The sequence below is a fragment of the Glycine soja genome, chromosome 2 (genome assembly GCF_004193775.1).
Source record: "Glycine soja cultivar W05 chromosome 2, ASM419377v2, whole genome shotgun sequence".
NCBI lineage: Eukaryota > Viridiplantae > Streptophyta > Magnoliopsida > Fabales > Fabaceae > Glycine > Glycine soja.
Genome location: NC_041003.1, coordinates 972,183 through 1,178,324, shown reverse-complemented (window position 1 = coordinate 1,178,324; position 206,142 = coordinate 972,183). Strand labels below are relative to the sequence as shown.

Genomic DNA, 206,142 nt, shown 5'->3' with positions numbered 1-206,142 from the left:
GTTAAAAAAGAGAAAGAAAATATCAAATGCTACATTTATAAATTTCCACAATTACAAAGCACTATTTAGCATTATAGCCAAAAAAAATTCAGAGAGAAATTTAAATCAAGTTCTTTATATATCATATAGAATCAAATTTTCAAATCAAATAACAATATGTGAATATTTTTTATAACATATTAAAGAAGCATCAACGGGTTTGTGTGTTTAACTTGCAGTGCATTTTTTTTTTTTACAGTGGTGATAGAGAGGTTAGAACTTATGTCTGTGAATACTACAATAGTTTTCCACTTAGTTTTACATTTAACAATGACTTTGTAAAACAGTTATTTCTGTTAGCGGTTATTTTCTATATAACAGTTTTCGGTTATAACTGTTACAGGGGTAAGTTGTCAGAAGCTTAGGCTATAAATAGCTTTTAGTTAGAGTGTTCAGTTTATGTTTTCATTGTAATTTTCTTTCTCTTGTAATTGTGAGAAAGTTTGAAACTGTTTGAAAGAAACTTTGTATTTTCACAAACACAAAAGGGGAGAAATTAATAAATGAGAAGTGACTTGTTCGAATATATTGATTGTGTTTATACTTTCTTTGTTCAATTTGGTTGTTGAAGTTTATAGTTTACTCTGAATTACTCATTCTTGGCACAACACAGTATTTACTCACAGGTTATTATTTGATTCAAAATCTTAATAATAAAAATAATAAATAAATGTTATCTAAGAAGCATCAGCGTTTATAATATGCTACTTAGGATGGATGCAGCTGTAATTCTGCTCTATGAGTGGGTCCCATTTTAATCATGTAGTAAGGTTTTTTCCTCCGCAAATACAAGTTTGTGCCGTCCACTTGATAATTTGCTTACAGAAAAGCTCAAGAAAGGTCTAAGTTTTCGAAATTGCGAAGCTTCCTTATGGCAAGTATTGCTTGTAATTGTTGATAAATCCACCCAGAGAAAGAGAGACGATAAGACCGAGAAAGAATAAACACATTCGTCAGTTTTCTCTCATATAATATGAAATAAATAACGTGTGGAACTAGTATTGTATTCTTTTACATATTCTTCAATTTAAGAACATGTATTCTTTTACATAGCAAACAAATCAAGTTTATTGGGTGAGCAAATCGATAGATGATAGGAATATTTGTACCTATATAAGTGAAGAGATAAAATCATAAAACCTTCAATTATTTATAACTCTATATACACACGTATGCCTTTCATTTATTTTTATAATAAACAAAATGATATTAATAAATTACGTTGCAATGCAGTTTTTCCTTAAAAAATAAAAAACTAAACATAAGTAATTGCATCTTATACAGTACAATTATTTTCCTATCAAAGAGCGGATGGATAATTGTTGACAAAATTAATTTTTCATTTGACAAAATTGATTTTTCATTTTTCAAATGTATACATAATACATTAATTTATGAGTTATATTATTTATATAATGTTTTTTATAACATTATTTTTCCTTTCTACTTCTCTTTATCACATCCCCTGTGATCTCACTTTGAATTGTACAACTTTTTTTTATTACACATAAATTATAAATATGGATTATCTTTGTTTATTATAGTATCATTTATTTATCTATAACTATAGATAGAGAATATTTTTTGCTTGGTCTTTACTTTTTTTGGATATCTTTACTCTCAAATGTCTAAATTTATAACTTTCAATTTGTTGAAATGATACTTGAAAACTGAATAACTACACATTTCTAATCTTGTGATACTTAGTCGTCGTACACTCTTTCATCTTTTAGTAGCCATTATTATGTCATTACATTTAAAAAATTATTTGGTTTTCCTTATCTCACCATTCCTAACGTAACTCCTATCTCTCCCATAAAATTTAACTGCTACCTCTGTCATACTTATGTGAAATCTCCTTCTAACTACTACTTTATTTTGTCTTTCTCTAACCGTAAACTTCTTGGTTTCTTTTTTTCCTGAGTCGTAACAATAAGTGATGGTTTTATTTTTGCTTTTAACCTTTTGTCTTTTTCTTTGTTAATTTTTTCAAATTCAATTCATTCCCATTTCATGATTTTTTTTCATATTCAGTTGATATTCTGTGGTTTCAGGTTTAGGAGATTTAAGAGTAGTTGATGAATCATCCAATCCAAAGAGGTTCGTGAGATTTTGGGATAATTTTATTTTTTAATTTCAGAAATTTGATTTTTCTTTTTTAATTCCAGGTTGCTATAAAGGAAGGATTGCATGTTTTAGTGTAATAACTAATTCTCTTTTGCTCTTTTTTTTTTTTGAATTCTCCTTATTGTCTAATAACAATTGTTTAATGTCGGGTGGATTCATCTAAAGATATTTGAAGGTTTTCAAGAAGAAAAAGGTATGTGCATTGTACAATACTTATTTGTCTCTAATCCTTCATTTTTTCTTTTCATACAAATGAAAAGGGGAAGAATTAAATGTTAGCCTTCTATATTTCATTTTTATATTGACAAAAACTACCATTGTTGAGATAATATGTTGTATGTTAGACTTTAGAATGGAGAACCTTGAAGGAATCTAATAAAACTAAAGAAGATAAAAAACCTTAAAATACTGGAATGTGTTTTAACCTTCAAAATAGAATCTTTCTTTTCTTTCATTCGTCGACTCCGATCGAACCCTATCTTTCTCTTGTCCTAATTTAGTTACATTTGATTCTTCTATTTTGTCGAATGCATGTAAAACTGATCAAATTTCAAACTAAAGTGAAATTTGAGGGTCTTATTCTTTCTCGATTTGTTGGTGAAAATATGCTAAAATTTTAATTGATTGATTATAATTATTTTTAGTGGCACACACGTAGAGTTAGTTATCAGTTATGGGAGACACGATTGCAACATATAAAATATGGGGTGAATGAAGTTGTGAAGTTTGAAAATCCATTGAGAGGTATGTGCAACTCTTTTTTCTATTCTTTTAAAAAATGAATTTTTTGCTCATTGTGACTTAGACTAAAGTGTGCATTTATGAGAGGATCATGATCGATGCAACTGAAAAAAAGATAAGAGTTGAATGTCCCCTAGAGAATCCTTCACCTGAGGCAAAGAACATGCATATCATGGTCATTACTTACTCAAAAAAGATAAGAGTTGAATGGTTAACGGAAAGATAATGATTTTTTTGTACTCTTTTATTATTAATTTTTTTATCTTTATGCATATGTTTAGGTTTGAAGCGAATCTGCTCTCCATCCTTAAATTTTATTCATTAACCGGCCTACTAATGGTATTCCTAGGTCAGACAATTTCAAGTAACCAAGTTACTATCACACAACATACTTAATAAATATCAAGTAACCAAATTACTATTCCTTCTAATCTATCAACACACAAGATACAGTATAAATCCCAAAAGAAAAGAAAAAAGTGTTTATCTAATAGTAACCTTTTTTTTCAAAGAAAAAAGAAAGACACAATATTTAAAGTCTTTGCAAGAAACATATTTCCATTGAGTGCACCTCCTATTTAGGAATTCTTCCCATGTCTTTGTTCCCCCTCCACCTAGCACGATAGTTGACCTCCCACCATTTACTTACCAACACCTCATAGATCTATATAGTGTTATGCAACAACAGTTCTATCATGTGGATTTTTCTTAGTTTATACCTTGAAGTTTGAGAATATGAGTTTCAATTTTTTTTTCTAGTTATAAATATAAAACATAAACAAAAGCTTATTATGACTGACACAAGCACTACCATATGTTCCTTCATCACGAATTCAAAGTAGTAGAATTTCCTCATGGGACATATATATAAAGCTTAAATATTATAGAAATAAAGTTGTAAAATATACACAATTATTTGACAATTTGGTATACAATCCATTGCTGAAAAGGATTATAAGTTATATATAAATACTCCAAGATTGATGTTAATTTTAGGTTAATATGTTTTATAATGTATACATGATTTTATTTTTTATGTCTCTTTGTTTGTTATGATAACATGATAAATTAATATATTGTGTTTGTAAATACATCTCTATCTATACATATTTAATTAAATCATCTGTAGTAAATATTTGAATATCATTCTATTCTATTTGATATTTGTAAAATATTGAAATGATAACATTATTATATCACATGTTAATTTTTTTTATTTTAATCTTTAATTATCTTTGTTCTTAGGTATATATACTTTAATTTTAAATATTTTTATATATTTTAAAGTAAGATATGTAATGAAGAGAAAAATAAATAAATATATAAAATAAAAAAATATTTATTATAAAGCATATTAAACTAAAATTAATATTCACATCAATTTAAATATAATAAAAAAATATCATTTTTATATAATAAAATATAATAAAACAATAAAAATTTCTGCTGGTAAAAATAAAGAAAGAAAGGAATAAGACATGAGACATGGAAAGGAGGGCCCGCCGAATCACGGTTAATGATGCATTTCGGTGAACGCGTTTGGATTAATGTAATGGAATAGCGGGGCCCATGATTTCAAATTTCAGTTTGTCTTTGATTGTTTGTTACCGTTGTTGAAGAATCGGAGGTCCCAGATTTAAATCTTGAAAGGCCAATTTCGAGGGACACACAACAACGTATTTTATTGCATGTTTTTACAAAAGTAGCTTTTTTTTCTTCTTTTTTACTTTTTACCCTCCCAAAATGCACTCATAGCCTATTGCAACCAATTAATCATCAATGTAACAAGGTCCCCCCTTCTTATTGAAATTCGTGTAACAAGTTCAACCAAAAGATTTATTTATAATATGAACATTGTATGTGTTGTTTTTGTCTTGTTCAGTTATTAATTGTTAAAATGTTTATATTTATTCCTTATTTAATTTTATTTACATATTATTTTTATGATGAAATGATGACTACATAATAAAAATGTACATCTAGGTTGTGTAATATAAAAAAAATTGTAATGAAAATTATTCTTATAAAATAAAAATATACAACCTTACTTTTAATTAAAACAAATATACATTAGTCACAGTTTTTTAAGCTTTATATATAAATAGTTTTATATTAAAATCTCAAAATTTTAAAGATTATCTGAAATTGTTGTATTATGTATATTTTATCCATAAAAATCTGATATTACACACGGATATTAAGATATACAATGTTATGAATTATTTTCCAATAAATTTTTATTTAAAATTTAATAATTTACAATGTTAGTTTTGGTTACATTATATAAGACGTAGTAAATAATTTCAGTTATTGATGAGAATATATATATATATATATATATATATATATATATATATATATATATATATATATGAATGTGTGCAACAAATTATAGATGTCTTTAAATATTAATTTCTTATTAGAGATTGAATTACTTATTTTATTCTTGCTCATTTTAGATGAGTCAAATTCAAATAAATAGTAATTGTTTTGATAAATAAATAACTAGTGAATTTGACTCCTCTAAAGTAAATATTAATAAAAAAAGTAATCTCGCTCAATCGTTGATCGTAAAATCAATGATAACATTACTAACATATCCATAATTTGTTATGTATATACACATAATAAATTACACCGAGTTGTTCATTTTAAAAGAGTCAAATGCTTGTTTAGCACTAAATTTGACATTGATTAGATTTATAATTTATCAAGAATGTATTTTACGTCATCTTATAACATATTTCTATTAATTCTTTTATTAAGTGAAGAAATTATTATATGTCTTTTATGTTTTTATCATATCAAATTTATTTATTTAATAGTTATTTTATAAGGTATTAAGAAGATCAATAGAAATATATTGCTAGAGGATGTACCATTATCTGCGTGCTTAGCATAACATCGAACTATTTTTTGTTTAAAGTGAATATTTATCTTTATTCATTTATTTTTTTATAGCATTTATTCCACTTCATCTAAAACAAATTAATGTATTGATAAATTTCTTTACTTTAAAATCTAACAATACTAACAATTAACATTTATCAATAAAAAAATCTATTGATAAATTTCTTGACTTTGAATTTCACAACTAGAAAAATGAGATACTATTTATAAAATGAATAACATTTATGAATAGGGAATAACCGAATAGGTAGTTGATGAACACTTAAAATCCAAATGTATAGTCAACAAGAAAATTTAAGAATTGATTATTTAACCGTAGAAAGACAAACTGAAAAAATAATCTCAAAGGAAAAATATCCTTAAAATGGTAGGAGATAGTGAATAGAAAAATAATGGATAAAAAAAAACCTGTACTTGACCGAAATTTTGAATGCAAATGTTTTTCTTACCAAAAGGATAGATTAAATGCATTTTTTTTCCTTTATAGCTGCTATATGTTACCAAAAAGCTTGAGTACGAAGTTAGTATGAATCAATGGATTATTATTATTCCTTTCGTCCAATTATAATTGTCTTTTTAGTTTATATTAAGAAAAAATAATAAACAAACAAGAGAATAATAATTTTTCTGTATTAGTTAAATAATATGTTAAAAAAATGTAAAAATATTTGGTTGAAGTCAGCAGACACGACTATAAGTTACACTTTTCTTCTTTCCCGTTGTATCTGCTTTGTCCCATTTGGCATAGACCATGACTTGTTCTCCTTATATAAGCAAGGAATTCTAGAACACATTAATGTTCTCATATGGTCTTCTCTCTTAATTTTGACTATCTTAAATAAATGCTTCATGCCTTGGGAGGAAGCCAAAAGGAGGTTTTGTTTGACCCTGCATTGCAACTTTGCAAGTTCTCTTTGTCCAATTTTTGGAGTCAAAGCTAGCCTTCGTTTATTATGTTTATGATCTTGTTCCACTGAATACAACACGAACAGTTCTTCCATATATATATAAAAGAGATGAAAATATAAGAAAGAAAAGGTCATATCAAATAATATTGACAGATTTATTTAGTTTAACAATCATACAGGGGCAGTATTGGAAATTCGGTGTTTTTTATTTTATATATAAAGTTGAGATTCTGGAGAGATAGGAAAACAGAGTACTAAACGGAATTTGAAAACCAAGGCTGAAGAAGTTTTAAGAGACATGGAGCTCTCCGTGGTTGCAAGAGACATGGAAGAAGTTGTATTGCTGGTTGATGATTTGAGATCACTTTCTGGGATTTCTCGCTGTAGAATATGTCATGAAGAAGAATTTGAGAGCTCCAAAACCTTGGAAGCTCCTTGTGCTTGTTCTGGGACAGTTAAGGTAAATAAATCCACAATCTCTTAACAACTTTTATGTTTACTTTACTTTAGAGAATCTTGTCATGATCATCTTAGTTTTATTCTTCAGTTTGCTCACAGAGATTGCATTCAGACATGGTGCGATGAGAAAGGAAATACAACTTGTGAAATATGTCTCCAGGTACTAAGCTTTGGTTAAAGTTTCTTCATTTTGTTTTCTTGATAAGTTTCTATCGATTATGATTTCTTGATGCTATTAATCCTCATTTCTTAAAAATAAGAAAGGAGTTGTCTGTGTCTCTGCGATCCCTTTTTCTTTTCGTTTTTGGGCCTTTGAATTTATTTATTTTTAATTTGATGAGCTCAAAGCGTTCTCTTTTATTTTTTGTTCCTTGTTTTTGCAGCAATATGAACCTGGATATACAGCAGCCCCAAAGAAATCGCAAATAACTGATGCAGCAATGACCATTAGGTATTCCCGCATTATATGCTTATTTTTTCGTATAGTTGAATAAATCTCACGTGCTTATGTTAAATTTAAGTATTAAACACAATTTTAATTTTCTTGGTTACAACGTGTCTCAAAGTAACTCAACTTTTCCCCGTGCGATTCAATCCAAGTGAAATTATGTGCCTTGCAACTAATTGTTTAGCTTTAATCGAATCACATTTCGAAAATGTGGCACCTTGACTAAGCAAGTTGGCAAAGTTTTTCTCCCCAAGCCCAAATTTTAAATCTTTTAGGTGCAGAAACGTTTTTTTCTTGATTATTTCTAGAAAAATTGAGAAATACTAATCCAAAAGCTGATTTTTGTTGTTGGTGTATTACATAACAGGGATAGCCTGCAAATTTCAAGGAATGAACAAGAACCGTTAAACACAAGAATAGTGGGTATCGTTGAAGGAAACAATTACTCTGAATGCACGTATGCTGCAGATAGGACCGCGGCTTGTTGTCGATCCCTGGCTTTAGCTGTAAGCATTATCTATATTTACTCCTTTTATTTTATACATAAACTAATGTTATTGAGTTCACCAAAAAAAGAAAAAAAAAACTAATGTTATTGACCTTATTCATACTACTTGTTAAAGATTTATAAATAAAAATATTAAATGATTTTTAAAAAAATTTACTTATAATGTAATAAGTGTTTTAAGTACATTTCTCTCTCTCTCTCTCTCTTTGGAATTTATTAAGAGAGTGCCGTTGGGAAGTCATACTATTTTTCTTTTTTAGATTGCTTGTTCCGTAGTGGGTGATGGGTAAATCTTAACTTGATTCAGATTTTTTAAATGCCGGTGAACAGTGTTCGAGGCAACTGGCATTGCGGTACTTACATTACATGTCTATTTTTGTTGAACTTGGTGTTGTTAAGTTATTGGTTAAGAAATTAGATGGAGAAAATTTATTTAAAATGTATAAAGTTATGTTGTTTATAATTTTTTTAAGCTCTTATGATTATTATAATAAATATTTTTTTTTCTTTTACGATAGTTTTTTAATTAATGCCCTAAAGATGCATTTAATGTATAACCGTTGCATCAAAATTGGACGATTCAGATTTTGAAAGTATGTTTTAAATTTGATTGTGTCTCCAAATGAGTGAATGTATGTAAAGACTGTCTGGACTCAATCTGATTCTGTTGTTAATGGGGATGCCACTAGGCCCACTACCAACACGCGGCTTTGTTGAGAGCTACATTTGAATTGACCTTTACAATATTTGATTATTTTCTCTTCAAGGAAACAAAGGATTTGTTGAGCCTTGTTGGGAGTATTAGTATTTAGTAGTGCTCCTCTATTTTTTTTTTTTTTATAATGTCTTCTAATTAACTCTCTTATTACTTTATAAAAAATACTATTAGATAAAAATAGATATATTTAAAATTTTAAAAATTTAGAAAACATTTGTTACTTTTTTTTATTTGATAAGAAAAAAGATAGAAGACAATATAAAATTACTTGAATTAAAATTAAGAATGTAGAGTTTATTATATTTTTGAGTCATGTTTCTTCCGGAGGGTTGTAGATGATTTACAGAGATTGATACTATTAACATGACCAAACTTAAAATAACTAACTAGTTGCCATTTGTTATTGCAGTTTACACTCATCTTGCTTGTAAGACATCTTTTTGCACTCCTTACAGATGGAATGGAAGATTATCCATTTACAATTCTTACGGTAAGTATTTGATTCCCAGTTTTCTACTAAAAGGATATACTATCTACTTTGTGAATCATTAAATTAAATTTTTCTTTATTTTTTGTAGGTCTTTTTACTAAGGGCCAGTGGAATTATTATACCCATGTACATAATTATTAAGGCGATCGGAGCTATTCATGACAATATTAAGCGTCACCATCATGAGGTTTTAAAATTTTCCATGCATTATTTTTTTGTACTGGCTGATTCATCGATTATGGGTGACATGCAACCACAACTAAAAAATGATTGTTCCTCTATTTATCAGGATTCTGACGATGACTCATCGATATCTGATGGAGATGATGAAGAAAATGAGACACCAAATGATGAAATTTTAAGACATTCACAATCATAGGTCATTATTTGATTTAATTTGTATCAGAGCATTATGCTGATGCTCTGTCAAGTTTTACCATTTTGGAGGCATAATTTTTTATTGTAAAAAAAAAGAAGAACGAAATTCACATTGAAATACATATAGCTTTGCAGTATTTATACTGTTTCCTACCAACCCAAGTATATAAAACAACCAAATTTCACCTATATGTATGTATTCACTTGTAAAACAAGTGCATCAGGCAATGATCCAAACATGTACAATGGGCCAGCCTTCAATTTGTTAGCTGAAACTTGAAATTACATCGACACACTCACTACCAACGAAACTGGTATGTTGAATAACTAACGTAACATTGAGAAAAAAAGGGTGTGTTTAGTTTGTATTTTTATTTTTTGTTTTTATTTTCTGTTTTCACTTTTTGAAAATTGTTTTCATTTTTAAAAGATTAAAATTCTGAAAACATATTTGGTTTGATTTCTTGTTTTCTGTTTTCATAGAATAAAAATACTTAAAATTTATGATATATTGATTTCTTATCTTTTTATATTTTTAGATTTGTTTAAAATTACATTCATTGTCACCGCAATTTCATTTTAACCGAGATGAGGTTTTTGTTTTCAACTAAAAATACTGAAAACGAGAATTTATTATTTTCATTTTTCGGTTGTTTCCTATTTTCATTTTCACTGAAAATGTTTTCAGAAATCCAACCAAACACATTTTCATCACCGTTTTCTGTTTTTAGTGAAAATGCAAACAGAAAACAACCAAACCAAACACCTCCTAAGATAACTATCAGAAATGAATCAACATACATTGCCTTTAAAAGTTAAAACTATTGCTTTTCAAAAGAATGAACTACCATGTCTATGTTAAATCCAATGAGGGGTTGGCATTGAGGTAAAACTCCAATTCTTAATGCTGGATTGCAGTTTTTGTCCTGAAATAATTTCACATTGTTGTGTGCTTTACTCTGAAGTAAATGCACAAATTAAAGAAGAAACTGAGATGAAAGATCAGAAGTGAGAAAATCAATCACTAATAATGAAAACATTAGAGACAATAACATATCCACCTAATCCCACAACACAACAAACACGTGTGTAATGGTTTGTCTATCAGAAATTGAGATCTCAGCACAAGCTTATGCATGCAGAGCCACCAATGAAATTGTAATGACTGCATTTGCCATTAAACAGATATTCAGAAAGACAGAATGTTTAAATCAGATTCATGTACATCGACAAATGCATAGTTAATATGCCATATATAAATAGGCTTAAGAAAGTGTATACAAACACAGAACATAAGATGCAACTAACTAGCACATAACAATTGGAACATTATACAACTAAGTAAACTTTGCTACTAAAAGGGGCATCTCATTCTCACTAGTCACGGATAATTATAAATCTTCCAACAACATTTTTCTGCTGGTCATCCTAATAACTAAATGGCAAAACTTAATTGAAGTAACTTAGGTGTTTTCTTATGTTGTTTTTCCATTAGAGTTTTTAACTTAACAAGTATTAATCTTTATTGTGTAGGTTAAGGTGGCGAATCTCAAATCTTAATTAAAAAATAATAGTAAAAAATTATAAAATAATACACCGTTAATAAATTAATTCATTAGGCATAACATTCAACCAACTAGAAACACAAGAATTAATGATTAAGTACTATAAAATTAAGTATGAGGCATGGAATCTAAAATTTTCAATCTAACCATTACATTAAACATTCTTATTAGAACCAATAAGTTAATAAATTATTAATCTAAGAGGTATTAAACTTTGTCTTCTTAAGTAAAATTCCGATGGAAAAAATAAAATTCTCATTAACTATAAAAAATTTTAAACAATTATAAAAACTAATTGATATTTCGTTATATTTTATTTTAACGCATAATACATCAATGTATGCAACAGGATAGGATTAACGGATGCGACTTGTCAAATTTAATAAATTCATTCTTTTTATATTTTTTATAATTAGTAAAAATTATCAATTCAATTATTTAGTTATGTGATATTGTTTTAATGAGTTTGTATACCAACTTTCAAATTATTTAAACATTCATAGAATCATAATCTAATAATAATTATTTATTTATATATTTAAATATAAGCATTACACCGTCCTCCCGTGTCTCGAGCTAAAATATATACTTTTTTGTTGAGTAATGCAAATAAATTATATTTTGTTATATTTTTAAATTATTTATTATAAATAATTTTATAACTAAATATCCTTCACACTATCCTAACTTGGCAGAAATTATTAAATGTTATGGGACTACCACAATCTTGAGCAATTTACCTGTAACACATAATCAAATTTTATTAACTCTTCTGGTAAATTTAGAAACTCAATTACGTCTCACATGGAATTTAGTTGAGACTATAGACATGTAGTAGTTCATTATGTAATAATTTCTTTCTATCTTAAAAGATTTTAATATTATTTTTTTCTTATTTTAAATTATACAATTTTTTAAAGTAAATTATACTGATACTCTGAGATTTAGGTTTGAAAAATCAGCGGATGACCATAGTGAAAAAAAAATGAAATGAATAACAAATATTACATAATAAATTTTATCAACATCATAATCATTCATTAAAATTATAATATATCTAAGAACAAATAACACTTCTATATTTTAATAAAGATGTGAGAACTACACTACTCTCACCCCTCTTATGTTAAATTACACACTTTCCTTCTTTAGTAGATTAGAGCATATATATGATACTTTTTTTAAAATTTTCTGTTAAAATTTTGTTAGCTTTCTTTAAGTAAAAAAATTATTATCAAAGTATTTTTTACACTAATCCATGATTGTACTTGAATCCTATATTACACAACAACAAAAGTTTGCCTATTAATCTCTTTAGCGGGATGGGAAGTAGATGGAACAAGTTGGGGAAGCATTTCCATGTCTACTTGCTCTAGTCGCACACAATGTGTTTTATAGCCATTGGTAGAGGTCCACAATGCAATTTTACAAAAATTAATCTATAATAAAAAAATTAAATTAATAGAATATTATAATCTTTCGGCCACCTATAACCCGGCCAAAAGTGCCTTTATTTTAAAATAATCACTACCTTTTAAATTATTATGATTTATTTTGAATTATTTATCATCTGAAAAATTAAAATATTATTTTTAATTCTAAATATATTTATTAATAAGATGATATTATAAAATACCTTTCATATATGTGTGTTTCTTATGATAAAAAGCTACTTATGAGTTGCTTTTCTTTACTATTCTGCAAATAAAACTCACCCAACTTTGTATTTGTCAATGATGATGTTTTTTAATCTTTTAAGATTTTACTTAAACTTAAAATTACATGTAAAATATTCTGATAACTTGCTAGTGTGTGCATGCTTTTAAAGTGCGTACAAAGTACTAAAAATTATAAGCAAAAATTATTTTAAATTATTTTTTTGCATATTTATTATTTAAAAACTGATACAAAGTTTGACTAGATTACACACAAATAATATAACCTCAAGGTTTAATTGAGTGGAGCAAGATGTGTCTTGTATATGACAATTAAGTCACAAGTTCAAATCCGTTATTTATCACTTTGGAATGAAATAAATATAAATACTTTGGAAAATTAACCAATGGGATTTGGGTCTAGCTGGAAGGGTTTAATTTCTTATAATGTAATGAAGTAAAGTTCAAATTTTAGTCAAAAGAAATATCCATATTTAATTTTTAATCGTTTATCGGGATTGTCTCCGAAAGAGGACATGTAAAAAACCAAAAAGATTTGAAAAATGAATTAATGAAATAATGTGCGGGTTCTCCAGTATTAGAAATAAGGGGAATTACCAATATTTCCATAAATGTCCATGTATAAAATTGTAATGCTGATATTTACAAAACTTATAAGTTATGTCATTTAATTTCTTTAAAAACGCATATGTCATTACCTATTCTTTTCATTTGTCATCATCAAAATATTAAAAAATTACTAAATCTGCATAGATTGTAGTATATAAAAATAACAAACCATAATTATGTAAAAAACTGATAAATTAAGGCAATAAAATTTAAGTCACTTGAATTTAGCTTTTGTTAAAGAGTTTGGTAAAGTGGAAGAGAACATTAGTTTAAACTATACTGTTTGTCATTAAAAAAAAAGTAACAAAAAACATTTTAAAAGTATATATACCAGCAAGTATGACTGGAGGAATTTAGATACACTCCTCTTTCACTTTCAGGTTAATGCATGTTCCTCTAATGCATAGTTTTGTTTTATTAGTTTTTGTTGTTTTTCAAGAGATTTTCTTCTCCTAATCCTGGGAACGGAGACGATCAATATTATATCAGTAGATCATCTGTAATAATACAAGGAAAAATCAAGAAAGTAAAAATTCTTTCATGGAAGCCTTTTCATATTTCTTCATATCTAAATCAATAGAGATCTGATGTTGGCACTTTGTACGTCTTAGTTAATTGTTTGATTCTACGTTTAAATATTGTTCAGGCTAAAGGCTATAGGCATGCCCAATTCTACACTTTTGATCATGAGTATAAATGAAATTAAATTGTATTATTTTTTGGTAGATGCAATAATGAAAAAGATTAAGTTTGGATTATTGAGAATATATTATATTGTGCAGAGAATATCAGATATTCTGGAGAGATATTTTCTCCTTATTGCCAAAATTTTACCATTTTACTAAAAGCGTGGAGTATTTTCACATGTTCAGAATATCAAATCTCGATCAATATGATTTTATTGAATTTCCACTGCAGACATCCACTGAGCAGCTTGGTCACATCCAGAAGACTCTTAAGAATCTTCATTTATCAATGGCCTTGAGGCTTTCATCTTTGGTGATCCTACTGGTATTTTTGTTAGTTCATATCATTTTTTTTATTTTTTTTATGTTCTGTTCTTATCGTTTTCATGGCGTAAACCTCGTGGCTAATGAAGGAGAGGTTCCCCTTCTATAATTCCTAATCTCTCCTTTTTCTTCACTTCCTTTGGAACAAATTGCAACGCGATTCATAACGGAGCTTGACCACGTAATTTTTATGAAAATTGGTTCATAGACACCTTGCACTAATTTACATTTAGAGATATATAAAATAAGATAAAAGTGGGAGGATTGTAGAAGTGATAAGTGATATGATGTAAAAATGAAGAATGTCAATTAAATGTATACAAGGGTTTTTTTATATCATTACTGAATTTTTATAGTTAAATTAGATGATTTGTGTTTTTGTAAAATAAATTGGTTGATTTGATCCGATTAGAGAAGTGTAAGCACAACCCAATTACAACAAATATCTGTTTTTTTTTTAAAAAAAATGTGTATATTCCCACACTGTTAATTAAACAAACATTGTTGTAGGCATATGGTGCATTGATAATTCTTATCTTTTTGACTCCATGTTGGTATGTCATGGTCTTACGTATGGAGAAACGTGTGAATTTGAACTCAAAAAACATGGCTTCCCAATTGCAATCAGAAATTGATCACACAGCCGAACTGTTACACCTTATGAAATCATCATCAACCAATTTATCAAGGTTAGTTCAATGAGATTACTTTGTTAAAATAACTGAAAAATATAAAATGATAAAAAATAATAAAATTATTATTTATTTAAAATAAAAAAAATTAAATAAATATATTAAGAATAAAATTGAAAAAAATATAAAAAATCAGAAATTAAGATTTTAAAAAATGTTATTTTAATGTTGTTTTTAAGACATTTTAATTATCTTTTAACTTTTTTTTAGTTGAAAAATTTATTTGATTGTTTCAATAAACAAACTTTTAGTAACATTTAGCATTTTCTTGAAATGCGACTTGAATTAATATTTTTTAAAATATCATCTTCTAACTTTTAATATTTTGTTTCATTTTTTTCTCAATATATTAATCCAATTTTCTAGTTAACCTTTTTTAATAAATTATAATTTTATTATTTTTGTCATTTTACACTTTTCATTTATTTCAACAATTAATTTTATCAAATATTTATAATTCAACTAGCTAGTTTTTTTTTAACTTTAAGATTTTAGTTACCACTTATTTTTCTAGCTTCCAACTAGTTTTACCAAATAGAGTCCAAGTAACATTTGAAAGAAATATTAAAAACTATTAAGAAACTATTAAAAAAAATTATTTACCAAACAATCAAACCAACTAATAAAAAAAACTAAAAAGTATTTGAAATTAAAAAAAATTATTTACCCAACAATCAAACCAGCTAATAAAAAAACTAAAAAGTATTTGAAATGTCTTGTGGAATTATTCTTGTGTGTGATTCATGATGTAGTTAATTTGCACCAAACTACTGAGAGTTATTCTTACTTGAGAATAAAATTCCGCATTAAAAAAAATAAAATTCCTAAAAGAAATTAATTATTTATAATCAATTACGAAAGTAGTTAAAAAAATTATAATTATCCTGATTTATTCTCAATTATGAATGTGGAAAATTCGTATTATTAAAATTTAATATTTTAAAAATATTTCAAACTCATTTTTTTCATTAATCATAAATTTATTCACATGTCATCCTACTACAAAGGCAACAATATTTCTTATATTAAATGAAATTTAAAAATTGGTTAATTGATAAATATACCTGTATTTGATTTCCTGTTCAAGAAAGAGACCCAACCCTAGGAGCCATGTTATAGATTCTACATCTTTGAAACCAAACTAATAATGGAGTAGCTCTGTGATAGTGAAACCAACAAGCTAAAAGGCATTAAAGCTGCAAAGACGAATACATCAATTGCAGTTCAATTAGTTGTAATTTCAATGGTTATTATAGATACTCAATCTAAACAATCATAAATAAAAGATGCTCAATCTAAAAAAATTGGAGGTTATTATATTCTTCGGAACCCTCCCCCTACATCTGCATTCAATATTTTTTGACCCATTATTATTGGCCAAACCACCAGAACCAATGCCACATGTAAGTAAATTCCCTATATTCACACAATAAATCAGCACCATTTGGATAACGATCAGACAATTCACATCTCAAACATATATAATCTCATCTTCATCCAACTGTTTCAATTATCTGAATGCGTAAGTAAATGCAAGAACTCCCTAGCAGCAGGGGAATCCCGTTCCTACTGTAGCTTTCTAGGAAACGATATTGAGATATCGTAATTGCTGTGCAAGGGCAGCTTCTACTTTTGGTTGCTCATCCACGTGAGTCATTGTATGGTTCTTTGCGCAGATTAAGCCAATTCATGTAGAATGATGCACTTTATCCTATTTGAATTGCTCCTGTGTCCAATTAAAGTTGCAATATGAAAGTTCTCGAATACAAATTCTTTTCTGACAATAAACCTGAATACACTGACAACTGACAGGTAGGGAATGGAAGATTTTATTGCTTTCTAGGAAACGATACACTACTTTCTATTGAAACTTAAACTCAGCTTTAGTGGAGGCCAAGGCAAAACCAACAAAATATTCAAATATAAAGAAGCTGAAGATGCCTCATAACGACAATTGAATTAACAAGGATGAGTTTGTATATATACACATGTGACAGCTGATATTTACCACCACAACCACCTATGACCACCTTCATTTTATAAAACCAAATTACCCACCAACTAATTCTCCAAAATTGGATTAAAGAATGAAAAACAATGTTAAAAGAAACCTATAAAATCCAATTTGAGCTTTCTATATCCTTTCAAGTTTCCTTCTAAACCATTCTGATATTCTCCTGATCTTGCCCACCAGCTGAACATTCTTTGTAATTTTAAAATATTCTTCCGCATTTGATAACATTATCATTATATCATGGTTGACACCTTCCACACTCCGATAGTAGTCATTCTTCAACCTTGATTGAATTAGTTCAGGATAGAATGGGGCAGGAAACCTGTAATACAAATCCAAAGATATTAAAGTCACACATTTAACTAGTCGCTGTCTCTGACATTTTTACATTTTGTTTACTTAGTTTCAAGGACTGGAAATTTCTAGAACAGGTCTGTATAAAAAATCACAGGCATATCAGTCCTCTCTGCTTTTCATTTTAGTACCTGTTTGCAAACTCTAATTTCTCAGCTACTTGGTTCAGTGCTTGGATATCAAACCTCTCCTGGATTGAGGGAAATAAAAACAATGAGAAACGTTCCATCTCTCCCCCTTTAAATCAAATCAGAATATTGCAACTTGCAAGTATAAGCCTAATTAAGTGACAGAACAAACTAGGTTAATGAAACTTCATATCTACTTACCCTGCGGTCTAATTTGGTGAAATAGGAAAGCAGCTTATCTCTGATCTCATGATCAATGTGGGGATGCTCCCATAGCATCTCAGAATCATATAGTTCCCACGGACTATGCAGATGATTCTCGGTGGGATCAGTCTTGTACTGGACCCGATACCTTTCCCAAGGACTCTCTGGGAAGTCATCAGATTTGGCCTGCACTTGAATAATTCGACCATCCCACCAACTTCCACCTTTCCCATCTTCATTTCTCCACCAGACCATGCATTTATCTCTTGAAGACCAATTTCTCTTCATGGCAGTATCATACCATGTTTTCTCAATAACAAAATCAGTGAAGTTAATCAATTCAGGTAGAGTTAATTTAAACGATTTGCCATGCACACACGAAGAAGGATCTAGAAATCTAAGTTTAAGTTTACAACAGCTATCCCCAGAGCCTGGTAGCTCTGCATACTCAAGTTCTTCAACCTTGCAAATTTCAGAAGCACCTAGCCCTGTAAATGATCTCCATGGACCTGATTCAGATAATGAATATGACTTTATGTACTCTTGATGGCCCTGCCAATCAAATAAGCTCAAGAAGATGAATTTAGAAACGGATTAAACAAACAATCAAATAAGGATAAGAACATAAACTAGGATACAGATTAGGGAAACTTGACTTCCAAAACAAACTATGAAGTATTACAAACCATAAAGAAAAAAATTCATAAAATATACTACCTGTCTTAAGTACACAACTTCATCACCAAGTTGAGGAATATATCGGTAACCCTCTTCAGGCTCTGACAACATCAGCCATGACAATTTTTTGACATGGTGATTTGACACCCTTCGAGTTAAAGTACCAGAATCATTGGCAATATATTCACCATTCCTGTGTCTGGCTGTCCTTATTCTTCGATGAAGTTGATCTGACATTCTGGTAGAAGAGTCTTCCCGATCAGATTTTCCCCTGGAACTTTGACCCTGTCGAATTTTAATTCTTCTGTTTGAAGTGCTTGGCTCCTCAGAAGTTGTCTTCATCCTTATAAACCGTGTTTGACGCATAGGATCACTTGTAACATCAGACAAACCAATTCCTAAACCATGTTGGTTGCTGAAAACAGAAGTATGTTCTCCCATATCACAATCAAAAGATTCAAAACCATCTTGATTGACTTTCCCTTTATATGACTTGTCCCTTTTATGGAAGTGATCATAACTTCTCTTGTCAGAATATGAATGCAGTAGCTGTGGAGAACTAAATTTTCTGTCATCTTCACCTTCTGGTACTTCTGTGACTAGATTAGGCCCCATAGAGGAGGAATTTTCAGATATCCCAATACCTCTAGCACAGCTTGAATCTGCCTTAGAACTAACAATTTTCAGTTTGCAAGGACCTTCAGTGTCTGCTGAAATTTGTTTCTTTTTAATAACTAACTTGGTTGATTTCACAGGTGCTTTCATTTTGAGGTCATGGCAATGGCTTGAGTGAACAACTTCATTGTTTTCTAGTGTGTCCTCTGCACATTTGTCAGATCCAGACTGGCCTTTATCACCTTCATTGAACTTATCATAACCAGATGTCAAGGAGCCATCAGCATTTGGCTGAGGATTGCCAAACAATGAAGGTTCAAGCGATGAAAATTTAGGTGCATCTTCAAAATCAGTCAGCTCTGTATTAACCATACTCCCGACAGTCTCTAACTTGCCAATCACATGTTCTGATCTCCTGCAAAACATAGTAGGAAAAAGCATTGGATTCTGAAGAGATTACCAGATAAATAAAAGGAAGCGGTATCATAAACCTTTTTCTGAGATTCATCTCAGGCTTTACATACCCATTAGCATTGTGTTCAAGAAGGTCATCAATTTCAGCATCAGTCAGCAAAGCATCCCCTGATCTTGAAAGTTCATGTGTGTGTGTCTTCATCTTTCTGCACTGATCTGTGTTTGCCTCAACATATCTGAATGCATACAGATTATTTGTAGCATTTTCAGTTTGTTCTTTATCATCATTTTCATTTCCGTTGAGGCTTTGGGGAAGTTCAGCATTAGTTGCAACCATAGAAGATAATGCAGGGTCCAACGATTTTGTGTCTGGAAAAGTTTTTTGATCACTTTCTTCAGGTTGAGGTCTAGAAGACTGGGATACCATATTATCCTGAGTCTCACAAGCTAGTCTTGTGTCCTCAGTGGGCACATTCTTCTTAGAATCACGAAGTGAAAACTTAACAACCAGTCTCGGTCTAGTTTCAACATTTACCAGGGACTCAGAGAATGCAGGAGGCTTGGACACAGTTGCAAACTTTTCTAAAAGGGGCTTTTTAATTTCAAGATGTTTATTATCCATTTCCCTCTCAGATTCACTAAGATCATCAGGATCTTGGAAACTGTCTGATGCTTCTTCATCAGAATCATTATCTTCCCCATCAGTAGATGTTTCATCAATTTGAGAGAACATACTACGAGCATTATGTGCAGCAATTCGCTGGGGTCTCAATGTCTTAGCTATGGAAGATTTCCTTTTTGAGGCTTTTGAGCTGCCCTTGGATTTCTTGCGGAGTCTGTTACTTCCAGAAGTATTACCATTACACTCATCCAAATTCCTTTTCCTTACACGCCTTCCAGAGGAAGTCATTACCTCAACCTGAGACACATTATGGTTAGATAACAACTTGTAATTAACGATTGTTCAACAAAAAAGAAGACACTTACTCCAACATTATGTTTTTTCCTTCTTGATCTTCGAAGGCCGTCCCTATTACTAGAGTCATCACTATATTCTAGATCACTAGAAGAGATAACACTCCCTTGCCCGGCTGCACTAGAACTATCCTCATTTGCATTGTATTCAGAGTCAGCATCATCGCTTACAATAATGTCATATTCTGGCTCCCAGAACATGGCATCTAAGAACTCTGGTTGTGGCTCAACCATTACTTCCAAATCTACCAAAGGTACCACTGGGTAGTCCTGACCAACAGTAAAATCTGGACCAACAGCATATTTTATCAATGAAGGACGCCATTCAATGCCAAGAGCACCAAGTCGACGTTGCTGAAATTGACTCTGATAAGGTTCTGGATATGGCAGCATACCTGGTAATGAAATAATTATTGTAAGAGAAATTTGCATCCTATTAATACAAGAATTTCAGAATAAGAGCCATAACATACTAGAATCACATAGAGGTTCCTGAATGTTTCTTCGGTGTGGTGGAAGTTGAGTCTCCTGCATCAGATGTCACATAGGTTAGCTAACACATTGAAAATTCAACAATCTTGTCAAGTCAATCAAGATGACAATCAACAAAGTACAGGGGCACAATGACTACTCACAACCTGATCAAGAACATATCCCTGAGTATCCTGAATAAGGGGTCGATAATCACCAAGAAAAAACTGCCAGAAAAATCAACAAGATAGACATATAAATTTACTTGCTATGAAGTTAATATCAATATCAATATTGAAATATTTGACCACCTGATCATATTTTGCATCTTTCTGGGACTCGCCTTGACCTGTGTTCAGAAAATATATTTGGCCAACATCATCTGAAAGCACAATTGATGTTCCGTCCCTAAAATGAACACACAATATTTTAACAAATTACACACCGTCAGAGATCCTGATTCATCTAAGATGGATAAAAGATGACATAGTTCATATGTGACATGGAACCCTCATGATCACCAAGGTAGGCATATGTGACATGGAGCACTCATGATCAGCAAGGTAGGTATACAGCCTACAGATGTTCCACATCAAGACACAAAGCAACAGGCATAAACTCATAGCTTAAAATGAATAATGTACAAACTTGACAATGGTATCTTAGTGTTGACATGGATTCAGACAATTACATTACTAACAAAGTAAAAATATGTCAGTCAGATTGAATATAGAACAGAGAACTATTGTCCATATGACAAGATTCAGAATTATCCAAATGGAAGGAGGCAATTACAGGCCTTTTAAAAAAAGTTAGATATAATGTCATTCCTAAGTCCTTACCATTGGGTTTCGCTTTAAAGCAAATGCCACTGTGACATAGTGGTGGACAATAAATTAAGTTTAATACTTGGGTACCTTAGGTACTGTTTCTTGGGGCCTTCACTTCACCTACATCCTGCAAAATCCAACACTCCTTGATGCTAGCCTATACAAGTTTGTTGTGGGTGCCATACCAAAAGGCCTTATCAGTAGTTTCTCTGTCAATAGCCAATCCATTACTAGGCCTGAGATCAGTTTCTCTGTCAACAAAAATGTCAACTCATGTCTCAACCTCTGGAACAGCACTGGACGGTAGTGAAAAGGATACTTAGGTATCTTTAAGGTACTGTTTCTTGGGACCTGGGACCTTCACCTACATCTTGCAAAATCTAACACTCCTTTGGCTCTTCAAGCCTACTGTGGTGCAGGTTGGGCTTCTTACTTTGATGATAGGAGATCTACTTCTAGTGCCTCTATTTTTCTTGGGTCTAATCTAGTCTCTTGATGGTCTAAGAGACAGAATGTGGCTGCTCGCTCAGAATTCAGAAGGTTATTTCTTGCAACAGCATTCAAACATTAATATCTAAACTGCAAGTTCCCCATACTGTTCCTAAGATTCTATGCGACAGTATGAGCATGTAGCTCTTGCTCACAACCCAATTCTACATGCTAGGAAGGACCAAGCACATGGAACTGGATCTCTTAGGTGATAAGCAAGCAACTGCAGGTTGCGCATGTTCCTGCCTCTGATCAGTGTGCAGATATTTTAACAAAGGCTCTCTCCCACTAGGTTTACTGCTCCAAGGGCAAAGCACAGACTGGTTGGCTCTTCTCTGGTTTCTAACCCCTCATGAGCTCGTGGGGGTATTAGAGTATAGTTTACTCTGTAACCAACTTGGGTGTCATTTTGTTGTTGTAGTTATCAGTTAGTTATTTGACAGCAGTACTCAGTAACGACCTCTCAGTTATTACAAGTAGTTAGCTTTGAGGTTCTTTGTCTGTACAGCTATAAATAGTTGATCCCATACTCATTGTAACTCAATTCATTTTTCAGAATCCAATACACATTCTCTAAATGTTCGCTCAAGTCTATTATCGGTTAAAAGGGATTACATAGCTCTAAAGTTGGTAGCTACCTAATCTCTTTATGTCTAATAAGTTTCTTTGCCAAACACAAGTATTACCAAAGACATTCACAAAGTATTACCAAAGTGTGGAACAAAACAAAACCTATAAAGAAGGAAAAACAATAAATGTAACAATGGGAAAAATTAAATGAAAAACTACGCAAAAACAAACAAAACAAAAAAAAAATCCTTTCAAGACGATTATTCTATGAGACACTTACGGAGAAAACTTCCCATCAACCAACTTAAAACGTCCAATTTCATATGTCCGAATAGGTATGCCCTCCCATATCTGGAAAAAGAATATACCAGAAAGACATAAATTAATCTGTTTTGAGAAGAACATTTAAACATTAAGATTTAAGGACCCAAAAGAAAAGAAGCTTACATCCCACACAATGGTTCGTCCGTCATACCCAGCACTCATAGCTATTCGAGGGTTGAAAGGGTGAACATCCAAAACATAAGACTGCCAACCATTGAAAACTCAGCATTTAGTCATGAAAGAACTGTAAAAATCCAAATCAAGATAGAAAAATAATAAGAGGCTAGAACTGAACCCAGTAAAAGACAGATGATAGGTCTTACAGATTCAGTATGACCAGTCAAAGAGTGCACTAAGCTGCCATCAACTGCATTCCAAACACATATTCTGCAATCTTCAAGATGAAAAGACAAGTACTCAGTTAAAATTGATTACCTATAGAAGAGTAGGGAATGGATCACAAAGTGGTGAATGAATGCAAAGTCAAATGAATAAAGATGTATTATCATGACAATATAATATTCATGAGATAATATTGGAAAATACGAAGTCCCGCATTGGTTGTATATGAGACAAGTACGGGGGATATCATATAAGCAAGAGGTGCACAAGTTCAAATTGCCTTAGGCATTTTAGATAATGTTCTCAAGCCCAATCCCATAACAAAAAACTAACCACTCTCCCTAAATTGCAAGACTAGGAACAGATTCGCTCATAAGTTTCAACAGACACCTAACATATTCTCTACTCCATATGGGGATAATAAAATATCAATTGTGTCCTAAACCAGGATCCATGTTGAGGCAATATAACACTTAGTGATATATGAAACAGCAAAAATCATAGTCTCTACTCCATATGGGGATAATAAAAAATCAATTGCATGCTAAACCAATATTCTTTACTCCATATGGAGAATAATGAAATATAAATTGCATACTAAACCAGGACCCATGTTGAGCCAATAGTGATGTATGTAACAGCAGCAGGTGGTAGTACCAAGTAGAAATTATGCATTCTCCCCGACAAATTTAGTTATAGGAAAATCGATTTTCAAACAATGGATTATACACATAGGATCCTTTGAACATTCTATTATTGCTCCAACCTCAGGTGTATTGCATCATTAGGATCACCATATTCAAGATATTATCCGATTTGGTTCTTGTGTAGGCCTCAGGTTTCTTGTGGTTGTGGGTTTGAGCCCCATGGTGGGCATCAAAGACGCCTTTTAAGGATAAAATAGTGAGGCCAATGTGAGCAAAAGCTGACAATATCTCAGATGCAATGAGTCTAACAATGTAGCAAACTTGAGGTCGAAACAATTATACTATGTCATTCTAGTAAGTTATCATATCAAAGAGTTAGAAATTAATACAACAGATCTGGAACATAATGAGTGATTGTGATTTACTTTAAGAAAGGTCAGTAAAGGATAAGGAACAAATAACGTCAGAGAAAAGAGATAATCAAATTGTAATAATAATAAATAAATAAAACTTTTATACCACCTTGACTGATTTGGATACCATCAATTTAATATACTAAGTATGCAAAAATCTGTATAATATGTTGGTATAAATTTCCCTGCTCCATTATTTCTTTAGGGTCCGTTTGGTATAGCGGAAAGAAATAGAGTGAATGGAAATAGAAAAGGTTAATGGAAATAGATGAGGAATAAAATGTAATTTAAAGGTGTTTGGTAGAAGAGAAATAGAGAAGAAATAACAAGATAGAAGATGAATGGAAATAAGTGAGCAATAGAGTGGAAAAGTACTAGTGGGCCCCACCCTATTTCCACTCTATTTCCGTTCAACCAAACTACCAACATTATTTCCTCTCCCCCTATTTTCATACAACAAAGGGTTAGCAAGTAGATTACCCATAATAGCTGCAAGCACAAAGCGATTGTCCAGGCTCCATATAATCATATTGACACCACGAGGTGTAGGTAGAAATCTCTGCCTTGGACCACCTCGTGGAGGTTGGGGAGGCAGAGGCGGTGGTGGCACTTTTAAATGATATGCACGAGTCCAGCGTCCTACTTTTCCCTGGAATAGAAGAGGAAAACTTCAACATATTTCATATGGTAAGCATGGGGAAAAAATGAAACTGAACATGCCACAAAGATGCCCAAAATAATTATGGAAAAGAAAATGTCTTCAAGAATAAAAATAGACCAAAGTTCAATGGCAATCTTATTTAAAGGAGCTCACATGAGATTTACGTGATCTGGGAACCCATATAATTGCACTACCATCACGAGAGCAGGTAACTATGTTATCATGACAATACCTGAAATACACAAATTATATGACATCAGTATGCAACACATTTAGTAATGAGTGCAGGGTACACTTGTTACATTAATAAAACTAAACAAGAGTAGGAAAAAATTACAGAAAAGAAACATTAGGATATACCAGAAATTTCGGAACTTCAAAGTATTTTCTTCTTTCCAGGGGTCAGATGTCAAAATTTTTGAAGCCACAGAGCAACCGCTGCATGCAGAGTAGAAAAGACAATAAGGATCCTTACAAAATAAAATTAAATAAGTGTAGATCTAACCAGGATGGCTAACCTAAACTGCACATAATTAACATCATTCTCGTGGCCAGATAATAAATCCATCTCGTGTATTGGTTGTTCTGCGTCATCAGTGTTGGGCTTCAAAGCACTCCACACCTGCAAATAGCAGTAATTTTCTCAACATATATGAATAGATGCGATATTTAAATAAGAAAAGACTAATTGTATTAATGGAAGAAAATAGAAAATATGCAAAGAGTACATCAGAAAACCTACCCTGGCATAAGTATCAGAGCTACCAGTAACAAAAACAGTTCCATTTGCATTATATGCACAACAAAGTACTTGATAGCTTTGTTGAACATTACTTGAGGATGGCAAACTAGCTGGTGGAGCATTGCCCTTCCCTGAAAAAGTTTATAATTCCTCAATCAAGAACAACCTAATAACAAAAAAAGTAATTATGGCAGTCAACAAGTCAAAGACTTCTGATTTGGAATGTTTAAGTAACAAGTCATCAATTTGTATGTCCAAACTTGCATAGTTTTGGTTTGAACTAGATTTGATAACTCCATTCATTGTTCTAAGTGTAGTATTCATTTAAAAAACATGTTGAAATGTAAAAAGATTTTTTCATTTTTATATTGGATTTAGATTTTAATAGAATCTAATTGATCCAACACAAAAATTGAATATAGATTGTACCACCATATCAAATTTATTATGGTAAAACTGCCAAACTCAAACCACTACCAGTTCCAGGACTGATCTGTTAACAGAAATAGAAGCAATTATCTGACCATTTATAGCATCTGGAGGTCGAGGTACATATATTCGTGGATTGTGTGAATTTCTCGCATCCCATATTCTACAAGTTCCATCATCTGATGACCTACATATTTCATAAGTCATAAAAGTTAGATTAAGAACACTAGAATGATGTATACGTGTGTAATAGAATGAAGAAATTAATATTTTTCTGGTCTGGGGCATAGATTACACTCAACTGACTAGAATACCCCCCCCCCCCCTTCAAAAAAAAAAACAGAGGTCTGGAGTTGCAGGTGTGAGCACAGATCTAGACAAAGGCCAAAACAGAGCAGCAGCAGTAATGACGAGAAAGGGAGATCTAAACTTGCCGGAATGAGGATACAGCACAATAGATGATTAGTTGGTAAGAGAATACATGGAAATAAAGTATAGCTCCTGATTTTACAGAACTTGACAGCAAAGCAATACAAGATAGGTCACAGAGGATGGTACCACTTTGATACCATGTTGAAATGATTTAGTTTTAGATATTGAGGAAATGAATTGAGAAGAAAGACAGAACAATATTTTCTTCATATGTTATGGGTTTAAATTTGATAATGAACATCCCTTATTTATAGTAATACTAGACTCTTAATCCTAAAGAACAAATAACTCTCAAAAAATAAGATAAATTACCTAAGAATAAGGATCCTAGAAGATAAGAAGATTTAAATGTGATAAGCTATTGAATATTTTCCATATATTCTAAAAAAAGGACTAAGAATATTTGAATTTATATTAAAATAAATAATTAATTTGCAAAAGAATATAATTATAAAATATGCTTGTCACATAGCTGGTGCTTTGTAGGCCATTGGAATGGTGCAAGGTGATCCAATGGCATGCAACGGAGTATATTAAATTCATAATATAAGTTTTATTACAATATTAAAGTTTAGTTTTACAGATATAGTATGTATACCCAAATAAAAAAACTTGGTTTTACAAATAAAAAATACTTGAGATTTTTATATGACACAGGTCATGAGCAAAGCAAATTTTTTACAATTCAATTATTATGAATGAAATAAATAGATTAGCGTCAAGACTTATCCCTTGTGAGTCACAAGAATCACTAGGAAAGCATATACAGAGGCAACAATAGGACACAACAACTCTTAAACTTACGATAGTAGCTGGTATATGACACTGGGACTAAATGTAATAGTATTAACTGCTCCAGTATGTCCCCGCAAAACTGATATCGGCATCCCATCTGGTAAGCGCCACTGTTGTGAAGCAAATGTCAACTTAGTTGCACAAGGTTTGCAGGACAGAACAAAAAATTAAGCTCTACTACTTACAACTCGAATGACAAAATCATTTGAAGCAGATGCCACCAAAGCATTGTTTGAGCTTACAGCCAAATCAGTAATATCACCCTTCAGTTTAATAATGACAACATAAGATTAAATAATATTAAAAGGAAAACAAACTTATCAAAGTTACTTCCATAGACTATATTCTTGACTCACTTCATGTCCACGGCAACTAGCTAAGCAAAATGCAGTTTCCATAGACCAAATCTTGACAAGACGATCATCTGAACCACTAATAACATATCTCCCGGATCCATCAAATATGGCTGCAAGATAAAATCATTTTTTTTTAAATCTATCAACCATAAGTACAACTATTATAGTAATTATTTATATGCATCTAAGTGGGAATTATTAATTGTTAATAAATCAACATTTCACTTCATAAGGAAACTCTAAGAAGAGAGAGCAACACTTAAAATGAAAAGGCATTGGATTCAGCTTTTATTGGTGTAATGTGACTCACATCTAATTAATGACTTTTGTGAGAATAACTGAACATGAACTCAGAGAATGGCATAAAGCCACCATATTAATAGCAAGTTTAGAAGATGAGTAATTCATACCACAATAGACAGCCACACGGTGCCCCCTTAGCTTTTTAATATTTTGCATCTTTTGCACCATAGTAGATGGTTTGGCGATTGCATAACATGCACTGCGAATGGATGGAGAACGATGGTGCTTAGTAAAACCACCTCCAATCTCCCTTAAACTTAGCCCCTGAACCTGATTAGCCTTCATATGTGGCCAACGCATGTAAAGTGGAGGGGGCTTCACCAGTTTGTCAGCTGTTTTTCTATCAACTGTGCATTCACAGGAATGAAAATAGAGTAAATATCCCATTCTTTTGTGGTTAATGTTGGGGGCATGGTCAACTATATCAACTTCCAGACATATTTAAATGCAAATTTGCCAGTAGAAGCTTCAGACAAGTACTACATTTGTCAAAAGGGAAGACTAGGAAAATTTTTAAACCAAAGACAACAACCTAATCAAGTGTTTAAACATTTAGAATCTTGGACCCCTTTTTACACATGCTCATTACTACCTTCCACACAATGATGGCATTGTATATGCCAGTACCAGTCTTGGAACAGACCAATGATAACAACTGTAAACTGTGTACTTATAGAAGAAAATATAATTTTGGGAGGTTCATATATCCAATTACCAATTCTAACAAAGCATAAACTAAAACAAGGTTTTATATATAACCGTTCTAAACCTAGTAACTTAAAGCAAGCCCTGACATGTTAATCATCCCTTTGAGAATATACCACAAAACTAAGAAAAGAAAATCTTTAATAGATATTTACAGATTGCTAATTCATTAAATTCATATAATAGCCTAAGATTATAAACATTTTTTCAGTTTGAGTTAATAACTTGTGATCTTAGCTTGAATGATCATCAAGAAAAAAAGATTATTATAGCTTATCACGTACCATTAAGAAGCGAAAATGAACCATATCCAAGTAAAGTAGGAACATCAGCTGCATTAGGACTACTTCCTTCAAGTTTTCCATGCAAAGGATTGACCGTACTCAGCATCAATTGCTTCAGAAGCTTCACCAAATGATCCTTAGTTATGTGAGGATACCTTGTAGTTACACAAAATGAACAATAATTAAGCCTTTACAGATAATATCAAAAAAACAGTTATTACTAACTTAAGAGAGAAGTGTTTCAAACCAGATAACAATAAATATTTGGATTAAAATATGAAGCATCAGCTATTTGCAAGTAATCTTTAAATGAAGATAGTCAAGATATCTCTACCAAAGTTAATCATACACTTCCATCATAAATTATTTTCCTTTTTTATTTTTTATTTAAAAAAAGCATTCCCTACACTAAACTCCAAATAAATATTAATAACAATAAATATTTAAGTATATTAGCATTGAGCATGGAGTACAGCTACCCTTTTTTAAATGTTAAGTCAGTTACATGCACTTAAAGGCCAAGGGCGTTGATAGCCCATCTGATTGAGAGTAGTCGTCAACTGTCAACCACTCAGATATAATAAATGCTGATTGAAAAGTTAAGCATAAAACTCCAACCTTACATATAGTAATAATTAGTACAAAACCAAATCAGAGGGCATATATAAAGCAAAAATACCTGCCCACTAGATTGCTGTAATCTAAAGGTAAAGAGATGCCATCATCATCTTCATCCGCATCATCCCCACTGGGTTCACCACTTCTTGAAAACCAAGCATGATATCTTCTAGGTAGAAGCTGATGCTCTAAAAGTTCCTCCTTGAAATTTAGAAAAGTCCTATGGCATGGCCCGACAGACAAAAAGTGCATGATTAAAAAGTAAATTTCCCTAAGGTCTATATCCACATCAGTCTCAACAGCTCTCACATCCCTAGGGGGCGACACCATCTGATCCACCTTATTTGAAACACTCAAAGGTGCAGCACTCAGTGAAGATGCAGAAACAGAAGCTTTGCCCTTCCTCGAATCCATGTTCTGAAAACACCCTGCAACAAAGAAACAAACTACAGTGCATAAATTGTCCTAATTATTATTATGCCAAAATTTTCAAAATCAATCCTTGAAAATCAGCAACAAACATATAGTGTGCATTATGACAGCACCACAGCATACAACAAGCTTTAGATTAACAACATGACATCATCACATCATAAAACACAAACCTTCGATTAACAATAAATATGGTCCATTACCAATCTAAATCTAAATTGAATGAAAATCAAAACCTAAACAAGTGCATGGCAATAGAGAGAGTTATTAATTAATTGAATGAGGGAAAACCTAAACGAGGATAGGTCAGTTCCGAATTGAACAATCAGTGGAAGCTAAGATTAAAATGTTACTGGCAATTTGCAAGTTGCAAGACGACGACGCTTTGGAGGAATAATAATCATAAAACAAAGCGAGCAACAGTTAAGTGAATAAAACAAAGAAAAGTAAGTGAAAAAACGAAAGAAGGACCTCGAAAACGGTTGAGGTTGCAGCAGCTGAAAGGAGGGGGGTTGCACTTCAAAGGCGCATGAAGAATGAGGACAGAATCTGAAACCGAAAGGCGTTATATTTATTTACGCTGTGAAATTCAGCACTGTTCTCGAGAAAAGGGGTTTAGGGGGTAAGGAATGAATGAATCCAAAAACGGCGAGAAATTTAATCACTGACCTTTTGTGTTGCCATGGATCTGGTGCAAGTGGATTTATTAGGTCTTGCACTTCTTTTGCGGTATATCTCCGCCACGGAGCCGGGGAGGGAGGGGAGGGAGCTGGATCAATTTCAAGGGACTTATATTTTAAGGATTTTATAAATATTATTTTGTCAAAATACGTTTAACTATGCTAGAAAAGTAAAAATTGCCAAAGACTGCAAAGGTTACAAAAATCTGGCGTTTGGGGCAGCTAATAAGATTTCGAGATTTCGGATTGGGTGCTCCTCTGGGATCTTATACTCGAAATGACCAATACACTCCTAAGTCTTGTTTGTTTTGATTTGTTTTCAAAGAATAATTATTTTTTAAAAAAAATAACAAATTATCGTGAAAAAGTAATATTTTTCAAAGTTGCGTACTTATATTTTAGAGTAATTTTTTTGGGACCACTTTTTATAATTCCGTGTACTTAATTGATGTAATCTATATTATATTTATAATCATTCACAAAAAAAAAATATTGATATAATTTAGTATTTTACTTTATTTCAGTTGTTCTTTCCATGATTATTAACATATAATAAAAAAAATGAAAATGATATTTAATTTCTTTCAACGATAAGTCCATACAAAATTCTAAATTTTTTTGTTATATGACATATCTATTTTTTTCTATTTTATTATTTATTTTTTAATGTCATTTGATATGATTTTTTTTCAATTTTTTTATCTATTTCTTTCTTTATTCGCGTAAAAAATAGGGTATATATTATCTTCAATATTTTCCGTTATATTTTACTCTCGTATTTTGATAGGTTAAATTTGTTTGTTTCCAAAAAACAAAAAAAGATAGGTTAAATTGTCTTTCCGGGCAGCCGGGCGAATCTGTATTTAGTTCCATGTCATCTCAACGTTGTTCCTGTTTCGCTTGTGTGGCATGTGACTTACTAACATAGTAACATCACCCAAGATCAAGAGGAAGAGAAAAAATACAGCCGTGTTTTTTTTACTCTTTTTTCTTTCGTAAATCACATGATTATTCAACAACTAATGCACTAACACAATAAAAAGGTGATTTGTATCTTAAAATTTGAATAAATGTGATATATACCATAATACACTATTATGTTATACATTTGACCAAATTGTTCTAATTTAATGTTAATTAATTTTGTATTATTGAAGTTAGTTTAAATTTAAACTTGATTGGAAATAGTAAATACTATTTTTTTTGTTTTTCAAAATGAATTGTTATTTTTATTTTATTGCTGACTTTTAATTTTATTTACATAAAATTGTAATTTGAGCATGATGTTTTCACCTTTGAGTATAAATTCATATGGTTTGACTTTAAATTTATTTTGATCAAAATATTATTTATTATTTGTTATCATTAATTAAATTGATAGAAAGTAAAAAGAATATTTTTCAAATTTAAAATATTAGAATATTACTACTTTGTTTGAATATATTTAAAATATTGAGAAACGAATATTTCAAATTTAAAATATTTGGTAGTCTTGGAGTCACACTTAGTGAATTTTGTAGAGTCGTAGTATTGAAAAGAAAGTTGCTTAAATTATATAAAATAAATAAACGTGCCATGGTATGCCTCAAAAAATTATAAAATAAAAACTTATGCAACTTAGGTTATTTTCACCAATATAGATGTTCCTAAGCATCTCTAGTGAAATTTTTTTTTTAAAAAAACGAGCAACTTTTGCTCAATATTAAAGATCTGACTTTCACTAATATCGGCTTACCCTTTTGAACAGTTATGTACCGCGTGAGCTGGTCCTGGAATTATCACATATTCACATGGATATAACTCAGCTCTCGAGTCAAAAATGGATATAACTTTCTCATGTTTCAATGTTTCCACAAATAACAGCATTGCAATATGACAAATGCTACTATAACTTACGAGATTTACAAAATGAACAGAAAATGAACCAAGTTACTTTTCAACGGCCAAAACCATAACAAATTCTACGAGATGGGAAACACGTTTTATATATATCCTTTGCTTCCAAAAAGAATGTTTATGAAGAAATTGTGTTTAGCTCCTCGGTTTTAGCCAACTTTGCTCGTATAAGTTTGTCCAATATGGGAGGCTCCAATGGAATCGGATCTAGACACCGTTCTGCAGTAGCAACAATCACCTATGCCCAAAACATACAAAAAATAAAATATGCACGATAGATACATAAGATTTAAGAAGCTATAACCCACGCATGAGTTTAGAACAGGAAAAAAATAACAGCAAAACTAAAGGTAATTCTCATTGGAAAAAATGCATGGCATCTCTATGAAGAATTATATACTTAGGAGAATTTTTCCAACCTCATCTAGCAAGAAGTCGATTGCAGCTTCATCTTCAACTATTTCCCTTAAAGGGATTCTTAGGAACTGGATATCCAATTGAATTTGCTGGAATCCACTTCGGTTAAAAGTCTGGAGTCGGACAAATTCTTGTAAACTTTTAAGGCCCAATTTAACTATAGTTGTAACAACAGACTCCTGCGATTTGTAAGGAAACGATATCATGGCTCCCAACGAATTATTTAAATTCAAATCACCAATATAATAATCACACAATACCTGTGTATATTCTACTTTTGTGAAAATTTCAACTTTCTGCTTAAACAATTTTGCTAGATGCGTTTCGAAAAGCTGGCTCCTTGCCCTTTGAGTATTTGACCTACCCAGTTTCTCCTCCCGCAAGGGATTACTCCTTGATGAAACACTACTTCCATTACTATCAGTCCTGTGGTGCTTACGTCTACCTTGAGGCAAAGTCTGCTTCACTTCGTTAACTATAACTTCAAGCTGGAAAAAAAATAAAGGAAATTAAAATTATCCTCCAGTTTGCTTCATTTAAAATTTGGCTTTTAACAGATCTAAATGGTGTCAGGTGATTCATATAGTCAACACAACCCCACTTAGTGGGATAAGGTTTTTATTGTTGTTGTTGCTTTAATCAATTAACATATATTTTCATCAAATATGAATAATTATATTCTAGGTAAGCAAAATTTAGTAAGACTAATATTCAATCACAATGCTTAAACCATTCATGCAACTGAAAAGACACAGAAAAGAATGATTGAATACACCAACCTCTTGAAGAAATAGATCAACAAACATATGAACATCTCTTGGCTCCTTATGCTGTGTAAAGCAAAGGAAAAACTTCAGATTCAAGCTCTTTCAAAGATAACCAACCACCAGTCTTATACGTTTGAAAAAATGGTATATAACAGACTGACCTTAACCCAATTAGGGGTGGTAAACCTCTTCTTCAGGAGAAGTGATACCCTCTGAGTTCTCATATTAACGTACTGAAAAGAATCAAACAGTATATATGTAAATGCTGCTTAACCAGAAGATATTTCTTAAATAATGAAAACAAAAATAGAGGACTAAGGACAGAACAGGTATGGATAAATGGAGATTAAATATCCTCCAAAACCAAAGCACTCAAGAAAGGGCACTACAATGCAAAGTAAAGCTTGCTAGTTCGTTTGCGAATCAGACAAGAGTCCCTCAAAAGAAACCATCCCAGAACATCAAAGCAAAGCCATATGAACTATCCATCCCAAATAAACTCAAACGACTACATAATATTCTCAAAAAACCCATAGGAACATAAAGTCTTCCACCACTTGTTCCCATAAAAGCAAGCCATTGAAGAAATCAACAAGAACTGCTCAAAACTCACAGTATGCCAACATTCTCCAAAATCTCAACAAATTGCTCCAGGTAAAATCAACCAGACAGTGTAAAACTAAACAGGCATACAAACTAGTCAGTTCATGAGAGAAAACCGACAATCCATAGTGTAACAACTACACCATTCAATGACTGAAATTTTGTCCAACATCATTCACATGTTTTAAATGGGATTGTACTTCACACACAAACAGGCACTGTCTAAAGGTCAAAATGGCCAATCAAATTGAAACCCCTCTTTTCCTTGGAAGCACAAATATTCTCTGGGAAAATATTAAAATCAAGCTAAAACACCAAGCAGGCTTTAGGCATTAACTAAGGAATAGATGAATAAGAATGAGGGAGCGACATACAGACAAGGACAACAATATACAGAGTGTCATACGAGTTGCAGTTCCATTGAAAAGAAAATATGAACTTAAAAATATACCAGGTGCAAGAATTTTTCACCAGCTGACCGAAATTTTCGACATATTTCTCCAGGAACAAAGGCAGGCCCAGATTCATAGCCTCTAACACTACCACCAGAAAAGGAAGCAGCTATTTCCTGAAGATTCCAAGGAAAAGTTTAAGGTATTCCCATTGGATATGGAAGAGAAATTAACAACAGAAATTGAAATTTCAGGAGTCAAACTCTATCAAATGAACCCTTGCCTCAGTGACTTTTGGGATGACAGTTTGTTCAATGAAAACAGACAATTGTGCCAGCACTAGGACAAGGCCAGCAAAAGCTTTATAACCTTGAGCTCCCTCTGCCAAAGCGTGTACTTGAATAGATGAATTATTTCTTCCCGAAAACAGAAGGAACTGATCCTCAAGTTGCCTAAAAAAGTCTTGAAGTCCTTCTTGAACCCAATCAGTAATTAACTCTCTTAATCTAACTAGGATCCCAGAGTCATCATCTAAAACTTTGCGGAAGTCCTGAAGGAGAGAGATTAAATGTAAATGAAATGACAAAAAACACAAATAACAGAAAATCTTAACAATAGCAATACATGCACACATAATTGCATATAACCTTGTATAGATGAATCTAAGCATACAAACATGCTTACCAGCAACACATTCAGTCCTCCTTGGAGAACTGCTTTTGTACTTGCATCAAGAACAACATCAAGAGTGCACTGTTCTGCTCCATCCTTTTTCAGGATTTGTAAGAGGGAATCTACCAAACAGATGCTAACTCAGCACAGTTATGCAAACAACTTTCTAAAAATTTTCCCGTAGCTAAAACCATGTAAATATATAATAGAGCTATTTTGAAAAGTGATAATCGGAAACAACATAATTTATAGCATTCTACGCTTCTGATCATTTTTATAAAAAAAAACAACCAGCCACATTGGTGCAAATCAACAAAGATTTTTAATTTTTTGATTCTCCTATTTTGTGGTAGCATAAATATTTGAATATTAAGCTGAAACCTAATATCAGAAGCCTTCTGAATACAAGTCAAACTGTGAAAGAACTAACCTGAGATGTCTTGCAGAAGATGAGAAAATGTACTTCTAACAAACGACGTGACAGCAACCTTTGCAGCCTGGAAATATTTAGGGTTAGTTGATTGAAATTAATTCTTAAAACATTAACTTCGTAATTATTACATTCTGAAAATAGGGGAAAGGGAGCATTGAATAGCTACAGTTTAGGTCAATCACATTTGAGCCAACAAGATTAATGGATAACCTCAAGAGAATGGTTAGAGAGAGCTGCTTCCTGTAAGACTTCATCTATCAGGAGCACGTCATTCCAGATAGCTCCTGTGATTACAACATTAAAGAAATGTAAGGTTAGGAAGAGGGAATACTGGTTTAACAATTAAAATAATATACTTATGGAAAAGTGACAAGTTTAAGAGAAGAAAAAATGGCTTGGACACACAGATATATTGAAAATTTCCACATGGATAAATGGTAAAAGAAAAATAGATAAAATTATTGACTCTCGAGATATAGTAATATGGAGAAGACAAAATTGTTTCAAGCACCGACAGAACCGGAAGCGCCCTTGTTTCAAAGTTTCAAAGAGGGGAGGATGGGTTATTTATAGACCATTTCAATATATTTAGGATGGGTTTGGATAAACAACTTAATTAAATGCTTATCAAGTAAGCATTAATGTATAAGTTGTTTCTAGAATTGAAGAAGAAATATCGTAAATTGTTTTCATATAATTTTATTTTCATAAGTTATCCTGGAAAGCTTATTGAAATAAGCTGAAAACAACTTATGGACATATCACAAACTATTTTCATAAGTTCTCCCAAACACTTATACAAGTGCTTATGTCACATCATATTGATAAGCTCTTCTAAACACATCCTCATGCCTATGAGAAATAGAATTGGATTGCCCAGAGAGAGAAAAAAAATCCATGCATATAAAAAATGAAATTGGACCAAAAAACATGCTATTTTGTTCAAAAAAATTAAATATCGTATAACAGGCATATGAGTCAAAAGGTCATTAGCTCTTATGTCTAATGTGGACTCAAAGTAAAAAGCCATCTAGCTTTAGAAATCAAGCATATGCCCAGAAATTACAAATATAACACAAAAAAAAAATACTAAATTACTAGTGGTCATACAACTTACGAAGAACACCAAGTAGTTCTTCTGGGGAAATCCGTGTCTTTACATATTCCTCGGTAATTACAAAGTTCCTAGCAAACATTAAAAAGTGTGCATGTTATACGAATTTAATTTACTGTAAATAAAAATGTTTCCTACGGTAAATAATGATACAAACTTGGTAACCAAATCTTGAGCAAGTTTAACCAACTGTTCTTCAGAATCAGGAAATATTACTCGAAATGCACGAACTGCCTCCACAAATTCATGTATAGCTGCCTACATTAGGAAATGAGAGCAACAATAGACTCTAATTCATCAGTCTTGTAACTGCAGTTACAGGAGAAAACATACATACTAATGGAAGTAAATTAGGCTAAATAGAAGAAAATAAAATTGAATTGGATCGGAACAGTAGTAATATTCCATTCATCAATTCTCTTGGCAGATTATTTGATACAATAATTCATGGACATTGAAGCAATCATCAGTTTAAGCACTACTTTCTTTTTCATTTCCTGTTATTGGCCAGCTCATCAACATCCTTTTCCAGCACATGAATATCAACATTTTAGAACTACTTATATAAATTCATTTCCTCAAATGTTGTCCATCTTCTGCAACATTTTTAGGCATATTGATAGGACCCAGCCAGCTGCAGGAATGCCACATGAGCAGTTGATTCATCATGAGTCAAATGGGCCCAAGGTTTGGAAGGTGTATGTCAGAAAGGGCAAAAAGGGAAATAGTGGCTAGTTTGTTACTAGTGGATGACGTGTCCAGGAATGAAAGAGAGAGGATCTGATTTTTCTTCGTTTTAAGGATGAAGTGGGAGGGGAAAAAGGGGGCAGCTGGGAAATTGGAGGAATATTCTAGAATGTATAGGAGGCTCTAGCTTCCTATTAGGAGCCTAGCTCTGTGTCAGATCTGAGGATTGTTATTCCCTCTTTTGTATTTGCTTTCAACTTATTAGAATTAATAAAGCTTTCATTCCTTATTACTACCCATTTTTCTGTGTTTCCTGTTTTCTGCATTTCTGGTACGTAACAAATTTCCCATTCCGGTTATCGAGGAGCTATTAGATGAGTTGAATGGAGCTAAGTTTTATTCCAAACTGGATTTAAAGTCTGGTTACCACCAAGTTAGAGTAAAGGAATCTGATGTCCATAAGACAGCATTTAGGACGCATGAGGGACATTATGAGTTTCTTGTGATGCCCTTTGGACTCATGAATGCCCCTTCAACTTTCCAAAGTCTGATGAACCATGTTTTTCGGCCCCTATTGAGAAAACATGTTTTGGTTTTTTTTGATGATATACTCGTCTACAGTAAGGATTGGAAAACTCATTTGTTGCACTTGGAAGAGGTGTTGAGTCTACTGTCCTCCCACAGTCTAGTCGCCAATAGAAAGAAGTGTCACTTTGCTCAAAGGGCAGTAGAGTATTTGGGGCATTTAATAACAGAAGAGGGAGTTGCTGTAGACCCTAGTAAAGTGGCCAGTGTGATTAAGTGGCCACAGCCTAAGAATGTCAAGGGGGTTAGAGGATTCTTGGGCCTCACAGGATACTATAGAAGATTCATAAAAGATTATGGGAAAGTTGCGAGACCGCTAACTGAGCTTACCAAGAAGGACAATTTTAAATGGGGAGAGGAAGCTCAACAATCTTTTGAAGCTTTGAAGGAAAAACTCACTACAGCACCTGTTCTTGCTCTGCCTGATTTTTCTAAAAATTTTGTGATTGAATGTGATGCGTCGGGAGGAGGTGTAGGAGCGATACTGATGCAAAGAGACCCATAGCCTATTTTAGCAAGGCCCTGGGAACACGGAATTTGGTTAAATCTACTTATGAAAAGGAGTTGATGGCGGTTGTGCTAGCCATACAACACTGGAGACCCTATCTTTTGGGGAGGAAGTTTGTAGTATCCACTGACCAAAAGAGTCTGAAACAACTGTTGCAACAGAGGGTGGTTAATGCTGATCAGCAAAACTGGGCTTCCAAGTTGTTGGGGTATGATTTTGAGATTGTGTATAAACAAGGGAGATTGAACAGGGGGGCAGACGCGCTGTCCAGAATTAACAAGGGGCTGGAGTTAAACACTATTAATTCTTATGTGAAATGGATGCAAGAAGAACAAGTGCGGGCAGAAAATAAGCAAGATGAGAAGTTACAGAGAATAACGAAGGAAGTGCAGGAAGATCCCACTCTGTGGCCTGGATATGAGTATAGACAGGGTGTATTACTATATGAAGGCAGGTTGGTAATTTCAAACAAGTCTGAATTAATTCCTACACTGTTAGAAGAATTTCATTCTTCCCCACATGGAGGACACTCTGGGTTTTACAAAACCTACAGAAGGCTTGCCGCGAATGTATACTGGGTGGGCATGAAAAGGACCATTCAAGAGTTTGTGAAGGGCTGTGACACCTGTCAGAGGCAGAAATATATGGCATCATCCCCAGGGGGTCTACTCCAGCCTTTACCAATTCCTGCACAAGTATGGGAGGATATCTCTATAGACTTCATTACAGGCTTGCCCAAATCAAAGGGGTATGAAGCTATCCTGGTAGTGGTAGACAGGTTATCTAAATATTCCCATTTTATACCACTTAGGCATCCTTATACTGCAAGGAGCGTTGCTGATGTGTTTTGTAAAGAGATAATTAGGCTTCATGGAGTACCACTGTCTATAGTGAGTGATCGAGACCCCATATTTATGAGTAGTTTTTGGAAGGAATTGTTCAAAATGCAGGGGACAAAGCTCAAAATGAGTACTGCATATCACCCTGAATCTGATGGGCAGACAGAGGTAGTAAATAGGTGCCTAGAAACCTATTTAAGGTGTTTCATTTCAGACCAGCCTAAGACTTGGATGTCATGGGTACATTGGGCTGAGTATTGGTTTAACACCACATTCCACGCCGCCACAGAGAAGACACCTTTCGAGATAGTATATGGGAGGCCCCCACCGGTGTTGACCAGATGGCTGCAGGGTGAAACTAGAGTGGAAGCTGTGCAGAGGGATTTGCTGGACAGGGACGAGGCTCTGAGACAGTTGAAGAGTCAACTGTTAAGAGCGCAAGACAGAATGAGGAATCAAGCTGATAAAAGGCGTGTGGATAGGAGTTTTGTGTGTGGAGAATGGGTGTTTGTCAAGCTTAGAGCACATAGACAAAAGTCTGTGGTGTCCAGAATTAATGCCAAGTTAGCTGCTAGATATTATGGCCCATACCCTATTATAGAGAAGATAGGAGCAGTTGCATACAGGCTAAAATTACCAGAGGGGTCCAGAGTGCACCCTGTTTTCCATGTGTCTTTGTTGAAGAAGGCTGTTGGGAGATATGAGGAGAAAGAAGAACTACCGGACCTGTTGGAAGAACACATTGAGATGTATGAACCGGAGGCAGTGTTGGCAGCCAGGAAAGTGAAACAGCAAGGGGAAGAAGTCAAACAGGTTCTAATTCATTGGAAGGGCAAAACTGTGGAGGAAGCAACATGGGAAGATGAGATTATGATCAGAAGCCAATTTCCAAAGTTTGGCCTTGAGGACAAGGCCACAACAGAAGAAGGGGGTATTGATAGGACCCAGCCAGCTGCAGGAATGCCACATGAGCAGTTGATTCATCATGAGTCAAATGGGCCCAAGGTTTGGAAGGTGTATGTCAGAAAGGGCAAAAAGGGAAATAGTGGCTAGTTTGTTACTAGTGGATGACGTGTCCAGGAATGAAAGAGAGAGGATCTGATTTTTCTTCGTTTTAAGGATGTAGTGGGAGGGGAAAAAGGGGGCAGCTGGGAAATTGGAGGAATATTCTAGAATGTATAGGAGACTCTAGCTTCCTATTAGGAGCCTAGCTCTGTGTCAGATCTGGGGATTGTTATTCCCTCTTCTGTATTTGCTTTCAACTGATTAGAATTAATAAAGCTTTCATCCCTTATTACTACCCATTTTTCTGTGTTTCCTGTTTTCTGCATTTCTGGTACGTAACACATATCATACAGTCCTGATCAGTGTTATACATTGCTTCACAGAAACATCTACATCTACATCTCGCTTAAATTGGTGCTCTAGGATACACGCATAACTTCAATGTTGTTCATCATTAACATATTAAGTAACCAAGATACGATAGTAAAATGTTAAGCCAGATATCAAGGGGTGAAAGAGGAGGACATTAAACAAAATGATACTACTCTAGCACTAGTTACCTCATGAGCAGAATGTTCCCCTGAAGCTTTATTTATTTCTTCAGGGTTCAGTTGAATGTCTGAAATAGATTGTTCTAACTTTTCGAATAACTTTGCCTTCAAATTGTTCACCTGCCAATAAATAGAAAACCTAGCATCATATAACATTTATTAATAACAGCCAAGAAAATATAATGTTATTTCTCTCTAAAGGGAGGGAAAGAGGACAAGGTGGATGCCAAAAGCTCTCCATGCAATGCCAAAAAAAAATCATCATAAGGCCGGTTCTTCAATATTAAACATTCAGAAAATAATTACTAGCTGATAAAATCCCATCATATCTCAACAAGTACGCAAAATGCCACTCTTCTATTTAAAAAAAAGAATTACAAACCGGAAAATCCAACTGCTTAAGAAGCACTGCTGCATCAGCTCTCACTTGTATTGATTCAGAATCTGAAAATAGCTTCCCCTGGTTAGACAGAAAAATGTCAAATCATGATAACAAGCTTCTGTTAAAAACAATTGAGCATCAGCTATTATTCAGCAAAATATTAGAGATGTATGTTAACAGTGATCTATTAACTTTTTAAAGTTTTACCCATGTTTGAAAGAATAGAAATGCTGGACAGGGTGAGCTAATCCTATCCAATTTTACTATGAATTCAGTAACTAAAAAAGATAGCATCTAGATATCTGCCAACAGCCTCATACCATGTAAGCTGATATTGCTGTTTTACAGGGGAGGTAGGATACAGCAAAATAACAACTTAAAAAATTAAATAAGCCGTAGTTTATTTTACATGCCCAAAATAATTTCAAAAAAGGATTAGATAAAGAAATCCACAGTGTCCCCTTACTTGCATTTTGGCTTATGGTTCATGTCCAAAAAATCTGACGCAGGTAAAAGAACTATACCTGCAAGTTTTTTACTACAATAGCTATCGCTTCTTCAGAAGCTTGCTTACACTCCCGGAATGATGAATCTCCATATGCCTAGTAAAGAGAGGGGAAAACAAGATATTTCATCTGAGACCTGGATTAGTATGTTGTGTTTAAAAGTAATCAAGGGATGGAATCAGAAACCATATAAGCCAACCACAACCTTAAAAATTGGCATTGCTCCAATGTAAAACCTGACTGCATCTGCATAGGCCTCCGACTTGATGCACTTGCCTAGTCTATCGGGGAGATCATATATGAACTACTCTTCGACAAAGGTAAAAAGTATGTCAGTCATATACCACTTCCACAGAAGACTCACAACTCATATCACCAATGCGGGAACACAATATTGAAATGATGATGGGCCAGAATAAAGAAACATGCATGATTGCTCTAATACCTGAACTTTACGAAGAAGATTACAAGTCCGATGCAGTTTCTCAATATGCTCCCTTTTGTCAAATAGAGAAGTGTTGACACTGTCACTTCTCGACTGCACAGACATTATCTGCATTGGAGAAAAATGTGAATTCCTATCAAAGTCCCTTTCATCCTATTTTCATTTTGATTCTAATCATTTCAATATAGTCAGTACGCTACGGTTACCTTCTCAAGAAGCTGCTCCATATTCGTCTCCATCCCCGAAATGTTACTTTTCATCCTGTTTGAGAAGCAAATATTAGATGCAAACAATGTAGACACGATAGAGCAAGAGAAGAGAGAAATGGCTATAACTTATAAGCATACGCACCTCTTTATAGTGTCTGTGGCACTGATGAACTTGTTGTAATTCTCGTAAACTAGCATTTGCAAGTCGGTGTCGAGATTCTTGATTTCAGCAGCCATTGCAACGTGGCGTTGTAGAAGGCCTTCCAAATTGGACTTGTGTGCCTGCATAATTCATTCATTCATTCATGCTCCAAATTGAAGTTCATCTTCGACGACGACGACGACGACGAAAACGACGAGAGTGATTAATTGAGAGAGGAGGGGAAGAAGAATTCACCAGAATGTTCATGTACTGATCGGGATCGAAGGAGGTGGAATTGATGTCGTCGAGAGAAGCGTGTTTGGAGGTGGTGTTGGAGATGGAAGGGTCTAGGGAGTAGAAACTGGATAGCAGATCTCGCATCCTCTTCGCTTTGTCGTCCATTGGTACTACTATTTCATTACCCACCATTTTTTCTCTTCTCCTTTGTTCTTCCTCTGCTCAACTCGCTCCTCCCTCTCTGATCTGTGAAATGAAAAAGAAACCGTGTCTGTGATGTTTGTTCGTTGCAACTTGCAACTTACTTACCAGTCTGATATGAAAACGGGCCTACCAGGCCCCTAGCCCACAGCTCTAGTTGTTGGGCTGACTAAAAAATAAGCCCAAATTCCAACGACTGGCCTGGCCTAATTTACTTATCCTTATAAACGGACTAAAGCTAATGAACATAACCCATCTCCCACCCTTACCTTTTAGTACTACTTGAATAAAGTTATCAAAGTAACTTTTCAAATTCATGTAAATTATTTTAAGCTTATTTATTTATTAAGCTATAAATGGAGGCTTAGGAAAAAACATATTTGTGACAGTTAAAATCAGCTTAGAATATAGTTGTTATTATAATATGTTTGACCGAATCAACTATAACAAATTAGTAAAATCTTACTTTTATTTATGCAATGTTTGTTGACGTATATATACCTCTACACATAAGATTGACACAATAATATTAAACTTTGTTACGTCAGCCACAATGGGAGGAAATACAATTAATTTGTGCATAAATTATTTGAAGGAAATAATATTAATTTATTTTTTATTCTAAATATTTAATTTAAAGACTAAATGCTTTATTTTTATTTTCTTAATTAGACACTTTCCATGCTATCTTTTTGACGAGTTTCTATACTCTCTTTCTTTGTTTAGATGTGTATTTTGTACACTTTTTTATAATTAATAAAAATTAAAATTCACTTTCTATCCTATCAAATTACTATTTTATCTTTATTTATGTATTTAATTTGAATCATTGGTAATATTTTTTAAACTATAATTAAATTTAAACTCATATAATAAAATAAAAGAAAGTAAATTGATAGAGATTACCAAGATTAAGAAAATATAAAATTTTGGGTTATCATGACATTAATCACCAACTTTATTAATAACTAATATCTATCAATGAATCCGACTAAATACCTTTGATAGTGTTTTTTTTTTTCATATAAAAGATACGAACTTCCGATTTTATTTAAGAAATTTAAATACACTGCCACTCGAACCAATTATAAGTTTGACAAAAAAATATATACTATAGTTTGATACTTCCTCAGTCTTTAAATATACGTCGATTAAGGTTTGTTTGTGCAAATTAAGAAAACTATTTTTTTTTTTTATTTAGATGACATCCTTTTCTTATTATATCCCTTCCGAATTCACTTTTCGAATACACTTGTTTCTCTCTTCACTTATAGTTTTATTTATATTTCTATCCATCAAATTACTGACCAATAAGTAACTATTTTATCTTTGAAAGATTCAATTATTTACTTAAATTGTGTAAAATAATTAATGGGTAAGAGTATAATTAACAAAAAAACAATTAATGACTTTAAACTTTAAAAATGACATACAAATAGAAATGCAATAACTGAAAGAGTAATTTCTTGGCTAATTCTGAGAGTTTTTCCAACAAACACATGAAAAAAAAAATATTGAGAATAAGGAGTGTTTCGTATCTAATTTGTTTATAATAGAAAAGTAATTCGTGTTAAAAAATTGATAAAATACAACAATAATATTAAAAATCACACTTTTAATATTTTTTAATTTTTATTTGTGAGAATCAAAATAATGTGAAAAAAATTATAATAATTAACGGATCTTATTTAATTAATTGAATTAAATTTTATTGAGTAATGCATAACTGTTTGCTAATAAAAAAAACGTTTTATAATCTAAAAATACACCATATATTTGAAATGAAATTTACGTGTCGTAATTAATCAAGAGTATACAAGATGACGAAGACTAGGGTGTGAAGGTGAAACTCCTTTCGCATCCAATATAAGTTCCGAAAAAAAGTTAGAATCAATCGTATCCGTCTGATTTAACAATAAAAAAATTAAATGGACGAGATTTCTTCAAGACAACCGGATGAATATGTAACAGGAGAGAAGGGTTCTCTCTTATTTCCATTGCTCTCTCTCTTTCTCTCAAATTCCCTTCTCCCTCACGCACCGGCGTGGTTTTCGCCGGCGGCCACTCCCTATCCGCCACGCATTCATCCCGCTTCCCTCTCCTCGCTTTTTTCTAAAAAAATTAAAATTTTCTCTAAAGACCGTGTTATCATTATCGTTCTAAGTTAGGTTTTCTGTTCTTCCTAGAGTGTTTTTATTGTGTCCAATAACAAGAGGAGGGGGAAGAGAAACAAACAAAAAGAAGAAAAAACACAAGGAAAAATTAGGGATATTTTTTTAGGAAAAAAATAGAAATTTAAGTTGTTGTTGTAGTTGTTTTGGTTGAGATGGCCCAGGTTCACGTTCCGCCTCATAATGCGATTCTCGTTCGCAACGGTGGTGGTACTGTTAGAAATCAGTTCGTGACGACGTCGCTATACGTTGGAGATCTCGACCCGAACGTCACGGACGCCCAACTGTATGATTTGTTCAACCAATTGGGGCAAGTCGTATCCGTTAGGATTTGTAGGGACTTGACAGTAGGAGATCGCTCAGTTATGATTATGTCAACTTTAACAACCTGCAAGATTTTGTTGTCCTTCTCTCCTGTTACATATTCATTCGATTGCCATAAAAAAATCTCATCCATTTAATTTTTTTATTGGTAAATCAGACGGATATAATTGATTCTAACTTTTTTTTAAATTTATATTAGATGCGAAAAAAGTTTCATCTTCATAGTCTAGTCTTCGTCATACAAGATATGTAATTTAAGAAGCTACCTTTTAATTACTTGGGATAAAGAAGAAGAAGAAAAAAAAGAAATGATGAGTAGAAAGGGTAGAGTTGCGTGAGGAAAACAGCTGTCTCGGTGTCGTCACGTTGCCGCCAGCTACGACGAGGTGTAATTAATTATTCCCAGTCCAATGCACCCAAGCACGTTTTCCATCCCCCACTAACCTCACTTTTTTTTTTCTCTATAAAATCCAACCTAAACACTCTAAGAGAACCTTCTCCCGATAAACCTTTTTTCACCTTCCCCTTTGTTTCTCAACATCATTCCCCAATTTCCCCTTCTGTATTGTTTTTCTTCATTTCTCTTTTTCAATCCCCGATTTCCCCCTTCTTCGTTTTGTGTCTTCATAATTCAGATCCTCTCTTCAATCTAGGGTTCCTGGCTTAACGAAATCAAATGTTTAAGGAAGAATTTCTATGACGATTCGCAACCCCATGCGACGAATCCGTCTCCTCCACTCCTTTTCCGTCGTCTTCCTCTACTGGTTCTACGTCTTCTCATGAACTAACCCCCTCTCAATCCCCTAATTTCTCCAACATTTCCCCCTTTTTCTAATTAATCAGATCTGCAAAACCCTAATTTCCCTAACCCTAACGAAACCCCCAAATCCAATGGCTTCGATTCAACGCCCGGCGAGTTCGGGATCGTCGGAGGGAGGAGATCCGGTGATGTACGAGAGGAAGAGGAAGCGTATGGAGTCGAACCGCGAGTCCGCCCGGCGATCGCGGATGAAGAAGCAGAAGCAGCTCGAAGACCTAACCGACGAAGTGAGCCGATTGGAAGGCGAGAACGCGCGTTTGGCGCCGAGCATAAAAGTGAAGGAGGAAGCGTACGTTGAGATGGAGGCCGCCAACGACATCCTCAGAGCACAGACCATGGAACTCGCCGACCGGTTAAGGTTTCTGAACTCCATTATTGAGATCGCCGATGAGGTCGGCGGCGAATCCTTCGAGATTCCGCAGATTCCGGACCCTCTCTTCATGCCCTGGCAGATCCCCCACCCTATGATGGCAACGCCGCCTGACATGTTCTTCCATGGAAATGAAGGCCTGTTTGCTTGATAGTACTTCTAATTAGGTTTATTGTTGATGTTCGTTCCCTAGTGTTGTTGGTGAATAAAGAAAGGGAATGGTGGTGTATGGTGTTAATTAATGAGTCATATCGCGTGTTGGTGTGCTTTTTGTGTGTGTGTGTTTTAGATCCGTGACTATGTTTTGTGTATGCAGTATCGTTACATGGTTGAACGTATCTGCTTTGTTACAGTGACTGGTATTGTGGTGTTGCAAGTTGCGGTTGTTTGTATGAAAGTCTAAAATTGATTTTGAAGGGAAGGGAATTATGCTTAGATATTTTATTATAAAATCAAAGAAACTTTTCAAATTTCAATCCGAAATCAATATCAATTTTAGATTAATAGTCAATTGTGAATGCATCTGTGACAGTAAAAATGTATCAAAAATTTCCCAATCAAATCAAATCAAATAAGCACTTTGTCTTGTGAATCGATATAAATTGTGTTTCCGGTTAAAATTACAAATTGGAGTAAGCCGAATCCAGGTCTTTTTGAGTTTTGTGGTAGACGACGATATATAGTTTGTTTGGAATTTGGACGAAGTATATGCGATGGATCGGGGTTGTCGCAAATTCGTTTAGCAATATGGCCTCCCTCTGTGACTTTTTGGTCTGAAAAGAGATGTTTTAATTTTAATTTTTGGAAAATAATTACTTCGTCTTGAACTTAATAAATAGAAGTGTTTTTTTTTTGTTTCTTTCGGAAAAGCATATTCCTCTTATAAGAATCCGTAAAAGAGTTGCAGAAGCACTAAGGGGAAAAGTTAATTTTACATTTAGACAATGCTTCCACAACTATTCATTCAGAATAGTAAAGTCGTGTTGTATTATTAGTTCTTTTAGACGATGGCAAGTTTTTTAAAAATTTATTGAATTTATAATGTGAATATTGGTATTGCATCAAGCGGATTCACTTTTTTTCGAATGCATTATGGCCTCTGCGTCGTTTTTTTAAGACAAGGCTGCGTACGGTAAATCAAACACACTGGGAATTGTTAATAATAATTAGGATTAGGTCTTGCACGTGCGTGAGAAATAAAGATAGTTAGATGTTGAAGGTGTATATCTGACGGATATGAAGTTGATCAATATAATATAATGATTTCGTATGCGTCTGAACATGGCTAAATTTAAAACAAAATAATATAGGTTGGTTGGTTCACACAACATCACTTTAACCTCTTAACCTCAGTGAACATCTCAAACACAGCCTCTGTCCAACTATGAGATCATATAATGTCAACAAGGATTTGCACAAATTTACCAAATGTAAACAATCACACCAACCAAAATTACCAGAATGCTAAAATATCAGTTGTGCACACGAATGAACGATAACAATTTTGGTTGAACACAAACTCACGATTCTGATTCAGCAGACACTCCATCATAAACTCATTTTCCGGTAGAAGCATCTTATAATTAAAGTGATTAAAAAAAATACTATTACATCAAACATCAAACATAGTAAACAACCGTGGCCTGGTTGGTTAAAATATCCTTAAAGATATTTTGTGTTAATAAAAAACTCTAAAACTCACATCAGACTTTCCAAAACCATTCACAAAACTAAAATAAAATTGAAAAAAAAAAGTGGCATCTTAATTTTTTTATACATTTTTTTCCTAATTCACGACGGATAAGTCTAACATTTTAGTAAAAAGTCGTGGAATATTCGTGATTTCTTGCTTTATTTATTGGCGGCTGGGGCATCTTCTGAGTTGTCTCCGATTATTCCCTTGCTCATGTTAGCTTGGTAATAACCTGGAAGATTCTCGTGTGATTTATCAAGTGGTCCGAGATGTCGTAATTCGAAGATATTGCCTAAGTGAGGTGTCGTTTTAATTTTAAAAACATGCCACCACTACCAACCACTTTCCATTTCCTAATTGATATTTTCACTTTCCATGGTTGGCGAAATTGACCTGTCAAATTTTTCCTTTGTTGGCTTGCGAAGAAGAATATCGCCCTCGGTGCGTCTGGGTTAACAAATATATGATTAAATATCATACTTATGGCATACTTTAGTTTTAAAGTAAGGCAACGCTTTCATTTTTTTTTTTAACTTTATGTGACAAAAAACATAACAAGGTGAGAATGATTGGGCATCTTCATATCATCAACTCTGTAAAGAGTGTTTCTACAGTGGCTTTGATAATTTAAGGGATTTTGATATTGTTAGTTTTTTAATCAATTTGAATTATATGTCATTTTTTAAAAAATTAATTCTTGGTTATTATTTTTTAAATTAAGAAATATGATTAAAGATAATTTTAGAAATTTGAATACTAAAATATTTTTAGTTATTTTAACATTTTAAAAAAATATAATACCGGAATATTCAGATGAGTACTCTTCTTTGTTCTTTTCTTTAATTTTAAAGATGTTTATATTAAAAAGATTTTAGGATTTAGACTTTAAGCTATCTTCATATTTTTTAATTTTAAAAAATTAAAATTTTAAAAATTTAAAAATAATAGTGAAGGATTAATTTGAAAAAAATAGTTGATAAAAAATGACATATAATTGATTAAAAAAGTAACGTATCAAAACTTTCAAAATTATTGTGGCAGCATGTAAAGTCTCTTTTGTAAATGGACTAAAAGTATTGTGCGTTTAGTTGTCGTGATTAAATATTGGAATATTCATAAAGATGTCAAAATGAATTTACCAAATAATTTATCGAAAAAGGGGATATGCCGGTTCAGATAGGCTAACCCGCATGTATGGGTAAATTGACATCAGGATTTTATTTAGAAATTTATTATCTAATAGGGTCTGTTTTAAAAGTTATTTTTGGGGGATTGGTTTCTACACGCATTTCGTCTTTGCCAGGATTGAAATATCAATAGGATGACATGTGCTACGGATTTCGCCATCCGTACTGGCGAAACAGGAATGTTTCGCTTGCCAAATTGGCGAAACATTGTGAAACAGAAACATTTCACCGTCCAAACTCCAAACTGGCAAAACAATGTGCAGCGTAGGGTCTAGGTTGCAGGCGTAGCATGCAATGGATAGGGGCCAACTTTTGCACCATTGTTCCAGAGCTGAAGAAGAATCTACTCTCTATAGGTATTACGGATGGAAAAGGGGTTCAAATGCAATACTAAAAATGGGGTCATGAAAATTCAGAAAGGCTCTACAATGGTGATGAAGGGTATAAAGAGGGGTAATCTCTATATACTTCAAGGTACAACATATATTGATGATGGTCTAGTAGTTGTTGCATCAAAATTCAATAAGAGCATACCTGACTTAACTCAATTGTGGCACATGAGGCTTGGTCATATGAGTGAAAAACGTATGATGATACTTCAAAAACAACATCTATTGAGAAATCAAAAATTGGATGAACTTAAATTCTGTGAACATTGTATTTTTGGCAAGCAACATAGGATTAAATTTCCTAAAGCAATTCACACCACCAAAGGAACTCTTGATTACATTCATGCTGACTGTTAGGACCTGCAACAGTACCTTCACTAGGTGGTGGAAGGTATTTCTTTTCCATAATTGATGACTACTCAAGAATGACATGGATCTACATCATGAGTCAGAAGAGTCAAGCTTTCAAATGCTTCAAAGAATGGAAGACACTGATTGAAAAACAAACTGAAAGGAAAGTTAAAAGACTTGGGATTGATAATGACCTAGAGTTTTGCTCAACGAAATTTAATAAATTCTGCAAGGATGAAGGAATTGCTAGACAATTTACTGTTAGGAACACTCTTCAACAAAATGAAGTTGTTGAACGAATGAACAAAAAACTTCTAGAAAGAACAAGATGCCTATTATCTAATGTTGGTCTCAATAGAAGTTTTTGGGGAGAAGCTATCAATACAACTTATTTTCTGATCAATAGAACACCCTCTACTCCTATAGGACTTAAAAACTCCTATTGAAATCAGGAATGACAAAACAACAAACTACTCAAACCTAAGAGTATTTGGCTGTAATGCAAATTATCATGTCAATGAAGGAAAGTTGGTACCTAAATCAAGAAAGGGTCTGTTAATGGCTTATGGTGATGGGGTGAAAGGTTATAGGATCTGGTCACCTTTTGAAAGGAAAGTTCTTCTTAGCAGAGATGTAATTTTTGATGAATCACATATGTTTCATCCAAAACTTGAGGTTCCAATTACTAAAACACAGAGTTGTCACTCTCCCCAAGAAGAAAATGTAGAATCTATAACCAAAGACTCATAAAAAGGAAGTCATACAGATACATCTCCCGTGCTTCTTCAAGAAGGTGAGCAATCAGAAGATTCCAGTGTAAATGAGTTTTATCAAAATGTTGAACCTGATTCTACTCAAATCAATCCTGGAATCAGTCAGAGACCTAAGAGGGTCATCAAGCCTCCTCAGAGATATGGTTTTGAAGACATGGCTACCTATGCATTACATGCAGCTAAAGAAATAGATTCAAATGAACCTGCCACCTACAAGGAAGCTATTAATCATCCTGAAGTTGAAAATTGGTTGTTAGCTACGAAAGAGGAAATGGAATCTCTATATAAGAATCAAACTTGGAAACTTGTTGAATTACCTAAAGGAATACATGTGGTAGGTTGCAAGTGGATATTCAAAAGGAAACCTGGTCTTTCAGAAAAGGAACGGATAAGATACAAGGCTAGGTTAGTTGCCAAAGGATTCAGCCAGAAATAAGGAGTAGATTTCAACGAAATCTTTTCACCTATTGTTAGACATACATCCATCAGGGTTTTGCTTGCTATAATGGAAAACCAAGTTTTGGAACTTGAACAACTTGATGTCAAGACTGCTTTTCTCCATGGAAGATTAGAAGAAAATATTCTAATGAAACAACCTGAAGGATTTGAAGTTCAAAGAAAAGAAATGTATGTTTGTCAACTACAGAGGTCATTGTATGGATTAAAACAATCTCCAAGGCAATGGTACATGAGGTTTGACAGCTTTATCACCAGCTAAGGATTCAAGAGAAGTCCCTATGATTGTTGTGTTTATCATAACAAGGTGGAGGATGGATCAATTATCTATCTTTTACTCTATGTAGATGACATGCTTATTACAACTAAAAGCATGTGTGATATACAACTTGAGTGGTGAGTTTTATATGAAAGATCTAGGGTCTGTAAAGAAAATCTTAGGAATGGAAATCTTTAGGTACAAAACTCAGAAAAGGTTATTTTTGTCTCAAAAGGATTACATTCAGAAGATACTTGTGAGGTTTGGAATGGCTAATTCTAAACCTATCAGTACTCCCCTTTTGGAAAGAGAGAAGTTGTATGCTATAATAAATGTTCAAACTCAGGCTGATCAAGACTATATGTCAAAGGTTCCATACTCAAGTGTTGTTGGCAGTCTCATGTATGCCATGGTGTGCACCAAACCTGACCTTGATTATGCTGTTAGCATGGTTAGTAGGTTCTTAAACCAACCTCAGAAGGAACATTGGAAGGCTGTAAAGAGGATTTTCAGATATCTTAAAGGGACTACAAATGTAGGTTTGATCTATGGATCTAACTCGGATTGATGTCTCATTGGCTATTCTAATATTGACTTTGCTGCTAATCTTATCAAGAGAAGGTCCCTAATTAGGTATGCTTACACTCTTGGTGGCTGTTTGGTGAGTTGGAAGACAACACTTCAACATTTTGTTGCCCTCTTAACTACTCAGGCTGAATATATGGCTCTTACTGAAGCAACAAAGGAAGAGATTTGGCTGAGAGGTCTTATAAATGATCTAAGAATTAATCAAGAATATGCTAACATCTACTATGATAGCCTTAGTGTTATATGTTTGGCCAAGGATTCAGGTTCATCATGATAGAACCAAGCATATAGATGTTAAATATCACTTCATCCGGTCAGAAAAAAGAATTAAAGTTCATAAGATCAGTACTTTGCACAATCCTGCTGATATGTTCACAAAGTCAGTTCCAAAGAGCAAGTTTGATCACTATTTAAGCTTGCTCAATGTTGATTGTTGGAGTTAAGTTCAATGTGTATTTGGAGGGTGCAGTTTGTGTTTTATAAGATGTTAGTTCAAGGTGGTGAATTGTTGGGTTATAACTAAAATTCATATGGCAGTTAATTCTGTTATTTTTTTTTCTAATCCTTTCTTATATAAGGAAAGGTTGTTTTGTATTGGATAGTACTTTCCTTTGAATTGCATCAGTAATAAAATCTCTCTACCCCTCTCAGGGATGTAGCCTACACAAGGGTGAACCACGTAAAATTTTGTGTGTTCTTTCTTTTCTTTCTCTCTTTCATTTTACTGCTAATTCTACGTATGACATATTATTCATCTGTTGCTGCTGTTCTTGTTTGCTCTGCGTTACTTTCATAACAGTAACAACTAGTAAAGTCATTGGTTTCACATTTCAGATATGATTTTCTAAAATTAATAATTGTTATTTATAACTTTCTAGAATCTAATTATTCTATTCAGACTAAATTAGTATAAGTATTTTTTTAATCAATAAATATTAATTAATAATTTATTAGTAGGAGTGATTGAATTTATAATATATTTTTTTTAATCATTTAAAGAATCTTATATCTTTAAATTGACAAGAGTTTTAAATGGGGAGAGTGTTATCATATGACAAGTAGGATTAATGTGTTATAGTTTCACATGCATTACGATAAGTTGTGAAAGATAACATTATTATATATAACAATGACAATCACTAGCGATCGAGTAGTGAGAGTCGTCTTATTACACTTTCTTCCTTCGATCTGTCACATTTAGATGGCCTCATGCAACACAAAGCTTGTAAGATCCAAAGGATCAATGTTACTGCTAGCGTGTGGCAAATTGGAAGCAAAAGACCAAGAAAGCACGTCATGCGATTCCCCAGGTATGTCGAGTCCCGTGGCAGCAGAGAACCCTATCCTCACCCACTCGGGAAGAGAAGTCTTCAAATCGACCACATCGGAGAGGATATTGCTGGTTCTCTGTGAAGGGTAGACCAAAGAAGCAACCAAGAGGCTGGTGGAGGCATCATAGGTAATGAGAACCTTGGCTACTTTATTGTTGGCCAAATCCCAAGACGTCGTTTTGATGGATCTGATAGAATTGACGTTAATTCCGATGTGTGGATTTGGTGGATCCCAAGAGTTCCGGAAAGTGTCAAACTCAACAGCGACGACTTGATCACCAGACTCGTTTTCGTTGAAAAGACCAAGATAACCTGCATGTGTTTGTGGCTTAGTGTCAATTGGTGCGAGAAAGAAGGCAAGCCCATCTGCAAGCCTTTTTGTGTCAGGGGCATAGAAGGTGAAGTTGAAGGAAGCGGCGAAGCTGGCAACGCTACCGGTTTCTTTGTCCCAAATGTGGATGGGGGTGGAGTAGAGGGCGCGACCAAGAGACGAGGGTTTTGGGGTGCCGTTTTCGTCAACCTTATTGAGTTGTAACTTTCCCGAGGAGGTCACAATAGCGTCTCCTTGGAGGATCATGTTTGGTTGCTTCGGCACGAACTTGTTCCAGCTGAAAGAAACAGTTTCCGCTGAGTTTGCCTTGCTGGTCAGTAGCACCAGTACCAAGGTTAAGGTTAGGGAGAGAGATACAACCACATTCTGGGTTTTCAACTTTGAAGTAGCCATTGCTTTGCTTCAGCTAAATTGCACTGTGATGCATGGGGAGTCATGCCCCTATTTATACTAGCATTATTGGGTACTTTTCAAAAGTTGTTTATCAAAATTAATATTTCTTTTATAATTTTTAAAGGTTGACAATTTATTATACATCACAATATATAATTAGACGTAAATTTAAAATTTAATGTTGTTAGCATATATATTTTAATTAATTAAATTCAAAAACTAAACAAAAAAGGAAATACGTACGTACTAACAATAATAGAGTGTGTTATCAGCCTTCTTCACTATATACTTACGGTGCTGACTGGTTTAAATCCATCCTCTCTTATGTGTGGTTTGACTAACAAGGGTTAGGTTTTGTGAAAAGGTACCCATATTTAATATCGTATCTCAATGATATACAATTGATCCCAAAAAAGATTACTTATAGGAAAAAAAATAGTTAGTATGCAATTAACCTTTTCAAACATTTCATTTTTACTCTTACAGTCGATATTTGTTAAAAAAACGTTAAAATGCGACGTTATATTAGTAAAATATGATGTTATCACATGTTAACATAATTTTATGTTAATAGTTTTATGTCAACAATGTTTTCTTGATCAAGAGTGACTTAAAAATAAAAATAAAAAGTTAAATTGAAAAAATAGAAGAATACATGGACTAAAAGAAAAAGTGACACATTTATAATCACAAATAAATATATCTGTCTTAAATATAATATATATAAATTTAATTAAAATTTAAAAAATTAATATAAAACGAAATATTTAATAATAAGACAATTTCAATTAATAGACCCTGTGTCTAATTGTATATAGCACTCAGGTCTGCTGCCGCTGCATTCACTTTTCTCAAGAGGATAAGCATTTGTAGCACTCTAGTCTGCTGCTGCTGCTGCATTCACTTTTCTCAAGAGGATAGCATTTGTTCATTGCTGTATTCCACTTTGTGACACGCATACGATGGCATTCGAATCATTCAGGGATGAGACAAGTTTGTTTTGTTGGCCTTTATGTTTTGCCAAAGATCACGTGTTTATCTTCAGTGACAAAAAACAAGATGTATCAGTTCTTAATTTTGTTGGTAAAGGAGCAATTTTTTTTTCCAGCACCGTAATTTGGTAAACGATCAATTTAGGCCACATTATTCGTATCAGTATGTTAGGGTATTTTTTCGTAGGTTACAACACAAATGCTTTGTTCATGTTTGATTTGCAACTTAACTTGTTTTTGATAGTATAAGACTAATTAATAACTTGTGGACATATAGATACAAGACTAATAATTTACTTAGACATGCCATTAGTGTAGACAAAGAAATGCTTTGTTCACCTTTGAATTGCAATTAACTTTGCCTGTTTTTCATACCATTCTTTATCAAACATAGGATTTTGCATTTAAATACCAACCTATTTAATTTGCCCTTGTCACCTATATATACTTATGACATATATTCGTATCTCATTTCCTTCTCTTTTTGCCTTTTGTAGTCTTTATGGATGCATGTATCCGAGTCAAATTAAAGTGGTGTTTATATTTCTATTTTATTTAATTAAATATTGTAATTGACCATAGATTTATGTTACATTTATATATATATATATATATATATATATATAAATTTACTTTTATCTAATTTAAATATCTTTCTAAGAATGTGCTGAGATCAATAACGATATAGAAAAACAATATTAAAAAATGGTGTTAATGTCAGTATCATCTTCGAAGGGTTAACTTTTCTAGAAACGATCAATCACTATCATTATTTCTGTTTATCCACCGTTGTTGAAACTCCTTTTTCTACGGGTAAAGGTAATAAGGCTGATAATTTTTAGTTAATTATTTTCTTTATAATGTGTTTTCAAAACAAAACCCTTTTTTGTGACAATATGTATAGGATGCATTAATTATTATTTGAACCCGACAGGCAATTAGGGAATACACGCAATCATTAGTACGTATTTGATTTAAATTAGTGCTGATTTGTCATCAATTCTAAAAACTAACATTTATCAATATTTTTTTTTAAAAAAATAGTCAAATTTTTATATTTTCAAGAATTAAATTTTATATTTTTATCTTTTTGATATTTTGAATGAATTACACGAATAAAACAGCGTCATCGTACGAGTGATTCAGTTTTTGAATTATATATTCTTACTATGAATAAGAATTAATTAATAATAATAATACATGGTGTCTCTGATGTAACAGAAGGTAGAATAATAGATATACATTGAAACGTTGAAATGCATGAGTTCAGTTATCATAGGTGCGGCACTCATCGGTCTCCGGGTTGTCCTTGCAGTAGTTCTCGAGCGGGTCAGATTGCTTCTGCTTCTCCCTGGCGTGGCTCGCCGCCGCGCTCAGCTCCTCCACCTCGTCCCACGCCGCCGCGCACTCTGCGTCGCCGCCAGCTCCCGAGCACGCCTCCTCCGCGCTCTTGATGCTCTCCTCCACCTTCTCCGATATCTTCTCCGGCGTGGCCCAAACGGGCCGGGCCTTCACCAAACCGGGCCACTTTTGAATGGGCCTGAACAGAGCTGGGAAGCTCATGGCCTGGGCCTTTTGTGCTGAGTCTGATTTCATAGCAAGTACTGTGCTAGGGCTTGAAAGACTCACACCACTAGTAGCTATTGTTGCCATTCTTTATTAACTCTTTCAGTATTAGAATAGAGAGGTTTAATTTGTGGGAGGGATATATAAGCAATGCCGGTGAATATTTGTGTACGCATATTACTTATCTTGTCACAACCACTTGACGAGTTTTTTGTTTTTTAGTACTAGAGATATTACATTTTGTTAGAGAACACACACTGTTTTTATAGGTTCATGGAACTTGGGTTTGGTTTCATCGTCCCTTCATATATAAGGAGGTTCTACAATTTTGGAATAATCGTTAAAATCTTGATATTTTCGAGCTCTTAGAATTGAAGTCAGAGGATTGTTTGGAGGCGAAAATATCAGTCGTTCATTGACACGGTCTCGTATTTTAGCCAACCAGATGTTCTCATGTTTGCCGTAAAATATTACACACAAAATAGTTAGAAAACGTACTCTATAATCTATATCTGTTGCGTGTTTGTTTAAAATGTAAACTCTTTTTTTTTTTGGACACTTACAGCAAAAATACGAACCATAATCCCCGAAAATGTCCTAGCAGGAAATCCAAGATTGATTAAAGAACCCAGATACTAAATTACTGTGCCAATAACTTTTGGTGCAAGAGATGATCATCATTTGATTTCATGTCCAATCGGGAGATCTAATCTCAAATCTTCATTAATGATTTCAAGCAGTACTATAAATTACTTGTGTCAACGACTTTTTATTCAGATAATAATCATTGAAATTGTCTTCAGGGATAGAGATAAATAACTTTCAAGTTATTTTTGAGTTGGAAAACTATACTCTAAAGTATTTAAACTAATTAACTTAAAAATTGAGCTTAATTTATTTCTTAAACTAACCGAAATGTCTAATAATCACGTCACTCGTCGACATGGAAGAAAATTCGTCACAAACCTTGTACACTACACACCACCCGTCACGAGAGAGTTTTCATCATGTCGGAAGTTGTTACCTGTGCCGTAACAAGGTAAACTAACCTAACTCAATTAATGACGCTGATGAACACCTTGTCAAAGCTTAAGGAGTAGTAAACTAATTCAGCAATCTCTGACACTTTTAAACATTTTTCTTATGCATAAAATTTCTTTACAGTTACAAAAAATAATGAGTCTCACATTTTATTAAATAACTAATAATTTTATAATTTTTAATAAATTTTTAATCAATAATAACATAAGAGTAACATGTTTAAAAAAGTGTTAGAATGTATTGGATCTTGCTGACCAAGTCATTGCAATTTCTTTTATTAACATTATGTTGAAAATAAACGAAAACTTACAACAAAAACATGTTAATACTTTCTTCAAACTCATATATAAACAAAATGAACTAATTTTATATTAATTAAAAAAATTAATTTACATCATTTAATTTTACTAATCTCAAATAAAAAATAAAAATAATTCCTATAATATCTTTCCTTGAACTTAATACTATGAATAAAAAAATCTTTAAATAATGAATTGTAACTAAATGAATAATGTTTTAAGGAAACAAATCATTAATTAGAATTAAATTTACTTATATTTAAGTCCAACTTATAAGATAACTTTTTTGTTAATATTTAAATCCAAAGGGAGTAATATATTTTAATAAAAAAACTCATGTTTAATTACTTAACTAAATTTTACATTTATATTTGTCATGGTGATCATTTTCCAATTCCAATAATGGAAGACAGATCTCCTGGCTCATTGGACATTGGTTGTGCAGGGCAGACAAATCTTTTAACAACTTTCAAACACATTCAAAGAAAAAAACGATTAAAATTTGAAAACATTCATAATGCAATAGTGCTCGTTCCTCTTCAGAAATCACATCAAAGACTACAAAATATCTAAGGCTCCAAGAGCCAAGAACTTTTTATGCAATTTTATGTCCTAATCCCTTTGAAGCCTAGTTTTGGTAAAATTTATGTTCTTATTAACGACCGACTCCTTAAAGTTTTGGTAAACTTTATGTTCTCATTAACAACCAACTCATTAAAGTATTTGGTAAAATTTATTAACAAAATTATTATATTCCCAATACAAGCCCTTACACAATACAAGATCCCTTGGGCTGGAAACATGAACAATGCACAAACCCACTCTACGTCGTGTTGAAATTCAACTATATATTAAGAATGGTGATACCAAGGAAGAACATTTGATCACTCAATCATGGAAACTCCAGTACCATGTCAGATTCCAACTCTCATTGAAAGCCTAAGCTGTTAGGTGAAGGCTTTCTGAATAAAATTACATGTCTAATATCACTAGATAACAAAATTGGAACATCGAAATGTTTTCCCAAAAGTAGCTGAACGAACATTGAATTGTTTTCCCGAAAGAAGCTGAACGAACACCACAGCAATTTAGGTAGTAGCTTCTATCTCAATTCCCTAACAGCTAATGCTACACGCCTATTACCTTCCATTTTGCGCAAACAAGATAAACTTGAAGCCATATATTAAAAAGGGCAGCCTAGTGTATGAGGCTCCCACCGAGAGTTGTGATTTGGTGAGGGTCAATAAATATACAGTCTTACTCCAGCAAGGAGAGAGGTTGTTACCAAGATTTAAACCCACAACCTCCAAGTCATAAGGCAACAGAGCCTTACTGTTGCACCAGGGCTCACCCCTTGAAGCCATACATTATACAGAAAAATTTACAGCTTATAGTCCTGCATTGGAATATACCACATATGGGAAGGAATTTATATCCAGGATGAAGTTATGCCTATATACATAATGGCACTATGGTGTTGATATTTAGGGATTAGATGGAAAGGAAAACAGAGAAAACACTGACCTAATACTGTTATTTATACTAATGTTCTATGTTGAGCCAAAGTGCAATCCAACTAGCACAAGCACAACCCAATAACAAAATAAAATATTACATCTAGCAACTTCCAAAAGGAATTGATTTAGCTATTAAAACAAGTGAAAAAATCTGCAGATTAAAAAAAAAACATATACACCTGTGCAACAAGAAGAAAATAAGCCAAGCACAAAATAAAAACATAACTGCATGAAACTTTTCCAAGCCAACATAGTACTCAATCAGTGTAAGAAACTTATTCTTTTCAATCTAATAGTAAGTTGGCTCATTTACAGTTGAAGAGCCAATTGAATATAGCATGGGAAAAAAAGCCTATAAATGGAGAGCATAGGCAACAAAACAAGAACATTTTCACTGTTCCTCTGCAACAACACTGATCTCACCCTTTTCCAGTAAATCGTAGAAGGTCCTGGTTTTCCTCTGTTCATTCCAGTGGTGCATCTTCCACACGCTACCAGCAGCTAAGCCAAGTGTTATTCCAATTATTATCTCCTTAACCACACTCGGACCTTTCAAGGTAGCATGGGCAATCCTTGGACCAGCCATTTAAGACTTTGTCTTTAAGCTTGTCAATTCTACAGAAGTTACAAAACATTGTGTTATAAATATATAACTATTAAACTTGGATACAGTTCAAAACAGGCCAATTAATCTTAACCAATACGATCGTATGTTTTTATTCAAGAGAATGGAGGAAAAACAAAGCAAAGAGAAGTAGAATAGAAGAGACACCAAGACATGTCATTGACTTCTTGGAGCTTTCTCTTTAATCATAAGAGGAACCCAGGAGTCATTGCCCCTCATATATTATATCCCCAAGATAGTTTGGTGCACCATTAAATTTAAAACTGGGGGTGAAAAATTATGGGAATGACCCCTAAATTTTCACTCTTGTTTTATCAGGATGTACCAAACTGTAGCCCACAAAACAAATCACAAATCCTGACAGTTGTATTCTCAACGAAAGCAAACAATTCTCTACAATGACTACATCGACCATTAGAACGAAAAAGAAAGCACTATTTAAACCTAATACACTTGTTCATATACACCAAAGTATCAACTCGGTACAACTTTGTTTGGTTCAGAAACCTTCCTGTGAAATCAATTCACGTGTCACAGAAAATCCCATAAGGCGCAACCCACACAACCCAAACATCGGTATATAAATAATTTCACTAAAAACTAGAAAGAAAAAAAAAATATTTCTATAACTTCTCTCTCACCAGATTCGATCCCGATAAACACCAATACTTTTATCTGATAAAATGTTTCGATGTTTCACAACTAAAATTTCAATCTGAACCGAATTACTGTCTTTTCCCCCAATTTTTTTTTCTTGTAAATATAAAAAAGTCAACAGAATAGACAAGCATATTTTCTCGGAGCTCATCGCAGTGAGTGGGGTAAATGATTACCGTTAAAAAGATGAAGAATCAAAAGATATGAAGCTAGGATTTGAAGATCTATAATAAGAAGAACAGAGAAAGGAGAGAACTCACCAGAGAGAGACGCAGGCGATTGGGGAAGACGGTCGTCGAAGGAGTTCGGGCAAAAGCATTCATCGATGAGGGCATCCTTTAGTATCTACTTCGTGGGCCCTTTAGGCCCAACACGAATTGCGTTTGGGCTCTCACATTTTACCCAAATGTTATTTTTCTTATATATGACTAATTAGGGAAAAATGTGTCTCTCTAAATTTTTTTAATAATAAAAAATAAAATTTAAATATAGTTAATAAAAAAGACTATAAATTATATAAAAATAATGAAAATTTAAAATTTATTAAGTGATTAAGGGGTAAATTATCTATTGAAATATGTACATCAATGAAATAATTTTGATTATTAATAGTTATAGATAATTAGTAAAATATCTTAAAAAATAAATAATTGGTAAATTTTATGAGATGCAAATTTTTAGATATTTATAGGGGATAAAATTAGGTAGTGTTTGTATTTTCTTAAGAGGAAAATGATATACTTTTGGGTGAACTTAGGAAATTCTCTACTGAGAATTACACACTAATATCTCAAAATTAAAGTTCATTTTTTCTAAATCTTGTATTATTAATTTAAAAGAGAGTGCGGAAATTATATTATACACTAATATCTCAATATAAGTTTAGAATTCACTTAATAAGTGAATTTTTCTTTTCTTTCACTTTTTTTTTCAATTCAGCTTTTAATCTTTTTTTCTATTTCTTTTCCTTTCTAGCTCACCAACCATACTCTAATCATAGAAGAGAGAACACACCCAAAGTCGTACCTATAGATTTTAAAATGTTTTATAATTATAGAATATAATTTTGATATAAAGGATAAAAAATAAACAAGAAAAATAATTATATGGATTTTGTTTAAATACACTCACAATGCAATTTTTTTACATTAGAATCATAAATTTACTGTATATTTGATAAAATTATTAACTTATGTATTAACTAATTTAAAATTAATTAATAGAATAAATATCTTTACATATACAGTGTATGAAAACGCATATTATATATGATACTAATTTTATTTTTTTGACTGGATGATATTAATTATTTAATATTCAAAATAATAAAATTGGTATAAATCCTATAACGTTCCACCCCCTCTTGGAAGAGAAATCTCGTACCTATAGTAGTTAGTATACTTAGTAGTATTTGTGTTTTTTAAGAGAGTTAGTAGTACTTGTTTAGTGAATAATAATAGTAAATTTGCATTTTTGATTTATCACCAACCCATACCTAATTGCTATCAAACTTTCGTAGTTGCACTTTGGCTCGGTTCCGTTGTCGTGTTGTGCTACTGTTCCTGTTCAAATCTCAGGAGTGCGAATTTGGTTTCACCATGTAGAATTGATTTTCTTTCAAAATTAATTTTAAATTAAAATAATTTTGAATAATTTTTTATGTTGAATTAATTTTTTTATTAAGTTGTTTCCTAATTTAATTCTACAATAAAAACATCTAAATATAAATCATATTAATTTAAAATTAAACTCAATTTTAAAAAATCAATTGCATTTAAAATTAATTTTTCCGCATATACTATACAATACCGCTCCCAACGAGAAAACACCAAACGAAACTCTTTCTCACTGACATGGCTTTCTGTTCTCCAAAATTCCTCAGCCTCCTCCTCCTACTCTCTGCCATACCCATCGGAATCATCGTCACTCTAGAGCGAGCCAAACCCGCCACCCACGTCTACCACTACCACAGTAACGGCTGGTTCCGAGAATGCGCCAAGTGGGATTCTCATAACCGCCGCTTCATTGTTTCCTTCTTCGAAGGTGGTCTTGGTCAGGTTTTGCTGCCGGAGAAGGATTATGAGTCATCGCCGCCGTTGGAGGAAGTCACGGTGGTCAAAGAGACCCACTTGGCCGGAAATGCCTCCTTGGGCATCGCCATTGACGCACCTAGAAATCGAGTCCTCGTCGTTAACGCTGACGTGATCGGTAATCGATACGGCGCGCTTGCAGCATATGATCTCTCCACCTGGAATCGCCTCTTTTTAACCCAACTTAGCGCTCCCAGTAAGCTTCTATCTCTTTACCTTTAACTAAATATTTTCATAGTTTTTTTTTTCTTCATATAAAGTTTAATTTACATGTCCTATGTTATAGAAAAATCAATGGCTTATTAGATATAAAAGTCTAACGAATAACCACCTGAATGTTAGAAATGATTAATGTATTAAAGTTGAAGGTTGAATAATTGAGTATTAAAAGGATTTGATCTTGAAAAAAATAATTTTAGATCAGTTTTTATTTATTTTTTCTGTTAAATTAGTTAAAATTTCTTTTCTCTTATAAACCCGAAGAAGGATTATAAAAAAAAAAGTTATTGAAGATGGATAGATTGTGATTAAAATGATATCGCTAATAATCATTGACATCATGAGCAGTGATCTCCATCAGGGTAATGAGGGCAATTACCCCACACAAGTAATTAAACTCTTTAATTTGCGACAGATATTATGCCCAAAACGAGTAATTATTAGTTTTCTTGGATCAAAAAAATAAATGCATGTTTGCATTATTTTCTTAAAATAAATAATTGCTTTTTGTTTATACTTTTTTTCAAAAAGGTTGATAAAATATAAATAAGCAATTGTTTTTCTATAACAAAAGCACAAAGCACGCTCTTGCCCACAAGTAGTTTCTGCTTCATACTATTTTTTAATGTCGTTTGGAATTTAATAAAAAATATATGGTTTGGATTGTTGCATGATGAAACTGAACGGTATCAGATTCTCGTTTGTAAGGGCCAATTCCATGAGAATTCGTGTTATGTCTTTATTTACTTTTTTTATTCAATCATATATATCTGCACTTCACGCACATGTAGATTTTTTTTAAGTTAGACACGCAACATGTACTATCAACATCTTTTACAGTTACCTTTTCATGTGAATAGATCTTAATCTGTTAAAGTATTTATGGCTGCATACCGTGCATTTAATTTTGAACTGCACGGAATCCTCTATCTAGATTCTAGATGTGGATGATTGAAATAAATGCTAACCTTTTGAGTTTTTATAAAAAAAATTTCTTCCAAATATTTTAATATCAGGAAACTATTTGTAGAATAAGTTGTTTTTGAACCTAGATAAAAGGTAAAAGTTTTACTCTTCTACTATTATATAAGAGAGAAAAACTAAAATTCTATTGATCGAGTATGATTTTTTCTTCTATCATAAAGCTGTTAAAAATCTGTGTATGAGCATACCTAAACAAAGTAATTGGGAATCCCCGTGGAAAATAATGTGTCATAGTTGGTACTTGGTAGGTACGACAGTTAAACGATATTAAAATAATCCATGGAGGATTGGGTGTTACGTGACACCTAAAGTGAGAAAAAGAAAGAAACATAAGTATAATAGCTGATATAATAGAGTTGGGTGTTAAAAAGACATAATAAGTATTAATGAAGTGTTTATATATCATTACTACTAATGGACGGTAAGACGGATATAATTATGAATTTGTGATAATAAATTTGAGTTTTTTTACCCAAATCTTTCAACATTCGATCTATACCACCAAATTAGTTTGTTCGTTCAGTTCACTATCTGATATTCATATCAACGCCACAAAACTTGTCTGCACATGCACGTGTTATTCATGTGTGCAAGAAGGATGTAAGAAAGAAAAAAACATATGAATGGTTGTCAATTGCACCGTGACCCCAAATCCCAATGTATTAGTTATGAACTATGCATGTCAATAATAAACAAAGGGAAATGGCCTACCTACGTCAGTAACTCTATTAATTGCATGTCCTATTATCTCGTTGGCTCATAACATGGGGTATAGCTTTTCAAATTGTGTTAGCTTAGACATACAACTGGTGGGCCTTTTGTGACAATATCAATTTTCCATTGGATGCAGGTGATGAGAAATCATTCGCAGATGATGTTGCAGTTGATGCAGAAGGCAATGCCTATGTTACAGATGCAAAAGGCAATAAAATCTGGAAAGTTGGGGTGGAAGGGAAGCTTATATCAATCATTAGAAACCCACTGTTTACTTCAAAAGAGTGGTATAAGAACTTGGTTGGGCTAAATGGAATAGTTTATCACCCAGATGGGTTCCTGATTGTGATTCACACTTTCAGCGGCAATTTGTTTAAGATTGATTTAACAAAAGGAGAGGAAGTGAAGATAATAAAGTTAAAGGAAGGGACCCTTTCTTTTGGAGATGGTTTAGAACTGTTGTCTCCCACTAAGCTTGTAGTTGCTGGAAATCCTTCTGGAAGATTAGTGGAGAGCACTGATGGGTGGAACACAGCTTCTGTTGTGGGAACATTCTCAGGGCCTAAGCATCGCTTGGCCACAGCAGCAACTGTGAAGGACGGGAAGGTGTATCTGAACCATATGGTTGGAATTGGATACCCAAAAAAGAAGCATGCAATTGTTGAGGCAGTTTTTTAACGCATACTTTCTAGAAATCTAAACATTGGGGAACTGGGAATGTGGGGATCATACATTTACAGGACGTTTAGTTGAAATTTGGTGTACCTTTGCTTATTTATGTTTGGTTTTGTTGCATTACTTGGCCTCAGACCTCAATGCTTTTCCCTTGAATCTCAACCTAACATAAGATGCTCGATCGAGTAAGTTAATTACCCTTTTGTCTTGGAAAAATTATAGGTAATTCCGAATTATGAAGTATCTAGAGTTTCGAGATTAATCTCTATTTGATATACATTTAAGTTTTTCAATTTAAGAAAGATAGTTAATAACACTTTTTACATATCATATGAAGTATGAAGATTGATTGTAGTCCTAAACTATTTAATAATTCCTCGTTGTGTTGGATACATCCAAAGATTTTCTTTTGTTCGGTGATCGCATGATGCTGGATCAGTTGATACAAGGCATGAGAAGCACATCATATATATAACAAGTTTATTTTAAATTATTAATTTTTATTTTATTTTGATATACAACTATTTAATCGCTATTTCTGATAGTGATTCACACTTCAAGTGGCGGTTTGTTCAAGATTGATTTAACAAAAGGAGAGGAATTAAAAACTATTAGAGACTTTTTTTTTAGTTTATTAACACTGAGAGACTAACTTACACTGATAAGGACCAATTGATTATATTCTATTTTATTTTAATATACAAATATTTAATACACTACCAAGTGCATAAATAAATTGCTGTGAAATTGTTATAACTTAATCAATGATTTTACATATTTAATCTATGTCATATTCATTTAGAAATCTTATAATCAAAGTGTTATAAAGAGACCAGTAATGCTTTCTTTTAAAAAAGTGAGTTGATTTAAATATACTTTTGATTTTATGAAGTATAATATAAAGATTAAATACATGAATTATCATTTTGTAACCAATTGGTAATTGGTTTGAGTAGAATTGTTCTCAATTTTCTTAAACAATCTCTTGAGTTTAAACCCATTAAAAATGATTCAAAAATACAATAACCCAAAAATAATAGTAGCCATTTAGTCCTACAACCTTGTATTTGAGGTTCTTTGGAAGATGCATAATAATATATCCTCCTCGTATCCGAATATGACATTTTATAGAAAAAAAATGGTTTCAAAATAAACGACAGTTTTACAAAATTAATATTAAATTAAATATTTTTTTTCAAAGATACCCTTAATAAATACTTAGTGGGAGTAATAAGAAGAATAATTCACCAAATATTTTCTTTGAAATTTACCAAGTGTTTTATATTATAAAACGAATGGAGTAAATAAGTAGAGACTCATTACCTTGAAGTTAACAAATTATACCGTTATATTATAGTACATTCCTCCCTAAATATAAAATTCATCTTTTAAATTGCCTTTTTTGTTAATTTTTATATACCAAAATACCCTTATTTACTTTACAATAAATGTTATAAATTAATTAAAAAAATTCATTCTCTTCTGTGAGGATCGAAAAAGATAACTAACATACAATTAGATAAAAAATAATCAAGTGAAAAAAGTAAAATGAAGATTCTCAATAATTTTAAAAAATAATATAAATTAATAATAAATTTAATGCTACTTACTAAATTAACTAACTTTCTTGAAGTTGTAAATTATTTAAAAATATTATATCTAGGAACATTATTTAAGTAAATTATATATCCTCTTAGAAGTAATATTTATTCATATTTAAAAAGTAAACGTTAACATGAAACTAAATAAATTTTAAATTATATAAAATTTATATGATTGACAACGACGATAGTAACCTTCTATCATATGACTAAAGTATATTCCACATCTAATACAGCTTAAAATCTTAATAAATTTCTTTTTCATTTCACAAATCATAACATTTTATTCTATTTAATAAGACGTAATACTCAATTTGATTTCTTAATTTATTTTAAGCTTCAATTAAGGTCTTTAATTTTTAAATATGCAAATGGTTTCTTTTGTTTTTTAATTTTAGTCAATTGAATCTTTTTCCTCAATTAGGATTTGTCACCGTTTCAAATCCACATTATATTTATTATTATTTTTAAATTGAGAAAATAACAATCCAGGAGAAGATCATCTTCCCTTATTTTGGAATCACATAGGAATTCAAATCACCCCAGCATTCAACTTCGTGGTTATCCATTCTCACGCCGCAGAAAGGGTTAGCCCCTGCGGATAGAGAGACTAATCGAACCGAATCTAACGGAGGATCCGAAAATGAATTCGGGTCGAAAAAGTTGAAAACGCCGCAAACGACGCTCAGACCCGTCACCATAGCCCCCGAAAGTGTCGGAAACATTGGAAATGTTTCCCAAATTTTCAGTAGTGGGTCCCCAGCAGATTAGTCCACCGTGGACGTCATTTACCTCGCCGCAGGTGAACCCTTCACCAAAAACAACCCTCTTCACCTCTAAATTCGACACAAATTGGTTGCTGAACAAGTCACTCTCTTTTGCTGTCAACGTATTGTTGGTGGTTTTTGTGATTTCCCTGCAATCAACGGTGTTGGAATCGCAGATCCCTTGACGGCGCACACGCGACTCTTGCCGGCGGCGATGTGGGAATAAGCGGTGTTCCGGTCTGTTGGAGGCACGGGAATTAGATCTGCGCTCGGTTTGGTTACAGCGTTCTAGCAAAAGGCTTGCGAGGCGTTCGTTAAAATGCAACAGAGAAAGCCTTCCCCGCCGGAGAGTAGTGTTGTTCTTGTTGCTGCTTGGGATCATTATGATGATGAATGAAAGAAGAGTGAGAGAGAGTAGAGAGAATTTCGTTCACTGCTTTTAAAATTATATTTATTTGATTTTGTTAATTTTAAAATAATAATAAATATAGTGATAGTCCGAAACCATTATTATTCGTAATTAATGACCACCAAATTTATCACCTCACAGATATTCACTAAATTTGACGAAAATGATCTAATTGGATAAAATTAGAAAACAAAATAACCTAATTGCATATTCAAAAACCAAGGAACTTAATTAAGTATTTAAATTAAACTAAGAAACCAAATTGAATACCAAGCCATTTAATAATAACTTGGATGTCTCACAATCACATAATGAAGAGCAAAACCAAGTTTGAACAGAACAAGTTCGCCGAAATGTCACGCCTAGCATCCGAAACGAACTGCTAGGTTTGTTTCTACTAGCTTGTTGCCGCTAACATTAATTTGCTTCATGCCTGCTTCTCTTGCCTATTTAAAGGCACATTAGCATCAGCAAACCACTAATTATCTCCTTTTGTGACCGTTGATCTTGAATCTATCCCATGGGATATCACAAATTTGTTTATGCATAGGATATATAATGTAGAAGCCAAAAATTTGTATGCGCTAGACTTTGGCCCAGGCTCATCAATGAGACTGGTGTTTCTTAGCCCTGCCTTGAGGAGCTGTTGATTCGTCTCTCTTAGAACCCTCAGGTTTACGTGCCCATGGTGGTGCTTGATCGGGACCATAACGATAATCATAGAAGAGCTCCTCACTAGCATCGATGTGTTCCTTGGCAAATATGCCTACTCGGTGATCTCCAGCAACCAGCATCACCTATGCCACAAGTACAAGTGGCCAATAATTGTAGCAATTCAAAGATCAAGTTCAAGAAACTGAGCCAAAAGGTTATAACTTTAAAGCTCCCCAAAACTTGAGTTTTTGGACTTACCTTTGCATAGCAATTGGGGTTTGATGAGTGGTTTGCAAATTTCAACTTGTCTCCTTTGCGATAAGCATCAAGAACGTACTGTTAAAATATACAGCAGTTTTAAGGTCTAAAATAATCACTTTGCAGTCTCATATTGTTATAGCTTGCGATGAAAGAAATGTGACGAAAAATACTTGGTTGCCAAAAGCTAACCAAATATAATAAAAATAATATATGACTGGACCTCTTACAAAATAAAGGAAACTCTCAAATCAATGAGAAAAGAGCTAGAGCTAGAGCAGCACAAGACACGAGAAAATGTAGATGATGTGAGACACTTGCCTGATCATTCAAGTCAAAAAGAAAAGATGAGTTGGCGCGATCGTATATTTTCCCACGCTTATCGGCTTCTCGGTGGGAGATCAGTTCTCCTGTGTACTCTCCTAAGTAATCATTTTTGTTAACCGGGTTCTGAAATATCATCGTCAATTAGTGAGAAGAAGCTAATGTTGTAAGAATTTTTAAAACAAAACAAATCTATTAATTTATAACCTTCAAGAAGGCTCCCCATCCTGCAACATCAGACTTTGCCAAGAGAATCTGACAGACACAAATAAGAAGCAATGTGAGACCCAAATGCATGTTATATGCATCCATGATTAAGATTCACGTGAATGAAATGCAGATAATTTTAAACACCTAAGCTCAGAATTACTAACCCTTTGTTGTTGTCTCAATAGAAGCCTCATATTTCCACATTGCCCTTCTCCACGCCGAGGTGGCTCCCCTAACGAACCATCCCCACAACTGTATAAAGAACATAAGAAGTTAAGAACATAACTTATAAAAAAGTATTCACAATGATTTGATGTGGAAGGGGCATTCCAGAGTCCAAAGAACACATAAAAGGGAAACAGGTGAGAAGATTTTAACTGATACAGCATTAAAGGGAATTACAGTGGTGTCAAACTAGAAGATCTAGGTGAAGTAAAGAGTTATCAATTCATGGTTTCTAAAGTTTCTCCCCTTTTTTTTGGAGGGGGTAGGGTGTGGGTTGTGGAGGACGTGAAATTCGGGGATGAATAATTTACTAGCAAAATTATCTGTTTAGGATTTACATGTTTGAAGAAGGATCAATTCTACATAAAGTTCTAAGAAGTCAATGATTACAATCAATATAGTTCAATAAAAATTTAAAGGAATTTAGGCAGTTTCAAGAACAGTTGAAAGGAAGCTTTTAGCTTTATAACATTTATTAGACATTGAAGGAGGAAATAGAGAGAAAAAGAAACTTTGAATGATATTTAGTTACTCGAGAAATGTGATTGTATTACAATAAGATGTAATGTAATGTGATGATAAAACCTAGAGTACTCGCCCTTATTTTTGGTAATAATCCTAACTAAATAAGGAAATAAATTATAGAACATAAAATGAATATTTCAGCACAACTATATTAACTCGTTGATGTAAAAGACACATTGCATCTTCCCAGGTCTGACGCCAGAGAAGTGGAAGTAGCGGAAGGTAACATTTTCTCAAGTCAGTCGAAATATATGACTTTACAAAGGTTTGCATCGTACCACTGAAATACTGGATTATTGGGGTACAAAATATTACTGTGGTTTTGTGAATCAATGACTTTCTTGATCAGGTGAAGCAATAGATTCGAGACATGTTCATTCAAAAGCCTAGAAGTCATAAAATCAAGTTCACAGCAAAAAAATATTTGGCATATTACCTAACCCAGCAATTCCGACAGACATCTGGATCACATTCCCGTCCTGCAGCAAAACATGGGCATTGTCGACTTCTACACTGACTCTTGGCACAATGGCATCCTCTGAACCGATTTTTGCAGCTTTTTGAACAACTGAAGGTAGAAGAGCCAATTTATTACATTAAATTATAATTTTGCTAACAATTACATTTGTCAGGTCTGATAGTTCACAAATTAAGTTGAAAATGCATTTTATAGGAACCTAGCAAAACAGTGAAAAGATGAGTTTCGAAGAAATAGCTTCATATGGACAGTTTTACATCTCTTGCTCCTCTTAAGTAAATGACCGGCTCTTGTTTTGTGTTCAAAAGCTTGCTAACCAAGTGAAACCATATTTGACCATCAATCTAGATTACCCTCGTTATGTTATGATCATAACCCCGTGATTGCTAACAGAATAATTCAAATAGTCCAAGTCCAACACATAACACATGGCCACAAGAAATATAAGTTATCCTGCAATTTTCTCTTCCATTATATTCAGCTACATAATTAAATGAAAAGTGACATACCCGCAATATTTCTCACAGCAAGTTCCACCATTAATACAAGTACATTCCTTTCCACACATTGACTGACATCCACATGGTGTATACTGCTTGCAAGATTGGTTTTTCCCATCAGCAATTCTTTTCCATATTGATGGGTGGCCAGCAGATTTCCAAGAATATTTAAACTTCCTTGTTTTGCCCCTTTTCCTCAGCAACCGTGACCTAGATGGCATCTCCTGGTCCTAAAATGAAAACCCAGATGGAAAGGAATTTTTTTTGCTTCTAAAGTAGGGGGTACTCATAAAGGTTGGTAGAAGTTGTCGGAACAAAGATTTGATAATAAATTTGAGTGCAGCTAGCTTAAAATTCAAAATGATGTTTTCTTGTTAAAATAAAATGAAGAACTCATACAAAACAGAGTATCATGACGGAGGTAATAAAGAAGAAAAGAACATTTATCAACTCAAGAGTAACTCAATCTCTTTACATGTTCAACCCAGAAACGTCCTATTTATTAGGCAGCCAAATAAAAAAGCTAGAAAATTTCCTATAATTAAAGATTATTAATATTTTAATTAAGTTTGATGCCCAACTAGACTATAGAAATATCAATTCTTCAGAATATAATGATGTTGGTTATATAATTTCTTAAAAATAAAAAATTGGTCATAACCTATTGAGATAATACAAAATCACAACTTATCCAAACAGGTGGGGCCATCTGGTATATTACATATGGAAAATTTTATTTTAGCTTTACCAATCCTCCCCTCACCTCCAAAAAGAAAATAACAGAAAGACGTCAAGACACAAGAATGTAGGATAAAGAAGATGGAAACAGAAGAGGTTGTAATTCTCACTGTGCAGTCAGCATCAAATTTTCCCTTTTCTTCCATGATTGAACTAGGAGCAACAATAGATCCGTGGGGCATTGACACTCCTCCAGAATGCATGTAACTAGCTATTTCCATACAAGTCTTCAGACCAGGAAGTAAGTTCCTTGCTATGAGGCAACTGCAGAGTATAAGTTACACTTGACATGAGCACAGAATAAAATTAGACCACTACATGAAGTAGATATTTATGACATGCACTATGCATTAGTTTCATTTACTAATTACTTATGAACCATTAGCCACAATTGGGGAAGTTGCCTACAGAGGTTTCAAATTCATGCATTTTATTAGTTGCAGTTTAGAGAAAATCAATTGCTAAATGTGCATTCAAACTTCAATAGTTATTAATTATTATTAATTGCATAATATAATGAAAAGGGCTGCAGCAATGGAGCTCAACATTGACACAAGAAATAAGAATATTTCACAAAAGAACTAACAAAAACATGTATGAAACAATAATAACAAAGCCTTATCCCACTTGGTGAGGAAAAATATGATATGATATATGGATATAACATATGCACTAGACATGAGAAAGCTTAATGGATAATTTGTGAGGTGAAATGCACAATTAAATTTGGTGCCATCCTTGTATTTCTCAACATAATGATGTGAGGTGAAACACAGAAAGCTCCGTACCTGTTTCTGCCAAACAGTTCTACTCCCTTTAAGTATAGTTCTTTCTCCAGAGGTTTCCAATCTGAGAGACTTAGCATCCCATCAACTATCCCCTCCATTGAATTGGACATCTTAAATTCTGTCTCATTTGTAGGATCTTTTGGTCCATCACCAATACTTTTGTCCTGCTCATCACTAGGGCAAGTGCTAGAAGAATCTATTAATTTAATTGAGTTATCTTTAACAGATTTGTCCAAAATTGCACTAGTAATTGTATGTATACTTTCACCACATGCACCCAAACTTATTTTCTTGCTAGAATCACTATTTACAGTAACTACAGCATCAGAGATTGCCTTCAGCTTTTTATAAGAATTCTGACAATCATTGGGATGGAGTGTTGAGTCACGGGGTGACATGTCTGACTGATTTAGGACTTTCCGTTTTTCCACACTCACTGAGATAGGAACATTTAAATTGAGAGATCCATGACAATCAACTTCTGTTTGAAAAGGTATTATACTCTGATTACTAGGTTCCTCTATAATGGAGGGAGCCAATATCACATCTGCCTCTTCTGTAATTGTAGTTCTCTTATTCTGATCAGACCCAGAAGTTGAATCTTCTGTCACATTTTTTACTACCTTTAACTGCAGGCAATTGAAATGGCAATCAAATACAAAAAACACTGATGAGTTGACATTGTAACAGGGAGCAAAAGCTGGCACAGATAGATACACAGACACACACATAGAATTATTCACCTTATACTAATGACAATTGAAATGGCAATCAAATACAAAAAACACAGATGAGTTGACATTTTAGCAGGGTGCAAAAGCTGGCACACATAGATATACTGACACACACATAGAATCATTCACCATATACTAAGTGCAAAGCAAGCCTTAATAAGAATTTATTTGAATTAAAATAGTTATGATATATATTAAATTTAATTGAAGCAATTGAATTATTTAAAATGGAAAAGATAAAATAATAAATAGTTAGATAAATTTAGATAATAAAGTAGTTGGGGATCTACGTTTAAAAAAGAAAAGATAACAAAGGATTTAACAAGCAAATATGATAAAACAAATCTTATGCAATCCAATCTTAAATCACATACAACTGCACTTATATAAGGATAGTCAGATTCCTTGTCCTAGAATTCTATAGACAATCTCTCTCTTAGTAAATGGGAAATTAGTAGTAGACTACTCAGGATTGAGGAGAAGGAAGAAACAAATAGAATCCTGTTGACACAGTCAATATGAAGAGGAAAAAGTAAATGAAAAGCGTGAATTACTCTACTTTAAGAGGTGAGTAAAACATAATTTCAAGACCTCCATGGTATAATTGTTGAAAGATGTGTTTTTGTGTTCTTGGTATAAAGAATTTGAGATTAGCAGTGTTATAGGTATTATGGTTGAATATTGTTTTTATGTTTGTGTGTACTGGATATAAATTTTAAATATTGAATTACCTTATTTATATATAATATATGCCATGCTGTCACAATATTAAATTTCCAGTATACTGTGTGTATTGTCGTGAATGTGCTAGCTAATTCTTGCACTCCAAATTAAAAACCCGGAGTAGAACTGGCATTAAGCTTTTCCTTTATTTATATAGGTATATACTATATAATAGAAATAAAGAATAAATAAACAAGGAGGAAGGAGGTGTGTGTTGGCCATGGCCGCAATCAAATTGAAATTGGCACAAAAGAAGTTTGCAATTGGAAATCCAAATACTTATAATTAATTCCACCTTTATGTTTTCCCTGGCTCATGGTTGCGTGAGATTGCATTTTTCTTGTTAAGGCTGCATGCCTCATACAAATTTTTTTGACTAAAATTACTTCCAAAATCCAATATAAATCAACAGAACATAGACATGCCACCATATTTATTGTATAATGATTTGACAGACAATGAAAACATGCTAAACAAAATACCAACAGAGGAAAAAGATTGACTAATTTCATCTCTTTGAGAATTGAAAACAATTAAAATTTCTGTTTACTTATCTGCATGAAAATTTCACAAACACTTAAATCTCATAGAAAGAAGAATACCTGAAGGTAACACTGATCACTGCAAGGTTTCCTGTCTCCTTCAGGATCAGACCAAACTGTCTGCTTTTCACTCTGAAGTAAACCACCAAATTAGCTTTATGGATGAAGTAACTATGGATTAAGTTGAAAACAACATAGGGCATTGTTACTTACATGATATATTAAAGGTTGAGAACAGCCATGCAGACGACAGTCAAAAATCTGCAGTATGAAAGCAGAAAAGTATAGATGCACTTACTGTGACCACAATAAGAATGCTGAAAAGATTATGCTTTAGTACGTACCAGGCAACGGCGACAAAAAAGATTATCAAAAGAATCTAATGCAGCACTCAGGCTTTTCTCTAGACATATGCCAATAGTAGATTCATATTCTCCTGAGTTTTGAGAAGGCTGGTCCAACCTTCCAATGTTCTTTTCCTTGATAGTTTTGTACCTCTCCTACATATTTCCAAAAAAAAAAAAAAAACTCCCAGAAATAAAAGTGGCTTCTCACTATAAATCCACTCAGTGCAATATATATTTTTTTCTATAATTAAGATTAACAATCATGAAGCATATACTCATGCCCACAGGTTATTCAAGATTACCTGAATTTCTAAACTGGTGCCCCCAACAAATTCACTAACAATATTTGGTACCTCCTTGTTTAACCCATATTCCTCAAATGCCATCCTAGTAAATTCAGTAATCAAGACATTAATTCTAGAAAGGAAAAACTTTGAACATTTGAATAAATATGGAAATTATAGGCTATGAGTTTAAAAGTGGTATTAAAGTTCTTTCGGGATTACAATAAAAGCATTATTTTCTGAACATTTAAAACAACCATTTGAGCTCCAACAAAGCATGAACCTTACATGTTAATTAAATTTTATTCATATAGCTAATGATAAATGTTACAATCAAGATTGTTATTGTTTCATTGAATCTTCACAAATATATGGACCTTCTTAAAAAACATCTCTATCTTATTCATTTTAACTTACCATATGACACGATCTTCAGCCTCAGAAAATTCATGTTTTTCTTCCTCAGGTTCTGTTAACTCCTCCTCACTGTCGCTACATATCAGTGCTTCACTTCCATGTTGATCATAGTATATGCGTCTTCTTCCAACCACTGACTGATCTTCCGCCATCCTCTGATTTCTGATGTGTGTGAAAGATAAAAAATAATAATATAATCTAAAAACTAACTGATCAATAAGTTTCAAAATATCAGTATCTATTTTAAAATGGAAAGAAAAAGGTAGTTTCAATTTTGAAAAAAAAAATTGCACAACAGGTCAGGACAGAAAGTTAAATCTTTGCAAGTAAAACACCTGTCCAGAAATATCCAAGAGGTATATGGTGGTAGTGTTTCAATATAAGGCATTTTGATACTTGTAGCAGATAATACATCTTGATTGTTGTGGTCCTTGTCTCCCCAGACTGGAGAGAAACCACTGAATTTACATAAAGGATGGTCAATTCTTGAAGAAAGAATTGGATTTTTCCTATTTTCCTCTGTCTGTGAAGAACCCCTTGTTGATGTTTCTGACAGGACTCCTGACATATGACACTGTAGCTTCTTCTCATTGCTCCGAATTTTTTCCTGCAGAAATATAACTAAGGTTGATTGCAAGCTGACTTGCAAGGAGTACAAAAAGAAGCCATCTTAACATTGAAATTTTCAATTAAATGAACTCAAGTTCAAATTAGCAATCATAACATAAAGTTGTACCCAGAAACATGCAAAGAAAAACTGCTGGAAACTCAAACAAAGGTTTGCCACCAGTTTAGCCAAACAAAATTAGAAAAAATTACCTCTCCGTAGAAATGTTACCAGTAAGAGGTTAATGCCATTTTTCTCAATTAATAGGAAGAAAGAAGTTATCAGGTCAGCTAAAAAACTACAAAAATCAGGACCCTTTCCAAGAAGAATGAAGCTACGGGAGCGAAAAGAAACCCGATATCAATCTTACTTTAATGCACACAATTCTCTCCGCCTGGATTTGCTTTTTTAACTGATTTAACTCGAGGGACAAGCTTCCAATACCATCATTTGCTGGCTCTCCAAGTTGTTTCTATCAACATTACAGAACAAATTATTAGCATGTTCAAAATACAAAAAACAGGAAGTCCAAAAACAAAATCCTGTGTATGCAGCACTGGTAAAATTTCAATTCTCACGCTATACAGAACAGGGACCATTTAATAAGCATAGTTTTTCGATGAAAGCGCCAACAGCAAAACAGAAACCATAATTCAGATTAAGCGCAATCCTAAATCCCTACTCGCGAACTCAATTGCTGTAGCATTCAATTACAGGGAGACAGAGGAACAGAGAGCTCTTAAATGATGTCCGCTCGTGATTATCAGATCAAATTCAAAATTCTAGGTATGAATAATCAAATTCTGAAACATAGTTACGAAACCGATTCCGATGAATCAGAAAAGGAAAAGAGGAATTGAAGCATCTAAACAACGAGTCATTCATAGTTATTGTTGAATTGAAGAAAGAGAGAGAAACTGACTCGAGGTTTGGAAGCCGAGTCGGTAGGTTTGGACACCATCGTTGTTGGGCCGTGCGGTGTGGGGAGTTGATCAAAGGAGGAAGAAGAAGAAGAAGAGCGAGAGAGAAAGAAAGAAACGCACACACACTCACTCACTCACTCTGGCGTGTGTAAGAACGAAGAGAAAGAAAGTAACTGCTTCCGGGTTTTGATACGTTTGGTGACATGGCCTACCCCGGATACAAACGCAACGTTATTTTTGGTGTTGCCATCTAATAAAGTAGTATTTGTACGCACTATCCACCGCCACTATTTTCTTGTGGGAGTTAATTAGTAATTTTACCTCTATTTTGGACTTGTCCTCACACCTTTTTTTACAAAACGTTTTATTCGTCTAGTTCTTTTAACTGTACGGGTAAAAAATAGAAAACAAAAGATTTGGTAAGGCCATTTGTGTTGATACAAATTCGACTATGTATCATTGCAAGTATTCACTGAGCCTTAACCTGACGAAACAAACAAGAGGGTGTGTGTGGACACTTTGAAAAGGGGTGCACTAATTCTAATGCTCCTTTTTGTGACTAACAACAATTTGTTGCTTCTACTCTAACGATAATGTACGTGTTGTGGTTTGAACTGAAAAATAAACATAAAGGTGGAAGGGTGCAAGGGGAAGGCAAATTTATCAGAGGGGGTTAGTTTTACAAACTAATTTCGTATCTGAATCTGTTTGCAAAGTATTTTCATGGGAGGGGGGGGGGGGTCATTTTTTAAATGCATATCACCATGCATGCTGGCGAAACATGCATGGGAACGACGCGTGACATCCATTTCACCATTGGTATTTGCGGAATGACTTTGGATTTCACCAGTCAACTTGGTGACACACAGGGGCACTAGGCTAGGCCTCAGGTGGCAGGGGGTAGGCGCGCTTTTCAAGTGGCAGGTGCAAGTATGTATCGCCAGCCTGGTCAGCGAAACAGGTTGCATGTAGGTGTTGTCATTCCCACTGGCGAAACACCCTGTGTTGGGGTTATTTAGCGCCTTGTTTTGATGTTGTTGGGTGCTGAAAATTCTTGTGAGCTCCCTCCCCCGCTTTGCCTCTTGTTGCTTGTTGCTTGTTTTGCCAAAGCTGATTGTGAAATCTTTAAAAATATTTTTCAGCTTCCTCCTTAGGCTGCTGGAGGTCATTCTTGTGCTGGTTAAATACTTGTACGAGTTATTTAAATTTTTTTATTATAGACATGTATATATATTTATTATGCATGATAGCTGATTCATATTTGTCGTGCAAGTTGTATATGTACATAAAATAATGAAAGTGCTAATGGTTGATAATATAATTATAGAGAAAGTGTTGGTGCTGCTCTCACGCGTTTTATAGTGCTGGTGTTGCTCTTACCCATTCAAAATTATTACTTCAAATAAATAATATCATGCGAAAGATTGACAAACGTAGTGGAAAGGCTCAGAAATTTTATAGACTGTACTCAAAAAATTTTAAGAGCTCAAGAATTTCCAAATGCACACGAAAGGATGGCTGTTGTTTAAACACAGTAGTTGGAAAATTTTGAAAGGAAATAAACCCTAAATTGAAAGCTTAGAAATTCCAAATGGATCATGAAATGAATGGGTATTTAAAGGAAGGCTATTTTGCTAATGGAATTTGCGAAATATGCACAACCTATTTCGTCAAAGGCTCCTGCGAAATGCATGCAAAGCCTATTCGGCCAGCCCTTTCTGCGAAAAAACTCTAGCCTGCTTTGACCCTCTACACCTTTTACTCTGACCAGCCCTATGCACCTAAATCGCTGGTCAAAATAGCGAAACCATTGTACCAGCTATTTCACCATTCGTCCTGGCCGGACAAGCACCCTAGGCGTATATCGCTATTCAGCCTGGCGATATACGTTCATGTTACGTCAAAAAGTGACCCCTAAGAAAATATTTTGCAAATAGACCCAGATGGGGAATTAGTTTGTAAAACTAACCCCCTTTGGTAAATTTTGCGGCAAGGAGAATGGTTTAGTGCTGTATGACAATGTAATTAATTTACCCTACCCTGTCCTACATTTATTATGTCGCGGTTAATATTAACCGTTAAAATATTAATTTAGAAACTAGTATCCGTGGGATTTAAACCGTACGCCGCGCAGTGTTTTTTTAATTACACGATCCGAAAGCGTCGATCTCATTAATAAGCATTAAGTTTGTTAGATTATTAATAAGATTTGCATTTGTTCTTATTAAACAGACTTAATTTCATTTGTTATCTCAACTTTTTAATTTGACATATTTTAACTTTTAGGATGTGCTTGATTTAAAAGATAAAAATATAAGAATTTTTTTTTAATTAAAGTAGAGTGTAAAATGTGAGTCGCAAAAAAAAAATACAAATTTCTCAACAATGTTAATTATTTTCTCTTTATCAAACACACACGAATTTTATCCCAAGTCATTTATCTATTAATAAGCATAAAAATTGGGAGTTAAGTTTGCCAAAAAATTAATAAAAAATTAGGGGTAAAATTTACCAAAAAAAAGTTAGGGATAAAATTTATCAAAAAAAATATAAAAATTGGGGTAAAAATTATAATTATGTTGGAAGTAAAATTATAAGGGATAAAATCCTTTAAGTTTGTTAAAAGTTGAAAATAAATACGTTAAATTAATTTGTTTGAGATAAAATTCGCCAAAATTTCTTACTAATGTTTTGTGGTTGTTTGTGTGTTGAAAATGATGAAATCCATTTGGGATTATTTGAGAGATGACTTGGTTTCCAAAGTTTTTAAAACTTTGAAACTTTGGGAAGGAGAGGAACCTGTTTGCATACTGGTTTTACAAATAACACTGAGTGAATATGGAAATCGTTGAGCAGATTTGCAACAGAAAGTTAAGTGCTTTTTGTCACAAATTCACTGGTCGAAATTGTGTCCGTTGGGAATAATTGCAACAAAGAGTAAGCATTTTTTTAATCATAAATTCGTTGGGCTAAAATTTGGATGTGTTGGGTGAACTTCAGTTTTGCCAAGCGAATTTACCCCATAGATATTTCAAATTTATTGGGTGAACTTCAATTTAGCTGGGCGGATTTACCCTTGAGAATTGGTGTGTTTACAGCCTCAATTTTGTCGAGCAAACCTAGGATTCATTGGGCAAATTTTTTCTAACACCACCTTCTCATTTTGATATTCTAAGTGTTTTTCAAATGTTTATTATTGTATAATGAGAATGTATTGATGAGTTGTTGTGATATATGTAAATATGTACAATGGAGTTTGTGATTGAGATTCCTAGTTGTTAAAGGTCGTATGACGGGCCTAAATTCTGAGATATTTATTGATAGGTTTAATATGTTGTAACTAAAAATTATTATAAGGTGATGATTGGATGAGCATACTTGTTTAGTTTCATAAGAATAGGGATATAAGTTGGGGTTGTCTAGTGGGATCTCAACAGTGTCGAAGAGTCATCATAATGTTTTTTAGACCTAGGGAATATTCTGAGCGGGTGAATCTCACTAAAAATTAGGATTAATGCATGCCTTACCATGATAAGCTATAAGCTAATACCCACGACCATTTTATTCCAATAAAATCATTCATCTGGAGGATCAATCATAGTCTCCCCAAATGGATGGATATTATTTTATGTTAAGGAACATGCTTAGTTGATCGTTCAAAGTTAAAAATTTCCTTGAGTAAGAGTCTGCATAGTATTATGCATTATATATATAAATGTATGTGTGTGTAAATATATATATATATATATATATATATATATATATATATATATATATATATATATATATATATATATATATATATATATATATGCATGGTGATATGTGCTTTGACTTTAGTTAGCAATTATTTTGAAAAATGTTTCAATCTCTAATGTGTTTTGATTTGTTTTATCTTGTCAACTTTTAATTCACAATCTTGTAATTATATGCTTTGTTCTATTTAAATGAACTTACTCGTGTTTTTGTGTGATTGTGATGATTATGTTGTTACGCATAGGGGCAAGCGACAGAAATGTTCCTGAGGAGCATGTAACTCTTAGATGATACGAGCCTTACTTCAATGATGACCCAATAGTGAGAGATCTTTAGTGGACTTGGGTCGAGACCTAACCCTTGTCTTTTTTATTTTATTTTATATGTTTAGTTGTGGTCAACTTAGAAAGTAATTGTCTCACACTTTGGAATATTTATTTTATATGATGACACACTTAAACTTGTTTAACTTTGGTGGTGATTATGGGTTGTAGTGCTATAAGGAACAAAACTTGTTTATGGCACACTTAAACTTGTTTAACTTTTGTGGTGATTATGTGATTGTAGTGATATAAGGCACAAAACTTGTAAAAAAGTTATTCACTGGTTTCTTTTTTAAACCAAACACACTTTTTTGTAAAAGAATTTTCTCCATTCTAATTTTGAAGGACCAAACAAAAAGTCAAGGCAGGCCAAAAGACTACAAAAGCAAAGAAAGAGCAGCTGTGTCAGAGACTAACAATGCCTATTAAGAACTGTTACTCTGCAACTGCATTCAAATCGTGCAATTAATTTTAATCTCATTATTAATTTTTTTTTTAAGATGAACATGAAACTATAAATTTCAATCCAACTAACTCAAGCTATATCAATTTCCTTGATATTCAGAATACATAAACAAGCCATGAAGGGGAATTTTAAGGGAATAAATCACAACTGAATATGGTTTTCTCTCATCAAAGAAACTTCCAAACTGAAATTGAATGAATTGGGGTCCCCTTCCATCCAACTATTAGACACTTCCCGTTTCTATCCACAGTACAGAAATTCCCACACGCAAACTTTTTGGCAACCAAGTTAGCTTGGTACAAAGATGACTCGCTAAATGTAGTCTCCACCATTCTATACCTTGCAAAGAACCTTCTCCAAACATCTATCTTCACATTCCTAACCTTCCTTTCTCCATCTTCCATTGCAACAATGTTTCGTATCCCTTCAGATAATATTCCCTCAATTCTGATTCTGCATTCATGATCCTGCTTCATGCAGGTCCCAATGCAGTCAAAAAATGCTGCGTAGAAGAACAATGCCTCAATGAAGCGATTCACACAGGAGGGTGAATTATGCATTGCTTCCACCTCAAGAACTACCATTATACTTGGTCTGATTTTTCTCATCACCCGCATCAAGTGTTCCAAGGAATCAGAATCCGACACCATAGTCCTCAGCATATAAGGAGAATATACAGCTACAGCTTCATTATCTTCAATGCCAAATTGCTCTACCTTGATCTCTATGATGCTTGTGACAAAAACTACCTTATATTAAAAGGGAAAGTTTAAGGATTCAGCAAAATTTACTAACCCTTTCCCTGTCTCTTCTAGCTCGGTCTTGCCTTGAAGTCCAATGGCAGTTACCTTCAGAAGTTCAACTTGCTTTTCCTGTCTCTCAGCCAGTGCTTGCATCAAAGCCGTGCATTGCACCCCACATCCAATATCAAAGTTTATGAGATGAACTTTGGTTTTTGATGTTACATTTTCCACTATAGCTTGTACCCCAGAAAACTGCATCTCTTGATTGAAAGGAATTTTTTGATGGCATGTAACAGCCATGTTAGTATCCGATCTTAACTTCTCAAACATTTCCCTTTCACAATTTTTCTCACACTTGTTCAGTGTCACCTTTCCTCCAGTTTCTCTTCTGATTCTCTCTAGTAATGCTTGAGCGAAATGAAAGACAACTCTCTGAACGGCACCATCACCTGAAGAGTTCCACTGAAAATGGGAGGAGAGTAAAATGCTGGCACGTTCAAATTGTTGGCACCCTACCCTCTCAGCAGCTGCTAGAAGAAACTGAGCGAGTTCTATGTCTCTATTTTCTTCCTGGGATAAAACTCCAAGACCAAATCCATAAGGGTGCACGGGGATGCAAACATCATCACACAATTGTGTAGAGTGCTGAATGTACCTTGCTCCAGCCAATCTCATTATTTCTTCAGTTGACAACTTCTGAGGACCCACACAAGTTTGAACAGAACTATCGCTGATGTTTTGCTTCCCTAGCCTCTTGAACCTGCTTCCATAATTGCTCAAGAGCTCCAGTGATGCTAAAGAAGATGGCAGAACCTGTTTATTCTTCTTTGGTTCCTTAGTTTCTTGAAGAGGCTGCTTTGGTTGTTGAATAGGTTCAAAGTTGAACTCCTCGATCATCAAGGGATCAAAATTGAGATCATGTTGCTGCTTCTGGTTTTGCTCTGAAGTTGTAGGTAAATTATTTCTCCCTCTTAGTGACTCCATTGTTGAAGAGAAACCGTGTTCCCCTTGGAGTACAACATCCTCTCTTTGTATAGAGCCATAACCGCCCTGGAATTCGTTGAAATTGAAAGGCGTGGAGGAAAAAGGATCACTTCCCATGTCGTGTTGCAGCAGAAATCTAGGAGGGTATCAACAATTTTACCCTCGAGGCAATGAGCTTCTTTAGATAAATATCGACATTGGTGTGTTTGCATTGTCCTTATTCATGGTCCAAAAGGGATATTTAAACGTATAAATGCTTAAAGAAATTAACTACGTTATCTAGAACATGAAAGGAATCATGCAACTTTGATGGTGATATTTCGATGTTTTCATCAAGTGCAGCCGTCAGCCACAATTGGTTTGTCATTATTGAAACAAATATAAGGATCAATACAAACTATGCAGTATTAGCTCAAGTTTTTAATCCCATGCGTGTTCCTATGGAATAATAGCTCAAGTTTTTAATCCATTAATGTTCCGAAGAAGTTCAGCCAACGTGACGAAAGAGTTGAGGGAAAATGATGGATGGAGTTTTTTTAATAAGGGATTGGCGGTTTCCTGGAGAAGTCCCACGGTGCCAAACTGACTTTATCTTGCAGAAAATATGAGGAATATGCTATTGCCAATATATTTAACCTGCTAGCCTACTTAGAAAAGATGTTTAAATTAGGTGTAAATAGAAAGTGGGTAAGTGAATGAATACTTTACAAATTTGATTGTATTCTACCCAAACAACATTTAAATTGAAGGCAAATTAGAAAAGAAAAAAAATAACAAGGAAATTTACCTCTCCGCAATATAGAATTATGTCTAGGAGAGCCAATGACAATGACAAAAAATTAAACAAAACGGTGACAATAAATATGAAAAATAGTTACATTAGACGTGTGATTGTTTTGTATGAATCCAATAGTGTTGGCACCTTTTTGAAGGATGGAATTCATCTATTCCTTTTATGTGTCTCCTTTGCTGTCTTTATATGAAAACAACAGTATTTGTTCCACTTTTTTTTTTTTTTTACTCTAATAGAAAAATTACACTTCATAAAAAAGTTAACAAATAAAAGAGAAAATGACACTTTTTAAAAGAGAAGATTTTTCTATTGGAATGACAAAGAACAAAACAAGAACTAACATGGAATGTAATGGGGCTGCTATTCTCGCACTTTTTTTTCTCTTTTCACCCATTATTTTTATAAAAATTATACCAAATTACTATTTCATCCTCACCTTGATTTTCTCTTTCTCGTCAATATACAACATAAACATATTTCTGTTCTAAATCTTAGAACAATACACAACAAAAATATGTTTTTATTTTGTTTTAAATATCTTTTTAGTCATTGCAATATAATTTTTTTTATTTTTGTCGTTGTAAAATTATTATTATTTATTTATAATCCTTGCAAATTATGTTTATTTTGTTTTTCATCTTTAAAACACATTAGATAAAGTTTTTTCATTGTTCAAAGTGTTATTCAAAGTATTTTAAGAACGAAAAATAAAACAAACATAATTTACAAAGATTAAAAACAAAAAAAAAAGTAATTTTACGAGATGAAAAACAAAAAAAAAATATTCCAAAGACTAAAAAAGTATTTAAACTTTTATTTTAATGAATTTCAATACTTAACATAAACATGTTTTCATTATATTAGGAGTTGCGTCCTCTAGATATAACAAAAACATTTTTTCATTGTACATAATACATAATGGAAATATATTTCTATTGACTACATTGTACAATGCAAACACAGTTCAGCTAGGAGTTTTTTGGGAAAGAAAAATAAAAAAAATATATGGGTGAAAAAAGTAAAAGAATTGAGTGGGAATAGCATAGTGCACATATAATATCTGTTTTTCCATCTTTAGAAAAAAAACACCCATCACTAAATTTGTTGAATCTCGGTCCCACCTTTGTACCGAGCCCATCAATTAATATATCCCCTCCAAAAAAACTACAATATATTTCGTGAAGCTAACTGCGCTCAAATTAAAATTTCTCTCCAAAATATATAATAAAATAAAATCTCTTGTATTTCCGGTTAACGGCCTTTTAGTAATTTTAGTCTTATTTAATATTTGATGTGCATCAGATAAAGAAGAACTTGAAAAACATAAAAATAGGATAAATTTTAATTTTATTTAATATTTGTTACTCACCGGATAATATATTATATTATCATGTCTTATATTTGATACAAATTAAGTAACGATGACCAATAATGTTAATGGTGATGTTGACATCGATGTTAACGATAATAATGATAGTAATAACATAACTATAAATCAAATTATGAAAAAAATATTAGGACTAAAACATCAAGTGACAAGTAAAATCAACAACGGTTAACTTCTGCATATTTAGATAAAAATTTGTAAAAACAATACAAGTTTTACTTTTACACAATTAGCTTTTAGGCCAAACGTTAATGCATAAATATATTTTTAAGATAACTAAATATATCACCGAAACTGAATTACTCGTATGAAACACCTTAAACGGAAATAAACATAGCCTAAACGTATAGAGAGAGTAATAATCCGGAGTTTTGTAAATATGTCCAATTCTAATTATGGAGAGTTTGTACTTTACCCTTACCACTAGGAAATGGCAACATTTTGGACTTCTGAAAATAATTTTTATTAGCCGGTTTGGATGCATAATTCGGCGCGCTTATAACTTAATTAACAATATCATATTGATCTGTCGGAAGTCATGCCATCCAATAACACGCATTGGAATTAAAGAAGTAATTATAGACATGTTGAGCAATAATACCATCAATACAATATTGTAATAATGTCTCTGACCAAAGAAAATCGAAATAACAAAATGAGGGGAGAAAGGGAGCTGAATTAGAAAACCAAAAAAAAGAAGGAAAGTAGAGAATGGGTGAACTCTAATTACACCTTGTCATCGTTCTGACTCGATTCAACCTCTATTGTTGGCCTTGTTCTACATAGAGAAATCATGAAAATCCACATGAGACCCTTCACGATCCTGACCATCCCAATAGTGACAATGAGGTAATACAACCACCATCCAACAAAGTCACCAAGGCCCACATCCATTAGTTGCTCACTCTTCACTTGGGCCACAACCACCAAAGTCTCCACCTCCTCCCTCAGCCTCCACCACCACAGCGTGCCCAGGCCCGCAGCCTGGCCCACTCTCTCGACCCACCTCTCCCTTCGGGCACCACCGAACACCGTGTCATCCACCACGGGCCTCACCACCATCCTACACCAAACGTGGGTCGTCTCGTGCAGGCCCAACAGAAATATCATCCTGCTCAACAGGCTTCTCTCGGCCCCAAAACTTGACACGTCATCATCGTCGTAAAGCCCGGCCGCAATGCTTCCCTCAATGCCCAAACCAACGCAAACTTGAAAGGCGCATAGCAAAATCCACGCTGTGGAGATACGCGAGGACTTGGAGGGTAACTCGCTCAAGAGTGTGATTTTACCCATCAGCCCCTGGATCAGGGTCCCCACGCTCACAATGGACACGAGAAAATAAAGAATACATGGGTTGATATTGAGGGCAAGGTGGAAAAGATAGGGAAAGGGTTGTGAGGAATAATAAGTGAGGGCTTGAAGGTAGTATTGGGCACCGGAGAGAGTGGCTAAGAGTAAGAAAGACAAAGGGAGGAGGAGGCTGAGGATTGTGATGGTGAGGAGGTACAAGACCTCTCTTGGCCTCAACAACTCTCTGCATTTTTTCTTCCAATTACCCATTTCTTTACAACCACCAATCATCATCATCATAACAAACACTACTACACACTCTTAGCCTCTTTATTTGCAAGCCACGGGAAGTCCAACGTTAAGGTTCTCTTATGTTTGTGACTTAACAACCATTTTCTGGACGTGAAATTTATAAGTGGTTGCCACGTCCATATTCTTTACTTACTTGACATTTTATATATATAGGACATGGTCTACATATATATTTGGCCTAATTAATTAAATGTATAACTACATGAATTATATCTTTTGTGCATTGGTTTGGTGCAAATGGAATTATACTGCTTTGAATAATCGTGTTGTGTTTGGCTGCAAGTTTGACGCATCCAGTTGAGCCACTTTGAATTTTGGAGGACTCCTCTTGGCCAATTCCGTGGCTTTTCTTTCCTCTTCCTTGATGATCAAGCATAATTAAACTCCTTTCTCTGTATTTGGAATTGCTAAGATCACATGTAATGCCAAGATAAACATTGATTAGCAAAAATCATGCAAATCGGACAAATTATAAAACTGCCATCTGGCATGTAAGGTTCGATTGGCATTTATATATCCTTTTACTTAAAAACACACACATGAATGAGCCATCGATTTATCCAAATCTTATAAGCATCCCCTGCGATGGGAGCACTCATCCGCAAAAGTTATTATCCTTATCGTAGTTGGGTTGAATGATTCATCAATTTTGTTACATAAATAACCATTTGGCATTGCACATGTTTTTTTGTGTGTGTGTGTGTGAATGAAGTGTCTTTATAGGAATTGTATTATTGAGCATGTTTTTGTAATACTAAATAGTTATTAGATTCACTCAGATTTACTAATAGAATAATATAGCTATAATGTTATTAATTATAGGTCTTTTTTCCGGCATTCAATATGTACATTTGCATGACAAATTGTATCCTGTCTATTTATGTTGTCATACCATAAATTTTAATATTGGCTTTATTAGTATTGAAGATAGTAATGCGGTATCTTGTAGTCTCGAGTTTATCTGAAAATGATGGCTGTCGTCATATTGAACCGTACCTGAAGTTACCATAAACATTAATTAAGAACCAAATTCTATTTCTTTTGGCTTGAATTAGATAGTTGTAGTTGAAGTTGCTAAGTCTAATGGGATTCGGAATAGTATCTCATTTACATATTTAGTTGGAAGTAGGGATCTATACTCAGTGACACAGTTTAGGCCGTTCGGTAAACAGAGTCAAATATTTAAGTACTGAGCTACGCCAAATCCAACTCAACTCCTTTCTCCTTTACATTTCACCAAACAAAAAAGGTTACCTATAAATCAAACTTTATGTAAATAAATACCAATCTTTTTATGTTAATAGTTTATTATAATAATTGCAGTTGGTTATATTCCATTTAATATTTCGTAAAGGAAAAAGATTTACAATACTTCAAAATAATACTCAGATTGTATAAATTAGGAATCGATATAGATCAACTGATTTTGATCGCCATTAATTTTTTAAAAGGAAAAATCCTGTAATAAAATAAGGATCTCACCCATCCGAATAAAATACGCAAATCTGGCGAATTAAAAAAATATTGTAAATATGTACTTGTACCAACTTGATGGATTATGAAAGTTAGAACATAAAGATAAAAAAAAAAATCAATAATACAATTTGACTCAATCTAAATATAACCTTTTCAAACTACCGTCAAATTGAATTAGTGATTTTTTAAAACAAATTTTTATTTTTATTTTTGAGAATTAGAAATAATATTAAAAAATTTATAATAACATACGCATCCTAACTCGACCAAACTAAGCTATTTCTTGACGTTTTAAAACTTAAAACAAAAATTTCTTTTTATCATTAAAGATCAAAATAATATAAGGAGGTTTATAACAACTCACACATCTTTATTTAACCAACTGAACTATACGTTCTTCTGCTGTTAAAGTGAAACTAAACCAGCTAATGTAGTCTGATCAATTCATCAACGCTGCTGAGGGCGTTATATTTTCACCCGCTTTGCTAAGTTGAAAAGGGCTTTGTCTCCACAATAATGGTTGTCGCAATCCAGAGAGTTTAAAATTTATAAGTAAACTAACAATAAGGAGATTCGTATGGATTTTTTATTTTCCTCTGCTGCTTATAGTTGGTTTGACATTTTCTGGCAATTAACATTTGATAAGTAAGTTAAATGAAATATCTTTGAATAACAAAACAAACAACAAAATGGTCCACTAATAACTACAAATCTTAATTTCGGTGAAACTCTAATTCCACAAGACTCCCTATGAAAAGTGATATTTGCTCAAACTTTGTTATCACAATACAGATTTAACATAAGAGTATATAGACTATTTTTCTTAAAAAAATTATGACAACTCCAATCAATGTGTGAACAACTTATTTGTATAAAAATATGAGAAGGGTTTACACATGAAAGCAAAACTCAAGAAAGTGCTTATTATTGTTTAATAAAAATATAAAAGGAAATCAAATAAGGCTATCCTGTTAGTGTTAGGTTGGGTGATCTGGGCCACAGTAGATAAGAAACACATTCTCTCATCTCATCTGAACTGACTTAGATTCTATGCTATGCGTCCCAACATCCCTGTAATGCCAAATAATAACTCGAAAGATTTATTACCTAATTCACGAAACTTGTTGGACAATTGGTGGTATCATCAGAAAAGTGTCTTTTTTTTTTCCTTCAATTTTCCATAGTTAAATAAAATTATGAAAAAAATATCAATTAATGTATTTATGTACTACTTCTATTTTCCTATAAAAAGATAGGGGTTCATCAAATAATGGACAAGGTTGATAAACTAATCAAGAAAGAAAATGCGTTTGAGAATATGTGGGCGTCAGTGCGGATCCAGACCTCCTAAAAGCACGATGAGATAAAAAGGTAATGAAGGGGTGACTTTTACAAGCATACTTTTTCAAGCTTCATCCACCACAACCAAACATGCACTTTATAGGTCAACTACATTACACTAAGTTTGTTAAAGTGTTGCGATGCTTGTTAGCAATTTGCAAACAAGCTTCATGCTCCACCTAAGGCAGTACACACAGCACATCACCATTGGGTTCTATAGATAAAGATGCTTACAAGAACTCACTTCTCTAATGTAGACGATTGACTATTATCCTTGAAAAGTATTAAACAAAAAATACTAAGTCTTAGTATATAAGAGTGTCGATTGATTAAAAAAAATAATCAGCATAAAGAATCGTGTATACCTTAGACACGATTAGGGTTCTCCTTATATATAAAATTATAGATATACCTCAGTGACTCAACTTACAATAAATGTCTACTATCTTGCCGTTGACTTTCTTCCTTTGGTAATTTCTTTGTTGTTTTAATTCAATAATATTTTGAAATCATAAAAAATAGACTTACAAAGATGGTTCGTGCTACTTAAAAGAAAGAAATATATATTACAAGTACTGGCTTGAAAAAATTTCCTATAATTCGATAAGGGGAATTATTACATGTGGTAGCTGGTAGGTGCGCGTAACATACGTGCATAAACGATTCGTGAATCATTATTCAACAATGAGGAGATATATATATATATATATATACACACACACACACATTGATGCTTGATTGTTCTAGACGAAGGGCAGGCCCTGATAAATTTGCATAAGCTCGTGTATGGTTCCAGAATAATTAGTGAAAAATGATTTCAGAATAAACTCATTCTTAATTTTATGAAGAATGATAGTGTCGCACAAAAATATTTAAAAAGTATCATAATATCAAAGAAAAAAAGATCAAATTAAATTATAATTAAGCCAGCCCAGACCATTCGGACCGATAAGTTATTGGTAAACAAATAAAATGAAAGGAAATTTAGTTTTAAAGTACTTAAGCACAACTAAGAAAATAAAAAAAAAAGATCATAAGTTGTATAGCTAAATAAAAAAATAAGTACAAATATTTTTATTCTAAAATTAAAAAATATTTAGAATCTTAAGACTTTAAAAGATATTAATAATGGTATTGATGTGATTAAGATCAATAATAAATGTTATTTTTAACGCTTATCGTGCATGCAATTGTAACTGATGAAACTTGACGATGGAGAGTGTCTGTCAGCAGTAGGTGACTTTTTTTGAAGTCTCAACTACCAATGATTAATACAGATTTCAAAGAAGAATGTTGATAGTGAGAAAGAAGCAAAGGTGGAAAGTTCTTCTCGATATCTTGGGGTGGACACCGCGTTTCTTTTCGGTCACAAATATTTCTTAGTTCAATGATTTTGCTAAAACTCCAATTGTCACGTGCAGTGGATATGTCCAATTTATGTGAAACCCGGTATTAAGATTTCTTTTTCGGCTCAAAATGAATCAACACAATACAAGCACTTGGAATTGAGAAAATTCTGCACTTCGATAAAATCAAAAGTTCAAAAAGTGTACAAAATTTGATTCACACTATTTGACACGATATATTCCTAGTTCCAACAAATAATATATCAATAAATCACTACTAGCTAAAATTCAAAGTCAATGCTAACACTATCTGATATTAGTATCGTAAAGTTAACAAGAAATGCGGCCTATAGTTTCGTTATTTAAACAAAACAGTGAGTACATGTAACTAATCATTGTTGGTTCGTACCATTTTCACTACCTTGTGTAAAGCAAACATTTCTTTTTCAACAGTTAACACTATTGTCCCATTTGTAAAAAGAATGCTAGAAGGAAAAAGCAAATGCAGGATCCATTAAAGAACCTTCTGTCAGTATAAACTCTAAAGCAGTAAATAAATAGTATCAATTTCGCCTCATTTTTGGTACATGGACACAGATATCAACATCCGTAAAAAAAAATCAGTTGGACTCAGCAACCAAAAACATTTTACAGTCTAATACTGACTTTTTATACCTTGGAAATTCAAGTGCAACAATCTTATGCTCAAACACTAGCCCGATCTTTACCTTCTGCTGCAGCCTCTAATGGCTGGAGAGCTTTGAGAGGATTCATAATGACTCCATCTATGAGTCCATATTCCTTGGCTTCTTTTGCACTCATGAAAAAGTCACGGTCTGTATCCTGGTTGATCTTATCTAAACTTTGGCCGGTATGATAGGCGAGATATCCATTCAGATTTGCCTTGTGATGCAGCATTTCATTAGCCTGAGAATTTTGAAGTGCAATCAGTTTTCTTGAACAAGGACTATTATAACAGAATTATGAATTTATGATACTTGTACAAAAAAGTGATAAACCAATCCTTCGGTCTCCCTTGGTAAGGTCATGGACGGTGTCACTTATTGTAATGCTGTTCGTAATCAAAACTTTTGGACTGTCTGACTCGATCCAATCTAACCAAATGCTGGCTAAATCCAAATGTATAGTAGTAGGGAATGGAATATAATAGCAGGATAATATAGGAAATAAATCATAGGAATATTAAGAGTATGGAATAATATAATGTTTGGAATTTTGGATAGCAAATTCACTACGGGTATTTTTATACATAAATTTAGGTTATTAGGAAATTCACTAGATGATTAGGGCATTCATCTTGGTTTAAATTAACTAGTGAACATGAGGTTTAAATTAAGTGCTACCCTAAGATAGGCTTTAATTTTCTATGATACAAGTAAATAAAATTATAAATTTTATGAAGGGAACATGAGATTTATCCAATAAAAAATAAAAGGAGGAAACTGAGGCCCATGCCTGAATATCTATGTCAGTTTGCCCTCCTTGAGCACCACCAAGCGGTTGATGAATCATTATCCTTGAATTTGGCAAGCTGTATCTCTTTCCTTCAGAAGTGAAAGAGGAAGGGATATAAAGTTAGAAAGAAGCATTTTTCTTATTTTCGAGAGGTGAAAATGACATTCATCAACAAAGAAAGAGAGAGGGGATAGGGGGATGGATACACTGATTGCATGTTAAAAGAATACCTTTTGTCCCTGCACTCAGCAGAAAAGCTCCCATACTGCAGATTAAAAGGTCTACATAAGTACAAATGGAAAATAAAATTTCTTCAAACAGGAAAAAAAAATAACACCTGTAGTATACAATCAACTATAATAACTTTTCATTGACAAATTATCAATATAGATGAATATTTTTAATTCATGGAAGGTTAAGGATATTTTTCAAAGGCAAAACCTAATATTTTTAGTTCAAAAGTTAGTCAATACTTAATATTATCTTCAGCATTCATGCCAGTCCCATATTTCTCGATATGAAGGTAAAAGGAAAAAAAAAGGGGCAAATCACACAACTCCACTCCCCCTTTACTTTCTCAAATGGAAAAAGGCTATAACTCACCACATGATAATTACAAATGGAGTAGATTTTCTAAAATGAAATGCAGTAGACTTTAAATACATGGGAAGAAAGGTAAACTATTTGTTCTCAAGATTGACATTTGGCTACTCCTGAAGCTTGAGTGAACTCAATCAAAATATATCATTCACAGATGCAAGATGTTATCACAATGAAAAAAAGGTTAAGGGGTCAACCATCCAAAATAAAGAAATACCAATAAAAATGTTATCACATGTTATTAAACAACTAAAGTTTTATCCTGCTAGGTGAGGTTGGCTACATAGATTGCATGATGTCATTGGGCTTGGTTAAAGACTAAATTCTAAAGAATATTATTCATCATTAGATTCCTTTTAAGTTTTAACAATTTCCTCCAATCGCCTTTTTGGTTTTCCTCTCCCCCTTCTCACATGGCTAAAAAACATGTAATCTACTCTCCTCATTGGTGCTTCCAGTGACCTTCTTGGCACGTGTTCAATCCACTTCAATTGATATTTTGTCATCTTTTCCTTAATCAGTACCAAAGTATATAATCATTTGTATCTTATCCTTTCTTGTGTAGTCATATGTTCATCTTAACATTCAGTTACTCCATCCTTTTTTTTTTGTTGTCCTTTTAAACCACACCATTTACTACTACCACCATAGAATCACATAGTTATTAAAGAAATAACTATTTTTTAAAAAACAGAAAATAGATATGATACAGTGTGGAAGGGAAAATTTTAAGATAATTGATAATTAATCATCATAATTCTCCCAGTATTCAGCATAAATAAATAAATCAACATGTTCTGCTGGCTTACATCAAGAATCAAGATCAAGTTAGGATAAAACTTTTAGCTTTCTACTGGTGGTAACTTGTCAGCATTAAGGTAATATTGCCCAGAGAAAGAATAAAAAGGTTACCTAGCCGCTAATCCAACACAAACAGTAGACACATCAGGTCGGATATGCCTCATTGTATCAAATATTGCCATTCCTAAGGGGAAAAGAATAACAAAGAAAGCATTTTAATATTTGAGATACAATATATTTTCAGCCCATGTAGATGAATATAATATAATAATAAAAGACAATGCAAGATAGTTTTAACTAAAAAATTATTACCAGCTGTAACTGACCCTCCTGGAGAATTTACATACATGACAATATCCTGCCCAACATAATCAGAAAATTGGTAGTTGACTAAGTGCATGCACAAGAAAATTTTGAATTCATCACATGATACAAAAGATAAAAACAAAAAAACAAAAACCTCAATACTAATCATATCAAAATACAGAAATACTGAAATAAAAACATTTGGCATCATCTCTAGAAAAGCATAAGATCACTTTATATAGATAACGATATAAGAAGATAAATGGAACCATGAGTTTTCCATGACTAAAATCTAAGAACAAACCTTGTTAGGATCAACAGCATCAAGGTACAGGAGCTGAGCAACTATGATGTTTGCCATATCGTCATCAACTGCTCCACCACACCGAATTATTCTCTAAATACCAAAATGCATTATTAATACTAGAAAGATTAAACAGAAGCAGAATAATCAACATTAAGTAACAGCAAGAGGAAAATATTGCCTACATATTGAAAAAGCTGACTTATAACACTCTGGAAACGCTCGGCAACCATGGGGGGTGGCCCTTGCCCTTGTGCATAGGTAGGGAAATAAGGGGAAGATGGGACTTGCAAATCACTCCTTCAAGAACACTATCCAAGTCAATAAACAAGACTAAGCTACAAGATAAACAAATAACAAAATAAAATCTACCTTATAGACCAAATACCCGGACGTGAACTCCTCTCAGGTGTCCAAAATTCATCACCATACACTGCTTTCACAGCAGATTTTTTGTTAATCTTTCTATCTTCTACCGATTTCCTTAGGTTCCTGCAAATCAAAGCAAGGCTACATCCCCTTTATAGACATAAATATATCCAGCATAACAGAGAATATACTAGTCTCTTCCATGTTCAATTGCCATTTTTTTTTTAAAAAAAAGGAGAAATTTAAGTACTAATAAAAGGTGGATAATAGCATACCCTAGAATCTAGATTAATCATTTGGGCCAGGCTTAAGAATTAACAACTTCGAAATTATCATAACATTTTTATGAATCTATTTTTTTTTTCAATTCGAAGCATAACCTAAAAGTGACGCAAAAATCTCACTTTCACCCCTATCCATTAGCATAAAAAACTTAGGGTCATCTTCCACGAATCTGGCGACTTGAATTCTCTAAAATAAAATAAAAAAATCCAACACCAACAAGTCGAAAAGCCACAAACTCATGGATAATTCATCAAAATGTAAACTTTAAGGCAAATTCTAATTCAAATTCAGCTAAAATAAACACCGCAGTTGATGGGGTGCTATAAACAAATTAATAAAAAAAAGAAAATACCTGGAGAGAGCGGGGAAAGAAAGGTTGTTGGAGCGAGAAGAAGAAGAAGAAGAGGGGGTGGAGGTAAGAAGAAGAGGGTTGAACCTAAGAGAGGAAGAGGGAGTGAAAAGGGATGTGTGCGCCATTGTTAGTTAATTGGTGGATGAAAATGAAGCTGCAATGATATGATATCTATACTTCGTTTGATAATGGAGAAGAAGAACAAGAGCGAGCTGAGTTGAGTGTTGGGGCGAAACTTGTCGACAGTGAACTTAATTCAGTGCTTTTTGTTTGTGGGAAAGTCTCGAGCGATACGGCTAATAACCTTGTACCTATCAAGCAATCAAGCTCACATTTAAAAAAAAAAAAAAACATAAATCTCATTATACAAAAATATCTTATTCTTTTTTTTTCGTTTTCTTAAGATCTTTATTCTATTTGACAATATAATTTAGTAAGAAATAAATTAGGAATTTAAATTATTAAATAAAATACGTGTAAAATTATTTAGTAAAACTAGTTGAAAGTATTTAGTAAAATTAGTTAATGTGTAAAATTACATAGAAAGATATCTTTAATTATCTGGCCATAACATAAAATTTGGTAAATTTACGTTTCTTGAAATAATTATCACCTTTTTATATTTTTATTGATTTCAAATAATTTTCCATCTTGAAAATTAGAATAATATTTTTTATGCTTATTTTAAAACATTTTTGCTAAATGGAATGAGATAGTTTGAACGGATTAGTATCTTGAAAACTATATTGTATAGTTTTGATGATTTATATTATAAAGAGATGAAATTTGATGAGAGTACAAGTAAGGAGAAATGTTAAGATTTTTTTAACATAAGAAGGATAAAAGAATAACTATAATAAATAGAAAATGTAAAATTAAAAAGGAATCATAACTTATAAACTAGCGAAAAATACTTCTTCATCGTAAAGCTTTATACTATTTTACATTTAAAAAAATATAATATTCAAATGTGCACGAGTTAACCACAGCTATTAACAACTAATACATTGACCAAGAAATGGTAGGCATAATTGGTGGCAACTTGTGTGCCTAAATCAAGTTATTTAAAGTTTGAATTTTGATTGATCTTTGGATATAAAATAAATCATATTGATAGAAAAATACTTACTTTTTGTGTGCTTACAGAGTCCTCGATGGAGATTTGTCATCCGCTTTTGACATGAGATAACTTCGTACCAACATTGTGGTAAGGAAAAAATAATTAACATGCTATTGGTCTGAGTGATACTAATCTTGTTCAAACTTTGTAGATAGAAAAAATATGATTGAAAGTAAATACCTATTAATATTAAAGGTGACTCAAAACAAGTTTCTAGATTGTCAAAGACGGTGGACGTATCATTTGATAAAAGATAATTGCCCTTTAATTAACAATCTCATGCTAATTATAACACTCTCCCCCAAGTTGGGAGATAAATGTCCGTAACTCCCAACTTAAGAATGAGATCATAGAAATGTGAATGTGGCATAGCCTTCGTGAGGATATCGACTAACTGTTGTTGTGATGGAAACTATACAAGTAGGTTGAGAAAGTCAAAATTGACATATTGGCTAATGAAACAACAATTAATGTCAATATATTTGGTCCTTTCATTGGGTGTAGGATTAATGACTAGTTGTATAACAAACTTGTTGTCACAAAAGAACCAGGATAATTGGTAGTTGAAATTCAAATGACCTGAGCAATTATTGTAGTAAAGGGAGTACTTCACTGACTAGTAAGACATGCCAATGATATGTGCTCTACTTCTGCAGATGATTAAGCCATAGTAATTTTTTTTACTTAAAAGAAACTATGAAAGCACCAAGGAAAATGCAAAATCAATACTAGATTTTCCAATTACTTAACAGTTACCCCAATTAGCATCTACATAAATAGTGATTTGGTAGAGGAGTGAGTAGGATATAGGTTTCTTTGGCTAGGAGAAACCTTAAGGGGTGCTATAAAACACATTGAACAACTTGCAAGTGAAAAGTCCTTGAATTGCACATGAATTAACTTAGTTGCTGATAACATATGTGATGTCAGACCTTGAAATGGTGAGATACATCAATCTGCCAAGTAACTACAATACTAAGAAGGGTAAGATAGAACATTTCCATCAATGTCATTAAGTTTTGTATTACGATCCATTAGCAGAAGCAAAACATGTCTTTTAACAACTCAATATTGTATTTCCAATTTGGCAAAGGTGATTTCCTTTGTTGGACTCAATTATTTTTAGGCCAAGGAAAATTTGAGATCACCAAGAATCTTTAGTTTGAAAGTATTTTTCAATAGTTTTGTGATTGTAATACTTATTATTGATGGATCTAGACATGTTAGTTTTTTTTGGCATTGATCTGGACATGTTATTATAATATCATCAATTTACACAAGCAGAAATGTGGGACTAGAACCTTGGGTAAATAAATAATCAGTAGTAGAGCGAGTCCACAAAGGGACTTGTTCAATTTGCTAATTGGGTTCTCCCTTTTAACATTTGAGAGGTAGTCCATGTAAATCTCCTAAAAATGGTTTCCATTTAAGGTCTTGTGGATATCAGGTTTAAATGTTTAATAACAGACCATTTTTTCAGCTGATAAAAAAAAGATCATTTTTTCTATTCAACAAGTGACAAGTGACAAGAGAACTCTCACAGTTGTAAGCTTTGTCATACACTACTACAAAAATCACCTTCAAAGAAACTAATTCAAAGACGTTTGTTGTCACCATAAACATGATGATATTTTTTTAAATAATTAAAATTATTTAACGACAGTCCTATAAAAATCATCTTTAAAAGCAACTGTTCAAAGACCATTTTTAAAAAACCGTCTTTCAAATCAAGTGCTGCCTTCCCATTTTTGCTATCATTGCCTTTGGCTCATCCTCTCTCAGTCTCTCATGCATCTCTCTCTTTCTCACACTGACCCAACTCCACCACAAGTTAGAGAAGCCGCAAATCTAGCCAAAGAAGTTTGTAGATCTACCATTCAAAGTTGCAGATTTGTCGTCCCCTCCCACCTCCATGGTCATCGTCATTGGAGTTCAGCGCTAACTTTTGGAACATCGCGCCAGAGTACGTCGTCGTCGATTCAAATTCACAGTGCAAAAAAGCTGTCACAAAAGTTAGAAGTTCCACCATCAATTCTCCCCTCACTAAATCAGCCTTCACAATCGACAATCTCTTTCTTTTATTTTCTTTTCTTTTCGTGTTTAGGGATTCAATATGATTCCTCTGTGCTTCTTGTTATTGTGCAGGTGTTACTCACATTTTCTTTGGATCCAATTTCGTTACCGTTACCAAATGCAAAGAGGTTGAACGGGAATTCTTCAAGGTTGAAACCCTTGTAGCTGTTATGTATTGGTGGCCTTTATGTTTTATGTGATGCATAGACCTTTTACAAGTTCTTAGGAATATCACAAGTTTCCTCCGTGCTCGATGGTTTTCTAGTCGATGCATATCTTGGACACTATTGGACCATAGCCATCTTCACTACAATCTATCTTGCGATATGATAATGGTTCCTCTTTCATGATTAGACCCATGGAACAACACATGTAGTAATAAAGTTCATTAGAAAACAGAGTACAATAGAATAATACTAATATCAAGTTCTATATTACTTTTAGAAATATCTCTCTTTTTTCTTTCACTTTTTGATGAATCCAAACTTATCTTAGGTTTTATTGTGAGTTATTTAAAAAAAATGAAATTTATCTAATTTTATATAAAATATCTAGCATGGTCTTCTTCATAGGCACTCCATTGTACAGGCACAGGTTGTTAGGAGGTAGCTCTCTTACTCGTGTTGCTCAAGTCTTGGTTGCTACATTTAGAAAGAGAAAGGCCTCTTTTGGTAGCAATGAGTTCATAGGCTTGTATGAGGTTCCTGTTAGGCAGTCTGTTATCAAGGGAAGTCAAAAGATTGCTCACACGAATGATTTCTGGGGAGAAACATAACATTAATTTCTCTCTCTCTCACACACACACACAATTTCCTATAGTTTAACTACTTAGATTTTAAATTTTAATTTTGAATTGCTAAAGGATACTACATCAAAATATGTACCATAATGGAAACAATTGATTCTAGTAAGTAACCAAAGTGGCACTTGGAACCAATACCTTGGAACATGTCCAATGAGAGTTTTTTTTTATGAAATTCTTAATCTTTAAGAATAAGTTGTTATGTAGTTTTACCATTAAAGCAATTGAGATGAGAATTCTTATATAAGAATCATTGCTTAGACGAGTAATATTCCAAATAGAATTCTTAAGAATTGTAGGACTTATTTTAAATTCATAAATATCATTAAAAAAAATCCTGGTCAAAAGTTAATTTAAGTAATTCTACCACTGTTATACTATTAGAGATACTCTTAGTTAGGTGTGAGAAATTTGTCTTTATATGTTCATATCAATTACTTTATATTTGATTATAAAACAGTTGAATCCATTCCCATTCATTTTATATATCAGGTTTCTTGACAAGGCAGCTCTACAATTGAAAGAAGGTAGTTTTCCAATTGACTGATACTAATGAACTGTCGCTTTTGGAGTGTACAGTGTCCCTTCTTACTGACTATGAAATTGCTAAACATTAACTTGATTGGGAGGTACGTGCTGATTTACTTGTTTTAGTATCTGGGATATTGCTGGGAAAATGTAAGTGTATAGATGTTATTTAACATGTGGTCACATTTTGTAGTGTTAATTTGTGTCTTGCAAGTATGTTTCTGGACCTATTTTGAGATGAATAAGCCATTCATATGAGATCTTAATGTACTTTTTGTTATGGATTTCCCCTCGGTATTGGTGGGTGATATTGGTTTGGGTATTACTGTTAATATGTATTCGACTTCTAACATTTAGGAATCAAGTAATGAGAATAGATAGGAAATTGGTATTTTTTTGAATTTATAATAGAAAAATCCCCTTACTGCCGCTATTAGGTAGATCAATAACAAGGAATTGATAACAAGATAGAAAAATAATGGAAATACTATACAAACAACACTTAAAGGGACTGAAACCTCCATTCCAAATCAATACCTCTGCTCCCTTTTTCTTAGCTTTCCCCTTTAGATTAATTAACTCACCAATAACAAACTCCCTTATCTTTTTTAATTATTCTATTATAATCCCTAGTTCTACTCATTCAACTTAAACATTAAGTTATAAGAAGATAAATCCAATTCTCTTTTATTCTTGCTCATCATTGTCCTGTCGTGGCTCTTGTGATTCTTCTTTCTAGTGCATACATAGGTAACTGGAGGTCTAACATAACACTTTTGTGTTTTAAGAACTATGTATTTGGATTATAAATATGGTTGTATGTAAAATTTGTAAAGAGTTCTTTGTTATGTTAAGAATTTGTGTAATTATTTCCTAGTTAGGTTGCCTTGTTTAGTGTAACCAAATATTGGATGTTGTAATTGTGGAAATAGTTATGATGCTAGATTGCTAGATGTAAAGGATGTGGATGTATGGGTTTTAAAGGGAAGATGGATTTTTCTATTCTACATGCAGTTTTTAAGGTTGGACGGTTTTGTTTTCACTCATGGAGGATGTAGGTTGTTAATTATTTTATGCTTTCAATGCCATTGGTGGCTTCAATGTTTCTTTTGGAAGCTTTTTGCATTTTAAGTCTTTCTCATAAGGTGATTAAAACTAAGCATGAAAGAAAGGAGAAGAAGTTCTTGATTAGGAGGACAAAATATACTCTAGAATATAAAAGTAACTCATCAGAACATAATTATAACAGCAGAAGCTACCACGAATTGTATTCTTTTGATGTCTTTGGTCAGATCCATCCCTATTTCCCTCCATGACCATATTTTTGTGGGTTTTTTTAGCACATGGTGAGGATAATTCCTTTGTTTTCCTTCTATAGTGAATTCTAGGGTCAACCATCAACTAAATAATAGGTGGTGCACCAATGTATCACCATCATAGTGTTCTTTTATAAAACTATTACCTCTAAATTAGATTGTTGTGATTGTTTTAAAATGATGTGACATACTTGTTTGCTTTTAGCTGAGGCATGATAGTCACTTTTTTTTCTTCATCACATTGAAACTTTTATATTCATGATATAGTTCCTCATCTTTCTTATTTATTAATTGTAAAACTTGAAATATTATGATAACATTTAAATTTCTTGTTTTGCAGGGAAATGGTTACTTTGTTCGGTTTGGTAATTGCTCAGGCAAGATTGTGGTTATAGCTCCCTAAGGCTAATATCATTCCATAGTTGAATTAAATATACTTTGTCAAGTATAAAAAAGTTGTGTAGGAATCTAGATGATTTACTTAGAGCACCAATTAAATTACATAAACTCTGGTGTAATGAAACTTTGATGCGAAGATACCCAATGAAGATATTTAACCATTGGAGAGAATATTGTATTTGGATTGGTGTAATGAAACATATATGTATTTGATTCTAATATATTTTTTGTCACTCTAATCTTAATAATTATGGTTTTGGTCCCTATACTCTTAAAGTTTAGTTTTTAGTGCCATAGGTTTATTTATTTTAAACAATTATACACTACTAAATTAGAATTATACAGGTTTAAAACATGGTCTAATCTACCTTCAGGCCTATATGTAAAAAAAATAAATAATTATTTAAAAAAAATAAAACATAAAAAAACATCCTTTCTAAAAAAAAATTATCTTCGAATCTTCAATTTTTTACATTTTTAAAGCAAAAAGACATTCTAAGACGGTGGTCGTCAAAACCGATGTAGAAACCTACTTTTTAAGATGGCTTAAAAACCTATTTCAGGTGACAAATTCAAAATATTCAAAATTATCTCAAAAAATGTCAAAAAATCAACTTAATTTTTTTTTTTTTTTAGCCGTGATAGATGAAAAAGTCTCAACAAAGTTTATCCCAACTTGCTCGTTGTAGCCAAGGCTATAGTAATTGGACCTTGTGTTTGTTTAAGCTTCCATTCAATTGTATTTTGTATTGTAGGTCCATATCTTCAACCAGTTTTTTTGCTTATTAGGTAGAAGGGGAAACAATGGTCCATTTATTAATTGTTGGCCTCAAGCGCTGCAATTTCTTCACTAATTACTTAACTCCATTTCGGGAACCTCACAACTAAGGTGAAAGTATATATACCAAGGTTCCAACAAAATAATAAAACATAATTAAATTAAAAGAACTATTAATTGTTTATGATTTTTGGATTTTAGTGAAAAGCTAGAAAATAGATGATGGAAATGGTTAAAGGTTCGAATCCCTCTCTATATAATTTCACCCAATCCAATAAAATCATGAATATTTTGCACGGTATTGCTTCCAGCATTCATGCTGAACTCTTGGCCATTTTGCTTGACTTAGGACCAAGGAGCAGGGACACAAGAAATTGACGTTCTACACAGATTATTTAGGTAGCTATTTAAAAAATCAATAATACTTAACCTACAAAAACGTCTATCATTTGATGAGAATGTAAAAATCATTTTTACTTAGGCATATGTAACATGCAAGGAAGAGAGAGAGAGAGAGATTGGCGTCAAAATTTGTTAGAGAGAATGGACACCGTGTCAAGTGATGCGGAAATTAAGGGAAAACCTATTATCTTTTCACTACTGTTGCAGCGTATTTAAATAAAATCCTTAAATATACTTAAATTTGTTAATGAACTGATGTTTATAGCCTGTTGGAGGGATTAATAATTTATATGTTATCCAAAGTTGCAAAACAGATAGGTGGTACGTATTGACGAAGATAACAGTACTGTCTCATCAGAAACAAGAAACAATGTTGCATGCATGCACACACAGAGTTGTTAATCAACGCGTGTGGTTAATAATAGTAATAATAAGGACCTATTGTTCTCTAGATCTCACCCACTGTCTCTCTCACACGACAATTTACATCTTGTGATTGTTAACAATGCCGTCCATGACGGCGAGGCAATTGCCGCTCAACTGGAACAGCTTGGTGTTATCTTCAGGGAAGGGCATGTCGACCCCGGGAGACTCTTTGAAAGCATCCTCGCATGCTTCTTTGTACGAAAGGACAGAGCTGAACCTGTACCAAGCATCCACCACGTTCTGGTTCCCCACCAACTCCACAGTCTCCTTTATGTTATCTAGAATGTTATCGTACTGCGACTGGCAGATGCCCAACGCGTCCATGGCGTTCTTCGTCGTGGTCGGGTCGTCTAGCATCTTCTTGATGTTGCCGGCGATCTCCTCCGCCTTCTCCAGGGTCGCGTTGATCTCGGTCTCTAGCGCCTGGATCGGGTCGAATGTGCCGGTTAGGTATGGTGCAATGGTTTCGGCGCAGAGGGTGGGGTTCTCGGTGCCGGTGCAGAATTTCAGAATCATGGGGCTTGATTCCTTGGCAAGAAGATTGTCGAAGAGGCTGATGCCGGAGGCTATAGGCTCCGCGGTGGGGGCTTCGCTGGGAGCGAGTTCCAAGACGCGAGTTGAGGGGACGGCAGTGATGGACAGGAGGAGGCAAGAGAGGGTTCCGATGAGGACAAGGGTGGTTTTGTTGAATCTCAAGTGATCCATTGTCTCTTCTCTTTAGAAGCGCGCGTTCTAAGAGTAGAGACAATGGACAAACTCGGACTGCGTTTGTGTTCCAAGTATGGGATGGGGTTTTATAATTTTATTCTTGGGATTTTGCGCGCAAATTTTGGCATGGTAGCCGTTGTTTCTATTCCGCTTGAAAGATGTTGATTGAATGTCACCCACACGTTCTTGCATAATATAGAAAGGGACAAGTTGACCTGGTAAAAATTAGTGAATTGGGTTCTAGACCACATGCTTCATGTTTCCTTCCATGCCCGAATAGAATGCCAACTAAAAAAGAAAGGAACCAAAATGAAGGATTTGAAATATCTTAATTTGCCTATGGTCTATAGCTTCACTATTTTTAATTATGTTCTTATAGTTTAAAACTTTTAAATTAAAATTTACAATTCAATCTTTAATGATTAACACCCTCAAAATTTCATTAAATACTACTAATATGACATTTCTGACATGGAAAGTGGAAAGCCCTTATTTTTTTCCCCCGACTCTCTATCTTATAGTTAAATACTTCCAGAACTACAAAGACCTACGTATTAATATAACCAAAACAAAACTGCTGCAAGCCAAATTTATAATGGCGAAGATATACATCTAGTTATGGATGAATGAAGAAACCGACCCATGATGTGTCCCTTGTTTTATACTCGGTGGAAAGTAAACAAACAACAGACACAAATCGCAGCTAACGCAGAAAGGCAACCCCAATGATGCCATCACTCAAAATCCGCGGATCCTCCCAAGCTTTCATGGGATCAATATTATGCACTTCTTTTTAAGCCAAAAAAATCAACAGGGGCGTTGGCTTTTCGCGGAATCATAGTGAAACCCGACTTGCCATTGGCTGTTAACAATACTGTCCGTCCTTGAATATGATGATGATAGTGAAGCTATGCAGATATATATTAAATTAAAAAGGCTTTTGAAGCCAATCTGGAAAAACAAACTAGAATACATATATATACAAAATTTCATCCACACGTGGAAACACTGTCTCCTAGGGGGGGAAAGGATGGTGGTTTACCGAGGAGGATGGCAAAAGCGATCACAGAAGAATACCCACTGTAACCAAGAAAACACCTTCAGTTATGGTTCCACCTTCAGCTATGTGAAGGAAAATTTCTCTAAATTATGGTGGGAAAAACCTTTGGGTGCATACTTTCCAAGTACTTTCATCGTCCTTCATGAAGATCTTCAGAGAAAACAGCCGTTCTCGAAATGTTGTGATAGTCAAAGGTACTTAGACCAGAGTAAGGACCTGAAGAAAACATTGAAGATGTCCCATCAGAATCGTAAGTGGTAGAGGACTGTCTCAGGTTGGGCCGTGTATTGGATGACGCTAACACAGGATCATGAGATTCTGTGACCCGCTGCACCATTTTAAGTGATTGTACCACTTCACCCATTGCAGGTCGTTGGCTTGCTTCAGGAGCAACACAGGCTGCAGCAATAGTGCAAACACGTACAAAATCTTCCTTTGGGTACCTTCCCCCAAGCCTTGGATCAGCAAGTTCTTCCAAGCTGTCCTTATCTCTAAGAATTGGCCTTGCCTGAAAAGAATAACCCCGTAAATTATTGTATATCCCATGTAAAACTCCAAATGGAAATTTTGAACTTAATGAGAATGTGTAAGTGTCTAGGTATGAATCTAACCCAAGTAACAAGGTTTTCTTGTCCAGATGGCTGTGACATATCCACTGGTTTCCTTCCGATCAACAGTTCCAGCAAGACAACGCCGTAGCTATAAACATCGCTTTTAACTAGCAGGTGTCCAGTCATAGCATATTCAGGCGCTACATACCTATATAACAGTTTCATTTCATCTTAAATTTAAATTAAATGAAAATAACAAGTATAAGAAAGAAAAGAATGAAACTAACCCAAATGTGCCCATGACTCTAGTAGATAGATAATTAGCTCTGCCTTCAGGTGCCTGTTTAGCTAGACCAAAATCTGCAACTTTAGCATGAAAGTTGTTTTCAAGCAATATGTTAGATGCCTTGAAATCTCTGTGTATTACACAGGGCTGTGAATCTTCATGCATGTATGCAAGTCCTCTTGCAGCATCAAGGGCGATCTTCATTCTAGTGTCCCAATCCAAAGGGCAATTTATTCCCAGCGGACCTAGGACAAATCAAGGCCAATTTTAATTAAGCACAGTAAAATACTTTCTTAAACGTTATTGTAAATTTGGAAGAAGCAAAACATGTCATTTCAAGATTACAGAGCTGATGCCATGATTTGAGAAATTATATTACCATGAAGCCAGGCCTCCAAGCTTCCATTTGGGACAAGCTCGTAGCAAAGTAGATTTTGTGATGAGTCACGGTTGCTATAGTATCCCACTAGTTTTACAAGGTTACGATGATGCAACCGGCTAAGCATCTCAACCTCAACTAAAAATTCTTTATCACCTTGTTGCCCTCCACTAGTAAGTCTCTTAATTGCAACAGCAGTTCCATCATTTAAGACACCTTTATAAACTCTACCAAAACCTCCTTCTCCAAGTACACTTGCTGGTTCAAAATTATTTGTTGCTTCTTTAAGTTCTTCATAAGCAATAAAGCGGGTACTGGTTGGGTGGGGAAGAGACCCAACAGCAGAAACTGCACTTTCAATCCTTGGCTTTTCTGTAGAAAGGAGAGCAAACCTTAGTAGCAGGCCTAGAAGACAATATACCAAAGCAACAGTCAACAGATAAGAGCAATCATCCTTTTAATATGGGTTCATCAATGGACAGCATCTCATTTCTCCATAAATATTAAATGTACATTTTGAGTCACATGTATTTCTACCTTTCAATAGCTGAAAAAGTCAAGTTAGGTTGAAATCCTGAAAAGTTTCTCAATAAGTTAAAAAGGGCCTTTGCTATTTTCCTCCAAACAGATTTATAACTACTTGAAAACTGGCAGCCATTATTTTACAACAATAGCATAACTACTCTTGATTCAGTTGATAAAATTGTATACAGTATCAAGTTTCACAATCAATGATCACAATTCACAATATATTAGTAGACATCCATATTGAATTCCAGTAAATATTTTTTCGAGCATTTTATAATCCACTCCGAAAATGCTCATCCTAAACAATTGCAATTAATTTAGTCAGAGAACTTCTCTCCTTGTTTCTGTGTCATGAGAAAAATTTCGTTTAAGGGAACCCAAGTTGACCTCCTTTAATGGCTACACTCATTGCCTTTACAATATCTAAATATAAAAAGGTGACCAAACATAATACACAGCAGCTTTCACCTTTACTAGGTGGTTATAGAGAATGCAAAAAAGAAAAATAAAAGGTAATATGGAGTTTGAAATAGAAATATTTACCAGTTTCTGTGGGAGGTGTTTTTGTTTTTGGCCTCATTGTGCATAAGCAAAGTATAAGTACACATACAATGGAAATGAAGAGTATGCCAGTGACAATTCCAAGAATAAGAAGCAAGTTTGAACGCCTTCCCCTGTCTGAAGTACTCGACAATGTAGCTGTAGGTGCTCGTCTCTGGGGAGCTTTCATAGGTGATGTAGAAATTGTAGGAGCTGCATTAGAATTCAAAGACGTTATTATATATAAATGCATAGATATTCATTGTTAACACCACCATCAAGCCCCATGAAGATTGAAGAGGCAGTTGTTAGTAATTCCTCTTCCACCGGACCGAATGCAGTAACCATAAAAAAATATCTGATACTATGTTACATTACAACTAACAAGTTCAAGAAAACTAGATGTAGTTATGTACATCTTCTAAAGCCTTGAGAGACCAAAGAAACTAGGAGTATTGGACAATGTTGCTATAAAATGGGATATCACATTAAATGTTCAGCAAAAATGTGGCAACAAGCCAACAAGACTAACATACAGGCAATAAAGCGTTTGTAATTGTATAACCTATAGAAAAGGTTTACTGTAATTGTGTGTTGTATCTCACATGTATACTCTTATTTATAATTGAATAACAGTACAATTTAGGGAAACATAATCAAGACTATTAATGACAATAATCCCTAATTATCAGCTAATGATAATTCCCTAATTATAGTAATCAAATCATATCTTCAACACTCCCCCTCAAGCTGGAGCATGTATGTTATATGAACCAAACTTGTTACACATGTTGTCAACATGAGAACCTTTGAGGGATTCAGTAAGCATGTCTACAAGTTGGTCGCCTGAGCTGACAAAGTCAGTGATGATTTCTCCTAAGAGCACCTTCTCTCTCACAAAGTGACAGTCAATTTCTATGTGTTTAGTCCGCTCATGGAAGACCAGATTTGATGAAATGTGGAGAGCAGTTTGATTGTCGCATAGCAGTCTAGTATCCTGAGTGTCTCCAAATTTTAGTTGTTGGAGAAGTTGCCTAAGCCATGTAATCTCAGATGCAGTTGCTGCCATAGCACGGTACTCAACTTCAGCACTGGATCTAGCAACTGTATTCGGCTTTTTGCTCCTCCAAGTCAAGTTCCCTCCAATGGGAACACAATATCCAGAAGTGGACCTCCTATCTGATGGTGATCTTGCCCGATCAGCATCAGAGTAGCAAACAATTTTGGCATTGCCTTTATCTCCATATATTAATCCGCGACCCGGTGCATTTTTGAGGTATCGAAGGATAAGTATCACAACATTCCAATGACTATCACATGGTTCCTTCATGAATTGGCTAACCACACTGACTGCAAATGTGATATTTGGTGTAGTGACAGTGGGATAATTAAGCCTGCCTACTAGACGATGATATCTTCCAGGGTCTTTCAATGGCTCCCCCTAACTCGGAAGAAGCTTCATATGAGGATCCATGGGAGTATCGCTCGGGCAACAATCAATCATACCAGTCTCGATCAAAATGTCTAAGGCATACTTCCGCTAGGAAATGACAATGGCAGATGAGGATTGGGCAAGTTCGATGCTAAGGAAGTACCTGAGGGGGCCCAAGTCCTTAGTCTGAAACTGACTATGAAGGTGAGACTTGAGGCCAAGGATCCCCATAGAGTCATTGCCAGAGATGACGATGTCATCAACATATACAACAAGATAGAGGCACAATCCAGACTTAGAATGAAGGGCAAATGCTGAGTGATCAGCTTCACAGCGAGTCACACCAAACTCAAGCAAAGCGGAGTTAAACGACCAACCTAAGCACGAGGAGATTGCTTCAAGCCATAGAGTGAGCGGCGAAGCTTACAGATAAGGTAGGAGTCATCGGAGACTGTAAAACTAGGTGGCTGATCCATGTACATCTCTTCTTGCAACTGACCATGCAAGAAGGCATTTTTGATGTCCAACTAGTGAAGAGGCCAATGTCGGATTGTGGCCATAGCAAGAAAAATTCAAACAGAGGTCATTTTGGTCACAAGTGAAAAAGTGTCACCATAATCAAGACCAAAAATCTGAGTATATCCCTTAGCCACCAAGCGAGCTTTGTAGCGATCAATAGTGTCATCTGGTGCGATCTTCACCGATAGACCCAACAACACCCAACAGTGGATTTGTTGGGAGGCAAGGGAGCAAGCTCCCACGTGTTGCTGGCATCCAACGCAGCCATTTTTGCCATCATCGCCTGTTACCAATTGTGGTCAGCCATGACTTCACCTGTAGACTTTGGAATAGACACAAAATGCAAAGAAGAGATAGAAGAATAATAAGAGGGTGATAAAAGGTCACATTTAAGATTAAAAGCATATAAAGGATTGGGATTACGAGTGGACCGAACACCAATGGAAAATTCAGGTGCAGGCGACGATGGTGGACAGATGTTTGGAGCAGAAGATGATGTTGGAGGATCAGTAGGTGGCACTACTGGTAGTGCCTGTGTTCGTCAATGGTATGTGAGTAGTGGAGGTGGACTTGGAGCAGGAGCAATGAGTGGTGTTGGAACAACAGGTGGAACCTGCAGAGGGGCATATTCAACAGTGGAAGGAGAAAAGTACTCTCAAAGAATGTCACATCAGCAGAGACTAGATACCGTTGAAGTTGAGGAGAGAAATGGCGGCTCGGTGGTGGCACAGCAGAGCTCGCAGTGGTCGCGGTTACTGTTCATGAGACAAAAAAGGGGGGCTGCGGCTGAAGGAAAGAAAAAAAAGAGAAAAGAAAGAGAAAGGGATCGAAAAACCTAGAAATCTAAACATAATCAAGACTATTAATGACAATAATCCCTAATTATCAGCTAATGAGAATATTCCCTAATTATAGTAATCAAATCATGTCTTCAACATAACCATATATGCAAACTCTTGAATTTGGGTTCAACTTAATCCAACTTAAAAAACTAGTTCATAAAATAAGGATTGTCCAAGCCTTTATAAGCTCTACTTTAGTCATATCTATAGTTGATGTGGGATCTCAACACACCCTCTTCATGCCTAGGATTGGACTATTTGAAATGTGGATATTTTAAGACTTTTTTTTTTATATTGCACTAGGAAAGTTGCAGGACCAGGTAGATTGCACTGGGAAAGCCGCAGAGTTAGGTAGATTTTTGGATTTATGATAAGCTCTAATACCATCTTAAATTTGGGCTGGGTCTAACTCAACCTAAAAAACTAGCTTATGAGGTGAAGAATGTCCAAATCTTATAAGCTCTACTTTGGCCATATTTACAATCAATACACAAACACAGATAGCTAAACAGTACAATGTCGCATATTAGCAATATACAAACAACTATCCAAATTTGCACTGCACAATTGACAATGTAGCTGAACACTTTCCTAGGCATCAAAGTTATATGATTTTCGTTTGTAGGTTCAATACAAAATGAATCAAGAAACATCAAAACATAACAGCTATCAGAAGGAATGAGCAATCAATAGATTAGTCCCTTTAGCATCAGCATATCGCTCTCTTCCTTTTCTCACCAGTCACCACTAGGCAGCAACAATGGAAAAACGAAAAACAAATGGACATGAAATCTATATACATTAAAACAATAGCATGGAAGTAGTTAAAACAGTAAGATTTTAGATTTACATACATTACAAAGGTTTCAGTACCTTGTGCAAATAAACATTAGATGTGTGTTTTTTTGCACAATAATCATTTCACAGTCACTGTTAGTTTCAATTATTAAGAACACCAAAGCATCACGATTTGTAATGTCATATTTCAGAATTTTAAAGTTCTGAACTTACCTGGAGAATGAGGTGGAGGTTTAAACCAGGTTATATTGATTACTTTGTAGTCGCCCACAAATCTGCGGTCTAGTTGAACCTTATGCAGTAAAAGCAATGAGTTTATTTTAGCTGCTTCCTCGGCCGAGAAACTGATCCCTTTATGTGGAGTGATATCCATTGATATATTCAACGTCGATAAGCTGAGTAGATAAAATTTAATAATTTCAATTTGGGTAGTCTGCAGCTCAAGTTGGGTGGCCAAACCATTGAGAAAAGCATTCTGGTCGGGGTTTTCAGAGACATTCAAAAGAAGTAGGTCTAGCTTTATGGGATAAGCACAGTGGCAAACCTCACTGCCACGTTTCCACACCATGTCTTGTTTGCAACAATCTGGCACAACAAAGAGAGATAATGTTTTACTTTGAAACTAATTCAGCAATTAAAATTTAAAAAAAGCACATTCCAAGTCAAGTAACACACAGTAGCATTAGAAATGAGCAAACTCCCATTTTAGGAGTCACTCGCATAGTAGTTCCTCAAATTAGAAAAATATCAAACAAATCCCTGAAACTGACATTAGTCCCTGAAATGTATAATTTATTATCATTATAGTCCCTAAATTTTATAACTTATGAGATGAACGTCCGTTTGGGTTGTCTGAACGGAAATCCAAATACACCCTTAGTAGTTAGCATCACTATAGTTCTTAACAAAGCTAACGGCATAGACTAATGTGACTGATGAATTTTAATTTCAGGATTTTTTTCAGAAGATGTGTAACACGAGGACATCCTTCCCAAGAGTTTACCTATCCTAATACTATTATTGTCTAAGCACGCTTGTTCTGATGGGATCCGATGCATAGGTGCTTTAGTGATGGTATGATTACACCTATATAATGAATTCATTTAACATTTTTTCTAATTTCATAGACTACTATAACAAATCAGGGACTAAAATGGGGTTTCCTTCATTAGAAATGTAATTTTTTTTCTCTTCTTACCGGAAACATAAGGGGACAATGGTGGCTGAGCGAGAGCAGAAGGAATAGCATCAGCAATGGGATGCATAGGGGCAATATTCTTAAACCCGGAAACCGGGGGCTGTAATTCTCCTCTCCCTTTGGTGAAATTGGCGCGTGACGGAATCGGTGCAGGCAAATGCTTTAACCCATGAGCATTCGTCGGCAGTGGCAGATCATCAACAGCAACAACAGGTGCTGCAGCTGGAGACAAAGAAGGTGCTTCCAGCTGCAGTGCTCTGCCACACGCACCATAATCAACCACAAACCACACCATGCAAGATAGCAACACAAGCAACCATTTCAACGCACCTGCATTATTTGCAAAAATGTCAAACAAACCCAACCTAACCAAAAAAAAACTTAAGATTGGTCCACACACGAAAACCTATCATTACCGGTTAAAGCGGTGGAAACGACGAGCAGCAACATCAGCGACGCCGGGAAGGGTCCAGATCAGATCTACAGGGGTGGGATAAAATGAACGGCGGGGAGTGAGTTGAGGGAGTGACTTGGACTCGGAGTGGAGGAAGTGGGCATAACTGAGTTGAATCGAAGGTGTTACTGTTAGCGGTTACTTAGTAGTTACTTGCATAAGCTATAAGAAGCCTCATCACGTTTCTTCTCTATTTTTTCCACGCCTCGTCACCACACCGGGATTATTTTTTTTTTTCAACGCAGAAATATTACTTTAAAACGTTTCAAGAATATTAGTAGTAGTTGATAAATTTCTTTTCTGCACTTTACAAAAAATAAAAATATTAGACTAGTTTGCAACTATTTGTTATATTTTGTTAGTAGTTAAAAACAATATTTTTTTTGTTTTGCCGTCATTTTAAAAGTTTTTTTCCAAAGAAATTTGATAAAAGAAAACTTTAGAACACTGTTTTAATGAATTAAAAACAATTGTTTTTTTATGAAAAAATAATTGCTAAATTAAACGAAATATTTAATATGTTAAAGTTCAAAAATATTAATGTAATACTAATACTCCCTGAGTAACATTTTCAAAGTAGTAGTATTTGTTTACTAAATTTTTAAATAGCTCACGATATTTTTAAACAGGAGTATACTTTTTATACAAGCATTAATTAGTAATTATGAAACAAAGTAAAGTAGTAATTATGAAAAAATATTTATTGTTTTGGAAAATAAATATAATTACATTATTACTTTTTAAAATAAAAAATATTTATTATGGTGTATTAAAAAATATTACTAATGTCTTTATAACATTTATTAGTATGGTTTTATTTTTAATTTAAGAGTTTTTTCTTGAAATTGTGGGATAATTTGAAGTATTAAACTAATCCTTGGACATGTCTAATCTTTTGATCACACACAACAAGATAATGTAGATTTTAGGTCACATAATGCTCAAGTCAATATGAATAAAGTGTTTAAGTTAGAAGAAAAACATAATTAGAATACGATTAAAATTATAGTTAATTTTTTAGTTATTTTGTTAGTAATAGAACCAAAAGATATATTTTATTTTTTAACCATTTGATTTATTAGGAAAATAGATTTTTCTTAATTTAGAGTTCGATTAAAGGGTAAGTAAAGTTTGATAAAAAATAATTTTTGTCAAATATTAAAATCAAATATTATTTAAATGTTCAATCACATAATTAAAAAAAAAAAGATATCTTTTGTATCTTGTAATGTATACTTTCTTAATTTTGAATTATTTTTAATGACATAACATCACAAATATCAAATATCTATTTTAATCTAAAAGATTAGTGCAAGGAGTATTTTTACAATATTTATTAAGAATTCTAAAATAAAAATTAAATAGAAATATTAATAATATATATTTTTTTAAAATATTTTATTTTCAAATTATTTAACTTGTAGGAATTAGAAAATATAACGATATTCACTTGAATATATTTTAGTCTTAAAAACATTGTCATTATTTATTTATTTTGCTTAAAACAAGTTTGTAGTAAAAAAAATATCTTATCAAACGATCACAGATCATCCATTAGTTCTTTATTTTTTATTTAGACCATTAGAATTAATTTTATTCGAGCCGAATAAAATATAATGATTGTAAGTGGCAATTTTTTTTATTTAAATATTTAACAAAAATATATGTTTCAGAATACAATAACTTTATTAGTTCTTCATTTTATATCACCATTCAATATTCATCATACATTATGTAGCATCCTACGTGAAGATCATCATCATTCACGTATCTTTTTCGGTTGATGACGTGACGTGACTTCGATTATCCTATGTGGCAAGAATCTAAATAAACTTCTCATGCAGAAGTTTGGACCCCATGTACTCACGCACTCATAGCAACACATGTGGGAGCTGTCGCTAATGCAAAAGGAGTTTTTCATGGACTTGGTCTAATTGTTAATATTGTAAACAAATGGAATGCTCAAATACTCCTTTTTCAGCTCAAATAACAGTTCTTTTTTTTCCCCTAAATATCACTTTTAGTCTACTATATATCACAATTATTTCACTTTCATATATTAAATTTTAAACATTTCATTTTTATTTTTTTATGTTTTTAAAATATATCATTTTGATATTTTTTTAATATTACATTAAAAAATATTAGTGTTCTTTTAATTTTTAAAAAATAATAAAAAATAATACATTTTTAAAATATAAAATATCAAAATAAAATTTAATGTAGCAAAATAAATAATTATGAAACATAATAGACTAAAAGTGACATTAGGCCTTTTAAAATAATTAATTTTATATAGTTATGACCAAAAATCGTCACTATTTTTATTTTATTTTAAAAAAATAAACAACTAAAAAAATTATCATCTCTTTCAACTTCTTTTAGATCTGAAAAGATAAAAAATACAATACTACACAAATTAAACAGCATCAATACATAATCTTATTAGAACCATGGAAAATTCTTATACACTGAAAAACTTCCATACAACTTTTTCTTTATTATGAAATGATTAAATTGAATGAAAAAAATACTAATAATAACATGAGAGTGAAGATGGTTGATGTTCATATTCATCTTTTTTTCATTTACTTAATAATTTTTATTTTTTAAAATAAAAAAGATAGTTGCAACTTTTAGCTACCATTATGTTAAAACACGTACAAACACTAAGTTTCTAACGAAATAGTGATAAAAGAATCAAACGATACATTTCAAAAATATAAAAGGATCATAATCAAACTTTTAAAACATAATATATCAAAGCAAAACATTTGTAAAATATAATGGACCAAAAGTAATATTAAGCCATTTTAAAATTTAAAAGTTAACAAAACACTAGGGTTTTTGATGAAAAATTAAAAAAAATCAAAATAATACATTTTGAAAACATAAAGGACCAAAATGAAATTTTTAAAATTTAATGTATCAAAATAAAATAACGGAAAAACATAATAAATCAAAAGTAACATTAAACTTTTCATTTTCAATTCGAAAAGTGAATGTTTTAGGATTCAAAATTGAGGACTCAACATCGCGATCCTTGAAAAAATTGATGACATAGATTGTGAGGTAGATTAGGCCAAGAGAGGCAACAATGGTGGGATAAAGTTCGGGTAATCATACTACTTGAGGAGGATTTTGGAGAAATTTGGAAATATAAAAAAAAAAAGGTTATGTTTGACATAGGTTGAGGTTCCTCCTCCTTGTTTTGATAAACAGTTCTGATTAATTTATCTTCAACCATAAAATGAAAAAATATTTTATATTTAACATAATCTTAAAATATCTGAACTAAGATGATTAAATATCAATGTATACAAGTAAAAAATAGGTAAAATTAATTTTTTGTCCTTTAATTTATTATTTTGAATTGATTTAATCTTTTATTTATTTTTATTCAATTTAATTTTCTAATTTTTAGAAGAGATTCAATGTTATTCTCGTCATCCATTGCATCGCAATTATTAACGGTAGAATCTACTTAATAAAAGATGTGTCATTTTTTTAGGTGAACATATGAACACAGACTTGACCTCGTTAGATGAGAACAAATGATGAACACTTTTTAATAATTAAAGGATTAAATTGAACCCGAAAAAAATTAATGGATCAAATTAAACCAAAATAATAAATTAGGGTACCAAAACACTAATTTAATCTAAAAAATATTAACAAATAATAATCTAATTAGAAAAGGATGAATTGTATTAATAATAAATTCATCTGAGCTCGGTCAAAGATGAGTTATCGCTATGGAGTTCCATCTTCAAGTACAGGTTGGGACCAAAATTTTCAAGAGGCTTTGCAAACTTGAAAGTCTACAAAAATACTGTTAAAACCCCAAGCCCAAGAAAAATATATTCATGTCTTTGGGCACGCAGTTATATCAATATTTCTGGCAACCGTTCGTCGTTGGGAAGCATTTGGACATGCTTCCAAGCAAGGCTCCTTCACGATCGTATCATCCAGTGGCGGAAGAACTCCAAATTTGAACTGCAATTTTAAAAGATAAGAAAGTAATGACTAATGACAAGGAGGTAATCATACAAAGGTGGTCTCCAAAAAAGATTACTTAATATTACCTGACAGCTGTAATCGCCAAAGTTCGGCTCCATAAGTAGTGGAACCCCCATATGATCCTTAAAGAAGCTCTAGATAGAAAATAGAGTCAGATCACATGCAATCACCCAGTGAATGCAAAAACTTCACTTCGAAGCATGCACAACATGCTTAGCTCTCATTGCAACATGAGAAAAAAGAGCAAGTATTTTGAAGAATCACTAACCTGTGTCGGAAATTTACAGGTGTTGGTGCAAATACCAACACACTTGCTTTCCTCCAGATACTTGCATCTTTCCACATACACCTACAAGATTTTATAAAACCACTTTGAAAATTACAGGATCATTTGGTATGAGTTTTATAACTCTAAAAAAAATGATCAAACACATGGAAAAGTACAAGTGATCACCCCACTACTGCATGAGATTCCATCTGGTAGGTCTACAGAATTGAGTTTGCAGGGGCCCATGAGCCATTGACAAGTCAGTACAGTAACCCTTGCTTCAAAGTCAAAACCAAAACATTTTAGGATATCTAAACAAGTTTATTAGCCTGTTACGTTCAGGGGAACATCAGGCATGAACAAAGATTTGGTATTCATCTAGAAGAATAGAAAAATGAAATGCATCTGATCAGACTCACCAACCATCATAGCTGCAATTTTGCCTCCTCCTATGGGAACTATGAGCATTTTATAGAGCTCCAAAAGATATGGAGGGAATAGAGATCTCAATATTCGTACCTGACACAAGTCACAACAGCTAGTGAACTTACTTTCGGACAACATGACCATTCAAAATTGATGAAAAACCTTATAGAGTCAATATGACCTCAATTTCTGATCCTTATAAAGATAAAACTAGCTCAAACAAAATCACATACAAAACAAGTTTTCATTTTTACCTAATAAGCTTTTTTACGTTTTATTTGAGCCAAAAAGTTTTACTGTCTACTTTATTTGAAATGATTTTATCAATCAATATATGTTAGAGCAACTCCAACAGTGCAATCATAATGGAATTGCTTAACTCACTTTTGATAGATCCTACAATCCCACATGAAATTTAAGAAATTCAACAAGTTTCCTCCTCCTCAATGATACAATTCATAAAAACTTAAAATGGGTTCTGTAATTATCTCGATTCTTAAAAACTCTGTTAAGAACGTTGCTTAAATAAGCAACAAACAATTCTTAATTTCTTATATAAGAATTGCCACGTCGATTGCTTGAATGGTAAAAGTAAAACTGCATAAGAATTGATTCTTAAGTTTAAGAACTCCATAAACAGCTCCTACTGAAGATGCTTAAACTAATTAACTAGGTTTTTTCATGTTATACATTTTCTTATCTTAAAGGAGTTTTATACAGATATAATACTAGTTTTAAGGTTCACAATTTGGGGAAAATGCTATTGCATATAAGAAAGATTTTGAAAAGGGGTAATTGAGTAACGAGTTAATGAAAGCTTAAGAGAGAGAGAGAGAGAGAAACAAATGGAAATACCGCTGCTTCCACGGTAGCAGTATTGGTAGTGCCCTTCATCATTAGACGATTGGCAACTTCAATTAGTCCATCATATCCAGGTTTCTCCGAGTCCCAACCCACCTCCTGTTATACTAATCACATTTCACACTCAGCTACTACAATAACCATCATGTATTATAACAAGAAGAGTCTAAAAGGTTTTCTACTTTTCTTTACCTGTACCAATTTGTTGCGGAACAAATTAAGAAACAAGTCATCAAACACACCGGGCTTGTATTCAGATTTCGGAGCAGCAATTCCCACTTGTTCCACCTGATTCAATTCGGGATATCGGGAAAAATCGTGCATTGCCCGAAGCGAATTTTGTAGCATGAATATGAAAAACAAAAGTGGAAGATACGCACCGTTTTGGGTCCCGATGACGGAGAAGAAGAGAAGGAAACGCGAAACCGGTGGTTCCTAACACTAGAACATACCACTGGCACTGGGGCACCACTACCACCAACAACGCCTAGCGCCTTCATTTCTCTCCAACCGTAACGAGAGAAACTACCCATTCACTATTCAGTTAAAAACACACACACACACACAAAAAGGTTACCGGTTAATTCAGGTGAAACTCAAAACGACGCCACGTTGTGCGTTTTGGTAAACCCTAACAAAACCCCTCCAAGAAGAGACAAAGAGCACCCGTGCCGGCTGTGTCACAATCTCATATCAACAGAGATGAATTACTCCCGTCTGACTTCCGGCGGAGGATGGCTTCTCCGGCGACTGTGCACTGCGGCTGAGACTCCCGCGAAAAAGCCAAACCTATATCGAATGTTATCGGCGCTGGACATCACCGGAGGTACCGTGTCGCAAACGTTGGACCAATATATAATGGAAGGCGAAGTCATCAAAAAACAAGAACTCGAACGATGCGTGGAGCAGCTCCGAAAGTATCGCCGATTCCAGCGCGCACTCGAGGTATCAAATATCAATTTCACTTTTTTGTAAACTTTCACATTTTTTTTTAATAAAAAATGTTGAAATCTATCATTAATCATTTATAATGAATGCAGATAATAGAATGGATGCAGATGAGGAAAGTTAATTTTTCCTGGAATAACTATGCAGTGCAGTTAGATCTTGTGTCCAAAACCAAAGGGGTGGTTGCAGCTGAGAATTTCTTCAGCGGTCTTCCTCCTGCAGCCAAGAACATGTATACCTACGGTGCTCTTCTGAACTGTTACTGTAAGGAACTAATGAAAGACAAGGCATTGAGTCATTTTGACAGAATGAATGAACTGGGTTATGTCACTAATCTGGCTTTCAACAATGTCATGACTCTGTTTATGAAACTGGGTGAACCCGAGAAAGTGGCTCAGCTGGTGGAGCTTATGAAGCAGAGGCGCATTCCCATGTCTGCATTCACATATTATATCTGGATGAACAGCTGCGCCTCTTTGAACGATCTTGATGGGGTGGAGAGAATCTACGAGGAGATGAAAACTGAAGATGAAGACCAAATTGGTTGGCAGACTTACAGCAACCTTGCTTCTATTTATGTTAAGTTTAAGGACTTTGAGAAAGCTGAGATGATGCTTAAGATGCTGGAAAAACAAGTGAAGCCGAAACAGCGTGATGCTTACCATTGCTTGCTTGGCCTTTATGCAGGGACCGGTAATCTTGGGGAGGTTCATAGAGTGTGGAATTCCCTCAAGTCTGTCTCCCCTGTCACCAACTTCAGCTATCTTGTTATGCTTAGTACCCTCCGAAGGCTTAATGATATAGAGGGGTTAACAAAATGCTTTAAGGAGTGGGAGGCTAGTTGTGTTAGCTATGATGTGAGGTTGGTTAGTGTCTGTGTTAGTGCTCACTTGAATCAGAACAAGCTGGAAGAAGCTGAATCGGTATTTGAGGAGGCTAGCAGGAGGAGCAAAGGGCCTTTCTTTAGGGTTCGGGAAGAGTTCATGAAGTTTTTCTTGAAGAAGCATCAGTTGGATGCTGCTGTGAGGTACTTGGAGGCAGCGCTTTCAGAAGTCAAGGGTGGTAAATGGCGTCCTTCACCACAAGTTCTTGGGGCTTTTCTGAAGTACTATGAAGAAGAGACGGATGTGGATGGTGTTGATGAGTTGTCCAAGATTCTCAAGGCTAACAATTTCGATGATTCCTGGATTAAAAATCACATTACTGCGTCCGAATTGTCTCCTGAAATTGATCCAGGATTCAAGGAAGATTCTCGAGTCTACCATGCACAGGAGAACTAGATATCATGGAAAAACAATTATGTGCAGCATGTAGGTGCAATCTGTTAACTTGGTTTCCCTAAGATAAGAAACAGATTCTGCATAATCGTTTACAATTTAATACTTCACGAAGGAAATGGTTTTATTTTTATTTTCACTAGTTATTATTTCAGTCTAGTTTTTTTTAAAAAAAAATAATTTTTATCTAGGAGCACTAGCATCTGTTAGCAAAGCTCTTCCAAATTTTTTAACACGACTCCATTATGATTAACTTAAATATGAAACCCTTGAAGTCTATAGTTGATATACCTGTTAGGTGATTGTCCATGTTACTGGAAACCTCCAGATGATGATCTAGAGATAAGACTAGAGCATTTAATAGTGAGTTCTATATGTTTCTAGATTTGAGGGGATTTTAAATTAAAGTTAGTTGGTGATCATCCAATTAGGGGATATTTTGCTATCGTCGATCCCAAAAGGCATTAGAAAATAGACCTATTTCTGTGATGTCAGTTTAGGACTGCATTCCGACCACTGATCTAAGATGTATGTGTCTCCGTCTAAAATTGAGAGGGTAGAGTCATTCAACCTTGAGCTAAAGGGCAAATTAGGCTTAAAATGTCAATTAAGAACACAAATGACATATATCTCGGCCTAAAAGGTCAATTAAGAAGAACATAAATGACATATATCTTGACCTAAAATCAGGAGGGTTGTGTACCCTCTTACCTTGAGCCAAATAGGCAAATGAGACTTATAAGGTCGAATATAAACATAAATGACATATAGCTAGGCGTTAAACTAGGAGGGTAAATATTCTTTCAACTTCGAGCCAATGAGGTGAATAAAGTTTAAAAGTCAAAATTTATGTTAAAGTTGTTAGGCTAAACCAAAGGACATCACAATGACAACCATTTCAATTAGTGTTTTAAAATTCAAAACAAACCGATCGGACTAGTCTAATTGAGATCCAATGAATAGATTGGTTTGGGTTAGGCATTCAGATCAGACACAATCTAACGTGATCCGATTGGGTTAGGCAAAGGATCATCACCAAGAAGAAAATAAATGAAAAAAGTAGAAAAAAATGTGAAGTGGAAATTGTCGACAACATGATCATAACAGAAATAATTATCCTAACAACCTTGAGTTGAAGTTTTTACCAAGTGTAATTGTTTAAGTATTTTAATACAATATAATATTTTTCTATAAATAAATTGTTAAACAAAAAGTGTTGTTAAATAAAAAGTTTTCTCACTTTTAATTAAATCTAATGACATAAATAAATTAATTATATTTAGTAATATAATTATATTAAAAATAATTATATTAGAAAATTCAGATTTTAAATAATCAGGGTTATTTAAAATTCAGAAAATTCAGATTTTAGAAAACCAATGAAGCTGCCACATCAGTTTTTTAATTTCCCTAAGGGTTTTCCTAATGGGGCGTTTAGGGAAAAAGGTTTTCTATTCTCAGAAATCACAGTGTGTTTTGTGAAAAACAAATAAAAATTATTTGGTTAATCATTGAAAATCTTTAGATAAATTTTCTAACAATTAAATAATTAATAAAGAATAATATGATATTTTTATTCTAGTAGAAAAATTCAGAAAAGTAAATAAAAAATTGATTAAAAAACTTTCCAAAAAACATCATTTTTCTTGAATATTATTTTTTTAAAATATATGAAACATAAAAAAATTAAGTTTTTCTACTTATAATTTCCGGTAAACAAAAAATTTCTCTCCTATTAAACAATCAATGATATTCAAATAACTTTACAAATATATGGTATTTTTGTTTTTTGTCATGGAGTCACTTACGCTAAAGAGTCTATAGTTGATACTGTATGCTTTTAGGTGATATTTTAGGTATTTTTGTTTCTTGTCATCATTTTTTCAGGTGGGATTAGTTGTTAGAGGACTCGTTTATTAACAAAATCTATGTACATGCACTATCCTGTACTCTGCGCAAGTTGTAATTTTTCAGATGACATTGAAACCTACATTCTCCAATGTCACAATTTCTGCAAGGTCTTTACACTAAGCACTTTTTTTTCACAGATAGAGGTAGGCTAATCTGATAGGGAGGCAGAAATTCATCACATTTTAATTTTTTTCTTTCCTTCATAATTTTGAAAGAGACTAACTTATGAGTGCCCATTGAAGTGGCTTGCCACATTTTAAAAGGATCTATAACTATTCGATCACAGGCCCAATATCATAATATTATCCTTGTTCTCATCGTGTTCTTTTGACAGTAACTCTTTTTGTGTTTTTTATTGGTTCAATTAAAACCATTATAATTATGCAAAAAAAACAATGCAAGCATTGCTAATATAACTTTTACAAAAATATAGAAATAAAAGACCGAGCCCGTTAATTAAAAAAAAACAGCACGGCTATACTAGTAGTAATCGATAAGTATTTTTATGTTTATATCGCTATTATTCTTGCTAGTTTCTTCGATAAATTGACATAGTTTTTAACCATTTACAGTGGCAACATTGATACAATTATACACAAGGATTGTTAAATTTAATTATATCACCTATCCCTCGTCAAGGATGTCATTTCAATTTGGCTGCCCCTGTGTGTATTTTGTATCGAACAATTTATCACTTAAATTAGTTGAAGAGAAAATAGACTACAACTCCAGGTAAACTTTGTCTGAAATGTTAGAAATTAAACTCTTACGCTGTTACCTAAAGAAAATTTTACCTAACCGTCACTTTCAGCAAGAGTCAATCTCACAGTTATGTTATGCCTATCAAGATATCTGATTGTGAACCAAAAGGAAGGAGCCATGCTATCAATTTGTCTCAATTTATTTATATTAATACTCAAAATCTTCCTCTCTTTCGCCGGATTGCAACTCAAGTTCCATTTTGAAATGAATGAAAGCAAACGGTACTGCAATTGCAATAACTAAGCCAAAGAGGATGGAACTCCATAATGTTGATAATGAATTAATACTTTTCTGACACTGCTTAAAATAACTAAAGTAATGCTTTAGTTATAATAAAAAAATAGAGCAAAGAGAAAGCACTAAACAGTACAAACCTATCTAGTACAAGCGAAATGAATAGTACAATCCCAAACTCAAGCTCTTGGTTCAATATTTAAAGGTTGTTGTTCTCTATCGGTGTAAAAGAGACACTCTTGGGGCTGAACACCCTATAGCTCACAAAAACAGACACACAAAGTGCTGCTACTGATAGTATAACAGAAAAGGCACTAGCAACATTCCACGAGCTATTTGATGCTGCATCTACTGACTTGCCATTCAAAGATTTACCAACAGATATGTCAATGGGAACCCAATCACAGTAAACAGAGTAGTGCCCAGAACCATGCCAAGGTTGACCATCTACTGGATACCAGAATGCAACAGACATCTTACTGGATCCACCAATGTTAAATTGCACGTCCTGCAAGGTATTATTTTACATCATTTTACTTGCTTGTTATCTTATAAATGATATTCAGGAATATATTTACTATTTGGTACAATGCTACTAAAACAAAAATATATTTAGTTTCAAGCTACAAGATGAGTCCCTGGATAGGAAGAAACTCAAAGATAAACACAATAACCACATGTTAAAACAAAAACCACGTGATTCAGAAGATCCCTACAATCACATTTATTATATTTGAAAAGATCTTTTTCATCCATGCCCCCACCCCAAACAAAATACAAGAAAAAAGAGTTAGTGATCTCAATCTTGTTTGTTTTAAGCTTTTGGCCATGGTTAAGAAATATACATTCAGAAGGCAAGTTTGCATTGGGAAACAAGGTAATACAAACAATCCAGTACAAGTTCAAAAGTCAAACTTGTTTCAACAACAAACAACACAGAGACCTAGTTAAAAAGGAATGTTTATCACATGACTTGGGGTACTCTACGCCAACATTGATTAAAATTGATAAATAATTTCATATGTTTTTTCATCCACAATCCATTAGATTTACAAATGATCCCAAAAATTAATCGAAAAAGAACTTGTGAACAAAAAATTCAGCTAATTGGGAAAAAAATCTGAAAAAATCAATGCAAACTCTTAGCCTATAAAACTTATGAATATCAAATTACTTTCTAAGTTCCAACCTGTTGAAGATGATCCATAGTCCTCAAAGACCTCGAGAATTCAAAAAAGTATGTGCCCTTTTTTCCATTATCTGCATATGGACTCTCATCCTCTACGAATCCTGTTACAGAGAAGCATGTGAGTACCAATATGAGAAAATAAAAATGCAAACTAACTAAATGACAGTGCAAAACAAAGCAGAGAGATCAAATTTAAGGTACTGTATTTGAGGCAGATGTTCATATTGCATACACAAGGTTGCAAGTTGCAACCAGTATGAACTAGTATGAAGTTAATGATTTTTACTGGTTTTGTAAAACATTTAGTGTAAAGTTCCAGACAAAATTTGAATCTATGAGCTAATAATTTTAACCTACAACCTAATAATTAACAGCTCAATTAACATAAACCATTTCACCAGAACTCCATGTTAGTTATAATGTTCCTATTATCAGATTAATTACACATACATATGGTTCAACCAGTAAATCAATTACTTTTTGAAACGGTGACTCCGCACCTAATTGAGTCAATGACTCAGTATTTGACAACACTCATGCACTAGAAATATAGAATCCAAAATATGCTTTAACATAAAAAAATAGAGTAAATCCCTACTTTTGTCCTCCAAGCAAATAAGTGTCGTCAATTTGATCCTCAAGATTTTTATCATCAAATTAATCCCTCAACAGTGCTAAGAGTCATCACTTTGACACTCCAAATATTTCAAACATCAATTAGTCCCTAAACAATACAAAATATCATCAATTTAGTCTCTTGATCAAGCAAAATATCATCAAAGAAGGATCGATTTGATGATACCTTGAATAATTGAGAGACTAAAGTGACAAGGCTTGAAACTATGGAGGATGAAAAATGAATTACTCTTAAAAAAAAATTGTAAGGCAAGAAGCCATAAGAAACAAAGCGGGTTGTCCTTTAATGGATCACTGAACTTTTGGCACTTAGTGGGGGATTAACCCTCCAAGATGGCACCATTTATATATAATTGAAAGCAACTGGCACTAACATATATGAAAAATTTTGAAGTCATGTTGACATATCTTAAAACAAAATTTATAAATGAAGCTTAGTACAAGGCATGCTTTGATCTCATATACGAACCATTCACTTCATAAGTAGTATATAGATATATAAGGAAACACATTTTAACTACTGCTCAGAAAATATTGTTTTGAGATTCCTGTCACTACCAACCAAAATTTCAGTCTGGATTCAGCCTCCAACTACAGTTAATTGATATGACATATTATTTTTTGATCTATAAATAAATGAATCAGACACCTGAGTGAACTGTGAAGCTGCTATGCCACCAAGCACCTTTCCAGTCATTCTGCGCACTTGAATCATTAGCTGACAACAGAAAAAGGGTCAGTCTATAATATAACTTAGAAGTGATCAAGTATCAACAAAATGAAGGGGTTGAAAACAATATTATATATAACCCACAACACGGCAAGTCATAATACATAAAAGAAAAAATTAATTGCCTTGGGGAAAATGTCTTTCCTTACAGATTTCTAACTCTTTAAAAAAGAGATGCATTGTCATTCTATTCAAAACTTATGAAGCAATGGAAATTTTGTTGTTTGGTAGTTAGAATATGGTATAATAGGATAGGATAACTATCTTAGGCTGTTGTAATAAATTGTTTGGTGCACTAGTAGGATATGATTTCCTTACCCTATTTCCTACTCTATCTTAATGATGCAGTGTATTTCTTATCCTGAGGGGGTGAATTGGTTAGAGAGCAACAGAATAGGATAGTTGCCCTCACCAACCCCATCACTATCACTGTCATCATCGCCACCACCATCATCACCATCTTCACCACCATCATCGCTTCTCCACCATGACAACCATCACACCACCATCACTGGCGTTGTCACTCCTACCATTGTCGCCACCATCGTCGCCGCCACCACCACCGTCATTGTTGTTGCCTTCATTGTCGCCGCTATCGCCATTGCCACCATTATCACCACCATCAATACCATCATCGCCACCACCATCGTTATTATTATTGTCACCGCTATTATCACGGTTATCGTTGCCGACACAACCACCACCTATCGTTATCTAGTCTATATGATGGTGTAACATTGAATAGTATTAAAGCTTATCCTACTTTTATCTTTTAAAGTTCTTATACTGCTCTTATATTTTATCTTATCATATCACATTTGACCACAAAACGAGCTTTAATTGACCAACAAAGTGTCTTAACAATTCCTTGTACAGAATTTACCAACATAAACTTAATTCATGATTCTCATAAGAGATTAAATTCAAAAGTTACTCGATTAAGTAAGGCATTGTATGGCTTGAATACAAAGTCAAATGATTTAGAGTCAGGACATAAAGTGCTCGGATATAGTGTTAAATGGTCAAGAGTCCTCACAATTTCTTGAATGGATGTGGATAAAGAAGTTCAAAGCTTTTTGCTACTTAGAATACTGGGACTTTGACAGGTAAGTTCATGAAGGTGGCAGATCCATAATTCAAAGGAGGAGTAACATTATGTGCCTACAAGAGACCAAGGAGTTAGGTACTATAGGATTTAAATTAGAGAAAAGAATGGTGTGGTATTATTGCAGACAAGTATTAGAAATAGTCTAGGGGATGCAAGATGAATTGGACACAATGTTAGCCTTAAAATTACTGGTTGCATAGGAGACCACCAACATCATCAGTACTTAAGCATCACAAGTAGGATTACAAGCACTTATAAAGAAAAGTATTGGGAAAATTTGGTGGGATTGGTTCAAGGAACTCCCCAAGAAGAAAAGATTTTCTCAGGAAGGGATCTAAAAGAACATATTCGTAGTGAGACAAGGCAATTTATAGAAGCCCATGGTGGTTCTAGTTTTAGAGAAGTAAATAAGGAATGACAGTTTATTCTTGATTTCTCTATTACTTACGATTTTAGGATTATGAACACTTGTTTCAAGAAGGAGGAGGAACATTAAATCACTTAAGAAGGGAGTTCAAGGTCACAAATAGAAAGACTTTGGAAAAGAAAGGTGTTTCTGTGACTTACATCTGAACTATATAAGTCAGGCATGATAGGGAAACTACTAGTGTGATAACTCCAGGAGACGAGACTAAGAACTTCTCGACAGGGGTAGGCGTACACCAAGGCTCAACCTTAAGTCCTTATTTCTTTAATTTAGTCTTGGGTGTGCTTACTAGGGACATACAAAAGATTATCCCTGATTGCATGTTTTTTGTGGATGATATAGTTTTGAATTAAGGAAAGTTGTTAACTTTAAACTTGAGCTTTGAAGAAAACTTTAAAAACAAAGGATTCTCGCTTAAGTAGGAGTAAAACAAAGTATATTATTGCAATTTTTGTAAGAGGCAAGAGGAATATGACTTGAAGTAAAATTGGGAGATGTCATGCCACCAGTTTCTTAGTTTAAATATTTGGGATCAATACTACAAAATGACGAGGAAATTAATAAAGATGTCACACAGAAGATATAAACAGGATAACAAAAATGGAGAAAAGTATTTGAGGTTATTTGTGGTTGCATAGTACCTATCAAAGCTCAAGAGCAAGTTTTATCATATAATATTGATATTGCACTAATTTAAGGGGGGGAAAGCAGAAAATCAAGGTAAAGTAGTCTGGACACGTACAAAGGCGACGAGAAACACACGAGTAGATTTCATGGTTTTTATTTCTATGTAAAAGGGGAGAGGGAAATTAAGAAGGACATTAAAAAAGTTGTTAAGAAGAATCTCATTATAAATAATATCTTTAGTTTTGGTTTGTAGCCGAATTGGAAATGATGCTTATCGGCTCTGATACCAGTTGTTGGGGAGATTTGAGGGGAGTAAACACCAGGGAGATTCACACCGGTGGACCACGAGTCATCACATAAGGGAACTCAGGTTTATGGGTCTTCTTCTCATTTATATGGTACTCAACTTTTCTACTTCTACCCAATGTGGGACTTCACCTCACACTTGTACTCCAACAATGTTAGCATAAAAAGCACTTATCTCTCTACTTGTCCTGTAGTATACTAATAACAGATGTCTTAATTAATTTTGACACATCCCTTTCTTCCAATGTGAATGAAGCCATCTTAAAGTAATTTAAAACGCATCATACACATGCCAAAATCCAATCACTACTTAATCATTTTGGGATCCACTTTCATATGTAAAGTTACATCAATTTTAAATTGGGATTTGTAGGACAAAGATAAATTATTTTACAAAAACTGATAAAAAAATTAAGGAGCAAAGTCAGAAGAGATTAATATCAAACGTGAACCTTGATTTTTCATGGCTAAGCTAAAGGAATAAAATAACGGACCACCTTGTGTACGGTTCAAAACAAGATATTATTATTATTTATATGGCCAAAGTGAGTAAACTATGAAGGATATTAATAAGTAAGCAAACTAAATAATGTTCAATAGGAAAAGACAAGCAATATGACAATAAAAAATGTATATAGAAGAATACAAATGTTCCACATAAGCAATTCTCTTTATGTACAAAACACCTAAAAGAATTGCATGAACATCTGAATAAAAGGTATAAGTATCAAGGAAGATGTGCTTAGTGAACAAGAGTGAAGTCATGCAAGCAATGGTCCTATTTAGTGCAACTACAAAACAGTAGTTTTTAAAATTTTAGGAACCATTTGTGATACTTCCACTTGGTGTTTTAATAATTTAATCCATTTGTTCTGCTTTTTTTTTTCAGTCATAGAAGCATATAATTCTTATCAATGGTGTTGCATTTGTACATACCAGAACCTGGAGGACCAATTCCATCCAAGTATCTACAATGTGGATTCCAAGCATATAGATCAACCAAGTGACCAAACCTGTACCAATAACAAATATAGGAAGCTGAATGAACACAACCAACAAATAAGATAGCCCACGACTATCATAATTGAAAGTCAAGGAATTTTTCAGCTCATAACCTATCGCCACCATTCCCATCTCTATTGTCTAGGGGATTGCCACCGTAAAGTCGTCCTGGAATAGCACTTCCTATCGAAAAGTGCATAATGTCAACTTCATGACCTTTGCAGGTCTTGTCAGTGCATGAGGTCGAATGTTCTTTACAGCCACCCATCTTATAACAGTTAACATAATATTTATCAAATACAGTTTTACAAAATCTTCTAGCAAGGTTGGGATTGTAATTGAAAGCAAGAAAAGACTGCAAAACTTACATCATGATAAGAGGCACTATCTCCAATTTGAAACATGAGAGCAACAGATGGACATTTATTGCTTTCACTGCGTTGCAAAACCAATGCAACAACCAGACAAAAGTTCATCATAGATTAACACACCAAAAACGATAATATTTATAAAGAATTTAATTAATATGTGGTATTGGTGTAAGACTTTTCTTACACACATTAAATGGGAATTCACCTTATTGACACATAATGTTTATAATTAGTATGATATGATAAAATGATCAGACATAAAATGCAAAATAGTTTTACAATGTGAGTATATTTAAATTAAATTCATATTTCTAATCTATCTTATCTTCTTTCCAAACATGTTGGACACTCTGTAACATATAAAACACCATCAATAGAAACAAGTCAATAACATAAGCACAATAATAAATCGTAGCAAGGGAGAGTAGATGAAATTTTATCTGCTTGGCACGACATATTTACCCTTTAGAGTAGGCATAGTCACCATCTACTTGCAGCAGAAAGAAGATATCGCGGCCATCATGGACACTCTGCAATAAATTCATGATCATCAAATGAGAAAATAAATAATAAAACTGGCCAGAGATAACGGAACAGAATGTGTGGTGTATACTTTAACGCTCATCTTTCCCCCTTTGAATTCATTTTCAGCATCTGGGTCAAGGGCGGGAAGGAGGGGAAAGTAGGACCCATCAATGTCCTTCCAATCATCAGCGTGACCATCCAGTGTGATTACACCGGGTTTGAACTCAGTCTCGACTCGGATCTCCGACTCGGACTCGCAGCTCCAATGACCCGATTCCTCGTGTGACTCCACCCGGGTTCCCAAGCCCAATAAGAAGAACACCAACAGGTAACGAAGCATTCTGGAATGGAGTGGTAGAAACGAAACGAAGGTTGAAGAATGAAGACAAGTGTTCGTGGTAGAAGATTTTTTAGTTTTAATGGATTCGGTGGGCATTTGTACAAGTTGACTCTGCGGCTTGGCGGCTGGTAGGATTGTGAAGGAACGAAAGAAAGAAAGAAGGAAAGATCGCGATTCGTGCCGCGCTTGACTTTTCTTCTGTTTGCGAGAAAATTTAGATTAGATCAGACAAACTAAGATATTAGACGTGACGCACAGCACTAGCCAATTTGTTTTCCCCCTTTTCGCCTGCACTTTCATTCTGCCTTTACCCAACCGTGAAATGAAATATACACGTTAAACACCCCACCTGCCCTTGTCATCTATCCAGAGCATCTTCTCCAAAGAATTAAGTGCCTGATGTTCTCTTACTTTAATAAATAAATATAGAGTGAAGACTCAAGACTATGTACTTGTTCAAATTACCTATATATTCATGGAATTTTTCACCCTAATGATATAAAAAAATTTAAAAATTATTCAAATAATACTACTAAAAAAATATTTACAATATAAATTATTATTTAAAGTGAGAAATTGATTTTTTCAAAATCGATTTCTTATCATTTTTTTTTATTTTTATGTCATGGGAGTAATTGATACCACAAGGTGTTATCTTTTTTCTTGTATCATAGAGTTTAACATCGATTTACAAAATATCAATATTAGATTATAAAAAATAAAAAAATACTTATTTTATTTAAAAAATACTTTTAAAAACATAAATGTACTTCATTAATCTTTATTTCAATTTTTTGTTAAGATTACAAAATATAAATACAAAAATGAAGAGTATATAGTGAAAGGTTAAACATTAATTGAAACACTTTAAAGGTCATATGTAATTTTCTTGTATTTTGCGTCAACATTAAATTGAGTAAAAATATATTTGTGAATCTAATCATTAAAAATATATTTAGCGTCAGTTTGACTGATACTAAATAAAAAAATAACATGTGAAATTGATTCCTCAAAAATTGATTTCATGATGTAAAAATGAAAAAAAAAAATAAAGGTGAGAAATCGTTAGTAATTTATATCATTTGTGTAAATAATTTTTGGGGTATATAATTTGAATAATTTTTTAATTTTTTTGTATTATTAAAGTGAAAAATTCTACATCTATGTGTACAAAATTGGATAAATCACAATTTTTTTCCAAAAATATAAAACAATGACAATTAAATATCTAAAAGAACAAAAATTATAATAATTTGATCAATAAATGTGTCAAAATTATGTTTTACCATATAATTTAATGACAAATTAGTTATTAAATATTATAGTTTAATTACAATATATTCCACTTAATGAAAAAAATATAATTATTATATTTTTTTACATATTTAAGGATTAAATCAAATCCTCCCTTTTATGAATTAAATTATCACCGAAAATAATTAGTTATCATAAAAAAAAATTCGCGTGCTTATCGCAAAAAACTATCACATTAGTGGTGGTTTAACCCTTGAAAAAAATTAGTAGTTTAACAACTGTCAGACAATTTGTAACAATGCTAAATTTAATTTAATGTTTTTTTTTGGGCTCTAATGGTTTTCTTAATTGATAGAATTTACTTTTTTACAGGAATCTTAGTTAATGGAATTAAATACAAGCAACTGGGCAAAACAGAATTAAAAGTGTATACATAAAGATTAAAACGTCCAAATATAAGAATTTACTTGTAAAAATTGTGGAAGTATACAAGTCAAACGAATAATTAAACCGGTGTGGAAGTATTTTTATCACTTCACCTTAGAATGCACCCCTAGAGGAACAATCTTGATACTCCTAATCCCAAAGGGTTGGGAAAGAGAACAATCTTGACACACGAATCAGCCACACTATTTGTCTTCCAAAAAATGAATTACCTGGGCTTTTGGAATCAAATCTTTATCATGTTACTGCATGGATGATTCGTGTTGGACCTCTTCGCTCAAGTTGAACAACTTTTGGAATCACACCGCTGGGAGATGCTTGGTACCATTCTCAGACCACTTCAAGGCAAGAGACTAGTAGACTTTTTTACAATAAAGGTAATAAAAAATTATTTATGAAAGGAGAGTAATGTGAAAATTATTTGCTGTAGAGTTATTTTTGCTGCATCACATTTAGGAAATATCATCTTGAATGACATTTTGTTTTTACCTTTTGCCCTTTTGCAGAAAGCGTCATCCTAGTATCGTTGCAATGCTGGCACATGTGGTATTTGTATATGATGCCTCTCATTCTAGATGTAGTATCCGGAGGCATCATCCTGTGTGGTGTCTTTTGTTGTTTACAAAGCTTTGGCTAGTCGTTGTTGCTTTCCAAGAGTGAACAGGAGGTGTAATCCAAAATGGCATATTAAGTGAAAATTTTCGAAGTGACTTGACTCTAAAAGATGTGACCCTATTGTTGTTCCTAATCCATCAAAATTACATGTCAAAGGTCGACCAAAATCTACACGCATAAGAAATGAAATGCACATCATCGAATTACAACGTAGGCAGACATATAGCCATTACAGGTGTGAAGGACACAATAGGAATAATTGTTCGCAATTTTGAGTTAACTATGGCCTACATCAGAAATGAAAACCAAAACAATCCTTCCTTGTAATTTCAATGCAAATTGTTCTTGTTGGTGGCTTTCATTTAATAATAATGCTTGTTGCTTTTCCTTTAATATTAGTGTTTCTTTCTTAATTTTTCAGCTTTGTTTGCATTTGTTTTGCAATTTTAACACAAAATTTGAGTTGATGCATTCATAGACAAGTCAAATCAAATCGCTTCATCTCTATTTCATTTATTATATGTGTAGAGTTTGGTTAACCTTTGATATGTAATTTTGACGGATGAAGAACGACAAAAGGACCTTGTCTTTTAGAGTCAAATTGTTTTTATTTTCGAAAAAATGCACTGGATTTGACATCTAGGATGATGCCTCTTGTATAAACAATTGAAGATGCCACACATGATGGCGCCTCCTGATATTACATCTAGGATGTATCATCCTATACAAATAGACTTGCCAGCATTGTAAGGAGATACTATACATAGGATGATGCTTCTTGTAAAATGACAAAAGGTAAAAATAAGACGCCACTTAGGATGACGTTTCCTGAATCAACGTGACAAAAACAACCCTTACACCGTAAATAACTTTTATAGTACTCTACTTTCATAAATAAATTTTTTTTATTGTTATTATTGTAAAAAAAAAAAAAGAAGTCAGATTAGTCTCTACAGTTCAACCATCAAGGCATTTGTGGCTCTAAACATTTGACCAAACTAAAAAAAAAAAAATAACAAGGAAGGTTCAAAAATTATATTTAAAAATACAAAATTAAATCTATTTAAAAAATTTAAAATAAACCTTGATCTATTTCTATATCTATTCTCAATTTAACCTCAAAAAAGCTCGTTCAAAAAAATATATTTTTCATTCAAGTTTTTTCCTTAGTCTCTTTTTATCTTTTATGTTTAAATCGAATGCTCTTTTCATATTGTTTCTTATTCCCCTTCTAATTCTATACTATTAGACTATATTTTTATTTTTTGAAAAACGATAATTTAATGTGAACAATTACTGCTTTGCGAAAAAATATTAACAATTACTCATTGTTTCAAAAGAAGAGATAAAACAAACTCTAAAATCCAGTTTTCTATGAAAAAAATACCAAATGTGGGAATGCACTACAATTAATTAATTATTGGTATAAAGGAAAAAGAAAAAGCAGAGAAGACTCGATACCAATTCCACCTTAGAGCCATTTCTAGCAGTCTTTTTATCAACAAAAAATTCATGTATTATATTCGGTACCATAGTCACTTACAGAGCATCAAATAAAAGCCCCCCAAAACTTCCTATGGTTAGGCCCTATATAAACCGAAAATAGGAATAAATAGAATCTAACCAACAAAAATTCCACACGTAAAAAACCAATGGCTAACTGATTCTTCCACTTAGGAGCAAAAAATGGAAGACACAATCAATCGGATTCTCAATAATGCTTATGATCTTGAGGTTATCCATCATTGGCATTCTATTCAGTGCCATTCTCCAGATCAAATAACCTGCCTTTGGTTGTGCTTTCACTTTCTAGAGCCTATGGAAGAACCTGTTGTGACTCAACAATATCTTGTAATAGAGCTGACTAAGCTGAACTCACTCACGGTAAAAATCCCCAAGACCTCTTCGCCCCAGACCCAGTAGTAGTCCCTTACACCACCGTGAATAACAAAATTAGACAACAGTTGTTGTAACTCAAGAAACTGTAATCTCTCCCACTCAAACATGCCACGTCACCATTCCCCAAACATTGTCCCTCCAAACACCCATTTCTCTAACACACCAATTTTCTTGTAAAGATATGAGATATAATCTTGGAAATCTGTGTATCAAAGGAGTCTCCCATCCAATTATCAAGCCAAAACCGAACTCTATCTCCTTCACCTAACTTCCAACTAATTTCATTATCAAACCACTCCACAACACCATCCCCACCACATGTCCTACTCAAATCCCTCCACCAAATAAAGTTTTTTTTAGGTTTACTTTCCTCACACAAAAGATCCTTCCACCCTAATACTTAAGACTCTAAAACATCAACCCAAAGAGATTGACTTTGGTTAAACAAGACCCACCTCCATTTAGCTAACAACGCATCATTAAAAGTAGAGATGTTTTTAACACCCAAGCTCCCATTACTCATACTTGGCCATTTCTAGCGGTGTTGTTGAGCAAAAGGTATTCCAGAACAGGGTAACGAGATAGTAAATATACCGAGTAACGGAATCTTGTGAACTGATTTGTAAGCCACTATTGAATGTTGATTTCGCCTTAATTATATAACTTACGCAAAATTTGTTGTATAATTATCAAAACGATGAAGTAGTATAATTTCGGCGTCAAATCAACATGTCAATCACCAAATTGCATACAAAAGCTACTCAACCTCGAATAAAATTTGAACAATTACAGATAGCATGATTAAGTTTTTGATAAACTTCTCCATATATTTAGAGGCTTTTAACACACTAAAATCTATCTAACTTAACTTTTTGAAGAAATTAAACGAAAAGAATTTATATTAAAATCAAAATACATAAATTTTTATATAATAAGTTCAATTAATTTTATCTTTTCTTTTTTTACAAATATGTGTAGGATAATTTATTGAAACAGAACCTAAATGCATATGAAATTACACAAATCAAGTACCAACAAAATCATGCAATCAACTCCTCACCGAATATCATGTAAAGAGTTTTGTTTGTCACTCTTAGTAATCTAACTCAAACAAATTACCTCCAACAGAGAAACAGAGAATAAGGCTGTCCTTAAATAAAAATAAGTAAAAATTTTCCTTACCGAATTACACATATCAATATGGAAAATTTAGGGAAAAGAAACAAAAATGGGTGCAATAGGGAAGAGGCCATACAGTAGCCGCGGCGTCATCGTTGTAAGGAGCGTTAAACAGAGAAATCTGAATCTGAATTCGAAGTCGAATGCAACAAACAAAGATTTGACGGAAAAAGAAAAAAGTCAAGAAAAGAGAAATGACAAGTTTGTGCGTGAATCTAACGCAGAAGTGGAATGGAGAGAACGAGAAACTTTCGTTAGATTCACGCACGAACCTGCAATTTGGCTCTGCAGTGTGCACCCTCTGTCTGCCCTATCAAGGTAGTATGTGAATGTAATAGGAAGGAACGTTACGTTACACCTCAAAGCTTCTCGTGGGTCTCACGCCACTCCCTAACCATTTTTCACTTAATTTTACCTTTAAACTATTTCTTAAATTTTAAAATTTTCTTTTAACTTACATTAACTTTATACTACTTTTATATTATTAATTTTTTTATTCTATATTTTTTATTAACTGTATTTAAATTTTATTTTTTATTATTTAAAAAATTTAGAGAGACACTCCGTGCCTCTCTTCCCCTAATATATATAAAATGTGAAAAAAGTAAATAGTTTATAAAATTCATTTAATATACTTTAAAAATATATCATTTACTAAAGTGGTATAACATGATAATAATCTTGAAAAAGTATTTTCTGAGAAGAATTAACTATTTAAATGAATCTAATCTTTAACTTTTAGTCCGAAATATACCTTAATTAAAAAAAAAAAGTCATTCAAAAAAATGATTTGTTTAAAATGTAAGTGTAATTATATCTGTAATCCCTTAAATTAAAGAGTCTATTTTTTAATTCTCCAAAATAAATTTTTTATTTTTAATATCTTAACTTATAAAAAAAAATTTATTCCTTTTTCCAAAATTTGAGAAACTAAAAAATACAAATTTTTATTTAAAAAACTAAAAGAACACTTTTTGAATTAAAAAAATATATATAACTTTTATTTGAAATTTTAAAAATATTTTTTAATTTATACTACTAAAAATATAATTAAACTTCAAAAAATTAAAAATTAAAATAACAATGAAAAGAAAGAAAGAAAATATAGTCATACTACTGTCCACGTGTTAAACAATCTTAACTCAATAAGTGGCGAAGTTAAAGCTGCACTTGGGGTCAAACTTTTTCTGTGCTGTTAAGTGTTAACGGTAAGTTAAAGCTGTACTAGTACTCTATAGTGTCAGGACAGGTCACTGATGCCATGCAGCGACCATTTCCAATTATGAATAAATAATTATAATTTTTTTATTAAATATCTGAAAAAATACTCAAATAAATATTTCCTAAAATAGTAAAATCTAGACCACATATATTTTTTCTTTTAAAAGAGAAAAACATATCAGCATAGAGAATATATGCAACGGTTTATGATTATTGGATCTCATTTTCCTGGCATTTAAATATTGTGCTTAGCAGTGCAGTTGTTTTGTGGGTCTACTTCGGTAATTACTTACTGCACCTTATTTTTTGATTTCTATACTCAATGTTTTAAAATTCCATATTACCCTCCATTTAAGTAAGTTTTTGGATTCATGAAAATCATATTCCAACATAAACTATTTCAAAATAGGTTTTTGAATTATTTATCCTTATTGAGGAATAGTTATTCTGAAATATGAAAGTCATATTTTAAAACAATAATAACTATTTCAAAATAGTTATTCTTGGTTCGTTTTTGCTTGTGGGTAGTTATTCCGGAAGCACGATCAACAATATGATCACCTAATAATCGTGCAACAATAATAGACTTCATATTCTTTGAATGTTTTCTTGCACAATGTTGTGAAAATGGACCCAATTAAGATAATGAGTTAACGAGTCAAAGATCAAATCAATGAATTATTAATTAATCCGGTTTAACTCAATATATATATATATATATATATATAACATAATTTGATTAATCAATAATCCATACCGCAATTAAATCTCTTTAAACCAATAACATAGTTCACAACAATGAACAATCTTTTGCAACATAATCCAATTACAGTAACAACTAACAAGTTTGATTAAACTCCAATTCCAAATAACTTCACGTGTTCCTCAAAAGCAAAGTGTTCGAGTCCACCGTGCAAGTGTAACACTCAAACTAGCACAAACCAAATTCGAAAGAAATGAGAGTGCTCAAATAAATTTATATACCTTGAGTCTGAAAGACAAGGAGAACAAAAGAACAAAAAAGGACCCACCCCATTTCTTATATAGTGAACAACTTTCTTAGAATGTGTAATATGAGAGGCCTACTCAATCCCAAAAGCTAACTCATAGGATCAGGGTTGCCCTTACCTTATCAACTCTATCTTGAGACTATCTCTAGTCAATGTGGAACTTGAGTATTTTTCAATAAACTTGAAAAACTTGATATTGGCTCGAAAAATTTAAGTTATTAAGTTGCTTTGTACTCATAGTTGGTCTTAAGGATTAAGAAATGTGATTTGCTTGTTGCCTATTATTTTTTTGGTTTTTTTTATACTAATCACTCCTGAGATTTTAAGAAATTACACATTCTCTCTTATTTTTTAACATTTATTGTAACCTCCTTATGGGGAACACGGTATAATGTTTTTTAAAAAATTAGGGGGATTCCTATAATGTATAAGAGGATGTAAGTGCATGCTTTTCAAACAATTAAGGGAACTAAACTAATATAGGAGTAAAAAAAAGCAGGGAATAGTTGTACTATATCACAAAACTTTAGAAGTAATTAATGTAATTTAATCTTTTATTTTCTTCCATAAACCAAACATACATTAAGACAATGTAGAATACTTGTGAGACTTACCTAAACTCTACAACTCACGAAAACGTGATAAATAAATGCTTCGAAGCTTAAATAACATTTGGGCTTAGGCGCCGCATCATATGACTCTCTGAGCATCGAGTCGGGCTGGTTATTTGGTGGGCCTTATACAAAAGAAATCCAAAATTAATCTGAATTTAATTTACCTTTTTTGAGGTGATTTACTAAGTCTTGTTCCGCGTAAGATTTTCCTCTTGGGTGATTTGGTAGATGGAAAAAAAATAGAGAAAAAATATTTGAATTAAAGTAGAATGGTAGAGGTGTAAAAGTCATATTAATTCTTCTCTTCCAAACTCACCCGTTTTGGGTCTCAATTTTGTCAAGGATAAGGCTTTGAGTTCGTTTTGTAAGATTTTGGTCAGATAAAAAACTTTTAAACGAGCCTTTTTCAATGTATAATTAAAAAATCGAATTGTTCGATCGAATCAATCCAAAATTTGGATGACCAGCCCTGGCAGCCTTCCCTTGTTGGGCCTCACAAAACCTTCATTAAAAACGAAAAGCCTATGGACAAAAAATAGAAACACCGAAAAGCCATGATGTTATAGACTCAAAAGAAAAAACATTATTGCTTGTTAATCAACGACAGAAAATTATGTTCAAACCGAGAGCCAGAGACAGGGTGAAATAGTGGTGGAGCAAAAAATATTCATTTAGCAGCTACGAGCTAATATATTATAGCTTCTAGTCGTGGTTTTTGATCGAGATTAGATTATCTATGTTAAGATTTGGATTTTCAAAGCAGCGGGCATTTGTGGTAAGAATAGGTAGGTCCATGACTCCACCTAAAAGTGTTTTTTCCAAAACGGAAATGTAAAGTATAATCAAATTATTTCATTATTATTTTTTAAGTGAGAACTGTTGGCTGGTGAGGTGAATAAAACCGAATGTAGGCTTAACAAATTTAGGTGGTGACAAGATCACATTAACACTCTTTCTCATGATCCGTGTTTGTTTTATCTAATCTTTATCACTAAAAGCCATGGATTTGGAACATTTCCAACGCCATTCTGCATTTCAAGTGGGGCTCACCATGCATTATGATACCTTTAATGCCCATTAGATAATAATAGTATTTCAAACCAATCAAATAGCTGGTCATTTCATCAGCAAGGTAAAAAGGGAAAATGTTCCCAACGCCCATATGATTCATACTTATATTAATATTACTATGTGTGCTTATCTTAATGCCATCATTATTTTTTCCCAACAAAAAGACGGAAAAATATTTCAAAATAACTAATTACTACAAAATTAACAGAAAATGAAATGACATGCCATTTCATTAATTGATGTCGGTGATGATGGAGAGGTACTTGTCCATTCATTTTTCTATCATTTAAATCAAACTTATGAAATTCAATTCGATTATTTGATCCGGTTGAGATAGTGGGTTAATGATTTAATCGGTGGGTCAATAATTGACTCAGTTTGACCCGAAATATATTAAAAAAATTTAAAATTATATATGTATCTATTATATATAAGTATATAACTAACATTATTTGATTAAAAAAAGTTCATTCATACTTCAAAATTCAAAATAACAATTGAAGTATTAAATTTGATAACATAAGTCTACAAATAATAATTCATTAACACAATTACAAGAGTCTCAATTTTTTTAAAAGTGTTTGGAAGCATTTTTTTTTTTTTTACGCAAAATGGGTTTTAAAATCGGTCTGGATCGCCAGGTTTATCCCTAAACCGGTCGGGTCATCCCGGGCTAGATGCATGGTCAGTCCAATAACCAAATCGAACTTGTTATGCCACCAGGTCCCGGTTGGACCAGTTCGACTGGTCGAGTCAAACCAGATTTTTAAACTATGAATCAAAACTAGTGTAGGAATCGAAAGGTGACATTTTGGATTAGCAATTTTTGCTGAAAAATATTCCCAGTTTATTAGGTACTTATGTTAGTTATAGAATTAGTTAATTAGTTATGGTAGTTGAGATTGATTAGTTATTTTTGTACAGGTTTGTATAAATACTTCTTCCTCAAACACTTGTAATTCATTCATTCCATGACTGTTGCTTCGTATTATGCAAAGTTGAGATATCTTTGGGAGTTTTTGTAAGAGCTTAAGCCTCCACACACATGCAAGTGCAATGGTGTGAAGCCATGGTGTGAATTTTCTCAAATGCAGTATGCTATGCATTTCTTGATGGGTTTGAACAAGACTTACTCTTCCATTCGTGGTCAAATTCTCTTAACAAATTTGTTTCCTGCCATCACCTAGGTTTTCTCTCTTGTTGTGCAAGAAGAAAAACAAAAGGAAATTAGCGCATCTACTTCTTCAAATTTTTCTCATGCTTTTGCAGTGAAGAACACTTCTGACTTGAAGAATAAGGCTGATCAGAAAGATCGTCCTACCTATGCACATTGTGGCATTTAAGGGCATACTAAGGCACATTGTTATAGAATCAATGGTTTTCCACCTAATTACAAGAAGAATAACAAGTCTTCTTCATCTTAGAACCACAATGCAACTACTGCTAATGCGGTTTCAACCTTTTCTAAGTAAGGGAATTTTGATACTTCAAGTTCTGCAAGCTCAGATTCTTCTCCATTTCATCTCACAACCCAACAATATGCTTAACTAATGAGTTTGTTATGAAATCAAACCTCTAGCATCAATCAAGCTTCTCACACTTCGAATGGTATGATTTCATCAACCATTCATTCTAATTTGCTTAGAAACTCATGGCTTGTAGATTTTGGTGCTAGCACCCATGTCACTTGTTCTTTAGATTCATTTTAGTCTTATAGGTTTGTTTTCATTAAATTTGTTACTTTGCCAAACAAGACAGTTGTTCTTGTTGTAGTAGTTGGTATTGTTTAGTTGTCTCCAACTTTGACTCTTCACAATGTTTTATATGTACCTCAATTCAATTTCAATCTCCTTTAAGTTAGTGTTTTGTTTTCTCATGCTAACTGTTTTATCATTTTTTTAAAAAACCATTTTTCCATCCAAGAAATGTCTCACTCCAAGAGGATTGGCAATGGTGAGCCAATTGAAGGCCTTTATGTCTTGGACATTTCTCATTCTACAACTAGTTCAAATTCTATTTGTCAAACTTCTTGTATAAATTTTGTTCCTTTTTGTCATAATTATAGCAAATGCCATAATCCTTTTGTGTGGCATTTTATATTTGGCCATTTATCTGACAAAATTCGTAAACTTCTCAGTAATAAAATTCCATTTCATTTGTCTCATGATTTTTCTACTTCAAACTATAATATATGTCTTTTGGCAAAGTTTAGGAGATTATATTTCTTTGCTTCTAATAATGTGTCTGTTTCACCTTTTGATCTTATACACTGTGACATTTAGGGTCCTTATAAAAATCCTACCTATGATGGGAAGAGATTTTTTCTCACTATGGTTGATGATTGTAGTAGATTTACATGGATTGTGTTGCTTCAACACAAATTTGAAGCACCTGATGCAATTAAGAAGTTTTTTTTAGCTAGTAAAAACACAGTTCAACACCACCATCAAAAGCATTTGATCAGATAATGCAAAAGAGTTGGCTTTTACTGAACTTTTAGCATCCCAGGGTGCTTTCCATCAATTTTCTTATGTTGAAAGGACTGAACATAATTCAGTGGTGGAAAGGAAACACCAACATTTTTTGAATGTAGCAAAAGTCTTGTTTTTCCAATCTAAGGTACCAATAATTTTCTAGGGAGAATGTGTAACTGTTGTAGTATTTCTTATCAACACGATTCCTTCTCCTTTATTATGTGATATGTCTCCTTATCAGGTCCTTTTTTGTTCTTCTCCTGATTATGGCTCTACAAGGTCTTTTGGTTGCTTAACCTTTGCAGTAACATTAGTTTCTGCTAGTGAAAGGGCAATTCCCTTAGTTTTCATGGGTTATCCCAAAGGTTACTAGGGCTACAAACTGTATAATCTTGCAACTAAGTAGTTTTTTTTTATCTCAAGAGATGTTGTCTTTCATAAGACTACCTTTCCTTTTCATACATTGAATATTGATCAATCATTGTTAGACTTTATTACCAGTCATGTCATCCCTTTACTTATTTCTAATAATTCCCTTATTATTGATCCTGTTGGCCCATCCACTTCAAATATTGATGATGATCCTGACTTAGCCAACACTCAAGCAAATTCATCACAATCTGAACATGTCTTTCCAGGTTTACCACCTTCAACAAACAATTATTAGCAATTGATAATTCAGTTCAATCTTCAGCTACACCTATTGATCCTTCAATTCAAGGGGGAGTAGTTGAAGTTGCATTAAGGAGATCTTCAAGAGTCTCTAAAAAATTGAAATATTTATCAGATTTTGTATGCTCATAGTCCACTCAGACATACCTAATTCAACAGTTTTGTTCTTTGGCTCGTCTTAGTCCTAGCTTCAAATCCTTCAACAATCAAGTATCCATAACCTATGAACCTCAATTTTATCATCAAATAATTCCTTTTGCTTAATGGAGTCAAGCTAGGGCTAACGAAATTCAAGCATTAGAGGCTAACAACACTTGGTCTCTCGTGCCTCTACTTGTTGACAAACATTGTATAGGTTGTAGGTGGGTATGACACTTCCAAGAATCTTGATTGTTGAAGACCCAAACTAATTTGAAGGCCTATATCGAATATTTTTCGATTTTTGTAATTTTAATTAAATAAATTGGTGTCTTTTCAGCTGCACCTCGACTACACTATATGTATTGAACTCATTTTGAAGAAAATGAACTTTTGGCATTTTGAGAAAATACGTGTGTATTTTGTGAGAGCTTCTCTCTGGGTTCTTGTTAAACCAATCTCGGACTTATCAAGGTTGAACCCTTGTGGTGTCTACCCTTGACTTATCTTCCATCTCTAGAAGTGGTGTCATATGATTTCTTGACCTGTACCAAGCGATCCACTCCTAATAAAGATCACATCAAAAGGTTATACTCAACTTGCAAGGATTGATTTTTCAAATACCTTTTCTCCTGTGGCAAAACTCATCTTTGTCAAGGTGTTTTCAGCTGCTGTTGCTGCTAAAAATTGGATACTACAACAACTGGATGTCAATAATGCCTTCCTCAATGGTGATTTATTTAAGGAAGTGTACATGGACTTGCCACAAGATTACAAGGCTTCAACTAAGGGACTTGTTTGCAAACTAAACAAGTCACTTTATGGTCTAAGATAGGCTTCTAGACAGTGAGTGGTTTTGCAAATTCTATTCCACTCTTTTGCAACATGGTTTTCAACATTCTACTCTTGGATATGGAAATTCTCTGGTTGTACCGTTAGTCTATGTGGATGATATTATTCTGGCAGTTTCTGATGCTGCTTCTGTTAATCGTGTACAAACCAAACTTCAGTCGTTGTTCAAATTGAAAATTCTTGGCCCTTTCAAGTACTTCTTAGGACTTGAAATTGCATGAACTAGTAAAGACATTTCTCTCTCTCAGAGGAAGTACACTATAGCTTTGTTGGATGACAGTGGTTTTTTGGTTTGTAAGCCAGCCAACCTCCCCATGGAGCTTAACTTGAAGTTGACTCTCATTGATGGTGATCCTATTCCTGAGCCTTCTTTATATAGAAGACTCATTGGTCGCCTCATGTAGTTAACTTTTTTCTAGATCAAACATTGCCTTTGTTGTTCATAAGCTTAGCTAGTATATGAAAAATCCATTGACAACTCACCTTAATGCAATACATCACATACTGTAATACCTTAAGTCTTCTCCTGGTCAAGGCTTATGTTTCCCTTCTCATAATTCATTGCATGTACAAGCATACGCAAATGCTAATTAGGGTAGCTGTTTAGATAATTGAAAATCAACCACTGGTTTTTGTGTATTCCTTGGGGATTCACTCATTTCCTGAAAATTAGTTAAACAGGGAACAATTTCTAAGTCTTTTGCAGAATTAGAATATAGAACTTTATCCTTCGTGGCCAATGAAGTTGTTTGGCTCAAGTGATTGCTACTGCATTTTGAGGTTTCTATCACTTCATCAATATTGTTTTGTGACAATAAGTCCATGATCCACTTAGCTTATAATCCTGCTCATCATGAAAAGTCCAAACACATTAGCGTTGATTGTCATTTTATTAGAGAGTTGTTCCAATCTCAAGTGTTCAAATTGATCTATGTTAAACTCAACATCAAGTTGTTGATGTCTCCACCAAAGTATTGTCGGTTTCACTCTTTCATGTCTTCATTCGCAGGTTGGGAATAATCAACATTTATTCTCCAACTTAAGGAGAGATATATTAGGCAGTTATGTTAGTTACAAAGTTAGTTAGTTATGGTAGTTGAGATTGGTTAGTTAGTTTTGTCCAGCTTTGTATAAATATTTCTTCCACAAACACTTGTAATTCATTCATTTCATTTTATCAATAAATCAATATTGAGTTCACTAATACAGTTTAATATAGTTGTCGGTAGGCACCATTGACCAACGAAAAGTAGACGAATGTTAGCGTTTCGCTTGTATATACAATTAATACAAATACAAAATGTATCACAGAATAATAATAGCCCACGAAAAGAGAGAAAAATTTCTAGTCCATCATTAATCAGACTACACCAACACCAAGTCATGGGTTGTTCCTTTTCTTTCACCATTTATGCAATGTCCTTCTTTTGTCGATGTTATACGCTCATGTAGCAAAATCTCAGCTTAAAAGTATTCGATTAAGATGTATCACAAAGGCACAGCCAATATTACATCAATCTCGTTTTTTTTTTTTTTTGCTATTGTAAAATTTGATAACTAGAAAACGAATTGCAAGCATACAAAATAAAATTTTCCCTCACTCTATGGCCGAATGAAGACAGTGAACGAAGGGTGTGGATGTGTTTATTGGATTCCAGATATAACGAAGAAAAGGATTGGTAGTATTGAAAATTATGGACCCTTTGTCTCTTTATACTTGACTCCCACCCAGGAGTTACACTTTGCCAAGCAAATTATATATAAAAATATCATACCTTCACTCCAGAGAGGGAGTTGAATTTGAATACTGAGCAAAAAGCCAATCTAACTTGAATGGTTTTTATTTTTTGACTTGACTCATGTGCAGCGAGCACCTTAATTTTAACTTTATGTTAGGCTTTAAAAACTCATCCAAAAGCCAAATTAATTTAAAATCGTGATATATATATTTTATTGTTTCTTATTAAAGAAAAAAGAAAATGCAACGCGGAAGCTTCATGGACACTCACGAGTTGGATTTGGCTAAATGCCGGAGCTCCTCTTGCCTTAAATTATGTCAATCTTCTAGAAAGTCTTCCCACAGATTGAGAGAGGGAAAAGATGATCATTAAGATTTGGTTCATTATTTTTTAAATTCGGTCATGAAAAAGGATAAGTTCACTACTCCAAGTGGGTCAAGTGTGATGAAAAGTAACGGTTAGGTGGGGTAAGAAATCTTGTATCAAATATACATGAATCATGAAGCTTTGAGCAACCACTAATGCCCCCAATTAACCATTTATTTTTCAGCTTATGACCCGCCAATAATGGAGGTGCTGTAACTTGTTACCGATAACACGAACCCAAAGGTACGGCTTCCTCCCTACCATTTTTTGTAATAATCTACTTTTTTCATATCTTTTTAATAGAAGAAAAGAAAAGAAACATGAAATAAAGTAATACCTACCAAACAGCAAGAACAAAAAGTATTCAGCTTATTCTCAAAAAAATAATCATTTTTAGTTTTATTACAAAATTTTAAGAGCTTTTAAAAATGTTTATTTTTTAAAATAATCTATCCCAAACATGATTTATGACGTACTTCTAATAAGACTCTCCGCATTTAATTATTTTAGCTTAATTATTTCCATAAAAATTCAACAGCTAGGATTTAATGAGTAAATCTAATAGTTCATTTTGATTTTTCTTTTTAGTAATCGTGTCTTCAAGTATTTCTTTTCTTTAGAATCAATTTCAATTCTTTTTTATTAAATGAGTTAATTTAATCTATTAAATCAAAACTTAAATAAAAGTTAGATTTTTATTTAAATCAACAAATACAATACTCTAAAATTAATTTTTTGTTTAAATTAATAATGCAAAAAATTTAACTCCCACGCCAATGCTAAAAATTGGCAAACTAATATATGTATAATGATAGCAATTGATCTAAGATGGTATGCAACTCAATCGTTGTATTGCTAATTAGTTGTTAGTCTGTAATAGTTGATATTAACCTATGAAGCACCAACACCGACACGGACACCGGACACGAACGGATACGGACACGTGGACACTTGTAATGTCCAAAATATAGAACGTAATACGTGTGTCGTGTCAGTGTCGGACACTGACACGGACGCGTGTCGGACACCGGACACGACAAGACACTGGAGTGTCCGTGCTTCATAGATATTAACATGTTTCTGTCAACTGATCTAAGATGGTATGCAACTCAATCCTTCTTTCTTGAATTAACATGTTTCTGTCAACTGCTAATTAGTTGTTAGTCTGTAATAGTAGGGTTTGGTTTCAATGATATTTTTTTTCTTAGGAAAAAAATAATAATTCTGACTAGTCCATAATTTAGTTAAAAGAATAAGTAAAATCTAATAAAAAATTATTTTCACAAGTTAAAGTTAAATATTACTCAAATAATTAAATCTTAATATAATAATAACTTGTGTCTAATAAACTTAAATTAATTATCAATAATGAAGTACATATCATTGCGAATAAATACAAATAATCGAGAAAAAGGATATATAGTGACTGGATATACGAATAAGCAAGGAAATCATTGTTCAATAATATGATGGGGGATTGTAGTGCATCTTCACATGCAATTGAGAGGAAGAAAAGGAAAGAAACATTAAAAATAGACCCACCTTAAAAAAGAAAGATCAGGTTTTACGATGCAGGGTGAATGTGGCATGCAAAGTAGGAGATATTTAATTATTAATAGAAAAATAGAAATTGACCAGGCATAAATATCGGATAAGTAGGGTGGACTCGTGACAGGGGTCAATTCTTTGCTTCCGGGACCGCTGCAGATTGGGCTTGTTAGAGAAGACGCTGACGTATCGCCACAAGACAAAATTAGTTTTATATTTTATTTCTTTATTTTTTGTCCCTACATTCACCTCTCCAAACGTATCCCAGAAGCAACCAACCCCTATCAAACACAGTCCCAGATTCATACTCTTGTTTTTATATATTTTTATTTTAATATTCTAAAGCAATTATTTATCCAAACATCCCTTAATCACCGTAAGACTTCTAATTTAGAAATTGAAATCCCCTCCCACCAAAACAAGGTTCATTAAATTCGAAACTAATCATCGTCATTTTAAACATGTACAGTGTTTTTTCAATTATTTTGGAAGTGATTTTTTTATCATTAAGAATAAAAAATAATATCAAATAATTTATACGTTATGTTTTAACTAATTGAATTAAATCTTCATAACTTTAAAATAATGAGTTTAACGGACTTATAAGTAAGTAACTTTGTGCTCGATATATATTTTCTTACTGATATGTGACTCAATGATTATGGGAAAAATGAAAATATAACGAAGACAGAAATATGAAGAACTTATCCTCGCATTAATAAAGGGGAGTACATATGATTATGACGTGGGATACAAAAAATTGAAATAAGCTTGGATACTTTATAGGGATGGGCCGGGTACCGATTGCAGGGTGCGTGGAGAATGCATGCGAAATGACTGGGTAAGAGCCGTGTGCGATTCAGAAATCGGAAAGGAAAATAATACATTATAAAAAATAAATAAATAAGGAAAAGGAGAACTTGAAGTTTTTCTGTTTTCTTTTTTAAATGTCATTTCTTGAGTTTAACTTTTTATATATTTTATACAGTTAATGGATCGAAATTCATAATAAATTTCAGTGGTATAGAATTTTCTTTTCATAGTTATGTTTTTTCATTTCAACAAAAAATATTAATATTGACTGAGTCAAATCAAGATTCTCTAGATAACTTCTTCTATATATAAATCACAAGATATAACTAAAATTTGTTTACAAATATTACATATTTGACATGCTATATCAAAGTTTTTTAAGTTCCAAAAATATAACTTATATTCTTCGGCTTCAGCTGCTACTCATATATGCATATAGAAATTTATTTATTCCAAACATTAAAATGAATGAAACTATTGAATCATTAAAATAATTTGTAATTTATTATTATAATATTATATATCATATTAATAATAATATTTTTATTTAAAAATAATATTGTTACTATACAAACTAACACGTTGGGCTTAATAAGGTTTTTTTAAAACCTATAGCCTAACCTATTAAATGAAAAGACTTCTTAAAAAAGTTCGAGTCAATTTTTTTTTGCTACATAAGTTAGGCGAGACCAAGTTTTAAACGGGCCAAAACATAGATTTCTGCTGGATAATCCAACCTAGTTTCACCGGTGAGTATAACTATGTTATATATGATATATAGTTTTTACATGAATATATTTTTCAATAAGCAATTTTAGGTGAAAAAATAAGAAAGAAAAATAAATTAACTTCTTATGTGTAAAAATCTTTGAACCAAATGTATTGCAAGGATATTTATTAATCAATAATAATAGTCAGACTAGTTCCTCTTGAAACGTTCGCAGAAATAATCAAATTAATTAAGTTCTACCTTAATAAAACCATTCTATATGCCCAATACTTATTGAATCCTAATCAGTACACTAAAAGATTCAACTATATATACACTAATGTACCTAACTTTGTTGGGATTTCCATCCGCGATGATCGCTTAATTCTATGTAACTTAGTACATTTCCACTAAGCTAACATTATGTATGTATGGTTTCTTACCTCCCTCACATGTCCTTTTTTCTGCTGTAACTGACATCTTCAATTCAATAAATCATTTTATACGGTAATTATAGATATGAATAGGGATCAGGGAAGGGAGTAGGGACCATTCAAGTTAATGAAATTTAGAACCTTGCTTTTTTCGCGGGCATACATCCATGGAAGAATAGGTGACGTACTACAAGGTACAGCCCTAACAGATCTCCAACATTTAGAGGAGCTATTCATTTGAACGGACTCTAAAGCATACAAAACTTATGATTGCTTTGTTATACATAAGTACATAACTATACTCCCCCTCTTTTAATTGTTTTTTCCCCTATTTTTCCTTTTGTACACATGGCTAAGAAAAATCTCGAAGTGATGATGTATGTATAAATCAATATATCTTCAAATGACAATGTACAAATGGAATACAATGCTTTTATTGAGAGTACATATTTACATAATTACATATGTATAAACTACTATTACATACCCGTAATGAAATAAAAATTTAAGCAAATTAAAAAAAAAAATACAAAATGTATAGTGGATTAGCAAGAAACAGAAATAATTGAGGCGCATGCTCGATGGCAGTCAAGTACTTGCACACGGAAACTATGTCAGCATGCTTCTCGTGGTCGTGGCTCACTTAAAACCACACGTGCATGAGCTTTTCCCATTCCCCTTCCCATCACACAAAAGAGAAGTAGTATTGCGGAAAGAGTTCCATATCTTGCAACTTTTTTGGTTTCTTATTTTATTTTTCTTATGCTATTTCTCTGCTCTTTTAACTTACACGCTTTAATCCTTACTTAAAAATCAGCGATTACCCTCTCCCAATAAATCATGGGAAATTGGAAATGAAATTTAGGAAGTTTTTTTTTTACTTTTACTACTATTATTTGTTAGTAAAAAAAAACATAAAAAGATGCATCCACCGACAATACATATATATATATGATCATAGAGATGGGATCTTATATATTATGCGTTCACACTACTTAAGGTTTTTGGTTCCGAATGTGACTGCTTCCCTCGAATATGGTTGGATATGATGTGATCGGCTTTCCAACAAAAGTCTATGAATACTATTCTCTTTACACTCAACTAAAACCGGTTCAGTTCTTAATTTCCAATTTGATTTTATACACCAAAGCCAAAGGCTTCCAATTTATATTCTTAATTGTGCTTCCATTAGTAATGGGGTATATTCTCATTTCAACCCTCACTCGGTGCAATTCCCAGTTTAACCATGAACGGATCATACTTTATGATCAGTACGTATTTCTCTTTCTCTTTTTATAAATTAATAATGAATAATAATTTGCCACTGGCATTGGTTTGTTTCTTCTCCCTCCCGCTTTTTTTACTTCTTTTTTTATAACATTAGCATGTATATGAAAAATATATTATGTAAATTTACTTGACATCTTTTTTACGAGAATTTGCTTTTTTGGGAATTTGAAACGTCGATTTCTCGAGAGTCAACTGGATGAAATTAGACTCACCGATTTAAAGGATTTAGGGGGAAAAAAATTGGCCATGTCACGCCATTCGTTTTTCTTAATTTTTCTTGGTACGACTTTTTTCATAATCTATTCACGAATTCCCTGTACTTTGTTCGTTTGTAAGACAACTTGGCCGAATTCCAAGGGATTAATATCTGCTGCAAAAGCTTCGCACAGTGAAACCAATAAATAAATAAATAAATAAACGGAGGGTTCAAAAAGAAAACTAAAGAATTAAGAAAGTGGCGATAAACTTTGAAAGATTCATCAGATTTCCTAGATCACATGCACACGAGTGAACACTATTATTACAATTTGGCATTTTATAAAAGACGGAGAGAGAGAAAAAAAAAATCATTTAACACCGTTAGAATCCAGAAGATGGCGAAACCCCGTTCACACACACCCTAAATTAAACCCGTTCAGCGGTCAAACGCTACGTATGAAAGCGTCGACCATGGCATGCATTGATTGCCACCGGCTCAACGTTATTCGATGACCTACAATTGCCGGTCAACTCTCGCCTTCATTTCTATCTATGTTCCTTCCACACAGTTTTCACTTTCTTGTAAACCCAAAACTACACTCAAACCTTTCTCTCTCTTTCACACACACACCCCTAAGCTATAAACCAGATCAACCCTACCTCTCTCCACTTCTTACTAGTGTGAAGTTTGAGTTTGTGGTGCGCGAGAGATGAGGGATTTGAGCATTTAAGAGATCAACTTGTTAGGTATATGGAGAAGAAGGAGATGGCTGTGAAAACTGAGGATGCGATTGGGTCCTCTTCTTTCCCTTGTTATAATTCAAACCTTTATCCATTCTCGAACGCGTTTGATTTCTCTGAGGTGGACAAAAGCTCTTTAGGGTTTATGGAGTTACTGGGTGTGCAGGACTATAGTCCTCTGCCTGAGTTACCACAGCTTTCAACTGTGTCCGTGCAACCTCATCACTCTACAGTTAAGGTTCCGTCTGATAACGGGAAAGAGTGTTCTGAGGTGTTGAATCACCAACCTGCCACTCCAAACTCTTCTTCCATTTCATCCGCGTCCAGTGATGCAGTCAATGATGAACAGAATAAGACTCTTCTAGACCAAGCAGAAGAAGATGATGATGAAGAAGAAGGACAACAAAAGACTAAGAAACAGTGGGTTTTTCTATTTATCTCATCGCTTTTTTCTTTTCTAGAGAAAACCATTTTTTTTCTAATGAAAAGATAAGGATATGGTGGTTTGTTTTTTTTAATTTTGTGCAAGTATTTAGTTTATTTTTTTGTCAAGACCACAAGTATCCTTCAACAATCATATTCTAATGTCTAAGCTAGCCTGTGATTGTATTTTCCTTTTATTTTTCTTTTTTATGGTGGTGGGGGTGAAGCTTCAGTTCTCAAAAGTTAATTTTAGCATTGAATGGTTCATGGGATGTGAAGAACACACAATTTGGGATGGTCTCTCTAGTATAAAGTACGTGTATGTTTTTATATCTGCTGCTTTCGCTTTAATATGTGGCAAGCTAGGGAGAACATATTTCACCATCCAATTAGATAAAGAAATCAGATCATGGCCATGGGCATGCCTTTTGTTAACTTTTCCTTTTGAAATAAAATAACAATGAATACATGTGATGTGGTTGATGTGAGGAAGGTTCTAAGATTTGATGGTTTCTGGGATCTGGTTCTTATTGGGTTTAGGTTGAAGCCTAAGAAGACAAATCAGAAGAGACAGAGAGAACCAAGATTCGCATTCATGACGAAAAGCGAGGTCGATCATCTGGAAGATGGATACAGATGGAGAAAGTACGGTCAAAAGGCCGTGAAAAACAGCCCCTTTCCCAGGTAACATATGCTGTAATAATTCTCCCGAATAAACTCCATTAATCTTAACTCTTAGCTCACCTGCACCTACCTACTTTTGCTTCCTTCCCTACTTCTCTTAATTGGTTTAACTCACTTACACCCAGACATAACTCATCAATAAATATTAAATAAATAAATAGCCTTAACATTTGGAATATACTATGTATGGATCACATGTAGGAGCTACTATCGTTGCACCAGTGTTTCATGTAATGTGAAGAAGCGTGTGGAGCGATCTTTCACTGATCCAAGCGTTGTAGTGACAACCTATGAAGGCCAACACACACATCCAAGCCCAGTTATGCCTCGTTCAGGTGTCTCCGCTGGATACGCCAACAACTTCGGTTCAGTTTTGCCACCGGGAAACTACTTATCCCAGTATCAGCACTACCACCACCAACAACAACAACAGCATCTTGTCAACACATTGTCCTCTTTGGGTTTTCCTTACAATGATTCTTCATCTCCAAAGAACGCTGTTTTTACTCAAGAGAGACGGCTTTGCAGTAATCACGGGACGAATGCGTTTCTGAGGGACCATGGGCTTCTTCAAGATGTTGTTCCTTCACACATGTTGAAAGAAGAGTAGAGCTGATATAACTCCAGTAATTATTAGTCATCATGCTTCTATGTGATTTATTTTTTGCTGACTTTTTCCTATGAGACTTAGGTGAGAACTCTAGTACTGGTACATGTAATTTTTCTTCCTGACCGGAGGTAATATTAGTGATCATGATCATATATACTTGTAAAACCCACTTTATCTTTTTCCACATAGCCCCATCATGATTATGGCTGTATAGCATGATGGATTATGATTTAATGCAGGGACTACTTCTAGTTCTAGTTCTAGTTCAAGTTCATTTAATTTGCTTCAATATTAATTGTCTTACACCCTCTAAAAATAAAAAAGAGAAGAGGAACAAAGCATTCGTTGGTGGGTTGGGCTGTGTGTGGAAATGATAAAAAAGAAATAGGTAAATAGACTTCTGTCCTCTTTTTAATATTCTGATTCTGACTCCTTGTTTGTCTTGTATTTTTGTTTCTTCTTGTTGAAGGAATGTGCATTGATTTCACAGATGTACAGCAGTGAATATTGTTATGTTAATATTTTTAAACGGGAACAATTGGTGTGTGGATGAAACTTGCTTTGCCTTGTTTTGTTCCCGGAAGTCGACCGAAAACCAATGATAGATAAATGTTTTTTTCAAATTAGGATGATATGGTGCCAAAAGTCTTACCCCGATTTGGACACGAGGTTATAAATAGGAAGAGTAATTCAACCACTCTGATCCCTCTTTTGAGATGGATGAGTAAATGCTTCTCTGTGTCCTGCACGCGATGCAATCCATTCATGGATTGGATAGTGGTGGAGACGGGGAGAATTAAAGAAGAACAAATACAAAAGGAGAAAAATTTGTACAAGCTAAGCATATGGAGTGTGATATGGTCACTATGATGGAATAGATCGATCTTGATAACGACACATGTTAGCTTTATTTATGAAGGTATCAAGATTATAGCTTGTGTTTGTTTACAAGTTTTGTTTTATTGAGCAGTTGAGGGAGGCTCTCATCGTGAAGAATAATTGAAGTTTTTGAGATATATAGCCGTTCGCGGATAGGCATAGGGTAACATATGGTGAGATGTTATATACGACACGCCACTGTCAAAGAAATCACTGGGACCAGCTCACTTTTCTCTTGTACGCATACATTGCATCGAATTAAAATCTTTCACTTTGTTCAGCATAAAGTGGGGAATAATCGCTAATCCTGCTCTCTTCTTCCAAAGCCAAAATTGTCTCTTGATTTGCCTATTTCGATTCTTTCGGCCAATAGACATATAAATGCCACGCACTATGCCCTTGTTGACTTGATTAATTAAACAAACAATATATTAAACTTTGTTTAGAAAGGGAATAAAAATCCATGATCCTTTTAGAGTCCAGTTTCTAGATTGCCGAAAAGGACCCAAGAACCTCAACAATCAATCAGAATTTTAACATCAAAGGCAATACGATTGCATGAAACGGATATTTTGGCGCCGTTTATCACATGGTATTACTTAAATTGAAAATGCCATTTACGTCAAATTCCAATATAGACAATAATAATTGTTCGTGTTAAAATTTAAGTAATACACCGAGCAGACAGCGAATCTAATTGTGTGGTGCCTACTGTAGTAGTGGAGCCACACTTCTTATCTTGCCTTGTAGGCTTAATTTAGTTCATTATTCCTCACACCAACTACAAGCGATCAAAGTACGAATAAAAATTCAAAGATTTCTTTGATTGACAAGCCGATTATGAATTACTGTCATACATGAAAACGTGAATCAACAGCAGCAATAACCTGCCCCCACCAAGAAAATAGAAAAGCCTGGCACGACATCATGAAATGCGAATAGCACGCCTTATTCAGAAAAAAGAGTCGTGCTTTTTTTTTTGTGTGTGTGTGTGTGTGAGGGGGGGTGTTTTGCAATCACCTAAATTATCCCACTTTCACAAGTTTAAACAGTTTTTATTTGAAACATTTTAGCGCATTATTTGGTTATCTAGCTATCAGAGATTCAGAGTGTAATAAATCTTCCAGCTATGAAAATAGAAATGCAACAAATTTCCCCAATATCAAGATTTAGCTGCTGTAAATTAAGAAAGTGAGAGTTTATCCGCCATTGATTTACAGTGGTTTACGATTACAAGATTCTTTATTTTAAATCAACAACTCTCCTTAATTACTTGAGAGGAGCTAGTTACTAAATAAGCGAATAATAATAGCTTACGATACAAGGGTGTATTTGTTGAATACACTAGCATATCAAGTTAGTTATATTAGTTACAAATTATTATCCATTAGTTTGAATTAGTTATAAAGAATAATAGCATTGCAACATCATGGTTGAAAGTGAATAAGATTTGTGGAGTTTTTCTCTCACTCGGAGATAGGTATTAGTTTTGTTTTGACACATGAAGAACCAAAACGGCTTAGAAAAAAAAAGTGCAGCGCACAATTGATACCAAACAAAAAGAACCACAAGAAACATTTGAAGATAAATTCTGAAGCAAGTTAAAAAGTCTTCTAATGATTGTAATTGGTGACAATCTGGGATTTCAGCCAACCAAGAAGAATAATATAATTAGACCTGCCAAACAAAAGGACTTGTTTTGAGATGTTTCTGACAGCCAATGAACATGATTTTTCCTGCATAACATAGGCTACTCTGTTAATATGAAGTAGCAGACTATAGCTAAATAAAGTTCAGCAACAAACATAGGCTACTCTGTTAATACATGACTAAATTTGTCTTTGAAAAAAATCATGTGACATAGTATGATCATGTTTATATTTTAAACAAGTTTCTAATAAAAACTTAGCATGTGCAAAAATATGACAAGAGCCTACGCATCCTCAATGCCCAAATGGCAACAAGTACAAAGTAATCAAAATAATTCATTGAAGAAGCCAGAATAAAATCATCTACTCTGAGAGGGAAAAATTGAGGAGGGGAATCACTAATGGTTTTGAATGTACAATGCTAAAAAATCAAGGACCGCACCACCAGTACACAGTCGACAAAATAAACCCTGTTTTGGTTTCTCTTGCAGACTCTTGCAGAATATCCCCAAAGTAGAATAACTGGAATTACTGAAATAAATAGGGATATGTCATCAGAATGCACAGGTAGACTGACATATTTGAGCGAAATAAAGAAATGATACCATAACATATGTTATTGCAAGACAACTATGTTTATGCATGATAAGTCAGAGAGTTAAAGCCTTACTAAATTCAAAGCAACCGCAATTTCGAGGTTTTTGGTCTCACTGTGATGACATTGTGACCACAATTTAAAAAACCTTGATTGGAAAGAAACGAAAATCAAAAAGGGTAAAAAGGTTGCTGATTTTTTATATTTCGCCGGGTGTGTTAGTGGAAGAGCTACATTTGAGAATGTACCTGTTGTCTTTGAACATTTTTGTTGAGAGCAAGAGGATGACAAGTGTATGTGAGACCAGCTATGACACTTGTGTTGTTGCTGCTATTTCTGTGACTTCTACATCATACAAGGCTGTTCCCTGCTCCCCAGGCCTCTCCCACTGCACCAACCTAAAGAGTAATAATAACCAAAGTTGCAGAAACCCTGAACAAAGAAAAAGAGTTAAAACATTACTCTTCTTTCACAAACGACACAGATGTGACAGTACTTAGAAGAATTACTTCCAGGCAACTAGGAAAAACATCAAATTAGATAATTCACTTCAAACGTTATTAACATCAGTAGTCGGAACTGGACCTCAATTATGACAACACCATCAAATAATTAAAGGATTTACGAATGGTCAAAGTCACTAATTTTAAAAGGCAAAAATTGTATTAGTTTTAACGAGAAACAAGAAAAATGGTTTGCAGAAATTGAGGATGTTAGGACTGACAAGTGACAATCAAAAAGTTAGACAAGTAAGAGCATGGCATGGCCAAAACGACGTCACTCCACCTCTTCAATAACAGAAATCCTCGAAACAAAACGATGATTGATTGGCTAACATCGTATTAACAACTAACAACTGTTGTTGAGAAGGGGGAGAAAAGTTTGTTAGACACTGGAGAGGAGCCCAACTAGTTAGATATGGGATTCAATTCGTATAATTTTTATTATTATGATGATATATTATCTCCTTTTCACTTCACTGACAAAATTGTATAATGTTTACAAGTTAGAATTGCAGGTATCTGGAGAAGTTGGAGACATGATTTGCGAACCCTTTCTCGTGGCTAAAACTGTGACGGTCCATGGCGAAATTAGAGGTTAGTTCAAGCCCTGAAGGAAGGAAGGGAAGAAAATTCCCATTCCCAAAAATATGTGCTGCATTTCATTTTCTCAGTTAAATATTTCCAATTCCCAAAAAATGTGCTGCATTTACATATTTGTGTCGTAGCAATGTAGTGTGCAACAAATATTCAGGCTAAAATAAAGGATAATGACATTGCCAACAAAAAAAGAGTATAATTATTTAAATTTTACAATATTTAGGCAATTAAGTAAAGAAAAAGTCTAATCAATAAACAAAATTAGCACCTAAATTATCATTAATTTTTCATTCTGTTATTTAATTTTTTTTTTAGTTTCTAAATGTGTAAACCATGTTTAATACTAAATATTAGCAAAAAAATATTTTGCAAATAAAAAAAAATGTGTACCACAAATATTTAAAATTTTAGTTTATCGATCATAAAAATATAAATTAATATTAAAATATGTAGTCATTCAAAACTTTAAATTGAAAATATTATAATAATTAGCTTTGTTCCCAAAGGATTAATTACAAGTTATATATATATATATATATATATATATATATATATATATATATATATATATATATATTTAAGCTGTAAAAAAAAAAGATTTGCATTTAACATTCTTCTTTAACAAATATTTTTAAAACACCGATTAACATTCTTCTTAAGTAAACACTAAGGATCATAATTTGTACATAAAAATCTAAAAATAATGATACTCATAAATTTTGAAAATAATCATAATAATACTCATAAATTTTTAAAATAATTATTGTAAAATTAACAAAATTATCTTGTCAATTTCCGATTAGCTGATGGAGTATCGAAGAGATGTTAATTTACTCATGAGTCATATAACGTTTCTTTAAAAAAAATTGAACAATTGACACGTACTAGTAGTGGATAATGGATGTAACCTGGAAATAGCCGTTGTGTCGTCTTGTGGAACTTGGGAATTGGGAGGACAGAGCGTGTCTATTGTATTGACTGGCTCTATTCCAAATAAACGCCTTTCAACCATTGACGTTCGGCTTCATTAAAAACATCAAAATAGATTTTAAAAATTAAATACAAAAGAAAAAAAAAATCATTGGCCATTATTAAAAGAGAAAAAACATAAATTGTTGTCTTTTAATTTGTTTAAAAAAAAATGTCATGTCTGTGTATGAGTGCGCCTGCGGGCATCGATAGATTCCTAGTTAGGAATGTTTCTAGGGTTCTACCCTTTGACTCAAGGTACATCCCTCTTCTTCTTCATCTTCTATTAAATTTCGATTTGCAATTTTTTTTTTGTTTTTCTATTCCATCTTAATTTTTGAATCCATTGTTTTTGAGTAATCTGTTCATACTTTTAACCGTTCAAAATTTAATCTTTAGCGTGATTGGGAGGTGGGTTTTTTAAATTGAAACTCCTTGTTAATGAAATTGATTCACATCAGATGGGCCATTCTATTCCAAGAGAGAAAGACGTTGAATTTGACCTTGAAAGTGGTGGGAACTCTAGCGAAGACGATGTAGGGAACGATCTTTATGTTAGTGATAGAGAATCAAAGGGTGCTTTTGGTTTGGCGTGGAATGGGATTCTGAATGTTGATGGATCAGATAAGGGTAAAAGTGGGATTGAGTCATGTAGCAATTCAGCAAAATCTGGTGATTTTGGGGTTATGGATGAAAATAATTTAGAATTGTTTGTGGACAAGGGTTTTGTCCAACATCAATTGTCCCATGTAAATGTTAATCATGCAAAACAGAAGACTAAGCCCTTTATCCCCAAAAAGCCCCCAAAGCCACCCCTTCCTCCCAGAGGCCCATCACTGGATGCTGTTGATCAGAAGTTTGTGAAGGAACTTGAGGAGCTTGCCTTGCGGAAGCGTGCGAGGGTTAAGAAAATGAAAGCGGTGAGAAAGATGAAAGCTAGCAAGTCATCGTCATCATCAACATATACAAGTCTTTCTGCCATGGTCATCACTGTTTTCTTCTTCCTTGTCATAATACTTCACGGTAAATAAGCAGTTCTTTTGCTAGTTTTGGCCTCCTAGTGGTGTAATTGGTGCATATTTGATATAGTTTTAAGGATCTCTCAACGAGATTTTGAATATAAGTTGTCTTGAATGTAAATGAGATAATTCAAACACACACTTTAAGTTTACTAGCACACCACCCACCAAAATCTCAAATTGGTGCCGTGTCATATATGTAGCCACTTTCAAACTTTAACATCTCAGCTAAATTGTCTTCTTGTAAATACCAAATTGGTGATTAGAAAACAATAATAGAGAGAAGCATTTGTTCTGTTCGTTCTGTACATTAATCTGGAGCATAGAGCTGCTTGTATTCATAGTGTGGCTTGAGTTCATTTGCATTGCAACTGTGGTTCTTTAGGTGTTTATATTGATGGCCAAAACTTTAAACTTAGTTTACTGTACGCCCTCCTTTTCTCATTCTCTTCTCTTATATTTATCTCATGGTAAATATCTCCAAGCATTTTATTATTTCAGTAATTAGTTGATTTACATCAACTACTTCAGTAAAAATACATGGCCATTTTTCTCACTTCTTAAATGAGAAGTTTATTGTGTAATTTCATCATCACCAAAATATAGATTATATCATTAGGGTCTGATTTACTTTTGTTTTTTTCCTTGTCGTTTTACTTTTACCTTTCCTTCATCGTAGTAACAAATAACAAGCTCTATTACAAAATCAAATACTTATTCTGAATTGACAAAAAATGAGTGGTACTTTGCTTAATGTGTGTGTGTATTCGCTGCATCAATCTCATCTCTGATTCAATGTATGTATTTAATGGTCTCATTCTTCTTCAGGTTTGTCTATCATATTATATATTATATATCTACAGCTTTGAGGATGTATCCTAATACCAAATTATCATTTCACATTATGTCATTATACATGATAAATTTTGTGCTTCTGAATATGCATTATATAAGGAAACTAAAACCAAACATAAACTGTAAATGTTTATGATGGGGAGTTAGATTCAACCTTTGACCTACTGTCTTGAATATTTAATTGAACATCTTGAAATATTGTAAATTGACTATTGGAGCTAAGGATTTGCTAATAGTTTTTCAATGTGTTTTGAGAATGTCCCATTCTTTTTATTAGTTTTATGTGGTTTCTGTCTTTCTGCCCTGGAATGGCCAAACATTTTTGAATAATTATTAAATCCTACTAAGCTGCACTTATTCAGCTTTATTTATATGCAATTATATCCAAAGTTGGCTTTCATTAAATAGTATTTACCATGCAAAATTATCTTGCTTTGTTGGTTTCATCCTGCCTTCCACAAAAAGTATACAGTTTATCTTCAAACTCTAGGGGGTATCTGGCTTATTTTGCACATCAAACTTCATAATTTTGGATGCATCTCATTTGGAAGTCTGGTATTTAGGAAATACTCATGTTGCTTAGACATTGCATGCAGGAATCAAATCTGCAAATAGTGCCGCTGTTGGGTTAATGGCTTCCCCTGAGGCAGCAATTGCAGGAGATGAGGGTCTGATTTCGATTCAGTATCCCATGAACTTCAACAGAAATGAAGGAGATGCACCTGGCTCTCACTATCCATGTGCGTATTTTTTTTCCATAACTGTGTAATTGAAGGAAATTTTATGTGCTCTATGGTAATTGCCTAATGGGATTATATCAAAATCGAAGCAATCTGATTGTTTTCCTACTGTTTTGTACTGTTGCAGTTCGGCAGGAAAGATGATATGGAAATTTTGAAGGTTCTTTCCCTTTCAATGTGAGATTAGGCTATTCTTTTAATTGTTTGGATTATGTATGTTTTTTTGTACAGTCATTAGGAATCTTAGCCATTTGTCAAGTTTGCTTGTACAGTGACTTGATTGGTAATGTTAATAAAAAAAGAGTTTTGCTTATAAATTACTCTGCTGGCTTAGCTTGTCGTATGTCCAGGTGAGTTTTTTTGTCCACCTTGGTAAATGGTAATGATGACTATGCTAATTTCTCCTAGGGATTGCATGTCTAGATTTTACTAGTATTAGCTTTTGGAGAAAATGTAATTTTTCTTATAGTTTCATCCATAAGATTTTGGTAGGAAATTATAAGCTAATATGCAAGTAACAACATTAGGATAGTTGGATTTTTTGCAGAATGCCACAATGCAGGAGTTGTGTTTCTTTGTGGCCATTAATTTGTTTAGCAGATTTTTTTACCTTTTAAAAATGCTATGTAAAATGTTGTCAATTTGCATGTAAGAATATAGCTTATTCTTAAATGATCTCCTTCACCCATCAGATTTTCACTTTCCTAAAGTGAGGGATTTACTTTAAGGAATAAAGTTACTTATTGATAGTTGTTGATAAGAAAAAAAAATGCCCATGTTGTTATGCATGTTTTTATATTTTCTGAAACCATAAACTCTTGATTTTCCCCGTCATGGACTATATTTCACATTGTCCTTTTACAGTGAATCAAGAGAAACCAAATGGCCACAGATTACGTCATTCACTTACTTTTCATCCTAAATTTATACTATAAATTTTAATTTGTTTAATATTTATATTAGGATTGAGATTACGTTTAGGATTAGATTGGTAAAAATATTCAACAAGAGCAAATGGCGCGAACACCGTAAATTATGCTACACCTCAAAATTTGATCGTTCTTATTGGACCAACAATACATTTATATATGAACCCGGACAGCTGCCATTGATTGAGAAGCTAATAATTATATGAATGCAAAAAATTTATAGTATCTGGTTTTAGCTTAATAGAGGCTAAGTAGTACGAGTTTGTAACAGGCATAACGCTTGTTAGTTTGTGAAGGAAACGTATATAATAGCTAGGTAACGTCACACGAGTCTTTACATGTTTTCTAGCCATGTAATTCAACTAAAGGGTGTTTCTTCTTCCATTCCAAAAAAAATAAAAAAATCAAATTTCACCCCCTTTCTAATCCGGCAAAGGGGTGAAACTTGATTTTTAAGGTGCAGGAAGCGCTTACCCCAACTGAAATGCTAAGAGGCCCAACTATCTAATTAGTAACAATCAAGTGGCCCAATTTAAGTGAAGCTGGTTCAGTGCCTCGACCCCATATTTTGTTTATTCTTTTGTTATACACCACATCTTTGGAGGAGCAAAGTTTTTCGAGTGAGAAAGATTTCATCATATGGTGAAATCTCACTTAAAGAAAATCAAGCATGTATAATTTGAACCAACCAACATAAGATTGCAGAGGTTGTTTGAGATAATATAGCAAATAAATTATGATTTAACAAGGCAATTTCTTCTGCATTTATTCATAATGCCACTGTTAAGTAGCAACATGACGTATATTTGTGTTATGTAGTTTCTTCATTTAATTCTACTACAGTTTCATTAAGCTAAAACGATTAAATAAAAACAATTTAAAGAGATCACCCAACGCGTAAAACAGCTTAGCTGTTTTCTGACGCACAAAGGATTTTGACTTCAAGTCTTTATGAATGTAGTTGGCTTAAAAACTTAGAAAGGGAGCTTTGACCCTCTCCAATAATGATCTAGTTTATTCTGAACCAGTTAGGACGGCAAAAGACCCAGAGGGATTAAAGAGATTTTTTTTTAATTGAGAAGGAAATTAAGAAAATAAATTATTTTAGTCAAAATACATCAAGTATGTTAAAATTCAAAATTAAAGAAACTGTTTTGGGATTGACTAAATTTATGTAATAGCTAGTCTTTTAGTTTGTACATCACAATAGATAAATATTTATTTAATATGATTAAAATATATAATAAATAAATAAATATTTTTAAAATATGTTATATTAGAACTAAAATTAATAACCAATAAATATTTTTAAATATATAAATTATATTTTTAATTTTTAATGAATAGTTTAAATTATGATATATGATTATTTTTAACTATATTGACTATTTCTTTGAAATTTAATGTAGATATAGAGATAAAAGGAGGCTGAATTGGAGATAAACTTTTAAGAAGACCAAGTATATGAATAATGATAAAACTAAAAAAGAATGGTAGTGTGAGCTGATTGAAATTTGAAATATAAATTTATTGGCTAGGCTAATTATGGCAGGAGTGTATGAAATGCAAATCTAAAGGAGATAACTGAGAGAATATTAAAAATATTTAATTGAAAGAGTGGGGAAAATGACTCAATTTCTAATCTGTATATTTTAATTTATAAGATACTTTCCAATGTTTTAATTTAACTTTTATTTTATATTTCAATGACAATATTCATTTATCAATTAGTTTTTTCATGTCATCATCGATATAGTTTGAATAATATTTAAACCCATTTTGATGATTTTGTACATTTTTATTATAAGAAAAATATCTTCAATTTGACATAGTGATTAAAATCAAATTTAAAGTGAAAATTAAAAAGTATATTTAGAAGGATTAAAAACTTTATATTTTCAGTAGAGAAATTTTCAATAGCATTTCTAATTTTGTATCCAAACAAATATTAAATATATTGATTAAGATAAGATATGTGACTCACTAAAAGTGAGGATAAACACTCTCATTTTAGGATCACTCTTAAAAATATTTTCATTTAAGATGAGAATTCAAATTTATAGTAAAATTTAAAAGTAGATATTTAACAACTTCAAAAAAAAAAATTCTCAAATTTTAATTGTCTATACTTTTAAATTAATTGTTTTCATATACTACTTTTTTGAAATACTCTTTTCTTAAATTTAAGTTGTGCAATAGTATATTTTTAATTTAGTTAAAAAATACGCATAAAATGTATAAAATACAGTACTTATTAAATCCATGTGATTATTAAAGTGTATAGCCTGAAATCACGGATTCATGTATGCTTTGAATTTTGAACATACATGTACAACCAATAATTTTCAAGCAAACAGTTGCTGATAAATCAGTGAATGTACACTAAGACTGAACCACACCTCCCCCAAAGAAAGTGTGGGGTAGGCCAGATGATTGCATGAATTCAATTTCCTTAATATATGTGTGTATCTGAAATATATATTTTTTGGGCCATTCTTGCCTATCTGGATAATGCTGTGGAAGTTTGAGCATATCGGGAATTGGCCAACCATTCGAGGATCCACAATTTGTGCTCGAATGGTGTAGAAACTAGAAAGAAGATGGCAAGGATGTGGTGATAAATTGATACTACTAATAGAAATAGAATAGATTCACACGATATTTTCTTTAGTGGTTTAGTTATGGTACATGATGACCCTTGTCCAATTCACGGAACATGAACACCGAGCATGGAAAGAATTTGAAGAAACTAGAGAGTGTGTTCATTCCATATTAATCCTTCATTACATGGAATTTGATCCTTTGACATTATGGTATATGGTCCATAGAGCATGGCCATATCGCCACAAAAAAAGGTGAAGCTAATATGGATCCTTTATCCATGATGTTAGCCTCTTCCCAGCATTTATAAAGCAATTATGAAGCTAATATAATAATTGTATTTGACAAATTCAATGAACGAACTCCATTTTTTTAATATAATTTCAAGCAACAAAAAGTGATCTTAATGGAATTTTATAAAAAAAAATTATAAGCCAATGCAATTTTATAATACATGTAAGAATTCCACATCAGAGATGTCTGGCTTTGGGTTAAGTCGCCATCCCCATTCCCCTGCGTCCAATCGAATAGCATGCAGAACCCATGCGCATTGTTTGACAGAAAAACTTTAAACCGTGGTCGGCTCAAAGAGCTATCGTTTTGTTGGGTTGAAATGCATTGTTTTTCATCCGATCCACCTCTTTCCATAGATGTTATCAGATAGGAGACAGACTTCACCTTTTGTTTTCGTTTACACTCACTCGGAGGACATGGATTTCTTTATATCAATGGATATTATTTTCTTTTTATTACTCCTTGTGTTTCTTGTGTCTCGAGAAGAAAAAAAATACATAATTCATACTTATTATAAAAATTAATTAATTTTATTAAATTGTCTCATTTGTCATATTAGAAAATAAATATTTTTCCTAAACTATTATTTATTGAAACTTGATATAAACCTAAAAAATGTTTTTAACTTTTTATTAAATAAAAAATATTTTAGAGAAAGTCTTATTAAATAAAACATAAATAATTAAGTTTTGTTTATATTTGAGATAGAAAATAAAAATATTTTATTACTTATATTCAAAACCAAAAGAAAGAAATATATATTATATAAAGTAATAAAGTAAGTATCAAAAAAAAATATTATATTCATCAATCTTATCAATGATTAAATTTTTTATTAGTGAACTCGTGTTTATCCTTAGAATAATGTATTTTTATTTACTAAGTAATAATAATAATAATAGATTTTTTTTCTAATAGAATGGTAAATATTTTTTTTATCTTATAAGTAAAAATATGAAAGAAAAAAATATATAAAAAGAAAACGAGAGAAAAGTTAGAAAGAAAGGGAAATATTGAAGGAAACTTTTTTAACCAAGTGTTGATATGTGCCCAATTGGTTCGCTTTGCTCCTATATCTTCCAAAGGGGGAGGAGTCACTTGTAGTTGTAGGTGTTAAAATTTTGTTCAATCGATCGTCTATTTATTTTTTATTTTATTTTATTAAAATATGAGTTGAATGTATAATTAATATATTTTTCTTTGTAAACTCAATTTTATTAAGTGATATAATTTGAATTTTAAGAATAGTCACGTGCCTATGTTTATTGTGTTAAATCCAATAGGTAAATATGTCAAGTTTGTGTGTATGATCTAATGGACCTAACATCAAGATAAATGAATATTAAGTCATTTGTTTATTTTTAAAGAAGGGTAAGATTTTCATTTGACATTAATGTTCTCTCATGACTCATTGTTTCATCTAATCTAATAGCAGTCAATATGTGAAAGAGAGAAGGTAAAGTGAAAGTTCCTATTTTTTTTTACATATACACCAATGTATATGCTTTCAAGAACAAAGTGATTGCTTTAAAAGATATTCTTAAGAGTAGACAATTCATAAATAAATTGATAGTAATTTTTGAGTTTTTTAAATTCTAGTATATATTATATTACTTTTTCCGTATTGTGAAATTAAATATTCTTGCAAGAACATACACGGAGATTGATGTGATTTGCTATACATAGAGATTGAAGTCTTTCTTGAATTGGGAATTTGTGATCTTGAGAGTTATGTCTTCGTTCACGGAAAGCATGGCTTTCAATTTAGAGCGCATTTGTTTCTTGAGGTAGGCAATAATAATAATAATAAATAATGAACAAAGACGTAATAAATTATATATATATATATATATATATATATATATATATATATATATATATATATATATATATATCCGGTCTCAAATAAAGAATAAAGAAAAAAAATCACTTTTATGTTGGTCATAAATATAAATAAATTTTAATTAATTTTATATTTAATGTTATTATCTTAAAAATATTATTCAATTGAGATTTTCGTTTTAATGACTTTTTTTCTCCGATTTTAAGTTCCAATTAAAAATAAGTTATATAAGTTTTTAATTGAGATTGATATAATTAAATGTGATTAATTAAGTTTTTTTTAATTAATATGACTTTAAGATGGTAGGGAGAATGACTTTGTTAACCGATACCTATCTGTTTTTTAAAAAATACTAGCTACACTTTCTTTAAGATTAACTAGAATTTATTAAAAATTATCAATTTTATTTGATCTCTCTTCTAAACAAGAAGGAAGAATCATAGAAAAGTGATAGAAGTAAAATGCTGTTAATATTTTTCTTTATCTTTTAGTCAGGATATATTATAAACTTATTAGTGTTGGCTATTTTCACGTTGTTAATAATTTTGTTTTTTTTTTAAACTCCACTAGTTTTCATGAATAATATTATCAATCATATTGAACTGAGGACTAGTTAGTGATAATTATAAGAGGTGAAAATGATATTGCATTTGATTCTAAGAATGCAAATTTGATGTTTTAATGTTTTGATTTAAAGTAGGATGTAAGTTTATTATGTGATTTAATTTGTTCGTTGTTTATTAGTAAAAATTTATCTGATATTTATTTCTTTAGATTTCCAACAATATTTGTTAACAAGGAATATATAAAAAATAAGAAAATATTATAAAAAGCTTTAAAATAATTCATGATGTTGTAAATTAACTTCACTAAGGCAATGGATTGGTGAAGACGTTGCGATGAATACCGTTATAGTATGACTTAGCCACTTTCTTCTAATTTCAGCCATATTCATCATCTTTAATTAATTGCTCTTGGAACTCGATCGATCATTTGTGAAAAGCTTTACTAATACCAATTTGTAATGCCACTTGAGAGCGCTACGCCGACAAAGGAATTTATTGTTACAGCACAAGTATTTGAAAAAAATTTCTACAAATTCCAGAGTCTGCCATGGTGATTCAAGTGAACGAGCGTTAAACTTTTTTTGTAAATATTTACCAAATGAAGGGAAGAGACCAAAAAAAGCCCTCATGCATTATGATGGACTTGGGAATTTGGTCAACAAAAAACAAATAAAAGAATGCAGTTGGCACTTGGCAAGCCATGTGAAGCTGCCTCAACACACGGACAAATAAAGAATGGCACTTGCGTAATAATAGCTTAAAAACATGGGCGTTAATGTATCCGTGGTTCTATAAATACAAGGCGTTTCCCTCCCGAATGTGGCAGCGGTGTGGTGTTGTGTTGATTTGAGTCCCATATTGTTTGTTTTTCGATGGCTAAATTGTTCAGAGCGTTTTTCTTCAAGTCTCTTTTCTTCTTTTGGTACCGTTTTCTCTTTAGGCAACTCAGGAACCTCGTCCGTTTCCACAGAACCATTAGCAATTCTTTTTCGGGTGCAACAACACAGTTTAACAAATACCTGAAATTCCCCTCTCTAATCCACCGATCAGACCTCAACGATCACACGTTGATCTTTGATGTCGAAAACGCGTTGTTGAAATCCTCTTCTTTGTTCCCATATTTCATGCTCGTGGCCTTTGAGGCAGGGGGGCTTATAAGAGCCATAGTTTTGGTTCTTCTATACCCTTTTGTTTGTGTGCTGGGAAAAGAGATGGGCTTGAAGATAATGGTCATGGCATGCTTCTTTGGGATCAAAGCTTCGAGCTTCAGAGTTGGAAGGTCCGTTCTGCCGAAATTCTTCTTGGAGGACGTTGGTGCAGAAATGTTTGAGGCTCTCAAAAAAGGAGGGAAGACAGTGGGAGTCACCAATCTACCCCATGTGATGGTGGAAAGCTTCTTGAGAGAGTATTTGGACATTGATTTCGTTGTGGGCAGGGAGCTGAAAGTTTTCTGTGGATACTACGTAGGATTGATGGATGACACAAAAACTATGCATGCCTTGGAGCTGGTTAAAGAAGGAAAAGGATGCTCCGACATGATCGGAATCACAAGGTTTCGCAACATACGCGACCATGATGATTTTTTCTCTCATTGCAAGGTTAATTTTTGTCTCCCTTTTCCTTACCCATTTTAAGTTTCATACATTATCTCTTTAAATTCTTTTCCATTATATGCATTATTTCTAGAAGTTACTAAGGAACCAAAAACAATTTTTTTTTTCTCGTTAAAAGATAAACAATATATTATATAAAAGCTACAAAAAAAATATTTATTACATTGAAAGTTTATTATTATTTTCAAATTAACAAAAAAGCCAGCGACGGTCCAACTTCGTGATCTATGCACTTATAATGAAAAATACTAAAAGCACGCTCTTTAACATATAATTCTATAATTGTTAATAGATAATACTATACTCAAGGTATATTAACAAATGTGTTTGTAACACTCTTCTTGTTTGTGTGGAAAGCGCACTCCTCTTCACTTGATATATGATTATATACTAGTAGTAAATTTGTGAAGTTATTGAATGAAAAAGTATATATATATATATGGTGTATTAAATTATATTATTGATGTGTGAGTACCACAGCGAATATAATGCCCTGAGAAGTGAGAAGTTCCAGCAGTTTAATTTAACCTGAGAGAGGGTGAGAGGTACTATATATATGGAGCTTTCAAACTGACATGTGTGAACAATGAATAAATACAGGAAGTGTACGTGGTGTCAGAAGCAGACAAGAGGAGCTGGCAAAAGCTAGCAAGGGAGAGATACCCCAGAGCCCTTATATTTCACGATGGAAGATTGGCCCTAAGACCCACTCCAAAGGAGTCCATAGCGATGTTCATGTGGCTACCGTATGCAATAATCCTCGCTGTTATTCGCATTTCCCTCGCTCTCTCACTCCCATTTACCATCTCAACCCCCTTTTTGGTCTTTAGTGGGATACGTCTCACGACCACAGCATCATCAGCGCCCACAGGCTCCCACAACATTAAACAGAACAAGGGGAATGTCGGTAATCTCTACGTGTGTAACCACAGAACATTATTAGACCCGCTCTACATCTCATTCTCGCTACAAAACAACTTAACCGCCGTGACCTACAGTTTGAGTAGGATGTCCGAGATCCTGGCCCCAATAAAAACGGTGCGGTTAACCAGAAAGCGCGACGAGGATGCCGAAATGATGAAGAGGTTGCTGGGGCAAGGGGACCTAGTTGTGTGTCCGGAGGGGACCACATGTAGAGAACCGTATTTATTGAGGTTCAGCCCTCTTTTCTCAGAGATGTGCGATGAGATTGTACCCGTTGCAGTTGACACCCACGTTAGTATGTTCCACGGAACCACTGCTGGTGGACTTAAGTGCTTGGACCCGTTCTTCTTCCTCATGAACCCCGCTCCAGTTTACACTGTTCGGCTTCTCAACCATGTCTTCACTAATTCACAATTACTATCATCTCACACCAGTAACCTTTACCAAGAGGCTCATAATTCGAGGTTTCAAGTGGCTAATAGGGTCCAAACACAGATTGGAACCGCGTTGGCGTTTGAGTGCACTAAACTCACACGAAAGGACAAGTACTTGATGTTAGCTGGTAATGAAGGCATTGTTAATTCCAACACCAAATGCATAAGCAAGTCCAACTCTTAGTGGATCGATCGAGATCGAGAGCTAGTACGTTACCCTTTGTAAAGTCGCCAACAACCATGTTAGCTGTGTCGTAAATGACCAATTACATATACAGGATCCATGATAAAGATAGAATGCCAATCAAGGGGACCTCAGTAAATTAAAATTAATTAAATTCGTCCTATTCCTTTCTCTTGATTGTTATTATTTCAAACTTTGTAATAATTCCTTGTGTGGTACAAAAGCAATTTTAATTCTCATCTATATATAGTCCTTCTTATTATGCAATTAATGGATCGAGCTACCGCCTAAACGTGCAATTATGTTGTACTGTATCATGTGGTGAGAGAGGATTCGTAATGCTTTTACCTCGAACAAGTCTTGACAGCTCCGATCCCATTCATTTATTGTTTTTGCATTAATTTCTCAGTTTTGTTGTTCATGAACTTTTCTCAGCTATCATGTACTATATGAAAGTCAAAATCAGGGGACGAACCTCAAAAGGTAGTAGTACTCTCTTTCCTCCAAGTTTTTAAAATGGTTTGAGATGTGATTTAATATCTACACTGCTCCTTAATTGGATGCTCAAAACTTCTGGTGCGGATAATTGGAGTATGTCGCAATTACAGTTTTAATGCACATAACTCTCGTTAATAGTCCAGCATTTAACACCTGAAAACAGGTATCATCATCAGTACTTGTGCTAAAAATTAGTCTAATAAGTCACTTACTTATCAATTTTTTTTCTGTTTTCTTTTCTATTTATTTGTTCCATCATGTTTAGACTAATTTTTAGCACAAGTACAGATGATGATACCTGTTTTTCGCATTTCCGGTGTAAATAGTATTACAACAAATAATTTAGTTAGTTGATACTTGATAGCTATAGCTGTGATTAGATAAACGTGGAATGAGAAGGAATGAAGAAGTACTGCATGTGGATTAAAGTTTATAAAATTATCCCAACTTTTGTTTCTTTAAAACTGAGTTTGTAAGTGAAAATTTCCTCTCAAATATATTTTTGAGGAGTAATTAAATACAACTTGAAACTAATTTTATTCTTTAAACATATTTTTGGACTCTTTCACGGAAAATCCAAACATATCCAAAATCTCTAGGTAAAAATAAGTAAATTGTAATATGCAAATGAGAAAAACCCATATATTTAATACCTTTAAGTTTTTGACCGGATGTAATGTTTATTTTATATATGTAGTTTATTTGTGACTTGTTAATCAAAATCTCTCTATCAAAAAGTCTAATTTAGTTAATTGAATATGTATGTAAATTGCTATAAACTTTTTTATATTTGTTTTCGATTTTAAAAAAAAATGAAAATCTCTCTAATATTTTATTCCTTTGTGGCCATTTGTTCCTCCATGTTTTATTGTATTGCTCTTTTTATTCCATCAAATTTGAGGTTCTCTTGTCGTTATGTTTTTTTTTTTAAATGAAATAAGCTCTCTTTCGTAAGAAAAATAAAATAAAATGAAATATGGGTTCTGTGTGTCCTGTTTTCCAAAAATTAATACTTTTGGACCAAATTAACAAGTTTTTTAAGAATATTTTCACTTTTTTATCTTAAAATTATGCCCTCCTACAATATCTTTTTTAATATATTTATTTAATAAATAGAAAGATTAATATAAAAATTATAATTATTTATACTAAATAAATTAAATGATTACACTTTTTATATAAAAAATATAGCATATATATTATACATAAATTTTGATGTGGCCTAGCGGTGGATAAGCGGGCTCAAGTTCATGGACTGGCCCGAGGTCCATAGTTTCTGCGAGTAGTAGATCAATTTTTTTAAACAATCAATGGCTATAGAATATTTTGAGCATGTTGTCCTTAATCTACGAGCTATGCGGGCTTGGTCTGCGGGATCTAGAAGTTGATCCGTATGCCTGTTTACTAAGCTCAAATATACAATTTTAGTTAAAAACTGAAAGTATCAAGCATTGCTGTGCATATTAAATAAGACAAAAATTTAGATGAATTTTTTTTAGTAGAGTAACTTTTAAGTGCTATCTATGTTGTTTTTTTAAATTAGAACTAATAAAGTTTTATCTTGATAATATGTATAATCTTGTAATATAAATTTTTATTATAGAAATTTGTAAGTACAACTTCAATTTTAATTGAAAAATAATTCAAATATTACTTAAAAATATGTACAGTAAGAGATATATCAACAACATTTTATAGCACACATTAATTGCAGTACAAATGTAATTTTAAGACTCATTCATACACTATATGGGATACAATGTTTACTTTCATTCAATTAAAAAATTATTTATTGTTAGAGATGTTTATGTTTCATATTTTAGATTTATTGTTGGAATTTTCTTTTTTTAAGACATTACTTATTTTATTGATGTAATTGACAAATTATTGAGATTTTATTTATATTTGTATTAAATATAATTTAATTGTGTTGTATTTTTATTGAAACTGTATTTTTTTTAAACTAAGCCTGCAAATCAATCTTTTTGACCCGCGGATCAGCGGAATAGGAACAAACTAATTTATTAAGTTTGTGTATGAGTGTAATACGGATTGAAACAATCCACCGCCAATATAAACTTACGCGAGACAGACCGACCGACTTAGCTACCCTAATGTGGCCTAGTTTGGGTCTTAATCCCTTGATTCCCTTTCTATATTCATCCTCATATTTAATAGTTGAAAAATCTCTTTTTATATATACTGAAAAAAATTAATTGAACCAAACCACTGCTTTATCCCATTTATATATGCTGTCAGTAAATATTTTGAAATAAAATGATGAATGCTGCGTCCACGATATTATGATCCCACACAAAAATGCTGCGTTTTTTTTTCCATTGACGATAAAATCATAAATGCTGCGCTCTTGAAGTGCGCAACTGCACGCCGGAGAGCAGGGCGAGGGGAATAATCAATTAAACGTTATTTGACCAGAACTTTCGAGTGCTCCAATTGGCCAGAGATAGACTTCATAGCATACTTTCCAGTTCAAGGGTTAATAAAATATTAATTCTAACATGACAGGTAAGTTATGGATCTCACAGTTAACGTTCTTTATTTTTACGTCGTTCATCTTAATCTTAGTTTTGTTGTTTATATTATCTCTTGCAACATCGACTTCTAAGCTATGGAAATGCACATGTTCTTTGTGTCGTTGCAACTATAGCTGTGTAAGAACTTTGACGTGAAAACGTGATAGTTGCCGCCGAGATCATGAGTGTGTGATACCAAGTTGCACCGTAAGGTCCGTAACTTCAACATTGGTGACCTAGTCAAAGAGTTTGTGCCAACCTAAAAAAAAAAGAACCACGGCGACGGTTTTGAATGTGACCGCACTAATTAATAAGCTTGTAAGTAAGAGAAATTCAAACGATCCTTGACTTAAAGGTTGAACTCACTCAACACGTATTTTGGCGAAGAAAATCACAACGTATAGATGCAATGCTAACGTACAATGAAATATATTTTAGAAATCACCACGGACCCATATAACTTTTTTTTTTTAATTAAGTGAGCTACACATATAATATTTTTCATTACTCATTAGTGCTTAATTTCAATTCTGCACACAAAAAGGAATAGTTTAGTGTCATATTATTTAACAATAAAGACAACAACTATGTAAAACAATCAAAATCAATAGACAATGCATGCATTGTATGTGTAATTTTTTAATTTTGTTATTATTTAATCAATTAAAACTGATACTTGATATAATTTTTAAATTAATTATTATAAAATTGAACAAGTTTACTTCTAGGTCATTGGTACCTGTTATTTATTTCAGAAGAAAATACAGTTGTGAAGGCCGAAGGACGGGAATGAGGCGGCTAGCTAGGTCCCGTGGCGGTTGGGCAGTGGAGCTGGAACTTTGAGTGAGGATGATAGGGATAGGAGTAACCAATTAACGGTCCCACAGTGGAGAATCGGTTTTGGAAATGGATAGTCACTTGCTTTTGCATCAACCGCCAACTATAGTACATTAAAATCATCTAGTTTTTATAATTTTTAAAATTAAATATCAATCATTAAATATTAATTGTTGTTGTATATTATTATTTTAATGAAATAATACATGAATAACATGAAAAAGTACGACAGAAAAACCAAATCCTTTCAAAAAAAGAAGAAATCATAGTCCATTGAATATTGACCACGAATGCCTAGTTAGGAATTTGGAATAAACAGATGCAAAGTAAAAATACAAACATCAAGGTTTAATTTTTTTTTTGGACTTATAATTAATACGTATCATAATTTGTGTTATTGGAAACAGATGTCAAGTAGTATGATATAATCGAAAACAGATTATATTATTGTAAAATGCAAAAATATTTTCATAACAGATTATGAGACGTATTGTACGTATCAGATGAATGTATGCATGGTGAAAATGGCAAGTTTTAAAGTTACTACTATAATGCCAAGTTATGATACGGATCATGGATCATCTAGTAGTTTTGAAAATGCCTAGTTATGAAACAGTTGTCAAGTACATGAATTAAAAGGACAGGCAAACTACACTACACAACTTATAATCTGTGACACCGAACCGAAAACAAACAATGGTTATAACCTAAACTTATTTAATTACGAGATGGAATCTCATCTATATTGTACGGTTTTTAATGCCCCTTGTAGTTATGGTTATATTAGTTTTCATATGTGCAGTTGCTCGAGACCCAGTTACATGACCTTGAGGTTGGCATCTAATGGCCTTTTCCATTAATGAGAAACTATAACTCAAAACAATTAATTACGTCATTATACATTTATGATATACTCTCTCCAAATCTATATATATATATAAGAATTTGTTCTTGGATTCAAATAGTAGTATAAATAAATCTAAGTTGAATGTATTTCTAAAAATATCATTCATTTAAAAGGAATTTTAATTCCAACAAGTATTTCTTTTTCTTCGTATCAAATTTCAATAAAAAAATATTTTTAAAAATAATTTATTTATTTTTAATTGAGATTAGTGTAATTAATTGTTACTATTAACCAGTTTTGTTAGTTGGTGTAAAATGATTTTTTTTTTATATTTGAACCGAAAGAAAACAATATTTATATTTACAGGTATATAAAATAATAGTTATATTTATAATTATGGAAACAAACATTTGTGGGTATATAAAATAATATTTATATTTATAATTATGAATATATCGCTAAATGGTTTACTATAAAATAATCTGAATTGACTGCTTGCTTATTTATCGTAATTATATTCATTAATATATTTTTCAAGGTAATTTTTTTGACAGGATAGCTACAGATTACGTGAATTCACCCAAGTTGTCGACATTTATTTTAACATATCATGAATTTATGAGTATATTTATTTATCTATTTATCTTTTGTCTCTCTGTATATACAATAACAATAAAAGTAATTTTTTTTTCTTGACATACATAAAATTGAGTTGTTCATATTTTTTTTTAAAAAAAATTTCTACAATTTTCACTTTAAATAATTTTTTTAAATTTTTTTAACCATTGTCTTAGACACTTGTTAGCAACATTCACACACACACACACATAATTGGGCCAAACATCTAATTATGTAAACTTAATATAAACGACTGTGTTTAATTATTTAGTGACTATTCAAATTAAAATTAAAATTCTATTATTATTATTATTATTATTATAGAAACTAATTAGTATTTTCTAAAAAAATTGACGAAGAACTATCTAATAATTTATTAAAGTTCATAAAGTTAGTTTTTAGATATTTTAAAATTTTCCAGTAAAAAAAGATATTTTAAACATTACTAGTAATATAATTTACAGAGGTGTTATTTATTGGATAAGTAATTTACATATTTTTTTTAAATACTGGGACGTTATACAATTGGGTTTTTGTTATATGTATATCTTAAGGATCTAACGAAGAAAGAATTGTAAAAGGCCTACCTTTAAATTTTGTTTCTTGAGGTGCTTTCAAATTTGGAATGTCATGCAAAATTATCAATCACGTGGGCAATATATCGTACTGCATCCACCTCAAATGATTGTGTATGCCATTCCCATTATCAATCATACGGGCCACATAACGTACTGCAGAACCATCATCCATCTCAAATGATTGTGTGCAAGTTATGCCGTCCTCCATATCAATTCATAACACACCACTCCATCCACCTGCATAAGTTTTCCTTTTCCAACCCTCTACATTATCACGTATGCTTTATTTATATCAGGGGAAAAATATCCATGAAATATTTAGGAAAAAAAGAAATAAAAATAAAAATAAAAGAAATATATTAGAAAGAATTTGTTGCTTGGATGAATAATAAAAAAGTAGAGACACTTCTTACAACTTGTTTGGATGAGTGGAAAAGAGAATTAAAATAAATAAATAAATTATATAAAATATTTTAATATTAATTAAAAAATTTAAATTTTTACTCTATTATTTTTTAACATAAAATTATTTATGATTTTTTAAAATATTCATTGAAAAATAAAAGTGTTTCCCTATGACTTGTGAGTACCAGAAAAATAACTTCTCTCGGACCATGATAGTAATAGCCAAACTTCCGGAATGGGCTGAGCAGTGCTGTTATAGAGTAAGTAGTAGAGCCCATCTTAATAAAGCGAAAGAGCAATTTGGGTAAAAAATGAGGCCCAAAGAAAAAACACACCCCTAACCCAACCCGACAGGAAACAGCCCTATAGCACACTCGTAAAGCGTTGTCGGCTCGCTATGCTATCGTTACGTTTCTCCTTCATTATTTTTATTTAATTTATTTCCCAGTTATAATGTAGCATTGCATTTGCACCGTAATTTAGCCCTGGCCTCAAACAGTTTCTAGGAGCTTCCACCGAGAGCTGCCGATTTATTAATTACGGAATTTGCGATCACGATATTAATATTAGGGTTTTGATGGGTACGGAGCGGAAGAGGAAGGTGAGCTTGTTCGACGTAGTGGACGACGCTGCCGCCAAGATGTCCAAATCAAACGGCGGCGCCGTCGCCGCCAACAACCTCATTAACCGGTGGAACGGGAAGCCTTATTCGCAGAGGTACCACGACATTTTGGAGAAGAGGAAAACCCTACCGGTGTGGCACCAGAAGGAGGAGTTCTTGCAGGCTTTGAAGGATAACCAGACTCTCATTCTCGTTGGCGAAACCGGTAGCGGCAAAACCACTCAGGTTTCTTCCTTTCTCTCCATTCATACTCTAATGTATATATTTTCTGCTATGTTACTATCTTACTAGGACTAATTGCTAGAATTTTTTAAAAAAATTGTGCATTTCTAATTTTCTTTTGTTTTATATTATGGGGGACAGATTCCTCAGTTTGTTTTGGAAGCTGTGGATATAGAAACCACTGATAAACGTAGGAAGATGATGATTGCGTGTACTCAGCCTCGTAGAGTGGCTGCAATGTCTGTTTCCAGGCGTGTGGCTGAGGAGATGGATGTGAGTATTGGAGAAGAGGTTGGCTACAGCATCAGATTTGAGGATTGCAGTAGTGCCAGGACAGTTTTGAAGTATGTTATATTTTACTAATTAATTTGAAGGTTGCCGTGTTATGTTGTTTTTTAGCTCTATTTTGTCTCTAATGGAATGTTTTATGTTTTTTTTTTCTCTCTCTCCCGCCAATAGGTATCTCACTGATGGTATGCTTTTGAGAGAGGCAATGACGGATCCGCTATTGGAGCGATACAAAGTAATTATTCTGGATGAAGCACATGAGAGGACTTTGGCTACTGATGTGCTATTTGGCCTTCTTAAGGAAGTGCTTAGAAATAGACCTGACTTGAAGTTAGTTGTTATGAGTGCGACACTTGAAGCTGAGAAGTTCCAGGGATATTTTAGCGGGGCCCCTCTTATGAAGGTTCCTGGAAGACTACATCCGGTGGAAATTTTCTATACCCAGGATCCAGAAAGGGATTACTTGGAGGCTGCTATTAGGACAGTTGTGCAGATACACATGTGTGAACCTTCTGGAGATATACTTGTTTTTCTCACTGGAGAGGAAGAGATTGAGGATGCATGCCGCAAAATAAACAAAGAAATTTCCAATATGGGAGACCAGGTGGGCCCTGTGAAAGTGGTGCCCTTGTATTCTACTCTTCCTCCTGCAATGCAGCAGAAGATTTTTGAGCCAGCTCCACCTCCAGTTAAGGAGGGAGGGCCTCCTGGAAGGAAGATTGTGGTATCAACAAACATAGCAGAAACGTCCTTGACAATTGATGGTATAGTCTATGTTATTGACCCTGGATTTGCTAAGCAGAAGGTTTATAACCCTCGAGTCCGTGTTGAGTCTTTGTTGGTGTCTCCAATATCAAAGGCTAGTGCACACCAGAGATCTGGACGTGCTGGAAGAACTCAACCAGGGAAATGTTTTAGACTCTATACTGAAAAAAGTTTCAATAACGATCTTCAGCCGCAGACCTATCCTGAAATTTTGAGATCTAATCTTGCCAACACTGTTCTTACCTTAAAGAAACTTGGTATAGATGACTTAGTGCATTTTGATTTCATGGACCCTCCTGCCCCGGAGACCTTAATGCGTGCATTGGAAGTGTTGAATTACTTGGGTGCACTGGATGACGATGGTAACTTAACAAAGCTGGGCCAGATTATGAGTGAATTTCCACTGGACCCTCAGATGTCAAAGATGCTCGTTGTTAGTCCTGAATTCAACTGTTCAAATGAGATTCTTTCCGTTTCTGCCATGCTATCAGGTATTCTTCTTTTAATTGTTTGATTTTGTGTCTGTCTAGAGTCCAATCATAATGCTAAGGGGATGTAGGTTTGCTGGGCTCTACTTTGAAGGGGATGCCCAGCATTTGTTCATGTGCACAGGCAATATTGTGCTCATGATGGGAATGTTTGACTGCTTACACATGTGCCCAGATGTGCATGAATGCGGTTAGTAGAACATGTCCTGTTAGGTAATAGGTAGTCATCAGCAACTGTCTTCTCTGGGTTCCATGCCCCCGGTTGGCATGCACCATAGGATTCTAAGTAAATGCTGATGCAGATAGTTGCAGTTTCTCAGTATTCTCTCAATCTCTTGAAGAAAATGGTGTGGTCTCGCCTCTATGCATCTGCTGACCTTCCGTGGGCCTCCTCTGTGATAATAATTTCTTTCTTTAGTACCCAATTGCTTTGTCCGGCCTAGGGAGGCACAAAAAGCTGCGGATGAAGCAAAAGCTAGGTTTGGACACATTGATGGGGATCATCTCACGCTCTTGAATGTATACCATGCCTACAAGCAAAATAGTAAGTGCATATTTATGCTAACTTTTTTTTTTTAATTTTAATTATTGAATTCTTGCTATTTATTTGATGTCAAATTTGTTAATTATATATGAATGGCTTTTCAGATGAGGATCCTTCTTGGTGTTATGATAACTTCGTTAATCATAGGGCATTGAAATCAGCAGACAATGTTAGACAACAACTTGTGCGAATCATGGCTCGGTTTAACCTGAAGTTATGCAGCACTGATTTCAATAGCCGGGACTACTATGTCAACATTAGAAAGGCAATGCTAGCAGGGTATTTTATGCAGGTGGCCCATCTGGAGCGGACAGGACATTACTTGACAGTGAAAGACAACCAGGTTTGTTGATAATAGATGCTATTTGTAGTTCTTTCTGTTTTTCTTTTTGCACTACTGAAAGAGTTACTGTGTAGGCTGGAGGATTATATTTATATTAATGATTTATAATTTTTTTTTTCTGAGTAGGTGGTGCACTTGCATCCATCAAATTGCCTGGACCACAAGCCGGAGTGGGTAATATATAATGAATATGTTCTTACTAGTCGGAATTTTATTCGAACTGTGACAGATATACGTGGAGAATGGTAAGATTTTTATTTGATATCTGGCATGCTCTAGCTATGATTGAGTTTGACAACTTTGAAATGGTGAAACGTAAACGCATTTCATGTATGGTATTTAAAGGGAAGCCTTTTTTGTTTTTGAGTAAAAGAACGCTGAAAATCAATTAAATATATATAGTTTTCTCTTTATAAATTCCAGAAACATCTGTTTTTGTGATTGAAATGATATTTCTGTCATCAATAAATTACCTTTGAATGCTATGAAGCAGAGATATAGACCCAACACGTCATTATAAATTCCATCCACTCTTTGATTTATCTGTGAGAAGAGTTGCAAGATGAACTGTCAAATTTATCTTTGTGGACCGGGTGGTTCTTTGGTAGATGTTATTAAGATGTGCTCAACTTTACAGGTTAGTGGATGTAGCCCCACATTACTATGATTTGTCGAATTTTCCACAATGTGAAGCTAAGCGTGTTCTTGAGAGGCTTTACAAGAAGCGAGAGAAGGAAAAGGAGGAAGCCAGGAGTCGTAAATGAAGTCCCCTACCATCCATGCCTTTTTTTGCCTTTAGATTGGAATTGGATATTTAGTCTCCTGTAATTTGACATCGTAATTTTGTCAGGAGAAGGTTTCCGAATGTGAGTGTTTTATTACCTCTGAAGTCTGAAGGACCTATTGATAGTTAATTTTAGTGAGAAATAGGCTGTGTTTTTTTTTTTTTTTTCCATATATATAACATAGGCTGTGTTTCTTGCACTATTTATTAGTGTATTAGTAACGTTTTATATTCGTCGACTTTTTGCTGTTATACCTTCGGAGGCCTTATCATTGCATTTTCTAATGAGATATGTTCTGTTCTTTTTTTCATAAAAATAATTTTGTATTGAAAGCTCTGAAAAAAAAAAAACTCATGCATGTTTTGTTTGGATTAGAATAAGGATGGAAATAAAGAGGAAATAAGAAAGATAGAAGTAAAAGGAAAATGAATTGGAAAAAAATTGTTTAGATGGATAAAAATATTAGAAAGTTTTCTGTATCTTTAGATAAAACGAAAGTAACATAAAAAATTAATTTTATTATAATTGAAATTTTGTAATTTTTATTTTACCAATTTTATTTTTAAAAAAAACTTATGATTAAAATTAAGTATTGTTTTCTTAGTTAACTTTAATCCAATAATGTGTAAAGATGAAGTAGAGCTACTATGAAGACAGAGTTGGAAAGAGGTGAAATGGTGAGGTTTTATTTGAATTTCTTAGAAACTTTGTTTTGTATTTGTATTGAATAATTTTTAATTTATAAAAGGAAAAGATGAGATAAGGTAAAAGATAAGTTAAAAGAAATAATAATTAAAATAATAGATATTAATAAGAGACAAAAGATATAATAGAAAATTTAATAGGATGAGAATGTTAAGACCTAATATTTCTTATTTGTTTAATATATATTATTTTAGATTTTTTTTATTAATTAAATAGATTTTTTCTACGCACATTTATTAGAATATTTTGTCTTGTCTCGTATTTTACGATGATAAATCTATTTCATCTATTTATCTCTCAAATGTCTTTACAAAGATTCAATAGATAAAATGTATAAAGTTCTAATTTTAAATGTTTGTTTTGATGCATGAACATATGCAATAACTTTATGTTTAACAATGATTTTATTAACATACATCTTTTTAGTCTTATTAAACATTATCCTTTGTTGAGCGATTAATCCTAAAACTACAACCTTTCTTTGTATTTCTATTAAGAATGAATGATACATAAAATTAAAACAAGAAAGTATAATAGGAAAGAAAACACCTATTTACATTGATAGATATGAAGTATACAATACAAAAAGGAGTTTAGAAACTTATGGAAAAGAAGAAATGGAAAAAAGGAAATAGAAAATGATGGGAGAGAAGAAAGAATTCCCTAAGTTCTCAGGCTCTGTGTATTAGGATATTCTGAGGCTTGGTGTGTCTTTTATCCTTGATTTGACTCTTTTTTTATAGTTGTTGAAGTGGACTTGGATCTGTGTACTTGCGCTAAGCCTGCGCTGGTCGCTTAGCACAAGTACCTGTATTCGCGCTTAGAGCGCATCCTCTCGCTTAGCGCTCATGTGCATTTTCGCGCTGAGCGTGTGCCGCGTGTGCCTCTTCTCGCTTAGCGAAGATGCTTGTTTTCGAGCTGGACGCGTCTTGGGCTGAGTTTTTTTTTTCTTCTTCATATTTTTGTTATTTTTTATATCTTTTTTACTTTTAACTCCTTTTCATATCTGTAAGTCATGAATAAAAAAAACATGACTTCTCAACAATTAAACATAAATAACTATTAAATAAATATTTTTAAGGTTATTTTCATTATATTTTTATTATAAAAACCAGTCAATACCATTCGTCTTCACATACTTTTTTTGCTAGTAGCAATCATACTTTGTCCTAAGCATATTTTCCCTTCGCCACCTCATCAAATGACAATTGACAAGCAAGATGATAATTGAAATGAAGATATGCAAAACTATTTGTTACTCATTTCGATGCACTATCATATTGAAGATTTGATTATTGAATATTTGAATTATGCTTTTGTTTGTTTGAACCAGATTTAGGTTGGATTGTTCAAGTGTACATCGGTAGAGTGACAAGAAGCCTTTCAGTTCAACGAGGCTTGCAACAATTGAGCCACGATAATGATCACTTACTAACGCTTTAATGCTTTAGTAAAAAACAATTCTAGCAAAGTAATAATAACACTGAAAAGAGTTGCAACAAAGAGGATCTCAAAGTCATATTACGCTTTCTTCAGACGGGAATCTGGGGCTTAGGAAGCAAAGATGCCAGAGGGAAAGAAGTTTTTCAAGTACATATAGGTATTGGTTGATACAGATTAGGTGGAAAGAACTGATGGGATATTCATTTACTTCCTTCAGCTCTTGTGCCTGTTTCTGTAGATGTGTAGTCAGTGTAGAGTGTCCAATGTTCATGCTTTTCTTATATTTTTAAACGTAAAATATATCTCACTGTCCATTATTTACATGCTCAACATCAGACATATTAGCCGTGAGAGTATTTCAGCCTAACAACGAGATTGAATAAATATAAATATAAGCCTGAAATTATTATCTGCCCACCTATTCTCTTATCTAATTCGTGGATTTGATAGGATTCCCTCTCCCTCCTTTAGCTGGCACTACGTCAATGGTGTTAGGTTCCGTGTGCAAAAATTGATTTTATATTCAACACATGCTTGTAGCGTGCCACGGGCATACGAGGGTTGACAACATTTATACTTTCTTCACTCGAAATGGATTGTTCATTCTCGTAGTCATACACACACAAACACACACATATATAGACTTTGACAATTAGGTAATATTATGGTTCAGCACTTGCTAGTTGCTGCTGCATAATACCTCACGCAAAATACTAGAGCATTGAGCTTCTAGGACAATATATCGATGGGGGTTGTGGAACGGAAATAACTGGTTACAGGGTACTACTAAATAGGCATATCCGTGTCTAGAATTTAGAAATCTCAGAAGTTATGCTTTTTTCCCTTTCAAACTTTGGTATAGTTCATCTATTTCCACCTGTGACAACATCAACAATTTTGTGAGTATTTCTAGTGTAGTGTACACCACCAATTAAATAGACTGCAATAAGAGTAAGGGCAAAAGTAAGAGGATATCTGATTACCTGATAATACTTGAGTAGTTTGTTTCTTTTCTTCTTTAGTGTTGCAGTCACCAAATCTCTTTCCATGTCAAATTCTTGCGGTTCTAATATGACCCCCTTGATATGTTCAAATCCCCTCAGCTAGTTTTATGAAGGACAAAAATTGAAGAGGAAACAAGACAATTAGAGAATCATATATGATTGCAAGACCAAAATCTTATAGTTTGATGTCTATGCTTCATAGTTTATAAATCTTTCCAACAAAAGTTAAATCATTTTAAGCTTCTTTTTTCATACCTAAAGCAATAAAGTTTTATTTTAACAGCATTTGATGACCTAAAGCTGGATATATCATGGAGAAATAGTCACATAGAAAGAGGCATCATTTCATTATCTGTAGATGTTACCTTATTTCTCTCAGCTGTCAACTTGAGCTCAGATAGCACATATTTCTTTAGTTGATCGAGAGAGCAGAGTATGGGGAAAGAAGCTATGTGACCATTTGAATATGCCCACTTATTGGCAACCTCTTCATTTGGAACTACTACTGCAACCAGCATTGATTTGAAGCTATTCCCATAAACCCAGATCTAACAGTAAAACATACATAGAACGAATCACAAACTTACCATTACTGAGAGTCTATGTACTAAAAAGTGTACCAATTAACTGTGCTGAACTTGTAGAAATACTTACATCTTCAACTATAGGAGTGACCCCATAAACATTTTCCAGATGCTCAAGTGCTATATACTCTCCTTGGGAAAGTTTAACAAGATTCTTCTTCCTGTCAATAATCTTAATAACACCATTAGGAAGCATTTCTCCTATGTCCCCTGAGGATACCAGACAATGACACACAATCACATTAGACCATTTAAAGATTCCTAAAAACAGATTCATTTTTTGAGGCAGGAAATGACAACTCAATTACCTGTGTGAAACCATCCATCTTTAATAGCTTCCTTTGTTAACTCTGGATTTTTGTAGTAACCAGTGAAAACAGTTTTCCCTCTCACACATATCTCACCACATGGAGGAGTTTCAAGAGGATTGTAGCCCATCTCTGGAACCTCCTCTAGCATTATTTCATTATATATGGATACAGCACCAACGGTACCAAGCATGCACATTTCGTCGGGAAAGCCAAGAGTAGTTGGTCCACATGTTTCTGTCAGACCTGGATTAACCATTGTGTCAATGTAATGTATCTTTATGTTGTGTTATGCCCAACATAAAAATGTTAGATTTTCTCTGTTTAATCTTATCTATATACAGTATAAGATTATTATATATTTCGAGATACGTGGTTTTGATAAATCTTTATGTGATTTATTATTAATATTTTTCTTTAGTAAATTGAAAAATATGGTTACATTTATGTGAAGATTAGTCAATACTACATATTTTGAGCTATATAATAATTTCTCGACTAATAACATTTTTAATCAAGTCTCTTTTCTTGGTTGAAACTTTTGTTAGTTTGAAAATAAGATTCACTAAATTAATAATGAGATTACATATTTAATGACACCCAAGTAAATTTCAAATGTGTTGGAAAAAACAGTTTTGTTAATATTTCTTATAGTATAACTATATTTCTTCTTACCATAGCCTTGGCATACAAAGGCACAAGTAGTGACACGCAAGAATTCTTCCACCTCTGGGCTCAAGGCTGCCCCACCAGATATTATTAGTCGAACACGACCCCCAAGCCTAGCTTTGACCTAAAATGGAGGGGTAGGAGTTAGGACAGGAGTAGGTTGAAAATTTGGAGAAGGTTTTACCCATATGTAAAAGAAGTCTATTTTCAAGAAAAATAAAAATAAAGTTTTAGGTAAGAGATATTATACAACCTTTCTGAAGGCTAATAAATCGGCTAAACGTGATGCTTGTCTATGTTTGTATCCTTTTTTCATCCAACCAAGTTTGCTGCATTTAAAGAAAAATATGAATTAGCAAAACTGCCTCAGCCCAAAATCCATGATCTCAATAAATGAAAGTACTATTACTTTTACCAAAAAATGTTACAGCTAAATATAGCATCATAGAGAATTCCAACTTACTAGTTGTAGAGCATGCCAAAAACTGTTCTCCTCACTGGATTGAGTTCTTCCACTGCTTTCTTGATCCCTGAAACAAATATTCTTATTCATTGAAACAAAGTATAAACAACACAGTAGTCTATCACAACATTTCTTCTGACACATTTTTTATTTAAAACTTATTAAAAACTAAAAAAAAATTTATAGTTTCTAATAAATTTAAGTCAACAACAAAAAAAATGCGTTCAAAATATGTATAGTGTTGCTCGCATTTCTAATCCACAAGCAATAGATTTTTTGTTGAGGGGTAGCCTTGCCTTCATAGACTTTTTCGAAAACCCGTGGGACACCAGCAAATAGTGTTGGCTTTAACTCCATTAAATCATCCCTCAACGCGTTCAGATCCTTCAAGCAAACAATTCAAGAAATTCACGAAATTTAAACATAAAAAAATAGAATATTTTTACTTCTTTTTAAGGTTCCATATTAACATGTCAATAGTTAATACTACCATGCAAGCAAATCCAAAGTAACGTGAAATTGGTGGACAAACGTACCCCATGATAGTATCCAACAGATGCACCCTTACGGAAAAAGTACTCCTCAATAGTGCGATCAAGGATATGAGCCAAGGGTAGGAATGATAAATACACATCATCCACGGTCATCTATGCAAATTAATAGTATTCTAGTCACTTTTGTTACGAGAAAAATGCATGGTATCATAACAATTTTCCAGTGTATCAAGCATTAGATTTACCTTGTCTTCAAATTGTTCCATGAAAAGATCCATTCCTCTTACTAAAGCCGTTACGTTCTCATTCGTTAAAACAACACCTTTAGGGTCTCCACTTGTCCCACTAGTGTACATTATTGTGCAAATGTCATGAGCCTGAGGAGGAAAAGTACTTTTTGGGTTTTCTTTTCCCTGAAAGAATAATAGTTTGTCCATTTTAACCAGATCAGACAGACAACTAACTGCGAGGAATTACAGGAATAGCCTACAGAGAACAGTTTTAACACCATATATCCATATGATTTTTTTTTTTTTTTGTAAAGTTTCTGCCAGCTTGGGATTACGTTTGTTTCACAAAAGAGCAACTGATTCAATTAAAGAGGTTCATATAGATAACACAACACCTTTACAAAAGAAAAAAAGTAACTCATTTATCCTGTGTGAACAATTTTTTAGAAAGTGCAGCATCTAATCTTCACAAAACAAACCAAATTCTACAATTGCATCATAAAAATAAAAAACGCGCAAGCAACTGAAGAAAACAAACCAAGCAGTTATACAAGATAGCAATTCCTTTACTGCTAATAAGCAAAGAGGTATGATTTATGCATTGGATGACCAATTCCCTACTTACTAACCAAGTGCAAGAAGTCATGCCACGAATATGGCTTAATTCCAATTGCGGTGGCTTTAGCTTTCTCTTCCTCTGTTAATGAAGTGAAGCACACCATGGCTGTAACCACAATCAATTTTAGTTTCACTAAATCGTTCTGCTAGCTAGAGCACAGAAATATTGAAGATTAAACACGTAAATTTACCTTTCAGTCGCTTTGAAGATTTACATTCAGGATTTAAAAGCTGCAAATGGTATAGGAACTCAGTAAGAGCCCATAAACTGCTGCTCTGAATCTCTGATATAGAAAATCATCTGAAGCAGAATATTTACTTTTTTTATATATAAAAAATTGATCTTTCTTCCTTACCTCTTTAACCTTCTTATCTTGGACGAACACAAAATCTACTTCTGCATGATCTATGATAAAATTTACAGCACCAGGCCCTGCATTAAAAACAGAAAAAAATGCCTTAATTAAAATTTGAATGTTGCTTTTTTTATTTAGACCAGAAAACTAATTAAATAATTTCGCACTAATAAAGAGAATGAGCACCATATCTGTTTACTAAGAGATGTAAAATAAACCAAGTCCGAAGATTGGCTTTGGTTAGGATCATATCTTTGGCATGCATCTTAATCGCAAAACAATAAAGATGTGAGAGAGAAGTATGCATACGTGAATTTATTTAACAAGTTGATCTAGAGAAAACTTACCAAGGGTGTCATAGAGAGGCACACAAACAAAGCTTTGAGCAGAACAAGCCTACACCAATATGAACATAATTATGAACTATGATATGATAGCATTATAGCAAGAAAGAACAATAGAGAAAATTTTGAGAACACAAGGGTTATAGAATTGTCAAACCTCCATTGCCACAATCCATTCCGGGCAATTAGATCCATAAATTCCAATTTTAGTGCCCTGTTACAGGATGACCATAATAGACATCAAGAAGATCAATTTCATTTGAAAACTACAAATCTACTGTGCATATTAGTTACGAGGGAAGCCCTTTCACAAGCACTTACTGGTTCGGCACCAGATGCTCGTAAAGCAGAACTCATATGCAGAACTTCATCATAAACTTCCTTATATGTCTTCCAAACATAGGGTCCAATCTATGAACATGAACCAAAAACTAAGTACCTTATTTTCATGACACATACAATTCCTATAACAAAAATAAATTATCTCCATGACATACCTTTTCATCAACAATTTTACGCTTTCCCAGCATACGATTATTAGGATGATTTTTGACAGACACACTGCAATCATCAAAGCAAGGTCATCAAAACATCATTTATTGATGAACCACCAAACCTTCAATTTTTCCTACATTGACATTTAACGGACCCCACCTTATTATTATGTGGGCAAAGCTCAGTACAGAACATAGATCATACCATCATATATTCTACTAGCTACTGCTGAATTATCATAGGGACTGAAATTAATTACCAGAAAATATCCCAAGTGGTACTGAAATCAGGATCCATTGGAGGAAATTCATTTTCTGAGAGGAGGTTACGGTACACAGGACCAACAGAAAGGTTGCCATTTTTACCTTCCCTTCCTTCCTCAACCTTAACTGAAAAAGCCTTCATTCTCCTTTGTTATGAAAAACCTGAACAAGAAACAAAGCAAGTATCAGCATTCAGCCACCTAGCTAGAACTTGCAAAGGAAAACGAGCACTAGCTAGTTAACTCTCATCAATTTCCGTCAACTTCGTTCACTTTTCTGTAGTATGATTAAATCATCCAAGTCAAGGACGTGCATGTCAAAAAGTCAAGCATAATTAAAAGTCCTTAAAAATAAGAGTGACGAAAATAAAGTACGGCTTGGTACATTGCATGGTCCGAAACGAAACTATCACTTACTTATCCATCGACTAATTTATGATCCCAACTATTTTTCTATAAGTATAATTAACATGTAACTAAGTTTTTATTAACAATTTCACATCAATTAAAAAAGTTAACAATTTGTTAGAGTTTGGCTCATGTGGTCCTGGAGCCTAGAGTAAGGCAACATAATAGTTTTACATAGGAAAACACGCATTAGAAGCATGGTTCCGAGTACCCGGGAACGACGGAAGGAAAATGTTAGAGTGGTTTTGCTCAACACAAATAACCATATTAATTATTAACTATAATTTTATAACATTAAAAAGAAAAAAAGACGACAGAAAATCCAAAAGGGTGAGGGATACGAAAGTCAAAAATGTCATGGCACATAAGAAACATAGTTACAGATAGGTATGGACGTTGGCGTCGGTGAGTGTACGTGTGAACTGAGACTGGGTTACTGTATATGTGTATACCTCGCTGCTTTGTCTGCACTTCGTGTTGAAATAAGATAGAAGTCATACATACGATAAGTTTGATTATTTGAGGGTGGTATATATTATGAGAACCAAGTTGAGAATTTTATAGTGAAGAAAGGAGTTGCTAGTGTAAATGAGGTAGTTGAAAGTTGGAAACGAATAATAATGAGGACTGAGGAGCAGCCCTATCGTACAGTAACTTCAATTGTTTCCACGTGACCATTCCCTCCCTCATTGTCTTAGGTTACTTGGTTTCACCCTATTCATTTATGTTTTGTTTGATTTAAGAAAGAAAGTTAGAGAAAAGAAGAGAAGAAGTGTACGAAATTATTATGCAAGCTACCATAACTCCCGTATATAAGTCAGTCGCGATGCAGATATAGTACATGGTATGGCATTGATGCTCACTTCGTTCGTTACAGAGTAGATTTTCGACAAGGAAAACCATATTAGTTACTCGGACAACTTTACAATTGTACTGACAACTACGCGTGTGTTAAAAAAAAATAATTAAATATAATCCCCTTACTTCCAACTAAAAGCTTAAACATATAACTAATGCACGCCAGATATAAGTCCAAACATGGATCTCCAAATTTTAGTCTGACTAGCTTGCCCTTGTTTTGACATGTTCTGTGCCTAAACAAGATCTATTTTTTGTAATTTAAGGAAATTTATATCTTATATATATATATATATATATATATATATATATATATATATTGTTTTTAATTATATTGAGAAGTAAATATTAAATGAATCTTGTATTTTTAATAAAAAAATATTTTATTCCCTCAGCAGATAATACTAAGATAAAAAAAAAAGATTGTTTTTATATATTAACTAGTAGTTTCTTAGCAAAAATGCATACATTATTGTTGTACTACATGTGGGTGAGCTATAAAGCTGACTTAAATTGATGGAGATTGATGGCTCATACACAAGTTCGAAAAAGTTTAATAATTCAAACTGGAGTCAGATCAAATGCTATTTCTTTAGTTAGTTATCGAGAATGTTGCTACCGCCTAATGAAACTGTTGCACAACCGCTGGTCCGCTGGATATGACTAATGTGAATATTCACCGTCACTTGCTGATTTTGAAAATGACGAAATGATATGGAGCCCATGGGTTTCAGAAATGGATGAATAGAAAGAAGAACTAACAATAAAGGTAAGCTTAAAAGACTGTCTTAGTATTGTAAATCAGATACTTGCTATAATTAGTGTTCTAGAATTGGATTTCTCAACTAGGATTAGGAAGTTGCCAAGTGTTCCGGAATTAAATTCCTCTTCAAGGGTTAGGAAGTTGTCAATCCAGAAAATAAAAGTACCTTTTGTCTGTCCCTCTAAGCCGCCTAATATCTATTAATTATATAGTTGTCATTCAGTTACAAAGTATGATAAGATTTTGTCATATATATCATATCTCCCTGATTTCTTGAGATAAGTTATGATTAGAGATATGAGTAAGACGCCAAAACTTTTGTCAGCCACAAAGGCCACATCGGTCGGGATCCGACCCGTCTAAACGAGGTATTGGGCTAGACCCAAAACCGATTGGAGCCTACAATTAGTTTTGTGTTTGTGTTTAGGGATATTTTCATACCTCCAAATGCGAGAGATGATCCAGGAGAAAATGATGACTCCAACGAGCAACGAAACCTGCAAACACGATCAAATTGAATAGTATAGAAAATGGGTAAAATAAGACTTGGAATTGTACGTGTAAGTGTGAAATGTCTTATGTAATGGTAGATAGAGAAAAAGGTCATCAAGCATATTTCGTGGACCTGATCAACGTACATTCATTTATTTTTGTTAACAAATATATATCATCTTAAAGTACAACATGCAGCTTGTTAACACAATCCAATTTAAAAAATATGTATATGTATATTAACAAATATTTATGAGATCTGCGGCTGTACGCGCACATACTTATTTTTTATTGACGAGCGGTAGCATGTACATGTAAGTATGAAATACCATATATAGTTAAGCAGATACGTGGGCCTTGCAGGCATACAATCACTTGTTTTTGTTAACAAATTATAACTACATATATATTATTTCAAAATACCCTAAAGACCTAGTTTGTTAATGTGTTCCAATGTACTAAGAAAATAAGTATGTATGTTAACAAATATTTATGAGATTGATTAATGTACACACATTTATTTTTTAATTAGAATACATTAATAAGTTATGACTAGAAATTGATTTTTTTATTAAATTTAGATTATTTCAATCTTCTTTTCTATGCTTTAAACATTTACACTTTCTGTAATTGATTGTGAGGTTCAGTTCAACTCTAACATATGGAACCAAGTAGCAACATACATTTTTTTTAAAAAAAAAAGAGAATGTTTCAATCCAATCAATAACAAAAAAAAAACGCATTAGGTCTAGTTGTCAAGTTGAAGAAATTGATTTTCTCCAACTAGGGGAGGAAGAAGGTATTTTTTTGGTGATTTTAATAAAAAAAAAGGGGTTATACATAGATAAGTATAAAAAAAATTATACAATGGTTCAATTACACCATATGATAAGTTTGTTGATTTTTAAAATAATTATTTTAAAATAATTTAAATGATAATTTATGATTAAATGAATGTGAAACTATTTTATAAATATTAAACTTATTTTAATAAAATAAAATCATTATAATAATAGTTAAAAATTATCACTATGTTAAAGCCTTCACCACACACTAAAAAAGGTCTCACCTCAGAGCCTATCAAACATCAGAGCCTCTTTGTCTGCACGGAAACTTAGGTAAAAAAATCAATCACTAATCTCAAACAACAATTGTACCAGAATAGCAAATGCAAATTCTGTAAGAGTGTGTTTAGATAATTTTAAATTCTAACAATTTTAAATGATCTAATTAAATTTTTTTTATTTTTAAAATTTAGTATTTGGATAAACAAATTAAATTTCTTCATTTTTGAAATTATATATTTGGCAAATCCGCTCTAAGTGAGTGGTCTGCGTGAGAGTGTCTCTCTCCGTGTGTCTGTGCTACTACTGCAATGTGCTTACCCCTTTGTTCCGAATTTCAATATTATCAAAATTAGCGTAGAAAGAAAGAAAACATTTGGTGGAAGAGGAGAGGGAGGTAGCAGAGGAAGAAGAGAAGAGGAGACTGTGCGCACCTTAGCATGGATTCCTCTCCGTCCTCTTCTCTCTCCTCTCTGGCTTCGTTCCCACGGCACCAACATCCGCTCCTCCCACCATCTCGACGGCCTCCTCCGTCACGCCTCTCCTTTCGCCCCATCGCTCCATTCCGCAATGTTGCCGACGGTAAATGCGCCTCCTTCGTTTTCACCTCCGTCTGCGGCCCCTCCCTCGTCCACATGGCCATCACCCTCGACATGGAGTACCTTCGCGGCTCCATCGTCGCCGTCCACTCAATCCTCCAACACTCCCAGTGCCTGGAGAACATCTTCTTCCACTTCCTCATTTTCGAAACCAACCTCGAATCCCTCGTCAAATCCACCTTCTCGCAATTGAACTTCAAGGCCTATTACTTCGATCCAAAGATCGTCCGCAACTTGATCTCTACCTCCGTCAAAAATTACCTCACTGACCTCCTCGAACCCTGCGTCGAGAGGGTTATATACCTCGACTCCGATCTGGTTCTCGTCAACGACATCTCAAATTTCAGAATTTTAGAATTCCCTCTCTATAGAGAATTTAGAATTCCAAAATTTTAGTTAATTAAAAATTATCTATTAAAATACTTGAAATTTCAAATTTCAATCAATAGGATATTCAAACAGAAAATTTTAGACTTACAAATTTTAAATCCTTTAAAAAATTACTTTTCCTATTTTAAATACTACATCCAAACATACTGTAAGTTAAAAACAACACTAATAAATTAATAATAATATATAGCTACACGATAACCTAACCAAAGCACGGTAAAATCAAACATGGGATGGAATCAATTAAAATTGGTTCGTGTGTGATAGTTAAAGTGAGAGTCAAAAGGGGGTTGAGTGGAATAGAGATGAAAAGGGTGGGAGATTGGTGGTGGAATGGGTGGTGTGGGTCGTTAGTGGAAGCTTTGAGATATGATTACAAAGGTTTAAGGGTCGTGAAAAGAAGAAATGGAAATGTGGATGGCGGAAGAGGGTCCTGTGGCATTGAGGTAGGGATAAAAGGTAGATGTAATTTAATAAAATAAAATCGTAGCAGTCGTTAAAAACTATCAAGTTAAAGATTAATCTATTTAAATATATAAATTAAAATAATTAACTTGAACAAAAATGTTTCTGATTGTTTTTCTGGGACGAAAATGTTTTTAGGAATGTCTTTTAGAAAGACAAAAATTTCAATATGTTTAACCTCTTTATCTTTAGGAATTTTTAGGAATTAATCTGTATGTATAAAATATGTAAACATTTAGGAATGTTTATATATTTAAATATTTAGTTATCATAAATTTAAGTTATATAAAATAAACAAGTTTGTACAATGTACAAGCTAAAGCTATTATATAAGACACTAACAACCTTAGTTTTACGTTGATGGAAAGATAATATTAAAGAGGAATGATTAAAATAAATCTTTAAAAAATAGATATCCAAAATAAATTTTAATAAAAAATGTAAAATTATATTTTAACGTTAAAAAATTATACCTATATATATAAAAAATGTAAGACTAAATATACAATCCATGACTTCAACAAACTAGAGCAACTTGGTTGCTTTGCAGGGCTCCAGACAAAAAACAGTATCCGTTCTTTATTTAAAATGCAAAAGAGAAATGAAATAGTCAAACAATAGCAAACAGTATAATCTTTTTAACGGTTGGACAATTTTATTTATTTATCATTTACAAAGTTAAATATCAAATTAACTATTCATTTATCAATTATATTTTTACTTATTTTTTAATATTAAATATTTTACACGAAAAAAAAAGAAATTTTATAACTATTGTTAGAATTAAAAAAATTTATTACTTTTTTTTTGTTTTTTTACATAAGAATCTTGGATGATACATTAAAAATATTTATTTTACTCATCAGTATCCTTAGAACATTAATTAAATAATTTTAAAAAAAGATTTATTATAAAATTATAAAAGAACATAAAAATATCATAAATAATATAATTTTATGTATTTTAATGATCATTTTTAAATTTTTTAATTAATGAAGAAGTAGTAATTATTGTACGTGGGGTCGGTTGGGCCACCCTTGAGCTTTGTTTATGAGTGATTGAATTAGTAACTAAACCTATAGTCCTATAGTCATAGTCACATTTACATGGCAATATTCATTAATTCCTTTGTGATTTCATGTTCAATTAATTGTGGTGTCATTGGGTGGCTGAATTTATAACGATGCGACCCTGTCCCTCTTGTCGTCTCTTGATAAAATTGTCGGTTGACAGTAGCTAGGTTTTACATTAATGCCCACAACAGAACTGCTATAGAGGGATATGGATCACCCAAAGGACAACAACGACTTACTTGCCAGTTGCCACAATATTCATACACTGTTTCCACATTTTTATTTAAAATTTACTCTCGTTTGATAATTTAGAAAAAAATTTATCCCTAAATAATCGTTTTGCCTAAATTATTAAATGAAAATTATACCAAATTGATCTGGATGCCTTACCAAAAAAATTGAAGTGGATGACCCCTGAAAAGGACAACAAAGACATACTTTGCTCGATACTGATACACTGTTTCAAGACATATTTATACCAAATGTATATAATAGTGAGAGAGAGAAAATGTTTGACTTATCTGAAATTTGGTGATGATTATTTAGATGATATCAAAACATTCAATAATTTGTTCATTCAACACAGCACTCATTTTCAATTTCCAACAACTTAGATGACAAAATAATTTGTTTGTGTTTTTCTTGTTTTATTTACTAGTTGCTAGAGTTGACAAAATAGATGTTTTGGCTTGAAGTGTCGAAAATGAATTTAGTCTAAAGTGTAGAAATTGAAAATAAAAAAGTATTAGACTTGGGTTCAGTTGAATTTGAATTTATATTTCTTACATTCAATCTAATCTGATAAGCTTATCGAATGGTCTAAATAATCCGATTCTATTTGGCATAACATATTTTCAGTCCAGTTTGGTCCGACTGATTTGATCTATTTTATCAATTCTACTAATTACTAGTTTACTATATTATGAAGGTACAAGTGGGGTCCATAGGTCATTGGTGCCCAAAGGGAACACGTAGGAATTGGAATTTGCGGGATGGGGAAATGCTGATGAGGTGATAGTTAAGGCTATTGCTTCTTGCTTCCTGCATCCTAATTTGAAATGTAATTTAAATTTTGAATTAGCTATTTTAAATATTTATAAAATTAAGTTTTGAATTAGATTTTCCAAAAGGTTAAAAAAGTGCTGGAGGCAATTATGGAGTTACAGGAAGCAATTGTTGATAGCTAATATAACATCTATGAATTGCTCAACTAAAGAATGAGGTTTCCAAAATTACACCAGCCCAATTCATGTAATGGGCCAAGACAAGCAATGTTCCAGCATCGGGCTAGCCATTTCCCTTCTCCTTTGCAAATTATCGCTTATCATTTTGACCCTGGAACGCAATGGCATTATGCAATGAACAAAAGCCATAATGTGTAGGACTCAGATGACTGATGAATTATAGCTATGTAGTTACAAGTTTGCTTGGACCATGCAGCCATCGTGTGTATGGACTAATAAAATAGGTTAAAACTATCTTTCAGTCTCTAAAAATATAAAAAGTTATCACATTAACCTTGGAAACAAGAAAATTAAAAATACTTTCTATATTGTCACTTTAGATCCTAAACTTGACTGTTTATTGTCACTCTAATATTTAAAAGTATGTTAATATTATGCTAAAGTCATACAACTTTTTGAATGAAGTGAATGTCAGATTGTACTTTCAAAGATTTTGATAAAATTTTATCATTTTTAGGAACTAAAATCACAATGCTTTATATCTCCAAGGACCAGATTAGTTATTTGTCCAGTAAAATATTATAGGTGGGTTAGGGTTTGAGTATAAATTATGAGTTGTAAATCCAATATATTTGAGGTCGATTTGGTGTCTAGGAGAAAAAATTGCAGGGAGAAATTTCATCCGAAAAGTAATCATTACATTTTCATTTATATGAAAATTACTTCACTTTACTGTTGAATAGGAGCAGAGAGAAGAGTTGGGAAATTTAAAATAGAGAATTGATTCAAGTCGCTAAGTCATTGTGAATATGCACGAGTATCATATATTTAAGCTAGAATGCCTTATTACAATGCCTTGCCACAATGTGTTTGTCAAAGGCTGCAAATTGATGCTATTTATAAGTACTACATAATGGAATAGACAGCACAGGTACATAATTTTCTAGGCAGAGTCCTCTGTTTGAGGAGCATAAACTGTTCTCAGCCACCGTGACAAATTGATCAAGAATGGCGTATACACGAAGTAGCAAGTGAGTGTCCAAGTAACTAGTCCCTGCACAGGGTGTTGGGAGGTGGTATGAGAAATCATCAACAATTTCACAAATCAATGGAAAGCTTTAGCGTGAACTGATTTTAATATGATGTACCTGGCCAAATATTTCAATATTCGCTTGAGGATAGTACCAAAGGTGGAACAACCTGAAAGAAGCAAAAGAGAAAGTATTCATCAATAGTTCAATACCTAGCCAAACATATTTTCAAAATTCAATTGGGTGAGAGAAAGGGTTTACTTCATAATTGGAACCTCAGCTAGTGGGCAACCAAGCCCAACAATGCATGCCAAGGTGAAACCTGGCCATGTCCTATCCAAGAAAAACCATATAAATTCTGCAGCAGCAAATAAAATGTAGGCTTCAATGTTGTTCGATATTCCGGCTTTGTAGAGGTCAGCACTCAGTTCTATAAACAGCGCCAACAATCTAGCACAGGACAACCCTATTAGGTTTTAATATCACTTTAATTTATGAAAATATCAATTTTTTATTTATTTATTTAAACCTCTATAAATATTTGATACATTTTTTGTTCTTACGATCTAGAATGACATGGTTTTAGTTGCTTATCACACATGTTTTTAATTTCTAAAAGTTAAGATTAAAGCCATGTCGTTTTATTAAACTAAGACAAAAATGGATAATTTTTTTGCAAGGATTAAAATAAATAAAAAATCATGATATTTTTTTAACAGCAAAATCATGATATTTTATTGAACCCAGATCATATTTAATCCCATATTATAAATACGTTACACTTCTGCATTCTCCATTTCATACTATTAAGTATACAATGCAGTAGGTACTTACATTAGTGAGACAATTGTTTTTGCTAAACTTGCTTCTTGAACCTTGTTCAAGACCTTTTCGTCTAGGTAGAGTTGAAGCAAACCAACAGAGGAATAAAATAACCCCAGCAAGAAAGGAACCTATAAATTTGGAGAAGATAGAATAAAAAGTAAAAACTGCAGCTAATAATATGGTAATAATAAGCAAATTTCAGAAACAAGGGTACATAGTAAAATTGAAGTTGAAGTAGAAACCCACCCATATGTTTGTGTGGAGTGGACCAATATCAATGGAGCCAGATTCGTACACAACGAGATTGACCCTTGAATGGAGTCCATCGAGAAGGGGACCAAGTAAGAAGCCAGTGCCAAAAAGTGTAAGTGACACTGAAGCCCATGAAGTTCTCAGGCTTCTTCGGCTCTGCTGTCTCTGAGAACAGTGAGGCTTAAGCAAACTCAATTTGCGAATTCTGGGGAGAGGATAACTGTGGCGGAGGAGACTATACGAATAACCCTCAATAAAGGAAGAGGAACCAGATGCAACAAGGTATTGCATATTATCCCCTCTTTGCGTCTTCAGGGAAACAAAGAAAATAATTGGATTAGCTTTTCAGACAGGAAAAGAGAAAGGATGTAACATTTTCGTGGCTGTTTGGATAAAAAATAAAAGTATCTTTGAAACTTAAATTTGTTAAAAATTCAATTTATATAACTTGATTTATGTTTGGATTTTTTTTTCTCAAAAGCATGTTTATTAAAATCAAACTTGTTTAGTAATAATAACCAAAAGCATTTTTAAATGTGTAATTAAATATCGTCCAAGCTTAGTGAAATGAACAAATATAATAAATACTTCTACCTTATTAGCAGCACCGCATTTTTTTTAGTGAAACTAGTAGCGTATGTGAAATATATATATATATATATATATAAAGAATAAAAAACAGTAAGAATATTAAAAGAATGAAAAAAAGTGGCTAGTTACCTATCACTGATGCGCTGAAACAGTGAGAATAGAAAATGTCAAGTCTTGTTATTATAAAAAAAATGAAAACAAAAAAGAATGCCAAGTGTTGTTGAGATGTCCACAACCAGTTACAGAGGCAAAAATCCACAGTTACGGTCACCGTGTCAATGCTGTGAAGGGAAGGGTGGGCAAAGTTGGAAACTGATAATCATAATTGCTTTTAAGGAAAACAGAAAAATGAAATGCATGCTATCGGTTGCTTTTGCTCAAAACTCAGTTTAGACCTCCCAAAATGCACGTACCAGAATTAATTCTGAGGGTATCCAAACACCCCTCAAAACTGAGTTTAGCCTTCCAACAAAAGTATGTTTGCAGCTGGCAAACGGGTTTCTTCAGTTTAAGTTCTATGTTAGGATAGTCTAATATTTTTACACAATATCAAACCAATACTGATGATTATGTAGAATTTCAAGTCAAAGAATAAAATACATTTAATGCATAGTAGAAATTGAACTTTTCTCATTAAAATTTAGGTGGTTAAAATACAAAATGAAAAATTATATTTTATTAGATGAAACACATTTTAAATGGATGTATTTGAAAGTTATTTTTCTTTTAATTTTCAAGAGAACTTATTTATTATAGTTGGTGATAATCTTTATTATAAATAGAGAAAAAAAATTAGTGGAGAAGATATACATGAAAAGAGAGTATACAATAAAATTGATTGTGAAACAAAATTACTTTGTTGAGAGAAAAATAACTTTGTGTGAGAGCGTTATCTTGTAACCATTAAGTGGAGTATTCGGACTTGTAAAGTGATACACAATTTAGGATAAGTTACAATCTTATAATCTTTGTTGTGTTCTTCCTATTTTCTTATGGGAGTGAATAATTTTGTTTGAGTGTTAATTACCCAATAATTTCTTTCCTATCACATCATTTTTTTTAGCAATATTTGTTGAAGTTTACCATGCCATTTTCTTTTTGTCTTGGTAAAGTTATCATTTCAATGTTTGGTATCTTATAAAGTTTAATTTTAAAAAAAAATATTTGATTATAACATCAAAATAATTTAAAAATAATAATTTCCCCCCTTACTGTCTTCTGTAATTACTTATTGCCTATTTTAATTTGTTAAATTTTAATTATTCTAATTTTTATTTAAGAAGTTACATTTACACATTTTGGAGTTTTGTGAGATTGCATAAGCTTTTATATTTTTTTACTATTACATTAATTTCTTTAATAGTTTAAATATATTATATTGACACCCTTCATACGTTATACTTTTCTTTCTGGAAGCCCTTACATATATTATATTAATCCCCTTAGTTCAATTAATGTTTGAAAAAAATTATGTTGACTCCCTGTTATGGGGGTTATTGTAAACGTTAAAATAGTAGAGAATTTGCAATCTCACAAAAACTTAGAGAGTATCAATGTGATTTACTCAATAAATTATGTTCACTTCTTTGTATAAATATGGATGGGTGGGAATAATATTCAAAATGGAATGCATGTTTAAACATACTTTTTGTTCATGATGAATTCTTATGGAGGAGAGATTTAATTTACATGTTTTTTTTTTATCTTTGAAATCTAAATTTGTCAAAAGTAAAAGTACATAGATCTTAACCACGATTAATTAAGTCATTTGGACATTTATCTTCTTGACTTCTTAATGGAATAACTTATAGTATAAGAAAATCACTAGGATCCACCTTATGGTGAGAGATTAAAGTAATACAGATTTAAATCTCAATGTAACCATATTATATACACTAAATACTTATTGTGTAATTTACTAAAAATCCAATACCTTAAAAATTTTGTAGTATTTTTAATTGTTTGTCTTGTTAATCATTTTTTTTTTATCTTTGAAATCTAAATTTGTCAAAAGTAAAAATACATAGATCTTAACCACGATTAATTAAGTCATTTAGACATTTATCTTCTTGACTTCTCAATGGAATAACTTGTATAAGAAAATCATTAGGATCGACCTTATGGTGAGAGATTAAAGTAATATAGATTTAAATCTCAATGCAACCATATTATATACAATAAAAACTTATTGTGTAATTTACTAAAAATCCAATACCTTAAAAATTTTGTAGTATTTTTAATTGTTTGTCTTGTTAATCATTCAATTGTAGTTGGTTATAGTATGTAGGGGTAAAAATTTGCTAAGTCATTTGACCGAACCTATGGCCTAGCATAAATTAATCTAGGTCAGACCATGGATTTTTAGGAAATAAATGAGTCTAAGACTTTTATAAATGCCTATATAATTCAATATGTTAGTCTTTAGTTATCAAAAAAGTCTTTTAGGTCTAATCATTCAACCTATTTAAGTTTCAAATTTTTTATAATTTTTATATTATTTTTTATAATGTAGTAAAATAATATATTTGCTTACCTTTTTAAATATTTAGCATGCTAACGTACATAAAAAGTCAAACCTATGAACTCATGAAAGATAAATCAATGTCTTATTTAGAGACCTTACTTCTAAATAGACTTTAAAATAATTATCAGAAATTTCATATCAAACCTTAATAATAAGCTTATATGATAAAAATATAGACTTAAGCAAGACTTACTATATCCATGTAAATTTTGTCTCTTATCTCTAAAAATATGAAGGAATTTTTTAATTATTATTAAAAAAAATTCTTCTATTATTTTCTTTTGTATTATTCACTAAAAAGACTATAATAATAGTCAAAAAGAGAAAAAAGTTTGAAACAATTAAATTTTTTTGGAGATTGGATACAATTACTACTTCATGATCTAACATGTATATAACAGAAATAAAACTTCATTCTCGATTCTACAAATTTTTTTTTGAAAGCTTTTCATTTGTTTCTTTTCGATGGAAGTATTATTTTTCAAGAATGTATCTTAATTTTTGGCCTAATTTTTCTTCTAATGATTGATTCAACCTCTAATCAGAATCATACAAAGTCTAATTTACCTATTAAAGTCTATTTTTATGTACCTTTACTCAATCTTAATTAAAAAAATCTTTAATCAAATATAGTTTTCATAAATAATAAGTTGTGATGGTTTTATAAGTACGCTATTAGGATGGTCTACTGGTAAGAGATTTGAAATAATATGCATAAAGTCATAGATTCAAACGGTCGAACATTAGTAGGACCATTGTATAAAAAAAATTGATTAGGAATGGATTGAATTAATTTTCAAAATCAAATTTGAAATTCAATCTAACCTAATAACAATCTTTGTTTTTTATTTGATTTTTTTATCGTTTATTGAGTTAGATCTACTTATAAATACCTTAAGAGTATGTTTGAATGGAGAAATTTAATAGGATAATTCAATTTTTTAAAGTATTTTAATTACTTTTCAGTTAAATAAGGTGTTTGGATAAAAAATTTAAAAAGAAATTAAAATTTTAATATTTTGGTCAGGTATTTTAATTAACTTAAATATTAGGATTTCAAATTCTTTCAAAAATGAAAGAATTTGAAATTCTTTCAAAAATGAAAGAATTTGAAATTCTTTTGTGAAACACGTTCTCCTTCGTAGCTTCTCACTCTCTATTTCTCTCTATGCTCAATCTCTCTCTTGCAACAACACTCAATCTCAACGTGTTCTTCTCTGAAACACAGCTTCTGTCTCTGGTTAGTCTCTCTCGCTCTCTCATCTAAGTATTATAGGGTTTTTTTTGTTCATCTGTTTCAATCCTGTTTTTACTATTTGATTTCATTAATTTGCATTTCGTGTCTATAATCTAGGATTTGCAGGTTGCATTTCTACCAAACTATGTTGGATTTGGATTTGAGTTTGTCTGATTATAAGATCCGATGTTGCATCTAAGTAACATATTAGGTGGTCTGTTTCTTAATTTGCTTCTTTTTTCTTCTTCACATTAATAGATTTTGTTTGTTTTGATCAATTTCTTGCTGGATTATTAAGCACTTGTGTCTGGCTTGTGGTGTGGTCTTCTTAATTATGTTATATTTTAGGTTTTGTTTAAAGCTCCTACTTGATATATGTGCTAGTGAGCCGTGGATGATTCTACTAGTTAGTCTTAGAACTGTGTCATACTGCAAAACTTTTGTGATGTTTTCAGGTGTTAGATTTTGAGCAATTAGACAATGTGCTTCACTTGAAAGTTGATGTCCAATTTATGATCAATTTAGACAATTTTTATCGTTAAGGTATTCCAAATTCCAATAATAATGGCTATGGTTGTAATCATAATTTGACTGTATTTGTATGTGTAGCCATGCATGTTTGTTATATTGGGGAGTTTTATTTAGGCTACTGCAGAAGGCCTAAAACCTCCTTTCTTATTTCGGTTTTAAAGGCATTCATAGTGTCACTCTTATCATATTGGAGCAATTCTTGCAAATATAATGGAGTGGTCAATACCTCAATGAAGTACCTATGTTCCAATTGTACTCATTTTTAATCAGAATTTCTCCATTTGGTCTAAAAGGTCCATTTTCAGAGAATGCACCCACTCCAAGAGAAGAACAACTTGATCATGTAAACAGGAATTCACTTATATAACATTTTTCTAGGAAATTTTAAAACCATGTTCTGAAACTAAATGGTTTATATTCTATACTGATTTTAAAACCATGTTCTAAAAGGTCCATTTTCAAAGAATGCACCCACTCCAAGAGAAGAACAACCTGATCCTGTAAACAGGAATTCACTTATATAACATTTTTTCTAGGAAATTTTAAAACCATGTTCTGAAACTAAATGGTCTATATTCTATATTGATTTTATATAATTCTGGGAGCTGGTCACTCAACTGAGATGCAGTAACTTGGATCAATTTGTCAATCCTGTATGTCTTTAGGCCTTCTGCACCTTGTTTAAAAGTTCAAGGATACAAATCAGTAAATGTTAATGCTCCTCATCCAGTTGCAAAAATAGACTCGCCATATTCATGACCCTTTCTAGATCAACACAAACATCAAATCTCTGTCCCTTTCCATTTTCCAAACACAACTAAATAAAAAATAAAGGTGAAACAACATAGGATGGA

General features: G+C 33.0%; 24 protein-coding genes, 2 long non-coding RNA genes and 1 pseudogene across 46 annotated transcripts; 10 read left to right on the top strand and 17 right to left on the bottom strand.

Annotated features, from left to right (window-relative positions):
* Positions 1 to 6,653: 6,653 nt before the first annotated feature.
* LOC114378492 lies at positions 6,654 to 9,915 on the top strand. The gene is made up of 7 exons (XM_028337092.1): positions 6,654 to 7,185; positions 7,273 to 7,344; positions 7,568 to 7,635; positions 8,000 to 8,138; positions 9,268 to 9,348; positions 9,437 to 9,535; positions 9,638 to 9,915. Exons 1-7 carry the CDS (start codon positions 7,024 to 7,026, stop codon positions 9,725 to 9,727), a joined length of 711 nt encoding a protein of 236 aa, XP_028192893.1. The 5' UTR covers positions 6,654 to 7,023; the 3' UTR covers positions 9,728 to 9,915.
* Positions 9,916 to 17,091: 7,176 nt separating this feature from the next.
* Positions 17,092 to 31,416, bottom strand: LOC114378469 (bromodomain and WD repeat-containing protein 3-like). 3 transcript variants are annotated; one of them, XM_028337068.1, is made up of 26 exons: positions 31,173 to 31,414; positions 30,975 to 31,052; positions 30,133 to 30,499; positions 29,454 to 29,608; positions 28,572 to 28,811; positions 28,162 to 28,271; positions 27,991 to 28,068; positions 27,815 to 27,915; positions 26,674 to 26,765; positions 26,150 to 26,280; positions 25,926 to 26,029; positions 25,768 to 25,845; positions 25,561 to 25,639; positions 25,227 to 25,395; positions 23,668 to 23,738; positions 23,468 to 23,548; positions 23,301 to 23,371; positions 21,443 to 21,539; positions 21,296 to 21,358; positions 21,134 to 21,188; positions 20,673 to 21,055; positions 19,796 to 20,604; positions 18,696 to 19,686; positions 17,976 to 18,530; positions 17,778 to 17,836; positions 17,092 to 17,614 (listed from the first exon to the last, which is right to left on the bottom strand). In XM_028337068.1, the coding sequence occupies exons 3-26, from the start codon at positions 30,483 to 30,485 to the stop codon at positions 17,413 to 17,415; spliced, it is 5,127 nt and encodes a 1,708-aa protein (XP_028192869.1). In that variant the 5' UTR covers positions 30,486 to 30,499; positions 30,975 to 31,052; positions 31,173 to 31,414; the 3' UTR covers positions 17,092 to 17,412. The 3 variants fall into 3 exon arrangements, with proteins under 3 accessions (XP_028192869.1, XP_028192876.1, XP_028192884.1); XM_028337075.1 differs by having other exon boundaries at positions 21,299 to 21,358; XM_028337083.1 differs by lacking the exons at positions 17,092 to 17,614; positions 17,778 to 17,836 and having other exon boundaries at positions 18,312 to 18,487; positions 31,173 to 31,416.
* Positions 31,417 to 32,974: 1,558 nt separating this feature from the next.
* LOC114378460 (vacuolar protein sorting-associated protein 51 homolog) lies at positions 32,975 to 43,852 on the bottom strand. Its single transcript, XM_028337057.1, has 20 exons — positions 43,592 to 43,852; positions 43,337 to 43,476; positions 43,192 to 43,246; positions 42,986 to 43,093; positions 42,746 to 42,844; positions 42,559 to 42,636; positions 42,035 to 42,112; positions 41,662 to 41,772; positions 37,635 to 37,735; positions 37,481 to 37,548; positions 36,574 to 36,647; positions 36,361 to 36,427; positions 35,943 to 36,052; positions 35,542 to 35,808; positions 35,318 to 35,434; positions 34,425 to 34,496; positions 34,276 to 34,326; positions 33,757 to 33,984; positions 33,499 to 33,675; positions 32,975 to 33,317 (listed from the first exon to the last, which is right to left on the bottom strand). The coding sequence occupies exons 1-20, from the start codon at positions 43,763 to 43,765 to the stop codon at positions 33,198 to 33,200; spliced, it is 2,295 nt and encodes a 764-aa protein (XP_028192858.1). The 5' UTR covers positions 43,766 to 43,852; the 3' UTR covers positions 32,975 to 33,197.
* Positions 43,853 to 46,718: 2,866 nt separating this feature from the next.
* Positions 46,719 to 47,929, top strand: LOC114378452 (bZIP transcription factor 53-like). Its single transcript, XM_028337047.1, has one exon. The coding sequence runs from the start codon at positions 47,161 to 47,163 to the stop codon at positions 47,608 to 47,610; it is 450 nt and encodes a 149-aa protein (XP_028192848.1). The 5' UTR covers positions 46,719 to 47,160; the 3' UTR covers positions 47,611 to 47,929.
* Positions 47,930 to 54,219: 6,290 nt separating this feature from the next.
* Positions 54,220 to 55,247, bottom strand: LOC114378443 (lectin). The gene has a single exon (XM_028337035.1). It carries the CDS (start codon positions 55,208 to 55,210, stop codon positions 54,353 to 54,355), a length of 858 nt encoding a protein of 285 aa, XP_028192836.1. The 5' UTR covers positions 55,211 to 55,247; the 3' UTR covers positions 54,220 to 54,352.
* A 2,087-nt stretch (positions 55,248 to 57,334) lies between these two features.
* Positions 57,335 to 58,020, bottom strand: LOC114378434 (calvin cycle protein CP12-1, chloroplastic-like). Its single transcript, XM_028337027.1, has one exon. It carries the CDS (start codon positions 57,853 to 57,855, stop codon positions 57,469 to 57,471), a length of 387 nt encoding a protein of 128 aa, XP_028192828.1. The 5' UTR covers positions 57,856 to 58,020; the 3' UTR covers positions 57,335 to 57,468.
* A 2,803-nt stretch (positions 58,021 to 60,823) lies between these two features.
* On the bottom strand, positions 60,824 to 62,288 carry LOC114378424 (cytochrome c oxidase subunit 5C-2-like). Its single transcript, XM_028337018.1, has 2 exons — positions 62,168 to 62,288; positions 60,824 to 61,240 (listed from the first exon to the last, which is right to left on the bottom strand). Exon 2 carries the CDS (start codon positions 61,209 to 61,211, stop codon positions 61,017 to 61,019), a length of 195 nt encoding a protein of 64 aa, XP_028192819.1. The 5' UTR covers positions 61,212 to 61,240; positions 62,168 to 62,288; the 3' UTR covers positions 60,824 to 61,016.
* A 1,427-nt stretch (positions 62,289 to 63,715) lies between these two features.
* On the top strand, positions 63,716 to 66,786 carry LOC114378414. Its single transcript, XM_028337007.1, has 2 exons — positions 63,716 to 64,193; positions 66,051 to 66,786. The coding sequence occupies exons 1-2, from the start codon at positions 63,761 to 63,763 to the stop codon at positions 66,590 to 66,592; spliced, it is 975 nt and encodes a 324-aa protein (XP_028192808.1). The 5' UTR covers positions 63,716 to 63,760; the 3' UTR covers positions 66,593 to 66,786.
* Positions 66,787 to 69,548: 2,762 nt separating this feature from the next.
* On the bottom strand, positions 69,549 to 78,865 carry LOC114378397 (histone-lysine N-methyltransferase EZA1-like). Of its 2 annotated transcripts, none has more exons than XM_028336992.1 (17): positions 78,643 to 78,865; positions 78,091 to 78,192; positions 77,449 to 77,720; positions 77,114 to 77,275; positions 76,715 to 76,799; positions 76,410 to 76,565; positions 76,279 to 76,326; positions 76,126 to 76,197; positions 74,067 to 74,698; positions 73,389 to 73,542; positions 72,550 to 72,770; positions 71,999 to 72,130; positions 70,977 to 71,064; positions 70,810 to 70,857; positions 70,600 to 70,728; positions 70,279 to 70,356; positions 69,549 to 70,163 (listed from the first exon to the last, which is right to left on the bottom strand). In XM_028336992.1, exons 1-17 carry the CDS (start codon positions 78,679 to 78,681, stop codon positions 69,972 to 69,974), a joined length of 2,610 nt encoding a protein of 869 aa, XP_028192793.1. In that variant the 5' UTR covers positions 78,682 to 78,865; the 3' UTR covers positions 69,549 to 69,971. The 2 variants fall into 2 exon arrangements, with proteins under 2 accessions (XP_028192793.1, XP_028192801.1); XM_028337000.1 differs by having other exon boundaries at positions 74,067 to 74,695.
* Positions 78,866 to 83,355: 4,490 nt separating this feature from the next.
* On the bottom strand, positions 83,356 to 85,032 carry LOC114369330 (annotated as a pseudogene).
* Positions 85,033 to 87,659: 2,627 nt separating this feature from the next.
* LOC114378389 lies at positions 87,660 to 88,792 on the bottom strand. Its single transcript, XM_028336982.1, has one exon. The coding sequence runs from the start codon at positions 88,683 to 88,685 to the stop codon at positions 87,822 to 87,824; it is 864 nt and encodes a 287-aa protein (XP_028192783.1). The 5' UTR covers positions 88,686 to 88,792; the 3' UTR covers positions 87,660 to 87,821.
* Positions 88,793 to 93,346: 4,554 nt separating this feature from the next.
* LOC114378382 (ATP-dependent Clp protease proteolytic subunit 5, chloroplastic-like) lies at positions 93,347 to 97,638 on the bottom strand. Of its 2 annotated transcripts, none has more exons than XM_028336969.1 (9): positions 97,354 to 97,638; positions 96,720 to 96,857; positions 96,533 to 96,647; positions 96,348 to 96,440; positions 96,050 to 96,095; positions 95,849 to 95,921; positions 94,567 to 94,601; positions 94,337 to 94,425; positions 93,347 to 93,787 (listed from the first exon to the last, which is right to left on the bottom strand). In XM_028336969.1, the coding sequence occupies exons 1-9, from the start codon at positions 97,476 to 97,478 to the stop codon at positions 93,566 to 93,568; spliced, it is 936 nt and encodes a 311-aa protein (XP_028192770.1). In that variant the 5' UTR covers positions 97,479 to 97,638; the 3' UTR covers positions 93,347 to 93,565. The 2 variants fall into 2 exon arrangements, with proteins under 2 accessions (XP_028192770.1, XP_028192772.1); XM_028336971.1 differs by having other exon boundaries at positions 96,720 to 96,839.
* A 2,535-nt stretch (positions 97,639 to 100,173) lies between these two features.
* LOC114378342 lies at positions 100,174 to 103,842 on the top strand. 10 transcript variants are annotated; one of them, XR_003659312.1, is made up of 4 exons: positions 100,174 to 100,485; positions 100,619 to 100,695; positions 101,841 to 101,875; positions 103,533 to 103,839. XR_003659312.1 is itself a non-coding variant. In XM_028336938.1 (3 exons), the coding sequence occupies exons 1-3, from the start codon at positions 100,262 to 100,264 to the stop codon at positions 103,593 to 103,595; spliced, it is 315 nt and encodes a 104-aa protein (XP_028192739.1). In that variant the 5' UTR covers positions 100,174 to 100,261; the 3' UTR covers positions 103,596 to 103,839. The 10 variants fall into 10 exon arrangements, 3 of the variants coding, with proteins under 3 accessions (XP_028192739.1, XP_028192723.1, XP_028192731.1); XR_003659307.1 differs by having other exon boundaries at positions 101,841 to 101,977; XR_003659306.1 differs by having other exon boundaries at positions 100,174 to 100,436; positions 101,841 to 103,842.
* Positions 103,843 to 105,254: 1,412 nt separating this feature from the next.
* LOC114369325 lies at positions 105,255 to 105,902 on the bottom strand. Its single transcript, XM_028326537.1, has one exon. The coding sequence runs from the start codon at positions 105,900 to 105,902 to the stop codon at positions 105,255 to 105,257; it is 648 nt and encodes a 215-aa protein (XP_028182338.1).
* A 619-nt stretch (positions 105,903 to 106,521) lies between these two features.
* Positions 106,522 to 114,679, bottom strand: LOC114378336 (proline-rich receptor-like protein kinase PERK3). Its single transcript, XM_028336908.1, has 8 exons — positions 114,455 to 114,679; positions 114,039 to 114,368; positions 113,054 to 113,425; positions 109,253 to 109,462; positions 108,182 to 108,553; positions 107,804 to 108,047; positions 107,577 to 107,724; positions 106,522 to 107,473 (listed from the first exon to the last, which is right to left on the bottom strand). Exons 1-8 carry the CDS (start codon positions 114,486 to 114,488, stop codon positions 107,096 to 107,098), a joined length of 2,088 nt encoding a protein of 695 aa, XP_028192709.1. The 5' UTR covers positions 114,489 to 114,679; the 3' UTR covers positions 106,522 to 107,095.
* Positions 114,680 to 118,179: 3,500 nt separating this feature from the next.
* LOC114378325 (beta-carotene isomerase D27, chloroplastic-like) lies at positions 118,180 to 120,632 on the bottom strand. The gene is made up of 8 exons (XM_028336899.1): positions 120,448 to 120,632; positions 120,260 to 120,355; positions 120,062 to 120,166; positions 119,200 to 119,299; positions 118,967 to 119,058; positions 118,781 to 118,861; positions 118,578 to 118,646; positions 118,180 to 118,488 (listed from the first exon to the last, which is right to left on the bottom strand). The coding sequence occupies exons 1-8, from the start codon at positions 120,598 to 120,600 to the stop codon at positions 118,357 to 118,359; spliced, it is 828 nt and encodes a 275-aa protein (XP_028192700.1). The 5' UTR covers positions 120,601 to 120,632; the 3' UTR covers positions 118,180 to 118,356.
* Positions 120,633 to 120,646: 14 nt separating this feature from the next.
* LOC114378315 (pentatricopeptide repeat-containing protein At1g02370, mitochondrial-like) lies at positions 120,647 to 122,431 on the top strand. Its single transcript, XM_028336889.1, has 2 exons — positions 120,647 to 121,012; positions 121,108 to 122,431. The coding sequence occupies exons 1-2, from the start codon at positions 120,770 to 120,772 to the stop codon at positions 122,293 to 122,295; spliced, it is 1,431 nt and encodes a 476-aa protein (XP_028192690.1). The 5' UTR covers positions 120,647 to 120,769; the 3' UTR covers positions 122,296 to 122,431.
* A 2,743-nt stretch (positions 122,432 to 125,174) lies between these two features.
* On the bottom strand, positions 125,175 to 132,895 carry LOC114378305. The gene is made up of 8 exons (XM_028336880.1): positions 132,209 to 132,895; positions 132,058 to 132,125; positions 131,593 to 131,659; positions 131,338 to 131,492; positions 131,159 to 131,235; positions 127,674 to 127,742; positions 126,389 to 126,489; positions 125,175 to 125,707 (listed from the first exon to the last, which is right to left on the bottom strand). Exons 1-8 carry the CDS (start codon positions 132,554 to 132,556, stop codon positions 125,399 to 125,401), a joined length of 1,194 nt encoding a protein of 397 aa, XP_028192681.1. The 5' UTR covers positions 132,557 to 132,895; the 3' UTR covers positions 125,175 to 125,398.
* Positions 132,896 to 134,154: 1,259 nt separating this feature from the next.
* On the bottom strand, positions 134,155 to 138,219 carry LOC114378298. Its single transcript, XR_003659296.1, has 2 exons — positions 137,928 to 138,219; positions 134,155 to 134,902 (listed from the first exon to the last, which is right to left on the bottom strand). It is a non-coding gene; the product is annotated as an uncharacterized LOC114378298 (long non-coding RNA).
* A 15,351-nt stretch (positions 138,220 to 153,570) lies between these two features.
* LOC114378290 (WRKY transcription factor 23-like) lies at positions 153,571 to 155,747 on the top strand. The gene is made up of 3 exons (XM_028336865.1): positions 153,571 to 154,161; positions 154,705 to 154,848; positions 155,050 to 155,747. The coding sequence occupies exons 1-3, from the start codon at positions 153,752 to 153,754 to the stop codon at positions 155,456 to 155,458; spliced, it is 963 nt and encodes a 320-aa protein (XP_028192666.1). The 5' UTR covers positions 153,571 to 153,751; the 3' UTR covers positions 155,459 to 155,747.
* A 2,034-nt stretch (positions 155,748 to 157,781) lies between these two features.
* LOC114370317 lies at positions 157,782 to 159,718 on the bottom strand. 2 transcript variants are annotated; one of them, XR_003657816.1, is made up of 3 exons: positions 159,634 to 159,718; positions 158,830 to 159,013; positions 157,782 to 158,073 (listed from the first exon to the last, which is right to left on the bottom strand). It is a non-coding gene; the product is annotated as an uncharacterized LOC114370317 (long non-coding RNA). The 2 variants fall into 2 exon arrangements; XR_003657815.1 differs by lacking the exon at positions 157,782 to 158,073 and adding an exon at positions 158,094 to 158,517.
* A 1,068-nt stretch (positions 159,719 to 160,786) lies between these two features.
* On the top strand, positions 160,787 to 163,631 carry LOC114378275. 2 transcript variants are annotated; one of them, XM_028336846.1, is made up of 4 exons: positions 160,787 to 160,908; positions 161,112 to 161,673; positions 163,121 to 163,264; positions 163,392 to 163,631. In XM_028336846.1, exons 2-4 carry the CDS (start codon positions 161,112 to 161,114, stop codon positions 163,406 to 163,408), a joined length of 723 nt encoding a protein of 240 aa, XP_028192647.1. In that variant the 5' UTR covers positions 160,787 to 160,908; the 3' UTR covers positions 163,409 to 163,631. The 2 variants fall into 2 exon arrangements, with proteins under 2 accessions (XP_028192647.1, XP_028192654.1); XM_028336853.1 differs by having other exon boundaries at positions 160,809 to 160,908; positions 161,050 to 161,673.
* Positions 163,632 to 170,327: 6,696 nt separating this feature from the next.
* On the top strand, positions 170,328 to 172,919 carry LOC114378266 (probable glycerol-3-phosphate acyltransferase 3). Its single transcript, XM_028336835.1, has 2 exons — positions 170,328 to 171,095; positions 171,711 to 172,919. Exons 1-2 carry the CDS (start codon positions 170,370 to 170,372, stop codon positions 172,650 to 172,652), a joined length of 1,668 nt encoding a protein of 555 aa, XP_028192636.1. The 5' UTR covers positions 170,328 to 170,369; the 3' UTR covers positions 172,653 to 172,919.
* Positions 172,920 to 179,406: 6,487 nt separating this feature from the next.
* LOC114378246 (probable pre-mRNA-splicing factor ATP-dependent RNA helicase DEAH2) lies at positions 179,407 to 183,297 on the top strand. 4 transcript variants are annotated; one of them, XM_028336810.1, is made up of 7 exons: positions 179,410 to 179,816; positions 179,955 to 180,157; positions 180,273 to 181,357; positions 181,773 to 181,898; positions 182,003 to 182,241; positions 182,368 to 182,486; positions 182,879 to 183,297. In XM_028336810.1, exons 1-7 carry the CDS (start codon positions 179,547 to 179,549, stop codon positions 183,003 to 183,005), a joined length of 2,169 nt encoding a protein of 722 aa, XP_028192611.1. In that variant the 5' UTR covers positions 179,410 to 179,546; the 3' UTR covers positions 183,006 to 183,297. The 4 variants fall into 4 exon arrangements, 3 of the variants coding, with proteins under 3 accessions (XP_028192627.1, XP_028192620.1, XP_028192611.1); XR_003659278.1 differs by lacking the exons at positions 182,368 to 182,486; positions 182,879 to 183,297 and having other exon boundaries at positions 179,407 to 179,816; positions 181,667 to 181,898; positions 182,003 to 182,145; XM_028336826.1 differs by lacking the exons at positions 182,003 to 182,241; positions 182,368 to 182,486; positions 182,879 to 183,297 and having other exon boundaries at positions 179,407 to 179,816; positions 181,696 to 181,863.
* Positions 183,298 to 185,192: 1,895 nt separating this feature from the next.
* Positions 185,193 to 193,488, bottom strand: LOC114378225 (long chain acyl-CoA synthetase 1-like). Of its 3 annotated transcripts, none has more exons than XM_028336799.1 (20): positions 193,472 to 193,488; positions 190,999 to 191,164; positions 190,742 to 190,805; positions 190,566 to 190,655; positions 190,402 to 190,458; positions 190,248 to 190,296; positions 189,901 to 189,977; positions 189,736 to 189,775; positions 189,556 to 189,650; positions 188,942 to 189,109; positions 188,739 to 188,849; positions 188,499 to 188,586; positions 188,203 to 188,269; positions 187,993 to 188,068; positions 187,746 to 187,863; positions 187,071 to 187,316; positions 186,833 to 186,972; positions 186,544 to 186,726; positions 186,158 to 186,277; positions 185,193 to 186,051 (listed from the first exon to the last, which is right to left on the bottom strand). In XM_028336799.1, the coding sequence occupies exons 2-20, from the start codon at positions 191,142 to 191,144 to the stop codon at positions 186,004 to 186,006; spliced, it is 1,983 nt and encodes a 660-aa protein (XP_028192600.1). In that variant the 5' UTR covers positions 191,145 to 191,164; positions 193,472 to 193,488; the 3' UTR covers positions 185,193 to 186,003. The 3 variants fall into 3 exon arrangements, with proteins under 3 accessions (XP_028192600.1, XP_028192584.1, XP_028192591.1); XM_028336783.1 differs by lacking the exon at positions 193,472 to 193,488 and adding an exon at positions 191,862 to 191,972; XM_028336790.1 differs by lacking the exon at positions 193,472 to 193,488 and adding an exon at positions 191,791 to 191,901.
* A 1,538-nt stretch (positions 193,489 to 195,026) lies between these two features.
* Positions 195,027 to 195,581, top strand: LOC114369315 (probable galacturonosyltransferase-like 7). The gene has a single exon (XM_028326528.1). The coding sequence runs from the start codon at positions 195,027 to 195,029 to the stop codon at positions 195,579 to 195,581; it is 555 nt and encodes a 184-aa protein (XP_028182329.1).
* A 3,474-nt stretch (positions 195,582 to 199,055) lies between these two features.
* Positions 199,056 to 200,793, bottom strand: LOC114378215. Its single transcript, XM_028336774.1, has 5 exons — positions 200,400 to 200,793; positions 200,163 to 200,281; positions 199,590 to 199,778; positions 199,446 to 199,497; positions 199,056 to 199,351 (listed from the first exon to the last, which is right to left on the bottom strand). The coding sequence occupies exons 1-5, from the start codon at positions 200,694 to 200,696 to the stop codon at positions 199,241 to 199,243; spliced, it is 768 nt and encodes a 255-aa protein (XP_028192575.1). The 5' UTR covers positions 200,697 to 200,793; the 3' UTR covers positions 199,056 to 199,240.
* Between the last annotated feature and the right edge of the window lie 5,349 nt (positions 200,794 to 206,142).

What these genes read in the sequence shown, in the direction of transcription:
- LOC114378460 (XM_028337057.1), bottom strand. Translation starts at nt 43,765, where the DNA reads ATGGTGGGTAATGAAATAGTAGTACCAATGGACGACAAAGCGAAGAGG. An exon ending in GCCACAGACACTATAAAGAG is followed by an intron (nt 43,247 to 43,336) that starts GTGCGTATGCTT and finishes CTTCTCAAACAG; the next exon opens with GATGAAAAGTAACATTTCGG. An exon ending in TCTCTAACCATTCTCTTGAG is followed by an intron (nt 36,428 to 36,573) that starts GTTATCCATTAA and finishes AAATATTTCCAG; the next exon opens with GCTGCAAAGGTTGCTGTCAC.
- LOC114369315 (XM_028326528.1), top strand. Translation starts at nt 195,027, where the DNA reads ATGGATTCCTCTCCGTCCTCTTCTCTCTCCTCTCTGGCTTCGTTCCCA.
- LOC114378414 (XM_028337007.1), top strand. Translation starts at nt 63,761, where the DNA reads ATGGCTTTCTGTTCTCCAAAATTCCTCAGCCTCCTCCTCCTACTCTCT. An exon ending in AACCCAACTTAGCGCTCCCA is followed by an intron (nt 64,194 to 66,050) that starts GTAAGCTTCTAT and finishes CATTGGATGCAG; the next exon opens with GTGATGAGAAATCATTCGCA.
- LOC114378305 (XM_028336880.1), bottom strand. Translation starts at nt 132,556, where the DNA reads ATGCCCACCGAATCCATTAAAACTAAAAAATCTTCTACCACGAACACT. An exon ending in ATAGTGCCTCTTATCATGAT is followed by an intron (nt 131,493 to 131,592) that starts GTAAGTTTTGCA and finishes AACTGTTATAAG; the next exon opens with ATGGGTGGCTGTAAAGAACA. An exon ending in AATTGGTCCTCCAGGTTCTG is followed by an intron (nt 127,743 to 131,158) that starts GTATGTACAAAT and finishes TTCTGTTGTCAG; the next exon opens with CTAATGATTCAAGTGCGCAG.
- LOC114378325 (XM_028336899.1), bottom strand. Translation starts at nt 120,600, where the DNA reads ATGGGTAGTTTCTCTCGTTACGGTTGGAGAGAAATGAAGGCGCTAGGC. An exon ending in CTGCTACCGTGGAAGCAGCG is followed by an intron (nt 119,300 to 120,061) that starts GTATTTCCATTT and finishes GACTTGTGTCAG; the next exon opens with GTACGAATATTGAGATCTCT. An exon ending in AATTGCAGCTATGATGGTTG is followed by an intron (nt 119,059 to 119,199) that starts GTGAGTCTGATC and finishes TTGACTTTGAAG; the next exon opens with CAAGGGTTACTGTACTGACT.
- LOC114378290 (XM_028336865.1), top strand. Translation starts at nt 153,752, where the DNA reads ATGGAGAAGAAGGAGATGGCTGTGAAAACTGAGGATGCGATTGGGTCC. An exon ending in CAACAAAAGACTAAGAAACA is followed by an intron (nt 154,162 to 154,704) that starts GTGGGTTTTTCT and finishes TATTGGGTTTAG; the next exon opens with GTTGAAGCCTAAGAAGACAA. An exon ending in AAAAACAGCCCCTTTCCCAG is followed by an intron (nt 154,849 to 155,049) that starts GTAACATATGCT and finishes GATCACATGTAG; the next exon opens with GAGCTACTATCGTTGCACCA.
- LOC114378469 (XM_028337068.1), bottom strand. Translation starts at nt 30,485, where the DNA reads ATGGATTCGAGGAAGGGCAAAGCTTCTGTTTCTGCATCTTCACTGAGT. An exon ending in ATGATTTTGTCATTCGAGTT is followed by an intron (nt 27,916 to 27,990) that starts GTAAGTAGTAGA and finishes GCTTCACAACAG; the next exon opens with TGGCGCTTACCAGATGGGAT. An exon ending in AAATTAGAGTTTGCAAACAG is followed by an intron (nt 17,615 to 17,777) that starts GTACTAAAATGA and finishes TTTGTATTACAG; the next exon opens with GTTTCCTGCCCCATTCTATC.
- LOC114378452 (XM_028337047.1), top strand. Translation starts at nt 47,161, where the DNA reads ATGGCTTCGATTCAACGCCCGGCGAGTTCGGGATCGTCGGAGGGAGGA.
- LOC114378315 (XM_028336889.1), top strand. Translation starts at nt 120,770, where the DNA reads ATGAATTACTCCCGTCTGACTTCCGGCGGAGGATGGCTTCTCCGGCGA. An exon ending in GATTCCAGCGCGCACTCGAG is followed by an intron (nt 121,013 to 121,107) that starts GTATCAAATATC and finishes TAATGAATGCAG; the next exon opens with ATAATAGAATGGATGCAGAT.
- LOC114378397 (XM_028336992.1), bottom strand. Translation starts at nt 78,681, where the DNA reads ATGGTGTCCAAACCTACCGACTCGGCTTCCAAACCTCGA. An exon ending in GCTGAAGATCGTGTCATATG is followed by an intron (nt 76,800 to 77,113) that starts GTAAGTTAAAAT and finishes TGAATTTACTAG; the next exon opens with GATGGCATTTGAGGAATATG. An exon ending in GTGATCAGTGTTACCTTCAG is followed by an intron (nt 74,699 to 76,125) that starts GTATTCTTCTTT and finishes TTCAATTGCCTG; the next exon opens with CAGTTAAAGGTAGTAAAAAA.
- LOC114369325 (XM_028326537.1), bottom strand. Translation starts at nt 105,902, where the DNA reads ATGGATCACTTGAGATTCAACAAAACCACCCTTGTCCTCATCGGAACC.
- LOC114378215 (XM_028336774.1), bottom strand. Translation starts at nt 200,696, where the DNA reads ATGCAATACCTTGTTGCATCTGGTTCCTCTTCCTTTATTGAGGGTTAT. An exon ending in AAAACAATTGTCTCACTAAT is followed by an intron (nt 199,779 to 200,162) that starts GTAAGTACCTAC and finishes GTCCTGTGCTAG; the next exon opens with ATTGTTGGCGCTGTTTATAG. An exon ending in GCTGAGGTTCCAATTATGAA is followed by an intron (nt 199,498 to 199,589) that starts GTAAACCCTTTC and finishes TGCTTCTTTCAG; the next exon opens with GTTGTTCCACCTTTGGTACT.
- LOC114378275 (XM_028336846.1), top strand. Translation starts at nt 161,112, where the DNA reads ATGGGCCATTCTATTCCAAGAGAGAAAGACGTTGAATTTGACCTTGAA. An exon ending in CCTTGTCATAATACTTCACG is followed by an intron (nt 161,674 to 163,120) that starts GTAAATAAGCAG and finishes CATTGCATGCAG; the next exon opens with GAATCAAATCTGCAAATAGT.
- LOC114378434 (XM_028337027.1), bottom strand. Translation starts at nt 57,855, where the DNA reads ATGGCAACAATAGCTACTAGTGGTGTGAGTCTTTCAAGCCCTAGCACA.
- LOC114378389 (XM_028336982.1), bottom strand. Translation starts at nt 88,685, where the DNA reads ATGATGATGATGATTGGTGGTTGTAAAGAAATGGGTAATTGGAAGAAA.
- LOC114378225 (XM_028336799.1), bottom strand. Translation starts at nt 191,144, where the DNA reads ATGAAGGCTTTTTCAGTTAAGGTTGAGGAAGGAAGGGAAGGTAAAAAT. An exon ending in TTTCGAAAAAGTCTATGAAG is followed by an intron (nt 188,270 to 188,498) that starts GCAAGGCTACCC and finishes TATTTGTTTCAG; the next exon opens with GGATCAAGAAAGCAGTGGAA. An exon ending in ATTTATTAGCCTTCAGAAAG is followed by an intron (nt 187,864 to 187,992) that starts GTTGTATAATAT and finishes CCTCCATTTTAG; the next exon opens with GTCAAAGCTAGGCTTGGGGG.
- LOC114378382 (XM_028336969.1), bottom strand. Translation starts at nt 97,478, where the DNA reads ATGGCGCACACATCCCTTTTCACTCCCTCTTCCTCTCTTAGGTTCAAC. An exon ending in TCTTTCCCCGCTCTCTCCAG is followed by an intron (nt 96,858 to 97,353) that starts GTATTTTCTTTT and finishes AAGGGGATGTAG; the next exon opens with CCTTGCTTTGATTTGCAGGA. An exon ending in TAAGTCAGCTTTTTCAATAT is followed by an intron (nt 96,441 to 96,532) that starts GTAGGCAATATT and finishes TTTGGTATTTAG; the next exon opens with AGAATAATTCGGTGTGGTGG.
- LOC114378492 (XM_028337092.1), top strand. Translation starts at nt 7,024, where the DNA reads ATGGAGCTCTCCGTGGTTGCAAGAGACATGGAAGAAGTTGTATTGCTG. An exon ending in CTTGTGAAATATGTCTCCAG is followed by an intron (nt 7,345 to 7,567) that starts GTACTAAGCTTT and finishes TTGTTTTTGCAG; the next exon opens with CAATATGAACCTGGATATAC. An exon ending in TTAAGCGTCACCATCATGAG is followed by an intron (nt 9,536 to 9,637) that starts GTTTTAAAATTT and finishes TCTATTTATCAG; the next exon opens with GATTCTGACGATGACTCATC.
- LOC114378336 (XM_028336908.1), bottom strand. Translation starts at nt 114,488, where the DNA reads ATGTTGCTGCTCGTCGTTTCCACCGCTTTAACCG. An exon ending in ATTGTCCCCTTATGTTTCCG is followed by an intron (nt 113,426 to 114,038) that starts GTAAGAAGAGAA and finishes TTGTTGTGCCAG; the next exon opens with ATTGTTGCAAACAAGACATG. An exon ending in AAGAAAACCTTGTTACTTGG is followed by an intron (nt 107,474 to 107,576) that starts GTTAGATTCATA and finishes TATTCTTTTCAG; the next exon opens with GCAAGGCCAATTCTTAGAGA.
- LOC114378424 (XM_028337018.1), bottom strand. Translation starts at nt 61,211, where the DNA reads ATGGCTGGTCCAAGGATTGCCCATGCTACCTTGAAAGGTCCGAGTGTG.
- LOC114378266 (XM_028336835.1), top strand. Translation starts at nt 170,370, where the DNA reads ATGGCTAAATTGTTCAGAGCGTTTTTCTTCAAGTCTCTTTTCTTCTTT. An exon ending in ATTTTTTCTCTCATTGCAAG is followed by an intron (nt 171,096 to 171,710) that starts GTTAATTTTTGT and finishes GAATAAATACAG; the next exon opens with GAAGTGTACGTGGTGTCAGA.
- LOC114378342 (XM_028336922.1), top strand. Translation starts at nt 100,262, where the DNA reads ATGCATCTCTCTCTTTCTCACACTGACCCAACTCCACCACAAGTTAGA. An exon ending in TTGAACGGGAATTCTTCAAG is followed by an intron (nt 100,696 to 101,840) that starts GTTGAAACCCTT and finishes TTTATATATCAG; the next exon opens with GTTTCTTGACAAGGCAGCTC. An exon ending in AGCTCTACAATTGAAAGAAG is followed by an intron (nt 101,876 to 103,532) that starts GTAGTTTTCCAA and finishes CTTGTTTTGCAG; the next exon opens with GGAAATGGTTACTTTGTTCG.
- LOC114378246 (XM_028336810.1), top strand. Translation starts at nt 179,547, where the DNA reads ATGGGTACGGAGCGGAAGAGGAAGGTGAGCTTGTTCGACGTAGTGGAC. An exon ending in TGACAGTGAAAGACAACCAG is followed by an intron (nt 182,242 to 182,367) that starts GTTTGTTGATAA and finishes TTTTCTGAGTAG; the next exon opens with GTGGTGCACTTGCATCCATC. An exon ending in ACAGATATACGTGGAGAATG is followed by an intron (nt 182,487 to 182,878) that starts GTAAGATTTTTA and finishes TCAACTTTACAG; the next exon opens with GTTAGTGGATGTAGCCCCAC.
- LOC114378443 (XM_028337035.1), bottom strand. Translation starts at nt 55,210, where the DNA reads ATGGCTACTTCAAAGTTGAAAACCCAGAATGTGGTTGTATCTCTCTCC.